The following is a 279,123-nucleotide window of genomic DNA, read 5'->3' as shown; positions in this document are numbered from 1 at the left end:
CATTTTAATATTGACAGCGAATGTGCACATCAGGTACATGAAAATGAAAATCATTAGAATTGCATTTGAATTTGAATATTGTCTGAAAGAATGCATGCAAAAGTGGAACATGCAAATGCAATCTCAAATTGCATTAACATTTGAATAAAGTCCACTATATGCTTCCATACGGCGCGACTGTAATCCCGGTCGGACTGTCTCAGTGCCCAGTGCTGCCCACCCAACCACGTCGCGTCGCGTCGGGTCTACTGTAAAGCGGGTTAACATGTCCTTTTCAAAGGTATTAAAATAGACGCAAGGAAACATAACGTCAACCATGTGTTTCCTTGTTGGAAATTATGGATCGTGAATCGTGATTGCTTCTGCACTCTGCAGGAATCGGATTTTGATTGACAGGCAGCTGCATCTCTTCCCCCAACGGCGTTCCGGCACAGAAAGTCTTGCCGGAACGCAGCACCGGACCGTTCCGGCCCACTTTCACCTATGCTGTTAAAGGCACTAAGAGAAGTCGAAAAACATTATCCTCACCTGACTTCCCGGCTCATCCAGGTAGGAGTAAGCACGATGAAGGAGGTAGAGGACAGCGTCATCCACACCAACTCTTTCCTGGTACCCGAACTGCAGGGGATCGCGTGCATGTTCAGTCTGTGGTCTCAGATGTCTCAGAAACAGCCGCTCCAGTGTCTTCATAGTATGTGAAGTGAGGGCAACAGGTCTGTAGTCGTTGAGCTCGGCCGGGCGCCCAGTTTTGGGTACTGGCACGAGACATGATGTTTTCCACAGAACCGGCACCGTCCCTGACTGTAAACTCAGGTTGAAGTGCTTCTGGAGGGGCTCAGCCAGTTGGTCTGCACAGACCTTCAGCAGCCGCGAGCACACCCCATCAGGACCCGCCGCCTTTCCAGGGTGCAGCCTCCTCAGCTCCGCCCTTACCTCCTCCACTGTGAGGGACAGGGGGGGGCTTGGTGGGAGAGGGGGGGAGGGGAGGGGGAGGGGAGGGGAGGGGGAAGGGGAGGGGAGGGGGGAGGGGAAGGGGGCCCAGCCGTGCTGCCGAGGCTGTAGCTGTGGGATGTGGGGGAAGCTACCATGCAAGCTACCATGCAAGGAATGGGTGAGAAGCAAAAGACTTGATGAGAGATTTGAAAAGGAGAAAGATAATACGACAGTGTTAGAAACACAAACCTAAGCCCCGCGGTGGTGTAGCGGTCTACGCACTAGGCACTAGTGCATGCTGCCCACCGGGGCCGGGGTTCGTATCCCGGCTCGCCAGATCCAGATATGGCCGAGGCACACGGGAAGCGGCATATTGGCCGGCCGCTTCCGAGGGGGGTATAGGAGTATTTCTGGACTAGGATCCGTCGCGCAACACCGCCCCCTGGGCGCCGGAATAACGGTACTGGGCTCGAGGAGCCAGTCAGCCTAGTCTGCCTGGCGGCCTCCTCTGGGACTGCCGGCCACGGGGTCGTGCGGCGGATCCTATGCAATAGGCAGGGGATAATTGGATGCTAAGTTGGGTTAAATTGGCTACCAAATTGGGTGAAAAAGGGATAAAATCTGAAAAACAAATAAAAAAAATAAAAAAAAACACAAACCTATGTAGAACCTATAGAGTATCACATGATTTAAAGGGTCTCCCTCTGATTTAACTGTGCACATTTGAGGCTCAGGCCCGTTATCAGAGTGTCTGGTATTCATGGGCCTGTGTGTTTCATTATGCGCTGATAGAGGGAGGCTGGTGGAACATAGTTAGTAGCTTACTGGACTTTAAGAGAGGCAATGAATGACAGCAACCACCACCTCCTCAACATGGCGATAAAGCATTTGAATTGCAGCATCAATTGATTTTCTGTAGCTGTCGTCCACACCAGTTGAACACAAACACTGTGAGTAGTGTCAAACTGTTCAAATAAATTGCAGGTGTATGGTAAAGCAGGTGGGGGATGAATGCTGCAATTAAATTGCTGTTGCTTGAGGAGAAATGTGTCAGTTATCCTCTCCTTGCCACCTATGATGAATGAATAAAATTCAATAGGGTAAAAACTGCAGTGTTAAAAATGTGAAATTTTGCTTTGTGCAAAAACAGGCTGACAGAAGAGAAGAGATAGAAAATGTTTAAAATTTGTTTTGCAAGAGTGCTATGCTCATGATGTCATCAAAACATGCATTTGTACTATGTTTCTGGTTCTAGCACTGGCCTTTAATCATCACTTTTAATCTTCACGTTTTTCGGGTGAGACGATCAGAGAAACACATGGCCTCAGCCATTCAATTACAGGGCCACTCCACCAGTCTATATCAATGGTAAACGGACTGACCCTTTTCCACTATCGGGGCTGGCCTGCTTCTTTGGCGCTTTTCCATTTGTCGGGTCAGGTCGGTTCGGCTCGCTTTTTTAGCTCCCCTTCGATACCAGGGTCTAAATTTAGACCCGGAACCTTTTTGCCAGGCTGCGTGTGACGTGTGACGCTGCACACCGTTGATTGGTCAATGGAAATCGTCATCCCATGTTCATAGATTTCTTCGCTAACCGCCATCTTGAAATACCACATTCGCTCTTGGAAAATGTCACTACAGTTTCTGTAATAGCTTATTAATAAAGATTCGAAAAATGATGCTGACCATCGTATTATCTTAGTTTAATGTCATTTCAATGCATCATATAACTTTTATTTACAACAAGCATAACACAAAAATCGCTATTATGCACCGTCTTTGCCCGTGAATGACACCGGCTGTGGAGGTGGAGAGACAATTTCTACCAGGGAATTCGCTCTGCGCTGTGTCATAGACCGTGATAACAGTGTCGTATCAACACCATTCAAATGGTTTTGGATTCCCTGTCCTCTCTCCTATCCGGACACGTTTGAATTGTTATCCTAACCCACGGTAAACCGAAGTTATTAACCTGCAAAGGGTGCCTCCGTTTACCGTCTTTGCCCGTGAATGACACCGGCTGTGGAGGTGGAGAGACAATTTCTACCAGGGAATTCGCTCCGCGCTGTGTCATAGACCGTGATAACAGTGTCGTATCGACACCATTCAAATGGTTTTGGATTCCCTGTCCTCTCTCCTATCCGGACACGTTTGAATTGTTATCCTAACCCACGGTAAACCGAAGTTATTAACCCGCAAAGGGTGCCTCCGTTTACCGTCTTTGCCCGTGAATGACACCGGCTGTGGAGGTGGAGAGACAATTTCTACCAGGGAATTCGCTCCGCGCTGTGTCATAGACCGTGATAACAGTGTCGTATCGACACCATTCAAATGGTTTCGGATTCCCTGTCCTCTCCCCTATCCGGACACGTTTAAATTGTTATCCTAACCCACGGTAAACCGAAGTTATTAACCCGCAAAGGGTGCCTCCGTTTACCGTCTTTGCCCGTGAATAACACCGGAGGTGTTACAAACACAATACTCCTTTGCTAACTTCACCATCGGTGTCAACCGTGATAACAGTGTCGTATCGACACCATTCAAATGGTTTCAGATTCCCTGTCCTCTCCCCTATCCGGACACGTTTAAATTGTTATCCTAACCCACGGTAAACCGAAGTTATTAACCCGCAAAGGGCACCGTGTTTGTCCGTGAATAACACGGCACACAATGATACTACAGTTCATAAAGCAGACAAGTGAAGGCAGTGGTTTTAAGGGTTCAAAAAACATGACTTTATTATGTGTACATAGCTTCCTCTCTCTCTTTCTCTTTCTCTCCCCAAAAATCACGGTTAGTAATATACCACATGCCGAGGAAAAAGTATACGATAGCTTCAAGTTCCTCCATGTCGCTATTGTTGTGGCTGTGTTGTGTCTCGTGAAAATATACGTCACCACCATGGCGCGCTTTTATGACGCGTAACTCCGCCTACTATCTCCTACTCCTCCTACTAGTTCCTGGTCTGTTGTGTATAGTGGAAAACCAGAACTGTTCAAAAGCGGGCCGAAGCGACCCGACCCGAAGGTGCCGTCCCGAACCGGGCCGCTGATGGAAAAGCGCCATAAATACTTGAAGGGATTCACTGTATCGCGTCCTGTCTTCCTTCAGGCTACTGGGTTAGTGATACATGGCTTGTAAACAAAAGTCTGTTTTAGGACTTGTTCAAAAGCAAGGACTGTGTGATCATCTAATTATGTGTATTTATGTGTCTTTAGCATGTTGATGTTCTGTCAGGATGTTGTGATGTGCTAAACATGCAGTTAGATGTTCATAGCGATGTTCCTTCTTAGCATGCTAGCTAGCTACCAACAGTATGGTAGCAAACACGTCTGTTTTGATTCAGTGAGTTTCTCTGGTATTTGGTTTGAGGTTTCAATGTATGGCACATCATTTGAAAGCTTACAATCTGCACTTTCATAATCTGCAAAAAACTGAAAAATGACCTTGCCCTACTTGGGGACTTTTTCACTAGACCCTGTCATTAGGACTACTAGTATACGCTATTAGTGCTCATATATACTTCATTCTATAGTTGTATTTAAATGTGGTCCTCTGTGGCTCAGTCGGTAGCTCACTGTAATGTAAATCGCTTTGGATAAAAGCGTCAGCTCAATGGCATATACATGCTGATGATTAAGTGTGACAACGAGAATGTTGATGTACCATTATCAGATGTGGGGAGAAGCAAGTGCACACAAATCAAATGTGTTTTTTAATATAATGTCCAGTGATACTCAGTTTAAGAACACAAAATATATATGAGTTTGATATTTGTGTTTGTAACAGTTGACAACCACTTTTAACTATTTGTTAAAACATGTAACAAATTAATACATCTAGCGGGCTTGTTTGATTTGTATGCTATTTAATTTAATTTATCAGATCAAAGATCACAGACACAAAGTCTAATACTAGCCGACTATAGTGCAGAAGAAAAGGTATGGAATGTTTCATGTGAATAGCTGCAATGAAAATATTTTTAATGAAGGTCATTTTTCTGTTTTTCCAGTTTATGAAAAGGCAGATTGTAAGCTTTAAAATGATGTATCTGAAACAAGTTGAAGAAGATATACGTATTTGAATGTTGATAACCCCCAAATCAACAAAAAGAGAAATTCAGCCTCAAGGTTTTCACAGACACTTTTCACAGGCAGGTAATGGGTGGGAACAGTAGCTGGTTAACTTTCCCCCCAAACACTCCCCCAGGACAACCACTCCCCCATTACGCTACCTGTCATTATCTACCTGTCATTTGTCAGTGGGGTTATCAGCTAACCCTCAGGCAACACACTTTCATGATTCATGATTTTTTTTGCCATGTGTGCCAAAAGTTTATTTACATCCCATTATGTTATGTTATGTTAATTTCATTTATAATGCGCCCCCCATCCAACTTTTACATCGGCCCGGGGCGCAGCCCGGGTAAAGGAACAGATAAAGGCAAAGACAAGGAACACAGAAAGCAATCAGACACAGACGACTTAAACATAAAACTCAGGCATACAATTCACAACAAATAGGGAGTAGATTTAGGGAATGTCATTTTGGAAGAGGTGGGTTTTTAACTTGGCTCTAAAGGAGTCCAGAGTGGGGACAAACTTGATGGCAGAAGGGAGCGCGTTCCACAGGGTCGGTGCTATCACCGCAAAGGCACGGTCACCCTTCCTCTTGAGGTTGGTACGTGGGACCCTCAGGCTGAGTTGGGCGTCGGACCTGAGCCTGGGTCTGGGCCTTGAGGAGGTAGACTGGTCCAGGAGGTCCTTGATGTATGGTGGGGCGAGACTGTTGAGAGCTTTAAAAACAAAGGTGCAGATTTTGAACTTCACTCTCTTCTTCACTGGGAGCCAGTGAAGGGAGATGAGGACAGGGGAGATGTGGTCCCTCATTTTGGTGCCTGACACCAGCCTGGCAGCGGCATTTTGGACTAGCTGCAGGCGGTAGATGGTCTTATCAGGAAGTCCCGCATATAGTGAGTTGCAGTAGTCGAGCCTAGATGATATTAGCATGAGGACGACCCTCCTCAGGTCGCTGGGGGTGAGGAAGGACTTGATCTTGGCTATGATGCGTAGTTGGTATAGGCATGCCTTCACGACGGAGCTCACTTGTCGGTCAAGGTTAAGCTCGGAGTCAAAGATGACACCGAGGTTCTTAACATGTGGTCTGACAAGGGTGGACAGGCTTCCCATGTTGGTGCTGAGCTGAGTGATGGCGATGGTGTTGCCGATGAGGAGGATTTCCCCCTTGCTCTCATTCAGCTGTAGGAAGCTCTGGGCCATCCACTCCTTCACATCGCGGAGGCAGTCCATCAGGCGCTTCAGATCGGCGGGGTCGTCAGTGTTGATTGACAGGTAGAGCTGGGTGTCGTCCGCATAGCAGTGGAATGAGATATTGTAGCGTTGAGGGATTAGACATAGGGGGAGCATGTAGAGGGAGAACAAGATGGGACCGAGGATGGAGCCCTGAGGGACCCCACAGGTGAGGTTGGCTTGTCTGGAGGAGCAGTCTGCTATGTGGACGGCGTAGGTTCTATTGTTGAGGTAGGACTTGAACCACGACAAAGCGGTGTCGGTGATGCCAACCTCCTGCTGGAGGCGATCGAGGAGGATGGCGTGGTCTATGGTGTCAAAAGCTGCGCTGAGGTCCAGGAGGACCAGGGCAGCACATTTCCTGGAGTCTGCGATGAGGAGGAGGTCGTTCCAAACCTTTAAAAGGGCCGACTCAGTGCTATGGCCAGGTCTGAAGCCAGACTGAAACTTCTCCAGGATGTTGTTCTGTTGGAGGTAGGGCCACAGCTGGCTGAGGACAGCCTTTTCCAGGAGCTTGGACACGACTGGGAGCTTGGAAATAGGTCTGTAATTACTGGGGTTGGAGGGGTCCAGGTTAGGTTTCTTGAGGAGAGGCTGGACCACAGCTTGTTTGAGGCTGGGCGGAACAATGCCAGTGGCCAGCGAGCTATTGATTATAGAGAGGATGTGTGGCCCTATCGTGTCGAACACCTCTTTGAGAAGGGGGGTAGGGATGGGGTCCAGAGACGATGAGGCCGGCTTCAGTGCAGCGGCCATCTTGGAGAGGGCTGGTAGAGTGAAAGGACAGAAGCTGGAGAAAGTGGATGAACATCCCAGTGTGACGGCTAAGTCCTTGGTGGAGTGCGGGATGTTTTTTCTGATGTTGGTGACTTTGTCAGAAAAAAAGGATAAAAATTCCTCGCACTTAGCCGGGGATGGATCCTGGATGACGGTAGGGGGGGGGGTGAACAACGGTGTTGATTGTCCTGAATAACACTCTGGGGTTGTGTGAGTTGTTGGAGATGAGAGTGGCAAAGTACTTGGCCCTTTCAGTCTTTACCACCTTCTGATAGGTCCTCTGCTTTTCCCTCAAAATCTCGAGTGAGATGGTCAGCCTGTCCTTTTTCCACCTGCGTTCCGCCTGTCTCCACGCTCTTATTATACAAGTACAAGAGAGTAAAATTGTTATGGCTTCAATTTCAGTCGACAATGTAGCAGCAAGAGAAAAGAAACTGGCAAAAGGTAACAATAATAATGTTGTGTCTGTGTTGCATTTATTTAGTCCATAATGCATCTAGTGGGGGTGTAGCTCCTTTAAAATGCTTAAAATGATTGCCCACTGTTACCAATACACCATGTTTACGAAATACTACTATGTTCATAAAATAGAATTGCTAATACAATGACAAATACCTAAAGTGCTGGTGACTCACATCAAGGTCTCATCTAATAATAATAATAATAATAATAATAATAATAATAACTTAAATTTATATAGCGCCTTTCAAAAACCCAAGGACGCTTTACAAGGGAATGAACGGACAGACAAAACAGAAAACAAAGCAAAAACTGAAACAATGACTAGGGGCCAAAGGCCTTGGAGAACAGATGTGTTTTGAGGGCTAATTTGAAGGAGTCCAGGGTGGGGGCGTTGCGGATCACTATAGGGAGGGAGTTCCAGAGAGTAGGTGTGGCCACACTGAAGGCTCTGTCCCCAAAGGTCTGTAGGTTGGTGCAGGGGGTGGATAGCAGGCCCATGTCTGCGGATTTGTAGGTGAGGAGGAGGATTTTGAATGATGCGGGACTTGACCGGGAGCCGGTGGAGGTGAGGATTGGTGTGGGTGAGGATCCTGGCAGCTGAATTCTGCACGTACTGGAGCCTGTCCAGGGCTTTGTTGGGAACCCCGAACAGGACTCCATTACAATAGTCCAGACGGGAGGTGACGAAGGCGTGGATGAGGGTTTCGGCAACGGAGTCAGTGAGGGAAGGTCGTAATCTGGCCGTGATGTTTCTGAGGTGGAAAAAGACGGATTTAGTGATGGATTTTAAGTGGGAGTGGAAGGAGAGGGTGGAGTCCAGGATGACGCCCAGGTTTCGGACTTCGGGGGATGGGGAGATGGAGCATCCGTCGACCTCGAGGATGAAGTCCCCAACCTTCCGGAGCAGCGCCTTGGGTGCCACAACCATGAGCTCTGTTTTCTTGGTGTTAAGTTTGAGAAGGTTAGATGTCATCCAGGTTTTTATTTCGAGCAGGCAGTTGATGAGGGACTGGGGGGGGAGCGGCGAGAATGGGGTGGAGCTGAGGTAGATTTGGGTGTCGTCGACGTAGCAGTGGTAGTTAAGGCCGTGACGACAATGTAAATGGTGAAGAGGAGGGGTCCGAGTACAGAGCCTTGGGGGACGCCTTGGTTGACTGGGGCTGGGGGGGAGCTTGAGCCGTGGGTGGAGACAAACTGTTCCCTGTTCGAGAGGTATGATGTGAACCAGGAGAGGGCTGTACCAGTGACACCCAGGTGGGTGGAGAGGCGGTTGAGGAGGATGGTGTGGGAGACAGTGTCGAAGGCAGCAGAGAGGTCCTGGAGGATGAGGATACTGAAACGGCCCAAGTCAGCAGCAATGAGGAGATCATTGGTGATTTTAATGAGGGCGGTTTCTGTGCTGTGGTGGGATCTGAAGCCGGATTGTAGGGGCTCATAGAGCTCATGGTTGGACATATACTGATGGATTTGACCAGCGGCTGCTCTTTCCAGGGTTTTACTCAGGAAGGGAAGGTTGGAGATCAGCCGGTGGTTGTGGAGGTCATCAGGGTCCAGACCAGGTTTCTTGAGGATGGGGGTGACTGAGGCAGTTTTGAAGCTGGTGGGGACTATGCCAGATAGCAGGGAGGTATTAATAATATCCACAATGTAGGGGCAGAGGGCGGGTAAGCAGTCCTTGACCAGGGCTGTGGGCATGGGGTCCAGTGAGCAGGTTGAGGTCTTGGCCAGGGTGACCAGCCTGGCGACCTGGGCAGCGTCCACTGGAGAGAAGGAGGAAAAGCAGCATTGGGGGGGGGGCACGGCGCTGGGGCGGGGTCGTCGTGTGGCTTGGGTGCAGGAGGAGCGGGAGGGGCTGGTTCTCTCAGAACCTCTCACCTTGTCATTCTGTAAGACAAATTTCAGGTCAGAGGTGTGGACACTTCTATAGTGTAGGCTTGCATGCTTTCATAGACTCTCATGAACATAGTGTAGGCTACTGTACTTGTTGAAGTCATCCTGTATACACATACTGCACAGAAATAAGTAGGCTAGTGAAATCATTTTAATCCACAGTATTATTCTACAGCAAATCTACGAATCAGCGACATTATCATACAGCATCCATACATCAAGCTGCTAAATATGAGTGATGTGCAGTTCGAATGAATCACTATTATTGATTCCACACAACATTACCGTTCGTTACATAAGCATTTAACTTTTCTAAAAAAGGTCCTATGTTCCCTGCCCCGAAAAAGGGTCCTATGTTGCCTGCTCCCGAAAAAGGGTCCGATCGGGCAGGGCTCGCTCCCCGGCAGCGTGTGGAGGTGCCCATGGTTGCTCTGTATGGATGATCGGTGATATTATTCTCTCGTCCGACTTTGTGAAGCTAAGCAGAGTTGGGCCGGGTTAGTACCTGGATGGGAGACCACCTGGGAATCCCCGGTGCCGTAAGCTTTTACCGAGAGACGCGCAACGGCCAGGGGAGAGGTGCGCCAACAAGACTTTGGCTTGATTGCGAGGTTTCACAATTCCCAACATGCGGACCTTTTCACCAAGCCGTGACACATGTATTTCCCCCCATTGTATATAGTTACATAACACAGAGACATTATCACAGTAAGTGTTATTCAAATACATGTGGTAATTAATGACCTTATTAGATGAGTTTATGTTTCAACTGGAAACGGTAGTAATCACAGAATTTCGTGTTTTGACTCTGCTGGGAGTTCGTTAAAAATGCCTTTAAAAAAGCCTTTCCACCTGTATGTATACATAGCCTGCCATATATCATACCTCCACTATGATTGGAAATTAAGTAGTGAAGTGCTCTTATGACACGTAACTCCTCCTACTGTCCAGGGTCGCTCCAGGTATGTATATAGGTAAAAAGTTTCAGAATAAAAGTCCGGGAAAAGTTAGTAAGTCTATGACTTGTAAAAAATATGAAAAGCACTTAGTTTAGTTTAGTTAGTTAAAATAGATTGATTAATATGTTACATGATTGATTCACAGTTAAAATAGATTGATTAATGTGTTACATGATTGATTCACAGTTAAAATAGATTGATTAATATGTTACATGATTGATTGACAGAAGTACATTTCTGTTGTATTAGCTAAGAAGAAGAAGAACTGCAGGTTCCAGAATGTCTTGTAGAAAGACGTCATATAAGTTGACAGTTTGTTGTTTTTGAGAAATGTGAATTGTACATTGAATTGAAAGTGAATATCTAATAGCTCGTTTTATTGAAAAAGAAAGTGATCACAAGTGTATGTCAGCAGATTTGTATATAAAGAATCTTTCACTTGATATCACCAGTCCTAGCCATCATTTCAGAAGGTAGAAATACTACACTGTGACTCGTAATGTTGTATGTATGTAATGTTAATAAATAATAGGCACAAACTGATGTTGCAAAACCCAGCTGCATTTACTTCCCTGTGTTTAAATGAGTCCTCTTGCTCTTCTATATTTGACCTATAAAGCAATAAAAGTAATATTGAGCAGAATTAAGTTCAGCCTACTGGTCCGGCCCTCCACAATAGTCCCGGTTTCTCATGTGGCTCATTGTGAAAATTAATTGCCCACCCCTGGTATAGACCCTAGGCGGCCTAATGGATTTATTAGCCCCCCCACTCAGTATCACCACCAGCCGCCACTGATTACAACATTTAATTTCCAGGGCTATAATCATTTGTTATGTTTGATTTTACTTTTGGAATCACTTATTCTCAGCCTATTAGCCCAGGGTGAATAAACAGGGGTGGACGGATGCAAGCCCTTCATGATAGACAGCTCTGTGACACTCGTCCACTTTATCTTGCATCCTTCTAGCAGCCATAGTGAAGGGAGTTTGACGTAACCTAAAGCCATCTGGAGCAGTGGTGGTTGGCGAGGGGTGGGCTGACCATCTACATGAATCAAGTTGGCGAATGTTTCATGTATGACAGATTTGTTTTTCAATTTTAAACCCAATCGAACCACTTTAGTTTCACTTATTTCCCTGTTCATGGAATGTGTTCTCAGTCCTCATCATTGATTGCCAAGTTTCCTTCGAAATGTGGGAAGAAGTGTTTTGGCCTCAACCCTTACATGGTACACAAGCTTTTGTTTTTCTAGACTACCATTGTAAATGGACTGCATGGACTGCGCCTTATTCTAAATCGCTTTACAATGGGCTCTCATTCACCCATTCACACACACATTCACACACCAATGGCACCACGCTTATTGGGAGCAATTTGCCCCAATGTGGCCCAAGGACACCTCGACACGTGGAGCCAGATCATTAGACGCCGGCTCTACCTCCTGAGCCACAGCCGCCCCATTGTGATAAATACCTATTCTCTTGTCAGTTGAACCCTTCTGAGGACATCCAGGAAACTTCAGACACATTCCAGCTTGGAGTAAGGACAGGTTTTTAAGATCATGAGAATTATTATTTTTATTTTTTTCTAATGGGAAAATGGAACAAGACACATTTCAAATGTAAAGGTATTCAGATGAGAAATATGCAAAATGAATTATACATCAACCTACGTGTATACTGCAATCATACATACAGATACTTACTTACTTATACATGTACACACAAACAGTCACACGCAGATGAACCTTAACATCTTAACAACTCCCAGTTCTACATTTGTCTCCAGATAATTTGAGTCAACCAAGGGATACAAACAATAATAACCAAAACAAACAAAGAATATACATAACACTCACTCACACACACACACACACACACACACACACACACACACACACACACACACACACACACACACACATTTTAATCATTTATTTCTGTCCACATAGAAACAAGTATACAGGGACACAAATACTGAAGGCACAGATGGGATGCATTCACAAACAGACATGGACAATGTCTTTCACATACAACAGGACAAGACTCACGGGTACAAGTAACACCGTCTCCGCCATATATGGCCGCTGCCAATAATCGCAGAGACAGAGCAATACTTGCTGAGCCTTTTTGCTTCTCCCTTGGACATTCCCAGTAGACGTAGTCCTCTGACAACCAATCTGTGCACATGTCCAAGACTGCCAAATATAAAGACTAATAGCGTACACCTATAGCCTAGCTCTGAGATGGTGTCTACAAGCTGCTGGTATTTCATGACCTTAGTCATGAAGGCTTCCTCTAGGCTTATATCAAAGGTGCATGCTACCTCTAATACAGACACCTCTCTGGACTCTTCATTAACAACAACAACATCTGGTGTGTTAGCAGACAACTGTGAAAAGTGACATTGGTCATTACAGAAATTGAACATGGATGCATTGACACAAGCATGTGTATACATTTTCACTGTAACTGGGAAGTGGAGTGATATGTCCTTTACTATAAGGCTCACAATTCTGTCATGACGTGCTATATACATTCCTTTGTAAACATAACAGCCATTCAAGATATGTGATAGTGTTTCTGTAACCTGTTCTGTGGTGTGGTGCAAGCAATGAGGAACCTGGGTGGAGGGAAACCAAATAGAGAGGTTGAGTCTGGTAGGAAGGACTTGTAATCTGGCCTTGGTTGTGAATATGACAATGTCCTCATCGAGTGCAGTGTTTTTTAGAAAAGAATGGGAAACAGAGTGATCAGCTGTGGGAAGACATGCCAGTTTTCCCTGGAGTTTCAGACCAGTCCAGTGTTGTTGTTGTTGTTGATGTTGATGAAGGTCCATGAGAGTCCGTCTGGCCCCTCTAGATGTTAGCTGGTGGCTCTGTCCAGCAAAGGAGGCTGTTGCCCTGACCTGTGTGAGAGGGTTAGATATACAGTTCTCTGAGACCCGAACAGTCTCAGAGTCAGACCGCACCCACTCCAGGGACACCCCGGCTCGGACACAGAGGTCATTCAGGTCTGGCCAATCAGACCAAACTCCAAAACCAGCGGAATGAGTGTCCAATTTTCCGCTGGGTTTCCTCTTGAACCCAATGTCTAAAGGACAGCCTCTCATGTTAAATAGAATAGAAGTTGTTCAAATAGACTGTAATGTGGCTAATCTGGCAGCCTATCCCTACAAGGGTTGAGGTACATTTTTCTTTAACAAATAATACATGAAATCACTTACAATTTTAACTAAATGAAATGCATACTTTCCACATTCAAAACAGTATGTGTGGCACATAAAGTTTATCTGTTATTGCCTACTAGTTTACAACTGATAACAAAGACAAGTGTGTGTGTGCATGCATGCGTTCCTGCGTATATGTGTGTGTGTGTGTGTGTGTGTGTGTGTGTGTGTGTGTGTGTGTGTGTGTGTGTGTGTGTGTGTGTGTGTGTGTGTGTGTGTCAGTTGAGTTGAGTTGGGTTTTGTTGTATTTTTTTATATTATTGATAATAATAAATGTAATAGCTTTTGTTTGAGAAAAGAGATATATAGTTACAGAGATAGTATCACAGTAAGTGTTATTCAAATACCTGCAGTAATTAATGATCTTATTAAATGAAATAAGATCAATTCACATAATTCTCTTGGAATAATTGCATCTCATGTACTGTAAATGTGTTCTTAAAGAAATTCAATCCAAAACAATCTAAATACAACTGAACGATTTAGGAGACACCTGAATCAATCAATCAATCAAACAATGAAATTCTAATAATTTAAATAATTTTCCTACAACGGTCGATTGCAATGTGCGCAATTGTAAAAAATAACGATAAATACGATTGCAATTAGAATTGAGTTAAAACAGTTCACACAATATACATTTCAAATGAATCACAATAGTTAATGTAATAATAAAAAATAGTCCTACCCTTTGTTATCTATTAATTGTGCTCAAAGAATTACACCCCCAAGAGAATCATTCTTTCAAAAACATAATTTGAAGCTAGACATAATTTACAAAATCAACAAAAACATTCACAGTACAGTAATAAGTCATTATTTCTTTGATTGTGAAGCGGTTTAACACTTTTACTCTAGTAAAGGTATTTAGGAGTCATATCATAGCAGCTTATTTATGTTTTTAAATGACATTGATAGTTGCTTTAATGTTCCCCTGGGTGGAACACAAGTGAACAATAGTCATCATTATTGCACTTGGAACTTCACCTTGTAATCTTAAACCAGTATGTCCCTAACTGCTTGTTTGTGCCACCGTGTGGTATGTTCCATATTAAAATAATCCTTCCCACCAGCTATGCAGAACACATACACACTCACACGTCACAGACACACACACACACACACACACACACACACACACACACACACACACACACAGACACACACACACACACACACACACACACACACACACACATACACACACCATACACATTATACACACACACTGTGCCATCACGAACAGTACAGTATGTCCGCCCCAAAAGTCTAGCAGATCTAAATATTCACCTTTCAATCTGTCCTTGATCGATAGGGATAATTAATGTCCCCCTCCTGCAGGCTGAGGAGCATGCTCGTGCCAACAGGCCATGGAACAATGAGGAGATCTGTCACTCTGTCCTAGTTTCACCGTCACATCATGTCATCAGGCACACTGCACACTGCTGGGCCTGGAGGAAAAAATCAAAACCTATTCCATTTATGTTTTAGATTCTACATTGTTGTTGACACATTGGACATTTATGCAGGCATAGGAGGAAAGATTGGTCTCCAGATTGTCTCAGTCACAGAACAGGAAAAAGAGCGACACCTTGCATGTTTTGACCATCCGAGTGTGGCGGCTTAGATCAAAGATACCATTTCCTGCCAGAGGAAATGGTGTGGAGTGAATTTTTTAGGAACTGTTTCCTCCTCTGAATTCTTTCCATTACGCCTGTGAACATTCATACAGTACGAAAGAAAAAGAAACACGGAGGAAGTCTTCCACTGCTGGCATCAGCAGAAACAATCTTGATGACACAAGTCATTAGGAAAGATGGTAGAGTTTTTAAAAAAATCTTTGCAAAAAAAAGAGAGAGGTGTCATAAATCATAGTGGAAATGAGCTCTATTAATCAGGTGAGGTGACTTCGTCCTCCTAATGGATGCTGTCCATCACTGAGGCAAAATTTGTACCCATGATGTCCCATAAGCAAATATCCCTCCAATTTGTGTTGATTTCCACAGAGAAAGCTGTTGTAATAATGAGGGTACACATTCCAAGTGGCAAAGACCCCTAACCTGTGGAAGTGCAGAGTTCATACTCATCATGCACTCTTGTCCCAGTAGAGGAATTCTTGGAATAACCCTTTTAGGTTCCATGTAGAACCCTCTGTGGAAAAGGGTTCAACATGGAACCTACATCAGGGACAAATGAAGGTGTATCTCTCTAGAAGTAAGCTTTCCCATTGGGATGGGCTGTGCTCATTATTTCTCAGGTTATTATTACCTTCATTCACAGAATGAAAACCAAAGGGTGTGTGTGCGTAGTGTAATGCTAATGCTGCTATAGTAGGAGCACATTGGTGACACTGCTGCTGTCAGGCTTGGGTTTCTTCCATGTCAAGATAGATGTGGATGTGTCCCGATCCGCAGGGAACCTGATTACACATGGACTGCAATGGCAGACCATGGAGGAGGATGTTGCAGTTGCCATCTTATTTATGTATAGAGCTGTGCAAAGCAGGACTAATAGATAGGATGCAGAGAGGATCAACTTGCAGTAACAACATAAAGAAATACAGAAGCTGGGTGATTCATTACACAAGCAGAATATCTTAAAGCACACAACATCTATCATGACAGGCTGAAATGAAGACATTATAATATCTCTAATTTCCCTAAATCCACATAACAATGAACCATCTCCTCAATGGGATGTAATTGAATTGTGAGAGTTGAACTGATGGACATTATTGACTGTCTCTGTTATGTTAACTGTCTTTATGACAGTTATAGAACTGACAATCAAAAAGAGCGCAGAAATAATCATGACTGGGCAGATGGTGTCGCCACTCTGCAAGTATCTGCCCTTTGACCTCCAGAACGTTCTTCTCTTCCTGGCCAATCAGATACTGCAGATCCCTGTTGGGAGCACTGGGCCCCCTCCCGCTCTGGCATCTGGTACGCCATTAGAAAAAATGAAGGTAATAATAAGCTGAGCAATAATGAGCTCACGGCTCCTCCCAACCGGAAAGCAAGAGGTCAAGCTACCTATAGAGAGGCACACCTTACACAGCAAGCACACAGATCAAAGATTCATCATCACAACACTGCTGTTGAACACAAGCTGAACTCTCTCTTCATCCCACAGTTCTTGCAACAAGCATGATTGGTTGAGCCATGATAAAGCTTCCCAAAATAACATTGAATTTAAATATTTTTTTGATGGTGCACAGTAAGGACTACAACATCATACATGCACACGTGCACCGGTAAATTAGACCTCCCAAAAGACAGGCATCTATTGCGTGATGACATCAGAGGCAATCATAAATCAAAGAGGGAAGATAATTGTCCTGGGGTTAATAAATGGGACACTGAGAGGGATGTTCTCCCTAATGAGATAGGACTTGGTCCTGAAGTCTTAATGTCTTTTGTTTCAGCTGAAACTATCGTGTTGGCACTTTTGTCACTTCAACTCAATACAAGGTCATTGATGCTTGAATGAGATGATAAAGTAGAGGATGAGTTAAAAATGTCTCTTCCTTACCCTTAAAACAGGTCATGCCCATATTTAATGAACCAGGAACACTGACACCATACATTTGCTCTGGGAAGACCAATGGCAGAACTTTTTATCCAATAAATCATATTGTGGGTTCCTGTGGTATGTCTAATCAATCGACGGATTCTTTGTGTTTTTCTTTGTGTCTTTCCATTGGACCGATTCATCTTCAGACTGCACCGCCCCCCCCCCCCCCCCCCCCCCCCTATCCAGAATTCCTCTCCGTGGTCCTCTGTGGCTCAGTTGGTAGAGCATTGTGCTAACAACGCTTAGGTTGTGGGTTTGACTCCTGCTGGGACCATATACTGAAAAATGTATGCACTCACTGCAATGTAAGTTGCTTTGAATAAAAGCATCAGCTAAATGGTGTATAAAACATATTGCAAAGATGCAAATAGTCTGCCATGTTGCCTTTTTCTTCCAGCACAATAAAAAACTTTGATCAAACAACACCAGACTTGATGGTCATGGTATGTAGAATACAAGCAAAGTGCCTGGTATGAATTGAAATTGCGGATCATATAATCTGTATGGTAATTGGCAGAGACAGAGAAAGAACTATGGTTGTGGTGAGTTAGGACAGAGAGGGAAAAAATTACTCTGTAATTGAAAACTTTCTAACCTCATCCTCTTCTAAACAACCGCAGCTACAACAAAACAAAACTTCTTACAAGCCACATGGACAGAGGGACTGTCATCCAACCAGCTGAGAGAGGGCTGCACCCACAACACAGCCTCAAGCTGGTCACAGCTATGCATAGAGGCCTGAGGGATTGGGGATATTTAGAGGTCCTGGCAACCTTGTCCTGGTAGTGCAGTTGTAGTCAAGCAGATCAATAGGGGTGTATTTGTGAACACTTCAGAGGGGAGTCACATTGTTGTGGTTGTGCATTTTACATGAAACATTACTTTTTAAAATGTATTTTTACCAAATGTATTTGTTTGTTATTTTCTAAAATCTCACTTGTAGTCAAGCAATCTGTTGTGGCTGGAAGACAGTGTTATGATACAAGGCATGGTATTATTTTAGGTTGTTAGAGAATTATGAAGCATACACAACACAAACATGATTGACTACAATGTCCTTGAATTCGTGTTAGCATCTTCAGTACAGAACATATATACAAGGGATACATTTACCATTGTAGTAAAAGTTAAGGAATAAGCCTAATTGCGATTACCATACAGAAGTACAATCAAACCTCTGCAATAGTGTTCTAAACCGTAATAAATTATTTCTAATGTCAACTTAATGAGGTGAAACCTAACACATATCCAGCCCAGTCTTTGGAGAGTTCAGCATTACAGTGGAGTGGAGGAGTGTGTGTAAGTGTGTGTCGATATAGCCTGGCCTTATGAAAGTGATGAATGGGAGGGTGGTTGGCTTTAATGGGTATCGGTCCAGCTGTACCAACTCCTCTCCCCCTCCACCCTCTGGCAAACACAATTAGTTGCCATTGATCAAGTGAACCCCAGAACAATGGGCAATACCCCACCGCAACCACTTCAGTGGTTCTGTGGCTGTTCTTTCTGTCACTGGACTGGTTGGACATGCTGGACTAGTGAGACACAGACAAGGCTGGGCAAATATGATATGTCAAGGGAGCAAGGTTAAATGACTAGACGGCGTGGTTGGTGACAGATGTCGATGTTTGTTTTGTTGTATTAAACATGGTGGCTGCAGTTCAAATGTCCTCTATGACATAAAAGACAAGAGGGCAACCAAATATATATATATATATATATATAAAAAAAAACTAAATAGATAAAACTGTTATTCAATGATCTGCTATGTTCAAACATGTTGAACACACTCTCATCATGTCATGAGACCCTGCTGAGTCAGAGGCCAAGAGGTCCACGGACCTGTCGGAGTGTTTCATGGTGTAAACCACCATGGAGAGGGAGAGAGAGGGGCAGAGGGAAAGAAAGCTCCATCCTCAGAGAAGAAATTAGCTCTATCCTCAGATCCTCAGAGCTCTGTTTGCCATACCAAGCCTGCGGCGAAGTGGATGCCACTTTGTCTTTGTCGTCATGCCGTTGACTGTTGTGGTCTCTTTTTTTTAACATGTTCAATTCCTCACAGATGTGGGATTCACTTTAAAGCCGTATTCCCTATCATGGTCATTAAATCCACTTAATGGCGCCAAGATGTCACCAAAGAGGCAGCATTCATATAAAGAACTAATTGCTCCAAAAGAACATTTCCAAAGTCGCTCAGAAACAAGAAATATGTTTTTTGTTTTTTCTGTTTTTTACATTTAATAGCCAAACCACAAGGCAGAGATTAGTGAAAAAATAAAATATGAAAGAAGTCTAAGTAACTTGCCTCTTCAAAAGCAACCCAGTGGTCTCACAAACTTTTGTATCATTCAAGTCATTTAACAACCAGCTTGCTGGAATTCAAACTGAAGAAATGGAAAGGAAATTGTCTTCTCAGTTAAACCAAACTGCTCATGTGGGAGATAAAACCTATTTAGTTCATTGCCATTGCCATATCCAAGAATAGTGGCGGCAATCTCCAAACATACAAACATGATTTTTGTTTCACTCATCACGCAATCACAGAAACACAACTAATTGGGTTAATTTGTCAGAGGTTTTAACAAGCTTGCCTTCCTCTAGTGCAAAGGGAGCAATTGTGAGAGACAGCACTAGTTAATAAGGAAGGCTCTTTGTTTTGCTTTTCCTTCTGAGAAAACCATGTAGCGCCTTCCGAAAACTGACACTGTATTTTTCTGTTGTGACCAGTCTCATGAGTATGTTAATCAAATACATTCTCAAAGCCACCCAATAATAGTCTATGGTGACAAATTTTTCTGCTTCGGCAATTGACACCAAAAAGCCCATGCCAAGGTTAATGCACTTGTCGTGACATATTGTGTAAAGGCCAATGACAACCCCTCATGGATTTCCTCCCAGGGGCAATTATTAAGAATGATGACACTTCCCTTACAAAGGCTGTATCAGGACGCTAGACTTTGTCATGATGAGTGAATACTATTTCGGTGCAGTATAATAGCCCCTCTGTGAAAGTTGAAGGAGAATAGAATCACAAGGCATATTTGCTTTGGAGGACAATGCTCATCTCATAGAACCTGCCTCGCAGACATCTCATAGGCCATTTATAGTGGCCCTTTGTATTATTGCAGTATAGCCTCAATTGTTTTCTCTTTTCCATGCAAATGGTCAATTTCATTGGGTTCCGCAACTTGAAAAATGTGTACAATGCCAGACCATTTTTATCCACATTTTGATTTTGATGATTGATACTATAGATGTTACACAATGTATACTCTTATTGACATATACTCTCCTAGTATAGATTCCAAGTGTTCTTGTATCCCTCACTTCCATAATAGGAAATGTGACCTAGTTTTTCTTTACTTTTGTTTGCTCTTTACTCACTTTTTGTTTACTCTTTACTTACACATGTTAGCCTACTGTATGGATATCACAGACAGTAAGGACATGCTCAAACCATGAACATAAGTGACTATAGACTAGTTTTAATAATACATTTCTTAAACTTTATTTGGACATTTTTAGCATACAGGCAGCACAACTGACTAAACATTGCAGGATTACCAGAGGAATCTGAATAATATCTTGATATAATATGATAAAGGATAGACGTTTGTCTACACACACCATGTCGCTCTCTATTCCACAACACTAATTCTCCTATCTGTTCCTCATGCCTCCCCCTCAGACCTTTGGCAGAACAATGCCATTAGTAGTAGTGGTAGTAGTTAGGTCTCTCCCTCTGACACGTTCTACATGAAAATGGCCACAAGGGAGTGAGTCAGCTTTTGTCTGGGGGTAATGAGTAATACTCAACTCTATTCACTCAACGCAATCAGTGCATAGCACCTTTCCATTGTAGTTCTTTCCACTCTGTTCTGTTCACCACGAGAACACGCTTATAGTTATTATTTATGAACAATGGAAACATAAATCAAATGTGCTTTTTGGCCCAACAATGTGTAGGCTTTAGCTTATTTCAATGCAATGCATGCATATCAAATACAGATCTTTTTGTTTGTTTGCTTTCCCTCTCTTATTTTCATGCATGCAGTACACCATTTCACCATTCCGCATACAGATCACCATTTTGTAAGCTCCACATTCTTGGTGTTCTTTAAAACATAATGTGAACACTTTACAGATCATAACAAAAGATGGTTCATATATCCATCACATCACTACGGTCAATTGTCATTTTACAAGTGGATCAAATACTTCGTTTATGGCAGATGTGTAAATCGAGGGATGAAGTTCAAATGTATAGCAAATCGTAGATTCGTATTGCCATACAACAACAGTTCCTCCACGGAGAGTAGACCACTGAATTTAACTCTGGTGCTGACATTTCAGAATCATCTGTATCTTATCATTGAAAAGTCCCCTAAACAGAAAAAGCTGGAGAGCCAGGCTATCCTTCAAAGAGCCTCCAGAGCGGCTGTTGTCTTCAAGGAGGAGGGATCACTTTCCCCAGGACTGGTTCTCATCATCTTGACAATAAAACCAGAGGAGTTAAAACAAAGTCACGTGGAAAAAGGGGGCTAGAGATTTCCGTTTCTGGCTCTGGACTGAACGGTCCTTTCCCCATCCCCAGCGAGAGAAGAACAGTGTGTTGATTTTAGAAGAGCTTAGAAGTTCTCCTCCCTTTGGAATGCTATGGAGACTAAGCTGCTCAAATTCTTTTCAGGCACCCTGGGGCAGGAGGACAGAAGACCAAAGGGCTAGTCCTGCTTTAAATGGCTCAAATTGAATGAGAAATTGTGCCTAAACATCATGGGGGTTGGCGTCATAGTACCTGCCTTTCATTACTTGGCTTATCATGAGCTTGGTAGATACTGATACATAACTTCAAGCTTCCACACATAATATACAACCATATTCAAGTGGATCAAAAAGGTATTTTCACAGTCCTCAATTTCACTACTTCCACTCAAGATTTAAGACTACTCCTTTCCCCACTCAACTTGAATTATAACTTACATAGAAATTAAGGAGCATATTGACCATTGCATTTTTTTTTTACTCCCTAGTGACCCAGGCACTTAGTTCTAGTATGACAAGACATAGAAGATTTAGCTTTGAGAAGGTAGGCTATCCTCTTTTACTGTTCATGCCCATTGGTTGGCCAGGGTATTCCACCTTAAGTCCCAGACGGTGTGTGTAATAAAAGGGGAGATTGGTTGAGTTTCAGTGTCTAAAGAAGTACAGGAAAGACAGGCAGTGCATGCTTTAATCTGGACAATGCTATTGGACAATAACAACAACACTACTATATGTATATATTTACAAGCAATTCATATATACAGGTTTTTTTTCAGAACTACGTATCAATGCATTAGAAAAAAGTTTTTTTTATGAAAGAAGGGCATTCAAGTTTATGTTCTATCTTCATCACACATCGGCAGTCGTGGAGACCTGCGACAGCCTGGGGTCAGAATCAAGCTCATAGCGGTAATGGTACCCTTCCCACACCTCCCTGCAGGCGTCCCGCAGATCATAGATCCGCTTCTTGATGCCCTTGCGGTTGAGGTATAGTACAAAGAGGAAGACTAAGCCCACAAGGCCCAGAACAATACCCAGAAAGACGTAGGAGGTCTGCAGGGCAAGGTCCGCCCCCTCACCCCCTTGGTGGCACCCCAGAGTCAGCTGGCCCAAGGCCAACAGGGACGTGTTCCTCATGTCAGCTGGGAATGCGCACACCAGTCCCTCTACCTCTGCAATGTTTTCCTGTGAACTGTTAAGCCAGGCAGAAAACGGCTCAATGCCACAGGTGCAGGTGAAGGGGTTTTCCCCCAGCAGAAACCTGGCTCTGGACAGCTCGTCCAGCTCCCGGAGGCCCTCCTCTCGGACCGTCTTCAGGGAGTTGAGGGTCAGATCGAGCTCCTCCAGCTGCTCCAGGCCAAAGAAGGTGCCGTTGTAGATGGCCACCAGGGAGTTGTTGGCCAGGTGAAGCCGTCTGAGGCCTCCCAGGTGGGAGAAGATGTGTGTGGGCAAGTAGACCAGCCCATTGCTTGACAGATCCAACCCCTGCAGGGCGGCAAGTGTTCTCCAACGAAGAGAGGTTGCCAGGTCCATCACAGAGGAGTGGTTGTACAGGGACCGGCTGAGGTTGAGCTCGCGCAGAGTGTGACTCGGTACTGTGAAGGCCTCTGGGTGGATCAGAGCCAGCTGGTTGCTGCTCAGGTCCAGGGAGCGAAGGTTACGCAGACCAGAGAAGGTGTCAGACTCCACTGTGGATATCCTGGAGGGAATGAGGGACAAAAAGTTTTGCATTCATAGTCTTATGTTTGGTTCCACCATTCAAATACAGAGGTGGCTATATTCAAAAGTGTGTGAGAAGACAGGATGTTATAACATATAACAAAGGACGTTACCAATTGGTAATGCATAACCTATATATAATAATGATATGTATATATTACATTAACAGACAGTTCTAGTTGATAGTATAGTCAATTGACTATACTATCAACTAGAACTATCTGTTAAAGTAATACAACATATTACGAAATGTCCATTTGTTTTATGTTAAACTCATTTGTCAGTTTCTCTCTTACCTGTTGTTGCTCAATGACAGAGTGGTTACATTTTCAAGTCCTTTGAAAGACTCAGGACCAATTCGAGTAATTTGGTTTCCCGTTATAAACAAATTCCTCGTGTACCCAGGGATTCCAGACGGAATACTACGCAAGTCTTTGGAGACACACTTGACAGTGTGCGCGGCTTCGGAACATTCACAACGAGGAGGGCACGATGCGCGCGCAGAGATTGCACAGAAAAGCGCACAGAAAACCAATCGTAGTGCCAAATGCGGCATTTTTAAAACAAATGCTATGTGACAACAGGAAATATCAGTAGGCTAATATACATTGAAAACACTCGAAAGAATATCAACACATCTCCTATGTCTTGCGAATCCTGGCATTTAGGAATTTCCTTGTAAATGTATCTTTAAACGGAAAAAGAACAAACTCCCCTTTCTTGGCTTTCCCGATAAATAACTCCGGGTGACTTTTTAATGCGTCGACAAAAACAGCTTGCATCTGTGGTGGTCGTCCCTTATTAATTCACCGATTGTAGACTACACTTTTCAGACATAAAGGCTGCCGATGAAAATGAAACGCGGAATGTCTTGCGCTGGTCAGCCTGTCCTAAACCATCATCTTGCCCGACTCTGCATGTCCTGGCTGAATTTTCAACTTCTTTGCATCTCTGTAGCCCACGTGTGACTGGGAGGCAGGGTCTGATTTCCATGAGAAAAAGGGGTCTTGCAGTCCTGAGTGTTTGATCCCTGCCGTTGTAAGCGGGGCGTTCCTCTCAAACAATGAAATTAAAGCACAGTACAATCTGTGGGGAGGGGAGTTTCACGCACCCTCTCTTCTACCCTCCCACACCAGGGGTAAGGAATGTAACCTATCGGATCATAGGCTATAGACGCTATTAAAAATGTATCTTATTATCAATGTCTATACAGTCAGGGTTCGGTTGTATGGAATACTTAGAAAATGTATTCAGATAATGAATACATCGCTCAAAATGTAAAATGCAAATCATATCGCTTGTGAAAAGCGGTGAAGTTAGCCTATGCATAATGTTAGATTTAGCATTTTAAAATGAACTGATTTCATGGCTGTAGTTAAAATGGGACAGGACTGGGGTTAACATTTAGGACAAGCGTATAGCACATAGCACTGCCTAGACCTAGTCTTCTTTTATTTTTTAGTAGCTGGTAAATAAAGTTGCGACAGACATAGTTTTGCCTACTCTCTCTCCACAGACAGCTCTCCGCAGCAGCTGTGAGAAGAAGCTTGGGCAGATCTCATTTCACTTTAAAATAGTGCTGGTAGCACCACAAGTTGAAAGGTGAGATGCTAAATGGGATCCTTAGGAAGATACCCTAAATCCAACTCGTTAACCATAACCGTTAGGCTACTTAATCCGAATAGTAACCTCACCCCTTACCTTAACCGTCAAACTGAAATTCAATGGCGTGACGTCAGAGCTGGGACGTCCCAAGGAAGCTTTTTGAAAGCCGATGTTCCTCTAACTTCAGGTATCGACAACGGAGCAGTCAGGTGAATGCAGAGCGTACAATTAAAAGTAGTATTTGTTGTTCAATTAGTTGAGCAGCTACTGTGCAGTGCAGAGTAGCAGCAACATTGTAAGATTGATTTAGTTGCGAAAGAAAGTATTCTAAAAGTATGGAATGTAGGCTAAACATGATTAGGGTTAGATTAGGCTATAATTATATTTAGAAATATAGGCCTACATTTTGTATTAAATGTACGTTTTTGTAGGCTATAGTTTTTACAACAAGAACACACAAAACGTTTGATCAGGATTGTTTATTATTTATATATATATATTAATATATTAATATATTAATATATTATTCATGTATCCTCCTCGCGGATCAAACGCTGCGCGTCGGTAAAATAAAAGAGGATACGATGGTGTCAGGTATAGATAGGCTACACCCCCTCTACATATTAGCAACAATGTAGCTGGAGGGGGGGGGGGCATAGTTGAACTCGGGGCCTCTAATGAATCCCTCCTCCCCCCATGCTCAAGAGGGCCCTCAGGGTTTTGTTGGATGATGACAATGGCAATTGAATTAGGGGTTGGCCTTTTGACAGCATAGTGTCAAATCTGGTAGGCTCTCCACACTTGATCTGTGATTAAATGTATCTTCTAACAGTTTAAACTTTACTTAAATGCTTGTAAGTCATGAGAATCGCGATTGACTTCAGCAACTAATAACACATTTGTGATAAGCAAATTCCCAAAATGTTTTATACATGTATATTAAATGATATTAATTAACTTCAAAGCATGGCTCTCAAGACACAAAGCATACATTATTGGTCCAGAAATGATTAACATTTTCTACAATAATAAACATCTTTATTGGTATAATAGTTACATGTAATTTAAATACATTCATATTTCACGCAGTCACTTGCAGATTCCTTAAAACTCCTTAGCCTAAAGTAAATGTTCTGCAGCATAACAGATAATTCATAATTATTAAATGTATTAAATAAACAAAAGGGTGTTGGTGTAACATACCACATCGGCCTTCATAATAGCATCCCAACTGTCTTTTGTCATCTGACTGAATTGTTGGAACCACAGGTCTCCACAATCCTGACTCTAGCTCTTGGATACAACAAGGGGGGAACCTCTAAAATCCATTCAATCACATTCAAAAGAGTATCACCAATTATTGAACAGTGCACTCTACACATTTGTGGCTGGACCCCATCACACTAACTTGTTTCCTTCCCTTTGCCTTGTTTGAGGAGCAACGTTTCAGAACAGAACCCAGGCCACAAATGGTTCTACTCACCAACAAACCCCACCCACTTATCATTCAAAATGACAATCTATCATAGACCAAGCATTGTCCATGGAAGCTAATATTGAAAACCAGCAGCCATGTACCTACTAGGAACAGAGACAAAGTCCTGTCTGTTTACTCACAATGAGCCACTTCCTTGCAACTCAGGCGATGCTCATCTTTCACTGCCAATTTCAGTTATCCTTGAAGTCAGTAAGGGAAAATAAAATTCTGCTGCTAAATTCTAATCTACTGTACCCATTGCACATACACTATTCAAAACAGGCAGCTGGGTCAATGCATCAGTTCAAGCAGGCCCATTACAGTCTAGTGTATTATACACTCTACATATCATACATACCAGCATACAACTGTCATCCTTAGAAAAACATCTGTGGTAATAAATGTATAAATGTTAGGCAGTTGTCTGCTTTGATATGCAGATGCCATCAACTCCAATGAGCCACAGGATTGCAGAATAGTTAGCAACTACCATATGTCCACAGAAAAGACGTACTCATATCCAACCATACTCTCAGATACAAATGCATGCTTGAATGCTGGCATGCAGGCAACACATGCACACTCCCACCATCATCTCATGCACACACTCACACACATATACTCACTTTCATTGACATACACACTCATCCACGCTTTCAGGCACAAATCAGCTTTATTGTAGCTCTGCTTTAAAAATGTAATTACGGAATAAGTGGATACATTTAATTTTAAATATAAATTATTTTAAGCATAAAATAGCAATGATTGGATAAAACAACCAATGACAGTATAACTATTAAATATTTACAATAGTATGGAAATAAAAAGAACAATTTAAACAAAGCCACAGTACCTCAAGGCATTAGCCAATCAAAGGAGTGTAATACCCTGGAAATTGGCAAGTTGGCATTGCATCTAAAACCAATTTGTTACAGTTAAAGAAGTATTGTCAATGCCATGGCTGAGAATGTCAGAGTATTTAAAGACACCCTGTCCTACAAATCTGTAAGGATAATCTACATACCCCATGGGTTATTGCAGTACAAAGTGGCATAGCCATTAACACTAACCCTACACACCCTTTGACAGAATATCAAAGCATCAAGTCCAAGAAAGAGCCAGCCCATGTGAAAAGAGCTTCATGAAAATGCAGTGACATTTCACAATGTCCCTCTAATCTGATCTGCAGTGCTTGAAGACAGCAAGAACGACACTTCTTCTGAGGCGCAGGAGGAGACTCGGGGATATTTAGCTGGAGTTGGTGTGTAAACCGGAGGACCCAGGCTACCTGCTGCTTCTGGCAGCGTCGTGTCAAAAGACAAGGCTCAGCACTTTTCTGGTTGATTCCAAACAACGAGGGGATTTGATTCTACCACTGAAGCCATGGCAACGGATTTTGTGTGCCAACTATCAATCTAGGATTACCGGTGTTTGAAACTACGTACACAGTAAATATAGATGGTTATGTGAACAAAACAAAAAGGTTGATATGTATGTCAAGAGCTATTCTATCACATCATTCCTTCCTAATCCTACAGAACCTAAGACAAATATATTTCTTTCATTTTGTCAGTCTGACTGAGGCAAAACAGTAATGAAGAAAAAGTAACGGTCTCTCTTGGTAAACAAAATGATGGCAGGATTTCATCATTAGAATAACAGTCGAGGCTCAATTAATTCCCTGCTACCTGCTTTCCAAAATGGAAATCAATGACATGTTTCATTAAACGCAGGATTGTGGTCTTCTGGGGCACAGTTTGAGTGGATCAAAAGCTTTGGTCCCTCTCCGGGTCTCCCGTTTTACATTTGGCACGCTCATAGAACACAAATGAATTCTGGAGCATTCCACAGGCATTCCATTGGGATCTGCAGGTGTAGTCCAGAGAGTCCACAAATAATTACCATGCCGATGGTAATTCTTCTGAAAGAGGGGTGTAATAATCTGCACAGTGAAGGAGAGATAATTCAAAATCTATATTCTATAGCCCGGAGTGAGACTACCGTAGTCACAAGTGAACAGGTCTACAAATACAAATGCCTACAGAATCCTACCAAAAATACAAATATTTCATAAAATACAGAAGGAACTAAATGAACTCTTAAGCCCAATGCACACAGCGTGCGATTTCTGTTGCACGTCAACATTCCATTTTGAAGTTTGAATGGAAGTCTATGAGAAAATCGCATCCCAATGCACACGGCCCCGATTTTAAACGCACAGCGAAAATTCGATTCCATTCATGACAACAATGGAAGTTGTCGTGCAACAGAAATCGCACGCTGTGTGCATTGGGCTTTAGATACAGTATCATCATGCTTTTTGTGGTGCTTAGAGGGTTACCCTGAATACTCTATTGTAGTAAGTACAATTAATTGAAACACAAACCACTCTGGTGAATCAAATGTTAAGTTGCAGTATAGGAACTGTATCAAACCAAGCATAAAATGCAATACATTCTTTGAAAGGCAAGTGAAATACCATGTTTTCCCCCCAAAAAACATAAAAATGGAACACAGGAAGCACTGAATCAAGGGACCGTAATCCCATTTCATTAGAAAGAGGTTTCTGGATGGGGAAAGAAAGGCATGTATGGTTGTTGTCCCAATGGATTCAGGACAACAACCGTCCCACCCCCCTTACCACTATTGCTCCATTACAGAAATTGCGATTTCCCCATCCGCATCATTTCTGGTGGTGGTGGCGAGGACTTAATTAAAGTACATCCATGGGGTAGGATGGCTGCAAGGTATAAAAAAACTAAAAAGTAACGTCAGCACCACTAACTTCAAACCCTAAACAATAAACAAAAAGAAAGCTTGGCTTCCATGTATTCCAGCTTCACCAGTAGGGTGACACCTGTGATGGGTTGTCTGCTCCTAGAAACAAACAGGCCTTGTTGTTGAGTTGTAGATTTTGGCCTTCTCCTAATTTTCCTCTCATGGTTAGTTTGTGGGGTAAGTTGACAGGGTTTCCCCCTCTGCCCCAATAAGTAGAGTGACCCCCCCCCCCCCCCCCCTCTCGCTCAGAAGGTCAACCCCACATCCGACTTGCAGGGGTTCCATGGCCCCCCTAGGTGCCCGTCCACCTCGCTGGTCACCGGAGGTTAAGGGTCAGGGCCACTATAAGGACGACCCCTGTCAGCAGCAGAAATGGCAGCCAGGTCTTCAGGAATCCTGCACAGCTGGAGATCAGAGAAAGGGAGAGAGAGACAGAGGGAGGGAGTGCAAGAGAGAGATGTGTGAGAAACAGAGAAGCATTGACTTTCAGGGAAAACCAAAAATAACTCAAGTGATGATAGTTGATAGGTGATAATCAACATTTTCCCTCATGCCCCTCATTTAGGGCTTTCACACCGCCACGGCTCCATGCCGGTTCTGGTTCTGGTTCCTGTTCCGGAACCTCACAACCATGGTGCTTTCTGGTGAACCAGCCTGTGTTCATAGCAGTTTAAGAGGAACCATCAACGTCATCAACGCTGGGTGACGAAGGGGCAGGATAAATGTCACAACAAGATAGCAGCTACTTCACTGGAAATGAGGATAATATCTTCCACTACAGTATCTGAAATAAACACTGTTTTGTATGAAAAAAAACAAGACACTTTCTAAACACATTCTCTTACGAGCCAGCTAATCTGATACTAGAATAGAAATGTCCATGAAGTTCACGTGTGCATGTGTTTGTTTACGTTTTGTCCCCTTTTTACTCTCTTGCTCATCTTCACAACCGAAGGAAGACAAAATGTCTGTTCTAGTAACGAGTAGCTGGCTAGTAAGAGAACGAGTTTAGAAAGTGTCTTTTGTTTTTTTCATATGAAATAGTGTTTATTTCAGGTACTATCATACTGGCGACGTCATGGTTCTAGTTTTTGGTTCCCGCTTGAGAACCATTTCTGGTTCCTGCTGCAGGCTCAGAACCAATTTATTTTCGGTCTGAACGTGCCGGCTGGTTCAAGGTTAGATTCGGGAACCGGAACCGGCATGGAGCCTTGGTGGTGTGAAAGCCCTAATTGTCTTCACAGCACACTCCTGAGACCGCACACATGCCATCAATTACTCTGCACTCAGGTGTAGCCATGGCAACTAAAGTCCATCTCACACCAGCGGCAGCGTTATGCCTGTCCAACCCGCTCCAGGCCTTCCGCCCACAAACAAACTCTCACAGGAGGAGGGCGTGGGGGAAGAGCTGTCACATTCCTTCAATTACAATATACTGTACTGCTTCAGCAAATGTTTATCACTTAGCCTACATGTCCTTTTCAATCTCATCAATTTCTATAGAAACATTTCAGTTAGGTTGTTCTTCACTGAGGGTGCGTTCGTAAATACGCTCTGGAAATCTCCAGCTCCACTTCCGATGGCTACATGGAACATAAAGGTACAGTAACCACTGTTCTATAGGCTGAGTGCTGTATCTCACCTGACATGCTTGCCATGGATGAGTGAGAGCAAACACAGGTTAACCATGTTCCAAGAGGTGCTGTTTTCATAACGCATCAGGTTCAGCGCCATGGCAACATGGGAGTGACAGTTGTCGCAGCAGAGGTTGTGCTTAGGAAATATTTAAAGAAAAGGTATAATCAACATTGGTGCATTCTTTCAATTGAAATAATACATTTAAAAAAAAGAAAAATAAGAAATATTTACCATCCTGTTTTTGTACTCCTCTGAGGCATCATGGACAGCTGTGTCCCAAGCATTAGAGCCACTTGCATACACCTTGCTCACATCAAGCATCCAGTACCTACAAGTGAACAGATCATCTTTCAGCAACAAAGTTGCGTCTCTCTGCAATGCACTGCACCAATATTCACTCTCAGACTCTGATTCAAATAATAACACAGTAATTTCATTTAAGATGCATCAGGGAAAGATCCTTTTTTTTTATGTCATTTTTTTATTAGTATCAAAATACCCCAAAGCATTTCATGTACTTACTTTGTTGGTCTCCCGAAGGCCATATTATCTTCCTGCACAGAACAGCGAGAGAAAAAAAATCAAGCTCATGTTAAACATAAACTCATAAACTCAACAACAGCTCTCAACAACAATAGATGATATGGTCAGATATGGTGCTGGGCATTGAGGTGCTAAGGGGGCAGAAAGACACTCCAGGACAGGAGCAAGTGGCACTGGCCAGTGTCACAGGAGGTCAAGCTAACCCTCTTCTCATGTTTCCTGTGTTCCCCTGGGAGAGATTCACTTACTGTTGTTACATCTCTTCCAGACTAGGTCTGGGAAACAACAGCCAGGCCCATTGGAAACAAGCCCATAGAATACCCAGTGAGGCAATTAAAACTGGTAAACAGATGAAAGTATACAGCTGGGATTCTCTAAACCACAAAGCAAGTCTAAACATAAACATAAACATAAAGTGGTGGCAGGACTTCTATTACTTGTTCACTTTTCACCTAATCCTATGGGTATAGTCTGTTTAAACTCAGTAATTGTGAAGAATTGGCTTTCTTTTTTTCTTGGGATGACACAATGTGCTTGTAGGGAGGCTTCAGGGAGTTGGCTGATAATATTGAACTCTCAGACAAGTTTTCCCAAGAAGGGCAATGTAAAGCATTGACAATGCAGGGCAATTTAGCTTCTCTTTTTCTAAACCTGTTTCCAACAAGAGGCAGCACACATGTTGTTTAGTTAAATCACATCACTACAAAGAGCAGCACCTACAACTTCGATCAAATTAAATCTATAGACAGCATAGTCCAAAGGTCAACATCCAATGTGCTTTAAAGCTCACCCTGCACATTTAGACAAGGAAAGAAGTGATTAGCTAATTACGAAGACATGAATATGATAATGCCTGTGTGGATATTTGAATTCCAGCCATCTGATTGGATTGGTCTCCTTCAGTCTAGTTATAGAGGTACTCACTGAGACAAAGTAAGGTCCTGCAAAGTCCCGGATCACACCATTTGAGGTGCAGATTCCCATATGTCCAATGAATGGGAGCAGCCATCTGAAAATACATTATAAGTCATGTCAATGTTACATTATTAAAAGCATTGCAAAGTCTGTATACGCAAGGAGAAGGACCATTTGATAATAAATCATAATGAAGTTGTGTATGGGCTAAAAATGCCAATTTCAGCACTTTTCAGCAATCTTTCTTAGAGTGTTCTGTATAGCCTTACAACTCAACAACGGGGATTCATTGGGATTCAGTGATCCAAGAACTCAAAAAATAAAAAATACAATAACAAAAATAATGCCACTCAAATAAATGAAATGGCTGTTTAATATAAACAGCCAAAACGGACAACTGAGCCTATTAGGCTATATAGCAATGTGTCAATCTGTAAAACAACGACAACCTGTCAGTGTGCATTCATGACGTCGCTTTGGACAAAGCTAACCGTAGTTCCCTTTTGGCGACACTGTCGCACTCTGCCCAGGCAAGACTGACACTGGTACATTGTTGTTGTCACACAGCAACTCGTGTCATTTTGAATACGTGCGGAAGAATCTTCTCGCCACCAAGCTCGTTACATACAGTAGACAATGTTGACCATTCTGTGTACATGCCTTAAAATCACTCTCATTTAACATGAACAACTAGCCCACAAGAAAACAATCCAAACCATGGCTTTCATTACAGCATGAACTGTTTAACTCAGTATAGCATCAGTGTTACTACATGTATTTACACTTTGGCTTTTGATCACTAAGTAGTACTACTGTCCAACAAGAGATGATTGTCCAGGGTCCCTACGTTAGCTCAAATCATGGTATTCGCGGAGAAGCCAGTTGCTTAACAGACTAAAATGTCAAATCTATCAAGACGACTATGTCCTGGACAAGCAGGTTTTTCCAAACCATTTCTGACAGCTGATAGCCAACCAGGTAGCTAGAAGCTAACAAGCTAGTTCCCATTCTGACTGACCGAGCTGTCACAAACATACACAACACTGACCACGGCTACTCACGAGAGCACGGGGATAGGTGTCCATACAATACAGTAAGGATAGCGGCTCATGTCCCGGTCTATTCTCTCAAATGCTATGTGGTAATTCTTCATGGTGTCTATTTCGACAACATCCGCCATCACCAATTGTAAAAAATAAAAAAAATAAAAAGAACTTCATACGTCCCACTTCCTGGCAGCAACCCTCTCCTTTGATATCAAGCGCGAGCTTCCGGGGTCTCCGCAAGAACCAAAGTTCCTTTCATTAAAATGACTTTGGTGTCAAAACACGCTCTAATTTGGAGCTTCAGGCTAATTGCCCAAATCCATTAAATTGAAAAGAGCCATCAGACAATTTAATATTCTAAATGAATATAGGATGAGATGAGGCTCTGCTGTTTAAATTGATTGATTGCTAAAACAGAAATGACCTATTTAAACTAATATTAACTTGTTTTAAGAGAGGACAAAACTGGGCCGCATCATCATCTAATCTTCAAAAGGCAACAGGGCCATATCTGCATTTAAGTCAATCTTCATTCCTACAATCGGTGCCTTTTGGACCATCACTTATTTCATATAACTTATACAATATTTTGAAGATATTACATGTTAATAATTTCCTTCCTAATCTAGCATAACATTTTATACTCAATGCAATCGGTAAAGCACTACAAAACATTGAACATTTGGTGAAATAAGGCATGGATGCTTACTTGGCTGTCAATGTTTTCCAGACTAAAAGAGGGTGTACATTCCTGAAAGTCATTATTATTCAGGGTAGTTTCAGCAGTGTAACAGGATGGACATGTTCTTTAAGGACACAAACACGAGTTGGATGAGTCTGACATTAAATAATAATTTAATATGATAAACAACCTGTTGTTAGAAAGAGAACTCAGTCAATATAGTGATATTATATTACAATTAATGATCATTAAAAATGTTAAGATTTGTGAGTTTTATGAATATGATATCCCATGGAAGTTGAATGAACTTAATTGGGGACATCGCAAAACAACTTAGTGACACAGAAGACAAATAGATTATTATTCATGAAATTAAGTCACTTAGTTTAGTTAGTTTAGGTTATATCATTGAGTTTTATGGTTTCTTAATATACATTTCTTAATAAACCCATAGATACCCAGACACAGTTTTCCTTGCATGGGAATTAAGCAGTGACTTTGCCATTAAATAAAACATCACCCCGCGAAGACACAGTGTGTGATGAAATCCTTCTTTCACTGACTCTGATGATTCTGACTCTTCGACGTGTGGTTGCTCCCTTTGACAGGCATCAAGCTATCCAAATGTGCCTTGCAAAAAATAAATAAACATACTTTTACGAAGCGAGCAAAGGGAGTTAGTGAGCTAACTTTAGCTCAAACTCAGGATAGGTCAAAGTTACCTTGCTAACTCCCTTTACTTGGTATTAGGCCTACATTACTTTGCAAGAAAAGGACGTTGAAGACGTTTTGGGGGGAAATGTTTAGTGGAACTGTAGGCTAAGCTAATTTGACTGGACGATACCATACAACTCCAAATGAATACCTATGCATTTTGTCAAATTATTGATTCAAGATGGTTTGTCAAGAGGTAAAAGGTGGTACATAGGCCTATTGATGTGTGCATCCGGGTTGGACTCATTGAACAGAAAGAATAGATCCTATGATTTACCATCTGTACCCAGATAGCAGGCAATTCAGGGCAGATGCGCAAGATCTGCACAGGGCTTGAGTTGTGTCTCTAGTCCTATGGACCGAGTCTGGCATTACAGTAATGGCACTTTTCCACTACCGGGCCGTACCGTGCCGGGCCGCGTGATCCCGGTTTGTTTTGCTTTCTCCACTGCCAACTGAGCCGTACCGGGCCATAAGGTCTGTGAAGGTCTGTTCCTGGTCTGTTGTGTATAATGGAGAACGTATCCTACCCGTACCATACCGACATTTTCAAATGCATGCCGTGCTGAGCCGTACCGGTCTGGTCAATGGAAAAGTGCCATAAGTGGCCCAACAGTGAAGGCCTAAAAGGTCCGCAGTCAGTTTGAGTTTTTTAAATTTTAAATTTTTGACATTTAGCAAAGTTGTGTGTTTACTTGTTGTAGGCCGATTCTGACATGTGGTATGTGGGCCAACAGCATTATTATGGCCAGAAGTGGTTTGAAGTAGGGGCAAGTCACGAAGCACACGTGACTTGAGTCCTTTCTTCACTCAAAGAATCGGATCAGGCTATTAATATGGTATGTCACAACACAGTCAATCATGAAATGTGATCAATATTTAACATTAGCTATCTAGCATTATCTATAAGTAGCACACAAGTTCCCGCCCTGAGTGAGTGCATACATTGGTTCGCTAACTGTAGCATGGCACTACTGTATCAGGTATTGTCTAGTCTGTATATAAGTTCCCTTTCACTGGTGAAAGCTATAGGTCTACTCATGAAATCATGATTGACCAGAGTCAATATAGCAGGGAAAGAAAATAAGTTCAATGCCGCTTACACAGACAAAAGTTGTTGCTTGCTGAGTTTTCAGACTAAAACCAATTTTCTCAGTATAATCAAATTAAGTAGTGCCATTGATGGGCATAACCACAGTTTTGGAGAAAATCCATGAGACAAACTAAAATTAAAATGAAAGCTAAATTAGACTCAAACATATTTCCCCCCCAGGGATTAATTATATATCGGGACCATATCTATGGTGGGCTGATAAGAAATATATTTATAAAAATATATATTATTTTTGAATAAACTTCCACTGTAAGCAAACAGAGAGCAGAGAGGAAATAATTAATTCTTCCACAGGTTATAAATAATGTGATTTTCAGATGTATTAATGGGGCTTCAATCCATCAACATTTGCCCTATATTGCAATAATAGTCTTGGCTTTCGGTTCGAGCCAGCACAAAGTGGACTTGAGGCCGGTGTGGGGGTTGCAGTTATTGAGGGAGTTATCTATGGCAATGTTGGATTGGAAACAAAACTGAACCCAAGGGATCTGGGGTCTTTGTATTCCATACTGGTTCCCATTAGACGTGACAGTTGATATATTGTACGAAGGGCAAAAACAAACTACTCAGCAAAAGCAGGCAGACAAGATAAACGAAGGCACAGTAGACTCATCATAGGGGAACCAAGGGAATTCTCCTGCAAAATGCCACCTCAATATCCTGCCAAAGCATCCAACCCAATTAGGCCACTAGATGTGTATCTTAGAGGATGGAACTTCATGACATGTTATTCTTTCCAGCCAAAGGGTTGAAATATAAAATGTCAAATGCATGCCCCCCTCCGCTCTAAACTCCCCTACCTGTGATTACCAGGTTTGTGAAAATAAAAGGTTGTGAGGTTCTACAGCTTCAGCGACCACTCTTAAATAACCTTGGACTTCGGTCTCAGAGGGGAAGCAATACCTTTAGAGTGCAGAGAAGAGGTTAATAAAGCAAGAAGAATTAGGGAGTGTTTTTAGATTAGGGAAGAGGCAATGTTTCAAGAACAACATTGGGATACATCATTATCCACAGACACTGATCTACAATCATTACAAGGCTATCACATTTTCTTAACCTACCTCATATCTCTCAGTACATTTCTAACTACAGTCATGGACAAAAATATTGGCACCCCTGCACTTCTCCCAGAAATGTGAATTACAAATGCTTTGGTATTCACATGTTTATTTCTTTTGTTTGCTTTGGAACAACACAAACATGCAGAGAAAAAAGGCCAAATCTGATATGATTCCACACAGAACTCCAAAAATGGACTGGACAAAATTATTAACTTTATTATAAACTCCTCAAAAAAAGTTTGGAAACGTTATTTCAGTCGATTCTTCCTCCCCTTTAATAATACCAATTGGTATTGTATTTTATATCGTTGGAAAGCCTGATTGGTCACCTTTACAATGAGGTACAACTTGTAAGGATCATACATTCATGGAATGAGTAACACAGCTAAACGTGTGGGTAGCGGCCCAAAAAAATTGCCAAAATCCCCTGCAATATTCTTCTGTTGGTATTCACTCTCGTTTTGAGCTTCAAGTGCTGGCAGGTGTATGTCAGTCACAGGTGTATGTCAGTCACAGGTGTATGTCAGTCACAGGTGTGTGACTGGCACCTGAATGGCACCTAATTGACAGGAATGATATTCTGGGGCCAGTGGCGATCCCATATCTCCAGAATCTGGGACCTAACTCCATCCTCCATGATGACAACGCTCGCCCCCACAGAGCCAGGATCATCACAGAGCACCTCCAGTATTTGGGAGTGGAGAGGGTGGAATGGCCTGCCGTGAGTCCAGACCTCAACCCAATTGAACACTTGTGGGATCAGCTTGGGCGTGCTGTACGTGCCAGAGTGACCAACGCAACCATGTTGGCTGACTTGCGGCAAATCCTAGTTGAGGAATGGGATGCTGTCCCACAGCAGTGTGTGACCAGGCTGGTGACCAGCATGAGGAGGAGGTGCCAAGCTGTTATGACTGCGTATGGATCTTCCACACACTACTGAGGTCCCTGACAATGTAAAATTAATAAAGTGTAAAAATGGCCAATATGTGTTGTTTTTTCCTTATTACTGTGGGAGAGTGCAATCATCCAATCCACCAAGCAACTCAAAACGAGAGTGAATACCAACAGAAAAATATAGGCTAATATTTTTGGGGCGCTACCCACACGTTTAGCTGTGTTGCTCATTCCACGAATGCATGATCCTTACAAGTTGTGTTGTACCTCGTTGTAAAGGTGACTAATCAGGCTTTCCAACGATATAAAATACAATACCAATTGGTATTATTAAAGGGGAGGAATAATCAACAAAAAAAGCGTTTCCGAACTTTTTTTGAGGGGTTTATTTGGTAGCGCACCCTTTGGAAAAAATAACTGAAATCAATCGCTTCCTGTAACTATGAATGAGTTCCTTACACCTCTCTACTGGAATTTTGGACCACTCTTCTTTTGCCAACTGCTCCATGTCTCTCTCATTTGAAGGGTGCCTTCTCCCAATTGCTGTTTTGAGATCGCGCCACAGGTGTCCTATGGGATTTAGAACTCATTGCTGGCCACTTCAGAACTCTCCAGCGCTTTGTCTTAAACCATTTCTGGGTGCTTTTTGAAGTGGGTCATTATCCTGCTGGAAGACCCATGACCTCTGACAGAGCCCCAGTTTTCTGACACTGGGCCCTACATTGCACCCCAAAATTCTTTGGTAGTCTTCAGATTTCATGATGCCATGCACACAGTCAAGGCATCCAGTTAAGAAGCAGCAAAGAAACCCCAAAACATCTGGGAACCACCACCATGTTCGACTGTAGGGGCCGTGTTCTTTTCTTTGAAGGCCTCATTTCGTTTTCTGTAAATGAGATTTGATGTGCTTTACCAAAAAGCTCTATTTTGGTCTCATCTGTCCACAGGATGTTCTCACAGAATGATTTTGGCTTCCCCAGGTAGGTTTTGGCAAAATCCAGTCTGGCTTTTTTATGTCTCTGTGTCAGCAGTGGGGTCCTACTGGGTCTACCATAGCGTCCCATTTAATTCAGATGGCGACGGTTAGTGCGAACTGACACTGTTGTACCCTGTGTCAGCAGGTCAGCTTGAATTTGTTTGGAAGTTGATCTAGGTTTTTTATCCACCATTTGATTGCAATCTCATACATTTTTCTCTTCCCTCCACATCCAGGGAGGTTAGCGACAGTGCCACGAGCTGTAAACTTGATGACATTGCACACAGTGGACACAGGAACATTAAGATCTCTGAAGATGGAAGATGAAATCCTCAGACAATTCTTTGCTCTTCTTTCTTTTCTCCATGCTCAGTGTGGTACACACAGACACACAACACAAAGGTTGAGTGATTTCTCTATTTCCAGCCCCTGTGACTTACCACAGGTGAGTTTATATACAAATTAAAGGAGCATTACATGCTTAAAATACAATTATTTCTTACAATTTTGAAAAGGTGCCAATCATTTTGTCCAGTCCATTTCTGGAGTTCTGTGTGGAATGATTTGGCTTTTTTTCTCTGCTTTTTTGTTTTGTTCCAAAGTCATTAAATCACACACCACCAATAAAAACACTCATCAGTTTATTGGATGTCTATATGGTCTCAACAGAGATATTGATTAACTGTCCACCAATAGGGTACACTTGGGGTTTTTAACCTTTTAAAGACAGCAGTGAAGTTATTGCACATCACAGTGAATCAATCAGTCCAAAGCCATCCATAAGCTTGTACTGGATAATTTATATGCTTCACACCTTGTAGAATAATTAGAAATTAGACAGTAAAGTATACAATCACAATCAGTCTAAGGCTTCGTTCACACGGCAGGTCTTGATGCTCAATTCCGATTTTTCACACAGATATGATTTTTTTTGTTTGGCAGTTCACATTACTTTTAAAATGTGACCTATATTTGACCTACCGGTACATTGACTCCCGTGTGAACATTCCACGGCCCTGAACAGACCAGCATGCGCAGGACAATAACAATGACGTCAGGATGTCACGCGCAGCCCACTGTTTACGGAACTAACCATGGTTAACATGATAACGTTACAACCGGTTTCATTTGAAAGTTTTTGTGCAGCAGAAGCCGGCAAAGATATGAGCAAGTGGTCAAAAGAAGAAGGATGAGGAAAAAGAGAGCCAAATGCTTAGTTATAGCTAGAGCACTCGCTACTATACTTGCGTCTAGAGTGCAGGGTTGCCAGATGGGGCGGGTTACCGCCGAAGGGCTACTGGATTTAGCGGTTATAGACTGGTTAGGCTGTAAATTGTCAATCCCATCTGGCAACCCTGCTAGAGTGACGTAAAAGTCGCATTAAACGTGACTTGACAGTTCAGACGGCGGGCGAGTTGCTAAATATCAGATATGTATCCGATATAATACCACCTCTGAACGCGGCCCAGGTCGGATTTCATGTGACGCTGTTCACACGGTCATGCATAAATCAGACCTGAGTCGCATGTTGGCAAAAAAATCGGATTTGGGTCACATTTGAAGCCTAAGTAGGCCCATTGGTTCTATTACATGTGACACGGTCTGGTGAAAAGGGCCACATGTCAGCAATTCTCGAGTCACGCAAATGAGCAAAAAGCTAATTTGGGAAACGTGTGTACGTGCCTTAAACGCTGAAGAGTGGCATTTAAAGAGTGGCATATCTCTCAAAGTTTCTAGCATCTTCTGTGCGGATGAAAAATGACAGAGCCCAAACATGATAGGCCTATGCTAAATTAGCAATTTCACAAAAACAATAGTTTTTGTCCCCAGCCGATAAAATTGGAGAGGGGACTATGATTCAGTCTCTGTCCGTTCGTATGTCACAAGCTTTTTCTCCGACATCACTGGGACAATTTTCATGAAACATGGGTGAATGGTGGGTCTTGCCATAGAGATGAGATAGGACATTTACGAAATTACACTGATTGGCCCAATTTTGACGAAACTATGGTGAAATATGCGACTTGCCATATAATAAGTTGGAAAGTGGAGCGCAACGAGTGGAGCGTAATGCAGTAATGAATTTGGGAATAATATTTTGAGAAATCATCACAAAGCTGAGCTCTAAGAAGCCTGATAAACTACACGGTGACTTTTCATTCTGGCTACGAAAGCTTAATGCAATAACCTAAGCCTAACACATTTGGGAATCATATCTTGTGAGGGAAGTCTGTTATGCAGAATAAATATCAACACTTGGTTGATTGGCCTACATAAATATCAATATGGAAACCAGAGTTGTGTAACCTAGGTGTATAGCCAGTAGCATGTGTTGCCAACTCAACTGTTTTGGAGGAGGTAAGGTCTCTGGCCTCGGATGGAGGCTGGAGGAGAGGCTGGAGGAGAAAAGATGTGACGTATCAAGGAAAGATTAATTGAGAACCGCAGACGGAGTGGATGGACATTGAAAACAATATAGGTCAGGTTTAGTTAGCAGGCAGCCCATACAGAAACCAATATCTGCGGAAACAGTGCCCCGTAGTGGATATTTCGTATGGTTTCATGTTTAAAACTTACAGACACAAAAATGATGCGCTATAATAGCTGAGTGTGGGCGATTTATTTGTCTGGTATGTTGCAGACCAATTACAAAGCAGTAGTGGACGTGGCTTTTTGTAGTTGTATCCTCATAAGATGAAGAGCAAATGAACAAACATTTACATTTACATTTTTGGCATGTAGCAGACGCCTGGCCCTTTATCCAAAACGACTTGCAACAAATACAGTGAATCATCTATCCATCCATCAGGCATAGCAAGCAAAAGTAATCGAACATAAGGGTTAGCCTAAACTCAAGTCATACCTTTGACCTGCCAAAATCCAAATTCTCTACCCAGATTAAAGAGATGGGGAAAAGCTCTGCACTTTTAGGAAACCAATAGGCACCGACAGCAAATGATGGAACACTCTGCACCGTTTGAGGGATCCGAGTAACAAAGCAGACCTTTGTTAATCTTTCTGAAACTGTTCATTCTTAATCTGGTAGCCTACATTGTGCTTTTGGCAATCAGCCTGGGTTACTTCGATTGGTTACCAACAGTAGGATGTGTCTGTCTGCAGCAATTTGGTAAAACCACATTTGAGGCATAAGGGTAGGATACTTTATTTAATAAGTGTGTAGATAAAAATGCCTTTTGAAAACGAAGGAAAGGTAATGGGATGCTGGACTGTGACACTAAAGTATGCTTTTAAACAAGTCTAAACAAGAAAAAGAAACAGGATGTGTGGGCGGCAATCAATTATATCAGCGCTTACTTCTTTCAACAGGTTGAATATACAGATGGAGACGAGGATGTTGTGCAATATGTCCAAACTAGACACATCCATGCGAAGGAATGTTGGTGATGACGTCCATGCCTATTTAACATATTTAGTTTGTATTTGCTGCGTGTTTTGAGCTACAAACATATTTTTCAGTGGGGCTCTCTTAGCAAACATACAACGATGTATTCCATAACATTTTACATTTTTCCAGTGTTTAGTCATATTCTTTTTTATTTTCCGGCTAGGGTGCGGTTTTTCAGTGACCAAACCTGACTCATGCCTCAAATAGTCCTCGAAAAAACCCTACATAAATAATATTAATAACGCCATCAGCCTTACCTGAACTATACTTAACGTTAACGTATGTCACTTTTACTGCAACCTTATCTGCAAGGTGACTCGCTTGAAAGGCATTCGGTAAAAGATTATTGCTCAATCAAGGGCGTCCAAAGTTTTTTCGCCAATGTAAACTTTTTTTCCCCCCTCATCTACTGGAAACGACCGCCTACTTCCTCTCCATTGGGCACCTCTAGTTAATATCGAAGACATCTGTTGCATTTCAGAACCGTAGTGGCTATCAGAGCTGTCGCCGGGTGAGGAGGGGCGTGACCGATGTCTGCCCGAGGGGAATAAAACCAAGGTGAAATATCCGGGGGTCCCACCGCCCCGAGACCACTGGATGTATCAGTCCTGCGGAGGATCCAAATGCGTTTGGTATACACTTTCTCGAGTCTTCTCTGTTCTGTAAATGTGTTAGGGAATATAATCTCCAAAGTGTTTAAAGCAGAATGCATGCCATGCCTTTTCAGTCGTATAGGCTATAGGAAAAGTACGATACGATGTAACTTTATGGGCTGTTACAGTAGGCCTATGGATTTGAATGTCTGTACTGTAGTCGTTACACCGGCATGGTATTTGGTAAGAGCGACTGGGTTTTCTGATTTCTGTGGGGAGAAGGCACGGGAATATCAATTGCTTACTCAATGATCATTTGATTCAAAAGCTTAGGCATTTGTAGACTCTCTGTAGAAATTGACTGAAAACCAATGGGATCAAAAATGTAGAAAGTATTTGAATAAAGAAGGTTTAAACTAGTTTATGTTTTATGGATCCTGTTTTACAATTGAAATTAGGCTTACTGTGTACATGTGCAACTTTTTCATGGATGGGGTCAACGCAGTGCTATTATATTGGACTAACTACGCTAAAACCATGTCTGATGCCAGTAAGATAGTGCTTTGTGGTTGAAAGCAATAGAACGAGAACATAAAAATCTGATCAAATGTAGGTCTACCATCAGCTTTCACCCAAATCAATGTCGATTTTGAATAGAAGCTGCATCAGCAGTGTGGTTTATTGGGCAACGTCACTCCAATCAAAGGTTGTGTGCAGTACATTTGACGTCTGTGTCACTGTACTTTGAGACTCTTGTCATCTCTCTTGTCATCTTCGTTAAAGAGAAGATGGAAGTAAATTGAATGAAAAAGAAAATAGGTAAAGAGTTGGGTTCCATCCACCTTTAGTAACTTTCCCGGCTTATCACTTGTTTAGATTACAAGGTGGAATAATGTATCAGACTTTCCACATTTGAAGCAGTGTCAGATCCATTGACTGCCAGTATTGTAATCTACAATGTAATAGATTGGCAGATCTGACGTTCTGTAGGAAGGGGAACCGAACCGACTGTTCCGGGGTCCGTGATGGAACCGACTTTACATTTACATTTTTTGCATTTAGCAAACGCCTTATTCCAAAGCGACTTACAATCAACAATACATTTGACTAAGCAAGTGAATAATCAATTCACCAGTTGTAGCAGGAAGAGGCCAGGGGCTCAGGCCAGGGGCCATTGGCAGTTGTCGGCCTGCCTGTTGTGTATTCTCCCTAGGACCTTGGAGTACTCTGTAGGAGGTGACCTGATTTAACAGAGAAACTGCTCAACACAATAACAGTTTCATACAATTGTAGAATTGTTGACTAGCCTTAACGCTTCAACTGAATCAGTCATGTAGGATATTATATAACCCATGAGAGATTTGGGTTTAATGGTTCTTTGTTTTGTTTTCCCTGTTGAATATCATTGAATGACAATTTTCAGTCATGGCATTGGCAACGATCATCATGGAGAGAATTGGGCGCCTGTTCATCAACTTGCAGCAGGTCAGGCAGGTGCCCCAGATGCTCACGGAGGCAGCGCCTTCCCTGCCCGGCACCCTGAGGGACAGTGAGGTCCCCTGCCACTTCAGAGAGCGATACATCTACGCTGGCTACCGACCTCTCCACCAAGGTTGGCGCTACTACTTCCTGTCCCTCTTCCAACGCCACAATGAGACCATTAATGTGTGGACTCACCTGCTGGGGGTGCTGCTGGTCCTGAGGCAGTTCGCCCAGCTGGCTGAGACAGTGGACTTTGCCAGTGATACCCATGCATGGCCTCTCCTCATCCTTATCCTGTCCTCACTGACCTACATGACCTGCAGTACTTTTGCTCACCTACTGGGGGGCAAGTCTGAGCTCTGCAACTATATGTTTTTCTTCATGGACTATGTGGGAGTGGCACAGTACCAGTATGGAAGTGCTGTGGTTCACTTTTACTATGCTATTGAAGAGAACTGGCATGGATGTGTAAAGGTCATCTTCATGCCTGCTGCCATCATCCTCTGCTGTCTCTCCTGCCTCGGCTGCTGCTACGGGAAGTACTGCAATCACAAACTTCCATCCTGGGTGCGCAAGGTGGGCCAGGTGGTGCCCTCCACTGTTGCCTATGCATGGGATACCAGCCCTGTGTTCCAACGCCTCTTCTCCTGGCCCATGGCCAGTGGCGTACGTGACCCAGCCTTGATCTTCCATTTTGGCCAAGTTGCCTTCTTTATCTCCAGTGCCTTCTTCTTCACCAATCCACTGCCTGAGCGGTTGTTCCCTGGACACTGTAACTTTGTGGGGCAGGGGCATCAGTTGTTCCATGTGCTGCTGGTCCTCTGCACCCTCAGCCAGATTGAGGCCTCTCACCTCGACTACCTTGGCCGCCGTTCGCTCTACATACGTCTACACAGACACGGCGATGCTGCTCTCTTTGCAGGATTGTATGTAGCCACTTTGGTTGCCTGTGTCTTCATAGCAACCTTTATGATAGGGAAAGTGAGACGGCTGCTTGACTGCAGAGACAAATCCAAATAATACTGCAATACTACTAACTAGTACTAAAGTGTTGAATGTGTCTTTGGTCTACACACACTTCACACCTCGCCTGCTGGAGTATCTGCCACACCGGCTATTTTGTATGTATTAAATCTCAGATTTGGTGACCTTAATTAATTATAATATATATATATATATATATATATATATATATATATATATATATAATATAATCACATGTCTCAATGCTGAGTTTTCACCACGGAACAAGGTTATGACAATTGCACATTTCTTTTACATTTTACAACAATGTATTTGTATCTGCTGGATGAGTATCTTATCTTAAAGGGCTAGTTTACCCAAATTGCTAATTCACTATGAATGTGTGATGAAAGAGTATACCAATTCATTATTTTAAAGTAGTCTCTAGTCAACATTTATTTTTATTTTTCACAGAGAAAGGGCAGCAGATTGTGGACATGTTTTTGAATATCAACAACACTGCTAGAACTATTCTGTCTAGCCATCACATTGCATAGCCAACCTGATCAACTTTCCATTTGATAGCACTTTGATTGCAAGACAGATCATGTATCTTCTGCACACAAGATATTTCTGAAAGTCATAATCTTACTAATTTTAGTAATAACTGGATACTTCTCATTGGAGGGGTGGATAATATGGCTTGACTTCACCAAGTGCCAAGAATGTTTATATTAATCATACATAGAATATTTTAATAGTAAGCACATTGTGTATTCACTGTATCATGTCAAATGCTGGAAGGTGTTCTTTTGTGCCTTTTGAGTGAGTGTTTACTGATCATCATTGGAAGATGACGATGTTTGAAGCCAACACTGTAGAAAGCCTTTTTTAAAAAGGAACGAGGATAATGTTGATTAACTTTTTAATGTGCCTATGTTGTTTGTATTATCTTTTATTATGTTTGGGTGTGAAACTTTAGGCACTTCTACCCTCACTGTGTCAATCAAGTTGTTTAGTTTTTGCTCCTGCTACTGTATGTTCACTGCTTTGGGTCACATTATCATAGAATGCATTTGTTTAGTTGATATATGTACAGCGAAACATAAGGATCGGATGTGTGGGTCCAGTGATTTATTTTTGTTCTGGATCCTTGAAGTCCTGGTGCTGAATTGGGAAAGTCAGTATTATATTGAAATTATTCATTACTATGATGATTGTGCACTAAATGCCTAGTTTATTTCAGATGTATGCACTTGATACAGATCTATGTATGTTTTTATTCAATTGCTGCCTTTTCCTTTTGAGGGACCATATGGGAAGGATAGGAACATAGCTAATATATCCTAAGGCATAGACGGATCATGAAAAAATGGGCCCCTGGGCCTGGACGTGTAGAAAGCCCCCCCCCCCTCCCCAGCGCAAACACATTTTTTTTTAGAGCGCAAGTAAACACAATGCCAACAGCATATAAGACATACCGGTAGCCTACGTTTACCTGCATCTCAACAGGTTTTACAGCGGAGGAACACTCAAAGCCAACAGCACAATAACTAGAAAAAATTCACCTGTATTTCAACGACACAGGATTTACAACACAGGCATGCCACACTCCCTTTTTTTGAAGATCTAAGATGCCCAAGTAGTTTCCATTGTGTGGGGAATCTAGCAATTCATCACGCCCCCTAAATGCGAGACCCCTCTCCCCTAAGAACTTGATGACGGAGACAACTCTCCTAAGCACCTCTCTCCAATATTGCCTCTCTCCATCGATTTGCTTCATAAGGTCGGCGTCCACGGTGGCACATGTGATTCTCTGATGCAGGGCAAGCATGCAGGCTCGATGTTCTTCACTTCTCTCGTGCTCGCCGATTCGCTCTGGGTGTTTCCAGTCACAATAGCCAGTAACGAATGCAGCATGTGACTTAGTGGACAACAGCTTGCATGCAAAACAATAAATATTTCCTGTGAATGGGGAATACGTAATCCACTCTCTATCAACCACTTGGCTATTGGGCAAAATGCATTTCAGCTGTTCATTTGTTAATACTCTGGATTTGCCACCAATCCCACTATCCCTTACAGACGCTAGATAATGTGCACGCCGATTCTGGAACACTTTAACTCCTCTGTCAATTAGAACCGCTTTGGCCCGCTTACTTTGAGTAATCTCCCACAAAGCTGGGTCAGTTACGGTTTCAAACCAAGCCTCGCTCTCCTCTCTTTGAGTAGTCTGTAACTGATCCTCCATGTTAGCAGGCGGCGGAGGCGACACGCGTCGCCGTTTGGCCTCTTGAGCACCGGCCTGCTCCTCTTCCTCACTCGCCAGCACCAACAGTTGCCCTGGTGTTGCAGCATTCGCACTAGCACTAGCAGTGCTGCTGACTGGCTCTGGCTGTTGCTCATCTCCCACGATGGGCTCGTCAGCCTCCCCCGCAACCCTAATGTTGTTCTCTTCATTTGTTTTAATATTCTTGAAAAAATTTGAAATTCGAGGAACATGATGTAAAATATCAGATTGTTTTGCTTCTTTTTCTTTTTTTATCTTTCGTTTAGCTGCTCCACTTAATGTGTGAAGGTGCTCCATTTTACCTGTGCGTTGTCAGTCTCAAGTTCGTTGTTATTGACATTGACCTCGCGACCTGCACCAGTGTGACCTCGTGACCTGTCCCCGGTACACAAACTTTAATGGCGCCCTCTAGTGTCTAGTTTCTATAGCCTACTCATTAATCTAATGGGAATGTAGCCTGTATTCGCATTATAATCTGAGTAGGCTATAGAAACTATGTAGCCCACACAAGCTTCTCTTTTTTTTGCAAGACGTGGGCCCCTATAAAATTGTTCAAAATAGTATATTCAAAAGTATATTAAAAATAGTTTTTTTACGTTCATATAAGGAATCTCATTTGTCCCAGTTACAGTAGGACATTTTCTACCGGCATCCCTGCGACAAGAAATGCAAAGGGCCCCCTGATCTCTGGGGCCCCTGGGCCTGGGCCCGGTAGGCCCGTTCAGTAATATGTCTTTGTCCTAAGGGAGAGAATGGTTTTCCTCTTACCCAGGCTTTCTAAAGCCAGCTCTGGGGTTTTCCCCCTTTCCCCCTTTCTCTCTTTCGCCTGTTTTTGCACTGTGGTCTGGTGTATGCCAGAGTGGAGACTTGCTCTGATTGGCTCTTGCTTGAATGTTTCCATGGTTCCTGTAATTAAACATCAGTTCTGCCAGTGGGATTTAATAAAGGTGTAAGGAAATGGGGGTGCCAACTCATTTGTATATCGAAACAAACACATTGAGGTTTCCCTCTGCCTCCTAACTCTCTCTGGCTGTGGTACCTCCTCTGCCATACAACATGGGAGTGGTCGTTTCTCCCATCTCGTTTTTTTCCCCACCTGCAAAATTAACCCTCACACCACTTATTGTGACACATGTCAGGATTCATGGGCATTCAATTTGTAATACTCTGTTAAATATATGCCATTTGTAAAATGATAATAAAAAAACTCCTTGTTGCCCACATACTTTTCCATTCATTATGACTACTATAATATACAACTTCCCTCCATCAATGACATATTGAGTATGTGATGTTATATTGTGGCTAGCACAGTTTATTGTGTAATCCTTGTCTCAGAAATGCAACTCAAACCACACTTGTCAAATAGAAGGGAAATCTAGAGGACCACTGCCCCCATGTGGAGAGGCAATTAACCTGCTCTAAAGTACAAATCACATGAGCCATAGCTCCCAAATGCATGTTCTTCTTACTTCATCTATACTGTAATATCAATAGTGAAAATACCACAGTTCATCCGTTATCAGACTTAGCTGAGGTGCTGGAGCTGAAGAGTATCAAATAGAGTGAAAAAAGCAGCATGTTATTTTATTGCAAGCTCTCGGTCATAGACCTTCTTCAGGCATAAAGCAGTGACAAGTGAATGCATTAATATAAAGGGTTCAAACAACATCACTTGATTAGTCAATGCACAACACCTGTGTCAAATATTTCACCTAGAGGCTAGACATCAATGGAATTGTAGTCCTAGATTTAATGGACTACAAAAGCCACATACGCAAGTGTTCACTGAGACAAGAAACACCAAAATACATCAAATATGAACAATATATACACATAATAGAACAAAAAAACAATAGGTAAATGCATAGAACATATAGGGTCTATAGCAATGTATTAATAGCATAACACTCATGTAGAAATCCTCATTCAAACCTTGTGTTGAATTCCTAGGACTTCCTAGGGTGTGGATCCAAAAAAGCTCTCTCTGGCATAACCTCCTGTCAACATCACCCCCTCGCTGACATAATTATTTTTCTTGTACAGTGTGAGGCTCCCATTATTTAACTCAATCCACATCAAGAATAGACACTCCTTGGACTCGAGAGAATTTTAAATCAGGGTAAAATTAAATTAAATTGATTCATTAAATCAAATTCCAACAGTTCCTCAAGGCAAAACACATCATCCAAATATCTGTACCATCCATATTGACAAGCCAGCCTGGCCAGAGTTTTGGAGTCTGATTCCGGTCTTGGCCCTCTTCCTGGCTTGTGCACAGCATTTAGTCCCGGCCGCCAGCTCGGCTCCTCTATCCCGGGAAAACCCTGATTCAGCAGAGTGGGCCTGCTCTTGGACTCTCTCCACATTCCCCTCTGCCCAGCTCACAATAGTAGGGAACAGCCTGATTCCCTCATGATAAATATCTACATCATGCCAAGCTAAACCACTTTCATTAACACACTGTTCAGAATCACAGCTATATCCTCCCAGCCTCTGGCTGCAGAAATAGCAGCAATTGTAATCTTTATTCATCTGTTTATCCTCCTAATGGAGTTTTCAGTATGATGTAATGCATAGTTTGTTGTTTGTTTTAGTCACCACACCGTGACCGTGTACTTGTATCGTGATGTTGAGTTTTTCTCCATCTTCTCATCTCTATTAAATAGTATTTCAAACCTGCTAACTGCGACACTTTAAATGAATGTGCAACAATACTATGTGCAATATGACAACCCTAGGGTACATAAGGTTCAGATATAGGAAAAGTTAGGATATTTATAGCATAGCATAGAGTACAGCACAGTGTTTTATTTGTATAGTATAGTAGTATAGTAGATAGTGTACATAGCCTTTATTTATGTAAACCAGCTCTTTTCCCTTTTTTATTTTACCCTTGGCCCTCTTGTTTTTAGTTTTTTTTCCAAGCACCAGGGCCCCCCCCCTCCTAAATTTCGTTGTATGGTACCTGTACTGTATTAATGACAATAAAGACCATTCATTCATTCATTCATTCATTCATTCATAAGGCCAGAAGATGTCATATGTTTCAAAAGGAATAGAGGATGCACTTGAAATTGGGGTTGAATGCAGGATGGTAGTCAGATGAAAGGGAGGTAAATGTATCCTACTCGGATGTTGAACACAAATGTGATCGATGTTGAGAGGCCTAATGGATAAATATTTATTTGTTGAAAGTCTGAATCAGTTAACCAGTTAAAGTCTATGTCTTTAGAATAGTCTAAGTATTTTACTTTAGACTATTAGGCTACATTTGTGTTGATGATCAGGCCTCACAAACGATGTTTCCAGGGATCACGTTTCATATGTGTCATCATGATTGCCAGACATAAATGAATCCCAGAAAGCAAAGAAGTTTTATAACACATGATTACAATTCGTACTGGCCCTTTAAACCCCGCAACGAATAGCGGCTTTGCAGTCGCGGGAGGGAGAGGTGACTGTAGGCTACGGCGAGAGAACTGTTTAGCGTGAGACACAAAGGGATATTGAGAATCGCGATCATGGCCATCAAATTATATTACACCACCGTTACAGCTTCCAGGGAGGTGAGATAAAACGGATATAATGTTAATACTTTGCTTGCAGGTGGATATTTCTATTGTGACCTATTATGGACGAGCCTGAAAGACACACCCTAACGCCCTGCTGTCATTAACATCCCAGGATCTGAACATAATGCGATTTTTTTCACTTTAACTTTGTATCTGTGGACTAATTTATATCTCACCGAACTGATAATGTTACGGGTTTGAAGAGATGTTTATTTGGAGATGAACAAAACGCATAGTAAATGTAAACTCAACCCGAAAAGAAGACGGAAGTCACATTGTTCAACATTTTCTGTTTTATTTCCTCTATCTCTATGGGCGGCGAATCTCACCAGCCTAAAATACTATGGGGGCATTTTAACCCAGCATAATGTTTCGCGTATTTTAACCTGACATAATCGATGATGGCCTAGACGTGTAGGCTACCTGTCGTTTACCTGTACGGTGGCTGCGATGACTATACACATTCTCTGATCTCTAGATGAAACGGATGAATATTCAACCAACATTCCACTGTGTGTAGTTCGAATCGATTCCAAAATGTATCCAACATGTTACATTCGTATTCAAAAAGTTTCCATTCGCTCGCGCGTGGATACAATGTATCAACAAACTGTGCAAAGCATCCATGGTAAAACATCTGGTATCAATTACAAGGGAATTTGCTTTCGCGGTGTGCTATTATTGCATTGAGTTATGTAGCCTATAAGGTGGCATGGGGTCTTCTGTCAAAAACATATTTCAATCAAAGACCCCCAAACTAATCGTGTCTCTATTTGACGCCAATTTTAATGCTACACGTCATTAAGTCCTTATTATAATGCAAAACACCACATGACCCTATTCCCTTGTGAGTGTGAATGGACGATTTAATCGACTTTATTATAGTGTGTGCATTGTCTATTGAATGCCAGGCTGCAGTTGGTTCACCTAGGCGTGGTTACATAGCAAACATCCCCTCCCAACTTCCTCAATCCGGGCCAGAAAGATAGCGTTTGTCTATTAATCATCAACCACACGTTTGATCAACTCACAGCTTTTAAAGGCAAAGCATCACCATATGCCCCCAATTTTATCACAAGTTCACTGAAGTTCACTTTCTAAACTGTTATCTTTACAGTAACAGTGCAGATCCCAGACTATTTGCTGATACAATTGGTGAAGTTATAACTTGGATCCCTGAACTGATTCTTTTGGCTTCAGGTGAAGTCCCAGCAGGCGGAGGTGATGCGAATCCTTGAGAGCAAAAGCATTCAATACGAGCTGATTGACATCTCTGTGGGAGTAGAGGTCAGAGACCAAATGAGAGGCAAAGCAGGAAACCCCACGGCTGTCCCGCCCCAAATCTTCAACGAGGACCAGTACTGTGGGGTAAGGATGAGTGACTTGTATGGTCATTTCTTTTTCATTCATTAGGTTTTATGTTACAGTGTTTTTCCTGACTGAAAGGAGAACAGCATGTATAATGATGTTAACTTTGTTTTTTTTCTCCAGAACTACGAAATGTTTTCAGAGGCAGTGGAGGCAGACACAATGGACCAATTTCTGAAGATGGCATGAGGACCATCCCCTCCCCATCTCACCCCTCAATGGAGGCTTGACAACCTCTCTGCGTTGCCCACCCCCCTTTGTCTGAATGCCATGATGAATGCCAAATACATGCAACCAACCAATCATATGGGAACACACACACACACACACACACACACACACACACACACACCCTACCACACCATTGGACTCTTACCTAACCACTGTTAATATGATTGTTTATGTTTTATAATGCTTATGCTCTTTTTTCCTCTCCACTTCTTCATAGTCCTTTCTTGTCTGTCACTAATGTCACTAATTCGTCTTAGTCTGCTTGGGATCAATGGAACACCTAGATTTGTGGTAATTAGGTCAACTAATCTGGTCTGTGACCACATGATCACTGAAGATGAAACTAATCCATAGGCAAACATTCACTAGGAATCTTCATGATCTCTTTCATACCAAACACAAACAGAATGCTTGGTCCTCCTCACTAGTCTTAATACTGTGTTTTCAATTTCTGGCCTTCAGCTTCCCATGCTGTTGATGAACTTATACCATGGAGAGTGTGGGGTCATTAATTACAGAACCCCAAAGAAAAGAACTGTAGCACAGAGTAAACACATTCCATTCTACTCCGGTCCTAACATTTAATACATCGCAGGCCATTGGTGTCAAAGGTCCATGTTAGAAAAGAGAATCCACTATGGAAAGTTACAGTATAGTTAAAAAGCAGACAGCATTCCATGATGTTAATCTTGGTGCCAATACATAACTGAGAAAGTGTTTTACAGATGCGTATAGCATTCACCTTTGTCCTGAATATGAAATCATGCTTACTCTCCTCTACTCATGTCTATTAAATGCTGTATTGTCTTGACCATGTACATTTTCTGGGTATTTCCAAGTTGTCAATCTCAATCTTGAATTGACTTAAAGAAGTTAAAGAGAAGAAAGTTACATTACAGCAACACATCATTACTGCAAAACAGCAGAGCTGGTGTAGTATAAATCCCATACTGTACCTTTCAATCCCCATAACTGTTCAGGTCCTGCTTCATTCCTGTAATATCTGCACTAACTGTACATCTACAAGGATGCAGTAAATATGACTATGCACTGAAACTGCCTCATTTTCTCACTATTGTAACACTTTGCTGCCCTGAGTGGTCAAAAGCCTGTGAACAGACTACATCTCAGCCTTAGCTGAAGCTCACCACATGGGAAAGTCAAAGGCATCACTTTTAGTGCTTTTAAGTGTACTTTTGCACTCTTCCAATTGGTTTTGATCCTTGGGATGTTGAAGAAAATGTATGTGCTGTTTCATGTGTGGAGTCCCACATCTTACCCCAGTATTTTGCCTACCCTTTTTTCAAGGATTTGAGAAATTTGGCCCCCAGTGTCTTTCCATTGCCGTACCTGAGCATACCTATTATATCTCCAGCATGTATATCTGGGTATGTAGGTGTGGGACCTCTGCTCATCACTAATTATGGCAGCCTTCACAGACAATGTTTGTGCACTGTTTTGTCATTCGATATTAGTAGATGTGTTTGCCTGTCTTTGATGTGTAGATATTCGCTATCAACAATATTACATTCCATGTCTTTCTTCAAGCTCCAGCTTTGCTTTTGGACCAATACCTCTTTGGCCCAAAAAAGAAAATGAGAATAGGGAATGAGATGTTGTCTTCCAAGAAGATTGTGAAAAAAAGTGATTCATGGGTCAAATAAAATGGAATTCTGTCTATTTGTGTGTGTTTTGTTTGTGTTTATTACTAGTGAAAGTGTGAAACCTAGAGTTTTCTTTTGACCTTGACATTTAAAGAAATACAAGTTAGGATTAATTGGCTCTTGCACTGCTCAAGTAAATTATGAATGTATTCTTAACTATAATAATATGAGACAATACAAGCAAGTGTTATGGTTGCTCTTAACAAACAGGAGCAAAAGAGTAGGCTAATCAAATAATTTAAAAAAATGTAATTGAAAAAGGTTGAGTCATTCATAATATATTTATAAGATATGTATTGATGTTAATGTTTTTGCAACTCATATGTGATAACTTGATTAAGACATAGCCTCCACTGCAGTGTTCTGTCTGCATCTCATTAAGGAATGTTACAGGCTGCTGTGTGATCTGCTACTTGCCCCAAAGAGAACCCGTTTCTAATTAACAAGTACTCCAACTTTTTATCCAGCCATCCTCCACTCTGAGTAAAATGGTCACTGAATAGTTGGACAAAGATACTGAGACAGGCCATGCTGTGTTCATAGTTATTTGGTAATATGCATACTAACGTCTGATTCGACTTAATTCTCAATAAGATTGGGTTGATTGTTAAACATCTTGAAATTCAAATCTGTGATGACTGTACAACAATAAGTAGGCCTTGTGGTTATAAAAGACATCACACATCATTATAAGTACTGTTATAATGTAGTTATTTAGGCCACAGGGGTTAGAGCATGGACACCACTGAAGTGCTCACATGACATTATGTGATGCTTCATGTTGTAATACAATCATGATTCAACTGAGTCATTAGGACAATAGTTAATTAATTGGTTGTTCTACATTATCACAGTCTCGCCTGTCATTTTAAAGGGACTAATATTGACACATGATCGGGCACAGGTACTTAATTATTTATTCCCCCTTAGCTTTCCCTGTTCACCTCTGTGTTGATGGGAACTGCAAACCCTATCTGCACACTGCATGCACCTGATGGTGGAATGTCAAAAGTATCAACCCGACATATTTGAACTGCATGAGACAGCGACAGACAAGAATAATTACAAGAAAGAATTTGCCTCATTGCCTCAAGGTGTAATTCTATTTACACAGAGGTACTTCCAAAAAATGTATTGCTTCCAAATATGTTGCAATTTCCTGTCATGCTGCTCATCCCACATACCTGTCACATTTATGGAAGCTTCTGTCTGCCACTCCACCACTTGAACTACCGAGGAGAGAATATTGCATAATGGGCTACTTTAATAACTCTTGCAATCCTATTAGAACCATTTGGGGCAAGACATTTACCCTTTAGGTTTGACATATATATTTTACATACATTCATATTGCATAAATACACTTGACTTGCTTTGGGCCATATTGGCTACAGAAACCTCCCATCCATTTGAGGGCGATACTGTGCTGCTCCAGAAGAAGCTCCGTGCAGTTCCTCTTAGCTGCAGCAGAGGGCAGCAGTGCGCAACGCCGATGTTTAATTTGCCGACCCACACCAAGAAGAAGAGGAAGAAGACAAACAAGGAAGCAATAATTTGACAGCTGCGATTGTGTGACATCAAGGTAACGACAATGAATTACATTTCTTACATGCTTTCTTGACAAATCCTCGATAAATACCGGTGATATTGATTTTTAACACATTGTGCATAATAACCTTTCGTTTGCTATAAACACCCTGGGTCCCATTATATGTAGCTAAGAAGAATGACAGTTCAATATGAATGAGAAATGCAGAATGAAAGTAAACAGGAAAGCCATTAGTTCATAAATGAACATTGTGAAGTTTCTTTTAGAGTACAAGTATGCTAGCCTGCATGTCTAGCTCGTTTGGCTCGTGCATGGTGGGTGTTTTTGTGAATGGACAAGACGTCACACACGATCCACTAGTTTCCATGCTAAATCTTTCCTTGGTAGTTTTGAGGCTAGTTAAGTGTTGCTGACAAACAATTGAGAATGAATGTATAGGAATTAACAATGTATATAACATAGGATATTGCACCAACAAATGTTATTGAAAGGTGGAAACATGAATAAACTAAGGTACTTACTAAGAAGGCTTAATTGTAACAATAAGGATGGGATATCAGTACATTTAAAAGCATTTGTCAGTCACACACATCTCCAACAAAAGGAATGGGAAGGCACACAGGCCGCTCTATGTGGCGTCCAGAGCAACAGGCTGGTGTGTGAGGAGAAGGATGGCAAACAGGGGTAGTGGAAGCAGGTGTGTGGGGAGTAGAGGCGGGTAGGGGGCGTGTCGTGAGGGGTACAGTCATTTGGGAACCTATTCAAGGAGTGTCTCTTTAACAAACATGATAGAAGGCTCTTGGTGTTTTACTTTGTAGTTTCACACATATTATGACATGTTCTCTAGTCTAGCAACAGCTGGAGTTTAATGTTCTCTATCTATCCCTGGTCTTAAACACCAGCTAAAGAATGACTATGATATGTTCACCTCAAGGAGACAGTATTCAAAATCAGAAATCAACATCTTGTTTTTAGATGTTACTGCCAATGTTCCTAACTGTTACAAAAGTACTTAATCTTGTAAATAAATCAAAATCAAATGTGAGTCTCTCTTTGAATTCAGCTTCTTTAATGCTGGATAAAGACAAAGCTCATACATTTCACCCCACCCCTCCCCTCCCCTCTCCTCAGAGTGAAGCCACATGAGGAAATGAGTGTCCCAGATTACATGCAGTGTGCGGAGGACCACCAGACAGTCCTGGTGGTGGTCCAGCCCGTGGGAATAGTACCCGAGGACCAGTTTTTCAGGATCTACAAGCGCATCGCCAGCGTCAGCCAGGTCACCATCCGTGACTCCCAGCGTCTCCTCTACATCCGCTACCGCCATCACTACCTGCCTGAGAACAACGAGTGGGGGGACTTCCAGACCCACCGCAAAGTGGTGGGCCTCGTCGCCGTGACAACCTGCACCTCTGCTAAGGAGTGGCCCCAGACCTCGGACCGCTTCCATGCGCAGAAGGAGGTGTTTGGCTCCACGCTGTACGACTCCCGTCTGCTGGTGTTTGGCCTCCAGGGTGAGATCGCTGAGCAGCAGCGCACAGATGTGGCCTTCTACTCCGACTATGACGACTGTCCGGATGTGGAGAGGAGGGTTGAGGACTTTGTGGAGTCTATATTCATTGTGCTGGAGTCCAAGAGGCTGGACAGGGCCACCGACAAGTCTGGGGACAAGATCCCCCTGCTCTGTGTTCCCTTTGAGAAGAAAGACTTTGTGGGCCTTGACACTGATAGTAGGTGAGTTATTTTCTTTAGCGCAAGGTAAGTTTGTTAAAAGTGTGTTGCTTGTGTTGCCCCCTTATTGACATTTCAGTGATTAACGATTTTGGAAGTTTCCAAATGAGGGATTGATTTTCAGATAATAAGAAATAAGTTAGCCCTATATTCACAATTATGCAATTGATTGTGTCTGAATAGGAGGATAATTGTCAAGCCAAATACAGCAGTGTGATGGTTGATATGGTGATGAAAAAAGTCTGACTGAATGTTTCTCTGTTCTGTTCGTCAAGATGCTCATTACATGTTGCCAAGGACAACCTTGCCTGTTTTCCTCTCAAAAGTCTTTTTTTTGTTGCTTCTTTTCTTTGTTTATCTTGGTTTACTTGTCTTTCTCCTTTTTTCTTTCATACTGTCCTGTGAGTTTATTGTTGGGTGTGAAAAGGTGAGCTGTTAGACACATTTTAGTTGAGCCATCCCTGTTCCATCAGCTTTAGCCTGCCCTAAAATGACATGCCTCAGTGCTCTTGTGCATGGGTTCATAGCTGAAAGCCAAACTTATCACTCCTCCTTTGAATTAAATAAATCACGAAACACAGTCCTAATTTGTGTATATATCAGTCTTCTCAGTCAAATGTCTGTAAATAAGGAATTAATGAAACATGTCCTGTATCTATTATTAGACTATAAGTAGCGTGAGTATAGCTCTCCCTTAGCTGATTTGTTGCCTATTTACTAACATAAGACATTTTGGTCTGCCCCTGTACCTTTGTAGTAGGCCTAACTCTGTTGTGACTTTAGTCACAACATTGTATGAACATCCTGTCACAGTTCACTAGTAACTGCTTTGTAATTGCATAGGAATTGAGTTGAGCTGTTACTTTTATAAGATGAAGTATATCATATAAAATCACAGCATATTCTTCCCTCATTTAGGGCTGTTATAATTTTTAAGGAGGAGCAGATAATTTGGATTTGCAGAGCAAATGACACCATGCAAGCAGTGAGACTTATGAAGATTTGTTCAGGCTTCCAGGAACTTGATGATTGGGAAGGTTAAGTGTCTCCCCCTATGGAACTATTCTGCTGCTGCATTAAACCTCACTACATGGACTACATGGATCTCATATTGGGATTCATGGAGGGATGTAGCTAGCTATCACCTTAGCTTGGCTGATCATTGCACTCACATACAAAAGCATGAATTTGATAAGATATCCAAGTTCTACTACGCAATGAAAGATATAGCCTACCCTTTAGTTTTTTTAGTTTTTTCTGAGTGGCAGTCCCACTCATATTTTTCATTGTATTGGACATACAGTGAAGACAGCCAGGAAAGTAAGGAAAAAAAATCCACTGTTCCATTCCATTTGTCTCCTCTGTTTTGACACATCATGCTCTCTCTTAGGCAGTCAGGGTTGACCCTTGACCTTCCCACACTCTCAGGTCCCAGTTAAGAGTCTCAGAGGTCTTGCAATACTGGCCCCTCTTACAAACAGTGTTGTTGACCCTCCTCGTCAATCCTTATGTGTTCATGTGCAAGACTTCAGTATAGGAGTAGGCCTACTGGTTTTTACTTTTGCTTTGTTGTTCCGTTCCCCCCTTTGCTTGTGCTGTCCCACCCCTCGTATGCACCCTTGTAACTCATAAGATTAATTCAACAGTGAGTCTTATCTGCTGGCACCCTATGAAACGTTGGTAAGATTCGAAATGCCAATCATTTTAATTTGGAAACCGAAAGAATAAAAAAAGTGTAAAAAAAAGCTGTATTGTTTTTAGGGATATCTTTATCAACTGTTATACTTGGCTATTCAAAGCCATCAATGCACTGTGCAGCACAGTACTCTGCAGTGTGCCACTCATGTCTGTTGACAGTGCTCTACCATGTGTATGACGGGGTGTTTTCTTCCTCCATCTCTTCTTCCTCAGGCACTACAAGAAGCGCTGCCAGGGCCGTATGAGGAAGCATGTGGGGGACCTGTGTCTGCAGGCGGGCATGTTGCAGGACGCCCTGGTCCACTATCACATGGCCGTGGAGCTGCTGCGCTCTGTCAACGACTTCCTGTGGCTGGGGGGTAAGCCTGTGGAAAGGAGGAGGACAATCCTCAATCGCCCACCCACTCAAAGCCGACAATACTCTGCCTGCAACATGCACTGTAGATGTTCATAGTTCTGCTTGTGATTTTATGATGAAAAAAAAAATACAAATAAACATACCTACATAAATGCAGGTCGAAAATATCGCTTCAGGCTACCAACTGTTGGTTATAAAAAAAAACTTGATTTGGCATCCAACATTTACCATAGTGTAAAACGGTCCATTATGTCTTGTTTGCAGCTGCCTTAGAGGGCTTGTGTTCAGCCTCGGTTATCTTCCACTACCCTGGGGGCACAGCAGGGAAGGCTGCAGCAGGCCGCAAACCCAGCATCTCTCAGGCAGCGGATGCAGGGAAAAGGCACAGGCCAGGTAAGCTCACCAACCGTCAGTCTCATAGACCCCGTGATGGGACTGCAAAGGTATTCAGTTCGGTCAGTACCAAACCGTGGAAGGTTTCCATATGTTTCTGTCATGGTTGAGTGACGTTTGCAGCGAGGGAATGTCACTGCTTAATGTGTGGCCAAAGCAACCCAAGCTTTGCTCAGCCCAGCTTCTTGTTTTGTGTTGTGTGTGCACCGAAACAGAGAAATCCTCCCGATAACCCCTCAACCCTAACCTATTTGTAAGCTCTTAACATCATGCATCTCTATCTTAACTCAGCTGTTTACATGTTATTAACATGTTATTTTCTTTAGGCCAAACCCCTAAATAACACATAATAGAATGGCATATAACATACTTCATGGCAAGAGAAAAAAGATGTCATGGGAACTGTTAAGAGCTGAAAAACAGAGCTCCAATTTTGCTCTAAACTGGACAACGTCCTATTTTAGGATGTCATGTTATTTTCCTCCTTAAAGGGAGCGGGAGCTTTCTGTGTTGGCTTGATTCAATTATGGGAAGAGGGCTACTAAGGATTGTCAATAGGCCTAACATATGGGTTGTCATCCTGCTTGCCTGCTGGGCCTAATAAAGGCTGTGGATAAAGGATGATTTAGTTCTACCGAACACAGAAACAGTTCAGTTCTAAAGCATGGAAACATGGAACCTTGTTGATTTGCCCTCAAATTACCATTTGGCTCATTGTTAAATGATCATCACGTTGATTTACATATTTCACATTTATTGGTGTGATTGCAATTGATGGCCATAGACCCCATGTATGCTATGCACTATATCACAATCCAGGAGCCTGCATTGTGATTGCCATTCTACATTCATTTTTTACAAATGATTGCATCCAAAAATATACAGTACTAGAATCCTGCAGTGATTAGGACTACTCACAGTACCCCAGTGTATGACAGGGCTCTGAAAGTCTGTTTTAAATTAAAATGGTATTGGCTAAACTGTAGAAAGTGTAATGTGTGTGTGATTATCAAGCGGTGGCAGCACTGAAGCAGCTTGTTTCGCCACTAACATTGCTTTGATTAACTGCACTTGTGTCATAGAGTGAATCTGCATTCTCTCTCTCTGTCTGTAGGGGCACAGGAGGTTCTCATTGACCCAGGTATGGTATGACACTAACCCGCGTAGCTATAGAAATCTGCCTGTGTTGCCTGTGGCCTTCTGTGTTCTGTGTGTGTTTGGTGTCATGCTCCTTGTGACAACCCCCCCCCTGCACTACATCTGATTCCAGTGTTTGATTTGACAACCGCTCAAATCAAAACGGATGTCTTTTTTCTACCGTAGCAGGTATTGTTTTCCTGTGATCTTGCAAGCAAGTTTTAGTGTACCGGCTTGCTCACACAGTTCTCTTTTTCAAGCATGTCAATAGTAACGCTTTGACTTATGATCAACCATCTCATTTGACGAACTCTGTATTCATGCCTATAACCTATTTGATTGATTATACATGTGATTGAGTTGAAGTTACTCTACACATGATGCACCAGAAGGTGGCAATGTTGCCATTGATATACAACACTCTTGAGGCAGTAAAGCTGTTCCAGTCCAGTTTAACTGTAGTTGAAATGTAGTTGTAGTTGAAATGCCTCAAGTTGAAATGTTTACCTACCTCTCAATATGTTGCATAAAGGAAAGAAGTGAGGAATTTCACATTATTCTATTTTATGGAATGTTTTTCTTTTTTTTTACGCAAAAGTATTCATGTGGCATGCTTGGTTGTGGAAGTGTAACATGTTACCCATTTGGCTGCAATGGAAATGTGCAATGCAGTATCTCATTACTCTCATGCTGTGTCATAGTGACAGCACTACGTTGTTGCTATGGGCCCAGGGCTGTTGCTAGGCAATGTACTCTCAATCGAAATTTGTATTCTAATCAGATTGGTCGAGAGATGCTACTGGTACTCGCAATCGTTTGTGAAACATTTCAATTGAAATCCAAACTGAGTGCACAAGATCAGCCTTAACACACATTTTAATCACATAACTGAAATAACATTAAACAGTAAGGAAAACGTATCACTAAGGACACCACATCGTCTTGTTTATACATTTTCGAGATTTCTATATTCCCTCTTTCTCAAACAGTGTACAGTGGCCAATCAATTTAAAAGCCCTCTATTTGAGACAACCTCATGTAAGAGGAGGATGATGTACATATTGTGTGCTAGTGTATTTGCATTTCAAAGATGAATGCATGGCAGTCATTTGTCATGTTGGTGTTTATTGTATGTTAAAACTAGAGAATGGAGTCTAATGGAGACTATTGACAAATGCCTATGTACCTGTAATCATAGTGGCATTTTAGCATACTTAGGGCTCTAAATGTCTTCTGCTAACAGTGGTCGCTCAGCACTTAAACCATGTGCCAAGAATTTGGTAATTTGGTGTCACCACAAAGTGCGTCTGCATTGACAAACACAAATTTAGCACCAATATAGGCGGGTCAGTGAATGGGAAAATAGACACGTAGACAAATGTTATTTGATCATGACAGTCAGCACACATCCTCTATAAATATGTTGTAGTAGGCAGTGCAGTGTAGTGTAGTGCAAATTGGTATATAGTGTATATTTTCACATAACAAAGTTCGGTAAGATATTTTCCTAAAACATTGAATAACCAATGTTGTATATACAGTAGATCACCTCTGCTTTCTGTGCCAAATACTAATTAAGTCATGGAACCATGCATGTCTTTGATACAGGCCTGCTGGTAGCGGCAAGGCAAGTTCATTTGTATAGCACATTTCATACAACAGGGGCAATTCAAAGTGCTTTACATATAGCATTAAAAGAAATACAGAAAAGGAAGGATAGTAAGAAAAAATAAAAATAGAAATAAAAATGGCAAGAATAGATACATTTAACATAATAATAGTAAGACCAAAATCCATTCCCATAAAACACAATTTAGGTTCCACTGCCTTAATAAAATAAGGTCTTAATCCCCTCGGTGCAACAAGGTTCCAATCCCCTAAAACACAATTTAGGTTCCCTTTAAATTAATCACATGACACACAGGTCACATGACACATCACAGGTCACATGACACACACAGGTCAGACAAGTCACATGACACACAGGTCACATGACACACACAGGTCAGACAAGTCGCATGACACACAGGTCACATGACACATCACAGGTCAGATGACACACAGGTCACATGACACATCACAGGTCAGATGACACACATGGGTCAGACACATGGGGTGAATCCCAATTCACCACTCTGGCTCCGTTTTCACCCCTAATCTCCGTTTTGCGCGTTCACGTGTAGCCGTACTGGCGTCCCAATTCATTACTCATTTAGGGTTAGGGTTAGGATTAGGTTTAGGGTTGGCTCCGTTCTGAGAAAATCTTGATCCTCGTTCGATTCGGAGCCATGAGACTCCCATCCGGCATGCATTGCGAAACATCTACAGAAATGTTCTTTTCGCTCTCGTAATACGGAAGCGAGCCTGAAATGTCATTTACTTTTTCTGGAATTACTTGTAATTAAAGACTTGAAAAATTATGATAACCATCGTATTATCTTAGTTCAATGTCATTACAATGCATTATAGACCTTTTATTTATAACAAGCATAACCAAAATATCGCTTTTATGTCGGTGCTGTGTCTAACGTTACAGTAACGCAACGCTGCGTGACAGTCGAGCATTTCAGAGATGTACAATCATAAATCAATTATTACCTGTGGCGTTTGACAGCGGATGATGGTACACATATGTAAAGTTATCTATCAAACGTTCGTCTGACTTGTACATGATGCGCATTTTGATCTATTTCCACCCGCAATCTAATCCGAGCAGTTGTTATTAGGTAATATTATTAATGGGTTGTATCATTCATTTAAATGCATTATAGACCTTTTCTTTATAACAAGCACAACAACAACAAAACGTTATTATGCCGATGTGCTGTGTGTCTAACGTTACAAGCTGATTTGTGCGTGACAGCCGCGCATTGACATATTTCCATGTCTGATGTCTAATGTCTGATGTACTAATGTCATTTCAATGCATTATAGACCTTTTCTTTATAACAAGCATAACAAAAGAAATCGCTGTTATGCCGAGGTGCTTAACATAGAAAGTTCCACAGTCCAGCGCGCTTGGGACAGCGGGCAGGACACCGGAGCGCGTTTGTCACAGGCTGACGCTGCCCCGGCGTCAGCCTTCCCAATAGAAATAAATCGGTGCGCGATTCACATTTCAGAGATGTACAATCATGTTTATTTAGAAATAAATTATTACCTGTGGTGTTTGACAGCATGATAGGCGTGAATTCCCCCCCTTGGTGGTATATGACGCTATAGTTGTTATTATACCAAAACAACCATCAATCTAATCCGAGCAGTTGTTATTATGTACTATTATATATGTAGTTAACTAATGCAGTGGACAGCGGCTGTTTCTCCAGCGTTCCTGTCACATCGGATTTCGTAACGTCATAAAATTAAATCTGTAAGTCATGCATCTTTCCATGTTTCCCTTTGATGGCATATGACGCCGTAAATGTAACTAAAGTTCAGCCTCGAAGTTGTTGCACTGTTGTCCTAAATCAGTGCAGACTGGCAGGGTAGGAGCACAGGTTTCATACAGGTTAGAGCTTATTCTGTCATGGTCTGATAATGAAGCATTGTTCTTTTTTATTTGATGACTTGTTTGATCGATTGATAGCGTTCAAGTTCATTCAAGTTGTGAATGAATCGCGAGCGTCAATGCTTTTCTACGATACTACGTGTAATGTCACTTGGACATAGAATAATAAGACACTTGAGTCTGGGTTCAACAAAGGTATAACCAGTTTACTTCGGTTCTCTCGACACCTGTCAGTCACCTAGTGGTATCAGTGGCGGGCGGTGCATTTCACACCTAGGCCTTCAGTGATGTCCTACCTGAATTATTCCACCTCTTAATACCATCATTATGACGCCATGGCTCTAGAAACTATACATTTAGACAGAAACGCAGTATAACCGGGCGTTGCCATTGTTATTATAGCGGCACCTTGTCTGGGTGTATTCAATTCATTGCATGAAAACGAAAGCGTCAGTTATTTCCCGAACTTTGCGGTCTGTCGATCTCGATAGGAGAACCGTTTCGAGGTTCCATTTAAGGATGGTTATCTTCCTCGTGTTCATACGGTCACGGGGGTGTGTCGTTTTCCATGGTAGCAGCCCGGGAAGTGGTTAGAAGATCGCATTGAAGCCCCACTTACTCACACAACTGAGCCAGGCAACACAACACACATATCTATGGACCCCAGGGTCGCTCCGTATGTCTACATCTCTTGCAGAAAACATTAAATGCTTTGTACTCACCAAAACAACTGAATATTTGAACACAAAATCCATCCTCCTTTCTTTCCTCAAGAAGACTTCAATGTCTCTGTTGTACAGTTGATCAGTTCCACCAATAAGTCATTTTCTACATGGATAGCGTCGCTAACGTCGGGGTCGGCCGTTCTCTTCTGATTATGTCTACTTTTCTTAGAAGGTTCTTCTTTGTTGTTATAATATCTGCCACCAAATCTACCTCTTCTCCTCCTTCAGCCATTGTGGCTGCTTGTAGGCTCCGCCTCCCAATAGTTTGTATCCAATCAAAAGACGTGCAGTTGCTGATCAGGTGCTCCGCCATCCAGCAGGCCCCTTCGTCGGATTTGCTTGGATTTGCTCGCCAACTCGAGATCTGACTACGGCACGCCACAGTTCTTTTCTCGTTCACTTTAAATTACAATCTGTACTCGCGCCACTGTTGAATCTGCAGGCGGGCAGATTTCTTGGTACCCTGGCAACACATTATGGCTGAAATATGATTGGATAAAAGCTAAAGGCCAGCCCTCCAAATGTCTGGAAGCAGCGCAACCAAGAGGAAAGCTATGAAATGAAGAGAATAGACTACGGGAATAATTTAATACATATTTGTAGAAAAAATATATCAAAATTAAATGTATATTCTGGTTATGTTTAGGCCAGCAGAGAAGGCCTTGCTGGCCCTGACGGCACACCACTGAGTGGTATATCATGAACTCTCTCTAAGGCGCATGTCTGTCCTGACTATGAATTAACCCATTAATTACACTACGGATGACGTATTAGGGTTGTCCCATGAAGGGTTGTCCCATTTCCCCCGGGGAACCACTACGGCTCTGGCTCCAAAACGAGTGACTCCAAAACGAGTGACTCCAAAACGAGCCGAAGTGGTAAAAAAGAGAATCGGGATTGGGCCATGGCATATAGCTTAGATTTAGGGTTTGGGCCTGTTTGATTTCTTCAGGGCGTTTGTTCCAGGAGCATGCGGCAGCGTGACTGAAAGCTGCTGCGCCGTGTTTTGTTTTCACTCTTGGAATGATTAGTTGATTAGTCTCAGCTGACCTTAGGGGCCTTGCGGGAATATAGGGTGGGAGGAGATCTCATATGTATTTTGGTCCAAGACCATTTTGTGATTTGTATGCAATTAGGAGTACTTTGAATTCAATTCTCTGAGAGACTGGTAGCCAGTGTATGGATCTCAGGATTGGTGTAATGTGTTCAAAGTTCTTTGTTTTTGTTAGGACCCTAGCAGCAGCGTTTTGGATGAGCTGCAGCTTACGAACAGCCTCTTTAGATAGGCCTGTTAGTAGACCATTACAGTAATCAAGTCTACTCGAAACAAATGGATGGATGAGTTTTTCAAGATCTTGTTTGGACATGAAACCTCTCATTCTTGTTATGTTTTTCAGGTGATAGTAGGCTGATTTAGTTATTGAGTTCATGTGGCTGTTGAAGTTTAGATCTGAGTCTAGAATTACAACAAGATTTCTGACCTGTATTTTAGTTTGAAAAGAGAGAGAGAATCAAGTTTTTCACTGACTTTCGATCTTTTCTCAGGTGCACAAAATACAATTATCTCTGTTTTGTCTTTGGTCAATTGGAGGACGTTTTGTGTCATCCAGGTGTTTATTTGTTCAATGCAATTACAGAGATTGTCAATGGGACTATAGTCGTTTTGTGAGAGGGCTATGTCGATTTGAGTATCATCCGCATAGTTGTGGTAGGCAATTTTGTTCTTCTTTATGATGTGTCCCAATGGAAGCATGTAGAGATTGATTAGGTAATGGTAGCAAGGCCAGTAGCAAGGCCCAACTAGAATTATTGTACACTGTAGATTATATGAAAATATGCATACCTACTTCATAGAAAATACATAATTATTCATAGATAGCCTTTATGCACAAACAAAAAATAGTCATCATCATCCTGAAAGTTGGCATTCAATTTAAAATCCATGGTCATATTGCGAGGGTAAAATAATATAAACTGGCATAGGCCTCTGTAAGTGGTAGGTGATTATGGGCATGGCCGGGGTTGTGAAAGATAAAGGAGAATTGCTTATTTATTTAGCTGATGCAAATGATAACAACACATGAGAAAAGTCGGAACAGGTTCACATCACTATAGGCTTGTAGAGTGCTTATGATATCATAGACATCACTGTAGGCTTGTAGAGTGCTTATGATATCATAGACACTTCAGCATGTGGTATAACTGAGAGTATGGTCATTTTATTTGTCAAAAGATTATCCGTTCTGAAATTCCGATTGGACATCATCATCATTCAATTAGAGACCTGGGGCCTCATTTATAAAGCTTAAACATTTGGGGATTTATGAAAAAGGAACTTGGCGTGAAACTGTGTGCACCTCTACTCACACTTGGACCCATGCGTGCGCACGCATAGAAACTGAAGAAATTAGCAACTGTGACTCCGCTGGCAGAAGGATGAAACTTTAGAAACACTTTGAAATGGACCATTTCCACCAACATAAATCGAAATATTACCTCTCACATATTGTATATGAAGGAGTGCACACAAAGAATATACGTACGTGCACACTGCACATATCCTATTCGCCCTTGTCCTGTACGCATCACAATGTACATATATCTTTACTGTGCGTATCATATTGATATTCATGCAAATATATTTACTTTTTACATTCATATTCATTGCACATAGCGCAAGGCTGGACATGAACAAGTTGACCACCGTCCGCATTGACTTCAGTAATGTACGTCTTCATAAGGGTAACGTTCCCGATAAGTACAATGATTGCAATATCCATACATTGAAGAACCTGAACAAGCTCACTGTAGACAATTAACTATCATCCCCAAGCACACCCCATGTATACGGACTACAAAAACTTTAAACGCACAGCCACTTTATTACTGAACTATCTATTATTACTAGTTGCATCATTAGTGTATCCTGTCTTAGCTGTAATATTGTCACCTTTATCTTGTATTATGCCTATTACCTTATGTCTTATGCTGCAATGTTAGGAACCGAAGCCTAAGAATTTTACTTTCTTACACTCGTGATGAACTGGGTTTCTTTGTCTTAGTACTTGTCAATGTCAATAAGGTTGAATCTAAACTAATCTAACAAACAAAACATGATTTAGGATAATAAATACAAAGGGAGATATTTGTTTTTGCAAAACAACCCCTCAAATATGTTGTACAGTTTAATCGTGAATCATATTTAATTTGATCTGTAATTATTAAACAATACTCATATGTTATGAAATTCTGGCGTATGCATTGGTCCGAGTGTGCGTAGAGGTGCGCACAGTTTCACGCCAAGTTCGTTTTTTATGAATCCCAAAAATGCAGGAAAATGTGCGTACGCACGTTTTTGGGCGTGCGCAAGCTTTATAAATGAGGCCCCTGCCCTCCACTTCTATGCTAACTGAAACTTTGCTGAACGAAATTACTAATTTGTCAACCAAAACAGTTGTCAACTTTGTGTTGCGCAGCACTCTTTAGCAGAAGCAAATTGGAGTTCTGTAATTATTATCGCGAACTTGACCATGTGCATGGTGTCCTGATTAGTGAAACAAATGTTGTAACTTTGTCATCTCTCAATATTCTCACTCTTTTCCCCCCTCTCCTTTTCGGCTGGCAGCAGAGCAGATTGGTGGATGGGTCTGACATTGACACTCCTGGTGTCATTAATGACAAACTTCATTAATATTTTTTACTTTCATGCGTGCAGGTGCCCTCACGGCCAATGGGATCAGTGCCGACACAAGCAGTGAGATTGGACGCGCCAAGAACTGCCTCAGCCCTGAGGATATCATAGAGAAATACAAGGAAGCCATCTCCTACTATGGCAAGGTATTGAACAAGAGCATTCTGTACCATGGATGAAGGACTGTAACTATGAATGTAGTGGACGGTTAACGCAAGTAGAAACAAGTTACATACCTTCTTTTTTTTGGGGGGGGGGATAGCGTTTACTCACCTTTTCCAAGAATATGCAGATTTGTTCACCGCGTCCAGCGTTTTCTCCAGGTCCAGCATTTACTCACTTTAAGATTATGCTTTTTGGTTCACAGAACAAACCCACCTGGGATTTGGAATGCAGAGTAACACATCTTGATCCTCATACCAAGCATTTGAATACAGTTGTAGTTATGCTTTTATTTCCTCTGTAAAACATATTAGAAACATATTTCCAGTATTTAGGTGGATGACCTAGAATTTTATTTAAAGCCAAAGCAACTATCCTTAATCTATCATCAGAAGTCCAATGGTCCAACACCACTCTGTTTGTAGACCAACATTGATATTGTAGACACTGGATTCAACGCGTCAGTGTTCAGTCAGCAATCATGAATATGTCCAATAGGGGGCAGTAGTTCATTTTGTATTTTAGATGGTTTAGAGTTGCAAAGAGGCTATGTGGCTGTGCTTGGGTCAGGTGTAAACAAACTCGTATGTGCTGACTGCAGCTGAATATCTGAGTGCATGCAGTCTGAGTGAAGGGTCAAATATGGAGAACTGGAGTGATGTCACTTGGGTGTTTTGAGAGGCTGCTAACTCCATTTGTTGCAGTGTCAACCCCACTAAAACATCTGAGCACCACTGTCATCAAGGCTGGAACTATTCACTCAGTTGCATTGCTAATTAGTTGACTATCATCCAACACAACCAAACACATGTATTCTCTAACAAAATCAAACAAGGCACCCAAAAAGTCTTCAGGAAACAAAACAAGTGTACTGTCCTACCATTCATGAGCGCCGTAGTGCTTTATCTCTATTATTATAATTGCCTTTTGCATTGACCTCCCTTGGCTCCTTTACCTGTAGCTAGTTCATTCAAAATTAAATTAGATCTCGACAAAGGTCCATTCAGATATTAATTGAATTTTAATAAGGTGACAATGGGGGTAAGGAGGGGGGTGGTATAAAACATGCACCATATGTCTCAGAGTCACAGCCCTTCACTACCTCTTAGGTCCCTCCGTTCTCCTTCAATAGGACTGCTTCTCAGGGAGAACCCGGGATTCCCTGGAAAACCGTGTTGCAATTAGGTGTCCGAAGATCCAAATCATCACGTGCATTGTGCAGTACAACATTGTGCAGAAAAGAGAAGACGTGACTGATGAGTGTGGTCATATTATGTTAATGAAAAACCATACCCGGTTATGAAACCCGGGTCGATAAGTTGCGGGCGTCCTCAGTGATTATTCGTTTTTCATTATGCTGAACTGGGCCGTGTGTCCTCTTTTCTCCTCCAGTACAAGAACGCTGGCGTGATCGAGCTGGAGGCATGTGTGAAAGCCGTCAGGGTGCTGGCCATTCAGAAGAGGGCTATGGAGGCTTCAGAGTTCCTACAAAATGCTGTCTACATCAACCTGGGCCAGGTAAGCCCCTACTACATGGTCTACCAACACCCAGGTCCTGGACACACACACACACACACACACACACACACACACACACACACACACCTGTCAATGGAGCGCGACTCTCCATAAGATGAAAATCTAACCGGAGACTCGGTTATGCCACCCACTCCCTGCCCACTGTGCTGTGACAGATCATTTTCATAACCTTTCAAGGTTTTTTTAAATGTTTTAAATCAAATTAAACCCTTATGCATAGAGAGACACTTTCTCTCCCTCCGCTCCCCATGACATCTGAGATTATGGGTCATGCAGAGGTAATTTGGGAAATTGCTCATTACACCACTGATCTGACTGTGTTTTGAGGACTGTGTGTGTAAATGTTAGTATTTAGAGCATAATGTTGTTGCCGTTCATGTGTAATGTACCAGACCACCACCTAGATAGGTATTAAAACCCAGACCCTAATTTTATGTTTCCTCCCATCCTGTCACCTCAGCTTTCAGAGGAAGAGAAGATCCAACGCTACAGCATACTGTCAGAGCTCTACGATCTGATTGGCTTCCACCGCAAGTCTGCCTTCTTCAAGCGCGTGGCAGCCATGCAGTGTGTGGCTCCAACCATCCCAGAGCCTGGCTGGAGGGCCTGCTACAAACTGCTGCTGGAGACCCTGCCTGGCTATAGCCTGTCCCTGGACCCCAAGGACTTCAGCAAAGGTAGTAGTGACTGGTTGAGGTACTGCACCATGGAACTGTGTGTGTGTGTGTGTGTGTGTGTGTGTGTGTGTGTGTGTGTGTGTGTGTGTGTGTGTGTGTATGTACGTATGCACACAAACAAAGCTCACCTTGATATTTACCTGTTTTAGTTTTGCAATCCTAAAAGGGAATGAATAACATTGTCTTGGCTTGTCTGGAGCTCTATTTAAAGTATCTTCTTTCCAAGAGCACTTCTCCAGGGTAAGTATTCAGGGCACGACGTTGTTCAAAAAGAGACCCAATTGATGTGAGCCCTGACCCAGGCTGTTATAAACTCCTAGGTTCTCCATCGCAGGGTCCTCGTGATAAGCTTCTCTGCACCGCAGGCTCTCAAAGCTCACCTAACACACCCACTCCACTGCGAGGGTTTCACAATAAACTAAACCTTTCACAGGGAAAACAAAGAAACAGGTCATCTATATTTTCTCTTGTGATCCTTGTTCAAAGGATATGCTCGTTCAAAGGATACCCTTGAGAGGAGATTTCACAGGGACACTGTTGACCTCTGTAGCCCACTATTCCTCCATGGAACTGCGTGTGGAGAGAGGTAAAAACAATCTTTAGAGGTAAAACGATTGTGTTGTAGTTCGAAGGTTTAAAGCACCTTCTGGGATGCTATTCCCCCCCTCCCCCCAATACCTACTCGAAACAACCAGTGCTACTTATTAACACGAGTGCCTGTTTGAGTATTGATTTCCTATTTTGCAAAAAGAAGCAATATATAAGCAGTATTGCTTTCACTCTGGCTAGCTTTCAACACAGTAACATTCTCACACAGACCAATCTGTTCTGATCCACTCTCACCCCATGTCAATGGATTCCTCCTCATTTCAGGCCATACAGGATTCTCTTAACTTACATGTTTTCAAATAAACCGTTAAGTCTAATTACTAGAATTAAGTAATCATTTAGTCACGATACATAGTAGAGATATGCCGTATAGGCTGTCAATGTCCTTATTGATGCAATGGATTTGTTGTTGACGGACATGTGGATGTCTGCTGTCGGCCTTCTTTCCGGGAGGAGGGTCTCTGGACCTTCCCGTCCTCAGAGGTCTGATGAAAAAGCTCTGTGAGATGATTGCGAGCGCTCCAGCGAGAGGTGTGAGGTGGGGGTTTATCGAGCTGTAAGGAGGGGAGTTGCCCCTGGTGCTAAAGTGGGGAGGAAAACAGAGCTCAATAGTACATTCCAATAGGGGCAGCAATGGCTTGAGAAATTGAAGAGCAAATGGGTTTTTAATTGGCTAGGGAGCCTCTTCACTACTCCTCAATTACCATGGTGAGAGAAAGTGAGTTCCTCTCTCTCTCTCTCTCTCTCTCTCTCTCTCTCTCTCTCTTTGATGCTTTGTCTCTCACTATCTCTCTGTCTCCTTCTATTTCTTAGTCATTTAGAAGGAAACACTGTTTCATCACTACAAGCTCAGGAATTCAGTTGCCCTGCAATGTAATGGCCACATTTATCACATGTAAACAACAGAGGGGAGGACAGTAGTATCAGGCGTCTCCTAGAAAGGAACTGCTAATTCCCCTGTGTCTCTGGTGTCGGCCAGAAAGTACACTGACTTACGATTCAGTCAACACGTGACAGGGCTGTTATTATCGTGGTGGTGTGCTAATTGGATTGGCAGACACCTTCAGTCCCACCTGGAAAGAATACAGCAGATTCACTGGAGAATGCAGAGGAAAAAAAGCAAGCGACAGCCACTGAAAAAGCCCACAGTGTCCTCAGGATTACTGCCCTCCAGATAAGCACTGGTTTCACGTGAAATCACTGGCAGACAGGTGGAACACTGCTATTTTTAGACTGCTTAGCGGTGGAAAAAAATAGCTTATGAAGGATTTGCATTAATAGTTTTTCCGATGACAGTTGGTTGAAATGGATAATATATCACAGAACGCACAGAAAGGCTGATAACTGACAAGCATCTCACGGTCACGATTTGAGCTCACAGAATCAAGTGCATCTCAGCAAACAGTTAAAATGTTTTATTATTTACTGAATGCCATGCCTTTATTTCTCCTCATGTTGTTTCTCTCTCACGGTGAACCAACACTGCCATGTTTGGTATGTGGGGGGAGGCTGGCAATGTTCCAATTTAACAAGACACATTCATGTGTTTCATAACATCCATGTCAGGCTAGGATGCTATTAAGATGTCTTGTGGATCTGTATTTCTGCACAGAGAAAATAATGTGGATGCCATACTGCAGCTTAAGTGTTGATCTGTTATGAGAATGCTTGGATATTAAAAGACGGAGCTTCTAAAAGAGTGAGGGAGAGATTTTCATTCCATTTCAACGATTCTGAACGAACATAACTTTTTACACACTCTTTCTCTCTCTCCCTCCCTTCCTCTCTCTCTGTCTCTCTCTCTCTCTCTCTCTCTCTCTCTCTCTCTCTCTCTCTCTCTCTCTCTCTCTCTCTCTCTCTCTCTCTCTCACAGGTAGCCACTGTGGTTGGGCAGCTGTGCAGATGCGGCTGCTCCATGAGCTGGTGTATGCATCGCGCCGTATGGGCAACCCTGGCCTGTCCGTGCGCCACCTGTCTTTCCTGCTGCAGACGATGCTGGACTTCCTGTCTGACCAAGGTCAGCCCATGCACCCACTGACAGACACTAGCTCATACTGGTTTGGGGAAGATGGGGAGTGTCTTAAAAAGATCTAGATGTTGAATATATTCAAGATCATTTTCTGTATTAGTTGGTATCGACTGTATTTTCCCATGCTTTTATGCTCCAGATTTTAAAATCCGCCCCACAGCCGTCCATGTCCTTGGGACATACAGCATTGTGCCCAGCGGTTTAATGGTGTGTAATGCCCAACCAAGCCAGTCTCAGCTGGTGGGAGTGTGACAGTGTGCTTTGACCAGAAATCCCTTGGACTCAGGAGATACGTGTTCACCTGAGCAGTCGACGCTCCACTGACCACACAATAGTGGCCAATGTAATCCTCTGCTGGAGAGAGAAAGAGAGGAGGGCGGGGGGAGAGAGCCAACAATATTATGAAATATTCAACACTGTCAGCAAGGGACTGGTGCTACACTCAGGGCATGCTCCCATCATCCCAGCGTCCTGAGAGCCTGCCTTGCTGCAGCTCATCCTCCGTCACACTGAAGCAGGAGCAGCTTGTCTATACTCCAGAGACACAAATTGTGAAATGGTATGACTAAGGACATGCTCTCTTACCCCTCTGGGAGAACCTGGACGAGCGTTTTGTGTACGAGCATAAAGTACACTTGATTATTCCGTTTCATCGACGTTGTGCACTGTTATCTACAACATGTTTCTCCCAGCTCAACCGCGTGCTTGGCAAATCGTTTAACAGCACGGAATCCTCTCTAGTTTTAGGGTTTGGTCTGAATGGTGGTTTTCGCAGACTCTCTGTAACGGTCCGTGCACAAATCCCTCCCCTCTGAACTACGGTTGCATGCCCCTCTCCCCCCTCCCTTCTGTCTGCAGTGTGATGTCACAAACAGAGGGAGGTTATTGCAGGCCGCTTTATCCCAGCATGCAGTGGCCCGTCCGGCTAGCCCCCTTGCTGCGTACCCCTGCATGCTTAGAGAGGTGATGTAAGCAGGCACCCAGCCCTGTTCCAGCCTGCTACTGCCTTGAGTAGTTAATTCCCAGCCCTGGCGTGGCGCTGGGCATCAGAGGAGCTGTTTGGGGGACGGTGCTGGGATGTTAGTGGACCCACGCTGGGGTCCTTCCCATGTTCCCCCAGTAGGGTGGAGAGACCAGAAGAGAGAGCTGTGCACCAGTACAGGTGCAGAGAGGCCTGGCCAATGGCCCTGAGAAGCTCACACTCTCCTCAGTAGGAAACCAGGACAACCGACGGTTAGAGTTCTTCAACTGCTTTGAGCCAGGTTCTATGTTGGTGGTACTTGTACTCTCTGCAACGGCAATAACGTTGATTCCAATCTAATCTAAAATCTCAGCCTTATATATATCCATGGTGCTGAAGGATTTATGATATTTGGCTATGTATGTGTGCAGTATTGGACTTTCAATATTTGGTGTGGTTGCTGTTAGGGGAATTAGACCAGCGAGAGAGTCTACGAGTTTAAGTCTTAAAATGCAACCATGTAAAAGGAGCTTCCCATTTAAGCATGCTGTTCATCATTAGTCCCCACATTTTAATGTCACACCAGCTTCCCGCTGGAGCCGAGGCTTTGAATTTGTGGACCGGCTCTTTCAAAGACTGTCTGAGGGTTAGTACCTTTTCAAGTCTCAGTCTGCGACATTAAAAAACATAGCTCAAATGTTTTATTTAAGCCTGCCTTTGGAGCAGTGCAGGAATTGAAGATAGAGCTTAACTGCTTTTGCGTGTGGGTCATGAGAAGGTGTTCATGCGAAGCTTATTACCGCTGTGTCATCCTGCCCGTCCTCATGTCTGTGTCACCTGCCCGTCCTCCCGTCTTAGGAGCCTCAGGACTGCCTGAGGAAAGGAAGAGATTTAAAAAATGTTTACACTAGAAAACAGGGACTATACAGTACAAGGTGGGAGCTTTAATGGGGATGGATGGATAAAGACAGAGATTAAAGACTGAGAAAGAGAGAGAGAGATTGAGAGGGCAGGTACAGTATACAGGACTAAATCAGAGAAAGGAAGCTACGGTCAATATGTTGTAATGGTTGAGCTTTGTGTTTATGCTTTAGACCAGAGGATTACAAGCTCTAATCTATATTGAGTGTGGAACGGTTGTAAAAATTGTGCTTTTATCAGTGCTACTCCTAGCAAAGCTTGTGAAAATGAATAGTGGTCGGTGAAGCATTTTCTCATCAAAGCAGAAATAATAGAAAAAAAAGTCCTATTGTGTACATGTCTATTTTTGGTTCACTATAACCATGTTAATATTGAATCCTCCTCCTGAATTATTAATGGTTAGAATTATCACTCTATAAATCAATGTAATCTTTGATAGTCTCTTTCTCAATTATTTATTACAGTAGGTATTCCCAAATGTCGGCATGCACTCCTACAAGATACATTTTGAACAGTTTATGTCTTCCTGAAATGTCCCCAACAAGTAGCTCCGGTTGTTTGATTTCTGGCAATCCCATCGCGATTAGCAAGAACATAACCTGACGTTGGATGACTCATCCCCTTTTAATATCTATTAGGGGTGTAAAGGTTCACAAAATCTGTTTGATATGTTTGGGAACATATCTCAGTTTGGGACATATCTCTGGGTTTGGGGTCTCGGTATTCTCAACCACAGAGAATGGAAGCATATCCGTGTATAAAACGTATTTGAAATTGATGACAACATTGGGTGCACATAGGCTCAAGTTGTTTAGCATAGGATTAGCATACAATGTTTTTTCAGCCTTGAGGCATATAACGGCCCTATAGCGTTTAAAAAAAAAAGACTGAACAAGGTCCCCGTACTGACCAGTTCAGTCCCAAAACTGTACCGTTACACCCCTACTATGTATGAAAGTAGTTAGTGTTACTACGTAACATTGCACAATGCTCTGTTTTCTGAACCAAACATTTTCAGGTCAATTAGGCACCTGGCCTAACCTACTGTAACTTTTTTTGTTTTGTTTTTCCGAAAAAAAATTACGGGGACATTCCCCTTGGAGTAACTGAGGGCTAAGTGCCTTACTCAAGGGCACGCTAGTGGTGGTGTTTCAGGCGGGATTTGAACTCACAACCTTCCGATTACGTTATGGTAGATGCTAAGTGGGATCCTTGGGACGACCCTACCCTAAACCCTAACCCTAACTTCAACCCTTATCTCAACTTGAATGGGGTGACGTCAGACATTGGTCGTCCCAAGCACTGACATTGCTCTGCTATTATTAGCACCATCATTCGGATTGTGATAGTGTTCTCTCTTATTTTCAAGTGTCTGAAGCTTCCAACATCTTGGTTGAAATTTGTTGAATGACTCAATTCCACAGATATTTTTTTAAAGAGAGGTTGCAAGGGCACTGGATGGGACTGACTCCTGCCGGGGGATTTTGCTTGTATACTTCAGGTTTGTGGCTAGCTCAGTATCAACTTGTTGAAGGAGTTGCTGAAAGCACGAGGCATCCCCAGACTCCCTCCTTGTTTAGTTCGAGTTTCAGAGTCTCAAAAATGGCCACTCATTCCATTTCAGTCCACAGCAGTAAACATACATTTTCGGTGACATTCTCCAGCCATCATTCAGCTTTCTAGCACAGTAGTCTGTCTAGTGTCTCGTACAATTATGGCTTCGCTCACAATATGTCATTTCAGTTGCAGTTGACTTCAGGTTGAAACACCCCCCCAATATAAATTATTCATAATTCATTTGACATTCATTTCTGTTTGTATTCTGTCAGCAGTTTTCACATCAAACAAAGATGGGCAGTTAATCTTCAATGACACTGGTTTTATTGAGTCAGTAACACTGTCGAAAGGTATTTGAAGTGCCAGGCTCATTCTTCCCTTGAGTCTTATGTAAAGAGGCAATACAAACGATGTTCAAACATTAAGAAATCCTCAGGGGGTCTCTACCACACAGCACTAGGCTGCTGCTCTGGAAATATTTACATTTTTTGTCAAATGAGTGGGGACCTTGAAAATACTGGAGAATGATTATTGATATCACCGTGGGACCCGTTCCACAGAGACATGTTCAAAGTTGTGGTTACATAGTACCGTAAGTGCATTTATTTTGAGACATTGAATCTGTTCTTGCTTCATTACTATGCCCTAGTAATTTCTATGTACCGGTACATAGTTTTTACAATACAGTTTGTTCTCATTGTTGTTAAGATGTCTGCCGCCACCCACTTCTCACTTTTTGAGTTGATTTAGTTTATTCATGTGGCTGCATGGTTCGATTCACTCATTTATTTAAGCAGGGTGTTCAGAGGTAATGGCAAGAGAAAAGAGAATGTTCACATTTACTTGCCTGGGAGGTTCTAGTGTTGCCTCTGTAACTTCAGATGTATTACTGACTGAGCCCAGCATTGGAAATGCCAGGATTAATTTACTCAGGTCTACCTGTGCACTGCGGTGGCTCATTACTCAGTTTGACAAAGAAGTGGAGGCAGCATTTATTTATAGACTTGCCATTTGTCAGTGCCATTTTTGGCCACAGTCCAGGGGTAAGTATCTATGTTCTGCAGGTTAGATGTGAAAATATTAGGCTAGTTTGTGGCCAGTTTGTGTACTTTTCAAAACTCTAAATGTGTTCACTCTTACAGTCACACAAGACAAAATCGAAAGACAGTATTGACAGCTCATCATCCCAAAAATGAGAATTGATACTGTCTTTGTCCTTCCCAGGTTCTCCTTCAACTCTCTCGATGTGCTACTGTTGGGAGTGTGATTTGCTAAATGAAATGTATTGACACCATGCTGTTTTAGGAATCATTTTGAATCGGTCATGGCAGGGAGGCCATCCACCATTGCTGCATAAAAATAGTACTGTCAAAAGCAATCCTTCAAGCTCTTTCATTACTTTAATAATAGTGTGTATGCTGCATGCAGCATTTTCTTTGTTTGTTTAACAATTATTGCTTAGTCACCTACAACACCCCACTCACAGTCAAAATATGGCTGTACTCATTTTAAATCATTTAGAAAAACAGGTTGACAGTAGGAATGCACCGAATTAAAAATTCTTGGCCGAAGCCGAATTTAAGGAAACATTTGTCCGAACCGAATACGTAGCCTACCGGCAGTTTTTCATTTATTTTTGTACCATTGCATAAATTAAATACATTTTCCTTTTTATTCATGCTTTTCAAAGAAAGAAATTGTGAAAACTTTTATTGATCACTTTTATTGAACATTCCAGCAGACATTAGGCTATACCAACAAAGCACAATAACTGAAAATAAATAAATAAATAACAACAGCATTGCACTGTTTGATCGCGTCATCAAAAAACATCTATTCGGCGGTAAAGCTTCGGTCTTTTCACACATTCGGCTGAATACCGCTATTCGTCCGAATACATTCGGTGGCCGAATCTTCGGTGCATCCCTAGTTGATAGATGTAAAACATTGTTGATGGCAACTGGTGTCTCATCTCATAGTCTCGTTCTATTTCCTGACACTGGACTTGCTCGGTCAGATTAGATTTTATCCTCTCCTCGGAGATCCCTGTGAAATGTTTTGAATCTGAGGTTGTGTTTTATTTATTTATTTATTTGGTAGGAATTGTCTGCCTGATGGTCTTGACTGTGTTCCATCTGTCTATGCAGCTCAATCTCATGTGTAATGATTTGCTGTTGTCTGGGCAGTGGTGCAGCATATAACCAAGGAGTATCCCATCCAGGAGACTGGTTGGAGTGTGTATCTCTCAGTCCACCACCTCCCATCACCCTTCCCTCCCTCCCTCCCTCCCTGGTGGTTTGAAGCTGAGGAGTAATTCAAACAGGCGTGTTTGTATGCGAAAAAAAAGCAGCCTGACGCTGAGAGTGATGATACAGCACGACCGTAAACATTTTTATTGATTGCGCAATAAAACTGTCAGTGTCTTACCTGAAGGCTGGGGTTAAGCTCGGCCTGAGCTGGTCATAAGAGACACACCAGATGATCCACAAGTGGGAGATAATGAGCAATAAGTCTGGACACCACTTGGGTGCTTTACATTCTTAACACTCTACTACTGATCCTATGTGTCCACAGAGAAGAAAGAGGTGACCCAGAGTCTGGAGAACTACACCTCCAAATGCCCAGGTGGAATGGAGATCATCACACTGCCTGATGGAATGAAGCTCCCACCTGTGCCGTTCACAAAGTTACCCATCATCCGGTAGGTCTGTGATTAGCCAGCAGTGTCTTGCTGTCTGGTTTATGTACAGTTGGCTTCTGATTGGTCTCATAAAGGTAGACATGAGCTCATCGTAGGTGACTTTGATGGCTGCTACAGTGCGTGGAGTGAGTGATTAATCAATTGACATATTTCCTCTCCACAATGTCGGGTAACTTTGATGGTGCAATACTGATTGAAATGTAATCTTCTCACTCTGTCCCAGGTAATCATATCGAGTTATAGTTGTTTGAGATCTAAGTGGACATTTTATATGACAGTATGATATAGCCCCTGCTTGTAAATGTATTTGTGTGAAATATTACTCATTTGCTTTTCAGTGAAGTCTATCATGAAACGATCACCATTAAATGGCTTGGCTTGCCTGGGGCTTTGTTGCTTTGGCTCCAAAACACGAAACACGGAAGGTTGTCAGTGAAGGAATCCATAAATTACTTCTAGTTTCAGTGTCAAAAACGCACTAGGCATATCCTCAAAGTTAATCTGTAAATTAGGTTCACATAACCCCCCACGTAGATTGTCCCCCTGTTTTCTACTTTCTCCTCTGTATCATGGCGGGACAGGTCATTAAGCTGGTTGGGGGTGGGAGGGGTGAGTATACCATCTGTATGTACTGTATACTCCATGAGGGGGAGTGTGTGTCAGGATAGCACTTGCTTATCAGTGGCCAGAGTGTGTGGGTACTGTAGCAGGGGGAGATATATTATGGCTACCCTGAGGTGATAAGTACTCAACTTGCTCCACTCACACCTCACATACCACTGTGTCAGCAGATAGATACGCTGGAATCTCAGGAATCTACTACTCAGGGATTTATGTTCTGCCATCTGATTGGCACAGTCCACATCAGAATCCATCTCATTCTCTCAGGACCTTAATGGATATGGACAGATAAAAATGAACTATTTTCTCTCCCTCCCCCCACCCCCCTTTTTTTTCACACCGAAATAGATCAGTGAAGCTGCTCAATCTGCCTGGCTGCCTCCGCCCCCACAAAGTGAAAGGCCTGCTGGGACAAAACATGTCCACAGCGAGTCCCTTCATCTACTCTCCCATCATCATGCACAACCGTGGAGAGGAGCGCTGCAAGAAGATAGGTACCGGTATAACACTTATATATATAAGTATATAACACACACACACACACACACACACACACACACACACACACACACACACACACACACACACACACACACACACACACACACACACATTACTCCATTCACAATGAATACCTGAAGATTTTGATGATGCCATGCAAAAGGGAAACAGTTTTAGACCTGCTTTATCTTAATTGTAAAGTGTGTTAATGTACTTTAACATCAATGAGAAAATTCACCTCTTAGCATGCTTGACTAACTGCATAATATAACCCAGGCCTGCTTGTAGTGCTCTCTGTAGAGCTGGCTCTTTGTTTCTAAAATACACTTGTTTCCTTGTTAAGGAATCTTAAAACCTCTCCCATGTTGGCAGACTCGTGATTATGACAGATGGCTTTTCAGCATGAGTTTGCCCTGGCTTTTCATAGAATTGAGTGAGTGCGAATTCTCTGCTTCCAGCTTATCTCAGCTGCATTGCCAAATCAGATGGATTCAACACAACGGGAGTTAGAAGTTTCTTTTCAAATTGACTGCAACTTTTCTATTCAACCATTCACTTCTTCTTCATCGTTGTGGACCTTTGAGAATAGCAGAGCTCTGCCCACAGTGTGTTGCTGTGGTGGTATGTGCTTAGTATCATGAGTATGAGTTCAAATATCCTTCAAATAAATTGCCATCCTGCATTCCTTATCTACAGAATTTAATTTGTCGTGGATATTGTGTCATGAATAATTACAAACATCTGTGTGTTAAAACGTCAGAGTGAATTGTAGGACAACATCTCTTACACCGGATTTATTTGAGCGAATTCTTCGCTCACTGCAAACAAGATTGACAGTCATGTCTTCACTGGATAAGGAACAAACAAACAAGTCAGGAGGAATAGCAAAACATTAATTTGAATAACTCCTTAATGGGGAAAGTGCTTTCAGTGTGATCAATTATTCATTACTTTTATTTCACCGGGGCCACCTGCCCACACTCTGTCATCCTGCCCTTGTAAACAAGCAATATCATCTTAGCTGCCCCAATTCTGCATTAATGTCCTCTCCTGATACATTCCCAAACTGCCATAGAAAGGGAGATTCGTCACCCAGGGCGAAAGGAGGGAAACACACCAAGGCTATACAGTAGTGAGTCACTCCTAACCCTGGCAGGAAATCTTTGGGGTATAAAAAAACTACAACTCGTTTGAGTGCTGTCAAGGGGTACATCCATTGCAGTGTTTTATGGGATTTATGGGATTCCAGACGTACAATTTAATAAGCTCCAAATGTGTCTGAATGTATGAGCAGCTATGAGATGCTGAGTAAAGATGGCTTTGTGATTGTATGACAGTAGTAATGTGATGCTGGGTGCCTGTATGAGTGGGTGGGCATGTGTTTGCATTTGTTCTTCAACTGCTAATTTTTCGGAGTCAGGGACGCTTGGAAGATATTAAAGGAGAGTCCTTTGAATTACTTAAGAGTTATGCCAGAGTTCATACCAACGTTTTTCCATTTGAATCTATAGATCTATCATTTCTGATTTCTGATCCACAACAACACTGCTTCAGTGATTTCTAGATTGTCACTCTAAAGCTGCTGTATTTGATTCTATCGAGAGACAGGCATACAGTCCAGGTTACTACAATCCTTTGGGATTGAGTCATCTTTTTACTGTGACGTCCAGGGCTCGTGTGTGTGTGTGTGTGTGTGTGTGTGTGTGTGTGTGATCACAAGCCTCCCTACCTCAGTCTGCTCCTCAGGAGGTCTGACTGCCAGCTAATTCAGTTACAGCTTTCTCTAACCTCCTCAAGTCATCCTCCAGCACGCAGGCAGCATGCCGCAGGGCCGCCGTGTCACTGTGAACATGCATTCATAACACGCTAGGCCATGCACAGGCATGTCCTTTCACGCTATGCTACACATTAGCCGTGCCACCACAGCTGTTAATGCAGGGACAATACTCAAATCGATATCACCCAGTTGTTGATTAGGGCCACATACGCAATGTATCTCTTTCTCAATGTATCTCATTCTCATTCCCTCCCTATGAAATATCGATTCCATTGTTTGTCTTTGTGCAGAGGCATCGCTACAGTACCACTGTTTTGTTAGCTGAAGTGCACTTAGTTTTCTCTTGTTTTAGCTGAATAGTTTTTTCGGATTTCAGTTGAATAGATATTGGAAGATTAGGATTAGTCTCATTATCAATTACAATATTGGTATAAACAGTCGGTCTGTGTGTGTGTGTGTGTGTGTTTTCGTTTGAACATTATTGGATGATGGATGATTATTGTTTGTTAAAAGAAGCCTTCAGTCCTTGACAATTACTCTTCCCAGTCTTATGACTCTTTCTCTCTCTCCCTAAGCATTGTAAATCTTTGTTATGGCCATATAAATATATTTTATAATTGCCAGAGGCAGAATCACCTGAAGCCATAATCCCTTCAAATGGTGGTATTTCTGTAACCACAGCTTTTATACACCCCCAAAATGTCCTTGAATATGACTGCCATCAAGGGAAAGGGATTCAAAGTTTGTCATTGCACAGAGTACAACGAAATGCATTTATACTGTAGTGGGACCATCTAGGCAATGGGTCACAGCCATTGAAGGTGACCCCGGATCAATTAGGGGGTTCAGTGCCTTGCTCAGGGACTCTTGGATACGTGGCCAGCCGGGGATACGAAGCGCTGCCAACTCTGCGATCATTAGACGCTGGCTTTACTGGTTGAGCCACAAGTTATTTTTGGAATAATGGATGTGCTTTGCCAACAGTGAAATGTTCAGTATGTCCCTGAAACTTTGGTTATTGCTGTGATACGCCAATACTGGCACACCCTGTCTCTGCTAGCGACACAACTGTAGGCCCTTAAAAGTTGACTGCAGTCCCCTCGCTTTTCTCTCTCATTCTGCTAATGGTGAGTCAAACCTATTAGCATTCTGAGGTATGCTGTGCAGCTCTAGAGCCGCGGACCCTGAGAAGATGTGTGTCCGTGTGCGCTTGCGCGTGTAGCTTATGTGTTTTGCTACGCTTCTCTTTGTGTCATATTCTATAAAACAGATTGATGTTGAGCTATAAAACAGGAGATTCTCTAATGTGAGATTGTGTTTCCTATAATTGCTTTGAGACTTTATTTTAAGAACTGCCAATTCTGCCTGAATCTTTCTTTTTATGTTGGCGATATCTCTTTCAGCAGTATATGTGCGAGAGACAGAGATACCTTTTCAGTTATATATTCCATTTCCTCTCACAGCGACTGGGGACGTACAGTAAATGGGGTTGAGGGGGGGTTCCATTTTTGTGCAGGCTCAAAGCTCCAGTACCTATTTGTATTGGTTTCTATCTAAACATCACACTGTGTGCATTGTTTCTATTGGATTTAGTAGTTATCTTAATGTGTTTTCTGTTGGAGTCAGGCTGAGCATTTCATTTGAATACGGGGAATATATTTGCATACATTATTGTGAAGGTAAACTGGCTTGGGGACCCCATGTTGTTCGGTAGTTCGGTTCAATTCAGTTGCTTCCCTTTGATTGGAAATGATAGAATAGTACTGCTGTTCTCATACAAATGGCATTAGACAGTCATGCAGTAGCAAAATAATTTTTCTTTAATGTTCTTGACTGTGTGCCTTTAATGTCACACATTGTTTAGGGTGTGTAGATCTTTTTACATTGCTCTCATGTACACACAGTATGTTAACTGTCTTCTATTTGACACAGCCCACTATCTAAATGCATGCAGCAGTTTCTTATTAGCAAAATGCTTGGGAAAAAATAGCAGGTCTGATTTGTGAACCGATGGTTAACTGGCATGTCTGCACTCTAAGTGCCCCCTGGGCAAAGGGCCCAGAGACAGGCTGTTAGAGAGCGGTCGCTCCCACTGTGACCACAGACGCATTTCAATTTGGGCAGGAGGGAAGTGACCGAACCCCTAAAGCCCATCAGGGGCTGTAACTGCTGTAACTGCTGCGTTTCAGACACAAAGATAGATAGACAAATCTATTTCTAGAATACATAGAACAACATGTTTGAATTCACCTTAATGACCAATATGGCCTTTTGTTTGCTATATATCAGCTGTTGATTAAATGTTTATTGGTGAATTAACATAGGGCTTCTTATGGAGTGCAACGTTCCTTTAGAGAGATTGAAAATATTTTTGTTCATGGTTTTACTTTCTGTGTGTGTTTCTTAAAGTGTTAAATGCTGGATTGGGCTGAGCAATAGGATAGTGCTACTAGTGAAACAGTATGCTGGTCCTAATTCCCTGTTAAATAGCAGTAGGCCTAGTATAAACATGTACCTATCTCTGTTGTCACCCAAAGAATAGGCCTAAGGGCCGATCTTGAAAATGGTACAGGTTCAAAGACCAGTAGCATTTGAGGCCTCAACTTTCAAACTATGTTCATTACTGTGTATTGGCATGGGAGGAGGACTGTAAAGGAGTTGCAGAAAGATAACTGAATGGGTAATATATCTCCTGTCTCATTAAGCGCCCAATGGCGCTCAAACATTTTCCAGTTCGACACTTATTCTTTATTCCCCCCCCCCTTCCTCCCACGCCTCTCAAGCCTAGCCCAGCTTGTACTCACAGCAGAAATTGTAGCGTAGAGTGAGTGAACTCCATGAAAATGTCTTAAAACAAGCACTTCTCAATCGATTATAACAGGTTCATGTTCCTGTGAGACTTTGCAGATCTCCCGTTCTTGATGAGAGTTTACTTCAGTTGGTTGATTCTTTTTGCGTCACCGGAGGCTGTGGTTCCTTTCTCTCTGATGTCGTATTGAGCCCCGGTAGATGCACAATGAAAATTGAGAGAAATTCTATAAACCTGCCTATCGTTAGCCAGCAGATGGGCATATTTTATGGAACTCCGTCGTCATCCTCACATGAGAGCGCTAAAGCGCTTTCTCTGCCTTTGCAGATTTGAGGCAGACACACCAGCAGGGCTCATTTAACTGTGCTGGACTGACGAAGCCACTACAATTCAAAGAGGAATGAAAAATGACTCTTCAAATACACCACCAGGCCTTCTGACATTTTACTGCTAATGGGAAAAACCTTTTGTATTGCAGACTTCTAGCATGAGACAGTGTTTGATTCAGTTTACCAGGAAGCCAATGGAAAATAAACATGAGCAATGATGAATTACCTCATAGTTTATGGTGATTCCTCTCACTGTGTGTCCTGTAATTGGTTGATGCTGAGATTAACAAGTGGTAGGATGGATTGATCGCACATACACTTCCGTAGACAATTGTGCCAAAATTAATTGACTATGATAAATCGTCAGTCTGGGCGAGCGTGTGTGTTTTGTGTTGGGTGCGTGCATAAGTGTGTGTGCATGTGTGTAGGCTTACGTTGGAGTACTGACCATGTGTCAGGATGCGATGATGACGTGTTAATGTTTGCCCTGTAATGCACTAAGCCACCTGTCTCAGCAGGACCAGAGAATAACTGCGGTCCTAATGGCTATTGGCAGGTGGATTCTGGGAGGGTTTAAAATGGTCATTGTAGCCAGCAGTATGGATTCATCCTCCTCATTTCTCTGCTCTTCTGTCCTAAACAGAACTGGGTAATAATAACAGATCGACTGGCCAGTGTGTTCTTCCCTTGCAGTCTGAGTCTGTCGATATTCACAACCACGACAGAGAGAGAGAGAAGATCGTTTGTTCTTATAATTCTGTGGCCACAACAAATTCAAACAGCTTGTGTGGAAGCTTTGACTGTGGGAATGATAAACAATGGTTTGTGTGAATGGACTTTTTTTTCTTCTTCATTTTTTGATAAGAAGGAGGCTTATTCCCTGTTGAATCCTGTGTTCATTAAATTGTCTCTGAAATGTGTCCCTAGCTTAAGTGATGCATACAAGCCCTCTCCAGCTAAAAACCAGGCTTTGTTTGAATGATTCTGTTTGAATGCATTAGGGTTTCTGCTCTAGGGTTGCGCTATTTCACATGCATGTTTTATGCTCCATTGCCAAGGAATCATGTGCATGCATTATTCAATACAAGAGATTACCTTGCCTGATAGTTTTACAGCAGCCTTGTGTCAGCATTCAATGGAAACCAGTAAACATCGGCAGTGACTTTTCTGCTCCACCAGAATGCATGAGATAAGAAGAGCAATTGAGAACCATTTAGAAAATAAAACGGCTCTATAACCTGTAAACATGCTATGGTTATTTGACCATGGATAGTCTGACGAACTGGATGTTCCAGATTATTATTCACCCCAAGGTTCCAAGCGCTGAACCTTCCAGTGCTCTGTACCCGGGCTAGATGGCCACCTGAGGAGGCAGTACAGAGGCCAACACAAATTAGCTAGATGGTTGCGGTTCCGCTTTTCCACAGAGATATTTCACATTTAATTGGCTGCCTATGAGAAGACACCTCTGAGGCTGACATGAGGATATGAGGGACCTCTTTCCAAGGCATTTATATTATAAAGATACCCTTCCTTAGACTGGGTTTTAATTTCCCATGGTGCATGGCTGGAGTTTACTCTTCATAAATCCTTTCGCCCACTAGGTTCTGGACTAGGATTTGTCAGGTCCTTCTCTTGTGAGACCACTTACTGCATGTGGAGCTCACAAATATACAGGCCCAGTGGAGGTGTGGCGCTCACAACATGGACATGGAAGACTATGGTTCTTAAAACAGATGTCTTTCCTCTGCTTCATTAGTCTCTATTCAACCCGTTTGTTATGATAGCCTCTTGTCAATTATGTTGTACTTTTACTTTGTTTCCCATAATGATGGTGAAATTGGTTTTGCGTTAATGGGTGTAGAGTGAGGCTGTAGAGCAGAGGTCACTTATAGGCGGACCGCGGTTCGGACCCGGACCCAGACGCCGTCCAATCCGGACCCAGACCTCTAACCCAGTGTTTTTCAACCGTTTTTGTGCCACGGCACATTTCTTACCTTGAAAAAATCCCAAGGCACACCGCCATCCCAAATGTTACAAAATGATACATAGTAGCCTATCATATACGTAACATTATATGAACATGTCGTTATACTCACTCAGTGCGAAGCCTGGCCCTGTATGTTGGCCATGTATGCGAGCCTTGCGCACAATTTGTCACTTGCAAGCAACTTTGCGTCATCACACTTCTCATCAGTTAAAACGGTTTTCAGCTCCTCCTGTAACTCAAACACGCGGGCCGGCACTTTTCCGCGGGACAATCATCGGCGTATGGAGCAATAACGTCTTATGCTGGGCTCCCATCTCTTCACATAATGCTGCATATAAGCGGCTTTTCAGAGGTTTTGTTTTTACAAAGTTTACCATACGAACAACAGCTATCTCCGCTGGTAAAGTCTCGGCAACATAGCTGCTGCTCCATCAGTGCAGACACTTACGCAGCTGTCCCACTGAAGTCCTCCCCTGTTGTTTGTTTTATGCAATGTCTTGCAAAAAAGAAATTTTCTGTGATTGTGTCTCCATCCACAAAGCGTGCATTGGCCAAGAGTTGAGCCAAGACTCAAGTTGCAAAGCAAACTGCCCACTGCCACGTATCTTCTCCAAAACAACATTTTCGATGTCTGCAGACATGTCATCAATGCGTCTGGCAATCGTCTTAATGAATGAATAAACAATGTAGGTTATTTTTATCATCTTGGGGTATGGGCATACAATCGTTAGGTTTTTCAGTCACGTATTCACACACCCTCCTGTCAATCACCTGGAAGAGGCCGCTTTGCGGGCGGCGATACGCTTTTCTCTGACTGTTACCATTCTTAAGCCGATCTTTTTGGGCTCGTCAACTTCTAACATTACACTCTGTAATATCATATTTCTTGGCTCCTCGACAGTTGTTTGATGCCTCTGCTTCATTGACCACCATGGTCTTAAAATTGGCATCGTAACTCCTCCTCTGTTGTTTGTTAACTTGACCAACCACTTGAGCCACTTTTTTCGAGCTGGTCCGAGTGTATCTCTGCGGTGTCTCTCCGCGGGTGTGTTTGTGAGTGTGTCTCCATCTCTCCAGGCACCCATCACTGGGGTGTGTGTGAGAGGGAGAAACACGGTGGCTCGCGTGGGGAACAGTCTTTTGGCGCCATACGTTGTTGTGAATTAATATTGACGTGTAAAAGTCTAGGGCACGAATATAAGACGATGCAACTTTTTCAGACTTTTTTCCAGGGAAAAAACCCCGTCTTATATTCGGGTCAATACGGTAAGTGGAATTTGATAATTTCCCACGGCACATCTGATGATCTCTCACGGCACACTAGTGTGCCGCGGCACAGTGGTTGAAAAACACTGCTCTAACCGATACATTATTGAGAATTATTACATTTTGACGGAGCGTTCCTATCTTAATCTGAGCAGATTTTCTAGCCTTTAGTTTAGCGGCGCTACTCAGCCAATGGAATCTGTGCATTCTGATTAACGTTGTTGGCTCGAGTCAGTGAGATGAGAGATACATACACAGGGGATGACGAGACGAGAGACTACTCTGAGAAATAAGAAAAGTCATGGCGTGCTCCAAAAAATTTAAAGTAGACAGCGAAAACAGAGCTTTTAATGAAGAATGGACAGACTCTTACATTAATACTCAAAACCTGTAGCCTATGTCTCATATGTTCGGAGACCGTGGCGATTATTAAAAGCAGCAATGTGAAGCGCCACTACGAGACTAAACACACATCTTTTGAGCAAACATATCCACTCAAATCTGAACGGATACAGAAAATACACGATTTAAGAGCCCAATATGATCTATCCAGCAGAATCCTAACACATTCATTCACTGCCCAACAACGTGCTGATGAATGTTCCCTTAAATTGCTTGGATTTTGGGTCAACATAAAAAAGCATTTACTGACGGAGGGTTTCGTGAAAAAATCTAATGCACATTTTTCAAAAGCTCTCTGTTAGCCTATGCATTTTTACATCTAAATGCAGCCCTAATACATACTGTATTATATATATATATATATATATATATATATATATATATATATATATATATATATTCATATTAGTTTTGTTGGTCAGAAAAATGGTGTCCAAAATGGCGGAAGGGGGAATTAAAGGGGCAATCTGGGATTGTTGGTGTGACAACAGGAGGGTAATGGCTGCCGCTGGCCAGTGCCAGAACAAACTGGAATATGTTGGCTAACATAATTTCTCATCAATTAAGGTCTTTAGTCACAACTCTTTTGCTATATATTCATTACAATATTACAGATACAGTATTACAGAATAAATCTAATTTATGTGAACTGATAGTGAACCCTGAGCAGCTCCAGCATCAATTCAAATTAATTGCTTTTCAGTTGCCTCAAGTAAACTCCATTGCCTAATGATGTACATTAACATAGAGCAAATGTACATATTTATGGAGAGCTTGCACTACTAATCTAATAAATGTATGTTCTGTTTGCTTTAGTAATGTCATGGATAGTTAACTGGATGTGCTTGAGGCATTACATTGCCTTATTCACATGATCTAATACTCAGACTCAGACACTCCCCAAGTCTTTTCCTACAAACATCTTTACACACATGCTTCACACACCATATAACAGTACATCTGTGCTCATTTTCCCCTGACATCGATGGTTCTGGTGTGGCATTGTTTTATCTCCTCAGATTTCCAGTGGGTTCAAGGAGACGTCTGTGAGGTGCAGCTCATGGTCTACAACCCCATGCCTTTTGAACTACGCGTAGAGAACATGGTGAGTGAAACACTGCCATCTCCACTGATAAATGTATGAGAGTTGAGATGGCAAAGAACACAGGTTCCACAAGACAACAACTTTTGTCAAAGTACTTGAGAAGATGTTCGCGTCTCGGGTGTACCGTAATAAAACTCACCCCCTCCCACCACTTACCCCCCCAAAAAGGCATTAGGGCAAGAGACCTCACAGTGATAATACCTTGTAGTTATCTTTGATTACTGTAATGAAGCTTTATTCTGACATTTTAATGCAATAATGATCGTATGGGATGGGAGAGAACCAGCTCCATCCCTCTCCACTGACACTAAGCGCACAGAAGTGGAGAAAACCCCTGCGGTGTCATTAGGTTTTATGGTTTCACACCCCATCCTGTCAGTCCAGAGAGCTTCTCTATTAAGGTAAGTGAGAGGCCATTCGCTCTCCTTCTCTCAGTGTAAAGTCAACTCGCAAAAAGCCCCATTAGCCATCAGGTAGTCCAATTTAATCACCTTGTTTAATAGCTGCTTAGTGACAGCAGCCTGTCTTGCACATTTCGATCAGTTGTTGTAGGACCCCCCCAACTATACCATACTATAACTATACTACCCTCTTCTTCTTCCTTATGGCATTCTATCGCTCCCTTTCTCTTTATCTCCTTCTCAATTGTTTTCTTTCTCTCTCTCTGTCCCTCTCTCTCTCACTCTCACTCTCACTCTCACACTCACACTCACACTCACACTCACACTCACACTCACACTCACACTCACACTCACACTCACACTCACACTCACACTCACACTCACACTCACACTCTCACACACACACACACACACACACACACACACACACACACACACACACACACACACACACACACACACACACACACACACACACTTTCCTCCTCTGTCTTGATATCTCTGTCTGGTTCAAACTCCCCTCTCTCAGGTTCACACATGCGTATGATTGTCGAATCGAATTGCTTGGCTACCGTGGGTGGAATGTTTGTTTACGTATGCACTGATGTGGGACAGCATTGAAATGCAGAACAATCGTCAGCCTCTGTCAATAAGAGGCAACAAATAGAAGCTTGCACTCCGCTGCACTACAGTACCGTCTCCCGGCACTGCTCACAATGTGCCGCCTGCTGAAATTGATGGGGCCTTTAATTGGAGGCTTGAGACCAAATGGCCATGAAGGATTGTGGCTGGCTGTGAACAATGGCAGAGGCCTAGACATGGCTTTCAGAGGTGAGCCTTAATGCGCTCTGACAGTTCCGGGCAGGTGATTTAGCTGCCCTGCATGGTGTTGTAACAACGTGCGGTGGTGTTCACAGGTACCTCTGACAACACCCAATTATGAACATCTGGGAGGTGTCGGAGCACAGAGATTCATTGTTTGTCATTTTGTGTGTGTGTTTGTCCATCTGCGTGCGTGCGTGCGTGCGTGCATGTCTGTGGATAGTGGAAGGTCAAGTGGCGATGAAGGATAATTCCCCTTCTTTGTTGAAGGGTTAGTCCCATAACCAGCAAAAAGTGTGTGCACGCACACACACACACACACACACACACACACACACACACACCCATAACCAGCAAAAAGTGTGTACACACACACATACACACACACACACACACACACACACACACAGGCCCTATTAAAGAGGGATATCATTCGCCCCTCCTCACGTCTCATGTAGGTACATTGATCAGGACCCAGATGGAGGCAGAGCCCTCCACCTGCTCCATGGCAGCTGGCAGCCTCAGGTGGTACAGCAGTGATTGGGAGCCACAGAGTGGCACCAGGGTGACCCTGCAACATCCACTCCATGTTTTATGATGTTCTTAGCTCCAACAGACAGGCTGCTGAGCTCTTGTCCCTACCACATACAGAGAGACACCATTGTGAGGGCCAGGGAGAGATATATATCCACCAGCACATAATACCCATTCTGCTGCATGTGATGCATCCCAACTCCTCAAGCTAGTCAAGGGCACTGTCCTCCTGTCTACCTGCCACCAAGGTGACCCTGCAGTTAGACAGCCCTCCTTCTCAGTCGCCACACGACTTCAGCAGTAATACCCAGCTCTGCTTTGTGCTTTATTGATTTTCTTTTCAAGTGGTGCACTTACTCCCCTCTTTCATTTTCACAGGGGTTGCCTGAGGCCCCCCCCCCCCCCCCCCACCTCCTTCTCACAAACAAAGAAGTCTCACATTGGCTTAGGCTTATGTGTGTTGTATTTTTCATGAAGGATCATTTAGTTGCTTGTGAAGTGTAAACACATTTATTAGAACTTTTTGCAGAAAACCTTATCGTTCTCCTGTTATCTTTGTGAGTGATAAATTCATTCAATTATTAAGGAGTAATTTGTTTAATGGTAGTTTTCAGGGTTGGAAGTTTCAAGCAATTAAGATGGATGGAGATCATTTACTGCACAAAATGAGAAACTAGAATTAATCATCCATATTTGGAAGACTGCTCAGACTTGCAAGTATGTTTTTTTAATGTCTGGCACTAACTCTCAAAATGGTCTTTTCTGTCTGGCACTAGCTCTCAACATGTTTAGTCAGGACACTGTAGGTAGAAGGTGAAACCACTGCATTTTGCAACATGTCATATTTGTATTTTTCATCATAGTTTTAGATTTTAAGTCTAGCATTGCAAAAGTTTTTGTTGCAGGTTCCTCCATGACTTCAATGGAGCTATCAGTGTTTATTTCTTGTGAACTGAAATAAGTCCATCCAGACTTAAATACATTAATGAAATCAAGTCTTAAATATTTTCAAGGCAAGGGACTTTCCATAAAGCCAAGTCTTAAATATTTTCAAGGCAAGGGACTTTCCATAAAGCCAAGTCTTAAATATTTTCATAAAGTCATGTTGATGTCTTGAATAATTTCATGAAGTCAAGTCTTAAATATTTTCAAGGCAAGAAGTCTTAAATATTTTCAAGGCAAGGGACTCAGATTAAGACTGTGTTATTAATGTTTTATCTATTTATTTCTTACATTTGTTTCTCTTATTTTATTGTATTTTATTTTTACCTTCTTTTTACTGTTTTATATATGTTTTTATCCTGTTGAAAAGCACTTTGAGCTGCATTTATTGTATGAAAGGTGCTATATAAATAAAGCTTTACTTACTTACTTACTTACATCCAGGTGTGATTTAGGGCATCATTGGACTCTGAGACCCTCGGGAACTGAGAGTTCAGGTTAACTGAAGCCGGAGTTCTTTAGAGTACTTTATTTTCTGAGCTCTCTTTCTGGTTAATAACTCGCTCTTTGTGTTTACCGTGTTCAAGATCATGTGTTTTCTATGTATGCATATTATCAATATCAAATTGGTGCATCAGTATCCTGTCACTGAATCATACACAGGTATAAATCACACCAGTGTGATTCAAAGGGAAATGGAAGGGTAGAAGTAATTGTGCTTGCAATGATTGAGAATCATGAGGTCACTATACCCACAGTTCAAACAATGCAATTGGCTAACCTATGCAAACAGGCTAATCGGTAGCATAAGGAAGCAGGCTAATTAACCTTTTCCAGGCTTGATGCAAATGAGTTATTTCCGATAGGTTAACTTTGATATTTGTTATCCAATAGGGGTGTCGTCTCTCTCAGTATAGCGAGAGGCATTGCTTTAAATCACAATCACGGCACCACAGAGGCTCTCTGCTTGTCCTAACACCCCCTCCCCTCCTGTGAGGTAGCGTCTGCTGTTTGATAGAGGATTGATGGTGTTGCATGCATTACATCATCCTCTTTAATGACCGGAGACTATTCATGTAACCACCAGTAGTTTACAGTAAATACATAGCTGAAGGCGCTTGGTTTCAGATGGGACATGATCACACTTTCAAAGTCATCCTCTGATTTGAGATCGTTGGACCAAAATGCCACCAAGTCAGCATATTCCAGTCACACAGTTGTTGGATTCCTTTCCCCCACCTCTTCCTTCTCCTGCCGTTAGATTGTTGTTGGACTCATTTTCAATCGCCTTTCTTGTGGACATATTTGCAGTGCCACAGTTTTCTTTTTCGCTCATGGTGTGAACAAGAGCAATTTTCTCCATAGGAAATAGGCATTGCATGCTGGGAGGTATCTCATCTCCAGGACATCGCGAGTAGATTAGGATGATTGATTATATGGAACAGTGAAAAAACTCCCTCCCACAACACAGTGACTGAGGATCCAGTTAACCGAAGACATCCCGTGTAGGAGAGATACGTGTGCCATTATGGGTTTATCAAAGTGTCACAGCAGAATTGTGAAATCTGATTAATTACAGGGCCTTAATTTTCTTTAAAAGCCAAATTGACTTTATTCAAATCAATTTTGACATTTTGTCATTTGACATTTGTTTTGACCTTTTCATATTTAACAATATTAGCATATTTTTCCAAAGTCCGTTAAACATCCCAATATTTTCATCAGTACCTCATGATCAAAGACTCCATTAAATGTTTTACTATTAGAGCACATTTAACAGTACGACCCATTTTATCTTTTAATCACATACTATCAAGCTATGTTGTTGCAGCATAATTCATTTGTAACAATTCATTAATAATTACAATTTAATTGGTTGTTTTTGAAATCTCTCAACTGCAATTCTGCCCACATTCATGCACTCACATTCATGCTTAGCACATTTTTGAGTGGAATAATAATTAAATCAAAGTGTCACATCAGAATTGTGAAATACGATTAATTAGAGGGCCTTCATTTTGTTTAAAAGCCAAATTAACTTCAATCAAATACATTTTGACATTTTGTGACTTTTTCATATGCCACAATATTAGCATATTTTTCCAAAACGTTTTCCTTTTTCCTTTTTCCTTTTTTTTTTACCCACATTGATGCACTCACATTCATGCCTCACACATTTTGAGTGGAATAATAATGACCAATGACTTCACAGATATTAGTCCTGCTCTGAATAATCTCCAAATGTACCCTGATAAAACCCATGAAACCCATGTTGAATCCTTGGAATAGTCTGGTAATGTTATTTCTCCCTCTCCTGACCAGGGCTTACTGACCTCTGGGGTTGAGTTTGAGTCCCTGCCTGCTGCTCTCTCCCTGCCTGCTGAGTCTGGCCTGTACCCTGTTACCCTGGTAGGGGTCCCACGCACTGCAGGCAACATCACTGTCAATGGTGAGTTCATTAGCACCCTAATGTTTCCCATATATATATATACTGTATATACAGTTAGGTCCATATATATTTGGACACAGACAGAATTTGTGTTATTTTAACTGTTTACCAAAACATCTTCAAGTTACAGTTATATAATGAATATGGACTTAAAGTGCAGACTCTCAGCTTTAGGGTAAGGGTATTCACATCCAAATTGAAGGAAGAGTTTAGAATTACAGCTCTTTAATATGTAGCTCCCTATTTTTCAAGGGACCAAAAGTAATTGGACAATTGACTCAAAAGCTGTTTCTTGGGCCAGTGTGAGCTATTCCTTCATTATTTCTTTATCACTTAAGCAGGTAAAAGGTCTGAGTTGATTCGAGGTGTGGCATTTGCATTTGAAAGCTGTTGCTATATACGCACAACATGCAGTCAATGGAGCTCTCAATGCAAACAAAAAAACGTCCATAGAAGACAAGAGTGGTGGATGATCACAGGATCCTTTACATGGTAAAGAAAAACCCCTTCACAACATCCAGCCAAGTGAAGAACAGTCTCCAGGAGGTAGGCATATCTGGGTTTCCGTTAACCGGTAATTACCGGTCTTTGTCCGGTAAAATATGTTGAAGTCAGACATATTTAAACCTCTTCGGTCATAATGTCCGGTGAAAATAATTCCCTTTAAGCATGAAACACGCACTGGCGCTCAATACAAAGACGTAATTTCACCGAAAACTAGAGGGTGGCAACATAAAAAAATAAAAAAGTGTGCCCTGTTTACCCGTACCTCCGCCGTTCTGTTCGTGGTGATTTGAGAGGCAATAGATACATTTTGCCCCGCGCATATTGCCCTGTAATTAGACCACACGACCACAGCTCCGTTGTGTCTCTTATTGTCCAAATGTTCCCTGAATTTTAGCTGCATGTTTTTCCAGCATGTAAGTTGTCAATAAAAATTCGACTCACCTTCTTTCCCCCTGCCAATACTGTGTCGTTTGTGACATTTACCAACGTTTATGCTATCAATAGTTCGAAGCTAGCGTTAGATGCGAGGCTGCTCGGGAACATTATTTGTTTCACAAAATAGCCTGATTTAGTTGACCATGAACATCAGAGACTAGACTACATTACGAATGTTCATTTAAAATACTCTATAGTGAGCACTGGTATAAGAACATGAACCAGAGAACAGCAGTAAATGCAAGAACCCACAGTCGTCGCTGATGATGTTGCATTTTCGATTAGGATACGCTTACGGGATTAAAGCGACGGGCGAAGAGAGAGGGAAGGGATTTCCAGAAATCCAAATGTCCCGCTAAATTCGGACCAATCACAAAACTGTTTTGCAAGCGCGTCACCGACGAGGTTAATTGCAACATTGTAACATATTGTAACTTACTACATCTAAATCGGAACGAAATGTAGGTCTGAAAGCGGAAATAAACATCTTAGCCTACAGTCGTAATTCAAAGTAGCAAAGGTGACTAGGCCCAGTGTGGCGCGCGTGCAGCCCTGGACAGTAGCGCATGCGAATCATGAAAGCCTATATTATTATATAGTTCGCCTCTAATCGTATCGGATGAGAAATAGACATTAAATGGCATATATAGGCTACACAACAGCTAATCACCGCGACAAACACCTATATTATATTTGAATATGATGACCGGAATTTCTCCCGTTTGTCCGACACATTGAAATCTTTCCGGACACGTTGACCGGCACCAATTTTTTCTAACGGAATCCCTGAGGCATATCATTATCCAAGTGTACCATAAAGGGAAGACTTCACACGAACAAATGCTGAGGGTTCACCACAAGGTGCAAGCCATTCATAAGCCTCAAGAATAGAAAGGCCAGACTAGACTTTGCAAAAAAACATCTAAAAAAGCCAGCCCTGTTCTGGAACAGCATTATTTGGACAGATGAAACTAAGATCAACCTGTACCAGAATGATGGGAAGAAAAAAGAATGGAGAAGGCTTGGAACGGCTCATGATCCGACGCATACCACATCATCTGTAAAAAAACATGCATGGCTTCCAATGGCACTGGGTCACTAGTGTTTATTGATGTTGTGACAGAAGACAGAAGTAGACAGATGAATTCTGAAGTGTTTAGGGATATTCTGTCTGCTCAGATTCAGACAAATTCAGCAAAGTTGATTGGATATATTATATATGTATATACTGTCATGCACAAAAATATTGGCACCCCTGCACTTCTGTCAGATAATGCACCACTTCTTCCAGAACATTGTTGCAATTACAAATGCTTTGGTATTCACATGTTTATTTCTTTTGTTTGCATTGGAACAACACAAAAAAGCTGAGGAAAAAAGCCAAATCTGATATCATTCCACACCAGTACACGTCACCTCCATGCCAACAAATTATTTGGAAGGCATGCCAGAAAAAAGTATTTCCTGTTATTTCACCACAGACGTAAGCACTTGGATTATGCTAAACGCTAGTGGAATTTTGACTGGAACCCGGTTTTAAATTTAGCTTCTTGGCAACAATCACTCAAGGTGAGTGGACTGATTTCCAATAATGATGAGACAGCCTACAGGGATGAAGTCCATAAACTGATAAGGTGGTGCACAGACAATAACCTTACACTAAACATTAAAAAGACAAAATAAATCATCATTGACACAGGGTGGATCTCTCTCCCCTCACCATTAAAGGAAAGGAAGTGGAGAGGGTCCCCTACTTTAAGTTCTTGGGGACCCACATCACTGCGGATCTCAAATGGACAGCCAACTCCACTGCACTGTTAAAAAAGGCTCTATTTCTTAAGGACACTCAAGAAAACCTAGTCTGCTGAGCTGCTCAAGGCCTTTTATCACTGCTCTATCGAGAGCATTTTTACCTACACCATCACAGCATGGTATGCAAACTGCACAGCAGCTGAAAGGAAATCCCTCCAGAGAGTCATAAACACTTCCCAGAAAATTATTGGACTTCCCCTGCCCACACTGGATGACATCTTCAGGACGCGCTGCCTCCGCAGAGTAAGCAGCATCCTGAAGGATGACACCCACCCCTCTCATCACCTCTTCTCTCTATTACCATCTGATAGGCCATACAGGGCCTTCAAAGCCCGCACCTCCAGGATGCAAAACAGCTTCTTTCCTAGAGCAATCACCGAACTAAATAAACACCCCCCCTTATTGCCACCACATCCGCTTCATCATAATACCCAGGACCTTAAGTGCAATATGACTTTGGCTACCAATGTGCATTATTTTCCACTGATGTGCAATATTCTTCTGTGTTGCTCTGATGTTCTTAAATGCTGCTTTTTATACTTCCTTATACTTTAACTTACTTAACTTATTCTTATTGTGAAATATACAGGTGCATCTCAAAAAAGATTGATATTGTGGAAAAATTCATTATTTTCCGTATTTTAATTCAAAAAGTGAAACTTTTATATATTCTAGATTCATTACACATAAAGTGAAATATTTCAAAACTTTTGTTTTAATGTTGATTATGGCTTACATCTCATATATATTTTTTTTTACCTTCTGAAAAGTTCATTTATGCACTCAATACTTGGTCTGGGCTCCTTTTGCACAAATTACTACATCAATGCGGCATGACATCGAGGCAATCAGCCTGTGGCACTGCTGAGGTGTTAGGGAAGCCCAGGTTGCTTTGATAGTGGCCTTTAGCTCGTCTGCATATCCATGGAAAGTTGACTGGAAGGGAAAAGTGTGGTAGGAAAAGGTGCACAAGCAACCGGGATGACCGCAGCCTTGCGAGGATTGTCAAGCAAGGCTGATTCAAGAACTTGGGGGAGCTTCACAAGGAGTGGACTGAGGCTGGAGACAGTGCATCAAGAGCCACCATGCACAGAAGTATCCAGGAACTGGGCTACAAGTGTTGCATTCCTAGTGTCAAGCCAGTCCTGAACCAGAAACAACGTCAGAAGCGTCTTACCTGGGCTAAGGAGAAAACCTTTTTTAAAAATCATTTTTAAATGATTTCATTTGGAAATCAAGGTCCCAGGGTCTGTAGGAAGACTGGAGAGGCACAGAATCCAAGTTGCTTGAAGTCCAGTGTGAAGTTTCCACAGTCAGTGATGATTTGGGGTGCCATGTCATCTGCTGGTGTTGGTCCACTGTGTTTTATCCAGCCCAGAGTCAACACAGCCAACCACAGATTTTAGAGCACTTCATGCTTCCGTCTGCTGACAAGTTTTATGCAGATGCTGATTTCATTTTCCAGCAGGACTTGGCACCTGCCCACAGTGCCAAAACGACCAGTAACTGGTTTAATTACCATGGTAGTACTGTGCTTGATTGGCCAGCCAACTTGCCTGACCTGAAGCCCATAGAGAATCTCAAGGGGAAGATGAGAGACACCAGACCCGACAATGCAGACGAGCTGAAGGCCACTATCAAAGCAACCTGGGCTTCCATAACAGCAGTGCCACAGGCTGATTGCCTCCATGTCATGCTGCATTGATGCAGTAATTCGTGCAAAAGGAGCCAAGACCAAGTATTGAGTGCATAAATTACCATACTTTTCAGAAGGTCGACATTTCTGTATTATACATCCTTTTTTTGATTGGTCTTATGTAATATTCTAATATTTTGAGATACTGGATTTTTGCTGTAAGCCGTAATCATCAACATTAAAACAAAAAAGGCTTGAAATATTTCACTTCATGTGTAATTAATCTAGAACATAATATATATTTTTAGATGTACCTGTATGGGTATATGTGGTACATGAATAATGTGGTGTGTAGTGTGTGTATGCAGGTATTGTTTTTAGGTGATGTATTACACATTTCGTTGTACTGTTTGTGCAATGACAGTAAAGCTTTCTGATTCTGAAGGTGGGTTTGGCGAAAACAGAAGGATGGCTAGACTGAAAAGAACCTGATCCCCACTGTTAAGTATGGTGGAGGTTCCGTGATGTTGTGGGACTGTCTTTCCTCCAAAGGCCCTTGGAACCTTGTTAGGATACCTGGCATCATGAACTCCATGAAATACCAGGACATTTTCTGAATCTGGCTGCCTCTGCCTGGAAACTAAAACTGGGTCGTCATTGGATCTTCCAGCTGGACAATGATCCAAAACATACGTCCAAATCAACACAAAAATGGTTAATTGAACACAAAATCAAGCTTGTGCCATGGCCTTCTCAGACCCCTGACCTAAACCCTATTGAAAACCTGTGGGCTGAGCTGAAATGCAGCGTGCACAAGAGAGGACCTAGGACCCTGGATGATCTGGAGAGATTCTGTAAAGAGGAATGGTCTCAGATTCCTTACTTTGTATTCTCCAAACTTATTAGATGTTACAGGAGAAGACTCAGTGCTGTTTTATTGGCGGGAGGGAGGTTGTACAAAGTACAAATCATTTTGCAGGAAAAGTGCTATACAAATAAAAGTTATTGTTATTATTATTATTATTATTAAATGCAGTGTGCCAACAATTGTAGCACATGTGGTTTTGTTAGAAATATACAGTATATAGCAGTGGCGGGCGGTGCATTTCACACCTAGGCCTTCAGTGATGTCCGACACATTCCTACCTGAATTATTCTACCTCTTAATACCATCGTTATGACGCCATGGCTCTAGAAACTAGACAGAAACACAGTATAACCGGGCGTTGCATCACCTTAACATAGTCAGACAAGTACAACAGAGTTATATTAATATTTCCGAAGCATTTTTAATCAATAAATCCGCATTTACAATGAAGAGTGTTAAACTAACATCTTTAAGATCGCTACATTACCCACGTCTGTCGTCTCGTCCACCATAATAGCGACAAAGGGTGCCTTTTTAATCTCCATTTTGATCTCTTCTTCCATCACTTCAGCAATAGCAAAAATCAGGTCGTTTTGTATTTTGCCTGACGTCCCAGTAAACACTTTGTTTGTGGACAGGTGGTAATGTAAATCTGGGTTGTTTTCAGCCAGAAAAGAAAGAAGCTCAACGTAGTTTCCTCTGTTTGTGGACTTGGCGCTTTCATTGTGTCCCCTAAATGAAAGTTATTGTTTACCCAAAAACAGGACACAATCGATCAGTATTATCGATCAGTCAACGAAAGCTTTCGTTGTGAGGCTCCGTTTCCCTGCGCACTTTCAAAAGTTTCACATCTACCGGCATAGTTCCGCATCTCAATAGTGAATATCAATAGTGCGTATCAATAGTGCGTAGCAATAGTGCGTATCCAATCAAAAGACGTGCTGGGTGCTGACATCATTGAGCCTTACAGCAGGCGCCGTTGTTGCTTTTGCTCGCATCTACGTAGGTTTACTAGGAACGCCACATGTTTTCTCGTTCCAACGTTAAGTTACAGGTCGAATCCGCAGCACCGTTTAATGTGAAGGCGGGCAGATTTTTGAGCCCCCTAGCAACACATTTTGATTGGATAAAAGCTCTAACATAAAGGCCAGCCCTCCAAATCTCAATCGGAGACTGGAAGCAGCGCAACCAAGAGGAAAGCTATGAAATGAAGAGAATAGACTATGGGGAATCATTAATACATATTTGTGGAAAATATATATTAAAATAAAATGTATATTCTGATGATGTTTAGGCCAGCAGAGAAGGCCTTGCTGGCCCTGACGGCACACCACTGGTATATAGAGATTTTTTCTTTTCTCAGAATGAATTTACTTCAATTAAAGGTAATTTTCTTCAGTGTGACATTAAGCTAATTCACCAAAAGGTGAAATTTGTATAACCCTTTTTGCTAATTTTTACCAATAATTGTGGAGTGCACTGTATAATACTGAATATAATATAATATATATATAATATAATATATATATATAATATATATATATAATATATATATATTATCCAGAACTTCAAATATTATCCAGAACTTCAAATTCCAGAACTTCACATTCAAATTCCAGGATGCCAACCATCCAGGAACACAAGAATATAAGAAACAAATGATTGTCTGTGTCTTCTGCTCCTCTCTCACCTTTTCTAGTTACACTCACACACTATAAGGCCTCAGGGGCCAGGACTGTATAGACTCAGAATAGCTATATTTGTTCTCATGCTATTAGCTACCTAGGTAGTTGATGCTTTGACTCATAGGGAGAATAATATATTCTTCAAGACACTCAAGGACGTCTCATTTCCAACATGTAAATTATGTATTTCTTTGATAAGAAATCTTGTTAATCTTTATAATAGCATGACCTGACATCCTCATATTTGACCTCTGTCTTAGAAAGGGGCTTCATGCCTGTCAGTTAATTCCAGTGCTGTCAACATCAGTGCGTTGGGGTATTAGGATATCGTTAATTTCTTAATTTGTTAATCTTACATGACAGTAATTGCTTGTAATATCATCACCGTGGTTTAGACAAATGGCATGATTATAGTCATTCCAGGGGCAGGGGTGGGTTAATGGGGGGATGGCAGGGGATTGTAGTGTGACAGATTCTCCTCAGTCCCTTGAGCAGCCTCAGCAGTGCTCTATGTTCTGACCGCTCATATTAGATAAATGAGTACCCTTTCCTCTGTGACTTAAGAGTGGATTGGATAATTGGATGAAATCCGTTAAAACGCATTCCTCTCAATTCAACCCATTGTAGAATGGAGTACGGTTATTGGGAGTGCTTGATGGGCAAACAAGGGTTGTGACACATTTCAATGCAATTATTCTCTCTTATGATGATTATTATTATCTCATTATTATTCTTCCTCTCCTCCTTTGTTCCTTCCAGGGTACCACACCTCCGTGTTCGGGGTCACCAGTGACTGTTTACTGGAGGGCCTGCCCAGCGTCAAGACCAGTGGCTGCATGGTGGAGGTGGTTCCCTCCTTACCTCGTCTCCAGATTAGCACCTCTCTACCAAGGTGAGTCCCTCCAAACCCATATAATACTCCTGCCCAAACTGTGCATGTTTGAATAGAACATTTTTTACTAGAAACACTAAGAATAGACATTTATTGTCGGTTGTGAAAGGGAAATGTAATTTTTCTGTCTTATTCCCACCAAGAATAAGACAGACAACAGTAGGCTGGAGGATGGGAGCAGTGTTAGGTCAGCCACACAATTACCTTTGTCACCAAAACCTCCACTCTCCGAATCATCTTCCTCTGTTCCGACTCAGTAAATCCACCAAAGCTAATATTTTAAACGGCCTCATAAGGAATGTCTCATTAATTCCATATCTCATCCAGTACTGTGTACATGCTACAGTGACCTCTGTTAAGACCTTTCGGTCAACCAATTGCAAATCGCAGCTCGGTATCAATCACTTCAACAGTTGCAATTTCGCCTCCCCCAAAATTGGCTGAAAATGCACAGCTCATTGTGAAGGTCTCCACTTTCTCAAATAGTGGATTGTGTGTTTGTGTTTGTTATGGTGGATGGGACAGGCAGGCATAGGTATGTATACTCCAGAGCATAGTAATTTCAGAATAAATACAAAGTGGGGTTTATTGGCCAAAAAAAGAGCTCCCACCGGAGATGAGAAAGAGACATGATGAAAGAGAGTCTGAATTTTAAACAGTAAGCTTGTCGCATGCTAATGACTTATGGGTACTTTGTTGTCATTCTGATGTCTGCTCTTGCGTTTTATGATTCAATGTCAATGAGTGTTAGACCAGGAGAAACATTTTAATTGTGTTACACCTGGAGAGAAACTTGTTTGACATGTTATTTCAATAAATTATCATGATAATGTCCATTCCTACAGGACATTAAAGAGAAAATAAATTTCACTGCTAACATTGAAATGCCAAAGATATTTAGGGTTCATTGGAAACCCGTTGAACTGTTGCAAACACAAGTGGTGTTGGACACGTTTCTTGCTGCTCTAGATATAACCAATCTTTAAACCGTTTTAGATAATTGATTGATCATGCAAATTAGAAGGAACATCAGAAGGGACATGGTAAGAGACACATTATCCATGAGTAGAGGTGTGGACAACCTCTTGGATTAAAAGTCCAGTGCCAACCTTCCCTTCACACTGTATGGCTGGAAGGAAGAGGGTTTGCCACACAAGCCATGCTCCTAAACCCAGTGTTTTAGCATCTTTTAAGACCAGTGCAGACAGAAAGAGGCAGGAGAGTGAAAGGAACGAAATAAAATCTTGCCTGCCCTCTTGACTGATGGGACCCCAGGGGCTCCAAAGGTACACATGGCAAGCACGTTTATTTGTATAGCACATTTCATACAACAGGGGAAATTCAAAGTGCTTTACATATAGCATAAAAAAATACATCAAGAATAGTAAATAAAAAATACAATTATATGAATATATATATATACAGTATATCTCAAAAGTGAGTACACCCTTTAGATTTTTGCAAATATTCTGTCATATCCTTTCAGGGGATAACACTATCTTAATGAAACTTTGATATAACTTAAAGTAGTCAGTGTGCTGCTTGAATAACAGTATAGATTTATTGTCCATTGAAAATTACTCAGTACACAGCTGTTAATGTCTAAACAGCTGGCAACAAAAGTGAGTACACCCCATAGTGAACATGTCTAAATTGTGCCCAAAGTGTCAATATTTTGTGTGACCACCATTGTTATCTAGCACTGCTTTAACCCTCCTGGGCATGGAATTCACCAGAGCTGCACAGGTTGCTTCTGGAATCTTCTTCCACTCCTCCATGACGACATCACGGAGCCCACGGATGTTGGACACCTTGCACTCCTCCACCTTCCTCTTGAGGATGCCCCACATGTGCTCAATTGGGTTTAGGTCTGGAGACATACTTGGCCAGTCCATCACCTTAACCTTCAGCTTCTTCAGCAAGGCCGTTGTCATCTTGGAGGTGTGTTTAGGGTCATTATCATGTTGGAAAACTGCCCTAAAAAACGGCCCAGTTTCCGAAGAGAGGGGATCATGCTCTGCTGCAGGATGTCACAGTATATATTGGAATTCATGTGTCCCTCAATGAAATGCAGCTCCCCAGTGCCGGCAGCACTCATGCAGCCCCAGACCATGATGCTGCCACCACCATGCTTGACTGTAGGCAAAACACATTTGTCTTGGTACTCCTCACCAGGGTGCCGCCACACACGCCGGACACCATCTGACCCAAACAGGTTTATTTTGGTCTCATCAGACCACAGGACATGGTTCCAGTAACTCATGTTCTTGGATTCATTGTCTTCAGCAAACTGTTTGAGGGCTTTCTTATGCATCGGTTTCAGAAGAGGCTTCTGTCTGGGGCGATGGCCATACAAACCGATTTGATGCAGTGTGCGGCGTATGGTCTGGGCACTGACAGGCTGACATCCCACTTCTGCAACCTCTGCAGCAATGCTGGAAGCACTCGCACGTCTATTTTTGGAAACCAACCTCTGGATATGACGCTGAGCACGTGGACTCAACTTCTTTGGTCGACCCTGGTGAGGCCTGTTCCGAGTGGATCCTTGCCATGAGGTGCCATGTTGTCCAGCATTCAGAGAGAATTGTGCCCAAAACACCAAATTTAACAGCCCTGCTTATCATTTACATCTGAATCCTTGTAACACTAACGAGTCACATGACACCAGGGCGGGAAAACAACATCATTGGGCACAATTAGGACATGTTCACTATGGGGTGTACTCACTTTTGTTGCCAGCTGTTTAGACATTAACAGCTGTGTACTGAGTAATTTTCAAAGGACAATAAATCTATACTGTTATTCAAGCAGCACACTGACTACTTTAAGTTATATCAAAGTTTCAGTAGGATAATGTTATCCCCTGAAAGGATATAACAGAATATTTGCAAAAATCTAAAGGGTGTACTCACTTTTGAGAGAGAGAGATATATATATATATATATATATATATATATATATATATATATATATATATATATATATATATAAACATGTAATAAGATCATGTCTACAGTCACTGACTGTGATGACAGTGATAACTCTCATGTCTACCTTTTTCATTCACTCTAGAGCACTCTCCATTGTCCTCTTATAAGTCTGACTCTTCAGGTTTACAAATGTGTATAAAACGGCTTATTTTCTGTACATTACTAACCCAATGTTTAACACATTCACTTTCTTATTTATATTCCTGGATGCTCTTATTGTTAAAGGCCCATGCTTTCTGGCAGATGTTTCAGCTACCGTACTGTTAAATAGTTCAAAAGTGAATAAAAACTATAATAGCAACCCAACTTGGCTCTAAGGCTATTATATTAGGTGTGTACAGTGGGACACATCAACACTGTTTTGTTTTGTGTTGGACCGGGTTACAATCTCATAGCATTAAACCATAACAGTCTCTTTGTTATATTTGTTGTTTACTGAGAGAGTTGTTTTCATTAAGGACACATACAACTGGGCAATTGTTACATTCTTAACAGTGAGATGCATTGCATTACATTATTATTTTGACTTCTTTATAGCTTAATTCCCTAAACAGGGTTTTCAGTTCATTTAGTTCATTTGAAGAGTTCAATGAGAAGAGCTGCTTGGCGGCTCCTGAAAAGTTTGTTTTTAATGGTACTTTATTTATCAAACAGATATTTTATTTTTCCTGAAAGTCCTCTTGTGCCTGATGCTCAATGGTGGACAATAAACAGACATCATTTTGAGACTGGCTTTGGTATTGATTTCTGTGCCAGCAGAGTTGGAGAGGCAGTGCTTCAGTGCATCCACAATTCAATATTCTAGAGTTTGTTGATATTCAATTTGAAGTCATTATTGGGAACAGAACGGATCCTTTTGTTCAATCGCCACTCTAATGCGTTTATCTTTTTGATTTGGCCATTACCAAGTATGATACCTCATTGTGCCTTGTTCAGAGTAGGATCTCTCTGTGCTCTCCCAAATCTCACTACCGGTAGTCATCTCAATTGTCCCCATTATTCTGTCTCTCATAACCCCCTCCTTTTCTATCCCCCTCTTTCTATCTGTGACCTGCTAGTTTATTCCTCTTTACATTGACACTCCCACGTAGCAAGGCGTGATGTTGAAGACTCTCTACCCTCCAACAGTAGGATTTAGGCAGATGTTGCTAATATGCTATTTGTTAGATTTGTACCGTTCATGATAGCCTGCTAGGCTTGGAAGATTTATGTAGGATTGATAATTTCAGGATTGTTTTTCCTAGCTTGTCGGAAATGTTTACACTCATTACAAATGATGTTAAGTGGATCCAGAGTTGCTACATGAAGATTGCATCCTGCTTATGTTGTTATCTATTTTTTATGTGTCACAAAGGATCCTGTTTTCTGCACAGCGCAATGTTGCTCTGTTTATTTACTGAACTTCCAGACCATTGAGTTGACAGACAGATTGAAAAGAACAGCTGAAGGTTCCTCCTCTAACCTCTGATTACCCTCCCCAATTGCCTTGAATATGTGTGTGCGTGCCTGTCTCTCTGTGTATGCGTGTTCTTGCCTTCCTTGCGTGTGTATTTGTGTGTCTGTAGAGTTGCGTGCCGTGCACAACATTAAGTCAGTCAGAGTCACTGACCCCCTGTTGAGCAGTGTCTAACATTTCTCCCAGATAACATAGTCATAGTGCACATTCAACCTGCAGGGTTAAAGAGCACCTTCAACCTGCAGGGTTGTCACTGCGATAGGAAAACATTTTCCTCATGGCCACTGACTTTCGCCAACATCTTGGTTTGAAAAAGGGTGTTCGGTCAGACTGATGTAAGACCTCATTGGAGTTTGGCCCCATCTTCCTCTGGCACAGCAATAATGTTGACTTCTCTTACATAGAGAAAATAAAACAACTCAGTTATTGCGCTGCTGCATACATGGATGATGTGAAATGTTGAGCCTCATGAGAACCTAAACATACACCAAGTAGCATTTAAATACTTTGAGGCATTCTGTGTATTGTGAAAATGATAATGATTGATAATGTTATTTGGTCTTTCTCTATGTCCTTCTTCTAGCATTATGACTGCCAGTGGCCCCTGGTCCTAGCATAGATTACTTTTTCTTGCTATGACTGATGGATAGATGATTCACTTACTTAGACAAAGTATGTGTTGTAAGTCGCTTTGGATAAAGGCGTCTGCTAAACGCCAAAAATGTGAATGTAAATGTCTCTGGATATATTTTATCCCAATAAGACTACCTGTATAAATAAGGGATAAAATGATGTCTCCCCTTGTACTGTACCTGCAGATCTGCACACACACTCCAGCCCATGTCCAAGGAGGAGCTGTCTAGCAGTGTGTCTGTCCAACTATTCAATGGAGAGACCCAGCAGCTGACCATCACCCTTGAGAATATTGGCACTGAAGAACTGGAGACACTGGAGGTCACCTCCAAGACTGTCAACACCAAAGGTATTTTTCGTATTTCAGTGTGTATTATTGTATCGAAGAACATTTAATACTAGAGTTTCATGAATTGATTGATTTGTTGTGGTGGCTTTCTGGTTTTACTGTTTTTCTCAAAGTGCACCGTGTGCTGATGGATAGTCAGAGCTGTTTTTACCCGGTGTTTGCTATGATGCCCTTCCCCTCCTCCTACTTCTGTCTTTGTTTGTCCTGGTGTGATTCCTCGTCCTCCTGGCTGCCATGGAGGTCACTGGTCATTGTCTTTGGTTCCTCACCTTTGATGCACTCGTGCCTTTTCACTTTGTGTTAGATCACTTTGTTCAACACCTGCTTTTCTCCTCTGATCTCCACAGCCTCTCCCCTCTCCCCCTCCCTCTCTTTCAGTTTCTCTCTCTCTCTCTCTCTCTCTCTCTCTCTCTCTCTCTCTCTTTCTTATTCTCTCTCATTGTCTCTCCCACTCCCCTTCTTCCTATATCTCCAGCTGACAGCTGCAATATGTTTGAAACAATATGTTATGCATCGGCAGTTGTGTTAATAAGTTTGCCTAAATCTCACATGGTTATAATCCCTCTCTGGCCACGTACATAATTGTTGTTGTTCACCATAGAAATTGTAGACGGTTGGACTGAGGCTTCACTTCCAGTTATCCAGTTGACCTCACTGGACTTGCAAACACACCACTCCTCCCCTTTTTAAAGTTGCCTGTCCTGAACAGAAAAGTGGCAGTTGACGTTTGAATATGTTCAGTAGCTTTCCACCAGTACAGTGTTGTATTGTTTAACCAGTCTGCACACATCATGGAGTGGAAAGATCTTGTCCTCTTATCAGCTGTAATGATGACATCATGGTACCACTCCAGTGATTGCAGAATTGCAACAGAATTGCAACACGCATGATCTGTCTCGTACATCAAACATTCATGGGGTTAGATCCGAGGTAGCCTGGATAATATATTCCGTAATATCATATCACCTTGGTTACAATGTGTGTAGACGGCTGTTAACTGAAACAATGATAATAGTAAGTCTGGTGAGGCTCAGAGCATTGTGTAGAATTGATACCATCTGTCGTAAGACAAGGGTATTCACCAAGACACAGTCTTCTATCAACAGGAAGGGATGTTGGTTAAGCTTAATTTCATGGAGGTACTCAATATCGCTTTAATATAGAGTGGAAGAGAATGTAAGTGAACCCTTTGGAATTACATGCATTTATACATACGTTTGTCTTAATATATGGTCTGATCTTCATCCAAGTTACAATAATGAACAAACACAATCTGTTTTAACTAATAACACACACATTATTGTATTGTTCTTGTCCATATTGAATACATCATTCAAACATCATTCACAGTGTAGGTTGGAAAAGGTATGTGAACCCCTAGGCTAATGACTTCTACAAAAGCTAATTGGAGGCAGGAGTTAGCAAACCTGGAGTCCAATCAATGAAAAGAGATTGGAGGTGTGGGTTAAGCGGGGTACACACATAAGGATTTTCTGCGATTTCAGCGATTTTCGGATGGCTGAAAACAACAGAAAACGCCCGATTATCAGATGGCTCTTAACATTTTCCTATAACAAAATCCTGTGGTGTGAGGTGTGTTAAGAGTCACTTCTCTTCAATTGTGCAATCAACTCTCCCGACAACCTGCTCGGAAAATGGGCGTGGCCGGCAATCGTAAATGTGAAATGTGTTCAATACTTCCGACCAGAAACCATAGGGTTGTCAGATTGTTTGGTGGAATTAGCGGTTTTAGACTGTGGTTAGGGTGGAAAATGTAATTCCCATCTGGCAACCCTGCTCGCCAATCAAGAAGCGAGCTGACTTCTTCTTTTCGTTATTCGGCACTTTATTTGCCCTGTCGCACATGGTTGTCTCGTACAGGTCAGTCAGGGTACTACGTTAGATAATAATAATAATAATAACTTTATTTGTATAGCGCTTTTCCTGCAAACGTTGCGGCTCAAAGTGCTTTAATCATTATATAATCTTAATTAGGCAATATTAAAAGGATGGGTTCACGCGAGATTTCTGGCTTGGGGAACGAGACTCTAGAGAGTCCGGAATCTGTCGTTCCCCAAGCCCATTTTCCGAGCAGGTTGTCGGGAGAGTTGATTGCACAATTGAAGAGAATTGACTCTTAACACACCTCACACCACAGGATTTTGTTATAGGAAAATGTTAAGATCCATCTGATAATCGGGCGTTTTCTGTCGTTTTCAGACATCCGAAAATCCTTATGTGTGTACCCCGCATTAGAGATACTTTGAGTTTCTGTCAGGAAGAATGGTCCAAAATTCCTGCTGAACGTGGTGCAGGTCTGATCTGCAGCTACCAGAAGTGCTTGCTTGAGTTTATTGCTGCCAGGTTCTACCAGTTAATAAATCCAAGGGTTCGCTTACTTTTTCCACTAGCACTGTGAATGTTCAATGGGTGTGTTTAATAAAGACATGAAAGATTATAATTATTTGTGTGTTATTAGCTTAAGCACATTGTGTTTGTCTATACTTGTGACTTAGATGAAGATCAGATCCCATTTTATGACCAATTCATGCAGAAAACCAGGTAATTCCAAACGGTTCACATACTTTTTCTTGCCACTGTAATTATAAATTGTTAAAAGGCAGGGAAGGAAGGAGACTGTTTTGCTGCGTCATCATGTCTTGGGGATAAAAGCATGAAATTGGAAATCCAATTACTCTACAAAAAGTAAAAACTGTTGATCCATTTCTGTATGTTGTCTAACTAGTAGGCTACATTTTCGACAGCTTTGTGAAAATACTTTTAAGAATCCTAAAGTGGTGATTGATTTTGTTTATAATTTGCTCTGGTTGCAAAAATGTGGGTATGATGTAATTAGAGAATTACATGAATTGGATAGTGGAGGAGCCTCTCATTTACTCCCCCATCACTTAGTGATCAAGAAGCCCTTGCTTCATTCCCCAAGGGAGCACCTTGGCAGAGATCTTCACAGATTTCCTCTGCGGTTCTTGCCAAATAGTCTGATTTAGAAGAGACCTCGGTTGTCCTTGTGGATTACCTATGCCTAGGAGAGGTATGGAGGATCAATTAAACTGTTTGGTACCAGTTGCAAATCTCAGCTCAGCTTTGAGGAGTTGTGCTGTTGTTTTGGAGCCCTGAGGCATATCTGAATGGTTAAAGTTGCTAACTGAGAGGAAATATGGAGAGGGGGAAGCACATGGAGAGGGGGAAGCACATGGAGAGGGGGAAGCACATGGAGAGGGGGAAGCACATGGAGAGGGGGAAGCACATGGAGAGGGGGAAGCACATGGAGAGGGGGAAGCACATGCATTTGAATATTGATTGAGACAGGAAATGAGACAGAAATGAGTCTTCACATATGCACACATGGCCTACATACATACATACATACATACATACAGTATATCTCAAAAGTGAGTACACCCTTTAGATTTTTGCAAATATTCTGTTATATCCTTTCAGGGGATAACATTATCCTACTGAAACTTTGATATAACTTAAAGTAGTCAGTGTGCTGCTTGAATAACAGTATAGATTTATTGTCCTTTGAAAATTACTCAGTACACAGCTGTTAATGTCTAAACAGCTGGCAACAAAAGTGAGTACACCCCATAGTGAACATGTCCTAATTGTGCCCAATGATGTTGTTTTCCCGCCCTGGTGTCATGTGACTCGTTAGTGTTACAAGGATTCAGGTGTAAATGATAAGCAGGGCTGTTAAATTTGGTGTTTTGGGCACAATTCTCTCTGAATGCTGGACAACATGGCACCTCATGGCAAGGAACTCTCTGAGCGGCTGAAAAAAAGGATTATTGTGCTTCACAAAGATGGCCTTGGCTATAAGAAGATTGCCAACACCCTGAAAATGAGTTGCAGCACAGTGGCTAAGATCATACAGCGGTTTTCCAGGACAGGTTCCACTCGGAACAGGCCTCGCCAGGGTCGACCAAAGAAGTTGAGTCCACGTGCTCAGCGTCATATCCAGAGGTTGGTTTCCAAAAATAGACGTGCGAGTGCTTCCAGCATTGCTGCAGAGGTTGCAGAAGTGGGATGTCAGCCAGTCAGTGCCCAGACCATACGCCGCACACTGCATCAAATCGGTTTGTATGGCCGTCGCCCCAGACAGAAGCCTCTTCTGAAACCGATGCATAAGAAAGCCCGCAAACAGTTTGCTGAAGACAATGAATCCAAGAACATGAGTTACTGGAACCATGTCCTGTGGTCTGATGAGACCAAAATAAACCTGTTTGGTTCCGATGGTGTCCGGCGTGTGTGGCGGCACCCTGGTGAGGAGTACCAAGACAAATGTGTTTTGCCTACAGTCAAGCATGGTGGTGGCAGCATCATGGTCTGGGGCTGCATGAGTGCTGCCGGCACTGGGGAGCTGCATTTCATTGAGGGACACATGAATTCCAATATATACTGTGACATCCTGCAGCAGAGCATGATCCCCTCTCTTCGGAAACTGGGCCGTAGGGCAGTTTTCAAACATGATAATGACACAATTAGGACATGTTCACTATGGGGTGTACTCACTTTTGTTGCCAGCTGTTTAGACATTAACAGCTGTGTACTGAGTAATTTTCAATGGACAATAAATCTATACTGTTATTCAAGCAGCACACTGACTACTTTAAGTTATATCAACGTTTCATTAAGATAGTGTTATCCCCTGAAAGGATATGACAGAATATTTGCAAAAATCTAAAGGGTGTACTCACTTTTGAGATATACTGTACATGCATTTGTATGCTGAATTAGGCCCAAGCAGAAAATCGCACATGCATTACAGTTATGATTTAAAGCGTATCAATCGGTGTGCTACAACAATAATAGTTTGTGATTTCAGAATGAAAATCATTGATTTTGTAGGGTCCCTGATTTTAATAGGAATCCATTACACACTGTGTGGATCAGGTTGTCACTACAAACTGAGTGATTGAAGAGGATAACATCGTCTCAGGAATGCTACCCCGAGGCCTGAGGAGATCTACAAAGTTGACAAAATCTACAAAGTTGAACGACAATGTTCCTCAGCAAGCACTGCTCTTGTCTGTATGTCCCTCCATGGTCACACAGTCAGAATCTCAGTGATGAAACATCTTGAACGGTTCTATTTTCACAAATTCCACCTAATCGTGGTTGCAAAAATAACATAATTCTCTGGTTCATTTGAAATCAGGAGTAGCCATAGATCAAGGAGCCTCTTGAGATAAATTAATTTTGTTTTGCTATATTTATTTACTGATTCTCAACTGCAGAATGCTAACACTTTAAATCAGAAATGAAAGGGGAGGGGGCTCATAATGGAACTGATCTGATGTTTCCAGAGGGGCCCCAGGATCCTGTTTATGTATCCTGAGGCTAGAGTTTCATTCTGATGGGTCCTGCAAAACTGATGGTTACTTTACATGGCTGACTCTGTCAAAACACACACACACACACGCACGCACGCACGCACGCGCGCACACACACACACACACACACACACACACACACACACACACACACACACACACACACACACACACACACACACACACACACACACACACACACACACACACACACACACACACACACACACACACACACACACACACACACACACACACACACACACACACACACACAGAGCCATAACTCAAATGAGTGTCCCTCTCGCAGGCTCATCATCATCATCAGTGACACTGAGAGTATTTCTAGATGTTCCTGTGGTCTACCATGACGTCTAGATCATTATATAGAGAAAAGCACCAAAACTAATTAAGTCTACCGCAGCTGAGGTAGATATAGGAGACCTTTGGAGGCCATTTAATGACAGATCAGTTTCCCTCCAGCTCATGTGTCGACAGCATAACCTTTATCTTCTTAATTTGTGTTATATTCCTGGAGGCTCCTTGGGGGTAATCAATGCCCTTTCTCGTATAGTTTTCACTCTTCAGTCTGTTGCAGTGGTTTCATTGAATCAGGTGTGATTACTAGTTCGACCAGTCTTTTGGTATTCCAAAGTAAAGTGAGTTTGATGGAATTTGACATTTCAAGTTTTGAGTTTCAAGTTTATTTGTTACGTCACATTACACAAGTTTAACACTAGAACAGCCATGAGGGGTCATTTGAGTAAAGAATGGAATATAAAATGTTATATCTATATCAAATTTCAGGACCCTCCTTTCATGACCTTTCCTAGATATGTGCATTCTACCACCCAGTATCCTATAAAATCACATCAGGATAAGCTAATATAAAGCTATTTTGCCGTGTTTCTGTGTAGGAAGCAGGCTAATTTACAAGCGGCCAACTAGTGGTCGTTGTGTGTAAATAGCAGCGTAAGCATTGTAAAGAGGGCTCTTTTAAGTAGGTAAAAAAGGCACCGCTCTTCTAGTGTTAACAGAGTAAAATTCTTAGGCTTCGGATCCTGATATTGCATTGCAGCACAAGACATAGGCATAATAATTTAAGATAAAGTGTCAGTAGTACAGGACATAAGACGCCCAAAAAATAAAAATAATAGTACAAGATAAGGTAGCATTAGTGCAGGTGAAGTCATCAGAGATATGGACACCAAGGAACTTAAAACTGCTCTATGGCTGACCCGTTGATGGAGATGAGTCCTTTGGTATTGCAAAGCCTATTTCACTTACTGAGTTCAAATATGAAGACATACTGTAAGTGCTGAAGATTTACTTGGATTCTGAGGGCATCTGTGGCCTCTCTTCTGTCTCCTTCCCCAGTGCAGCTCTATATACTCTCTCTAACAGCAGGAGCTCAGCTTGCTTCCTGAAGCTCAAAAGAGGCACTCTTGCAGACATAATCAATATAAGTTAGAGATATGGGGTGTAGGATAGGAGATAGGATAACAGAAAACAGAAACATACAATTAGACCTCCCCTAAACTGTCCAGCCTTAGAAACATCAGTGATGCATTTGCTTTGTGTGATCCATTAGGACATTATTACACAGCCTAGCTGAGAGGATGGAGGCATTTTAGATTATCTGTGGGACTTTAGTCTATTAAAAACAACATCATTCCTATTATTGTTCAGGGCTAAACCCCAATGCTCAATGGTAGCTCATGTTTTGGTACTAAAAATGTCTAACGCAAGGTGGGTGTTTGGGTTAGTCCCTGCATTCTATTGCGTCTCCCTTCTTGCCCTCAGTCCAAGCCATTGTTCTGTTGTTCCCTTCTTGTGTAAGGGCGGGAGACGCTGTCGTCTGGTGTATACATTGTTGATTTCATGTGATCTGACGTGTAGGATGAGCTTGCATGAGCAGACAGACAGGGAGGGACAGGCAGAGCTGGATGTGTGTGGTGTGTGGGGGAGGAGGAGGAGGACACTTCTCTGGCAGCCTCAGTCAGGAGGACTGCCCTTTTCCTCCCTATAGTACATGAACTGTACACCCAGTGTCCTGTCAGGGTGGCGTGTCAGGTCTGTGTGACAGGTGCACACAGGTTACGGTACGTCCTCTGCCATAACATCCAAGTCACTGAGGCGTGTTCGTTGCTGCGTTCTTGTAGAGACATGGTTTCATCAGGTTAGGACTAGGAACAGTTCATCCATGGCCCTCTGTCTTACATTTTTGAAGCTGCAGTTCGAGTCTAAAAATCAAACTCTCTTTATTCGATTTTCATTATCAACACATTGTTCATTATCATCAGATTGCGTGTTATGGAGTTCAGGAACAACTTTAGCCTCTATTAGCCGGGAAAAGATGCGTGTCTTCATTCTGCTTCATTTAGATCCAGCCCCTGCTCATCGACGGAGAGAGCGTGGAGAGAGTCTCAACCCTCCGATTCCTGGGGATGCACATGCGGGATGACCTGACCTGGAAGGACAACACAAAAGCCACCATCAAGAGGGCACAACAGCGGCTATACACCCTGAGAGTCCTCAGGAAGGAACACAGCAAGCAGGAGATACTGGTGACCTTCTACCGCGGCGCAGTGGAGAGCATCCTCACCTACGGCATCTGCAACTGGTTCTCCAGCTGCACAACAGCGGAGAGAAATGCGCTACAGAGAGTCGTGAGAACAGCACAGAAGATCACCGGCGCCCCCCTCCCCTCTCTGGAAGAGCTGTACAACACACGCTGTCTCAGGAAGGCCTCCAAGATCTCCAGGGACCCGACCCACCCTGGGTACGAACACTTTACCAGGCTGCCCTCGAAAAGGCGGTTCAGGACCCTGGCCGCAAGGACAAACAGACTGAAGAACAGCTTCTACCACAGGGCCATCCAGGCCCTGAACACAGCAAAGACCTTAGTTCTGGGCCCTGGACAGTCTGGACGGATTGATGGCAGCTGCTGGACTGAAGAAAAAAAAATAAAAAAAAATAAAAAAAATAAAACAGGTGTAGTGCTGAGGCACAAACATGTACATTTCAAGCCTGCAAACTGTGACACTTTAAATAAATGTGAAATAATACTATTGTGCAATATGACAACCCTAGTCGTCTATCTGTACAGTATATTACAGTGGATAGTGTACATAGCCTTTATTTATGTAAACCAGCTCCTTCCCTTCTTGTGAAGTTTTTTTTTCTTTTCTTTTTTTTTTCCCTTTCCTAACACCAGGGGAGCCACCCCTCCTAAATTTCGTTGTTTGGTACCTGTACTGTAGCAATGACAATAAAGTCCATTCATTCATTCATTCATTCATTTACGGCGAAAAGCTCTCAACCAGTTTCTCCATGACTTCATGGTATCTATGAAAAGGCTTTGAGATGGAAAGGCTGCCCATGACAGCTCAGGCAGAAACACCTGGCAGCTCAGGCTCAGTCACCGCCACAGCGTGGCACTACATCATATGATCAGGCCTGCTGTAGGACACAGTCATTTGGTGGTGTGGTTGTGGTTGTGGTTGTAGGTGTGGTTGTGGGTGTGGGTGTGGGTGTGTGTGTTTCAAATTTCACCCCCTGGCCCCTACCACTTAGCCCTACCCCTCCCTTTTGCGTGTTCACATGTAGGGGTATGGTGTCCCGATTGTTGTTGGGACGGATGGGTAGGGTGAAGTGGTAAGGCTACCTTGCCCTCCAAACTGAGTTTTTTCAGAGGCACACTCCAAGTGGAGTGTTATGCGAAATCTCCCAGAATGCCTTGCGAATAACAAAAATGGGCATAAAAGCGTAACATACAACGTAATACAGCTATTCTTCAGGCCTATTCTAGATTTTTTGACAGAAAAACAAGCATGTTTTGTGCAGGCTTCAGCAGGGCATGTAACGGCCTGGACACTCACAGTAAAGTCTCTTGTTGTTTGTCTCTGTCATTATCGTTAGAAAGCGTCACCGGTATTGCTATATAAAGCTATATTGCTATATTGCCATATAAAGCTATGCTCCTGTTGTTCCAACAGCTCTTTATAGAGCATTTTCTGTTGTTCTTTCAGATCACGCACCTGTGTTAATAGTCACATTGCCCGTCTCCATTCCTTCAAGTTTGGTATAGTTCACCGGTTGTTAGGTCCTGAGATAAGTAAAAAGTTGAAAGTTGAATAAAAAAACAATAGGACAAAATAGTAATCCAATGTCACTCGTAGATTGGCGAGAATTACAGTGTACAGAACGTAGCTAGAACATTTAGTTCGAAAAGTTTGAGCGGAGGTTACGTGAATGGAAGAGGAAGCGAAGGGAAGGAGGGACTTTTTTTGACAGGTTATTTATTTGACAAATTACATTGTTTACAAAAAGTTCTGTCATCACTTTCATAGCAACTTCAACCACACAGACAGTGTTGCTGGACAAACACTCCTAAGGCGTTTATTATATATACGTTTACGGTTTAACCCTCATCATGGACATCTTCTTTGAAACATCCTGACACACTGAGAAAAACTAAAAACAAAAACAAAAACTGTTTTGTCAGCAAAGAACTTTGTGTGTGTACGTGAGCACGTGCACCAGAGCCCCTGTCCCTGTCCCCTGTTCGGGGTCTTTTTCTAGTAAAGCCTCTCTGTCTTCAGATAGTTGAAGGATGCTGAGGTGTTGTATTTCTTAAAGGAAAAACCACATGACATTCCGCGCAAAGCAGATAGTGAGCTCTCCTAAGTCAACAGAGATGTGGAAAGACAATGCATCATGTCCAAGAGAGGTCACAGTGTTTATTTAAAAAGGTTTTCACCTCCAGTCATGATGTTATTCTCCTCTGACCTGCTAGGTGACCCTTGTCATGTACTGGTGGTAGTTGTCCTGGCAACTCTGTCCTCTGAGCCTCGACACAGCGTTGTGTTTGCCCTGGCTCCCGGTGTCCCTTCACCTCAGTATTCACAGTAGGAGAAATTAATGAATAAAAGATTCTGTCACTATAGGGAGACATCTGTGGAAAAGCAAACAACTTTATTATTTCTGCCGGTGTAGGACCACGACCAACCAATATGTGTGAGAGAGGCACTCTATGGCGGTTGATAAGGGAGCATATGGAGGAGTTGCAGGTCCACCTTCATTCAACAGAGGGCAGTAGAGTAAGCAGGGAGGACCCAAGGAAGGTATTTTGGTGGTATTATGTTATAATATAGCCTAATGCAGTCCATATTAATTATGAGAATGACCTGAGGAACTGTCTGTCCCCAGCTCCATTAGCTAAGGTCATACTTTTCACATGTAACCCTCAATGGATAATACAAGTTTACAATAAATATTACCTGAGCAGGAAATGTTTAGCCATGTTCCCATACGGTGAATGTGAAAAAAGAGTGCCTTTTAACGCTGTCTGTTGCATCCTTGAAGAATCAATACATCCTTTGGACTGCCCAAAGACTATAGGACATCAAGTCCACAGAGGGCTTTTCATCATGCAAAAATTAGTTCAATGTTTTTGCGTGATAAAAGCACGTTTTTGTTCCCGTTCTCCGTGCGAGACATCTGGAGTGTGTCTGAGATGCGCTTTGATGTGTAAGACTGTAATGACAGTGATGGAAAGAGGGTTGTCCATAGTCAGGCAGATCAGTGATCGATTCATCAGGGATGAAAATGTCCTTCCTTTTATTTTCCCCATCAAAAGCCGTCTCCGTCTCCGTGGGTTCACTGAGTCCTCCTCACTCACATGGACTTCAGCAATTAATTACAATTCAGTGCAGTCAAGAAGTGATATGTTTACCTGATGTGGTGCTGCATAATACTAGCAAAGATTTAGGCCTATTTGGGTCTGAGTGTCCCTTGTCTGATGGCATAGCTCAAAAATTGGGAGAGGCCTAGATGAAGTGTTTCCGCTCGCTGTTTACTTTGGATTGAAGCCCCGACTCAGACACAGTCGTGGATCACCTCAGTTCTACACATCCACCGGTTTCTACTCCCTAATTACTTTTAGACTGCAGGTCTAAGATGGATTGTGAGTTGGAATGTGTGAGAGTTATTACTTCTGTGTCTGTGGTGCTTTACAGTTTCTGCCAAGCCACATTTAGAGACCCTCAGCTTTATCAAAGTTTGTCAGATGCTTTAAGACCTCATAGGTATCCTGCACAAATTTAGACTTTTCAGTATAATATTAATTTAAATGTTGAATGTTCTGTGTAACACGATTGTGTCATAATAGAGATACTTTCTGCGTCTGAGATGTCTCAGCGAGAGACAGAAAAGGAGAGAGTGCGTCAGAGATGAGGAAAATGTTATACTGTGGTAAGTGTCTGGGCAGCTCTTGAAATGGAGCTTGTTTTATATCGACTCTAAAGTTGTGGTCATTCCAGGTTGAAAACGGCACTGTTTAACACTTCAGACACACAGAGGAAGGTCTCCCGACAGTGAATTTCATGATTGTGGCTGTCATTACTTTGTGACTCATGGCTTTGTGTAGTAATGATCATGCCAGCCCGGGGCTATCATCGTCAACACTGGCTAGGCCACCTGTTGAAAAAGCCAGACGGGTGTCGCATGTGGAAATGAAAAGCTCTATTTTGTTCACCGTGACGTTCTCTCTATCCATCTCTTTCTTGCTCTCTTGCACACCCTCTCAGCCTCGCTGCCTCTCTCTGTCTGTCTCTCTCTCTCTCCCTTCCCATTAATTCAACCAAAGGATTTCTCATTGTACAGTATGAATATTTCAAGCAGTGTGTTATTAACATACTCTATATTTAATGCCCATACCGTTCTTTGCAGATGACAAGTTTTTCATGCCTAAGAGTGAGTAACCTAGATGAAATGCACCTTGTGCTTGGTTGAGTGCACTTTCCTCCATCAATGTTGTACCCACAGAGTAGTTTCAACCATCAAACATGCTTGTCCTTTCAAAATGCTGTTGTAGTTAAAATGTTGGAATGTTTGGTCCATGGTCAATATATTTGCCTCAGTAGAGTGCCTCATTCTGTTCCCTGTCAGCATGTCTCCATAACTGCTTTCCAGACCAACACAATGTTCTACATCACATTCTGACATGAGCTTTCGATATGAACTTCAGACCACTTTTGTTTAATGGATACATTGGAGTGTATAGTTAGCATGTTATGTACAATTGCCATAAACCATCAATAATGGTTACGCTTTTATAAGAACCCTTTTCCCGAGGAATCAGAGATATTTAAGCAGTAAAAAGTCTCACACACCCTTCCCCTCCCCCCCACCCCTGCCCAATACAGCAAAACTAGAGTTTGCTCCACTGTATTTTTAGCAATGGAGGTTATGCATTATTTTAGGCTAGCTGTCCTCAAGAGTATTTCTGGGAGGTTACATGCCTCATTGTTCTTTGAAGCCTTTGAATGTCTCATGCAAGGTGGCAGCGGGTCTCCACTAGCTGGCATGGCCCCGCCTGTTTTCTGTTTACTTTGAACTGGGTCCAGCTGCACACAGGCGTATGGTGGTCGGTCCGCCTGCTGTACCAGGCTGTTAGAGGCGCTTCACCTACTCTCTCTATATCTCTAGGCTCAGCATGTCTCAGTGCCTAGTTTTCACATGTAAAGAACACCCACTACAACACGGCTAAGCTAGCATTCATAGACAACTCTAGGAAACATTGTGAATCACGAGAGTTGCTAGCTCCCATTTTTTCAGATTTCAAAGAGCATTGGATGTTGTTCGCCAGTAATACACAAAATAAGAAATCACCACAACATTATAGCACGTTGCTTTGCAGTCCCAGTGGTCAAGGTAAAAGTAATCGAATGTCTGGGGCAGGGTTGCTTCTTCAATAATGCACATGCAAGGCCTCTGTGTAAGGATCGGATGAAACACTTAATAATGATGTGCTGTGGCAGGGTCAGGGTGCAGATCCGCTGCCCACACTCCATTCATGCATTTTTCATTCTCTACTAAGAGGCGAAATAGGGTCCCTCCACTCTTTAACACTTGGACTAAAACGTCAAGTCCAGGTAATAGACAGAGTGCAGTATAAGGAGCCTGTTTAATACAGTAGTTTGGTGGCTTTTGTTTGTTGCATTTGCGGAGAGGGAGAGGGAGGGAGAGGGAGGGAGAGAGGGAGGGAGAGGGAGGGAGGGAGGGAGGGAGAGGGAGGGGGGAAGAGGGAGGGAGGGAGGGAGGGAGGGAGAGAGGGAGGGAGAGAGAGAGGGAGAGAGGGAGAGAGGGAGGGAGAGAGGGAGAGAGAGAGAGAGAGAGGAGAGAGAGAGAGAGAGAGAGAGAGAGGGAGAGGGAGGGAGAGGGAGAGGGAGGGAGGGGGGAAGAGGGAGGGAGGGAGAGAGATGGAGAGGGAGGGAGGGAGGGAGGGAGGGAGGGAGGGAGAGGGAGAGGGAGGGAGGGGGGAAGAGGGAGGGAGGGAGAGAGGGAGAGAGGGAGAGTGAGAGGGAGAGAGGGAGAGAGGGAGAGAGGGAGGGAGAGAGGGAGAGAGAGGGGGAGAGAGAGAGAGAAGAGAGAGAGAGAGAGAGAGGGAGAGAGAGAGAGAGGGGGAGAGAGAGAGAGAGAGAGAGAGAGAGAGAGGGAGAGAGAGAGAGAGAGAGAGAGAGAGAGAGAGAGGGGGAGAGAGAGAGAGAGAGAGAGAGAGAGAGAGAGAGAGAGAGAGAGAGAGAGAGAGAGAGAGAGAGAGAGAGAGAGATACTTTGTTATTATTACCAGCCTGTTGCTTGAAACCAGCAGCTGCACACCTGTTAAAGCAAAGCACATGATGGGTTATTCAGTTCAGTTTGATGTATCATTCATTTGGTGTTCTTGGCTGAAGTGGATGCAGCTGAGTCATCCGTCTCAGGTGGTTGGGGTTTTATCATAAATCAGCCCATTTAGTCTTAGGCACTATCACAAAGTGCTTATGGTTATCTGACCCGTCAACTGGCAAACGCCAGCAATTTACAGAGACCCGGGGGGCTAATTGTAACAAGCAGTAAACAGCAGATTAACACAGGTTTATACAGGGATGTGGAACCTGCTTCACTTGAAATTGCATGCCCTCCCGTGTCCATGTCAGCATGCAACAAACACACCACCTTCTTGAGGCACACATGGAAGTCAATGAAGTCAAAATGAATCTGTGTCACCTAAATGCTTACATACGCAAAGCAAATTGCATTTCAGTTTGTACAAGCACCGGAATGACATCCTATTTCCCGGTTTTGAAAATGACTCGTGTCTTGTCTCTTTCATTTCATGTCATGGCGTGGCGAAGTTTCAACTGGCTTGAAAGTTTCCAGTCAGCATCTCAAACTGGCTTTTCTTATTATGTTTCTGTGTACAATCTCTCAAGAAAACACAATGTTTTTCCACAGGAAACAGTATGAACTTCAGTCTTTTCTTTTATCAAACATACTTATACTGTTATGCCCTTCGCTTCATAGAGAATTTCATACTTGAGTACTGGGCTGTTGTTTCCTTGGATCAGTATCCATTTTTCAGAGAGGATGTCCTCTGTGTGTTTGTATTGTACTTGATTATCTAGCCTTGTCTCTCAGCCTGTGGTTTCCAGAGAGGTCTGCTAGTAAAGGTTTCTCTGTGCTGTAGACGTTATTGGCTTAGTCTGTTCTTTCTTGTGTTCCTACAGAGAAGCTGTTTGGGGAGTTCTTGAGCTGGGATCTGGAGGAAGCTCTGTCTCACCTTCCTCTGAAGCCAGGCCAGTCCATCACTCTCACTGTCAACATCAAAGTCAACCTGGACTTCTCTGGACAAGAGAACCTGCTCCAGGACCTCAACGATGGTGAGTGTGCTCGGTCATAATAACATACACCCTACTCCGCCACATCGCCAGAACAAGACAGACACACACACACACACACACACACACACACACACACACACACACACACACACACACACACACGCACAGACACACCCATAGTGTTATTCTTAGTATCAGCACATAAATAGGTGATGTAACAAAAAAAAACGAGATTTCTCCATTATACACCATTGGTACAACACTGCCTTTGTCTTTTGGGTGGTATGCTTCTTGCTGAGTTTCTCTGGACACTGTTCCACTCTCAGCCTGCGACACTGGAGCCGAGGTTAAACATGTGCTGGATGCAGAATTTAGTGTCCATTTACTGCTACAGACAGTGCTCTCTTTTCCAGAGAGGGTTGAGAGCCTTGTTTGCCTCATTTCAGATTCAAGAGAGGTTCCATGCTTCCAGTAGACGTAAGGTCTCTCCACCTCCATTTCTCTCTTAGCTCTTTCGGGCTCATGCCCTTTCTCTGTCTCTGTCTCTGTCTTCGTCATCTCATTCCGTCCCTCCCTTTCTCCCTCTATCCCTCCCTCCTCTCGGAGACTGCTGTTTTTCCCCAAATACAGGCTGCTGCTGGCGGCTTGGTAAATATTAATGAGGGCTCCATAGGAGACTGCTGGGGCACCTGAGAGCCTGGTGCTGTGGCGTGCTGCTCTCCCGCATGAATGAGAAACAAGAGCAATAAGACAACAGTGGATTTAACTTTGCCCCCCCCCCCCCCCCCCCCCGCCATACACTCTTACTGAGGTCAATTAACAGATACTGTTGCAATGTTTTAATTAGCCAAGCAATAATGGTGGCCCTGAATTGAGGAGATAAGGGGCTGTTTTCCTTAAACAACAGCCCTGGATGCCTTTCTATTGTGGTGACATTCTGGACCGCAGTGTTTGCTCGACATGTTGGATGTTATCAGACTCTAATCCATTATTATTTCGCATTAATACAGTTACTGGTGAACTTATTCGCATTATTGTTTAGCTACTTTTAGGCGCGACAGTGCTTGGGGCTAAGGGATGATTAAATATAGCACTTTTAGTAATTAAAGTTGGAAATGTTGATGCCTCGACAGGAGTTGCATGTTAATAAGCTGGTGTGAATTGAATTTATTGAGATGTATCGAGGGACCACTTTACCCCTCTATTATCTACCGCGTATGCTACAGTAATAGTAATGGGTGGAAGGTCTTATAGATTTGCAATCAGTTGCAGAATAGGAGGGCTATATCAAGCTATGATACTGTAGAGGATATGAAAGGCCATGTTCATTATTGCTGCACAAGAAGAATGCATGTTTCTGAGTTATGGAAACCCGCTACCTGCAATTCAGGCCATACTGTGATTCTGTTGGGGAATAGATATGGCGTCAGCAAAGAAAAATGCAAATGTCACCCCGCACACTCCAATATACCAGAAAACCATGTTATGACAAGCTGGCCATATCCTGTCTGACCAGATATAATCTCCTCTTCTTTCGTTTTCTCTGCATACTTTTTGATCAATTTGCCTCCCTTGCCTCCCTGCCGCCCTGGCGCGATAACATCAGGGAATGGGTTTCCATGCTGTGTATTCATTCACTGGCGCTGAGCGAGTGGTTGGCCTTATGCATGGAGCGTGTGGGACTGGAATGGAATCTTCACCTCCGAGCTGTCCATTGGGCCCGGTGATAAGCATCTACAGAAGCTCTTCCTCTCTCTCTGCTCTCTCTCTTTCTCTCCCTCTCCCCTCTCACCTTCTACCACCATTGCATGTGGATAAATCGCAGCAGCTCGCAGCAGCCTGCATCGTGCGTCACAGCCTCTCTGATCTGTATGCTGCCGGCACGTTGTATTAACAGCAGCACTCTCCAACTGTAGATTAAATATACCGATATGTGCGGCTGTCTCCGTCAAGATCAGCCGTTGATGAACCAGGTTGATATGCTCTCTCTGCCGTGATAGGAGGCTTCAGTGTGTTCTGTCCTTGCCTGCTATGTTTAGAGAAGACTGATAATGGTCATAAAAGGCGCTTGAAGTAGTTGATTTGAAATGTTTTAGCCTAGTTTAAAACTGATTGCAGATAAACAGCTCACGGCGATTGGTGATTTATTCCGACCTCCACTGTGCAGACCCCTAATATAAGCGCACAACTTATTAATGTTGAATTAGATTGCCATGTCGACATAACCTTGGAATCATCCTTAATGTGGGCTACTGCCTGCACTTCACAAGATGTCCTTTTCCCTTTTAAGTAGAAAAAGTCGGCGCAATGAGGAGTGAGCGCAATGAGACAGACTCATTGAGAACAGTTCATTGATTTATCCTGAGACCGGTTTATCCCTCTTCTTGAGTCCGACTCAGGACCAGACCCGGCCCGGTATAACTCAAGGTCTGATGGGAATGATGTCATCACACAGGTCTAATGGGCTCTGACTTGCAGCAGCCGTTATTGGTTTAGATGGTGTGAGCATCATACTAAATGACAGTGCTGCCTGCTTTAATGCTGCTGTTCACTCTCTGTGTCTGAAAGGAGTCTCCAGTCAGCCAGCCAGCCGACCTCGCCATCTCTGTAAAAGCTCACCGTCAACAAGAGGGCTGGGGAGAGGCAGACAGCATAAACACATTAGCCCATGAATGCTAAAATGTCACCCAAGAACAACATAATTAAAGGGAATTAAAACAGAGTGAGATGCATTTTTAAGAACCTATGCAATTAGAGGGGGACAGCAGGGTATTGTCAGTGTTTTTAACCTCATTGAGATTCACCCTCAGCTAACAACAGCCAGCCAATGAGCTCTCACACTGGTGATGTCATTAGGTAGTTGGACATGCTCTTGGCCAGAAGTGTATTTAGCAAAATTCTCTATGATTATAAATATTTTTTAACATAACACTCTATATTATTCAGAAGACTGATGGTACATTTATTTCAGGAACATAATTGTAGAAGACGTCTTTGTAGCTCTGCACTTCTTTTGCTCCACCGATATTGGTTTTGTCATTGTCTGAAACTTTCCACAGTATCTATTCTGTTTTAGAGATGCAGAGTTCAATACAAATTGTTAATTTTTCAGTTCCCTTTTGTACTTACATGTAATGAAATGATATCAGCCGGCTTATTAGTAACAAAGAAGTCAGAAAGCACCTCAATCAGTCTGAGTCAGTTTTACACAGTCCAGTTTTTACATTGACTAAATGCTTGCTTATTTCAGGGAAATTCTATTGGCTCAATCTAGAGAGTGTTATGACCAATTTAGTGCCATTGAAACCATAGCCTTGCTTTTTGATAATACTGTACCACCTAATCCATAGAAAATATCAGAAATGTACCCTTTGTAAAAACTGTAAATGCTTTTCAAATCATTGTGCACCTGATTCCAGATGCTAATGTGAGTGTACTGTACCCGAACAAAAGAAACATAATAAGAAAAATCTCATAGCACCACCAATTTACAGTTGAAAACAAGTGGATATTAAAGCAAAGCTTCTATCTTCTCTGTGTAGATTATTTGCTTCTGTCTGTAATTCAGAATTTATTCTGACAGAAATGGCTTTGAGTAATGATAGTAATAATTTGTTCAGATTTTGACTCACACATTACCTCACACACTCATTCCCCCTTTTATCATCTCTCTCCCTCTCTCCTCATTTCTCTCCTCTCATCATCTCTTTCCATTTCTCCTCATCTTCTGATGTTCTCTACTGCTCTCCCTGTCTGAAAGAACCCGCTGACGTCCTTGTTTGATGTTGTAATAATAATGACAGCGAAAAGTGCAGCTCGATAGAACCACTATAATTTCCACGTTTTATTTGTACTCCTTGATCTGTCAGACTCCACCTGGGCTGGGCTAACTTTGAGTCGTGGCTCCAGAAATAATCGAAGCATCAGGAGAGGTGTTTTTATCAGAGTGTTGGGGATCCCCCCCGGCTTTTGTCTTTTGACTTTTTCTGTCTTTTCCCAGTCTTTTTCCCCTATCTATAACGCATTCATAAAACAATGCATGTCAAGTAGTCATAGTCCATCTGTTAGCTTAAGTCCATCCCAGTGTTTTGCCTCCACATTACAAGGCTTTGTTGACTTGTATTCCCCAGCCCTGTGATCTCTTGCCTCTACAGGATATTGAAGACGTTTTTATCTTTACAAGGTAATCAGTCGTAAGTCCTTTTTTACTAAGAATACACTCACCTTCCAGGAAAGGGAAAGCATCATGAGGACCAGAGGTGACAACGCAGAAATAGACATTACCTTATCGCTACTGTAAAACACAAACTGTTGGATGATTTCAAGTTTGTCTGTCTTATCAGATCAATGCTCTCAATTCACTGTCACTATCATGAGAGGTGATTTATATTTGGAGTTTTATATTCTCCCTGACGGAGAGGGGGGGCGGGGGGGCGGGAGGAGAGAGAGACACACACAGAGTGATGGGAAGGAGGGTGGGGGGTGATCTTGAGCGATGCTGTCGTCAATCGTTCCACCAGTTACTCTCACTCTCTCCCTCTCTCTCTCTCTGCTACAGGACATGAAGATGTATGTGTGCTTCGAAATAGGAAGCATGCCTTAATGGTGGCTTTAGTCAATGAAGATGGTCTTTATCTGTGTTCTTGGTTCTTTCCTCTCCTTATGTCACCCCACCCCCCTGTCTTGATGCATCAAATACACCATATATGTCTGCGGAAAAAATCTTGTTCATAGGGAGTCAAACTTTCCATACAGTACCTCAATATGCTATAATATTAGTTATTATTAACCCAGTGACCCTCAGACCTGGTTCATCTTGAGCCCACGGCCTCCTAGAGAACTGAAGAAATAGCTCTTTGACTGTGAGTGAACCGGAATATGGGTAGGAATTAGGGCGGTTTTCAATTTTTGATACCGTTAAACCATCCCCAAACGTAACCCCGGTTTACGTTTAAAGATTTTAGGTTACCGGTATTTATTTGACAAATAATTATTTTTTTACAAAAAGTTCAATTTAATAATAATTTTCAATAGCGTCTTCAACCACACAGACAGTGGTGCTGGACAAACACTTTTAAGTTGTTTATTATATGTATGACGGTATTGACAGCATTGGTATTGACATCATTGCAAATACCCAACCCTACGTGACACGTCTTTTTTGACAGGTTATTTATTTGACAAATTACATTGTGTACAAAAGGTTCTGTCATCACTTTCATAGCAGCTTCCACCACATAGACAGTGGTGCTGGACAAACACTCTTAAGGCATTTGTTATATATAGGACGAGATTTATGATGGTATTGACAAATACCGTTGCTATTTTCAAAAACCGTGGTATACAGTATAACCGTATAACTGCCCAACCCTAGTACCAATATAGTAGGTTGTGAGCCCGAGGGATGAATACTAGGACTATATATCATCTGTGGATTGAGCAGTTAGCTAGACAGGAGAATAGTCTCTGTTGGAGTATAGAAACGGGAAATATGAAAACCCAGCTGGTGGGGGCTTGTGAATTTTATTTCAGCCAAATCATTCCCTTCTCTATCTCTCCTTGCTGTGTGCGTTGTGGCCCAGAATATGTCCTACGGAGGGCTATTCTCCAAGGAGACACAGATATGTTTCCACTGACGTCAGAGACCGAGTGCTCACGTAATGTTCGAGGACTCTTGCTAGCGTGAGCTGAAATTAGTAACCCCTTCGGTAGTGCTTGATGTCTGTGTGATGCTCTTCAAAAGCTCTAGGCAAGGTCATTCTTCAGCTGATATCTCTAATACGCATTTGCTCTGAATAAGAAGGATTATATGATATTATGATAGGCTAAGGCTACTGTTGCTCATTCTGTTCACAAGATTTACTGTAGATCACAATGTGTAAGCACTGAACTGGTTAATGGTAAATGGACTGCACTACAGCGCCTTATTCCAAAGCGATTTAGAATGGCCTCTTATTCACCCACACATTGGCGCGAAGCTACCATGCAAGGCACCGGCCCGCTCATTGAGAGCAATTTGGCGTTCAGTGTCTTGCCAAAGGACACCTCAACACGTGAACAGGAGGAGCCGGGGATCGAACCGCCGACCTTGCGATCATTAGACACCGGCTCTACCTCCAGCTGCTACCACAGCTGCTAACCTGTACAATGTGTGTATGTGTGTGTGCACTAACTGTTTAAAACTGTGACATAATTTCAGATGGGATCAGTGTGACGGGCCTTCCCATCTCCAGCCCGCTGCGACAGGTCCTCAAACCTCGCCCTGAAACCAAGCCACTCGGCAGCGAGTCCAGCAAAGCCGAGTACAACCACGTAAAGGTAGGACAAGCTATTCACCTCCATTTCCACCCACAAAGTACACTTCTATCTTTATTCATTTCCGTTGACAGTTCACTCATTTGCATTCCCTGGCGGGTAGCATTTTAGAGGATGTTTTATCTCCATGTTGCTGTCTCTCAGCTCACTTTTTGATGCTGCAGATAGATAATGAGCCTCTTTGGGTAATTATGGTGCGTTTGTGTGAGCGTGTTTGAAAGGCAGGAGCCGAGGTAAGGCTGCTGCTTTCAGACAGGCTAACTGTAGCTTTTCACACAAAGCCGAGAAGGTGCGCTGAGTTAATGTGGCCTGTCTCTCTAAGGGTGCAGGTGGTCTTTGATCTGTGGGGGACATGAGCAGAACTGATGAACAGTACTCTGTGTGACAGCAGCACAGGGAGTCAGGGAAAAGTTGGGCTAGAGTGAAACTCTGTCTGTGTGTGCGTGTGCCTGTGCGTGTGTGTCAGAATGTGCATGTGTGCGTGCGTGTTTGTGTGTTCTTTTGCCTCTTCACCCTGTTGCCAAGACCAATCACATGGGGTTTGTCATCACCAGGGGAGAGCGGTGCTGGATAGGGTGGGTATCGGAGCTGTTGGGTGCGCAGGTTCATTGAGTTCTGTCTGTGATGACTACAGGGGTGAACGTACCCGTCCGTTGTAACTCATCTGAGCGCGCTCAGTTACCTCAGATGGCAGCGGCAGCAGCAGCAGCAGCAGCAGCAGACTGATAATGTTGCTGTTACAGCCCACACAATGAAATATCAGAACGCAATCAACTGCATTTTGAACATGCTAAATATAGGCTATTGCCAGACATTTAGACAGGATAGCACTAACACAGTATTACACATGCATACTATCTTAAATACACTTAGATACACTATACGCTGTCTTAAGCCCATTTCACACATAATTCCCTGTAAATTCCATGGAATGCCATCCCGTGTCAACCCGTCATTTTCACCGTTCACACATGACAGAAATGACGGTAGATTGCCGTGTTGCTCCCTTTCACATGTCGGCATTGCCGGATTGCGCGATCTACTTGAATCATGCATTCAACTGGATGCAGAACTGGAACGAGACAGGTGCGTGAGACTGCCATATATCATACCTCCATTTTATATTGAAAAATATGATGATAAATACATATAAAACGGAGGTATGATATATGGCATATATATATATATATACAGTCTCACGCGCCTGTCTCGTCCCAGCAAGTCAACTCGTATTATATTTACCATCACCAAGTTCGTTTGCTAACTAAAGCACTTGATTACCGTTGATGTACTAGTCCAAAAGCACAGTATGGGAGAACTTGGTGATGGTAAGCATAATACGAGTTAACTCAATTAGTTATTGCTATGCGCTCTGCACTGCGGGCTCTCCCTGCTGACTGCGTGATGCAGGACAGCTGAGAGGAGACGGTGTGTGTGCACTTCTCTGTAATGCGTCTATATCACAAAATGTACATTTGATAAGTAAGTAAGCTAGCTAAGTAACTAATCTAGCTAACTATGATTGGAAACAACCTACTATCCATTTTGGAATTATGTTGGCTGCCCCAGGCTTATTGAATCACGCATTCAACTGGATACAGAACTGGAACATAGTAGACGTGATTCGAACAAGACAGGTGCGTGAGACTGCCATATACCGTATCTGCCATATATCATACCTCCACTATGATTGGAAGTGAAATAGTGTCCAGTTGTGGAATTATATTTAGTAGTAGCGATATTCGGAGTCTGGGGCAGTTCTTATGCGCTCTGCCCTGCTGACTGCGAGATGCAGGACAGCTGTGAAAGGAGACGGACCAGGGAATGTTCAGGCACCAATCACCAAGTTTTCTCGCCAACTAAAGCACTTGATTACCGTTGATATAAACATACTATACTAGTCCAAAAGCACAGTATGGGAGAACTTGTGATGATGAGCATAATACCAGTTAACTCAATTAGACATATTGCTATACGCTCTGCGCTGCAGGCTCTCTCCCTGCTGACTGGTGTGGGTGTACTGCACTGCACTGAAGTACTATCCAGTTAGAATTATAGAAGATCTAGTTGTGTTTTCCTGCTGGTCTCGCTGCCTGGGTTTGAACAGACTTTGGGATCAACTTCAACGTCTCTAGAACATTAGAACTTTGCATCCTTTGAAAAATATGGCGGGATGTAAGGATCTTGTAACTTTGCAAACAATAGCAGCATTGAAATAGTTAAGTTTATGTTCAACTGGCAAATGCAGTGAGCACAGATTTTCGTGTTTTCGCTGGGAGTTTGTTAAAAATGCCTTTCCACCAAAGAACCGTGGAGCCACGGCGTGTGAGCAGGCTAGCCGGGAGGGTTGGTCACAGGCCGGGGGAAGACGGGGGTTTCATCGTGGTGGATGGTCGCAAACTTCGGAAGCCTGTTATATTTTCTGCATTGGATAAGGTTTGCTGCCATACAATGGTCATCAATGTAGAATTATATACATCACTACTTTGGCTGATGTGATTACTAGTCGACTCCGAAACATCAGCGGAGCGAACCAAATTCACATATAAGCCGACACAGGAAATTGCATGGAATCTACTGGGAAGGCTTGTATGTGTGAAAGGGGTTCTAGATTTAAACCCCAGGCTTAATCCCACTTTCAATGGAGACTCTCCAGTGAAAATACAGTAGTTTTTAGTCCTTAGTTATCTGATCCACCACATGGTCATCAGGTTTACAGTCTAATGCCCAGTGTATCTGAAAATAGGAGTGACCAGGCTGTGAAAGCTGAGTGATGCTGTGGACAGCACTGACCGGCACCTCTAACGATCCCTGAGTCAGGCCTGTTGGGCTGGCTTTGCATATGCAGGGTTCAAAGCCCCTTGACCAACCGCTTACATCAGCATTCCCCTTCTACCTCTCTCATACCTCCTGCCTCTGGCCATATTACATAAGCCATAACACATGGTGAATCTAAAGAGGAGGAAGTTTTACTCTTAATTCCCCGTATTACTACTCCCTCTACAGTACGTATTAAGCCGGCAATTTTATTAGTGGCCGAGCTCGTTGAAAAGGGAAGTTTGAATGACAGTTCGTAGAAGATGCTAGTGTTGACAATTTGTCTGAGGTAATCCTGGTACAGGGCAATTACGCATTGGATTGCTGTGTGGGACTCGTGCTGCTTGTACTAACGTTGTACGAACATTATCTTTTAGTTTTTATCGTTGTGTATCGGCATGGGTATGCTATGGTATGGTACAGTCATGACTAAATCGAAACATTGTGTACATGTATGTGAAAGGATATTGATTCACTATCTTGTGCCAACCATGGAAAAACGATGGAAAATAACCGTGAGACAACGTTAAAACCAAACACTGCAGACTCGAATGTGGTTACAGCATGTTGGTTTATGGTTGTCATTTGATGGTCTGTTGCATGTCATAAATGGAATCCATGTGGGCACTCAGCAAAAAAAAAAAGAAGATGATCCAAACTGGGGAAGTTGCGTTGAAGGCATTAACAAAAATAATGCGTTGTGGATTTTTTTGGTTGTTGCAGGAATTAACGTGTGACAGCCCTATCTGCTACATAACAACTTACTTTTGGATCATTCCCTGTCAAATCAACTGACAAAAAATTATTTAGACACTATTTTTGAAAAGGTTTCTATAGTTAGAAACTGATAAGATATGTATTCCTGCATCATTATTTTGTTTTATTTATATATAGCAGCCATATTGGATTTTGGTTGCTGTATTGAATTTGCTGCAAAACCCAGCGTGGTCCAAAAGGTTAGTAGGGGCTAGACGAGCATTATCCACTAAGAACACTTTGACAGGTTTTTGTCCTGTCTGGACCCTGTCTTATTTCTCATGGATGAAACCATTTTTCTATAAAATAATGATGCAGGAATACTTATCCTGTCCTCCAGAAACCGTTTCATAGCAATCTGAAATGGCGGGGTGTCATGCCTTGTTGATTTGACATGGAATGACCCTTTTGTATTCTCTGTTGTGCTTTTGTAAAGACCACCTTTATCCAGCTCCCAGAATGTTGTACCCTGCTGATTTCACTGATTACATTTGCAATAGGATGCAGTGATATTTGGCTCAGAGACACCTGGTGAACTTTTCTTTTCCTCTCATTACTACCTTACATTTCTCCTCTTTCTGGCTCTGCATATCTTATACTGGTTACTGATGAATGCACCACCTGCTTGCTGGAAATGCCAGTGCAATATGTTTCTTGTGTGTGTGCGTGTGCCTGCGTATGTTTTCTTCCACAGGGGGAGCTGTTGTTGGCAAGTCTGTGTGTGCGTGTGCTTGGAGATTCTGAGGGAATAAGCAATAAATCAACAGTGGATGCGTAATCCGCTGAACATGTTTATTTGACCTTTCATTGCTCACTGTTACTCTTCATCTTTTCATTTCCCTACTAAATCAGAAGTGTTGATGTTTTCGGGGGATATCTAACCACTGTCAGAGGGATGGACTGTCTCCGGTTAAGGAGGTCTTGCTTTTAAACAGGCTCTATTCACAAATTATTTGCACATTTTCAATGAGTCATTTGAAATCACTGCACTATCTGCATTTGCTGCCTGTCTGGCTGTCTTATTATTTCTCTCTCTTGCTCCCTTGTCTCTTAACTTCTTACTCTTCTTATTGAAGGGAGAGTACCCTTTCCTGACCTCTGTGTGTGTGTGTGTGTGTGTGTGTGTGTCTGTGTGTGTGTGTGTGTGTGTGTGTGTGTGTGTGTGTGTGTGTGTGTGTGTGTGTGTGTGTGTGTGTGTGTGTGATAATCTCTGCGTATGTTTAGCGTCAGTGTAGAAGTGGATCTCTGGTGTAGCCAGCCAAGCCTGTGTGTTTATATGATTCAAATAGCAGTGGACAGAACAGTGTGAATTGGACCCCCAGCTCCATCTTCTGGGGATTTAGGTGAGAGGGAGTTGAGTGACTGGCCAGGAGTAGGAGAGAAAAAGTAATAATGCCACCATTGTGATTGGCAATGACTCACTATAACGCTGCAGTTGCGGCATACTCATTCATTTACCCTCCCTATGAACCTATCTTCCCTCGGCAGATGGCATCAGGAGCGTTTCAAGGGAAGTTGTGATATTAAAGGAGCGAGGCCCCTCAGACGCCACCCACGCTATCTTCAAAACCACAAATGTCTGGGGTGCGTGTGAAGCTAGAAAACGTGGCTATTTTTAACTGCCTTTTTTTATACGGGATTTAATATGGAGAGGATACAATTTTGAATCCACAAACATCCTTCGTGTGTTACAAGGAAGGGTAGACAGTCTAAGATGGGTTTAACAGTGAAGACTGAATACAGGAGCCTGGGATTAGTTCTATTGGTGTGCCTAGTGTCTGTTTAGGTCAGGATTGACCTTGGATCTTTCTTTAACCCTACATCCATAGCAGGAGGATGTTTTAGTCTTAATGGTGTTTATCCTCAAACTGGAGAGAGCCATTCAGCAGATGAGTGCAAGGGTGCCGCATTGGACCAAATGCAAGGCCTACACAAATTGCCTACATTTTATTTGCTTGATATTAAGTTATCATAACGACCTACAGTAGATATTAATGATGTACAGTAGTCTGCATCCATTCCACTACCCATATATACATTGTGATAGCAGAAATTAATCCCTACCTCCACCTTAAAGTCCTATGTAAGCATGTTCTTAATGAGAAAGGGAGAGGGAGAGAGAGAGAGAAAGGGAGGGAGAGAAGGAGAGACTCTCCAGGGCTAATGAAATCCAGTTGAGATGCAGGCGTCGGCTGGCTGGCTGGCTGCTATTTTTAGACTCTCTCCTGCTGATATGAGACCAGCTCTGCTCACACATTCAGATCCCACTCCTGATGGGGGTATTTATAGCTGCTGCTGCTGCCTTCTCAAGTGTGAAACTCTCGTGAAGAAAGGATGAATTTGTTCTTGGTTGTTTGCCACAAACTCTGTCTTGTGAAATGTAAGATGTCTGTCTTTTGAGAGACTGTGCCATCCGAGGCTAGTTTGAGCATGATTTGTTTGGGTATTGATCTTGGTGCATTTGAACTGCTTAGAATGGTACATATGCTCAACATGAGATATGACAGCATGAGATGTTTTCTGCCAGGCATAGCTCATGTTTAATTATATAAAGCCCATAAACGCTGCAAGCTACAGTATGGTGCAAAGAGGGTAAATGAAAATCAATGCCTTCTAAAAGAACATATTCTCACCATTGCTCCTCATTATTGTCAAGCTAGCTATTTACTGTACCTATTCATGTATATATCATATTCTCATCCAGTATGCACAACTACAGATATCACAAGCAAAAGACTTGAATATGAAATGATCGATCTCACTCTGTCTCTCGCTCTCTCTCTCACTCACTCACTCACTCACTCACTCACTCACTCACTCACTCACTCACACACACACACACACACACACACACACACACACACACACACACACACACACACACACACACACACACACACACACACACACACACACACACACACACACACACACACACACACACACACACACACACACACACACACACACACACACACACACACACACACACACACACACACACACACACACACACACACACTGTGTGGAGGCCTGCTGACTCACCAGCAGCAGCCCTTTGAAGTTGGGCCTCAGTGACAGGGGGCTGGTGTACTGCTGCCTGTGACTAATAAATCCTTCAGAGTAGGTCTCTGTGTTCACCCCTCCCGCCCAACATGCCCACCAACTCTACCCACAATGAAACCAAACAGAACACAAATCCAAAGTATATGCTACCTATAGGATTCTGTGTGACTGTGGCAGGTGGACCACGTATTAAAAAAGAAAAAGTCAGGACTGGTGAGTGGGGTGAGTGGGGGTTGGGGTTATATATAAGTTATATTGAGACATATTACACTAACTTAGTATCTAACGGACAATCAATAATAATTTTATGATCATTTTATTTATATTATTATAATAATATTTTTTTGCAAAAAGTAAATCTGTGTAACAGTTTCAGTAACAATGTAAGACATCACATTGAAAAATGTATGGCACAAGGAAATGAATAGAGGGTGGTATATCGAGAGAGGTGGGATGGGCTTGGAGCAGTTGAGGGGTGGAATAATACAAATATATATCTTAAGAACTATACCAATTAAAATACCAACAAAAATATATTGGCATATACAATAGGAATACAATAACACATTTCTTCTCCTCCCCGTTCAAATGTGTTTCAGTGAAGAAGTTGAAGACCACTTTCCTTCACGTCCTTACTTCCCATGTTAAAAAGAAGCAGTGCTTCCTACAAGTAGGTTTTTGCAGTCATATTCTGCTTCCATACCCATTCTCAGCCATGCTGTCCTTCCCTTTATACCTAATAACTATTTTCAGCCTGGTTGTCACATTGGGTGTATTGTAACATTTTGGCAATTAAGCCCTTTTTTCTGCTTACCCAGTCAGATGAACGCATGGGTCCCATTTGTCTCTATGTGCAGCCGATGCTAAACGTGTTAACGCAAGTCTCCAGGAACAGCTAGACAGCTCCTCTCAAAAGCAGGGGAATATACTGTACCTTCTAACCATCAGTTGTGTGTATATAAATCCTGGTTCTCTGACCAGGTCTGTGATGTCTTGCAGTTTTCCACAGTTTTTGTTGTTGTTTAAAGACCCTGGATATTTTGGCATATAAGGATAGAGATATTTTGTGCATTTTGTCCTCCCAAGAAACACAGCTCTACATATTGTAGATGCACTCGCTCAGACACACACACACACACACACGCGCGCGCACGCGCACACACACACACACACACACACGCACGCGCACACACACACACACACACACACACACACACACACACACACACACACACACACACACACACACACACACACACACACACACACACAGGGGTTGAATGGGCCACTGCCCCCTTTCATCAGGAAATAAAGCATTGATTTTAATGAGCATTCACACAATGTTCTAAATCTCCTTTATACCAATTTTCTAGAACCACTGGTGTTATTTCCAATCATCCAATTACCGCACTCTCTCCATTCTTCCAATCGTTATTCATGTGATAGATTTGATAACCTTTATGAGCAGTCTGAGGCATGCAATACTTCATTATTGTGTCATTCTATTTAAAAGACAGGCCTATTGAAAAACCATTGCTCATAATTACGTACTATCATAGCTCTCTATCAGCTAATGGGAATGTCCCCTGTCCTCCCCATTTGCAGTGAGAAGTTGAGAACTCAGTCCAGTGTAGTGGTGTTATGTGGATCTTTTCATCCTTTTGTTTGTGTCTTTGGTACAGTACATCCCTTCCAGCCCTTCCTGTGGATGATTTTTGACAGCAAACTCCCGGAACACTTGGCAATGACACTGATTAATGGGACAAATAAACAACAAACTGTGTGTGTGTGTGTGTGTGTGTGTGTGTGTGTGTGTGTGTGTTGTGTGTGTGTATGCACTGTGTGTGCATATGCAGGTGTACATGCCTGTCCAAGCACGTTTGTTTATGTTTGTTGGCATCAGCTCAGGGAAAGTTTGTTAGCTATGAATTTACGAGCCAACTCTAACAAAGAGACCAAGGAGAGCGATGGGAAGACGGGAGATAATTATGCTGATGATGATTGAGCAATCCGGTGGCATCATCACTGACACACACACACTTCTTCCCGATCCCTCCACTGGGATCTGCGGCAGTGTGCCAACAACTTTATTCCTCTAATGTGTTCACCTTAACCGTGCAGTTAATTCACTTTCCTCTAATGGCTGCCAGCTGTATCCAGTCCCCACTGATTACAGATCCACCCAGAGAGAGAGTGGGGGGGGGGAAACTGTTAGTAGTTTCGCCATTGTATAATTCAGTTTGATTCTGCTCGCTGTGTCGTTTCTATCCACTCCCAACTCAGTTTTTAATACGCCAGATGTATACGTGACAGCCCACTCCCCCTAGGCCAGACAGCAGTAACACTGCAGCAGTTTGAAGTTGCCCAAAATGAGCCCCGCGCCCCAGAGAGAGAGGGATGAGAGAAAGTGCTGATCATGGCGTCTGGCGAGAGCTGTGTGGATGAGAAGGCCCTCGAGACGTAGTCGACTCTCTCCTGCTTCTGCTTTTCTCTCCAGAGACAGAGCAGATATATCTGGGCAGTTATTTTTTTCCTTTTTCCTTCCTTCTTACTTACACAGGTTCTGTATGCTTGATAAGGCGTGAATGGAATTAAGAATCTAGTTCTATTTTGCTCTCAGTGCACGAGTCATTGCAGTGATTGAAAAGTCTACAACCTCATATTATTACATTTGTCGGTCGAAATCACTTCTGAAACTTCTGAAGCCTAATATATATATATATTTTTAATGCTTTTTGCCTTCTGAATAATATCTCGGCCCATAAGAATTGACTCCAGGGTATACATTACTCATACAAATTAAACTTGTAAGATCTCATTGTTGCGGGGGTGTCAATATTAAAGCAAATTGTTAATGGGAGCACTTTCTCTCCTTTGAAAGCCAACTAACCAGCCAGCCAGCCAGCCAGCCAAAGAAAGATGGAGAGGAGGAGATTTGGCAGGAGGTTTTTTGTGTGTTCTTTTGAGCACTTCTGGACACTCTGATACACACACACACACACACACACACACATCAAATTCTAATGCATTAAAGCCCGCAGCCTAGCCTGCCAGCAGCCTAGTCTCCAGCCCTCCCCCAGTGTACAGTGAGGGCAGTCTGGCCTCTGTGTGACTGGCCCCTACGGGAGTGGAGGGTTCCTCACCCGGCCCTTCCCGATGATTCACTGTGCCCCCGAGCTCCGGCTCCTGGAACTGCTTATACAGGAGACGGAGGAGGAGAATAACGGCAATACATCATCTCCCTGACGACCTGTCGCTGCGCCGTCAGCACAAGTGCTGTGCTGTGTGTTGTGCCTCTGCCACCGCCACCGCAGGCCCCCCTATCTGTCCCTGCTGATGGCCAGAGCCTCTCGCCGCCATTAAAGACAGGCAGGCTCAGGGAAAGCCTAAGTGAAAGCTTTGTATTCTCTGATATGATGATCACGTATTCAAAATGCCATAGGGGGGAAGAGTTTGCATTGCGGTCCTTTATTTGACTGCCAACGCATCGTGATTCAATGTACAGTCATTTACATTAAAGAGCTGTCTATTTATCAAATAAGAACCGGAATATGAAATGGGTAGTTTGAATACTAGTGTGTGTATTTTGCGTTGCATTATTTTAACGTGATATGGTTTATGTCAGATGGATAAGACGGAGAATTAAAATAACTTTGTCTCCATAATCACTAACACCTTTTGTCTAACATTTGTAAACGTTTGTCAATTATTTTTAATGCTAGAAATGGAATATAGACAATAGATTATACATTATTTTTTTTATCTAAGGGAAATACTTCTTATTACTTGTAGATAATTTCAAGGGTTTCAGGTGATCCTCTGAAAGAACACAGGATGCATCCAAGTTCCGGGCTGCAGCCCACACACTAGCAGTGTGTGAATTTGACTGTGGTGCTCCATCTTGAGTTATACATGTGATTCATGAACTATTTCGTTGTAAAACCAAAGCAAACTAGGCACACATATCACCGTTGCAAAATCTGGACAAAACTCTCCTTAGGAGAGTTCTGGGGTTTTATGAGATCTGCATTGCCATGGAAACAGTCTTTTTTCTGCATTATATTTACTGGGTTTAGAGAGAGGTCCATCTGAGCTCGTACTATGTGTTGATTGTACTGTGTTTGGAATTTAGATGTTTAGGTCTCACACTATATTTTTCAGCAACACACATTTAAAGACTTCATCTTGCTCAACAGTGTGAGGCCAAATATTTTAGGGCTGTGTGTATTTACAGTATGCATAACATATGTGTATACATGTGTGTATGTGGGTATATCTGTGTGTGTGTGTGGGTGTGTTTGTGTGTATTTACAGTATGCATAACATGTGTGTATGTGGGTATACAGTGGGGGAAATAAGTATTGAACACATCAATATTTTGTTCAGTAAATGTATTTCTAATAAGCCTATTCAAGTGAAATTTGCTCCACACTTTGGTATTAACTCAAACAATCCAGAGAAAAAATCTAAACACTAAAGTCCATATGTAAATAAAGTTATGTATAATAAATTGGAATGAAACAGGAAAAGTATTGAACACACTAAGAAAAAGCAGTACACCACAGCAAGGAAAGGCAAGGAACCAGCTGAAAACCATAACTAATTTGGAACTCTACCTCCAATCTGTGCTAATTAATGTAATCTGGGTTAGAATATATTGATGGGCTATAAAAGTCTTTTTTTGTTACCAAGGTGCCACACAACAAACATCTAATGATGGGTAAAAGCAAAGAGCTCTCTCAAGACCTTTGCAACCAGATTGTTGCAAAACATGAAAATGGACTTGTTGGAATGGCCCAGTCAGTCACAGACTTAAACCCAATTGAACATTTGTGGAAGCATCTGAAGATCCAGATTCACAAGAGGGCCCCCCCGCAATCTTCAAGATTGAAAGACAATCTGTGTAGAGGAATGGGCCAAAAGCACACTTTAGTTACTTCATACAGAAAGCACCTTGAAGCTGTCATTACAACAAAGGCTTCTCCACTAAGTATTGAATTAATTTCAGTTAGTGTGTTCAATACTTTTTTCCTATTTCATTCCACTTTATGATACATCACTTTATTTACATATGGACTTTAATGTTTAGACTTTTAGTCTGGATTGTTTGAGTTAATACCAAAGTCGTGTGCACATTTCACTTGAATAGGCTCATTGGAAATACATTTACTGGACATAATGTGTTCAATACTTATTTCCCCCACTGTATTTATTTATGTGTGTGTGTGTGTGTGCTTGTGTGTGTGTATTTTGTATTTGTATGTATTTGGACCCAGGATGGAGCAGTGGGGCTGATTCCTCTAACCAGGTCTAAGTCAGGATAATGAGTCAGTGCTGAGCAGGTGCCAAACGGGCCACGCTGGGACAACACCAGGACGATTAGATTTACTGCATTAGGCCCCGCCACGCTCTGTGTGGCTCAGCAGGTCGCCCTCTAAGTTGATTTCACATCTGCCAGGTGTGTGTGTGTGTGTGTGTGTGTGTGTGTGTGTGTGTGTGTGTGTGTGTGTGTGTGTGTGTGTGTGTGTGCTTGTGTGTGTGTGTGTGTGTATGCTTGTGCTTGTAAGATAGACAGCGTGACAGCAAGAACACAGAGAGTGGAGGAAATGGGAATCATGCTTATCGGAGAGATAGAGCTATCTTCAGCTTCTAACAGTAGAGCAGCGACAGTAGCTGCTTTGGTTGTGTCATTTCAATACTTCCACCATCCAACGGAACGGCACAGGTGGTTGTGTGTGCGTGTGTATGCGTGTGTGTGTGTGCCTGTGTGTGCGTGTTTGTTTGCCTCAAAAGCACAGGATATGTCATGGTCTGGTGGTGTGTGTAGGCTATATTTGCTTGCTTTGTGTGAGCTCACAGTGGGTGAAATTGGAAGAGAATGTTGCATTTCATTATGCTTTCTGGACTGCAATTCATGTGTGTGATCCAGTGAGCCAGGCCAAGCGTGGCTCCATATGTTTCTATACTTAGGGACTGATCCAAGCATTCATCCAAACCCACTGCAGCCAGAAATACTGTAGGTTCCCCATCACATGGACGTTAACCCTAGCAGCCAGGCTTTAATACTGTATCTGTCAGGTTTGCCGCTGGTACAGTATGCTGGTGTTTCTTTTGTGTGTGTGTGGGAGGGGTGTGTGTGTGTGTGTGTGTGTGTGTGTGTGTGTGTGTGTGTGTGTGGCTGGGCCATGCATTGCCATACAATTTGTCATTTGTCAGCGCTTACTATGAGTTTTTCCCCTGTCCTTGAAGCTGACTGACTACCTATCTCGACTCATAGTTGACTGACTGGTTTTATAAGAGAAGAGCTGTGCCCAGAGTACTGGTCATGCTGCCCCCCCCCACCCCTCGCTCTCCTCCATCTCCCGGTGGTAAATGGTGCAACACATGCCCAGGGCTGTGGGGTTATGTAAAAGAGCCTCTCATGTCGTGTTAAAGGCACACATGGCTCCTCTCTTCTGGTCACACATGAGAGAGGCAAGGGATCCTTACAACCTCCTTCAACCAGGAGGACAGATGCCACTCTCTCGCTTGACAAGAGTTTATCTGGTGCCATGCCCCCCCCCCCCCCACCCCCTCCCCTGCTCTTACTCCTGCTCCTCACTGTGCATAACCAGATTCTTTGTAAGTGAATTAATCATCAGAAAAGAAATCTCTATCAAAAAAAGGCACACATAAGTGCACACACACACACACACGCACACACACACACACACACACACACACACATGCACGTGCAAAGGAAAAAAACATCAAGACACACTCTCCTTTGTTTAAAATTCAGGGCTCATTCGGAAGACGTTGGGCGACACAGTCTCGTGTGAGTGTGCGGCATACACAGAGGATAGAGTATCAGTATGTAAATGACCGTGTATTACAAGAGCAGGGTGCAGGAGGGCCATGTCGGGGGAGGCCTCTGATGACCTCACTACAGCAGCCCAGAGTAAAAATGGCGGCACGCGTCACACACACAGATCTCTAAAACTAGGATCTACGAAACAGCCGGAAACCATGACCAGTTAGACCTCACATGATTCTTTGGAGGTGTACGCGTGTGCGTGTGTCAGTCTTCAGAAGAGATCCGAATCTAAAAGGGAAATGTAAGACATCCTGTTTGAAGGGGGTAGGGCATCTGGATGGGCGGCCGGTAGGCCAGATGGCTCAGATTTGTAACGATGAAGGGGCCAAGTGAACAGACACGACTTCTGAGGAGGCGGGGGGTGGGTGGGGGATGGGTGGTTGTGGTTGTGGTGGTGGCGGTGGGGGTGGGGGGGGGGCATTAAGGTGGCTGAGTGACACATGACAAAGTATAATGGTTAGTGGTTGTTTAGAAGCGTCCACGCTCTAAACACTATTTCTACATTGGCGTATGCAAAACAGTCTATTTCTACACGTGTTGCTCGCATTGTTTCGATACCTGTTTAATGTCGAACCTCCAGATGTGTTGATGGCCTCCTGCTTGGTGTGCTCTGGCTCCTCTGCAACCCGTGTAGATTTTCCTCCATTAGATATTCCTCATGATCAAAAGCTCTCTCTCCCTCAGAGTTGTCTTTTGTGCTGTGTAGTCTCGATTCATGTTTAAACACTTGACTGGAGGTTGAGCATGAGACGAGAGGTGGCGGAGGATGAAGGGAGCTCCAGACTGTCGTTCAGGAGAGGGAGAGGAAATCGGCTCTGGTTGGAATGCCACCCTGCAGCATCCGAGAGAGGTGGTTGATTTGTTTTATACTGGGTTGCACTAACCCCGTAGTCCATGGCTGATCCATTATCGGGGTGGGGGGGGGGGGGGGGACAACATGCACATGTGTTCAGTCCAGTGGAGGCTGGTGGAGGTAGAAATCGGAGGACGGGCTCATTGTAATGCATGGAACGGAATGAGGAATGGTGTCAAACACGTGTGTTTGATGCACACCTGGCTCTTCTCTTCTGGTCACACATGAGAGAGGCAAGGAGGGGGGTGAGGTGGTTGGAGGGGGGTGAGGTGGCTGGAGGGGGTCCTCACAGCCTCCTTCAACCAGGGGGACAGATTTCTACCTCCACCAGCCTCCCCTGACTCAGTCGCTCTCAGCAGCAGCACAACCACAGAGCACGGTGCAGTCATGTAGCTAGCCTAACACCTGCTGAAAAGAATGTCTCAGCACCATCAGTAACACAAGGACTCTGGGAAAGGAGTTTTTACTTAACCATATGATCTGACCAGGAAAAGCTCCAGGCTCTAGTTATAGGCTAAGTACTTCATGAACTCCTAGCCCTAGTTTTACAGTGCATCTAGGAAGGTCTGGCTGGCATTACACAGCTTGGACATGTGTCAGGATGCTGCTTCTCTGACAGATCACCTCACGGATCCAGCCCCCCCCAACCGGTGGAGCACTAAAGTATAATTGCCTGCTTGAACGGGGAGGGAGCTTAGTTTTCTACCCTGTAATGCATTCTGTCTTGCCATAATTGAAAACGTCTGTTTTCTTTTATAGAGCATATCAGCTTGTAGATCCCTATTTTGTTAGCAGTAAAAGTTAATCATTGTTAAGATGTGTTTGTTTGCACCGGTAGCTGCAGAGTAGACTCAGCATGTCTCTGAGCACTTGGTGAAATTTAGAAGCTGCTCTGAAGCTTTGTGTGCAGATTGTTCTCTCTTCATTTGCCACGGAGTAGTAAAGAGTGAAGAAAGATGGAAGAAACCCAGGCCCCTTTCAAGTTAACTGCATCTGGTGTATTCTTGGTCTACTTGGGCCTACAGTATTAGGCCTGCATAACACATGGCTCCATTGGATGTGTGATACTGCTTGGCAAGGTATGAGCCCCATACTAAATCGAAAAGAATAATAATTTAATAATTTTGCCATTTAGCAGACGCTTTTATCCAAAGCGACTTACAATTACGAATTACAGGGACATTCCCCCTGGAGTAACTGAGGGCTAAGTGCCTTACCCAAGGGCACACTAGTAGTGGTGTGGCTTCAGGCGGGATTTGAACTCACAACCTTCCGATCACAAGTCCAACTCACTATCCACTCGACCACCACTACCCCCAAAAGAAGAGAACGCACACCGCAGAAAATCTAGGTGAGGTGTGGCAACGGAGCAAATTCCAATTGAAAGAAATAGAAGCCGCACACTCAGCTTCCTGATGCAAAAAGTGTGGTTTATTACGACAACTTTTTGCATCTGTAACCTGAGTGTGCGGCTTCTATTTCTTTCAATGAGCCCCATACTAACCAGGACAAGGATGACAATTTAAAGGCATTTTTCTGTATGGACTTTGATACAGCACTTTTTTTATCCACCCCCAAGCCGGAGGAGTAGAGGTTTGCGCCTCTCTCCCTACCCAGTCTGAGATCCCATAACTGCAGCCTGATTACCTCCATGATTGTGGCTGCAGCTGGAGGGCACCTGACAGTTGGCTGTGAGGCAGGACAGGAGCCTGTATCAATATTTCTATTACTTCTACAGTACCTCCTATGATAACTACTGTAAGCCTGACACCCTCTAACCCCCCCCCCAACCCCAAACCAAACCCCTGTGCCTCCAACCTGTTATAGCCTCCTGGCATATCGTCAGACAGGTTGCTAGGTCGTCCATTCAGGAGCAGACCCTTCAGTGAGCAGATTCGGTGTATTCTTGGTCTACTTGGGCCTACAGTATTAGGCCTGCATAACACATGGCTCCATTGGATGTGTGATACTGCTTGGCAAGGTATGAGCCCCATACTAAATCGAAAAGAATAATAATTTAATAATTTTGCCATTTAGCAGACGCTTTTATCCAAAGCGACTTACAATTACGAATTACAGGGACATTCCCCCTGGAGTAACTGAGGGCTAAGTGCCTTACCCAAGGGCGCACTAGTAGTGGTGTGGCTTCAGGCGGGATTTGAACTCACAACCTTCCGATCACAAGTCCAACTCACTATCCACTCGACCACCACTACCCCCAAAAGAAGAGAACGCACACCGCAGAAAATCTAGGTGAGGTGTGGCAACGGAGCAAATTCCAATTGAAAGAAATAGAAGCCGCACACTCAGCTTCCTGATGCAAAAAGTGTGGTTTATTACGACAACTTTTTGCATCTGTAACCTGAGTGTGCGGCTTCTATTTCTTTCAATGAGCCCCATACTAACCAGGACAAGGATGACAATTTAAAGGCATTTTTCTGTATGGACTTTGATACAGCACTTTTTTTATCCACCCCCAAGCCGGAGGAGTAGAGGTTTGCGCCTCTCTCCCTACCCAGTCTGAGATCCCATAACTGCAGCCTGATTACCTCCATGATTGTGGCTGCAGCTGGAGGGCACCTGACAGTTGGCTGTGAGGCAGGACAGGAGCCTGTATCAATATTTCTATTACTTCTACAGTACCTCCTATGATAACTACTGTAAGCCTGACACCCTCTAACCCCCCCCCCAACCCCAAACCAAACCCCTGTGCCTCCAACCTGTTATAGCCTCCTGGCATATCGTCAGACAGGTTGCTAGGTCGTCCATTCAGGAGCAGACCCTTCAGTGAGCAGATTCGGAGCATGACATTAAAACGCTGTGAGCAGAAATGTCAGGACCACAAGGAAATGGAGCTGCTTGGCCCTATTGCATGTATATCTTTCGGTAGCGGGCAGATATGGAGGGGTGCAGTTGCTATGCTATGCAAACTTGCTATGAGCCTATGTTCTCCCAGACCTCACTTCCTTTGTGACACTGGCTTTAAACTATTTCAGTCGAAGGGCATTAGGTAGAGCTATTGAACGCCACATAATATTGCAAAATCATTTCTGTGCTCAGAGTGTGCTCAGAGTTTGTGGGAAAATGTTTCTCTCTTTCCCGTGTCTCCTCGTGAATCATCGAATGCCTCTTCCGAGTACAGTAGATGTGTGACCATGTCAAGCTGTCGCAGGTCCACAAATAGCTAGGGTGTAGAGAAATGTGAACACACAGATTGGATGGGGCCACACATGGTTAAAGTGGCCAAAGTGACCACAGATGCTCATATTCTAGCTTGTACAGTGTCTCTATGTACACAGTACACTGTGTACAGCATGAAGCATGAAGCAGTAATGAGCACTGAATGACACAAAAATATGAGACATACATTTAAGTCCGTTAGCCACTATTATTCTATACCTACCTTGAGGGTGTTTTCTTTGTCTGTGTCCTCTCCCAGTCAGCCAGTGAGGCTACAGGAGCCCTGCGGTGGCCCATTGATTGGCTGGGTGATTGACAGCCACCCATAGGTATGTGAGCTGCTCTGATTGCCACTTTTGGGGGACACTGCATTAGAATTGTGTTGACTCATCTCTCTCCCAGCCAGGTCTGAACCACCAGGGAATAAATGGCTTCTCTGGCCAGCAGTTCACTTTTCTGGTATATCGGCAGACAAAATCACAAACCCGGCCCCCACCCCCGCTACCCCCCTCGGGTCAAGGCTCATTTTAAGGACAATTAAGCACACAAGCTTCCATTTCTGCGCCATCTAAATTACAGTGTGTACACCTCCTTCTCTAACCCGGTGCCCAACCACCTGTTTCACTCATCTGGAACCGCTCTTTTGGCGGATTCAATGAATAAATACAGAGGACGAGAGTTTTCCTGTTTCCAGAGGCTACATTTTCTTTTTGTGGACATGTCAGATGAATAAATGTTGGCAAAGCCCTCTTTGCAATTTGCTTCATGGTCATTCCTATTTGGCCCTCTCCAGGGAGGTAATGACATTCCACACCAGTGCCTTTTACCACATTCTGATGAGATTGTTAAAATCATGCAATGAAGGGGAATTATTCTGTCCAGGCACGCTAAAGACTCACACCTTAACAGCTCACACAGTCACTTGATGATTTTTTGGGTGTGGGTGTGGGTGTGTGTGTGTGTGTGTGTGTGTGTGTGTGTGTGTGTGTGTGTGTGTGTGTGTGTGTGTGTGTGTGTGTGTGTGTGTGTGGGTGTGTGTGTGTGTGTGTGTGTGTGTGCGCGTGTGCGTGTGCATGTACGTGTGTATATGTGTGTTTTGAGAGAGAGAGGGAAAGAGACTGAGAGAGACTGACACCGGTCTGCTGGTTAGAGAAAGGACTGTAAAAGAATGGACACATTGAAGTCTGACTTCAACCGATTAATTTCAATGGAAGTAGCTTGTGTTGCTAATCCGCTAATGGAATGCATACCTCCTCCTCGCTATTTTGCTCTGTCCTCTTACAGAACATGCTCAGATTTCACTCTCATCTAGAACAACGCAAGAAGGCTACATGTAATGGCCTATACTGCACAGAGAATCGAATATAATGTACTGTTGTAGTAGCAGCTCTATCAGTTTTCCTCACTGCTCACGCATTCTGTGCACGTGTTCTGGCTGGCTGCCCTGGCTGGTGTAGGCGCTACCATATGACCGCTTTATAGAAAGTGAGTGAAATGCTTCTATCTTCCAATCTGGTCTATAAATTTTTTAAATGAAAGCCAGGGTATGAATTTGTATATTTGAAATAGATTTGGCCAGGAACAATACTTGCCATTCGAATTAGGCCAACATTGGGGAATTGGGTCATTTTGAGCAGAATTCCAAGTGAGAACTACAATGGTACCACAAGTGGCCACTAGGTTTTGCTGCATGCCCGCCAGATGGACGATTCATCTCCTGGGTTAAGGTGGATGTGTTTATTTAAAATTAAATAGTGGAACATGGAGAGCGAAGAAGGGAAGACACTATCTCTTTGTTGCGAAGCCACCGCCACCATGCCTGGTTTCCTATAGCTGTCATATGTTCCCTCCATGTGTTTTTAAAGCACATTTCATACAACAGGGGCAATTCAAAGTGCTTTACATATAGCATAAAAAAATACAGAAAAAGAAGGATAGTAAAATAAAATAAAAAATAAAAATAAAAATGGCAAGAATAGATACATATAGGCGATATAGAAATATTTAACAACACAATAAGACAATGAATAAAAAGATATAGATACAAGTGTTATTACTGCAACTGTATTCACTGCTCTTCCCCATATGGCGTGTGAGATTGCAGATACTGTGTCTGTGTTTAGCCACTATCTTGCGCGATACAGTGTGTGAGATTGCAGTGTAAAATGACATGTTTGATACTGCATCTGTGTTCAACCGCTATCCCGGCCCATACGGTGTGTGAGATCGCAGTGTAAATTGGGGGAGAAGAGAGGAGGAACATAGTGGGATTTCTACCCACACTTATCTGATGAGTAACACTCAGTGGGCTTCCAGCTATTTACTGTTATGGAAACCACCCAGAACAAACTGTTAAAGGGCTACCTACAGTACTATTGGTCCTGTTGACTGTTGGTAGTGTATCTAGCGTGATTTGTTGGCCTAGAAAATGCCACGCAAAAACAGGTAAAGGCCTGTTTTTCTGCCGGCTCAAGCCTACGCTTACAGTACAGATGTCCCCTTCCCCCTTATATGTGTCACGTTCTAATGCTTTGGTCCGCATATCGGGATCTGATGTAATGATCAGACTTTTCTTTCGAAAAATGTGAATACATTTCCGCGTTGATGAAAATCAATGACACACACACACACACACACACACACACACACACACACACACACACTGCAATCACAGTCACAGTTGAGTTCCTCTCTGACTGTGTCAGCTTACCTGGCTGGATTTATAGTTAAGAGATCCAGTTTTACAATGCACAGGGGAAGAGAATGATGTCCAGGACAGCTGTTTAATTACTTACAACACATGGAAGCAGAGGTCGGAAGGGGTTGATGCCAAGTGCTGACACTGTCTTCATCAGAGCTATGAGAAGGCTGTCACTGAGAAGGTTTAGGGCAGGGGTGCCCAACCTTTTTTGAACCAAGATCTACTTATCACACACAGACAGTTGTCAGTCTGCAGTGCCATAGCCAACTACTGATCCAACTGCACCCAACAAACAGAAAAGTAAACCAGATACAAAACAGGTAGTTCCCTAAGAAAATATGAGATCTCAGACTGGCTTACCTGTACGTCACTCAAGTGGCAAATGCCATAGTGAGGATGGATGATAGGCTAACTTTTCCTTTTTTTCAATACCATGCGATCTACTCACAGTACCGTTGCGGTCGATCGCGGTCGACGTATTGGGCACCCCAGGTTTATGTGTTATTTAACAATGATACTTCTATTGCTCTTATATACAGTACAGTATACTGTTTAGTGTAGATGATATTTCCTATACAGTTTGATGTTAAATATCGACTTTGATGTTATAAAAATGTACCCCAAACCCCTTGTCCTAATTAGTGGGCTTGCTTCAGCACCTAACCAACCAACCAACCCCCAACCTCTTTAAATTGTGTCCACTATCATACTCTCACTTTCTTTCAAGTACCCAACAAATATATTTATCGTCCAAACCATTTTTAAACTTTTTCTACTACCAATATAAGTATTTTTTTCTTTTATGCAGCCAAACATTTATTATTATTTGCACTGTATGGTGCAGAAAGGATCTGCTGTCATTCTGTAGCCCACTCAAGATCTGTGTACTTAATCATTATTCTGCCTTGGTACTATGATGTACATTCTGTGACCTGTAACCGCATTATCTATGTGATACCAAGAGCAGCCATCCTTCACCCTGTCTTCCTCTCTCTTTGGACTTGGTCTTTATATTCCTGTCAGGAGTCACACTTGAGGAGGCATGACCTCGTCGTGCCATAATGCTGTGCCTCGTCCTTCACTAGGATGATTATTCTCTGCTGAAGGGCATTCACCAAACCCCCGGTCCTTTCTCCTGTTCTTCTTTGTTCAATCTTTATGTGCATGACTTCAGTCTTTATGTGCATGACTTCAGTCTTTATGTGCATGACTTCAGTCTTTATGTGCATGACTGGGAATACAGTAAGTGCCTGCTCAGAATAGAGGGGCAACTATTGAATGACAAGTGCAGTGTGAATGGACGGCTTTTAGTTAAACTTCTGAGGCTTTGTCACGGTAACAGAACAAATAAAGCTTGAATGTCAAAACCTTTGATAATTATATCATATTTGTACTTTTTACAAAAGCCTTTATTGGTCATTGATGGCCTATTTTCTTGTCTTGTAACAAGGCTTTTACTGACAGGGGAACCCATATTTGTTTATAGCTTGACAGAAAATGGGCTCTAACAGTGCATGTTATGTATGCCCCTTTTCCAGGCAGAATTTGGATATAAAATTACTCTGATATTCTCAGGCAGGATGCACGGTGCCTTATTATCGCTGGGTACCAATATTGGCCGGAGAATGGCTATGGGTTGAGGGGGGTTGGTGGGGGGGGGTCATTGTCATTCTAACAGTGTTGTGGAATGCGTGTGAAATAGCCCTTCTGTGGCTGTGAGCAGCCGTGGCCCCTGAGGCTCTGTGTTTCCTCTGCCCTATTCCTTTCACACTTGCTTCATTACAGCCAGGGCTATTTTTAGCTCAGTGTGATTGAAATAGAGTCCTCTGGGAGCCCGAGGGAAGAGCGGATTGAACAGAGAGGGGACTCTGGGGTCGGCCCAGTCTAACTCTGCCAGGGAGGGAGGGAGGGAGGGAGGGAGGGAGGGAGGGGGGAGTGCATCAGCGTTGCCACTGTGTCCGAGACAAGCTTCCTCCCTCAGGAGGACCTTGTTTGGACCATTAATACAACAAAGGGCCTGCGGGCCTGCTCCAGAATCAAATACAAGGGACCGGGGTGTAAGACCCAGGGTTTTCTTTGACAGGAAATAGATTTTGCATTAGGTTTTGTTACCTGCGTCATACGGTTCCTCTTATTTCTAGGGTATTTTACACAGGGAGACTGCCCTGCCATGAATGGGTTTATAATATAGTAATAGGTGATGAACATACTGTAGGATGCACTCCATAAGAGAAGGCTTCACGCAACAGAGTTTGTTATGCTTTCAATTGATATTATACTCTTAGTCAGGTGCAGGTGAAGAGGCATGAAAGAGCAAATGCACATTAGCATTAGGAATGTTTATTATTATATATTTTTGCAGCCTTTAAACATGAATTCAGTAAATAGGACGGACAGAAAAGTGTCAGAACTATATAACAAACAGGTGGTGCTGCTGATGTGCATCCATCACTGACTCTATCAGAGGGAGAGAGAAGGAGTTCTCACACACAGGCATGCAAGAAAAAATAAATAAAAAACACAGCTCTGTCACGGCAAGTCCGAGCTAGCCTGAACCGAATTGATATTCAGAAAATCATGCCTGACCCAGTCCGAGCCCATAGGGTCCCATTGGGTTCGGGCTGACATTTGAAACTATATTTTCAGTCGACTTTATCAACTTCACAGTTTTATTCAATAGGCTATTACTACATTTCATTAAGAGTTTTGATTATGGCTCAAGTCAAACGGCAAACAAACACATGAAAGTGAAAATAGCAGTGATCACCTTTAGTCCAAAGGCCACCTTTAGTCCAGTCATTATCCGGCATCTGTATGATACAATACTTGGTAGTAATGGAGGATACACACACAGTGGGAATGAATGGGATATTGCAGCCCGGGGCCCTCATTACTAACCAAAGTACAGAGTGAAGTCTGTAGACGTCCATTTGTTGACATTAGTGTAACAGTGTCATCATTGAATTAGGTACCATGCAAACAATAATGCTGGTTGTGTTTAGACTTAAACGTCATCTACAATCAACATCCCAATTTGTATTTTAAATGCCCACTCAAGTCTAAATTATTATTTTCCTGTAAATGTTTTTTGTTATAATGTTTATGGTCTTTCTGTCTCTGTTGCTAATATCCATTACTGTTGAAATCCCTCTCTGGAAGAGCTGTACAACACACGCTGCCTCAGGAAGGCCTCCAAGATCTCCAGAGACCCATCCCACCCTGGGAACGAACACTTTGTTCGGCTGCCCTCGCCCTCGGGCAGGCGGTTCAGGACCATGTTCGCAAGGACAAATAGACTGAAGCTCAGCTTCTACCCCAGGGCCATTCAGGCCCTGAACACAGCAAAGACCTAGGTTCTAGGCCCTGGACAATCTAGACAATTTGATGGCAGCCACTAGATTGTAATCAAGTGCAATACTGAAACACAACTGTGAACATTTCAAACCTGCAAACTGCGACACTTTAAATGAATGTGCAATAACACTATGTGCAATATGACAACCCTCGGGTACATAAGGTTCAGAGATAGGAAATGTTAGAATAGGTATAGCATAGCATAGAGTACAGCACAGTGTTTTATTTGTATAGTATAGTATAGTGGATAGTGTACATAGCCTTTATTTATGTAAACCAGCTCTTTTCCCTGCTTGTTTTTAGTTTTTTTCCTAGCCCCAGGGGAGCCCCCCCTCCCAAATTTCGTTGTATGGTACCTGTACTATATCAATGACAATAAAGACCATTCATTCATTCAAATGGGTAAGCCATTCATAACTGGAAAGTCAGTTTCGATTCAGCCTGTCACATTTGGTCTGAAGCTAAACTTTATTACTATTCACAACATGAATATCAAAATGTCCCTTTACGCTAATCACATACTGTTAACGGTGCAGAACCCTGAGACATCTTTAAAACATGTGCTTGATATAATTAACCATTTAACCCTAACCCTAACGAATGTTATCTGGATATAAAATAAATTGGAACAAATCTGAAGCGATGACATTAAATATAAATTGCCATAGAGAAAATATTGAAAAACTTCCTTTCAAATGGTCCCCAGAAGTGATGAAATACCTATGCAAATCAGAGACTCTATAAAAACAAATATATTCATTCCAAAATTACATGAACTATTATCACTGCATTAAGATGGATTCAATTTAACTTATTGCAAAGGGTGTGAAGACTTATATGGAGGACCAAGTCTGTCAAAATTAACAATCAATATATAGACACATAAATGAATGTATGAACAAATAAATGAATGAATACACACAGTATAACGAAATACATTTCTATATTTATTTATTCTTTTCCACATTCATTCTTTCTTTTCCACATTCATTCTTTCTTTTCCACATTGTTTTCCACATTCATTCTTTCTTTTCCACATTGTTTTCCACATTCATTCTTTCTTTTCCACATTGTTTTCCACATTGTTTTCCACATTCATTCTTTCTTTTCCACATTCATTCTTTCATTCTTTCCCCGATTATCAGATCTGTATGCAAATATGGGGGCGTGTTTCGCATTTTCATTGGTTGATGCCCCACGCATTTTCATTGGTTGATGCCCCACGCATTTTCATTGGTTGATACCGCGCGTGACGTGGTAAAAGCGACAAAGTCAAGATCGTCCTTGGGCCAAACCATTTTTCATTACCATCTGGGTGGGCAAATTCTAGATGTGATTTTTTTTATTCCTTTACATCCCTAGATAATGTTTTGATATGATATACCTTTTGGTTTGGCAGCTTATTAGTGGTTATCACCTCTTAAAGGTATGGACTGCTTTTCTTCAAAAAAAGAGTTTTGCCAGAAAAAGTCCCCTGCCATATCTTGCTCCCCTTCGTATGATTCGCTCGTAGGTCGGGCTGTGGTTGTGATAGAGACGTGAGACCGGAGGGTTTTTTACGCACCTGAGTCTCCTGAACAGTAGATATCGACCCCTAGTCGATCAGACCTTCTTAGGCTGAGCTATGGTCACGTTTCCGCACCTACCCCTCTGTAATATTGTTTCTTTTTTCTTGTATTGTTTCTTTTTTGTAATGTATTTGCCTTACCTTGATTCCTAGATAAATGGTTCAAAAGGAAAACATTAAGTTAACAAATGTAAAACTGCACTGTTTGAATTGTAAATTATTTGTAGAAGACTAAACAGGTGTAGCATTTTTGCCCACCTAGTGCCTTAACTAGTGCGGGTCTCTGAAATAGAGGAATACATCTAGTTTGACATTAAATTACCAACCTTATTCTAAACTAAAATATTGTCAGGGTGCAGTAATTAGGGCAGATCTCATTACAACTTAGAGGCGCTACAAACAAGGATTCTTCTGTAAATGTAACGTAAATTAAGTTACATTAATATTACTACAATATAAAACCCTGTCTCAAGCCTGGGTACACAGCAGGCTACAGCGTGCTACAGATTAAAAACAAAAAAACTGCCTAAAACATAATCAGTTGAAACATTTAACTTTAACAAAAAAAAAAAAAAAAAAAAATGAACACAGTTCAACAGTCAAAGGCCTTTTTGAATAAGGGAGCCAATGTAGTGAGCGTAGAATGGGGGCTATGTGGGGGTTATGTGCTCGTATTTGCGGACTCTCATCAGGATCCTGGCAGCGCTGTTCTGGATGCATTGCAGCTTCTGTATGCTTTTGCCAGGAATCCTGATGAAGAGCGCATTGCAGTAGTCCAGTCTTGAGGAGATAAAGGCATGGACAAGTTTCTCTGCATCTGAGGGTTAGAGTGGGACGGAGTTTGGAAATATTTCTGAGATGATAGGAGGTTTTGCACAGGTGTTTTATATGGTCACTGAAGGTCAGGTGAGGGTCAAATCTAGGGAAAGCAACTTCCTTCTCTAGCACCTTGGACAGGAAGGCAAGGTTGGAGACTAGGTCAAACCCATGGATGGGTACATTTATTGTTTTCAGAATTTTTATGTTTAAATATACAAATTATACATTATCTACTTAAAATAGGCATTTTCCCAGACTTTTCCAGAATAGAAATCTAATCAGTAAAAACGAGTCCAAAACTAATCTAAGCAAGCCTTTAGAATATCGATAATAACACATACAATACATACAAATCATACTATACTCCTCTTACTGTAGGCTATTGCCAATGTTTTGAACGATATGTACTGTCTCTGCTTAGAAAACACATTGATCCACTGCTAGATGTTTTTCAATTTGCCTATAAACAGAACCGTAGCACAGAAGATGCTATTCTCTATATCACACATTCTGTATCCAAGCACCTTGAGAACAAAAAGGCCTATGCCCGAATTATGTTTGTTGATTTTAGTTCCGCCTTTAATACGGTACAACCCCACGTGCTCTTAGGAAAGCTCAAATACATGGGTGTCAATAGTACTTTAATCAAATGGATCCATTCCTTCATGTTAGAAAGAGAACAGCAAGTGAAAGTCAATGGAACACTGTCAGTGACTAAACACTGCAGTACAGGTGTCCCCCAAGGTTGCATTCTGTCCCCATATCTTTTCTCAGTATACACCAACGACTGTAAAAGTAACCACCCAAGCAACCATATTATAAAATATGCTGACGACACTGCAATTCTAAGTCTCCTTGCTAAAGATACAGACCCCTCGGTGCTCCATGATGAGATTAACATATTCATTAAATGGTGCGACAGCAACCATCTCATCTTAAATCTCACCAAATCTCAGGAGGTTGTGTTAGACCCAAGGCAGGTAACTGACCATGAGCCTGTGGTCGTCAAAGACCAAATAATCATCCAGGTGCCCTCTTATAAGTACTTAGGTATTCAATTAGACAACCATCTCTGCTGGAATACACACATAGACAGCTTATGTAACAAACTACAGCAGAGGCTTTATCACCTGAGGCGACTCAGACTTTATGGGGTGAGAAAGCAGATCATGAGATTTTTTTTTTTATATCAGTCCATTGTTGAAAGTGTAATCAGATATGGAATAATTGTGTGGTTTGGCAACTTAACTGTACAACAAAAAAACAGACTAGTCAGCATTCACAAAACAGCCATGAAAATTGTAGGTGAAAGAGACTATGTGATCCTAAATAAACTATATGAAAAAGCTGTCCTGGACAAGGCTAATAAGATCATCGCAGACCCCCAACATCCGCTCTCCACAGAATACGAAGTTCTCCCCCTAGGTAGAAGGTTTCGCGTGCCAAGATGTAATAATAAGCTCTTAAAACTATCATGTGTCCCATTCTCCATTAAACTAATCAATTCGCTCAAGCAGAAACGATGATTAGGACATGACCACCAGCACCTGCACTTTATCTTAGACACCACTTGAAGGGCCATGTGCAATATTCGAAAACACCACTTGAAGGGTTATGTGCAATATATATATATATATATATATATATATATATATATATATATATATATATATATATATATATATATATATACCAAATGATGCCATGTCCAGGTGGAAACTGCTGCCAATGTCACTCAATGTTTGCTGCTGTCCTGTTGTTTACTTTGCCTGCTGTATGTTGTATGTATCGTCTCTGTAGCACTTGAAGCGGGGACATTAAAGTATAATCAATCAATCAATCAATATGTTGCTCCCCTTCGCGTGAGTCGTGCGTAGCTCGGGCTGTGGTTGTGATAGAGACATGAGCCAGATGTACTGTATGCGCCTGGGTCTCCTGAGAGACCCTGAGTCGTTCAGAGCTTCCTACGCTGAGCTATGGTAACTCTCCCGCACCTACCGCATATTACCTCCGGAAAACCGCAAAAACTAGGCATTCACCGGTAGGGGGTAGGTGCGGGAAAGTTACCATAGCTCATCGTAGGAATCTCTGATCGACTCGGGGTTGGTCTCTACGTGTCTAGGAGACTCAGGCGCATAAAAAATATGAAAGGGCTCATGTCTCTATCACAACCACAGCACAGCTACGCGCGAATCATGCGAAAGGGAGCAAGATATGGCCACTAATAAGCTGCCAAACCAAAAGGTCTATCATATCAAAACATAATCTAGGGATGTATAGGAATAAAAAAATCACATCTAGAATTTGCCCACCCAGATGGTAATGAAATGTTCAGGTACTCTTGGCTGAGGGCTTTACCACGTCACGCGCAGTATCAACCAATGAAAATGCGTAGAGTGCGCCCAAGATACGCCCCTATATTTGCATACACATCTGACAATGACAAAGACAAACTATTCTATGTGAATAGATAGGTGAATACAACATTGTCTTTCGCTTTATCAGATGTGTATGCAAATATAGGGGTGTATCTTGCATGTTGTCCACGCCCCTGCGCATTTTCATTGGTTGATACTGCGCGTGACGTGATGAAGCGCTCAGCCAAGAGCAGACACTACTTAATTTCCAATCATAGCATGTTTAAAAAAAAAAAAAGGGTTAGGGCATATGAATCATAGTGGAGGTATGATATATCGCATATATATGGCATATACTGTATATATATATATATATTCTTTGGTGGAAAGGCATTTTTTAAAGCCATTTTTAGTCACCACAAGTCTGTTCAAACCCAGGCAGCAAGACCAGCAGGAAAACACAACTAGATCTTCTATTATTCTAACTGGATAGTACTTCGTTTCCAGTCATAGTCAGCTAGATTACTTACTTAGCTAGCTTACTTTTACTTATCAAATGTACATTTTGTGATATAAACGCAGTGGAGACACTCTCAGCTGTCTTGCATCGCGCATAGCCCAGAGCGTATGTCTAATTGAGTCAACTGGTATTGTGGTTATCACCAAGTTCTCCCATACAGTGCTGATGGACTAGTATAGACCATTGCCGACATGTGTGAAAGGGGACAACACAGGAATAGCTTGGGATGTCGACATAGTTTGGGATTCCATGGAAATTCTAGGGAGAAAGAGGCTGTGTGAGAACGGGACTATAGACTCTCTACCCGTCTGTGGTAATAACAGCGTCGCTGCTTTCATACGTGGTATCAACCAATGAAAATGCGTAGGGGCGTGGACAACATGCAAGATACGCCCCCAGATATTTGCATACAGATCTGATAAAGTGAAAAAGAAAGAATAAATGTGGAAAAGAAAGAATGAATGTGGAAAAGAAAGAATGAAAGAATGAATGTGGAAAAGAAAGAATGCATGTGGAAAAGAATGTGGAAAACAAAGAATGAAAGTGGAAAACAAAGAATGTAAAAGAATAAATAAATATAGAAATGTATTTCGTTATACTGTGTGTATTCATTCATTTATTTGTTCATACATTAATTTATGTATCTATATATTTATTGTTAATTTTGACAGACTTGGTCCTCCATAGACTTATGCACATGAGTTATTTCTGTGTTTTTTATTTAATACATTTTAAATTTAGTCTATAACACAACAAAATGTGTAAAAAGTGAAGGGGTGTGTTGACTTTCTATAGCCACTGTATCTAGCCTTGTTTGTCCTAAAATGCCTCAAATGTTTGCTGTTTTTCTTCTGTACCTGAGCAAAAAATAAAAAAACCTGTTTCGATTCACTATGATGAGGTGAAAGCTACGGTGAGGCTTGCACAAAATAACAATTTGCACTTTCGGGGCAGGTGATAATCACACCATCAATGCTATTATCTTAAAAACAGACATTTATGAAAAGTCAGGGAAGGTATATTGGTTTCACAATGGCAGAGTAATTGTATTATAAAGTGTCCCATTGCGTGCCCCAAGTATCCTCTCCCCAGGAGTTTTGTAGTCATTAGGATGAAATTGGTTCTGAATGACTCTGCCAGACATCCAGACCAGAATCATTCCACTTAGTCCCCCCCGCCCCCCCCCTCCCCCCCCTCCCACCCCCAAAAAAGCAAAAAAATCGAAAATGATAAAGAATTGGCAAATTTGTTCTGGACGAAGCTGCAAGTGCCTCCATCAGCAGTATGTGTGGGGATGATGTACACTGTGGACACTGTGGAGGTACAAAAGCAGCACCTCAGTCGCTCCCTCACCCCCTTTAGTCTATTGCCTGAGTCAGCGAGTACTCCTTCCCATTAACTGTCACTTTTAATTTCCTCTCCCCGTCCCTCGCCTGCTTGGCCACTCTCCCCCAAACCACCCCCTTACTGTGGAGCTGTGCAGCGTTTCCACCTCCCCTCCCCCTTCTGCCAGGGGGGGGACGCAGTGGTGTTTACCTTTAACCTCAATCACACAGGTTCACTGTTCCATGCACCGACTCCTCTAGAAACTGGCGACTGATCAGAAAGTTTGAGAATGTTGGCTTATACAACAATGGAATCTGTATCTCAGAATAAGCTTATCTTAATTGAGATTCTCTCTCTCTATCTCTCTCCTCAGACGTTGGAAGCAGTGATGAACCTCAAGTACTCTGGAGGTGCGGGCAAGGTGGAAGGCTACTATCGGGACCTTTCTCTTGGTGTGCACGTGGATGTGGAACCCTCCGTGTTCTTCACCCGTGTCAGCACCCTCCCTGCAACCAGGTACAGTGAGAGAGGCTCAACATTAACATTACTACACACACACACACACACGCACACTCCCCTCTCAACACCTGTATCCTAATACCTGCAACAGTTGAACCATTATTACCATTCTTATTTGTCTCCTCTCGATGTATATCTACTGTAGATAGTGATGATAGTATTGTGATAGATACTGTGTCAACCTACATAGTGTCTCCTCTAGACTTAAGTTCAATCTTTCCTGCTACTGTATCTATCAATCCTATATTTAGGTCATTCTATCAGACTCTCAGTATCTGCCTCAGTCTTATTAGTGATATCTTCATATTCCACTCCATTTCATTTCATGTTAGGTGTAATGATGCCAGTGGGAAGTGTTTGTTGTCTTTTCATCTTGATTTGATAAACATATCCACGCTAACCCCAGCAGACCAGGCTTTCGCTTTCTCTCTCTCTCTCTCTCTCTCTCTCTCTCTCTCTCTCTCTCTCTCTCTCTCTTTCTCTCTCTGTCTCTCTCTCTCTCTCTCTGTCTCTATCTTTCTTTCTCTGTGACATTATTGCCGCCCTAACGATGGGAATCTGAGAGATGGCATTCCTACTGAATGAATATTATACTCTCTCTACCCGTCTTGTCAGCTTCACTGACTCTGTGGAAAAACCCAGTGCGAGGGAGACAGATCGTACCCCAGTAATCGCCACTTGAAGTGAATCATTAGCTGTAATAATATCTGCAGTTTAACTCATCCATCTTCTCCCTCTGGTGATAGATCTGCCTTCCTGCTGTACTGTCACTATCTTGTCACCCCACCCTTTCCACCTCTCCCCCCCTCCCCCACCGAGTGTCATTCCTCCCTCATCACACATAGGCTCCAGATTTGTAGATTGCTTTAGACAATGTGTGTTTCGTAGGCACTGCAGGTCCCGAGGAAGATGTTGATATTTTCACAGCACCTCCCGTTAACAAACTCTTCCCCAAGCACTTCCCAGGGTTTTTGTGAGAGAAAAGTTAATTGTTAATTAATTGAGTGGGACTCTCAGGGGAGAGAAAATATGGAAGCCCGCAACTGTGGTATTCTCCCATGGCGACAATACAGAAAACTTTTTGTGTGTCTATTAAATCACCATGGGAGCGTTTACCAGCGTTGCATACTGTGGGGAAATAAGCATTCAACATATCAACAAGTTTTAAATTCAACACAGTAAGAAAAAGCAATAAACCAGCTTATGCCACTAATGAGTTCTCTAGGTACAGCACAGGTACCATCAGCTGGGTTAGTGCATGTTGGTGGGTAAGTACAGTGGGGGAAATAAGTATTGAACACATCAACATTTATGTCCAGTAAATGTATTTCCAATTAGCCTATTCAAGTGAAATTTGCACCAGACTTTTCCAGACAAAGAATCTAAATACTAAAGTCCATATGTAAATAACGTTATGCGTAATAAAGGAGTGGAATGAAACAGGAAAAAAGTATACACACACTAACTGAAATTAATTCAATACTTATTGGAGAAGCCTTTGTTTGTCATGACAGCTTCAAGGCGCTATCTGAAGTAGATAATCGCCCGCAGTACTCAGGTGTGATTTTGACCCATTCCTCTACACAGATTGTCTTTAAATCTTGAGGGTCCCTCTTGTGAATCTGGATATTCAGATGCTTCCACAAATGTTCAATTGGGTTTAAGTCAGGTGATTGACTGGGCCATTCCAACAAGTTGATTTTCTTTCTCTGAAACCAGTTGCGAGTTTCCTTTGCTGTATGCTTTGGATCGTTGTCCTGCTGGAAGGTCCACCCATGTCTCATCCTCAGCATCCTGGTGGATGGCAGCAGGTTCATCTCAAGAATCTCTCTGTACATGGCTCCTTTCATTGTTCCTTCAATGATATGAAGTCTGCCAGTACCACGGAAGGAGAAACAGCCCCACACCATGATACTTCCACCTCCAAACTTCACTGTTTGTATAGTGATATTCGGGTGATGTGCAGTGCCATTTCTCCTCCAAACATGGTGTGTTGTGTGACAGCCAAAAAGTTCAATTTTGTTCTCATCTGAGTACATGCTCCCAGTAGTTCGACATGTCATTTTTTCAGGAGTGGAGTCTTGCGGGCTGAGCGTGCACAGAGGCCATGGCGGTGGAGTGCATTGCCTACTGTCCTTTCTGTCACAGTTGTACCTGCTGCCTCCAAGTCTTTCTGGAGCTCTTTCCTAGTGGTCCTTGGCTCTTTGGCTACTCTTCTAAGTATCCTTCTGACTCCCTGATCAGAAATCTTGCGAGGAGCTCCTGTGCATGGCCGGTTGATGGTGGAGTGATGTTGCTTCCACTTACGGATAATTCCCCCAATGGTGCTTACTGGAAGATTCAGAAGTTGTGAAATACAAATACATCTGTAGCCAATTCCATTTTCATGTTTTGCAACAATCTGGTTGCAAACGTTTTGAGACAGCTCTTTGCTTTTACCCATCATTTGATGTTTGTTGTGTGTCACCTTGGTAACAAAAAAAACCTTTTATAGCCCATCAATATATTCTAACCCAGCTGACATTAATTAGCACAGATTGGAGGTTTGAGTTAATACCAAATTCTGGTGCACATTTCACTTGAATAGGCTCATTGGAAATACATTTACTGGACAAAATGTTGATGTGTTCAATACTTGTTTCCCCACTGTACTTCCTCTCTTTGAAAAAGGAATTCCCACCTCTGAATCCAAGTAAACAAATAATTTGTCACCAAGCTTTCCTGTAAGAAACATCTCATGATGGCTAGAGGCAAAGAGCTCTCCCAACACCTCCACAACAGGATTGTTGAGCAGCATAGTAATGGCACTGGTTACCAAAGGATTTCTCAGCTCCTAAATGTCCCTGTAAACACCATTGGGACCATTATCCGGGTACAATTGTCACAAAGAAAACAAAAGGCAATGATCACCCCGGAAGACTCCATTACTGAAGAAAATGCATATTGAAGCTCGTTTGCTACAGTACATTTGGAGAAGCCTGTAGATGACTAGAAGAATGTAGTCTGGTCAGACGAGACCAAAATCGGACCTTTCTGCAACAATACGATGCTCCATGTTTGGAGGAATGACTGCATATGATCTTAAAAATACCATACCTACAGTGAAGTTCAGAGATGGAAGCATCATGGTATGGGGCTGTTTCTTGTCACATGGTACTGGCGCAATCCAAATTATCGAAGGGAAGATGAATGGAGCCATGTACCGGGAAATTATTGAGCAGAATCTGTTCCACCAGGATGATGAGGAAGAGACGCGGGTGTATCTTCCAGCAGTGTTCAATACTTCTTTCCTGTGTCACTCCCCTTTATTGCATGTAATGTTTTTTATGGATCGCAGTGTTATAATTTCTTTAGCTGAGTTAATACCAATATCTGGTCTAAACAGCTGCAATGGAAATATGTTAAGAATTTGTTGAATACTTATTTCCCCCACTGTATGTTTTTTTGTCTTGCACCAGATGAATGTGCATACTTACTACTATTTTTTTTCTACTCTCAGAGGAGACCCATAATTCAGTGCAGGGGGAGAGATGAGTATCTGCCTGGTGACCGATGGGGTCAGGGCTTCTTCACTGACCTCAGTTGACATGTTGAGTCTCAGTAGGAATTCATCCAGGGTGTCTTGTGTCTCAAAATCTTAGAAGGGGCCTATTTAAACCTGTATGCATCTACAGCAGTGTATGTTTTTTGTTAATGCATTTATCATCCAGAATGAGACAGATATGAACTGTTTTTGTCTGTGATACCATTCCTTCTTCTAGAATAGTGATATTGAATGCTCCTCACCTTTCAGCAGTCTTGAATGAGAGTTTAAAGAGTCCTTTGAAAAGGCAGTGGTGAATGAAAACCTGCCTTTCCACCAACAGAAGATGAGCTTTCTATTGCCTGTGGCTGTCTTAAAAGGACCTGAGAAAGAGAGAGACGGAAAAAGAGGTGGTTCTCCCTCTCCCTCTCCAGCCCTTTCCCTATCTCTCTCTCTAGCCCAGTGAGCGATTAAGCGGCCCAGTGCAGCCCACTTCATTCCAGCCATTTTTCTCCTTTGGGTGGGGGAGTGGGGGGAAGGCAAGCGTACAGCCCTGTTCTATTTAAGGCAGGTCATTCAGCACAAAACGGTCTTTCACAGAAAACCCCCTTTAAACGAGTGTAGAATGGTCCGAGCGTAGGGCACAGGGGCCTCTGTAATGCTATAATATCTCTCCAGTGGATAGCACTCAGAAGCTTAGATCCTCTCTACGTCTTTCTTCGCTCTCTCTTTCCATCTTTTTTCATTCTCTCCCCCCCCATCTCTCATCCCTTGCTCTCTTGCTCCTCCATTGTTTGCTTAGTGCACTTGGAATTCCATTGAAGCATCACATCATGGCTCTCTGGGGGAGTTATCTTTTTCAAATGAGTTCTGACCTATCACAGATCCTCAAAGTAAAGACCTGGGCCTGTATGCATAAAACATGTGAGGGCAGGAAATTGGACCCAACTTGTTTTAATGGGCAATAAGAAGTACCTTTAAGGGTAATAGGTTTATTCACTCTTTTTTCTTCTTCTATTTTCTATATTCTATCCATCATAAGACCCCCTTAACCTCAGATGTGAGGGCAGTCTCAGTTCTGTCAAGGCCTTCTGCCTAACCATCCGTCACTCTCATATGACCCTCTCTGGGGGTTTCGTCCCTTCTATAAGGTGCTAGATCTCTTAGGAAGGTGAAGGGGGGCCAGAGGATGTGTGAAATATCCAGTGATCCATATCTGGTGGGAACCTTTTAAAACACCATAGATTTTTCTATCTATCTTCTATCTTTATCTTATATTCTTATAGGACTGCGGTAGGAATTATTTAGATTTTTTTTGTTTCTGCTTTTTTTTTTTTTTGTGTGGACGTTGAATTGTAAATATTGGTTTGTGTCCTTTTCTAACAATGATATGAAAATGAATACTGACAAAAGCATGCAACTGCTGGAGCAGTTAATATGAATTGTGATGTTCTGTCTTAATTCTTTTTTACATGTCGGTAGCTCAATCTTTTTCAATATGCTGATGTTAAAGGAGTGTTTACTCTTCCCTATTGCCTCACAGACGTCTAAAAATAGCAACACATTGGCAGAACTCTAAATCCAACTGAAGCCTCATTAAGGCCATTTCATGTCATGCGAGCAGGGGTGATATGTCGCGTATTATGCCAAAAGAGCGCAGAGTCAGCACTTATTGATTGGAAATCCACAGGATTGACACCAATGTACTGTGTACAATTGATCTACTTTGCCTCTCACCTTCTGTCCTGATAGCAGCCATTTCTACCACCCACACCTCAACGAGGCTATGACTCCTCATAGTGCCACCTCTCCTGCGTGTGTCTCTCTGGCACCAGTCAACCTACCTGAGTGTGTTGTTGCTGTGGTTGGATCATACAATTTTGATTTAAAGTGTAGTAGTAGTAGTAGTAGTAGTAGTAGTAGTAGTAGTAGTAGTAGTAGTAGTAGTAGTAGTAGTAGTAGTAGTAGTAGTAGTAGTAGTAGTAGTAGTAGTAGTAGTAGTAGTAGTAGTAGTAGTAGTAGTAGTAGTAGTAGTAGTAGTAGTAGTAGTAGTAGTAGTAGTAGTAGTAGTAGTAGTAGTAGTAGTAGTAGTAGTAGTAGTAGTAGTAGTAGTAGTAGTAGTAGTAGTAGTAGTAGTAGTAGTAGTAGTAGTAGTAGTAGTAGTAGTAGTAGTAGTAGTAGTAGTAGTAGTAGTAGTAGTAGTAGTAGTAGTAGTAGTAGTAGTAGTAGTAGTAGTAGTAGTAGTAGTAGTAGTAGTAGTAGTAGTAGTAGTAGTAGTAGTAGTAGTAGTAGTAGTAGTAGTAGTAGTAGTAGTAGTAGTAGTAGTAGTAGTAGTAGTAGTAGTAGTAGTAGTAGTAGTAGTAGTAGTAGTAGTAGTAGTAGTAGTAGTAGTAGTAGTAGTAGTAGTAGTAGTAGTAGTAGTAGTAGTAGTAGTAGTAGTAGTAGTAGTAGTAGTAGTAGTAGTAGTAGTAGTAGTAGTAGTAGTAGTAGTAGTAGTAGTAGTAGTAGTAGTAGTAGTAGTAGTAGTAGTAGTAGTAGTAGTAGTAGTAGTAGTAGTAGTAGTAGTAGTAGTAGTAGTAGTAGTAGTAGTAGTAGTAGTAGTAGTAGTAGTAGTAGTAGTAGTAGTAGTAGTAGTAGTAGTAGTAGTAGTAGTAGTAGTAGTAGTAGTAGTAGTAGTAGTAGTAGTAGTAGTAGTAGTAGTAGTAGTAGTAGTAGTAGTAGTAGTAGTAGTAGTAGTAGTAGTAGTAGTAGTAGTAGTAGTAGTAGTAGTAGTAGTAGTAGTAGTAGTAGTAGTAGTCTAAACAAAGTAGACTGCAGAAGTGATTTCCTCAACAGGTCGGGATCTGCAGAGACTACTCTTGACGATTTGCATGTGCATCTTTTTAAAACATCATTTGCTGTCTATTTGGTTGGGTGAATTATTGCTCTCCAACAGTGGGTGGGTGGGGGGGGGGTCCTCCAATCAATAACGACGAATGGCTGATCTCACAGCTCATTCGTCAGTGTGACAGAGCTCTCCCCAGAAATAGAAGGCGGCATTCATTATCTTGCTGCTGTGTTTTCCTGCGCCCTGCCAGTTTCACCCCCATAATCGTGATTGGTAAAGGTCTTTCTCCTTTTAAGTGCATTCTTGGCTTTTATTATCTCCCTGTTATGATTAATTCATATGTATTAGGGATGGGGGATAATCCCTAACACACACATGCACTACTGTAGCTACCGTACCCACGCGCACACACACACACACACACACACACACACACACACACACACACACACGCATTGATTCTTGAAAAATGTGACCTATAAATGCCTCATGAGCTTAGTTCCACCATTAGAACTCTAAATATAAGCTTGTTTTACTCCATTGTTTGTAAACAGATGCTGTATTAATGTTGCTCCAAAACATGGTCAAAACGTTCATTTTGATCATGGTCATTCCTTGCATCTCCCAGCTAGCAATTTTTGGTTCTAAAAATGTTCAAAGAATGTTACCTAGAACGTTCTCGTAATGTTTTCAGCGGGAAGTTTTCTTTAAGTTCCCAGAATGTTCTAGGATAACGTTCTCTAAAAACATTTTTAAAATGTTGTGTGATAACCTTCTTAAAATGTTAAGTGACAACATTGCTAGAACATTATGCCCTAATGTTCTTGAAAACGTTTTCAGCGGGAAGTTTTCTTCAAGTTCCCAGAATGTTCTAGGATAACGTTCTCTAAAAACATTTTGAAAATGTTGTGATAACCTTCTTAAAATGTTAAGTGACAACATTGCTAGAACATTATGCCCTCATGTTCTTGAAAACGTTTTCAGTGGGAAGTTCCCAGAATGTTCTAGGATAACGTTCTCTAAAAACATTTTTAAAATGTTGTGATAACCTTCTTAAAATGTTAACTGACAACATTGCTAGAACATTATGCCCTAATGTTTTTGAAAATGTTTTCAGTGGGAAGTTCCCAGAATGTTCTAGGATAACGTTCTCTAAAAACATTTTTAAAATGTTGTGATAACCTTCTTAAAATGTTAAGTGACAACATTGCTAGAACATTATGCCCTCATGTTCTTGAAAACGTTTTCAGTGGGAAGTTCCCAGAATGTTCTAGGATAACGTTCTCTAAAAACATTTTTAAAATGTTGTGATAACCTTCTTAAAATGTTAACTGACAACATTGCTAGAACATTATGCCCTAATGTTCTTGAAAATGTTTTCAGTGGGAAGTTCCCAGAATGTTCTAGGATAACGTTCTCTAAAAACATTTTTAAAATGTTGTGATAACCTTCTTAAAATGTTAAGTGACAACATTGCTAGAACATTATGCCCTAATGTTCTTGAAAACGTTTTCAGTGGGAAGTTCCCAGAATGTTCTAGGATAACGTTCTCTAAAAACATTTTTAAAATGTTGTGATAACCTTCTTAAAATGTTAAGTGACAACATTGCTAGAACATTATGCCCTAATGTTCTTGAAAACGTTTTCAGTGGGGAGTTCCCAGAATGTTCTAGGATAACGTTCTCTAAAAACATTTTTAAAATGTTGTAATGTTAAGTGACAACATTGCTAGAACATTATGCCCTAATGTTCTTGAAAACGTTTTCAGTGGGAAGTTCCCAGAATGTTCTAGGATAACGTTCTCTAAAAACATTTTTTAAATGTTGTGTGATAACCTTCTTAAAATGTTAAGTGACAACATTGCTAGAACATTATGCCCTAATGTTCTTGAAAACGTTTTCAGTGGGAAGTTCCCAGAATGTTTTAGGATAATGTTCGGTAATAACCTTCTTAAAATGTGAGTTGACAATATTGCTAGAACATTACACCTTATGTTCTCAAAACATTTTCAGCTTAAGTTTTTTGTTTGTTCCCAGAATGTTTTAGGATAACGTGTGTTACGTTTTGGAATAATGTTCTAAATGTAGAGTGGTGTTGGACCCATGTGCGGTGCGGTGCGACTCAGAGGAATTGAGGTCGAGACATGAATAAAATAAAGTTCTCTTTACTGAGATGAAAACACTGAATATCCATAGGACCGTGATACAGAACCACAGAAAAATAAAGGAGAGCAAGCAAGGCTCTGCGTAGCGAGTCGATAACTAATAACAAAAACAAAACACTTGCGAGTAGCGAAAACAAAAGATGAGCAAACAAGGCTCCGTTTACTAAAAGCAAACTTCACTTAAACACAAACAAATCAAAACACACATATAGTCAATAATACCTGGAAGTAGCGACAGGTAAGGTAAAGTCCTCCAGGACCGAAAAGACAGGGACAAGTATCATGCACAATATTCTTAAGGGAAAGACGAGGGTTCACAAGACGCTAACAATTACGAACAACTGACAAGGGAACAGGGAAATGGGACACACCTAAATACACATACAAACACTCACAGGTGACAATAATCACGTAATTAGTCCAGGGCTGGAGTGATGCTGCTCTTCAACCAGCAGAGGCATCGGGGAGGTGTCCTCGCTGACCCCCCTCGTAACAAACGTGCTCTAAAAACCATTCTAAAAACGTTTGCTTATAACCTTCTTAAAATGTTTACTGAAAACCCTGTTAAAACATTATGCCCAAACATTCTTAAAATGTTTTAGCTAAACGTATTAACACATGTAAAAGTTTGATAACATCAATATTCAAGTCTTTCAACATAATGTATCATTATTTATTAACATTAACAACAGAGGTGAGACAGGGAGAGGCAGCCACAGCTTCATTTGAGAACATATTATTATTATTTTTTAAAAGCAAAACATCATATACTGTACATACTGAAAACATGGAAGTCAGAATCTATCATCACTGCAACAGTACATATCTCTGACAGTACATATCCTCATGACAGACAGGCATTCCCAAAGTGTTGATTGCTTGATTTAGTCCTCGAACAGTGTGGGGCTTCTGCTCCCCTCAAGTCCTGCTGCTGCACCTGGACACATTCTTAAACATCATCCCTGGACACATCCTTACTCTGAACTCTGTCCTCAGTCACAGATGGTCCACCTGTATCACTGTCCTCAGTCATGGATGGTCCACCTGTATTATCCACCTGCATTATAACAAAAATAGTATTTAAAATCAGAATAGTTTCTGATTCATCAGAAGTCTTTTTGGTAGCCCTTTAAATTACAGGCCGTTAATTATGCAGTAATTACTGTAAATAACCAAGTAATATCCATGTAAAATAGACATGTAGAATGCTAGTAATTGTGCTAGCTAGATTGCTATAGCTTGCTAGCTAGCTCCCAAACCTGGCCCAAACTTTTGGGCTGGTAGATTTGCTTCACTCACCAGCCAAAAAACCAACAACAATGACGTTAATCTATTGAGTGGCTGGTCAAATCTGAACGTTCACCAATTTGTCGATTTGGACGGTGGATAAAAGTTAATTTTGCGCCCAGCTTCCTAGCAATTTCTGACAACACACACGCTCGACGTTATTCGCATTAACGGTTAGTTTGTGGTCAAGAAAGTAAACGTATCCATACAAAGTAACGTTAATCAATTAAAAACAGTTATTGTAACCTTACCGTTTAATCCACAGTGTCCCGTTCCCTTGTGCTGTCTTCAACTAAAACCGTCTACCTGTGCCCGACCACTGAACATCTCAGTCAGGCGTGAAATCTAATCAGAGTCGTTTGATTGGTCTGCCACGTCCTCAGCCTCCTCGGTTATTGGTGCAAGTCTGAAACTTGAATTTTTAATAACATCCCAAAAACATTTTAAGAATGTTTGGGCATAATGTTTTAACAGGGTTTTCAGTAAACATTTTAAGAAGGTTATAAGCAAACGTTTTTAGAATGTTTTTTAGAGCACGTTATCCTAAAACATTATGGGAACAAACAAAAAACTTAGGCTGAAAATGTTTTGAGAACATAAGGTGTAATGTTCTAGCAATATTGTCAACTCACATTTTAAGAAGGTTATTACCAAACATTTGTAGAATGTTTTTTGAGAACATTATCCTAAAACATTCTGGGAACTTAAAGAAAACTTCCCGCTGAAAACATTTTCAAGAACATTAGGGCATAATGTTCTAGCAATGTTGTCACTTAACATTTTAAGAAGGTTATCACACAACATTTTAAAAATGTTTTTAGAGAACATTATCCTAGAACATTCTGGGAACTTAAAGAAAACTTCCCGCTGAAAACATTACGAGAACATTCTAGGTAACATTCTTTGAACATTTTTAGAACAAAAAATTGCTAGCTGGGAATGTTCTTCCTTTGTTATCGTGTAACATTGTGGGAACATTTTATAAAAGAACATTCTATAATCTGTTACCTAAACAATGTCCCCAAAACATCCTTGGAATGTTGCAGGTAAAACGTTCTTCCTTTGTTTACATATCACATTACAGGAACATTCTAGAAAAAACGTTTTGTGATCTGAGGCATCAATAACATCCTGAAAACATTATCCGAATGTTGCTTTGAAAATGTCCATTCTTTGTTATCATGTAACATTGTGGGAACATTTTATAAAAGAACATTCTATAATCTGTTACCTAAACAATGTCCCCAAAACATCCTCAGAATGTTGCACCTAAAACGTTCTTACTTTGTTAACATTTAACGTTATAGGAACATTATTTGAAATGGTAAACATCCTTAAAATGCTCTTTGAACATTAGATGAAAACGTTTTCTTTAAAACATTAGCAGAACTTGTAGGGAATGTTAGCCAATGTTGTGGGAACATTCCCTGCTAGCTGGGATTGTTTGTAAACAGATGCTGTATTAATGTTGCTCCAAAACATGGTCAAAACATTCATTTTGATCATGGTCATTCCTTGCATCTGCTGTTTGAATCCAAGATTTCCCCTTTAAGATGTACACAACATGGTTATTTTGATATTCTACTGATGAATAATTTAGGGATATATACAGTATATACCCTACAAGCTAATTATTAGCAGTCACTTATTAACATAGCCAGTTTTGTGTTAACTTTGCAACACCACGGGCAACTTTGAGGTCTGACTCACTCTGTACCATGAAATAAATGTAGGATTCAAAGACTAAAATGGAGACATATAGTATCAAACCTTATTGGCAGCGTTTAATTATTTATTCAGCTTAGATCTTAGATCTTTTTCCCTATTCAGTGGCTCAGCTGAATGTCTATAGAAATGGTACGGTAGGCTAGCCTATGTAAATACTCCTGCCACCCTAACCCATTCTCACAGTAATCGCATTGCATTAGTCTCCTTAACATAGCCTTTGGGCAGAAATATATATACCTATACTATACCTATATTCTGCCAATTGTCTCATCGATATCATTTGTGCAATTAAAAGCGCTCCGTTCAGTAGGCTATGGGCATTTCACAAACAATGAGTTGTATTAATTAGTGGTCTTGCTTCAGCAAGTCCAACTATTGTTCTTTGACATACTTATTAGTAGTGGTAATACAATTTGGTCAATGAACAGTATCTGCTGTCCACTTCATACTGGTCTTGGCTGCTGATCATATTGCATACTAATTATATTTTCCAGTTTACTAATCAGATTGGCAACGGACATTAACATGCATAGACCCCTATCTGTGACGTTGGGGCTATTTAGTGTCTGAGGAGTAGGCCTGCGTTTCCAAATCCCAGCTACTGTGGCTGTGTGCCTTGATTGATCACCGCAGCTAAACTGCCCGGCATATAAATCATCAGCCCCGCTCATCGCGTTAATCATGTCCTCCAACAAAGACAGAGCCAATTAAAGAAACATGGGTACCCCTGGAAAAAATATGCTTCTTTAATTGCCTCTACAGTTTATTAGGGACTTGGGTAAACTCAACTTAAGCCTCCATTAACCCTGAGATTTAGGAGGCAGTAGATGGGAGGACAAGGAAGGTTTGTGGTCTGGAAAGGAGGTTAGCAGATAAGAGTCCCTTCACTTTGCCTACATGGGTGATAGTTTGTCTTTTAGATCGATGTTGTTCTCAGTATCTCTCTTCGAAGTGAATTTCCCACATTTTCGCTAATGAGGAGCCAGCAGTTTTAGCCAGAGTATTACAGTTAGGGCATGGTAAGACCAGGTTGCAGTGAGTCTTATTCATTGCACCACAGCCAGAATTCTGAAAGAGCAAGGGCTTAAACTTGAAAGAACCACAAAGCTCTGTAGATTTTAAGATGCATTGTGGTTTGTGCTACCAAGAAGACACAAATATTATGACTATTCATTCTAAATGCCTTGATTTCAGCTGATTTGTATCCAAACCATCTTACATTGACGATATTCAAGAGTTGTATCTGTTATCATCTTAGATAGGTACTCCTTTTTATTTACTTCAAGTGGCAACTCTATGATTTCCGAGTTTCTATTTCTAAATAAGCTTGCCTGCCTTTGAGAAGACGGACTGACTTATATAGAGAAGAGGAGACTGGGGGGGGGGGGGGGGTGTGTGTGGAGAATTTACCTTGTGAAACAGGGCATCTTTTCTCTCCTCCTTTTCCTTGATCTAAGTCACAAATGGGCACTCAGAATCTGCATGTGAAAAGCAGCCCACTGTGCCTGATGAAAGGACCGCCACCTTTGATGTTGTGACAAGAACTGATGAGTGCTCCTCACTGTTTATCTTCTTCATCTCGTATGCCTTTTGTGTGTGTGTGTGTGTGTGTGTGTGTGTGTGTGTGTGTGTGTGTGTGTGTGCGCGTGTGTGTGTGTGTGTGTGTGTGTGTGTGTGTGTGTGTGTGTGTGTGTGTGTGTGTTTATAGCTAATATATTATGAAAAATGTATTTGTGATGCTGCAGAACAGTTTTAAGAACTACATTTTTAGAGACCCATTGACAGTAGCTTTAATGTTTGTCAATGTATTAGTCCATGTACTGTACGTTTGTGAATTAACAGGAGTTTTGGACCTGACCGGTTCTGGTTCTCTCTCCACAGTACCCGCCAGTGCCACCTTCTGCTGGACGTATTCAACTCCACGGAACATGAGCTCACTGTCAGCGCCGAGAACAACCAGGACCTAGTCCTGCATGCCAGCGAGTGTCAGAGGTGAGGCTCAACACCCTCAACTCACACCTTGACCATGGTCTCCATCTCCAATACAATACAGTACACAGGATGTGATGACTGTGTGTCAGGTTTCTCTTAAAATAAACCCCCAAATCACACAGATGAATACTCTGTTGGCTTTGAGGTGTATTTCCTACATTTCTAAGTTATATTCAAGCCCATATCCAAACAAGTCAATGAAGTATGGTTTTATATTGCAGATCATGTGTGCACCACAGTATGGCACTATGCCCAATGCAATAGTAACTTTAACAGTTCTGCTTGAATTGTGCCTTGCATGTTGCTAATGAGGTTGCCATATCCCTGATATGGATTTGTCTGGAGGTGTCAAATGTGTCTCGCCCCCTCTATCAACATTCATGTCATTTATATTTAAAATAATAATAAATAATAATAGTTTTTTTTCTTTATTATTACAACCTCATCAAGTTATAGGCAATACAACAGTTTGATTAATACATTTAGATTTTCAGCTATCCCTCTACCCCCATCCCTATCCCCCCACCCCTCTCTCCACCCCCTCCCCTCCACCACCAACCAACAGAATAATACAGACAGGTGTAGCTAGTACAGCATCAGCTGTAGACAGGTGTAGCTAGTACAGCATCCCTCCATTTAGCCAGAAGATCTTTTAAGTCAGAAATCAAATGCGTCCAGATTAAAATTATGTTTGGTTGTTACACTTTGGTACATAAAAAAATATTATTGACAAAGTTGTGTTTCCTTGCACCAGTGATCCGATCCTCATGGTATCAAGTCAAGAGTCCCCTCTACACTGGTGCTTGTGTGAAAAAGGAGAGGATGAGCCAGATTCCCCCTCTAGTTTATTTCTCGGGGAAATAGTTGCAGCAACATCACATATCAACACATTCATTGAGATTTGAGATTTGTATACAGTCAGCCATTTCTTGACACAGGATTATTCCTTCTTATTCCCTCTCCTTACCTCCCTCCTGCCCACTGTGTGTGTGTGTGTGTGTGTGTGTGTGTGTGTGTGTGTGTGTGTGTGCGTGTGTGTGTGCGTGTGTGCGTGTGTGTGTGTGCGTGCGTGCGTGCGTCTTGTCTCTCCCTGCCTCTTCCGTTATTCTCTGAACAGTAGCAAATTATGATTCCTGTCACTGCTATCTCTCTGGAGCCTCCTTTGCCATGAGTGGGGGTGCACTGTGGTGACTCATATGCCTCACTTCACAGGGGAGAAACGCAATGATATGGGAGGAACAGGGGGTGGTGTGGGGTGCTCTTTTCAGGCACAGCCAAACAAGCAAGAGGATTCACAGAACAACCAAAATAATCTTACTGTAAGACTATTGAAAATTGAAGCGTGTGTCAGCTCAAACACATTTTTTGCAATGTCCCCTTAAACCTTTATACTGTATATTTGTTATTTTCTTGTGTAGCCTTGTTTGCCTCCTTATACTAGTGTACACCACTGGTTCATATAGTGGTGACTGCAACTCCAGAGACGGAGGTTTATACATGACATCTTTTCAGGCAGTCTGAGTCTTCTGTATTTGTAGGCCCTGTCCTCTGTGGTAATAACATGTTTGGAATGCACCACATTGGCAAAGACGTCCGTTAAGGTTGTGCTGGAAGTTTTTTCTCGACTTGAAAAGAGTTTTTAATTAAAAATGTGCACACGAGCCAGCGCACAGTCAGGTCAGTGTTTCATTTTTAATCGCTGTTATTACAGCCGCATTGGAAACAAAGCTCACTGAACCCCGCCTGAGCTTCCATACAGGTAAACACTCTTTGCAAATGTGGGCCCGGTTTATATACTCCCTATGAATGAATATTATTATTTTTTTACACATTTTCTTATAGGGATATCATACCTTTAGTGTTTTTATAATTTTGTAGTGTTTACTTAATATTTGAAAAAATAAATACATTCGCTGTGGTTATGATACCATCCCATTCGCTTGTACTGTAGTCACTATGGGAATCTAGATTTGCATACAACAACACACACTGCATTGAAATGAAGGGAAAGTGTTTTTTTATGCCATCAATAAGTTTGAAGCATGCCTTAGTATGAAACTCAATTTCACAAAACATAGACCTTAGCTTTTGCAACAAAACTGGAGACTGAAGACCCATCTCTTCAGGTTACACCTTAACTGCTCCTCTTGAGACATCTACTACTCCCCAGCACTGTGCCTCCTGAGACACCTGCTTCCCCCATACTGTGTCTCCTAAGAGTTCTACTCCCCCCCCCCCCGTACTATCTCCTGTGTTTAAAATGATATATATATATATATGTCTTTCTTCTTCTATCACGACGACTACCAATGGCCCCCGGCCTGAGCTAGATTACTCTTCCTGCTACGACTGGTGAATTGATGATTCACTTGCTTAGTCAAATGTATCGATTGTAAGTCGCTTTGGAATAAGGCGTCTGCTAAATGGCATAAATGTAAATGTAAAACTCATTGTTGAGATCCTGCCTTTCCTTTTGAGTATTGATATGACCTAATATGACATGAATCTGTAGATTTGACCACATAATTGATGATCACCAGATTACCTTACCACCAGAGTTCTCAGGGTATTGATTATTATGATTAGGCTCTTCTCAGAGTCCATGCTGATGCTGAACAGGGAGAATTTTGCACTGATCCTCATCTGAGTCTTGGTGTGTTGCTTATCATTCAGTTGACACACACAGATCATTGGGACAGGGGGAAGGGTGTGCATGCGGAGAGGAGAGAGGCCATGCGGTGAGACCCCGTCTGCTGAAACATATTGTGCCTGTCTCTCCGTGTCTGTCTCCTCCAATTCAGATGGCACTGTCACTTCCTATTCTTCTTGTAGTTTATGATAAATGAGGTGTCAGGTGTTTAGATGTATTTTTTGAGGCTTCACCAAGGACGTCTGAAGCAAGGGCTCAATCCTAAGTGCATATGAATGGCCCCGTCAATCATCTTGACTCGCTCCCCATGACAGTAAAACATCCTGAAAATACAAAAAAATGTAATTGATTCCATGGAGCTTAGGTACAGAGCTAGATAATACATACTGTATACAGAGAGAGCACAGCTCCACGTTACTTCCTCATGCACAGTAAAATACATATTACAGTCTCTTGTAATTAGGTGTGTAACTGCTCATGTGGCCACATATCTTAATGGGTGTCATCTACAATCAAGTACACCCTGATTGGTCTTTTGTGTGTGTGTGTGTGTGTGTGTGTGTGTGTGTGTGTGTGTGTGTGTGTGTGTGTGTGTGTGTGTGTGTGTGTGTGTGTGTGTGTGTGAGAAAGTGAGTCAATGAGTGTGATAGGAAAATTAGAGAAGAGGCCTGACTGCTTTCATCTTCTTATATCTTTTCAAAGAGATGTCTTGTACAAGGTCTTTACCCCCTGGTTCTAGTTCATTACTGGTGAAAGAAAAAAGTGTAGCAGATCTGAATTAGAATGGCCCCTCTGATGTCAGGAAGCCCTGGAAAGGACCTTTGTCAGACTCTTCAATGATACTAGCTTTTTTTCGTCTTTTTTTTTAGGTTCACACTGTGGAGAACAGAGAGTGAGAATGCATGTGTTTTTACATTTAAAGTGGTAAATTTAGATTCATCTTTATTCGTCATTACAGAGTACAAGTACTAGACAACGAAATGCATTTTAGCACAAAGTACAAATAGTGATATTTGATACATGATATAAAAAGTTGTCTAGACCAATTAAAAATTCTGTGGGCAGCTATCATACTTTTGTCTTATTGTTGACGGCATGTCAAGAAGATCAGAAGGGGTCCTCCACACATAATTTGTATAGAAATAATTGAATTGGAAATCTTGCTTTTTTGTAAATATCAACATTATAACAGTCTCTTAAAACAATTATAATATTTCAATTACCCTTTAATCAGGATTCTTGTCTATATGGTTATGTTTGGAAGAATATTTTGGTTATAGAATATTTAGTTATTTTATTAGTGATAAACTGTCTAGAACAGTAAAGTAAACTGCCCACATTCAGTTCTCCAATATGCTTCTGTGCAACACTACTATTATTAGTGAGCACTACTATTATTAGTGAGCATAGCCACTAAATTGGTAATTTTGTTCAGCAAAGTTTCAGTTAGTCCCAATACCATGGATTGAATAAGTAGGATTTCACAAAATGTATTTTCTATGAAGTAGATATGCATATTTTCTCATAATCTACAGTATACCGTTTTTAAGTTTTTCCTATTTGATTGGATACCCCATCAAAGACATGCACAGGCGGCGATCAATGTATGCAACATTAGTCATTCAATGTTTTAGAGAACATACTGTAGCTTCCAGAATGTAAGGGGATTCTCCCCGACCAACACGTGTCTAGTTTTGCCTATTCCCTCTCTGTTGAGCCCTCTGATTTCCCTGCACCTCAGAATGGGACTTGACTCAAAGCCTATGGCAGGAGTGGATGAAACAGCCACTGGATTTAATTGACTACGAGTTGGCAAATAATTCAAACTGTGGTGTTCCACGTTCCATCCAGTCAAGTCCCGTTCTGGGAAAACAGAAGGCTCATCAGAGAGTCAACTGGCTGGTGGGTGAGATTAGATTGTCCTAACCTCCCAAGACTTGACAGTCCTTATGCAAACTTGTGGACTGAACAAAAGCCAAAGTTTATCTATTTATTTTATTTTAGTTTCATTTTTTGCTGACAAATGTTTTTGCCTAAGATGATCTTGATCATGGTAAGGAAAGCCAACGGCCACTGTGCTCCTGACTCCTCAGAGCCTGCAGTTGCTTTTGAGCTGTAGCTGACAGTCAGACAGACATGAGATGGGAGATTCCTTGAGGCATCCTTCTCTTTGTGTCAGCTGGATAAATAACACTGCACGGTGAATGTCCTTGTGCATCTCTTTGTGTGGGGATCTTTTTCAACTCTGCCTCTCGATATCCTTACAGGTTTCTTTGCACCATTCATCTAACAATGTTATTCCATGAATAGCCCGGAGGCTCGAGATTATATTTTTTTCTCTTGAGGTTTCCTTTGAGCTGTTTGCTGTGGTGGTCCGTTGCTGCTCCTGTTTTATAGAGTATAGTGCATACTTTCAAAAGCACAGACAATTCAACAGGTATTGGCCAATGACAAAGGAATGTGAGGTGTAAGTTTATTGACTGCCGAGAATATTGAACATATTATGTTCTCTATCAGTTGACTTGGTTCGACCCCTCTGTAGGGGACACACATTACTTTTGAACCATTAGTAGACGCTTTTATCCAAAGCGACTTACAATTAGAGATTACAGGGACAGACTCCCTGGAGTAACTTAGGGCTAAGTGCCTTACTCATGGTCACACTAGTGCATTATTGTGTAACTATTCGCTGAAAAGCCCAATTCAACCACCTGTACAGGCTGAGGATGCTTGTGAGCAGGTAGCCCCGCCTACTGCCCGGCCTATAAAGGTCGCTGCAAGTGGTCCCATTTTATCCCTTCCACTCTTCACTCACAGACTAGATAGATAGATAGATAGATATATAGGTAGATACTTTATTGATCCCAGAGTGGAAGTTCAGGGGGGTATTCCATCAACATTGCTAAAGGAAAATCCAGGCTTATTTTTGGTAAATCTTGCGAGACTTATCAAAAAGAATTCTGGAATTTCCTTTAGCAACGTTGATGGAATACCCCCCAGGAGTAACCGCAACTGAGACTACAACAACAACAAAATAAAGTGACAATTGAATGAATGCCTGACGTTTACTGTAGTGCGTTCCTGTGGCTATCTAGCTACTGAACTTTCCATTAAGAATCATATGATTCTCCCAGGGAGCTAGGTTGTCTCTCCCTGAACCCTGCGGTTTCAGCTCGACATCGTTGAAGAACTTGTTGAATTTGAAGAGGAGGAGGGCTAGGACTGAATCCTGGGGGACACCGTGGGTGACTGGCAGTGGAGGATGTACAGTTATTTATTGAGATGTATTGATGTCTGTCTGAGAGATAGGACTTGAACCAGGAGAGGGCGGTGCCGGTTATGCCAATGTGTTGGAGACGGGTGAGGAGGATGGAATGGTGAGGTGGCCAGAGTCAGCAGAGAGGAGTATGTAATTGGTGATTTTTAGTAGTGCTGTTTCGGTGCTGTGTTTGGAACGGAAGCCAGATTGGAATGGTTCATACAGGTTATTGGAGTCAAGGTGGGATTTGAGTTGGGCATCAACTTTCTTGAGGATTTTGGACAGGAAGGTGAGATTGGAAATGGGCCGGTAGTTGTTGGGGGTGTCAGGGTCGGGACCGGGTTTTTTAAGTATGGGGGTAATAGCAGCGAGATTGAGGGCAGGGGGGACAAGGCCGGTGGACAGGGAGGAGTTAATTATGTTTGTGATGAGTGGGGTGAGTGTGGGGAGACAGGCCTTGACTAGGGAGGAGGGAATGGGGTCCAAGGCGCAGGTTGAGTTCATGCTGGTGACTGTGGAGGATAGGACGGAATCAGTGATTGGACTGAAAGATGTAAGAGGATGACTTGGGGGTCGTGGGGGGTTGGAATGGGGGTCAGGGAGGGTGGTGGGAGAGTCAGCAGTCAACTGGTTGTGTATTGTGTCGATTTGGTTTGACAATGGTAGCAATGCATACATTGGATGGTACAGTATTGTAATGTCTGTACAGTAGCATTTCTATTTTTAGACCTGCAAGATTGCTATTCTGATATATTCTGTCTCATCATGTTCATCCGATGAACTCCCGGCAGGATAGCCCATTGTACCCTCCCTCTCTGCATCATCACCACAGCTGTGAGTCTCAGGGGGAAGGAGGGAGGGCGGTGGGGTGTCTCTGCATTACTGTATCACCCCCTGGGGATAGAGCAGGTCCCCATGGCACCCTACTGCGGAGCTGCTTGCCCTGAAAGTTATAGCTGAGAGATATTGTGTGTGTGTTTGTATGTGTGTGTATGTGTGTGTGTGTGTGTGTGTGCACGCTCGCACACAGGGCAAATCTGCCTCATTACCCCAAGCCTCTCTCAAACAAAGCTGGTTTCCATGGAGACCACATTTCCACTTCTCGCTACACCTTTTTAAGAAGGTAGAGCACATTCATGCAGTGTTCGGTCAGTAATCCTTTCCTTACCCATACGATAACATTATGACTGTTTCCCTTTCTCTGGATTCTGCTGTCCTTCTTTGCATATCAATGCAGTGCACTTTCTCGTCCTCCATTTGCTGTCACTGCGCTAAAGTGTGAAATGAACAACATCAGGGCTAATGAAAACATGTGAGCCACCTGCGTTTCTGCATCAGCTGAGGAGAGCAGGTCTGGTGCTCTGACAGAGATGAGACCCGACTCTCCGTGCACAATTCCTCTTCCTGGGATTCGGCTACACACATCTGTGATTTTATTTGTTTTAATTTGTAAACAGGGGACTATGGATTGGTCTCTGTCCATCGTCAACGCTTGTATGTCATACGCTTTATGTCAGTGCGTATGTCATACGCTTTATGTCAGTTTGTATGTCATACGCTTTATGTCAGTTTGTATGTCGCACATTTACATTTCAGACATTTAGCAGATGCCTTTATCCAAAGCGACTTACAACAAGTACATTTGTCTCAGTAATTGAATCATCTATACATCAGTCATTATAAGAAAAACAAATCTATGCTAGGACCAGGGGCCATTGTCAGTCACAAAGCCAGAAGGAAGAATTACTTTTTTCCCCCTTGATGTCTGTTTGTATGTCACACACTTTATCTCAGACACCACTGGGACAATGTTGACAACACTTGGGTGAATGATGCGTCTTGTCATGCAGATGCGGCATTTACAAAATTACACTGATTGGCCCAATTTTGATGAATCGTGGGTGTTGTGAAGGCCCACAGTTTAGTGCCAGTTTTAGTTTCCCCAAACCAGCCCTATTTTGCCCCAGTTATTTCTTTGTTATTTTCTATACTATTTCTGTACGTTTTATGAAGTGTATGTATTATTCTTGTAATGTTTATGCATATGTTTGATGACGTAGTATATCCGGGGTGTGTCCGTGACCCGGATGCTACGTTCGGTGGTGTATATATAAGAAACGGAAGTAGTCCGCGAGTCAGTGTGTGATGCGAAGCAGAACGAGAGAGAAGCAGAACGAGAGAGAGTAACGAGAAGCCGATCTAAGATGGCGGATTCAGCAGCCCGCACACCGTGCAGCAGCTGAAGACGCCAGGAAAGCGATTATTGAGTGTACCACTGTAGCCCGTTTAGTTGTGTTCCCGTTGGACCGCCTTGCCAGCAGCCGGCTGTTCAACGTTGGACCAAGCGAGACGCCAGCTGGACATAATCGTCGCCTCCACGAGCGGACTGCGACCAAACACTGACTCCAGCGGAGCTTCGACGCGGACCACCGGACCTGGGCCCTTCACCTCGTTGTGGACCACGAAGACGGCCCTTTCCCTCCGCGTTGCTACGTCACCCCCCCCTTTCGTCGGCGAACTTCATCGACGCACATGCCATCCAACCAGGCCTCAACGCGCACCACAGCCCTGGACTATAAGCCTGTTCAGGCCAGAGACTATGAGTGAGTGATTGAGTGTGTGTGTGGCCGGCGGGAGGGAATGTATATATATGGGGATGTATACAACCGTCATGTAAATAAATGTGTTGTTCATATGTGATACTGTTACCGTGTGTTAGTTGTTTGTAGGCTAATGCTAATGCTAATTACAAGGCTAATGCTAATGCTAATTCCATGCTAATGCTAATTCCATGCTAATGCTAATTCCGTGCTAATGCTAACGATAGTAACTGCTAGTCTAACGGTTTGCTGGCGCCCCCTGCCTGTATCCTCCTACACTGCCTATTTAGCTTTAGAGTTAGTTAGATAGCCAGCCCCTTCCTAAATTATACAGTCCTTTCAGCTACTCCCTGGCTACAATTGGTCCTTCGAGCCGGATAGGTAGTGTAGTGATAGCATGGCTGAGCGCAGCCAACCAGACCAGACAGTTACCCCCCCTTCTCCGCCCCCTGAGCCAGAGCCACGACCACAGAGAGTCCCGCGGTTGCCTCCGAGGTTACAGGAGTATGAGCTTGAGCTCGAAAGCTCACTGAGTGGTAGCGAGGAGCGCACTCCACGGGATACAGTGGTCGGAGAGGCCGAGGTGTCCGCCGGCGCGCGGGTGGCTAGCACTGAGACAGCCCTCAAAGAGCACCAGCCTGAGGATGAGATGGCAGAACCGCAGGGTTTTGCCGTGGAAACGGAAGAACAGGAAGGAGAGGCCCGGTCCGACAGCGCCTGCGGGCGGAAGAGGGAGGGCCTCAGCCTTAACGATCTGCCTCCCAGTACGGCGCGCTCGAGACCTAGCTCCTGCCGCTCAGTGGCTTCCTACCGGTCCAGGGCTTCCGTGGGCAGTTCTGCCTCTGGGGCGGATAGCCTGCACTCCAGAGGGAGTAGTGCCGCGCTGTCCGAATGTATGCGCCAACAGGCCGAGATGGCGTTAGAGCGGGAGCGCCAACAGGCCGAGACGGCGTTAGAGCGGGAACGACTCCAGTTCGAGCGTGAACGCCTCCAGCGCCAGGAGGCGCTAGAACGCGAACGCCTCCAGATGAACGGAGCGGAACGCGCGGCGGAGAGACAGCGCCAGGAGGCGCTAGAACGTGAACGCTTCCAGATGGAGCGCGACCGCCTCCAGACGGAGAGGCAGATGAACGGAGCGGAACGTGCGGCGGAGAGACAGCGCCAGGAGGCGTTAGAGAGGGAACGCATCCAGTACGAGCGCGAGCGCCTCCAGATGGAGGGGGCGGAACGCGCGGCGGAGAGGCAGATGGCGAGAGAGCAACTGCACGCAGAGAAGATGGAGGAAATGATGCAGACCATGTGCGACGTGTGCATCAGCAGAACTCCGTCGGCCCGTAGCTCCAGAGCATCATCCGCACGGCCCTCTCGAGTGCCATCTCCTGAACCCCCCGCCGATGGCTCCATGACCCCCGCCATGACTGTCCAACTACAGGCCCAGCTGACCACCTGGAAAGAAGAGGACCAGGGACCCGACCGCTACGCGGCCCAGAGGGAGCCAGCGTCGCTGCCCGGGAGGGGAGCCATTCCCCAAGAGCGTAGCACACCCCTAGGTCCTCCGGTGCACCAAAATGCATGCAGGCCGGACACCCAGACCGTCACTCCAGCCCCGATCATCCACTACAGGATGTTTCCCCAGGTGGAGGGACCCAAGTTCCCCTTCTTCAAGGACGAGGACAGGAGCCAGTATGTGGAGCTACGCATCTGCCTGGACACGCTCTTGGACGACTCCTGCTCAGAGTCCTACAAATATGCGATTCTCCTTCAGCATGTGAGGAACCCCAGAGCCCACAACATGGTACTGGCCCATGCCTCCGCACCGACACCTTACACCAGAGCGCTCGCTGACTTGGATGCCCGCTACGGTCGTCCCTGGAACCACGCCCTTGCTGAACTGCAAGCCCTCGAACAGCAGGCCCCCATCAAGGATGACCGGGCGCTGGATGACTTCGCGCTCCGCGTGCACACCTTGGTTGGAATGCTGAAGACGCAGGGCCCAGCTGGCGCCAGCGAGATCAACAGCACCTCCAACGTAGAGCGGCTGCTCCGCAAGATCCCACGCTTCCGGCAGGAGAGGTTCCGGCGACAGCAGCGCGTTCGTAACCCCGGGAAGTTGGGTCTGAGCATGGCTGCCTTCGCGGAGTTCTTACTGGAGGAAGTGCATGACACCAACGTAGACGCCATGGGTTACGCTGAGCCGAAGAAGGAGAGGGAGAAGGGAGACCGCTGGGACCGGCCGAGCTCGAACAGAGGACGCCCAGTGGGAGTGCTGCACACGGAGGAGGAGCCTCGGAGAGAGAGGAAAGCCCGACCTGAGGGAAAGGATTACTCTCAACCCCCTCAAAAGGGACGGAGAGGTCCACCGCCATGTCCGTACTGCCCCAGCGAGCACTGGTTCAATGAGTGCAGTGACTTCAACAACCTGAGTACCGAGGCCAAGCAGAGGTGGCTCGAGGAGCACAAGAGGTGCTGGAACTGTGGGCGCGACCATCTGGCGAAGAACTGCACCTTGAGGAGGAAGTGCAACCGCTGTGAGGAGGTCCACCTCCACATCCTACACGAGGTCTCCCTCGCCAGGTCCACGGAGGGCAACAGAAGCCCTAGGTCCGGTCGCGCACCGGAAGAGGAAACCCCTGTCTACTACCTAGACTCGCCACAGAGCAGCGGCTCCAAGGTTCTACTGAAGGTGGTGAAGGTCCGACTTCACCACAACAACGCTGTGTACGACACGTACGCCGTTCTAGACGACGGGTCGGAACGGACCATCCTTCTCCAGGGGGCAGTGCGCCAGTTGGGGCTCCAAGGGACTGCGGAGAAGCTGACTCTGCGCACGATACGTCGCGACCTTAAAGAGGTCACCGGGGCGAGAATCAACTTCTCTATCTCCCCGGCGGGGCGGCCGTCGGATAGACATCGGCTTCAGAATGTCTTCACCGCCGACCAGCTAGCGCTCTCCCGCTACGACTACCCCCTGGAGAGGTTACGCGCAAGATATCCCCACCTACGGCGAGTAGACCTACATCCGATAGAAGGAGCGGAGCCAACCCTTCTCATCGGCTCGGACAACGCTGAACTGATCGTGTCGCTCCGTCCTCCGCTGAGAGGACCACGAGGCTGCCCGATGGCTGTTAAGACTGCGCTTGGGTGGGCCCTCCAAGGCGCTACCAAGGGGAGAGATAGAGACGGGAGAGCTACGTCATCCCTCCATGTCCGAACCGAAGAAGCAAACCAACCAACCGGACCGCCTGGAGTGGAATCTATTGCTGCCAGTGCACCTGGAACAGTTAGTACCACAAATGGTTCACCACAGGATGACCAACCAAAGAAGAAGTCTCTGTGGACAGAGCATAAGTCTCTGGATGGGAAGCCTTACTACTACAACTCCCAGACTAAGGAGTCCCGGTGGTGGCGCTACCGTGCCATGGCGGCAACAGCTGTTGCCGAGGAACACCTGCAGGTGGCCATGCACCCTCACGTGGCCGAGGTCAGCATTGACGCACCCGTCAACTCCGTCGAGTACACGTCAGCCATGAAAGTCTCAGCCAGTATTGTAGACGCCTCCAAGGAGGAAAGGCCGGAGTTGGCGAAGAAAACGTACAAGTGGAACCCAAAAGAGGAGGCCAAGCAGGCCTTCAAAGAGCTTCTGAAGGAGAATGGTGGTTCATCCAACGCGTCATGGGAGCAAACCATGAGAATGATCATCAACGACCCACGCTACAGCGCCCTGCCCAAGCTGAGTGAGAAGAAGCAAGCGTTTAAGGCCTACCAGGCTAAGAAGGAGAAGGAACAAGCCAAGCAGCTCAGGAAGAGGAACTGGGAGGCGCTGAAGAGCATTCTGGACAACATGGCCAACGTCACCTACAGCACCACCTGGTCCGAGGCCCAGCAGTACCTGCTGGACAACCCCACCTTCGTTGAGTACGAGGAGCTGGAGAACATGGACAAGGAAGACGCTCTGATCTGCTTCGAGGAGCACATCCGCGCCCTGGAGAAGGAGGAGAAGCAGAAGACTCTGCTGAGGGAGAGAGACAACTTGTCCGAAGGTGCCGTGGTACTGGTGATCGACCAGTCCCTTCCACGCGCCGCCTGGCAGACAGGCAGAGTGACCAAGGTCCTGCCGGGTCCGGATGGAAGGGTGCGGACGGCCATCGTGGACGTTGGTGGTCGCACTTACACCCGACCTGTGGCACGCCTGATTGCGCTCCCTCAGATTACCAAGGACACTATCACCTCCTACCTCACGCTGCTAGAGCAGCCTAGCCAGTGTGCCTTCTTAGTTAACTGAAACCGAGGGTTTCATGGGGCGGCTGTTGTGAAGGCCCACAGTTTAGTGCCAGTTTTAGTTTCCCCAAACCAGCCCTATTTTGCCCCAGTTATTTCTTTGTTATTTTCTATACTATTTCTGTACGTTTTATGAAGTGTATGTATTATTCTTGTAATGTTTATGCATATGTTTGATGACGTAGTATATCCGGGGTGTGTCCGTGACCCGGATGCTACGTTCGGTGGTGTATATATAAGAAACGGAAGTAGTCCGCGAGTCAGTGTGTGATGCGAAGCAGAACGAGAGAGAAGCAGAACGAGAGAGAGTAACGAGAAGCCGATCTAAGATGGCGGATTCAGCAGCCCGCACACCGTGCAGCAGCTGAAGACGCCAGGAAAGCGATTATTGAGTGTACCACTGTAGCCCGTTTAGTTGTGTTCCCGTTGGACCGCCTTGCCAGCAGCCGGCTGTTCAACGTTGGACCAAGCGAGACGCCAGCTGGACATAATCGTCGCCTCCACGAGCGGACTGCGACCAAACACTGACTCCAGCGGAGCTTCGACGCGGACCACCGGACCTGGGCCCTTCACCTCGTTGTGGACCACGAAGACGGCCCTTTCCCTCCGCGTTGCTACGTCACCCCCCCCTTTCGTCGGCGAACTTCATCAACGCACATGCCATCCAACCAGGCCTCAACGCGCACCACAGCCCTGGACTATAAGCCTGTTCAGGCCAGAGACTATGAGTGAGTGATTGAGTGTGTGTGTGGCCGGCGGGAGGGAATGTATATATATGGGGATGTATACAACCGTCATGTAAATAAATGTGTTGTTCATATGTGATACTGTTACCGTGTGTTAGTTGTTTGTAGGCTAATGCTAATGCTAATTACAAGGCTAATGCTAATGCTAATTCCATGCTAATGCTAATTCCATGCTAATGCTAATTCCGTGCTAATGCTAACGATAGTAACTGCTAGTCTAACGGTTTGCTGGCGCCCCCTGCCTGTATCCTCCTACACTGCCTATTTAGCTTTAGAGTTAGTTAGATAGCCAGCCCCTTCCTAAATTATACAGTCCTTTCAGCTACTCCCTGGCTACAGTGGGTGAATAATGCGTCTTGCCATAGAGATCTGTTGTTAAGAGTTTCGATGTGACGCCGATTCATCTTGTGATGGTGCGGGTAAATTGATAGGTTGTTATCATTAAAAATGTCATAATAGGTTGCAAAGAGGGGAGTACAAACCTTTCAGAACAGACCTTTCAGTGAGCTGACTGTTTTCAAATAATACTATCAAATCCTCGAAAATGAATCAAATTCATTCAAGGCACTACAAGCACCGGTAACTTTTTAGCCTACCTCAGATCTGTGGACTGCCTTCAAATAAACGCAAATCGCAAATCACCAATTTACACAAGCAGGGGCGCTACATCATTAGCGGGGGACAACATGTTTACTGTACACTTTGGGTTTGACAATGACAGCCCCTCTCTTGGGGATAAGTGTGTTTACAGTAGGTGCAAGAACACCAAGATGTCTGCTCACTCACGTGTTTGCAGAGTGTGTTTCAATCACACATTTATAGAACTGTTGAAAAATCTACCACAGTCAACCAGTTCGAAATAACATCAGAGTGGGAGGAGTCTCTTAAGCCTCTCTCATCACTCAATCATGTGACTTGAGATACACACGCAACATACTGCATTCGCCTGCCTCTTATTCTAACCCCATTTACCCCCATATACTAGTTCACCCGGATGAGATGCATCATCTCATGGTTTATCTTCCAGCTCAATAGATAGCTTATGATTCAAACACATTTGCATATGCTTTTATACTGTACTGTTTGTTTTTGAGTAGAGATAAAACAAAAGCGACGTCATCTGTGTCCAATCAAAATCTGCAATGTCTTCTGCAGCATCTTAATCAATGTGTGACCAGACACAGGTGTTTGCTGTGGATATCCACACTGTAATTGCCTGTATAGATTTGTTTTTATAGCAGCTCATCAGCTAGTCTCATGTTGATGGAGCTGAGCTGCTGCTGCTGATGCTGCTGCTGCTGCTGGTAACCGAGGGTTACAGGGAGTCAGCAGTCTAAAAATAGCCTGTTGCTCTCGCCTGCCTCTGCACAAGCCGCCACGCATCTCCGCCCATGAGCTTCGGCACGTGAGCTATAAATAGCCCCACTTCGTGCACAAGCAGCCCCCCCCCCCACACACACACATACAAACCACTATGTTCGTCTTTTTCTCTCTCAGCTTAAATAACACAATCGCTGGCTGTTCAAGTAGGAGGAAAAATGTTTTGATAAAAGCACCATTTGCCTGATTTCTCTCCCTCTTCATTTTCTTTCTCCGTCTTTTCTCTTCTTGGTCGCTTTAGATTTAGAATTCTGCAGTGGTGTTTTAAAAATCGAGTCTAAGCATAGAGGTGGTTTGTAAATATAAACATGTGTGTGTCTAAAAGAGACACATGTTTTGCTGATGATATGATTATGATATGCATCTCTCTGAAAATTCCCAAAATATTTTTATGCCACACATAAAATGCCTTTGGTGTTGCTTTCCATGGGAATAGAGGTATTTCTATGTCCACTGCAATCAGATGATTCACATCCTTTCAATGGATGGTGGAAATGGACTCTAATGTGGTTTCATGTGCTTTTGGTCTGAGGCAACATAGCATTTAATTAGGTAGAGGTCATTTCACAGCGACAGCCTCGTCTGAGGGTGATATTATTACACCCATAAAATACGGAGTGCTGTTCGAGATGACTGCAGGCAACCAGTAATTAGCTCAAAAGCTGTATAGATTGCAGCTTTTCCTCAATTTCCAAGACCAATGTCTAATGTTAGTGCTCGTGTTTGGTTTTGTCTCCCATAGTGGCAATCTGGGATTGGTACATCCATTTTGGGACATTTAAATGAATTATATAATGATATAGCCGCTGATTAGGGATGCACCGAAAGTTCGGTCACCAAATGTATTCGGACGAAAATAGCAAAAAAAAACATTTGGTGTGAAAAGACCGAATGTTTACCGAATATGAAATGTTTTTTGGTTGACGCGATCAAACAGTGCAAGCAACCCATTCTGTTCTGTGAATGAGACAAGCATTGAGTGATGACTGCCTACTGCCAATCCGCTTGTTAAGTCGTGACGTGTTTCCGGGTCCAACGTTGGCTGAGGCGCTGTCTTCGAAATGCTGAAATAATAATAATAATAAATTATATTTATATAGCGCTTTTCCGAGGCTCAAATACCCTGACAATATGGAGAAAACGGGAAAGTATTGTGTTCCTTGTTGTATGAATAGATCCGAGTCTAAAAAACGATTAAACTGTCATTCTACCGCTGTAGTTCACAGGTATTCTGGTGCGGGGAATTTCTGGTTTCGACTCGGAAATGGCTAAACGTCACTTTTGACGTCAGACTTAACAAGCGGATTACAGCAAACATGTCTCTGAACGACAACGAGAGGGACATTCCGACATTGACTTCCGTTTTCGTTTTCGCGACTTCAAAATAAAAGCGCAAGCTCAGTGTTGTTGAAAATCAATGACACACTTGCTAGTCAACTAACACAGCTTGTTTTGTGAGCCTGCTAACAATGTAATGTAGCAATGGGGACTACTCACTGAATCCAATGCATTGCAGTATTTTGGCTTGACTAGCGAGTGTGTGATGTGATTTTCGGTAATGTTGAAATGTATTTCCGTTTTCAAAATAAAAGTCAGATCATTTTGATTGGTGACTGGTTCCCCCTTTCACCAGCCGCTGTCACAATTTTTACATCTTTCATGAAATTAGGAAATATTATGTAACATAAAGTATATACAATTTCATAATTGTGATAATTATCATGTTACATGAATAAGCATACAAGCATGAATAAAAAGCTAAATTTATTTAATTTATGCAATGGTACAAAAATTAGCTAAATAAATTAAAAACTGCCAGTATGCACCCGGTATTAGGTATTCGGCTAAGTGTTTCCTTAAGTTCGGTTTCGGCTTCGCAATAATTTTCATTTCGTGGCATCCCTACCACTGATTATTGAAGATTATAACTTATAAATGTTTTATGAACTTAGTTCAACTGTTCAGAACAGATCAGGAGACAAAATATAGGCTTATTTTATTCCATTGTTTTTAAACAATGTAACTCTAAACAAACACTGTACAGCTTTAAAACATGGTTAAAACTATCATTTTGATCTCATGGATGATCAGTCATTGCAACCATATCCCTGTCTATTCATTTGAGAGAGCTTAGATTTCTCCAGCCCCATCCCATAGCTACTTACCCAAAAACGTTGTTGTTGTTGTTGTTGTTGTTGTTTTGAATCCCAGATTGCCCCTTAAATAAACACATGTAGTTCAGATCAGAAGAAACAATTATATCTGTGGTTGGATTTATTTAAGCATTCTGTCAAATTTCCTTTGACACTGTTCTCTGTACTGGTCACAACAAAGTGTCTGCCTTATTTTTTCCACAGATGCTTGACAACAATGTATCAATCCATCTGTTCGCATGGGCATGAACGTGTGCTTGTATGTTTCTGTTTTTCTATACCCTCAATGATTCTGTTATTTGAATCAAGTCTGAGGGAATTCGCTGTACTCCCATCATGCATGGAGAGTAGGGTGAAGAGGGTGCGTCCTATCTCCCATCTCCTCTCCTCCGTCAGTCAGAGCACCAGAGAGGCCAGCCTGGCTGTTATCTCCTGGGGGGGTGGAGGGAGGTGAAATGGGCTGGGGATTAGGCCTGCAGACCCTCCACAGCAGCCTTGCTCCGTTATTAAAAGTTGGGTAGTAGACTAGATTAGCCTCCTGATAGGGCTTAATCCCTGGAAGACGCTACAATCAATTCAATGTGAGAAGAAGGCAGTGGTTGTGGAGCAGGGACACTGTTAACCATCTCCTATCCTGCTCTGCAACAGCTTTTCCCACTCTATTGTGTTACAAATGAGAAGGTATATTGTAGCTACAGCACAGGAGTCTTTATTGGTTTGGCAACGGCTCTATATTGTGCTACAGTAGTTATTTTACAGTAGGGATTTTGTTTTATTACTTTTTATCTAGAATCTATTGTGTTTACATAGTAATTTCCACTCGTCTTATCAAACTAGCATGGTTAATTAACACATTTCAAGCCACCTTATTGCCTTCACTGATGACATTACTGTGGCCATCGCAAACAAAGGTACTGTACTGGCTGTGTGGACTGGGACTGTTTTTGTAGTAGGCCATTACTAGTGAAAGATCTCTAAAACCACAGTGTTTTAATATTTAGGGACTATTGACGTCCTTAAAACAAAAACATGTCTGGCACAATGTGTCCTTTTGAAGATGGGACTTCAGTCAGTGACAAAGCCATTGCCACTAATCTTCAAAGGTGAACGTGTGTGTGGTGCAGGAAAAGCAGAAGCTTTCCATTTGTCTTTGTTCAGAGGTCTTAATTGTTGTCTTAATTTGTCCTCTCCTTTGTTGTGTAGGCCTGTGAAATGATAATTGCATTGTCTCTTAGGTTGTGTTTTTTTGTCATAAACCAATAAAAAAAGAGACTCCTTAAAGACTGACATTGGTCTCTGCCATTAGCTGGACATGCCGTATTACGGAATGTTTCTCAAGAATTTTTTTTTATATATATTTTTTTATATTTCTAATCAGCCCACCACTGACATGGTCCTGAAATGTCATTATTTTGCAGAGCCTCATAGATATCCTGATAGCAAACTTACATTCACTTCCTGGAATAGTCTTATTATAATGCATTTTTTACACAAAACACATCACTATGAGAGTCTTCCAGGAACTACATCTGAGCCCACGACTAGGTCCATGAGGTTTATGAAACCTCAAAAATATTGTCTTTTTGACATTGTCTTGGTTCAATAAACCATTTGTGTATTTGTACAGTAATTTACCATTTGGATGAAGATGAATGAATGAATGAATGAATGAATGGTCTTTATTGTCATTGCTACAGTACAGGTACCAAACAACGAAATTTAGGAGGGGTGGCTCCCCTGGTGTTAGGAAAGAAAAAAAAACACTTTTAAAAAAATCACAAGAAGGGAAGGAGCTGGTTTACATAAATAAAGGCTATGTACACTATCCACTGTACTATACTGTACAGATAGACGACTAGGGTTGTGATATTGCATAATAGTGTTATTGCACATTTATTTAAAGTGTCGCAGTTTGCAGGCTTGAAAAGTACATATTTGTGCCTCAGCACTACACCTGATTTTTTCAGTCCAGCAGCTGCCATCAATCCGTCCAGACTGTCCAGGGCCCAGAACCTAGGTCTTTGCTGTGTTCAGGGCCTGGACGGCCCTGTGGTAGAAGCTGTTCTTCAGTCTGTTTGTCCTTGCGGCCAAGGTCCTGAACCGCCTTTTCGAGGGCAGCCGGGTAAAGTGTTCGTACCCGGGGTGGGTTGGGTCCCTGGAGATCTTGGAGGCCTTCCTGAGACAGCGTGTGTTGTACAGCTCTTCTAGAGAGGGGAGGGGGGCGCCGGTGATCTTCTGTGCTGTTCTCACGACTCTCTGTAGCGCATTTCTCTCCGCGGTAGTGCAGCTGGAGAACCAGTTGCAGATGCCGTAGGTGAGGATGCTCTTCACTGCGCCGCGGTAGAAGGTCACCAGTATCTCCTGCTTGCTGTGTTCCTTCCTGAGGACTCTCAGGATGTATAGCCGCTGTTGTGCCTTCTTGATGGTGTCTTTTGTGTTGTCCTTCCAGGTCAAGATGTGTATTGATAGGGCACACACTGGGTCCGTGACTGTTGAAGGAGCCTCCAACGCCTCTCTACTGGATTCATATATCGTCACCTTCTTAAAATCCCTTTTGAGGAAAATTATGTTGTTGCCTTAATATCAAATTCTAGATTTGGTTCAGTTTATTCTGTTTTTAGCAACATTTTAAAATATGACTTAAGCCATTATTTGAAGGTAACGATATCGATCGAGTGTGCCACAAGTGGCAGCCTTTCTATAATACATTCATAAAGAAATCACTGCAGTTAGTATTTATGATTACTCTCATAGCAGTGAGTTTGGGTAAAGGAAGTGGAGGGTGTGACACACAAACAGCTTTTTATAGAAACCTCATCACCAGATTGCCTCTTATAGCCTGGTCATTTGCACTTAGTTGCCCCCATTGAAAGTCAATCGTACAATATCTTCTTACTTCAGAGCGATGGAACACTCCCGGTTTCCAGATCACCACTAAGGGAGATTTGAGTGTAAAGTGGACTGCTCCATTCCATTTGCCTGTGTGAGAAAGGATTCTGATGGTGTCTGACTCTCCGTTTTACACCTGGAGAGAAGTCTATTACTCTTGACAAAGCTAGTAAAAAAGAACTGGGCTATTTCTTTGCCCTCTTGAAGTGCAGGATTCCCAAGATGGTTAAAATAGGTCTGTGTTTACACTCCTGCAGAGAAGATGAGAAGGCCGATGCGCCACAATAGTTACAGCGTCAATTGCTCTGAAGGTGTCAGGTTGTAATAAAAATGTGGCCCTCTGGCGGACGGCTCTTAACCTTGTGGTTTGAGTGCTCTCCCCACAACTCTCTTATCACTCTCGCTCGGTTGTGGGAGTCAATTCTTCTTCAATGAAGCCATGTTATTTAATGTCACACCCATCACAGTTAACGACACACTGAGGTTTTAAAAGTCACTCCATCCATCCAGGATGTTAGATTAGAGTTTAAGACTAGGGTTTGAGACTAGGGGCCCCAACTAGGGGCTGAAAATAGACAAAAATGGGTCACAATGCAAAGATGAAGTCTGATTCTGCCCTATAAACAGGTGGAATTCAGATATCAAACACTAACTACAGAGTGAATGGAATAAATGGATAAGATGGTCATTTTTCTATGGAGGATTTCACTTCCTTTTGCCATGGTGCGACTGATCTGTTTGAGTAGGTCACACAAGCTCCACATAGCTGCAGGCCCATACTCTGAAAGGGCTTGATGGGTAAAATAGTTTTTCAGCGGTACCACCTTAGTCACTTCTCTGTCCACAGCAGGTCCAAACCTGCGACAGGGCTGGCTGGCTGGCTGGCTTCCGCTCCCACCTCTCAGTACGGACGTTCTTGTTGCATGCTGGGTGTGCCATCTTGCCATTGGTGTCCTCTTCTAATTGGCATTGGCAGACCAGCAGGAGTTTACTAAAACAGCGGAGATGTGTGAATCTGATTCCATCTCACACTATGCAGGGACTGCAGGCCTCACCTCTCCTCTCCTTTTTCACTCTCCTCCCTCTGTCTGTCTTCTTTCACTCGCTCCATTCTCAAACTGTGTTGTGAATGTACTGCTGCATCCAATTGATTCTTTTATCTTGGACTATGCAAGGCATGAATGTTGCCTGAGGTAATTAGTCCAGGATTTTGTTTGATTTTGATTAGTGAGTGAGTGAGGCACAGCATTCAAGCCCAGCCTTTGAATCCCGGATGTGACACTGTTGTTGTAACCTCAGGCAATTAACTCTCACTGGCTCCTGTTAATAAATAAAGGAGGGGAAAGTAGCAAAAACACACACCACAAGATGGGAGGCCTAAGGGTGTTTGCTTTAAATAGATACATAATTTATCAGTGGCCACAGGATGCTTGCCAAACCAAGTATTGATGGCATTAGTCAAAAGCAAGCAATATTTCACTGAAGAACTTTCCACAAACACAGTCTAAAATTATCCATCCCATTGATCTATTGTAGCACCTGATAGAAAGATGTTAATGCATGTGTCCATTCTAGACTAGTGTTGCTCGCCATCTGTGATGTCTTTTAACAATTCAGGCTAGAGGCTATACAATTCAGGCTGAAACTAAGCAGCCCTTAGTTTGTCCTATGGGCATCTAACTGTGGGAGGAGTATGGACACACATACTGTACTGGTGTTAAATCACACCACTTTGTTTGGTTTCATACAGTATTTTGAAAGGTGAACAAAATGAATGTTCAGTAAAGAGAGGTTGTGGGTGGGCATTCATCCTATCACCTTCTGGCTTTCTTATCTTTTTTTAGTACTCTCAGCATCTCTCAGAAAAGTTGTTTTCTATCACCTTTATCTGAAGATAATCAGGTTTTGAAAGGAGGCTGTTTACACTCTTTATCTGTTATTAAAATGTCAACCAAATATAATCGACTCTAAGAATCCCTGATCAAATAATTTGATCTGATCAAAATCTGCCCGTGTTGTTAATGTTTAGACCTCATTCACGTGTACTTTCCATGAAATATTCCTGTTTGTAGCGGGTAACTGCTTCGACAAAGCAAGACACCAGTCCCACAGTCCCCTGCGTTGAATACTTCTATTCTCTCAGCAGTGCTGCAGTCCACTGTAGTTCCAGAAGTACCTCTCGTGTGTGTGTTCTGTCTGACCTCCTGTCCCTTCTCCCCTATAGGATGGCGATCCAGGTGGACAAGTTTGACTTTGAGAGCCTTCCCCAGCCGGACCAGGAGGCCGTGCGCTTCACCAACGCCAAGCAGCTGGAGGAGGAGCGCCTCCATGCCCAAGGATGCCAGATTAACAGCAAGCTGGGCATCCGCTGGAGCATCATATCCTTTCACTGGCTCAATCTTGATGGAAAAAAACAGGCAGAACATACCAGTCGTATAGAATAGTTAACCAGCTATTGTTCCCAGCCATTACCCAGCCATTACCCACCCATTACCTGCCCATTACCTGCTTGCCAGCGAAAAGCGAAAAGCGAAAATTTTCTCTCGAGATGTTGATTTGACGTGTACCAACATTCAAATATGCATATCTTCCTCAAGTCGTTTTTATGATTTCAATGTATGACACATCATTTGAAAGTTTACAATCTGTTCTTTCATAATCTGTCAAAAACAGAAAAATGACTTTCCCCTACTTGTGGCCTTTTTCACCCGACCCTGTCACATATGTTCAGTGTGCACTTTTCAAAACAGTGGGGGTCTGGAGTTCTGTGTAGTCCATCAGGTATACTGTAGGCACCATAGCGTGGGCTGAATGTTGTTGTTGTTGTTGTGTTGGTGGTATTCAGATCACTAGGAGACAGCACCTGGATCCTGCATCTGGAGGCCCTCAGGTTAGGTTAGATGCTCGTTTCACTGCAGTGACGGATGGGAAAGCATATGGTGAAGTACTTGCAGCAAACTGTGTATACTATATATATGCATATATGAATATACTCATTTTTGTCTGGGTTCACCTGTTGATAGCACAAAGCACAGTATGATATGTCCTATTACAGGGGACTATGTGTACTGTACTTCATACAGGATGACCTCTGACCTCATCGATGTCATCGCGTCTGCCTCTGTGCTCTGACAATCCACTGGCTGTGTCACCTCCGACGGAGAGATCCTTTCTCCTCTCACCTTTCCAGACTTTGTTTTTGTCTTCTGTCCTGCAATTTGTATATCCCTCTGACTGACTTGCCGTTAGAGATAAGACATGTCAGTATGTCTGAATCCTAACCTCTGTGTCCACAACCCGGTTAAATAGATGTGAGTTCATGGAGTCGTAGAATGTGAGTTGTAGAACGTGTCATAGTATGGCCTTTCTAATCCCGCCAGCCCAATGTCAAATGTTCCACTCGGATGCTTGGTACATGTCATGGCAGCGCTGTCTGGGGAAATCGCTGAAGTCAGCTGGGTGGAAACTTCAATACCAAGTATAGATGTAAGACTCAATGATATGCAGGGAAGGTCTCCATCTCAAGCTCTTTGGTAATGAAGTGGCAATTACCAATGCACAGACTTTGTATTGTTTAGAATTATAATAATAATAATAATAATAATAATAATAATAATAATATAATAATAATAATAACTTTATTTATATAGCACTTTCCGTCAAAGTGCTTTACAAGTACAATAAGTAAAAAACAACACATTTTAGACTATATAAAAACAGCTATTTCAATTTTAAAAACACAATTTCGCACCACAAATATAATAGGTAAAAACAAAAATGTTAAACAAATTTAAAAACAACTATTTCAATTTAAAAACACACATAAATTACAACAGCACAAAGAACAGCCTATGACATGTAGACTAGGGCTGCACGATTTGGGGAAAAAATCGAATTGCGATTATTTGGACAGATATCGCGATTGCGATTAATTTGCGATTATTATTTTTTTAAATAGCAAAAAAAAAAAAAAAAAAAAAAAAAGGGGAGTTTTTGTTAAGTGTGTCCATATCTCCGGCTAGGAAGGTCGTATCAACGTGCAGTTTGTTTGTACGTCTTCAGGGGACTTAGAGGCTCCCTCCTCTAGCACCCCCACAGCCCGAGCTACGAGTGAAAGAACTAAACTTACATTGGGTTGCTTTAAAGTTGGGTTGCTTTAAAATCAAGCTTCAGATTAAAACATGTGATGGAGCATTACTAACCTGACTCAGGTGGTTTGTTTCACACAACCATCTAGGAAAGCTTAATTGGAAGCTGTTTGGAAAAGGGCAGGTACTTTCAAAAAATACTTGGCAGGTGATTGGATGAATCTGTCTATCACCTATTTTCAGAGAGCATTACCACATGATACCATCAAACTATTAACTGCTCTAATTCTAATGCAAGGATGAGAACTTAAAAGATATGAATTGTATATATGATAACCTCATCTCATCTAGACAGGTGGCTACTTTCTAAGATGATCCAGCTATTAAAATGATCATTTGGGGATACACTGTGACTATAACTGAAAGGACCACATCTAGATGACTCGGTCAACAGTCGAACTGATGAATGATAGAATGGTGGTCTCTGACTATGGAGCACAGACACACGTCACCTTGACTTAGGAATCTGTGACATACTTCAGCCCAAGGCTAGGCTAGGCTAACCTCTGCGTCTTTAAAGCCGGCTGGTATGAACGAATGGTATGAGGTTATGCATACAGGACACATTCATGTTTGACAACAGAACAGTTAACTTCCATGTATCCATAAGCCTGCTATACTATATAAACACCAACCCGCAGGTTGCTGAGACTGTCAACTCTGTGTCTGTACTTTAACGCCGGGTTAGCATGAGTAGCTAAGCTAAGCTACCGTCTCGAAGACTACAAGTTAGCTAAGCTAAGTTTAAGGCTGGACTAACAGCACCGACATGCACTTGGCTGGTACAGTTAGTATAGTGAAATTGTACACTTACCTGTCGCAATTATAACATACTAACGTTTATCATACGTCCAGTAAGCCATGTGGTGTCTAATTGTCTCCGTTACGTTAGCCCAAAGTCTCATAATAATTGGACTGACTGTCGTGACACAACCTATGCCTGCGTTCCTAAATTCGCTCTGAGAGCGCCGGGTTCAAAGTCATAAAGAGACCAAGTAATTTGATTGGACAAGAGGCATTCCATGAGTGCTGATCAAATTTCCAAAAGAGGTTTTAATCTCAATGTGACTTCCTGGTAAAATAAAGGTAAAAAAAAAAAAAAAAAAAAAAAAAAAAAAAAAAAAAAAATCGCAGGCAAATCGCAGGCTTTGCGATTAGCTAATCGCATCATTTCAAATCGCGATTTCGATTTAAAATCGATTAATCGTGCAGCCCTAATGTAGACAACACAAAACAGGTGGGTCTTTAGCTTATTTTTAAACACTTCCACTGATTCTGCCTGTCTGATATCAAGTGGAAGACGGTTCCAGAGAGTTGGTGCCCGGAAAGAGAACGCACGCTCACCGATTGTCTTTCTTCTAACCCTAGGAATAGTGAGCAGGGCAGAGCCTTGTGAGCGCAGAGCCCTTGAGGGCACATATGGGACGAGAAGGTCCTTTAAATAAGAAGGAGCGGTGCCATTTATAGCTTTGTAAGTTAGCAGGAGCAACTTGAAATCCGCTCTAACATGGACAGGGAGCCAATGAAGGGAGGCCAGCACTGGTGAAATATGGTCGTATTTCTTGGACCCAGTCAAAATGCGAGCTGCAGCATTTTGGACCATTTGTATGCCATGGAAGCTCTTTCTTGGCAATCCCGACAAAAGGACATTACAATAATCTAATCTGGATGTCACAAAAGAATGGATCAGAACCTCAGCATCTTCAAAAGAAAGGATTGATCTAATCTTGGCAATTCTTCTTGAATTGCCTGTCAAGTTGTTGGGGGAAGGTGTGCAATTAATTATTAATCTGGTCCCTGAGCTATTGAACTTTCCATCATATTTTCCATTTAATTTTTGCATTAACATTCCCATGATTATGTGCATTTGTTTTAGCATGTTGGTAGGAATGAAGGTTACAATTGTGCTCCTGCAGTAACTCTTGAGAGAGCTGCAGGTGACACAATACAGAATCGGGTTGTTTGATTATTTTATTGAATTTGGTTTAGTTATATATAAAGGTATGTGCTCTAATACAGAGAGTTCAGATAGTTAGGCTGCCTCTCTTGTACTGGAGGTGATAATGCTATCTCATACAGGATGTTAACATAACTCACCATTACAAAAGGTTAGTAAGGTTAGCTTTTATTTTAGTTAGTTTACACGCACCACAACACCCCTGAGGATTCTTAATAGGACTGGTTGTTAAAATCCCTAAATATTCAGCACAACAATTGAGTGGAGTTGGAGATGTCCTCTTGGGTGGAGTGGAATTTGGCAATGATCACGTGGTGCCACCAGTACGACACATCTTCAGTTGTGGTCCCCAACCTCATTGGGTGTTTCGGCCAGTTATCACAAGACACCTTCTGCCGAGGTTGGCCCACCACAGGCTGATCAGGCCTGGGTGTGTGTCGCACAGTGGCACCACGTGGTCATTTGGGTTTTAATTACATTTTCAGATGAATTACACCAAACACCATATTAGGGCTGGCCAGGAAGCTAGGATTGTGGCCACAGTTATGCAAACTAAATATCTTGGTCAATAGGTGCAATTTGTTCATAACTGGTATTATTAATGTCCAAGAAGTGATTAATAGGGTAGTGTAATGTTTCTACTCTGATGATGACAATCACCTCAAAATAGTTCCAGCCAAACAGACCTACTTCACAGCCAGCCGGCGAGGCAGAGGCCTGTTATAGCATCCCTTCAAGAAGAGGTTTTTCATGTCAAGTCTCATTCTCAGACACCTCCTCTCCCCCCTTCCCCATCGCCTCCAACTCCCAGCCCCTCTACCCCTCCACATGGCAAGGGCACAGACTCCTTACATGATCCAGGCCTGGAGAGGGATGTGGATGGATGTCAGAGGCGAGGGGGGAGTGTCCCCCAGCCATGTAATAATAATAGCTGAGATTTATATAGCGCCTTTCAAGAGACCCATGGAAGCTTTACATGTTGACAGAACGACAGTCAGTCAAACGCAGAACACAGAAACTAACGCCAACTAACTGTCCAGGGTAGGGGCATTGCAGATCACTGTACAGTGTGTGCCCCATCTTCAGAGCTCCATAATACGATGCCCTGTAGGAGCCTGTGTGAGGCGGGGACAGCTACGAATCACCACTCTCTTCTCCTCACTCCGAAGACTCATTGTGTCATACTGTATAGCAATAGCAACGTTTGGCATTAGTTGGTGGTGACACTTTCTCTGTATATGTACTGCAGTCCCTGGAACTGAGGAAAGGGAAATATTCAGCTGTAGGTGATATTTTTACAACACCTATTTTCACCCATTATTCAAACTGTCAGCTGGTGTAAATGATCTGGTTGTCCTTATCATAACATATTATCAGGGTAATTACTTTATGGCAGCAAGGTGTATTTGAGCACTGGGACATGAGCATCCATAGTCAACTCTCCAATTGGCTTAATGATCACTATGGAAAGGTTCAGCAGTTAGCCCCTCAATGTACTCTTTTGTACTCCCATCAGATTTGTACAGGCAAAAGAATGTGTCTGTGTTTGCGAGAAAATGTGGTTCCTGGCCAAGGAATCAGAGTGGCGTCACAGACAGGGATGTAGGAAGTCTATATCACAAGGGGGTGCTGCCTAGTTCCATTTTCATTGCACTTTAGCTCCTGGGTACTAGGCTGTATGCCTACCATTAGCTACTTCATGTGATGAGCCGAGCTAAAGTGGCACACTGCAGGCAACGAGACAAGACTCTGTACCACAGCACCTGTCCTCTTATTACCAGCCTTTTGAGTAAAAAACATCACCTGTAGGGTTTTTATGTCACCTGTAGTGGGTTTTTAGTCTGCACATGTTTTATTCAGCAGCATGTGTTTAAGACGGATGCCTGCGGGCGAGAACCTGCAGACCGGCGATATATAGTACTGTACAGTGTACATGTAGTCACGGTACTGTTGGAGTATCTCTGGTGCACATGCACCCAACACTCATATCCGTTTATATATTTCAATGGTGGTGTGGAGCTCTCCAGTACATAGTCAATTTGGGCTTTTCATTTGTGGATGAGAGGAGACAATTCCATTGTTGGCATTGTTCATTGGCCAAAATACTAATTAGTAATAATACTAAACATTTCTAGTTAGTCTTTATAGGTGCAATCCTAACTTGGGATCTGCACCTGTATCTCCAACACTGCATTGATGTCAATGGGAAAATGTGTGCAATAACTGGACTTATACACACAGATCTTGAGTTAGTCTATGCAATGAGAGTTAGACAATGATAGTCTATGCCAGCCAATGACACACACGTTCCCTCACTGTAAGATAGTTATTCGTTAATAGTATCCATGCTGCACTGCTAATGACCTTGTTGGTGTTTTAAATGGTATGTTTTCTGTGATTTGTAAGAAGATGTTACTGTAGTAACTTTAGAGCTTGTGAAACCTATTACATCATAATAATGATAATTGCCTGGAGTCAGAAAATGCATTTACTTTATTACTTTTTGGATAGTTACAATAAGACAATTTCACTTTTCAGAGATCTAATTACATCATCTCTAATGTGGTTTATAAATGGATATGATTTACCATTACCGTTGTTAATACATTGGAATAAATTACCTTTGACTTTACCTTGCTACAATACAACCAGATATGTTAGAATACTGAGATACCCATAATCTGCTTCTTCAATAGCAGCTCAATCAAAGAGGATAAAACCAAGAGGTGGGGATTTTTAAAAATGTTGCTTTAATGCTGCTATAGGCTAATGATTGTGTTATACAAGGAGACAAGGTTCTCAATAGAGGCCAAGGAAAGTGAATGAAAAATGAACAGCAAATGCTCCTCCAAGGGACTTCAGCAAAGAAACAGCTTGACAACAACCATATTTTGTCAATGATCATGCAATACATTTGTTTTCTAACTAATGTGACATAATTCTTTCTGTGAATGTAGCATCTAGACTAGGAAACTACGCAGTAGTTTCCCATGTTATCTCAATGAGACACAATGGGGCGTGGCCATTCTGGTCTGTTTCGAGAGTTGGGACTAGGTTTATACAGTAGGACTAGGTTTATACAGTAGGACTAGGTTTATAGGACTAGCTTTATACAGTAGGACTAGGTTTATACAGTAGGACTAGGTTTATACAGTAGGACTAGGTTTATACAGTATGACTAGGTTTATACAGTAGGACTAGGTTTATACAGTAGGACTAGGTTTATAGGACTAGGTTTATACAGTAGGACTAGGTTTATAGGACTAGGTTTATACAGTAGGACTAGGTTTATATGACTAGGTTTATACAGTAGGGCTAGGTTTATAGGACTAGGTTTATACAGAATGACTAGGTTTATACAGTATGACTAGGTTTATACAGTAGGACTAGGTTTATACAGTAGGACTAGGTTTATAGGACTAGGTTTATACAGTAGGACTAGGTTTATAGGACTAGGTTTATACAGTAGGACTAGGTTTATACAGTAGGACTAGGTTTATACAGCAGTAGGACTAGGTTTATACAGTAGGACTAGGTTTATACAGTAGGACTAGGTTTATATGACTAGGTTTATACAGTAGGACTAGGTTTATACAGTAGGACTAGGTTTATATGACTAGGTTTATACAGTAGGACTAGGTTTATATGATGAGCAGCACTGTGTGTGCCTCTACTGTACAGTACGTCCAAGAGATATCTCAGATCTCTCTATACTGAACATGAACATACCATTATGGCAACCAGCAAGTCTCTGCCCTCAGCTCTCCCAACAGGGTCACTAGGCAACCATGGACCAGCGGGCTCTGATCTGCTTCTGCAGTCCAAGCTCCAAGCTTAACTGAAGAATCATGTACAACACCCCCCCTCTCTCTATTTGGCTTAGTACTGTAGGTTGTTTTTGTCTATGAACATTTCTCACATTTCAGTCCTGTGATAAACGCAAGCTCTTTGTGAATAAAACATTGCCAGCTTCTTCTGAAGTGTTATATTGCTTAATCGTAGTTTTTCACAATGACCTATGACTGAATTCATAAGGGTGTTATGAATATGTTGCTTATGCTACAGTACATAGCCCACTGTAAATAAACTGTTGCAAGTGTGTATCTGTTCATGTTTGGGGCACCTGAGCCCCCCCAGCGGGTTTTCTCCTTAACCAGTTGCCACCCGTCTCTGCGACGCCAGGGAGAGGCCAGTGTGGAGGGAGTCTTGAACCAGCTGGTCCTGGAGCATCTGCAGCTGGCTCCACTGCAGTGGGGTGAGTGACTGACTGACTGTCCACATGGCCGAGCTGCTTGCCCTGAAAACTGCTCTTATGTGTGTATGTGCGTGGATGCATGTATGTGCAGTATATGAGGCCATATGAGGTATATGAGGCCCACTGTATTGTATACAAATGATGCCATCTGTGATGTGTGTACTCAGTCCCCAAAGTACTTGGGTTCTCCATCCACAGACTTTATCTTCATCGGAACGTGTCCAAATTGGACGCATCATGGTTAGACATTCGCGATCAACCTTTTTTTTCGATTTTGTGTCAATCATGTTTATTCCTCGGGTGCCAAACCACAACCACTACACCTGACAATTAACACACAGACCCTCAGCGCTGGTCTCAAGTCATGTTTTTTATTTGCATTCGTAATAGGCAGTGGTCTATTTTGGGAAAGTGTTGAAGGCAGCCTGGGAAATGTGTGAGGCACTTGGAGGCACAGGGGAATTTGGAGAGGCCTTTCCTGGGCCTCACCATCTGTGATCATCTTCTGAAGTCATTTTGATTTATTGAGGATGTTTATTTTTTCGAGGACCCAGCCTTTTCTTCGGTTCAGTGTTTTGATTAGTCCATGGTTTAGTCCAGGTCTCTCCAGCATTTGTTAGAAAGAGATGTGTTAGTGTGACAAAGCCAATCGGTTTAGATTAGATCAGTTATAATGTTGCCCTGGAAACCCTTTTTCTATCCAGTTATTCTGTTGATATGCACACACCTTGTGGATGTCCTCCATATCCTCCTCCATGTACTGAACAGCAGCTTAAAGAACAGAGAGCTCCTCACCTGTCAGAGGTGTCAAGAAACTAGCTTCAGAGTGATCAAAGGACCCATGTCTTTTTGAAGAAGAAAGTTGATGTGGTTATTTACATGAGCACAGCACAGTGTTGCAGCCTGGCTGGTCTTAATGATTCCGTCTGCAGGATGTATTGGCGTGTGCATGCCTCTATGATTGTGCTGCAGACAATTTCTCCCAGCTTGTCCTGTTAGGAAGCCTCTCTCCAAATTGACAAGACTATCATAGGCCCAATTATGGGCCTTCTCCAAGCATTCTCCCTGCGGGTAAAAATAACAAAAAAATCATTGCAGGATTCTTGTAATACCTGGGCAGAACTGTTAGAAGGACACGTTGATTAAGGATGAGATTCTGCCTTGTTAATGAAGTATTCCTTTATATTGGTGGCCCACTGCAATCAGAAGGGATGCTGTACAATTTCATACTGCAATGTACATTGACATAATACTTGCAATAAAAATAGTATTTATTCTGCTTTTTTAATGTGCTTAGTGTGAATTAGATCCTGTCCTCTAATGAGTTGCCTTCAGAACAGAAAAGAAGGCTCTCTTGCTAAATTCTAATCCCAGACGTACCCAGTGTTGTTTTCAATTGATATAATACAATACGATGATATTAGGCTGACTGTACATCTTGAAAGGCTTTCCATTAGGTCATCTCCGTTGTCATGACAGTGAATGGTGGGGTGGAAAAGTTCAAGCCATTTTTTATGTTGCACTTTCTTAAGACCTCACCAGGGTCTGCGGCTTCTGAAAAGCTCAGAGGGTAATGCCTGTTATCGGAAAATGCAGTCAACAAGAACAGAGCTGTACAAGGTTAAACCGTTCCTGGTTGTTGCCATAGTCCCTGCTCTGGCTCCTTCCCTAATGTTGCGCTCAGAACAGAGATGATCCCATGGTAGCTTGTCTCAGCCTTGTGCTTCCCTTCTCTTCCCTCTCCTCCTAGCCTCTTCATTTTCTCCTCTCTGCAGCTCACAGAGCCCAGTCAACCACCTTGTCTGAGGGAGGGGATTAGTTCTCAGTAATCTTACGCTGAGAGGAAACATTTGACTGACAATAGTGTAGATGGCATACATCTATATGCATATATACACATGTATTTTTCAGACTTGATGCTGCTTGTCATTGTAAGACAACTTCATGTTAAGGCCCGTGTTCATTGGTTCACTGTATTTTTGCAGGTGGATGTATGGTTATGCTGAGCGTGCTGGGTAGCTGGATAAAGAGGGTCTCTGCTGTCATGATTCAAAGTGCTGTTGTCTCCCTCTCCACTGTCCTCCAGCTTGAGAAACTTCTTTGCCCGACCATAGCAACCCATGAATATTTTATCATCCACTTTCCGATAAAAGAGCAACACAGAAAGTTCCAGAAATCAGTTTATGCCTTTGTGTTTGTTTTCCAAGTTTATTATTATTGAATGCGGAGCAAGGGAGCTATTGGGCCATTAGTAAATGTTTCCCCCTTTGGGCAGAAGCTCCCCAGCCATCACACTGAGCTGTTATAATTGATCACTGTTTCGTCTTTGTCAGCCCGGGGAGAGGTGGATATTTACTACTTGATTAGAGACAAGTAATGCAAGGTGAATTTCCAGAATTTCCACTTGAGATGTAGATGTAGTCTGTACAGGAAGATGTTACTTTTATGTTGACATTTTAGTCATAATTATTTCTGCTCTAGACTTAAATGCTCCAATGTAACATTCAAGGTTTCTAAAAGCTTCCTAATGATTGAAATGACTATATTTAATTGGTACTATCAGGGAAGAGCTATCTAAAACGGAGTGTCCTACCCGATACTTGGTTTGGATATAAACATGTTAAGTCCAGGGGTGTTCGAGTGGAGTGGACTCACTGATTTTCACCTTTTTGTCTCTGGTGGCTGCCTCTTCGAATCGTGCGTCCATGCAGAAACACAACAGCTGATGTCCGTCCGACACTGCAAGTCCATTTCGGGGTTTTATATTAGGCCTAACCTTAAGATGTTGAACTTCGAACTGAATTTCATCTCAGTGGCAGAATTTTTACAGGCTTACGCCCCTACTCCTTTAACAACTTGTAAACAAACAAATGATATTTTAATTAATTATTTGGTTCAAAGTGACCATTTTTCTTTTTTATAGAATTTATTTTTTATTTACTTGTTGATCTTGTTTTTTTGCTGTTATCGCTACAAGTTTGTGCACCATATTGTATGTACTTTGTGGTGTCACACTGGCCACCGCTCCCAACTCTACACAGTCTGCTATTGTACATCTCTATGGGGAGAAAGCAACATCAATATTATTGGTTGGCTAAGCGGGTGTAATGGGTGACTCTAGAATGGATATTTGTTGATTAGACCCAGGAGCATTTTTCAAATGTCGCTATTTCATAGCCTGTCTACATGCAGGATAGGGGAATAATATATGCCAACAAGTATGGCTGCTCTCTGACCTTCCACTTTCTTCTTTGGAGTAACACAGTTAGGAACTTTTGAAAATCATTTTGAAAAATCTTAATGTTCAAAATGCAGGCAGATCAACACACCTCTTCGTTGTCCCCCATGAGCAAATCGGAGAGGAGACCATGGATTGGATATCACACTCCTTCTGTCAGTTCGTATGTCACACGCTTTATCTCTGACACCACTGGGACGATTTTGACGAAACCTGGGTGAATGAAGCGTCTCGCTATAGACATCTGTTCAGCACGTGATGGTGCAGCTACAGTGATAGTTTGTTATCATTAATAAACACTTCATAATAGGATGCAAAGAGAAGAGTTTACAACCCTTTTCAGACTGCACCGTAATACTGTCAAATATTTGAAAGTGAATCAAAATAACCACTACACACATTTCCAGCCTACCTCAAAGAAGCAAGACCGATAATTAGTCAAACAAGCACAACACATTCCAGGAACTTTTCAGTCATATGCGTTTGAATAATGGTCACCATTTCACACACGGAGGGGCTCTACATTTGTGGTGGACAACATGTTTACTGTAGACATGTTTGTTCTGGGGGATTATAGTTATACTGTACACTCAGTCAGATCACTCAGGACCTTAGACATAGATAAGGAATGCTCAAAAATAGAGAAACTTGTGTCAACATTGCAGGGGTTTTTACCAGGCTGCAGTCGGACAGCGGGTACTATATTGAGGACAGTGTAAGAGACTGGTAGCACAAAAACACACACCCCTGTCTAAATGTCAACTGAGGCAAGGCGCTTTAGTGTGGGAGGCTTTTCTCCTCTATTGTTTTACAGAAGGTTACTGGCTGGTCAGGCTAATTATCTGTGAGAAATGATTGTGATGTTTTAGAAAACCTTGGGGGTACTACTCATCCTCAGAACGGATGAGTCAGAGGGAGAGAGGGATTGGGATAGATAACATAAATGGGAGTGATAGGACATCCTGGGGAATTGAAGTGAAGAGAGTTGTAACTACAGTATATACTGTATATTGAGTAATGGACTAAACATACTAATCTTTTTTTTCTGAGTGCTTAGCTCTCTCTCCATAATACTATAGGTTATCTCATACAAAGGTCTATGGCTGTTATTCACCTGGTTTACCGCTAGTTATCAGTGCTAATGTTGGTTGGAGATGATACATTTACCCTATGACTGTAGAATCTTCCTGTCCTCTGCGCAGGCTGCGATGCTCGTCGTTGATTATTTTGCAACCATGCATTATGTAAATGGCTTCATTGATTATGGCTCCTCTGCCGACGAATTAATTAAAGTGGCACACCTTGTGTTGGGAGTCTCCATGCTTAATAGAGTGTTGCTAAATAAACAGTCATCTGCCGAGTCTGTGGGTCTCCAGGGGGTTGACACTGGGGTGGGGGTGGGGGTGGGGGTGGGGGGGGACTACTGGAGTAGGGAACTGCACTTTACTGCTATTGTTATAGTTCAGCATACAGTCTGGCTTCGTTAGTGCATGTAGTCACATTGTATGAGCTGTCGACTTTGGCAGATTCCTGTGTAGACTAATGGATGTACTAACTGATACTTAATTTTAAACATCTCTGAAAATTCCAGTACTGGATTCATTATGAAATGTAATAGTATAGCACACTATAGTCTCTCATCAATCTCCCTCTCCCCTGTTGAGCACTGGGCTCCTGTAACTCCTGAGAGAGAGAGAGAGAGAGAGAGAGAGAGAGAGAGAGAGAGAGAGAGAGAGAGAGAGAGAGAGAGAGAGAGAGAGAGAGAGAGAGAGAGAGAGAGAGAGAGAGAGAGAGAGAGAGAGAGAGAGAGAGAGAGAGAGAGAGAGAGAGAGAGAGAGAGAGAGAGAGAGAGAGAGAGAGAGAGAGAGAGAGAGAGAGAGAGAGAGAGCGAGAGAGAGAGGGACAGAGAAAGAAAGGGGTGGACAGAGTGAGGGGGAGAGAGGGCGAGGGTCTGAGAGAGAGGTTGAGAGTGAGAGTGAGTGAGTGAGAGAGAGAGAGAGACTTTGCCCTCCCCTCCTACCACCCGCCCATTTACACCAACAGCCTGCCACCTGGAAAGACAAATGTTTGGCCTGGGAGAGAGAGATGGAAAGAGAGGGTTGGGGCCACGCTCATGCTGTAAAAGGCAAGAGATAATTTAATAAGATGGTTCTTTTGATGGTTCTCACCCCATCCCCCACCCCACCGACCCACCCTCCCTGCACAGACAGATGGCTATTTGGAGTGGTCACAGGCGGGCGGCTTCTCAGCACACACCGGGGGACAGCTCACAATGTAATGTGTCTTTAAAGCTTTTGGTCATGGGCCCAGTTGCCACTAGCGCTATGGCGGTTAATTTATAATCATTTGAGGGGTTAATTTGTAATAAACCGATAATTACCATGTAATAAATATGTAACAAAGGTCATATTCTAGCCACTACACCATCACATTCTGTACACTGAACATTTATCAGCTGTACCGGAACATGCATTCCTGTTAACCAATAGTTGTTTTGGTTGTGTTACAGTCTCTGGGCATACGTTAACCCCCATTCCCCTCTGCTGCCATCATAAGACTGATAGGACCTGTGGGAGAGGGAATGGTAAGCCTGCTGATAGCCTAGCTTATGATGGCATCAGCCCAGCCAGCCACCGTGATCCTCCCCGGAGGCCTCCCTCTCCCTCCCAGCGTGGCTCCATCATCACCCAGCCTCACTGTTCCTCCACTGCTGCTGACTCTGGGCCTCTGCACTGGCCAAGCAGGCTGCCTGCCTGCCTGATCACCATAAAAATAAAAAATAAAGTGTTGTCATTTAGAGATTGTCGTCCATTTCTGTGCCGGCAATACCCTGGATTTATTTTAAGTAGGGTCAAGGTGGTCATTTGATGCTCATTGTCTAAAAATGCTCACTCTTGTCATACTGTACAGGTCTTGTATGATGTCTCTTCTAGTGCCCTCACCTTCATTATCAAGCCTCCCCTGATACTTATGAGCTCAGTAGTTTATTCCAGTTTTAAAATGACGCTGTCTGAAGGTTTATCCCTGAGGGCGTACGGTACAATAGCCCCGGTGAACAGGGTTAGGGGCTGGTTGAAGCTCTGTTGATAAACAGGCCCAGAGGTAAATAGGGCCTAAAGAGTTGTAAGAAGGGCCACCACCCCCCTCGGCCAGCGCTGCGAGGAGTAAATCAGGGGCGGTGCTCGGCGGGTGTCAGGTGCCGCCCGTCAGTCTGAGTGATGGGCACTGGGGAGGAGCCCTTGGAAGGCGTGCAGACTGATTTATCTGCTTGTTTTCCAGCCCTGTCATCTAGGCACTGTCCATCACCCCTCCTTAAGGTCTCTGGGCCCGGGCGTTGTGCTGTGACAGAGAGAGAGGAGACAGGAGGGTCTGGGCGGGGCGGGGGGGGATGTTCAACACACACACACACCTATTTCTGGAGCCTCTCCCTGCTCGACAGTATGATTTAGAGATGCAACACTGACTCAATTCGGGCAGGGGAGGTGGGTGAGGGAGGCAGGGAGGGAGGTTGGGCGCACAGATGTGTGCTAAGCACATGGTGATGTGGTGGTCTGCGTCTCGGAGAGTCCCAGACATCACTCTGCCATGTCAGTTCAGCCCAGGGCGTAGAGCGGACTCACCCTCGTGTGCACAGTACACAAATGTAGATATCAATCGGAGAATATAGTTTCTTTTTTTTACCACAGTACAAGGTTGTCAAAGTGAGTAATCCTCCTCACTGACAAGAATGTACCACATAGGATTATCAAAAGCATATGAAAGGCTATTTAGGAGAGCTTTGTTGAACCGGCTTTTTGTCGGTTCTGAATGTTATCCTTGGGAACACAAACATGAAATGTTTATTTGTTTTGCTTGGGCTGGGGATCAGAACCTAATCCCATCTCTCTGTTCTAATGTGCTGATCAGAGCCAAGTCCTGTGCTGCTGGTTCCCCCAGCACAGTCGCAACCCACGTCGCTCTGTGAGTATGGATATAGTGTTAGCACATTTAAAAGCCCGCGAGCGCCTGTTTATAGGGCATTTATCATGGCCGGAGAACAATCCGGCCTGTCACCACGTCAGTTTGGATGAGCTCTTGAAATAAATCTTAACTCATCCGGCCGGGCAGTGATAGCACACGCACATTATCGCCCGTTTTATTCAGAGTGGTGGGGTGGAGGTAAGAGAGGGAGAAAGGGAAACCTAGTTAGATGCTTTGAAAGAAAGGAGTTTATGGGGATTGGGAAAGAAACAGTTGCAAAAAACAACAACTTTGTTTTTGCAGTGCTCAATATCTGCCATTCTGACTATAAGTAAATTCATCTATGAAACCTTATAGCATGTCTTTACAAGGTTCAAACCAGATATATGGTAGGTCTAGAAATATGACATGACAGTTAACAGTGGGTGTTTTTTTTTCCTTTTGGGACTAATAGTAGTAAATTACTATGAGTATGAGTGTCTTTTAACCGGTTCATCAAGGCTGTTGTACGCGTGTTAATGTGTACCATAGTAGATTAAATGGAATACTGTACCTATCACATGGCATTGGGAATGAAGTATTTTGAATTGAGTTAATATCCCTACTCCTACATCTATTTAGATTCTGTTCATTGTTACTATGCTTGTTTCACACTACCAACATGTAGTTCACAGCCTAAACATCCATTTATTTACCTTGTTACCTTGCTCTACCACCGAGTATCCTTGTACTTACCCTATTGTAAACCTATTTCCCAAATCCCCTTACCCCCTTCTCCACATCCTGTCAAATAAAAACACCCCTTTCATTGATTTCTTTAAAGGAAACAAAGAGTTTCCCCAAAGGCTGCTTTTTCATCCCTGAAAGACAAATCACCTGACATTCCTAAACGAAACAAAGCCAAGCTTTTGGTTTGGTGTGAGTGTGTCTTGAATGCTCCGCCACACTGTCGCAAGTGCTACTGAGAGGCAATAATGTGACACAGCCATTTCAGCCGCCAGACTTCAGAAATGATTTCTGCCTTGTTTATACTCCTCTCCCAGCACCATCAATCACATGCTCTATGGGAAATGCAAACAGATTGGTGTTTTAAGGAATGTTGAAGGCCGACATTCAGGACATGCCTTGTAGTGATTTGCTCTACCAACATACAAACATATACAGTGTACATCAGAGCAAACTGTATCATGTAATTGCTTTCTGAACGCTGTTTGCTCTGTGTTGAAGCAGAGGAGTGGAAAACGCTATTAGCTAACCCTGCATACAGAATGCAAACAGAAAGCATTTACCCCCTCATTTACCCCCTCATTTACCCCCTCATTTACCCTCCCTCCCTCCCTCTCTCTTTCTTTATTGCACACACTCACACACACACACACACGCACACACACATTCACACACACACACACACACGCACGCACGCACGCACGCACGCACGCACGCACACACACACACACACACACACACACACACACACACACACACACACACACACACACACACTCTCAATACCTCTGTCACCTACCTAGCCTCTCTGTGTCATCAGAGATGTATTAGAAAGCTCACTCTTTGCTAATTATACTAGATCCTCTATGTCATTTTCATGTTACCCTGAAGCTTCAGGTTAAACCCTCTTTTATTGGATGGCTTGTATCTTGTCTGAGTGTAATTGTTTTGACCATGCTTGACCAACTTTATCAACTTCATGATGTCGACTCTGGAGGATTGACCAAAAGCACAAATCCTGGTTCACAACATTTTTATATTTCAGGGATTCTTATTTGGTATTTCTTTTATTCACATTCAGAATCCTACTTAAGTGCCATCATAATTTCCTCTGCTCCAATATTTTTTTTGGAAGGAACAGGATGCTCAATTTGGTGTTTTTTTGGCGGTTTTTGTTAGTCCATTCCCCATCAGAGCAATCTTGTAGCCATCACGAGACTATCATCTAAAGCAGTGTTTTAATTACATTCTGTAACGCCTTACTTAGAGTAAGCTGCTGTGTACTTATCAAAGACAATCACCAACTGATTACATGGGTACAGTTTTCTTCTCTCTTATTCTCCCAATATACAAAGCTGTGATTAGTGAACAGACAGATAATCACATTCATTTGTTTCTGTCACTCACAAACACAAATCATCTACATATTGTCTTACATGTGAGCAAACAGTGACTGGTTATATGGTATCTCTTGGATTTACCAACTATTACGAATGTTGTTTAACATTACGAATGTTGTTTAAAAACCCATTTAATACCCTGCCCTGAGACTCGCTTTCTCTTTGATAATGTTTTTCAGATCAAATTAACTACAGCATATTATACATTAGATTTAATGCAGAATGATCTTCCTTATAATTACATCTTGAGTGCCAAAAACACTGTTTCGTGAGCCTAGCTGTTCAGTCACCCTCAGCAGCTTGTAGTAAGACTGTCCTCTATCCACATGAGCAGACTCTGGCGTCACATGTGCCAACGATGTGCCTCCCAGTTTACTTTGAGAAAGAGCACACTTGACCTCTGACCCCGCCGGCCGTGTGATAAATCGGCAGTGACACACGTCACCAGAGAAGACTGGGAATTCTTGGCGATGCTCTCGGTGGGAGCCAGGCGCATTTCGTATTTGTTCCAGATTTGAGTCATCGTGTCCAGGCGACTGAGGACTCTCTGGTAGTTTGACGATGGCAGGACCTGACACGGGCTCCCAGGAGGGGAAGGCTCTCCTCAACACGGAGCTGCCCCTATTGATGCCCTCACATAGGCACTGGTAACCCTGAATCATAATCAAATCTCCTTTCACATGACAGGAGGAATGGGTTGTATGACCCTAAGGCTGTATTTAGATAGATTTTCTATTGTTAGTATATTTCTGAATATACATTTTTACAGTAGATCCAATCAACTGCTAGATATTGTGCATTAGATTTTTGGAGTAATATTCCAAAATGTGTATGACTTATACTACGTTGGGAGTTTTGTTGCTACGCTGATAATAATTGGAAAAGAACCTGTTCTGTATTTATTGAACTTCATCATCTTCCGTACTTTCTCCTGCTATATTTGCCAGCAGTAATCCATCTCAGTTTAAATGTGTTCCCCGGGACAGCTGTGGAGGCATAGCTTCACAGAAACAGCAGCGAGGTGACAGCCCTTAGCCGCTCCTGCAGGTAACTGACACCTCTTAGTGCCTAATACACAGGGCCTGCTGACACCGCTGACAGGCACCTGGCTCATGGCTCTGACCCTTACCTTGCCGTGCTGCAGCCCCAGACACACTCTTTACAGCTGGGCCACTGAGGACCAGGAGTCCCCCCCGGAGAACCACAGAGCATGGACCGTCACTCTGTCACTCTCATCTGCCCAGGGCTGCGCAGAGGGAGGGGGGGGGGGGGGGGCAGCGAACAGACACTCAGAGCTCACAGCACACCTCCGGGAGCCTGTGGGGTCTATGTTGGGATGTGGTGTGTCGAGGAGGTGACAGCCCTGCATGGGAGAAAGATGCCTGACACTGGGAAAGGGGGAAGAGAGCAATTGCAGATTTTGGACTTAAGGAGCGTATATTTAGATAAATCACAACCACTGTGCCCTTTCTCTCTCTCTCTCTCTCTCTCTCTCTCTCTCTCTCTCTCTCTCTCTCTCTCTCTCTCTCTCTCTCTCTCTCTCTCTCTCTCTCCCTCTCCCTCTCTCTCTCTCTCTCTCTCTCTCTCTCTCTCTCTCTCTCTCTCTCTCTCTCTCTCTCTCTCTCTCTCTCTCTCCCTCTCTTTCTCCCAGTCCCAGTCCCAGAGCAGGCAGTAATGAGTGGGAACAGAGGACGTGTGTTCGTCAGGGTCATGTTACCATATGAAAAGAGCTGAGAGGGAAAACAGCTAGCTCATCAGGGGCTGCAGAGTGGCGAGGCCAGGCAGCAGCTCCATAAATCAATCCACAGAATTGTCTTGGATGTTGCCCTCTTTCAATGTGGCGCCTGCTATCTTCAGCAATAAATGTACTCTTGCTTAGTTTAAGTATCCTTCATATCTCTCTGCTAGCCGATTCACCTGGACTATAGGTGACTATAGGTGTTATAATCGCTCCATTGAATTCAGACTCCCAGTACTGGTGTGGATTCACCTTAATTGTTTCTAAACCTTGATTGTTTCCCAAGCATGCTATAAAATTGACTTGTTGTCTCTGTTTTTTTAGTAGCAGCTCCCATTGCCGTAACAGATGCTGAACACTTGTTGATGGAGTGGGTGGGTGGGTGGGTGGGTGCTTGGGTGTGTGTGTGTGTGTGTGTGTGTGTGTGTGTGTGTGTGTGTGTGGGTGTGGGTGTGTGTGGGTGTGTGTGGGTGTGTGTTTGTGTTTGTGTTTGTGTTTGTATCGACAGTGAAATCCACCCCTTGAACAGGGCCACGCGGGAAAGCAGCACCTGTCCCCTGTGTGAATTGATCGGGCTGCCTGACCAAAAGCGATGGCCATTGATCCCTCTTCTAACAGCTGAGATATGTCCCTGAATATGACAGTCATTGATTGGGGGGAATAATTAAAACAACCTGTCTGCAAGAGGAAGGAGTATTATCCTGCTTATCCCCGCTCCCTGCCTGTGTAGAGGCAGCAGTCACAGGGGTTGGAGTAATTGGTTTGTAGGCCTAGGTGGATCGATGCTGAGGCTTCATATCTGGTGCTCACCGCAGCTGAAGCCATACGGGGGAACGTTTATTCCCTGTCCACACCATTATGGTGTCGGGGCCGAAATGAACGGTGCTGCATATCGACGGCCAATGTTCAAATAGTCTTAGCACTGTTGCTCACGTGCAGAGCCGTGGAGACAGAGAGGGAAAAAGAGAGAGGGCTGAAGTGAGGGTGGTACAGGCATAAAAATATAGGGTATTGTATTTGTTGGTGTCAGTATGATGTGTATTTTTATTAGTGTATTTTCTAATTTTGACATGCCTTGTGGTACATTTGAAAGACCAGGGCACGGCTCATATAATGTTCCATCCACAGACGCTTATAATAATGATTACCCCAGTCGTCGGGGGCAACAGAGGAGCTTTGTTTGCCCCCTCCATAGTCAGAGACAGACTGGCTGTCTTTTTGATAGAATTGGCGTACCATTTAGTTTTAGCTGACAGCTTTATTTAACAACCCTTTATTAACAATATTAACAACCCTCAACTGGCATTGGTATGTTCAGTCAAATTGTGCTTAGCTGTTATGGCGCGGCCTTTCAATTTGTATCTTCTCTTCTGTATGTTTTACATTTACATTTTTGCCATTTAGCAGACGCCTTATTCCAAAGCGACTTACAATCAATACATTTGACTAAGCAAGTGAATCATCAATCCACCAGTCGTATCAGGAAGAGTAATCTAGCTCAGGCCAGGGGCCATTGGCAGTCTCAGTGATAGAAGGAAAACTTTAAAAATATATATATTTATATAGAGACACTGGAGAACAGAGAGACAGTACAAGGGGGGCAGTAGAAGTCATAGGGGACACAGTAAAGGGGAAAAGCGGGTGTCTCAGGAGACGCAGTGCTGGGGGGTAGTGGATGTCTCGGTGGATGTATGTCGGTGTACTAGTCAAATTGCCATGGTCTGTTCTACTCATTCTATTTCTATGGTCTTCTCCAGCTGGGCTGTACACACACACACACACACACACACACACACACACACACACACACACACACACGCCATGACAGGTCCTTTGTGGTGTTATCACTTTGGGCAAAGTGTGTGTTATCCCTTCGCCCAACACGGCCGCCCTCTCGTTCCCACCCCCTGGCTGGGTCTGCCATTGTTCTCCTGGCCTGGTATATGAAGACAATTGTAGCAGCGCCTGGATTGTAATTAGCCACAGCTATCCTACCCGTTCGTCTATTTTTAAAGCTGGCCTCTGCTGCCAGCACAAAGCCAACGACGCTGTTCTCACTGGTGCAGCGGGCAGAGGAGGCAGCAGCAGTCAGACACTCATGGAAGGAGACTGCTGATTTTAATGTTATGCACATCAGACAAGAGCAGCGTTCTGTTTGTTCTAATGCCAATGCCACTTTTATTGTTTAGTATGGAAGAGATGCCTTCCAGGAACTTCTGCAATGTTTCTTTTCTGATCTCTGTCAAGAGAGGCCGCTGCCAACAACTTCCCTGCACAGAAATACCTTGCGCTCGCAGCCTCCATGCAGAGACAGCAGACTCGACCCAATGACTAAGAGCTAAACGCACAGCGAAATGAGTGAGTGAGGAGAAGTGCTCTCTGCCAGCGGCATCCATCTTAAAATGAATGCGGTGCCATATCTCCTCCAATGTTTTGGCAGGTCTACTTCATTTAATCTTCAAATGTACTTCCTCATCCTCTGCTACTCGGGACGTGTGGACTCCACAAAGTCTCCACATTTTTTGTTTCTTATAATTGGACACTTCACTATGGTACTTTACTAGATTGTTATGGTCTAGTATGTACTGTAGGATGACACTTTACTCTTTCACAATGGCAAAAGGTTTTGGGTTAAAAAAGAATGTGTCTTAAGCTTTGAGTAGAGAGATTCTGACCAGGGACCCCCAAAGAATTAACCAATTGCAATTTAGATTTGAACATTTTCCCTACACAAGATAAAAACAATTGTCGGAAATTGGATGCCTTATCTGTCATGCATCAATATTATTTTTTTTAACCCATTGTTATTCATCACAACACACACAGAGGTCAAAACATTGCCCAATGTTCTCACATCCCTAAAATACCTCACACCTAGTAATTTCCATAGATTTTCCAGACCCACGCCACATTTTGTCGTCTGAGTCAGCAGAGCGAGATTATAGGGTCTTAAAAAGTCCTTCCTACTGTTCATTCTCCCCCATTGTGGCAGCTGCAATATTGATACATGCCTGAATCACCTCTGTTGTTGTTATTATTATATTATTACTGATGCATTGCTTTGACCTGCGTTCTTCGAACCCCTTCAGTATTCAGACCCCTTCACTTTTTCCCCAAATTCTTTGTGTTGTAGACTCAATTTAAAATTGATTAAATTAAACATAAATTGCCATAAATCTACACACAATACCCCCCTCGAATGCAAAAACATTTTGTTTTTAAGTTGAAATACAGAAATACCTCATGTACATAAGTCCCAATTCAACTTATTGTGTGATTTATTTATGATATTTTTGCATTTGAGCTCATTTTAAGAGTGTCATAGCAAAGGGTCTGAATACTTATGTACTGCGATATTTCTTTATTTCAAATTTAATTTACAGACAACTAGTTTTTGCTTTGTCATTCTGGGGTATTGTATGGGGGATTGATGGCAAACTATTTTAATTTATTCCATTTTCAATTGGGTCTATAACACAACAATATAATAACAATCAGCTACAGTATTGAACCTCTGTCACACACGCCACACAACACACAATGACAATGCCCTCTCACAGCTAACCTCAGTAAAGTTGGTTTTAGATTGGATATTTGGTTTTCTCTCTTCAATAGCTCTTAATTAAACCCAGCATGACATGTTTATGCAAATTATATATCCTGAGTCTGGGGAGGATGAGGAACAATCCACATATTTTAGTTTTGAATTTGTTTTTACATGGTTTCAGTCTTCGCTGTTCAATAGCTCTTAAACCCAGCATGACATGTCTGAGTCAGGGGAGGATGGAGAAAAAGCCACACCTTTTTATTATTATTTATAATACGTTTTTTAATATGGTTTCAGACTTTACTCTTCAATAGCACTTAAACCCAGCGTGGCTTCTCTATGAAAGTTATATTTTCTTTAGCAGAATCAACTTTATTGTTACATCCTGTTATACAAGTAAGAGTCAAATTCTTAGAGACAAGAGAAAACTGGCAATAGTTCTATAAAAAAAGTATAATAAGGCAATAGAGTAATGTAATAATAGAAATAGCATGATAGCATATAGCACTGAGGTAGTAGTAGATGACAGCAGGTAGCAGTAGACTAAAGTGCCTGTGTGCAAAGGGTGACTGTCTTACATAAAGGAAGTTTACATTTTCTATATAGAAACAATTATTGACAGCTCTATTGTTGGTGTACATCATGACATTTCAACAAGTCCTAAAATATATATAGGTATATTTGGAGTGGATGACAGATGATACAACGGTATACACAGGTGGGTTTGTGTGTGTGTGTGTGTGTGTGTGTGTGTGTGTGTGTGTGTGTGTGTGTAGCGGGTAAACAGTCACCAGCCTTAGTAGCTCACAAGCTTGGTTGCTTGATGGAAGTAGCTGTTTTTTTAGCCTCCGGCTTTTGGCCCAGAGGCTGCGATACCGTTTATTGGACGGCAGCAGCTCGAACAGACTGTGGTTGGGGTGGCTGGGGTCGTATATATACACTCACTAAACACTTTATTAGGAACATTACATTGGCATATAGTAACACTATACTAATGTTTACTAATTCAAATTCTTCGTGGCATTGATTCCACAAGATGTTGGAAACATTCCTTTGAGATTCTGGTCCATGATGACAAGATTGCACCACGCAATTCCTGCAGATTTTTCAGGTGCACTTTCAAGCTGGGAATCTCTACCACATCCCAAAGCTGTTCTATTGGATTCAGATCCGGTTACTGGGAAGGCCACTGAAGAACACTGAACTCATTGTCATGTTCATGAAACCAGTTTGAGAGGACTTTTCCTTTGTGACATGGTGCATTATCATGCTGGAAGTAGCCATTAGAAGATGGGTACATTGTGGCCATGAAAAGATGCACATGGTCAGCAACAATACTCAAATAGGCTGTGGCATTCAAGCGATGATTGATATTAATCTGTCCCAAAGTATGCCAAGAAAACATTCCCCACACGATTACACTTGGACTGTTGACACAAGGCAGGTTGGGTCCATCGATGTCCACAGGTGTTCCTAATAAAGTGTTCAGGGAGTGTGTATATATATATATATATATGGATGTGTGTGTATATATAGCCTATATGTGTGTGTATATATATATATATATATATATATATATATATATATATATATATATCTTGTCAGATCACTAATAGCCTTTGAACTATGGATCCCAAGGACCTTTTACTATTGGAAATCACTGACTGTTTTTAAGTTCAAATTGATTTTACATTGAACTCAAACAGATTTATATTCATATCCTGCCCATGTGCAGGTAACACATTAGAGTAGCCTTCAATACATGAGTCTCCCTGACCTTTCTCCCGTACCTGGTGGCATTCTCTGAGGTGCTCTACTGTATCAACTGTGATCATAGCTTATAAATGCAGCCACTGGGTCCAGCAGGTGAGACAATATATGTGGGGGGTTAGCGCTTTCTTTCCACCGTAGCGCCACCACCAGCCCCAGTTTCATCAATTTAGTGCCCCCCACCCCCACCCCAAGGGGCCGGTGCCACAATAAATAACAGCGTTCATGCTCTCAAAGGTTAACCGGTGAGTCAGACACGCTGATGACAGGCTGACCAATGAGCTGCAGCCTGAGCTGCTACACGGTCCTGAGCAGCACATCAGACGACTCTACACACACTGGCATTCTCTCGCCTCACTGCAACTTATTGGATTTGTGGCACTTTTATAAACTGTAATCCTTTTCAGGAGGACAGGCATTGATTTTTCTGAATATTAATGATGGATTCACTCTCGCGTAATCACGCTTGACTGTATTTGCTATTTCACGCCACCTGTGAGGACCCTGTCTTTGGGCAGTTTGTGTACATCTGTTTCATATTGTGAATGGATAGTGCCTTCTCTCTGTTCTATGAATTGAATGTGTGTGTGTGTGTGTGTGTGTGCGTGCGTGCGTGCGTGCGTGCGTGCGTGCGTGGTCCCTAAAGACCACCATGTGGCCAGGTGATGATGCTTCTGCTAGTCGATTAGCCAGTGGTCAAAATAATGAAATGTGTGGGTGTTTGCATGTGTGCGTGTGTGTGCATACGTGTTTTTACTGTCCTTTCAATTAACAATTTCAATTCAATGTTCTTTTCTACTCTCTCCAAACTTACATTGAAATTGAGATACAGAACCAACCAGCTAATAATCAAGACATTTAGTTAGTCCCATGTTAGAATAAGCACAGAGGATCCTGTAGGTGCAATGTGTAACACTGAAGCTAATAGACATTGACACACAGTACTTCAATACACAGCCACTCTGGACCCCGGGCAGTATTATACACTTAGATGAAATTGTGTATGTGATACCAGAGTTTGCCACGGGGAATATTTGCGTTCATTAAATGGTATCAGAGTATGTATATGTTACGGTACATGTGGGAATACGGTACAACTAGGGTTAGGGTTAGGTGCTATGTCGACTTGGTACATGCTGGCATGTCTAGCCCTACCCCTAACCCTAACCCTACCCCTAGCACCTAACCCTAACCCTAGTTTTCCCACATGTACCGTATTCCCACATGTACCATAACATATATATCTCATAAAGTGAAGAGGTATGCATGCACAGATTATTACTGCTCACCCTAAACGAAATGTCTCACCCAGTTTCAAAACACTCACTTTTCATATTGTGTTATGACAGGTTTAAATGACTTGAGGAGAATCTATGAAACAGCAATCCTCTTTAGATTTGGATACACAAACACACACACACACACACACACACACACACACACACACACACCGCCCACGGACTTGAAGACTGATTCCCCAGAAGCACAGGATCTAGGAGTGTAATTCCACTGCAGACAAATGGCATGAGGCGCTCCTCTGAATTATAAATGAAAGCAGAAGGGCCTTAGTTCTGCCTCCTCACCCAAGCGTGATTCTAGCAGCGGTGCTCAGTGCCTGGCATGAGTGCCACACACAACAGGTGGAGCTACACACACACGCACGCACACACACACACACACACACACACATTCAATCTGTCTGTATTGAATCAGTGGTCCTTCTACAGCTCATAGTTTGAGGCTGAGGTGTCTCAGGGGGGCCGTGGTGAGAAGTGCCCCTCCATGACTAACCACGTTACCAGCGTGGCCCCTGCGTGTGTCACCACCAGCTGGCCATGTGGCCCCACACGTGGTCAGTAGAATGCGTGGTGGCAGGCAGTGTGCAGGAAGAAGTCCTCCTGGCCCTCCCTGTGTGTTTGGCTGGTCAGTGACAACATGCTGGAGGCCTTTTGAGTGGTGCCAACTGGGTCCACCAACACGCCAGCTACCATTTGGGACTGGACTCCTTCTATGTGAGTCATGCCACTTACGAATCACAGGGACGGGTCGGCCATTTGCTTAGTGGTGTTGGAGGATGTGTTGTGCTCTTCTGTAATATGACAAACTGAATGCTGAGCTATGTAAAGTGGAGCATCTATTTGTAAATCAAGGATTGAAATAATGTTTTGTGAAATTATTGAAAGCATTTGATAATGAGTTATTCTTGTGTTGGCAAGGGGGTATAGGGGAGTATGACCATGATCTGCTATATGTCTAAAACCTAGCACTGAGTTGTCAGAGTAGCTTACTTTCAAAAGAGCAAACCAGAGAGGGAGAGAGAGATATGAGCATGTGTGAATGCTATGGTGTCTGTATGAGTGTGTGTGTGTGTGTGTGTGTGTGTGTGTGTGTGTGTGTGTGTGTGTGTGTGTGTGTGCGTGCGTGTGTGTGTGTGTGTGTGTGTGTGTGTGTGTGTGTGTGTGTGAGTGAATGAATGAATGAATGAATGAATGAATGGACTTTATTGTCATTGCTACAGTACAGGTACCAAACAACGAAATTTAGGAGGGGTGGCTCCCCTGGTGTTAGGAAAGGGGAAAAAAAAAATCCTCAAAAGTGTGTGTGTGTGTGTGTGTGTGTGTGTGTGTGCGCGCGCCCGCGTGTGCGTGTGTGAGTGCACCCCTGGTGGTACACCCCTCTTGACGGGACACCCCTCTTGGCGGGGAGATCAGTGAAAGAGAGTCTAAAGTCATGGTGACCTGTGTCACTGTTCATTGGCTGCCCTCTACCCATCTGCCAGTCCAAGTTAGGAGGGCCTGCTCTGGATTCAGTTGAAAGTGAGGTGAACCCAGATGAGTCCAACCTTATGGCACACCTGAGCTTTACCTGCCTGTGTGTGTGTGTGTGTGTGTGTGTGTGTGTGTGTGTGTGTGTGTGTGTGTGTGTGTGTGTGTGTGTGTGTGTGTGTGTGTGTGTGTGTGCGTGTGTGAGTGTGCGTGTGCATGTGTGCTCGTGCAAACACATCGTTCTCTCATACATTTGAATTGATACACTCATTCAAAAACCTTTAATAATTAAATTGCCAATTTAAATTATCAATACATGGAAAACACTCATATAATCCATACAATACCCTGCTGTAACTCCAGTGTATGATTGATGGGAGCATATTTAGTCATATTTTCCGTCTCTTGGCATCTTTTGACTTCTACCGCCTCAGCAGCCTGTCACACTTACAGCGTCATTAAATCAGCTTTACACAGTGACTCAGTGGGGCCATGATGGTATTATACTCATATTAAATGCATCAGGGACCTTTTAATGGCATGTTATATTTAGGTGGAACGATATTTGACCAATTTGCATAACAGGAACAGCTGTGGAATCCCCAATCTCCTCTGGGGTTGCCTACAGCATATGTCTCATAATAAACTGGAATTATGAAATGATATCGCCACCTCTATGATTCACACATACTGCATGAGTCTGAGGGTGCATATCAAATCAGTGGAAACTGGATGATTCTCGCTGTCAGAGAAAAACCAAAATCCATCTCATTTAGGCATCAACTCCCAAAGATCAGGGAGGTTGCATTACCTTAATCTGTGTGGATGCATGTATATGAGTGTTCAACTTGGATGAGTCAGACCCATCCTAGCATGTTACATTGACTGTCCAATAGATTAAGTATTTACTAAGAGATCGGGTCTAATGCTGTACTAACACACTTGACATTATTGGATGGTTAGGTACATTACATTTACATTTTTGGCATTTAACAGACTCCTTTAACCAAAGCGACTTACAACAAATACATTAGTCTAAGTTAGAGAATCATCTATCCATCAGTCATTATACGAAAAAATAATCTGTGCTCTGACAAGGCAGTCACAATGCTGCAGAGGAAGATAGTGGCAGCTTGTCCCACCAGCGGGGCGCCAGGACAGTAAAATACCGTGACCGAGTAGCGCGACTACTGCATCCACGTAGAGGCGGCGGTGCCAGGCGGCCAGCAGAGGTGGAAGAACGGAGTGATCGGGCAGGGGTTTGGGGCTGAGCATCACTTGCAAGTAGGGAGGGGCTGTGCCCTTTTCCGCCTGGCAGGCGAGCAACAGGGTCTTTTAGGTCCACATTAGTCTGCTCCAGCATTTAACAGTATGTATTCATTTGTCCTCAAAGAGTGAAATTGCTCCCGCGGGGTGTGTGTTTTTGTTCATTAGCCTTGTAAATGTCTGTGTGTGCTCTCCTTTCTTTTGAGCCTGCCCAAGCACAGATGAGATGCCATTAACTGGGCTCACAAGTGGCCCTGGTCCCATAGTCCAGGCCTCCAGGCTCTCCACTGCAGCACAGCTGCTCAACACGGACATGCACACACACAGAGTATACACACACACACACACACACACACACACACACACAGAGTATACACACACACACACACACAGAGTATACACAGTCTCAGGTCCAGTCTTCCATGGTTAGGATTTAACCCATCCTCAAACATTGGTGTAGGAATTTAACATACTGTATCTTCATGGTTGACTTGTATGGTTGTCTCTCTAGTGAATGGGAGGGATGAAAACACATGCTGCATTATGAGGATTAGCATAGTCTATGCTAATAATGTGAATGTTTCCTCGCTAATGAGCCCCTCTGAAATATTGTTTTCAATTGGAGACAAGAACCACACAGGTGTGCTCAAAGTGATGAAGCCCTTCTTGAGAAAAATAAATGGTAAAAAAAATCCTATTAGTCACTGTAGTACACTTCCCAGTACTAATAGAACAAAGTAGCTTGGTTAATCATACTCAGCATTTACGGTACCTGTATGATGGTAAAGTGGTTTGATATCCAAATTGCTGATATCTGATATACTGATATATGTCAGTTTAATGTTATGCCAATAGCTAATGTTATGCTAATAGATTTATTTTATTGCTCTGCATTTTGAGCATCAGAAGATTATTGCCCCGTTCCTATGAAATTGCCAGTGAGAAACACATAAGAGAATGAATAATGCAACACTCTGAGACAGTAATGAGCTATGATTCGATTATTGGGAGTCTGTGTGCAGAGTCGTCTGAGGGGAGAGAGAGAGAAAGAGATGCAATAGAGAGGGCTTCTGGAGTAGTAGTGTGCTTGAAGTCACGACACTGCTCTACTCTCAGAGAGTGGGAGGAGAGAGAGAGAGAGAGAGAGAGAGAGAGAGAGAGAGAGAGAGAGAGAGAGAGAGAGAGAGAGAGGTGGGGGGGGATATAAATAAACAAAGAACGAGTGCTCCTGCAGGTGTGGAAGTCAGCGTTGTAATCCCTGCCGCGGACACAACTTAATTAGTCAGACACAGGAGCAAGAGGACTCAGGCCCGGCCGCCGGCCATTGTCCCCTAAACAGAGCCGTTCTGCCTTCTTCTCTGCCATCTCACAGCACCTGGGAGCTTCCCCCAGAGGCTCACTAAGCTTCCAGATGCTGGCTAACCTGTAGTCTGGCAAAAAGACCCTTACCACCATCTGCTATTGGATGGCTGAATACCCTGGGCCAGTCTCCTAGGATGGAGGGATGGTGCATGGAGGGATGGGGGGGCGGTGGCGGCTACCCAGCTAGCAGACACTCTGTGATGTCACGTCACATTCAGAGGCAGTAATGAACCCTGCAGTAGCTCCCAGGCAGGGCTGAGTGACTCAGAGCACACAGACATAAAGACTGTTTTCTGCCTCTCTTCACGTAAAAACAAGCAGGCAGTTTGCCAACATAGGGAGGCTCCCTGTGCCGCCGCTAATTAGCCCCATTGCCACTCACACTGTACCTCGAGCAGGGAGGCAAACGGGGCATGGAGTGGCAATGAGTGGGCGCTGTACTCCGAGGGACTGGTGGCACACCTCCGGTCTCGGTCCCTGTCCCCTTGGCGTCCGCCCCTGCTGGGTGGCCACACTGAGAGGGGGGGGGGTCTCTGCCAAGACAGCTGGGCTCACCTATGACATCACCCAATTTAGAATGACATCATCATCATCATCATCATCAGGAAAGGGGCAGAGGAGAGGCAGAAGGATGCCTGTGTGTTGGATTGGGAAGAGTTTCATAGGTTTTCAGTCCATCGTTCTAGAGTGTAAACGGTTCCAGTAGGGAGGGAGAGGAATCATCTTGTGTTACATAGAGACAATTACTGTCACATTACTGGGTTGACATATCTGTGTGTGTGTCTATGTGGAGGCTGGTGACTTCCAGAATTGAGGAGGCCAATTTTGTTTCCGCTTGCTCGCTTCACTCGCGATGGAATGTTCCCTGTTCTTCTTATCTGTCTTTGTTAAAAATTATTAATTTGTGTTTGGCGGTACTGAAGGGATTGGGACACTCTCAGGATGGTGGATGAAGCAGCTTTTATTGCCTGCACAATGGGTCATCAAATAAACAAAACAATTGGCATGAATCTCTGGTCCGCCTGCAGCAGCTATTGTCCCTTCTGCTCAGACTCACAACATTCACCACAACATACTACATACAATCAATGACATGTCAAAAGCACTCAAACACTATGTCAATCAGACACACAACATACAATTCAGAACAATACTTCATCCATTTCTAATATTTATCCTGCAGAACAGCACTCATACGCGTGTGGCGGAAAAAGGTACTACACGGAGGCCAGGCCTCCTGTTCCCACCCATTTTCAGTGATTTGGCCAATCACATATTGCCATGAAAAAAATTGCATTACATTGACTTCTATGAGAAACCACTTTCCGACAGGAGGCCTGGCCTCCGTGTAGTACCTTTTTCCGCCACACGCGTGTATGAGTGCTGTTCTGCAGGATAAATATTAGAAATGGATGAAGTATTGTTCTGAATTGTATGTTGTGTGTCTGATAAAAAATATAATTATTGCTTTTTTAAATCTCTCTCTCTTCTCTCAAATTATTGGGGAGGCCAGGCCTCCTCCACCTCTATGGATATATATATATATATATATATATATATATATATATATATATATATATATATATATATATAATTAAAGGGCCCTGTGGCCATTTCACCTAACACACATTCTGCTAATAGCCCTGCTTGAGTCTCATCTCAATCGTCCAAATGTTGAGTGACATTCATGACTATTGATACTCCCATGTTTAGCTGCCAACTTGCTGAAATAGGAAAAGAAAAAGCAGTGCACCTTCACATTGAACCCATGAACATGACACATTAGCAGACAATGCAGTGGTTATCTGACTCCGTAGCCTTGCGGTTAGCGTTTCCACCCTGAGATCACATGGTTGGGGTTCAATCCAATCCTGGCTTGGAGTCATATGGAACACTCTGAAACTTGGACCTGATACCTCTTTGCTTGAGACTTAGCATGAGGAGATGAATTGGGGGTGAGGCTCTGTGACAGACTCCTATTCAGGGGTTCAAACTACCGGAAAGAGAGGCTCCTGTCCAATGGGCCATTCTGGTTCACACAAATATAATTAACACTGACTTTTTGCAGTAGTATATACAGTATGATTGCTTTAGAGGGTAGCAAGGTCATTGAATAAGCGAACAGATGAACAGACGTGTCCCTTGTGACAGGGACATTAACAAGCTGCTTTTCCTGCAAAGCCATCCTCATTATTTTTGATAGGGGTCACCCTTTTAAAGATGGTGAGGGAGAAAAACAAAAATCCTGTTGCATTTTCTGTCCAACAAAACAGATTGAGAATACACTACATATGCTTGTGTGTTGCATTTCTATAAGAGCTCATTCGTGTACACAACTTTTTTGTTCTTGTTTGTTGCCATTGGATTGGTGGCTGTGGCTGTCTTTACTCCAAGCTAATAAGCTAATGAAATGTTTCAGATCTCACTGTGATCCTCATAAATCACTTGTATCCATTCACCAACATTGGGGTGTTACCCTGTGTGAAAAAACTGGCAGTCCATCCGTCACATTGAAGAGTATTCCATGTGATAAACATTTCTTTATTTTGACTGGTTTTATTTGAATTACGGAAATGATCTGGATTGTTCAACCTTGAAGGAGCTCTCTTTTTTTCCTGTTATTTTGTGTGTCAGTATCGGCTTGTTTAATCATTTACAGCTCAGCATCATTACACTAGTCACACGGATTTATCAGTTTGTTCATCAGCCCTTTCATCTCTGCTTTTATGACACCATTGCCATGCGGAGACCGAGCAGATCTATAAATATCCGAGTAAGAGTGCGTGTGTGTGTGTGTGTGTGTGTGTGCGTGTGTCTGCATGCATGCATGCATGCATGCACGTACGTACAGTATGTGTGTGTGTGTGTGTGTGTGTAGGCGCCTGCCTCCCTGTGTTTGTACTGTCAGTGACAGGGATCAGTAATGCTGGGTGACACCGCCGGCCAGCACTGTTGCACAGAGAGGGGACACAGAGACCTCAGAGGAGGCAAGCCGGGGGGGCAGGAGTAAGAACGTAGCCCAGCTTCCCAACATTGTCCTCTTCACTGGCTCCCTCTGAACATTCCATACGGACATCTCCATTCAGTGATACACATCAATGAAAGATGGTATGGTTCTATGAATCCAGTAGGGATAAGTGGTTTCGACTGTGGCGGCTGGTGAGGTTTCGCCTTTGGTCAGCACGTGCCTGAGCTGAAGGTTGAAAATAAATGCTAAAATGTGTTGAAACATTTGAGATGTATATCGCTGATAGGAAGTGACAGTCTGACATTAAGCAGCTTTGCCTTTAGTGCTGTAACTTCTGTGAGTGCTCTACACTCAGACACTAACCCCAATGATTTTGAATATGCAGGGTCAAGACGCACCAACGTATATCAATAGCATGACACAATTAACAACGTAGCCTAAATTACGCTTTTGTACATTTGAGCATATAGTGCATTCGCTGCGTTAGTGTGTGTTAATTGTGCAATGCTTATCTGAGACAGGAAAGCTGTCCTACATCCCGGCAATACGAAATCAGCGCACAACATACAGTGCAGAGCAATTAGTAACCAAACAGTGCTCAGTCTCGACAAAATGCCATTGAATAGAGTAATGGAACCGTGAGGAGCAGTGCCGTGGGTGCTGATTAATCATCATCTCCTTTGATGATTAAGAGGGAAGGGAATGAAAAGTGGCCCCCCATTCTTCTCCTTATGGGGGGGCCAATTTAAATTATTTTGATGCGTTTACTGTAAACTAATAGAGTCACAGAGGAGTACCATGTATGTATGTATAGGCCACAAAGACATGATATGGCTGTAGACTTTCTTGTGGAAATGTTTTAAAGTTTCTTTCCATTTAATAATCAGACTGAAATGTAGCATATTCCTCATACTTTTCACGTTGATATCCGTCTAAGCTGGATATTCGTACACACAACACATTTTCGGAAAATTAAATCCGTTAAACAATTAATCGAGTTTGTATGGCATAATGATGATAACGGGCAAATAACTGGAGGCTTTGGAAACTATTTTTAGGAACCCTTTTTATTTCGATGGAGCAGAACGTGCCCACATTGGCAGAGCTGCCTGCTCTTTTTTCCTCACTTCATTAACCTGTTCATTCATTCAGCGGTCTAGTCCTAATCTCATCTCCCTCTCTCTCATTCATCACTGCAGCCTCTCTGCACCTCTGCCGCACTCTCTCTCTCATTCTCTCTCTCCCCCTTTCTCTCTCTCTGTCTGGCACGTTCACTCACTCGCATGGCGGAGCCGCATCCCCAGAGATCAGAGCCCTCTAATGATGAAGAAAGGACTGGCTCACTTGTCTGCAATGCCTCCCATCAATCCTCACTCTGTTTAATTTGGTCTGGGTTGGTTGACTTGGTGGCTACATTAACATAGCTGTTTGTTTTGGCAGAAGGGGATATGGGACAGACACAGAAGACGTAGATTTCACTGAATGCTGCGATGTTGAAGAAACGGTGCATAGTGTTAGTTCAGGTATGGCACTCTAAATCAAACAGCCCAGCTGTCGTCCGGTGACAGGCCCAGCTGGTTCATACAAACTGTTGTTTGTTATATCAAGTGGGTACTTCAAAACTTCAAGTTGGACAATGGCTTAATTAGCAGCCAAGTTTATGCTACTCCATAGCATTCAACACTTGTGACATGGTTGCACAGGCTATGAAAGTATGTTTTGTGTGGTCGTCTAATCCACCACCCACAGCCTCCACCTGCTTGGTTGCTCTGTGTGTAACCTACCTACCGGTACCTTGATGTAATCACATGAAATGTCAGTGTCAGGTCATTATCAATGTTAACAGGTCTCCAAAGTTGTCCACAACAAGAAACCCATATACTGTATGTCCCACTAGTACTAGTACTGTTAGAGGATATCAACGTTATTGATTTAGAAGCCAATGTTTTCCACAATCTTCCCATTCTGACAACCATTGCAGTGCTGTTGAGGTGAAGTTGCAAGTTGCAATGCATTACATTTTGATTTACAGAAAGAAATATGTTATGAAATCAGTTGAGCTGTGTCTTAGTTTTCTTCTTCTGGACTTGGGGCGGGCATATTCTTCCTATTGATTTTGGCAGACGAACACACTTCAGTCTGCTGACGAAGGTCTTGAGTGCATATTGCTTTTGTCCCTAACTGTATTTGAATTGACGATAACAAATTGAGCATTCCATAAAATCTGATGTGGCGGTCACAGCAGAATACTGCATTAGGAATGCAAAGAAAAAAGACTCAAGATTGGGTTGTTTATTTGTGTGTATTTTTTATTTTTTTTAACAATGATACTATGAACTCTGAAATCTGTGGGAGTTAAAGGACATGGGAACAATTAGAGAGTGTCAACAGCCAGTGTCAAAAGGAGAGAACCTTACTAACCAGTTGCAATCAAAATTATTCAACCCCCATTGCACATTAGGTTTATTGGCAAAACATAACATTTCTCAGCTATTTGCAATAAATAAATTAGACAAGAACAGTTTAAATAGTTCAATGAAACTAATATTACCTTGGTTTTTATCCAAATTCAACACAGAATGCTACTTTTAATCACTACTGCAGTCTCAAAATTATTCAACCTCAAGCACACCTGATGCAACTAATAAAAATTACCCAACCCCCTGTTTCAAGCAAACCTGGTGCAACTAATCAAGGGATTCATTAGTTCAGAGGTGCTTGAGATAGAACACATAAATACTGGCTAGGGGTTTGTTGAGAGTGACGTTTGATTGCATGTTAGAAATATGTCTAAGTCAAAAGAATGTCCAAAAAGTTCAGAGAAGAGATCATTGCCTTGCACGAACAAGGAAAAGGATACAAAAAGATAGCAAAAGCACTGAATGTTCCTCGAGATACAGTTGGAAGCATAGTTCGCAAGTTCAAAGTTAAAGGAACAGTGGCTACACTATCTGGACGTGGCAGAAAGAGGAAGCTATCAGCAGCTGCCACCAGATTTCTGAGGAGGCAAGTGGTCAAATCCCTCGAGTAACTACAAATCACCTGCAGCAAGACCTGGTAGCAGCAGGCACTGAGGTTTCAGTTTGCACAGTAAGGCGCATACTACACACTGAAGGGCTCCATGCCCGGACTCCAAGACTCCAAGACGTACACCACTACTGAGTCATCTCCAATATGCTCAAAGCCATATAAATAAGTCACAGAAGTTTTGGAATTCTGTTCTGTGGAGCGATGAAACAAAACTAGAACTTTTCGGGCCTATGGATCAGCGGTGTGTCTGGAGGAAGAAGAATGAAGCATATGCGGAAAAGAACACCCTGCCTACAGTGAAGCATGCCGGTGGTTCAGTGATGCTCTGGGGCGGCTTTGCTGCCTCTGGCACTGGAAACCTGCAGTGTGTGGAGGGCACGATGGATTCAGTCAAGTATCAGGAAATCTTAGGAAAAAACGTTATGCTGTCTGTGAGGAAGCTGAAGCTTGTGCTTCATTGGACCTTCCAACGGGGCAATGATCCCAAACATACCTCAAAGTCCACCAAGGCTTGGGTTTCAGAAGAAGAAATGGATGATTCTAGAGTGGCCGTCACAGTCGCCTGACTTGAACCCCATAGAAAATCTCTGGTGGGATTTGAAGAAGACTGTTGCAAAACGCAATCCCAAGAATATTGGCCATTGCCCATGAGGAATGGGCTAAGATTCCTCAGGAACGCTGTCAGAAGCTGGTGTCTGGCTATGCATCATGTTTGCAGCAGGTCATAACAGCAAAAGGGTGCTCTACTAAGTACTGAAGATGCTTGTCATGAATAATTTTGAGACTGCAGTAGTCATTAAAAGTTGAATTTTGTGTTGAATTTGGATAAAAACCCTTGTAATATTAGTTTCATTGAACTACTTAAACAGTTCTTGTGTAATTTGTTTATTGCAAACAGCTGAGAAATGTTATATTTTGCCAATAAACCTAATGTGCAATGGGGGTTGAATAATTTTGATTGCAACTGTAGAAGGGGTAATTAACTGTTGAGGTTTTGAATTCTGCACTATATTGTATCTTACTATATCTTAACTGTTTCACAATGTACATACACTTACAGAGAAAACTCTTTCTGTGCAGTATGAAGTATAAAGTCTTCATACCTGACACATTTAACAGCATCTTTTAGGACACATTGACAAACCTGATCTGGACTGCTGTCGACTGCCTCTGAAGTTAGTCTCACTGTCAGAGAGAGTTGTATCCTCTGTGCTCCTGTGCTTCCTTGTCTGTCTTGCGTGGCAGCATAGATTGGTGTCAGCTTCATGGGCAGGAGCGTTGATGCAGAGTGCCACTCTGACTTCCCTCAGACAGTGGAGGAGTCACAGGAGCGGGGCAGAACGATAATAGGCCAGATTAGAGGCGAGGCACGACCGAGGGTGGAAGTGGGCCGACGCCCCTGGCACTGTCCCCGCTGTCAAGCCATTTGATTGGCAGGCAGTAGCGGGGACCACCTGACGGGTAGTCGTCAAAGAGGACATGATCAGGAGGGACATAACAGGCTCTAATTGATGTCATTCTTTCCTGTGTCGCTCTCTCTCCCTTCATCCTGTGGTCTTTCCCGATCCCACTACCCATGCTTGATTTCCCTCCAGCTACTCCCTCTCCACTTCATTTGACCCACCTTATCATCAAGTCTGGCCATTGAAACAGTCTTCACACTGGGCACTGGTTTTGTGGAAGTGTTTGTGTCATGACAGCTAATGGTGTTAAGAACGCCTTTACGATCAGAGGCTCTTTTGTGTAATGGCGCAGCCCCTCTCCTCTTTGCCCTGTGATTGATCTTGCCCGGGCTGGCCCTCTTCCCTGTCCTATGGGTACCTGGTTGGCTTCATTGTAAACGTCTCTGCCACAGACCAAGTCACAGCACTCTAATTGGCAGAGATAGGCATAAGCCTTTCCCTCTAGGCCCCAGTGCAGGCCATGATAACTACCGTACAGCTGGCCTGAGATCAGAGGAGCACTGAGAGCTTTCCCTCAAACAGGTGAGTGAGCCTTTGCTTTATGCTCACTGAGGAGTAAATGATCTGCGGTGGGTACCTGGTTACCCTGGTTACGTAGCCTGTCCATGCTCCCATACATCCACTAGTTTGGGACGGGTGCAGACATCTGCACATGAAGATAATCTCTCCTTTGTTATTGTTTTGGTTAATTAAAACCCCCTCGCTGAATGAGTGCAATTTGCTGTAATGAGAGACAGGGGGGTGGGGGGGGGGGGGGGGGGGTTCTGGGCTGCGATCTCCCATGTAGCTGCCAATGCTGATCCAAGGGCGAGTCACCTGCCTCTGTTGCTCTTTGTCTGAATGCCTAATTAATTGGCATCTAAGTTGCAACTTAACAAGCAGACAAACAACCAGGCAGAGAAATAAGCAGATGACCTGAGACATGAAAACATGTGTGCAGTGTTGGTGTTCACTAGCTGGGCTCGAGCCAGCACTCACACCAGCAAACGTCTGGTTTACTTCAGGGGAAGTAAAGAAGGAAAATGTGCGAATGAAAGCAAAATACCCAAGAGGTCCGGTGGACCAATGTGTCAAACTTGGCCTTCATTAAGCCAATAGACTGAGCATCGAAAACGGACAGCGCATAGCCATTGGCTTTATCGTTTCCCACAGCACTTCACCCCAGTGCTTGCATACCACACGTTTTTGATTTGAGTTAAGCCTCACAGCTGTGTGATTCGCTGAAATCAAATAATAACAAATACTTTACTCAGTAAATTCACTCCCACTAAGGCCAGGCTTGAGCTATTGTTATTCCAAGGTTATATGTGCTGTGCACAATAGCCTGAGGATGAGGTTAACTTCAGGCAGGTCCAACTCAAAACACATGTGTTTTCAGCTCTGATAGATAACTGTGTAGGGTTGTGTTTTGTCTGCTCATCAGACCAGCTGTCCTCAGACAAGACTCTGTCTGGATTACATAATGAGTTGTGTTACTGTGCCTCTGCCCTAAAGGCTTCCTATAATACATCACGCTCTGTTTTATTACAATAGAACACCATAAATAATTCAACGGCTTTTGGTAACTTGGGTGTCCTTATCTGCTGTTTTTAGAAGTCTGAGCTATTTCAGGGCCTGTGCTCACGTGCTGTGTATTAAAACTTGAATAATTCAAAGGGTTTGGAGCAACATACTTGAGAGAAAATTACAGGAAGAAATAACTTCCATTTTGTGCATCACTTGCCTTACATTGATGGCAAGAGCCACAGTCTGAAGTCACACTGCTTTAATTATACATCTGGCTGTCTCCCCCTTTCTCTGTCTCTCTCTTTCTCTCTCTCAAACGTTATTTATATCTGAGAACTTTTGTTTTTCTGCACATTTGTAATATCAGTTGGGTTTGGTTAACATCCACATGAGACACCTTTTGTCAACCTAATTATCAATAATGTTGAGAAGCTCCTTAGAAATATCATCAGTTCAATCAATTTATCTAAAGGTCATGTCTATTTGGTTGTCATGTTTATTTAGCCTGAATTGAGTGTGTTGTGCCCACTTCATTATACTGTAAACTGGGAACAGTTATGCACGCACTATTTGCAAATACAAAAGCAATCAGTTTATCTTTGCTCATTGAAGGTCCTGCATCTGAACAAACAGTACAGGAAATCAATGAAGGTAGCTTATTAGCATATTAAGTTGCAGTATGATGAGCTGCAACGTTTGCAGGAAAAGTGCTTTACAAATAAAGGTTATTATTATTATTATTATTATTATTATTATGTGTTCTGTTGATGAGACTGTGACTACATTTACATCAGGGTTGGGGCAAATTATTTGGGTTTTATTTGGCCTTTGGGTTTTTTGGAATTTAAAAACACTTGAATTGATAGAATTGAAACGTTATTCGCCCCAACCCTGCTTTACATACACAATGTTTGGCCATTCAGAATGAATTCAAGTCACAAGTTTTCTTCAGGTATGCTATTTTGGTATAGTAGGGTTTAAGCTATTTTAATACATTTTACTCACATTTCCACATTTTCTTAATGTTATTATACAATTGCATTATGTTCACTTATTAGTATTGGTTTCATACAGTATGAGTCAGTGTACCTCCTCACTGTGCCTTTTGCTTAAAGATGTGTTTGACTTCTGAGAGCTGCCCACTGTGAAGCAATACTGCCTACTGAAAGCTTGGTTGGAAATGTACTGTTTAAAATGAACCCAGTGCTTTAATGACCATAGGGTTTCTCAATGAGTGGTAAAATGCCTCCCTTTAGTCTAGTGTCAAGCCAGCCCATGATTTGCAACTTGTTTGTGCTAAAAGCAGTTTGACCTCTAACTGTAACTGTTGAGTCTTTAGTCAATAGCTCATTACCTCTCCATACATATCCATAGGGTGCATAGCATCGGTCTTGCTCGGGTGAAATTATTATTTCTTAACTGCAAATGTGCAATTTCATGTATCTAAAGTGCTTTTTTTCTCAATATGACTGTGTTGTGTAAGTGGTGTCTAATGTTTAAAGGTACAATTTGTAATTCAAACAACAAAGCCGGCACCCCACCACGTTTTTGGTAAACAGCTGAGGGATGGGGCTGGATAAATGTAACCACTCTCAATTTCGTAGACATGGTGCAAAGACTTTTATTTTTATTTTATTTTTTATATATTTTTACAAATAATGGAGTAAAACAAGTTTATATTTTGGGTTCTGATTGGATAAAACAGTTTCTCATCAGGCATTTATAATTTGTATTCTTTAATTGTGAGGGACCACAGGTATCTACTGTAGATGATTGACAGTGTAAAGAGCAGACCACTGCGAAAAGCATATTTCCCTCCTTTTTGTCCTGAGATGATTTTCCCAAGATGAGATTATTTCCTACAGTATTTGATCAACTCTGATTGACTAATGATAGCTCATTATAAAACAAATCTTCATTTGATGACATGCCAACCATGTCTTGTCATTTTAATACACATTGTACAGAAGACGTACTGTGACTACTTTCTCACCATGCCATGTTATTCCAGATAATAGCCATCAAATCAGTGCTTATTAAACAATCAATTAAATTATCTCAATAAATAACAGGATTGTGTTACCAATGAGCATCCACAGTTGACAAATCCTCTATAGCAGTGTAAGGCCTGTAAAGTCGATCTCTGAAAACTCATCATAAAAGATGATGACTGCATGTCAACTGTAACATGGCCCAGGTCACATTTAGAAGATGGAATAATTATGGCTGTTGTCTCGGTAGGACGGCCAGTACATGTAGGAGGCTGATTTGAGAGAGTGTTTTGACCTGCTGGGTTAATGAGGGGACACTGATTGGACAAGTTGGGTTAATGACAGCCTGAGATGGAGCGGAGACAGACAGAGACTGTGTGGTGAGGGGTGAGGGGGGGGGGGGGGGGGGGGGGGTGTACAGAGAGAGAGTAGGGTGAGTTTGAAAGGGTAGGGGGGAGAGAGATTAGTGAAAGGGAGAAAGAGAGAGCAAGGGTGTGCGAGTTTGAACTCCTGCTCCAGTGTGGTGATTGATAGCAGAGAGGTAAGAGATGGTTTGGAGGTCACCATGATTTAATTTTGGAAATTACAGCATTGTTTTGTTTGACCTTCACAGAGCTGTTCTACAGACTTCATATAATGTGTCAGTGTTTTGTTTGTCACAAACTCAATGTTATTGAGTTTAAAGTAATGACACATCACTTGAAAAAAAACTTGTCGCTGTCCCTAATAGGAGGCCCCTTTTCCATCCCGTAGGAATGATGATGATGATGATGATGATGATGATGATGATGATGATGATGATGATGATAACCACAGTTATTATTTGGCTTTGTTATTATTATTAAGTAATGATGACAATGAAGACCAATATACAGAGGGAAACACTGTTATTTGACCTTTTAGAACTAGTACAAATAGACAAATAGGCCCAATCCCAATTCACCCCTTGGCCCTACCATTTAGCCCTCCATTTTGCGCTTTCACGTGTAGGGGTAGGGTGTCCCAATCCTTGTTGCCATGGAGGGGTAGGGAGAAGTGGTAGGGCTACATGGCCCTCCAAAATTAAAGGTTAAAATCACGAGTGTTCAATGTCCATGCGTTTCTATTATATTACTGATGAAGCATCAGGGTCTTGAAGGGTTATCCCTTTTAACACTTGAAGCACAAAGGTGTCAAATGACACCCCGACTCAATGGGGCAGTACTGACGCACAAAGATCGCTGGATGGCGATGTCATAGAAGAAGAGAAAAATTACATCACTACCTCTAAAAAATGCATAATGTTCCTATGCGCAGAGAAGCGGGGAAATTATTAGCGCAATCTGATATGAATAAGCGTGAGTCAGCTGAAAACGAACTACGGAATAAATAAAATGATATATATAATAACGAATGCATGCCATATCTTGGATGAAGATGTAACATAAGTGGAGAGGAGATTGATCGAGACTGCGGGGGTTTTCATTACTAACTTGATTATCATTATTAAAAAATAATAGTAATATAGCAATATTGTGTGATCATAATTATGAGTTTCACAGGGATAAACAAAGCCCCTTTCACACATAGTTCCCTGTAATTTCCATGGAATCCCAAGCTGTGTCGAACGGGTATTTTTGCTGTTCACACATGAGCGAAATGCCGGTAGATTGCTCCCTTTCACACATGTCGGCAATTCCCTGGTTGCGCGATCTACTTGACTGCATTCAACTGGATGTGAGACTGCCATAATATACCATATATCTGCCATATATCATACCTCTGTTTTATATTTTTAAAATATGATGATTAATTCATATGGGGCGGAGGTATGATATGTGGCAGATATGTGGTGTGTGGCGGTCTCGCACGCCTGTTCCAGCGAGTCAACTCGTATTAGGCCTTCGCCTACTTAAGTTCGCTCGCCAACTAAAGCACTTGATTACTCAGAAATGCGTTTTAGAGTCCCGCCGGTGACTCCGAGGTTCGCTCTCTCGCTCACTCTCTCCGTCCTGTCGGATATAATAATGCATTACATTGGCTGACAGATGTAATACTTGTGGATTTAATGGGTTATTGAATAGGCGGGCAGAATAGCCACCCCACAGATATGTCTGTAATCTGAAAAATGTTGACAAGTTGAAAAAGAAAATATACATATATATATATATATATATATATATATATATATATATATATTGCAATGCTGTCCCTCCCCCTCCCATTGTGTCCGTGAACCTCACAGGGGTTGTGATTATACGGAATGGCAAAATATTTTCATTTAGCACTGTGACTGTGCCTATTTGTGGATTATTATTTACAAATAGTGGTCTCCTGAGAGGAGCGAGTCCTGATTTGTTTTGATGCTATAAATAGCCTACACTTGACAAACTGGTGCTGTGATATTATTAGAAATCTATATTATTAGGTTTCCCCCGCTCCACCACATCCGAACGGAAAGGCATCAGTACAACCTTACATTTTGGACTGCTGGGAGGATGGCTTGCTGGATAAATTGGCACCCTTTGTTTGTTGAGGAAACGATTATAACCTACTAGTTCTTCTTACTTACACGTTTATTTGTCAAATACACGTATTTCTAGTCATGATTATAATTTCTGTGTTTCTGTGATATCCTATGTCAGCATGGGTTTGAATCCGGCTGACATGCCCTCTCTCCCTTCTTCTTCTTACTTTCCTCTCTGTCTTCACTATCTGTCCAATAAAATGAAAATTATGAGTGGCACTGCCCCACTCAGAAAAAACCCCAAAACAATATATACTGTATTATAAATATCCGTTCGTTATATAATATTCATTGATGATTCAGGCATAATCAAATGTAGGCTACTGGAATTACTATAGCATGCAACACACAACTTGATAGGTACATACTGTACAGTTTATCATTCATAACTGTACATACATGTATGTAACTTGGGTAAACCCGCTGTGAAAAAAACCCTCAGCTCCAACAAATCCGAAGGGATTGGGAGACATACTGTACAGTTTATCATTTTCATAACTGTCTGTACATATACTGTACGTACATATCTTATGTATCACTATTGCTATATATAGCCTATATATAAACACATTATGTTACAAATATCAATCATATTCAATGTATCTAATTCAGCACTGAAGCATGAAGATTCAGCACATTGTGTGTCCCCTTGCAACCTCTGCTGAAATGGAAGAGAATTGCAGCCTTGGAGAAAAAGATGGAAGCCAAATACCAGGGCAAATACACAGAAACACACAGAAATACTGTCGCTTTATACTAGCTAGATTTTGAAAATGTAAGGATAGTGGGTGGTAGAACGCACATATCTAGGAAAAGTCATGAAAGTTGGGTCCTGAAATTTGATCGAGTGCAAAGGTAGAATTTTATTTTTTACGCACAGGGGTCAAATGACGCCTCATGGCTGAGCTAGTGTTAATTGGGGAACATTTCTACCACTACCGCGTGTAACTCTGTTCCGAGGGGAAAGCCGAAAAGCGAGTGGCACTCCAAAACGAGGTATGGGATTGGGCAATAGGCAAATAACCTTTGTTCTGTAAGAAAAGGAATACACTCAACATACATAACAAACCTACTTCAGCTAATCTCTCACAAGGTATACACAGCAGTGTTTTCTCCAGCTGCAACAATAAGATACCCATCAGCTTTGTTTGTGTGCTACTCACGTCTGAAATTAACTGTATTCATCTTCAATGTGGTGGGAAGGGCTCTAATTAAAGTGTGTTAAAATGTTGTAATCATTACAAGTTCTGCAATAAGTCACGCTTTATAGCCGAATGAAGATAGCGTTTGATGATTTCTTAGTTTACCTTCGGGCCAGACAGGGAAGAAGGCAGACGCGCACACACAGGCAGACACACACACACACAGGCAGACACACACACACAGGCAGACATACACAGGCAGACATACATACACACACACACACACACACACTCACACACACACATGCAGACACACACACACACAGACACACACCACACACACACACACACACACACTCACACACACACACACACACACACACATGCAGACACACACACACAGACACACACCACACAGGCAGACACACACACACACACGTGCATGTGTATGAATAATAAATCATACCTCTGTAATACAAACCTTGGGTGTTGTATCCGGCCTTGTCACTTAACTTCATTAATTCCTTCATTTACAAACTGTACCATCCCCCAAGGAAGGTGTTGTCCTTTTTGGAGTAATGACGCCTTGTTTACACAGTAAAATAAGAAATCTCAGAGGAGCTGAGGAGATACTGGAGTGTGTTTGTTTATGTGACCCTGAGGGAAATTCAAGGCAAGGTTTTTAATGAGGACTTAGATTCACACATTTAATATCATGGCAAACAGCCCCTGGATACACCATAGTCCGATTAAGGTGCCTCAAATTCTGGTATCTTACCAGTATCTTTATTTTTTTCAAAAGTGCGCGTTTACTTATTATTTAAAAATTCCTGAAGAGGTGAAATAACCTTAAGGAGAATGTTTTGAAGGTTTCACCCCTAAAAATTATAGTCTAAATCTAACACCTCATTACATTTGGCTTTCAACTCCACAAAGATTTTTTGCCGGAACAGTCATGCCTTTCATATCACTTTAATTCCACTGAAGGCCAAACTCTGTTCATGTAGTTTAATTTGAAGTCTTTAAAGCCAACTCTTGTTTGTTCTGACTAATTGGAACTTAAAGGCTTCGGGCGAAAGTTATTGATCACACCTTTGAGTCTCGAGTGAATTTGAACTCAACTACTGAGGGCTAACACGGCTTGATGACACTAGAGAAAGCTTCGGACTCCAGAAAACATACTGTAAATGTGTTACTTTCTTTACTAGCACATTGGACTCCATTCTGATTTTAGACTAAAGGCAAATGCTCTGTTGCCAATACACCCCAAAATATCTCTGACATGAAAAGGGGCATAGCAAGACTAAGGATGCAGCACAAGAAAGATTAAAGAATATAACCTAGATTATCTGTTAAATGTTGCCATAGACCTGAAAAATAGAGGCAGAAAAAGCTATGATCACTAATGTGTCTCTCGGGTGTGTGTGTGTGTGTGTCAGCAAGGTTTCATTGCACCCATATCTTTACATAACGAATGACATTCATTTTAGCTCTTCCCTTCCAGTTCCTGGGAAATCCTCTGGCAGTTGTGTTTCTGTGGTTACGTCACCAAGAACAGTGGTCACCGGTTTGCACCTCCCACACTAAGGCAAGCACGAACCAGAGGGAGGGGGTGGGATATGAAACAAAGGTACATCCCTTCCACTGCCGTATGAAGGCAGTTACAGGAATACAATTCTCAACTGTGTTGCGGTCTCCTGCGGCTGGTTTTGCTAGTTTTATGTAACCTCAGGAAGTCATAAGGGCTACGATCTTCAGAGGCTGTGATCCCACCTGAGACTGGCACGCTTTGTTCTGGGCAGAGGGGGGGGATGTGTCCCATTTCAAGTGTCTGAGATTAGATCGCACTCAAGGTACGTGAAAAGGAGCTTCCCATAGGGGAGTCAAGGAGGATGGATGTGAAGGTGCCTCAGTATGGCCCTCAAAACCAAGGTGCCCTCACTTTCAAACAAAGACTGAACACCAACTGAAGCTAAACCCTTTCAATGTGACTTTACCACACCAAATGTGCTTTACCACATCCCTAAAACAATGTTTGGTCACTTTACATTAAGTTGGACGTACAGTATACCAGTGTAATTTCTCTGTCATTGTTCTCTGTACATAATGGTAACATGTACATTACTGTTACATTCTCGTTATGGGGTTTGTTATTTCAGGTTTGTTATTTCAGCCCCGGCTGGCCACATGTCGAAATGTCCTTGGGCAAGACACTAAACCCCAAATTGCTTCCAATGAGCGGGCCGGCGCCTTGCATGGTAGCTTGCCGCCATTGGTGTGTGAATGTGTGTGTGAATGGGTGAATGAGAGGCCATTGTAAAGCGCATTGGAAAAAGGTGCTATATAAGTCCATGTACCATTTATGTGTGATAAGGACTACAGGTACACTATGTAACACTTAGTTAGTTAGAGTAATGCTCTAATTCCAGCCCTCATCTCAGCCTCATGATGCAAAAAGCAGTGGTTTGTTTTCTCAATTGGCTCCCATCGTCTCTGTGTTAAGGTTAAGACTCTGGCGTTGTCTTGCCTTAAGTTACTGTACTCCACATATTAGTTAAGTTGGTTAGTTAGTTAATATTGTAAAGTAGTTAATTTTCATAATTAGGATTAAAACATATTTTAAGACGATTGGGAGGGCAGCAGATCGACAAAGTGAGGCAGGAAAATAGAAGTACGTGGCACAGCGCATGGCAGCAGCCCTGTACAACACACACACACACACACACACACACACACACACACACGAGAGTCTCACTAATGAGTTTGATTTTTTGTAGAGATGAGTCAACGCCATTGATGAACAATCAATGGCGTTTTCCCTCAGATTCACTCCTCTTCAAACAAACACCTCCCTCCGTTTATTGGTACAGTAGTCGGTGTGGTAGTGAGACGGCTGGACCATTGTCCACACGCCTGTTTGGTTTTCCATTCTTCCAGATTATGTTAAAGAGAAAAAGAGCTGGAACCTTTACACAATGCCTCTCCAATGCAATTAAGTGCTATACTCTCCCACTCTGCAAATATTTGATAGCGGTAGAGGCTTTATATCTTCTCACTACTGTACACTGCCCATTGGGAATAATGCATTTTTCATGTAGGTCCATGAATACAATTCCTTATTGCGTTGTTGTTGTTGTTGTCGTCAAGTACTTTTTAACCAGTTCTGTTATTGTTTGTCTTTGACAGTGTGTTTATTTTGTGTGCTAATTTTAGTTGCCATCATTTGTGTAATTGCATGCCATTGTTTCATGAACACATGGCACAAGACTATCTCTTAACTGAAAACACTTGAAATGTATTGTTATATATACACTCACTGAACACTTTATTAGGAACATCTGTACACTTTCTCATTCAGTCAGGTGGTGTAATGATATGGGGAATGTTTTCTTGGCACACTTTGGGCCCGTTAATACCAATCAATTATCGCTTGGTTGCACAGCCTATTTGAGTTGTTGCTGACCAATTTTCATGGCCACAATGGTCTAATGGCTACTTCTACTATGATAATGCACCATGTCACAAAGCAAAAGTCGTCTCAAACTGGTTTCATGAACCTGATAATGAGTTCAGTGTCCTTCAGAGGCCTTCCCAGTCATCGGGTCTGAATCCAAACACCTTTGGACTGCGATTGAGAAGCCTTGGAGAGGGCAGGCTTTCCCAGGGATGAAGAGTAGCTCAGTCTTGTTAAGGTTGAGCTTAAGATGGTGGGCTGACATCCATGTAGAGATGTCAGCGAGACATGCAGAGACACGTGTTGCCACATGTAGGTTAGAGGGGGGGAAGGACAGGAAGAGCTGCGTGTCATCTGCGTAGCTGTGGTAGGAGAATCCATGAGAGGAGATTACTGAGCCAAGAGACTTGGTATAGAGGGAGAACAGTAGGGCCCCCAGGACAGATCCCTGGGGTACCCCAGTGGTGAGGGTTCGTAGAGAAGACAATGATTCTCTCCAAGTCACATGGTAGGAGTGACTCGCCAGGTAGGAAGCAAATCAGGAGTGTGCAGTGCCAGAGATGCCCAGTTCTGAGAGGATGGAGAGAAGGATCTGGTGGTTGACTGTCGAAAGCAGCAGACAGGTCCAGGGGAATGAGAACAGAGGAGAGGGAGGAAGCTTGAGCAGAGTGGAGGGCCTCCGTGACAGCAAGGAGAGCAGTCTCGGTGGAGTGCCCAGCCTTGAAGCCAGATTGGTGGGGGTCCAGATGTTCCGTCAGTCAGTGAGTTGTTTAGATGCACCGCGTTCAAGGGTTTTGGAGGGGAACGAGAGAAGGGATACCGGTCTGTAGTTGTGGACAGAGGACGGGTCAAGGGTAGGTTTCTTGAGGAGAGGCTTGACTCTGGCTATCTTGAAGGCAGCCGGGACAGATCCTGTGGACAAGGAGGAGTTGATTACAGTGGTGGGGTAAGGAAGGATGTTGGAGGAAATGGATTGGAGAAGAGGGGAGGGGATGGGATCGAGAGGGCAGGTGGTTGCCCGCTTGGATGTGATCAGTGTGAGAACCTCCTCAGGGGAGAGGGGGGAGAAAGATGATAGGCCAGAGACTGGGAGTAGAGCAGAAGGTCTGGAAGGGGTGTTAGCAGCGTTAGTGGGAGGAGGGGGAAAGGTGCTGCTAATGTCATCAACCTTCTTTTCGAAGTAGGTGACAAAGTCATCGGCAGACAGGGAGGAAGGAGGATGTTATCAGCATGTTGTGATCTGCTAAACATGCAGTTAGTTGTTCATAGCGATGTTCCTTGCTGGCTTGCTAGTGAGCTGTTTTGCATGTATTTTGATTCAGAGCCAGTTTCTCCGGTATTTGAGGGATACCAACATACAAATTAGCATATCTTCTTCAACTATGTTCATATTTTTAAAAATATTTGTCATATTTCATATATTTAAATGTATCATTTGAAAGCCTACAATCTGCACTTTCTTAATAAAAAAACAACAAAAAACTGTGCCCTACTTGAGGACTTTTTCATCAGACCCTGTCACATATACTACACACACACACACACACACACACACACACACACACACAATTGTGTTGTCACTCGAGTAAAGCCGGGTGGACATTATCTATGCCCAAATGCAGTTTCTGTCAAAGTATAACACATGCGCCTTGGTAACGGATGCCTCAGGAATATCTTGCTGTCAGTGCCTGCCTGCTGTACTGTACATGGGAAAGGTACTATCCAATTAATTCTAATGATACATCTTCCCGCCGTTGAAGCTGAGGACCCAAGAAAAAATAAACTCTGATTTAATCAGATGTGATCTGTGCAAAGATGTAATTAGTGAATAGACTCAGAACCATGCTCTTTTGAAGAGTTTGATGTTCAGCGATGTTGGAGGACTGACCTGACAAATTAGTGAATTGTGTTTGTCATGGAAGCCCTGGAGGCTTTCAGTAGAGAGGAATGTGAACGTCAACAGTGTTGGAGCTGAAATTGCTGGTCTCATTTTGACAGTTAGGTCATCATATCATGAAATCTTAAAATGTTCATCCTTTGGACATTTATCTGAATAATTGTTTGATTTAAAATGTTCCTAAGAAGGCCTTATTATTTCCAGCTAATCAGCTACAGTATGAACAGTAAGGCAGCTTTCTCATCTTTTTCAGGCTCACTGTATGGGACATGGTTTCTGTGGTAACAAGACATTTTAAAGGTTCCCCATGATTCTCCAAAACAAATATTGCTTAGCTCGATTTTCCCCCCAATGTGCACCTCGTTTAAGTTTCTCGTTCAGTTTAACTAAAATCATTTAGTTATGCCTGGAGGACAAATAGAAGTTAGAAGGAAAAGCGTATTTGTTCTTTAAAAAACCCCAGCACGTACTGTATCAGCCTAACAGCCATCATCAGGGAAATCTGATCTCATTCTCCTCCAAGTGTGAACATCATCTTGACCTCCCTCTTGCCACGTGGCTTAACACCGATGTGAACACCCTTTGACTCCGTATAAGGCTCACACAGCTACTGTATCTCACTGTTGGATTATCAGATTAAAATTAGTGGAGCAGCTGTTTTTCTTTTTGCCCTCTTTAACACCCTGGCTGTCGAAATCTGCCGGGGGAAGAGAATTCTAATTATTTTCTATCTATATGTGATTAGCAGGGATTTGCAGTAAATGGCTCATTGCTTTGTGCAGAGAAAGATCCTGCGAGCCCTGCTCTCCTCTCAGACAGACATGAACCATTTGGCTTCCGATTTACACAGCGAAACATGTAGTCCCCCAGGGTTTGGCTGTTGCGTCTCTAAGATTAAAGTTGAATTTATCTCACTCACTCGCCTTTGGAAATGGCTTAAATCTGTGCCTGCACTTTGACACTTTCTCAGTTCATTGTTTGCATGTGGAATTGTTGCCCCATAGGTTTATTGTCGGAATGGTACTGTAGGTAGGCCTAACTTTTGGGGCCCTGTTACTATAAACCCAGTCAGCAGTGGGATTTCCTGCCCTCCTCCACTCCTCTCCATGGGACTCTAATGGGGAATACTTCGTATCAGGCCTTAATTATTTATCCACTCTCCACTCATTAATCCCACACATGGCAGGCTTCCATTGTCATTGATGGACCAGGGGGCAAGTGGTAGCAAATTGTTTTGAGTGGGAAAGAGGTATTAATGACATAATTAGACTTGTTTGGTTACAGATTAATGTGTTTCTCTTGTTAAACAATGGAAGGATATCATTGGGGGTAGGACATGGGGATACATGACTGAGCATAGACTAAACATTGCAGTGGTTCAGACTCTTGTAGTGTATAATGATGTTCCATTTGGAGAGATGTAGAGAGAGTGGGAGAGAGTGTGTGTGTGTGTGTGTGTGTGTGTGTGTGTGTGTGTGTGTGTGTGTGTGTGTGTGTGTGTGTGTGTGTGTGTGGGTGTGTGTGTGTGTGTGTGTGTGTGTGTGTGTTTTTTTGGGGGGGAGGATCGAAAGTTTCTAGGCTTTCTAAGTGTATCAGACAAGGGTGAGTAGTCTCTAAATTTGTTAGGCAACCAAGCAGAATGAATAGAGTTATGTATATTAAGCCTAGGGAAAGATAGACAGTGTAACTACTGGTGTGGTTATGACATGGACAAATATCATTATTGAAGAACAGATCACAGTTGACGTCTTTAATAGTAGGGAAGGAGTTTGTCTTCTACATTCACACCTGAATTACTGAATAAATTGCACATTATTTGTCTGACACTGAGGCGATATGAGAGGAGTGTTGGGTCTCTTAACAGTAATTTTGTTCTCATATCGGCGCTGCTTGATTCATGTGCTCTGATTATTGTGCATTGTTGTGCATAATAGATAGCTATGAGCATGGGGAAACTGAACTTTAGGAGTGGTCGATTCCAGCAAATGTCATAATATGAGCTTCCCACGCAATATATCACTAATGAATTTTTGATAAGTAAACAAGTAAGAAGCCTAGAGCTCTTATCGTGGCAGGCCTCTATTGCATTCAGGCCGAATGACCATCGCTTTTACATCTAATTGTTCTCCTTTGAATCAACAAACTAGGCATTGATTTCACAAGGAGATTAAGAAGCGGCAGTGTCCTCTCGTAATAAAGCACAATGATTTTCTTTCTATTACACCACTCTACTTCCCTAGCTGCAGAGAAATAGACTCTCCACAATAATTTCGCATTTTCCATGTCTGGCAAACGCACAGTTTATTTACACCATGAGTGAAAAGATGCTCAGTCCGCTTAGAGGTGGTGGGTCTCTTAAGCGATAAGTGACTTTCCAGTCCCTCATCTCCAAGTAAATGCTGGAGAAGGCAAATGATAAAACACATTAGTTTGACAACTGCTGCAAGTAGGCCTAATGCATTAAATAACCAACGGTTATTATAACGAGTGCAGGTTTTCTTTTCTTTACAGTCCCTCATCTCCCCCATTCCTAAAGCCACTTCCCAATTCTTTTCATACTTTTCATACACACATAGGCTTTCAATCTTCCATTTAACCCTTTTGTCCCTCTCCTATCACCTATCCATCTCAATTACTTGTGACACTGGCTCCGTGTTTTTTTTTTTTTTTTTTTTTTCTGAGTGGGACAGTCCCACTCATATTTTTCATTTTTATTGGACAGATACAGTGAAGTAAGGAGAAGAAGGGAGAGAGGGTATGTCAGCAGGGCATGGACCGGATTCGAACCCATGCCGACATGGGCATATGAGTGCACTGTAGACCACGATGCTAGACCACTGGGCCACTCCAGGCCACCCACTGATTTCTGAAACTCATTTTCATTATCTTCAGCACCATACTAGAGTCTGCATATGTGAAAACTGTGATTTTCTATGTTCTGTAGTCAACAAGATATGAGGAGGAAAAGCTCCTCAGGAAATGACTATGTCCTATGATGTCATCTAGTATTGATTCATGAAGGTATTGGGTTTCAGTCAGGTGGAGTGTGTTGAAGACACCAGGTGACATCATAGGGTCATTTCCTGAGGCACTTTCTTCCTTATCTTGTTGACTACATTTGACTACTTTTTAAAATGATTTTGTATATAAACATATGACATATAGACATACTTTGTATTATATTATGTATTCATATTATATTAATAATTATATTATTCTATATTATATTATACATATTGTGGTGCTGTAGATAATAATAATTAGCTTCATCCCTCACAATATCACAGTGATGTGATTGCCTAGTTTAGTTTGAGTGGGGCATATTTCCACATGAGGGGGTTATCCTTATTCTCAATGTTTTACATTAAAACTACTTTGACTGATTTCTGCACTTTCCCCTCTTGCTGAACTTCTTTTGTTTGATATTTGGCAGCCTTGATGTGCTGAGCAGGTAGTGTAGCCCTCAAATGGTTTAATAATGTGAAAGATGTGAGATTGTTCTGTATAGAATAGTTGATGTGTGAAGTATGAAGACTGATCTCTGTCTGCCCTGTGGCAGACAAACCCCAGAACTAACAAGTGCCATAGCATGCTTACTTCAGGAGCAAGTGGTTTCGCTCTTAATTGATTATATGCACCATCAATTCATTTAATGGATACATAAACACTATAAAAGGAGGAAAAACTGATTGCATCCTCCAGGAAATTTCTGCATACTTCACCACTAATGATATACCATGATTTCCGAGGTTTCTTATATTCCCATAAAAGTGTGTACATACTTGGCGGATTTATAGGCACATTAAAGTTGTTGTGTGTCGCCCCTAATATGCTGTAGTGTGCTAGGCTGTGGGTGGGTGTATAATGTCTGAGAGGGTGAGGCTGAGTTGGTGAGACTGAGTTGGTGGGAGCTGAGATGGTGGGGACTGAGATGATTGGAATCAGCGTTGCTACATACTGCTTGAGGAGGACGTTTTGGGGAGTACATAAGACCTTAGACGTAAGTACATAAGACGTTTACATAGACGTTTGGGGAGTACATAAGACATTTTGGGGAGTACATAAGAATACTGTTAAACCACAACAGCATTCTGGAAGTGCCCAGTATTTTCCCTGCTCAGGTCTCAAGGTCAGGAAGAACTCCTATCTATAAATAGTGCTTTCCCCCTCTTGTCTCTTGTCTCGTGCCATAACATGTAAACTAAACTACGGTAGGAATACATCCAGCCATGCACTCTACTCCCCGTCCTCCCCCATGCTCTGTGTTATAGGGCCCGGTGCCATAGTGACTATAGAGAGATATCTTAAGACAGAGGGTCTACAAAGAAGTGCAATTTGTCTCATCCCTGTGAGGGGTCCTGGAATATAAACGCTATGGAAAACTGTCACATTTTCCTTGTTGTTGGCACTAATTAGAAACCCATATTTATCGCTGTGTGGAGAAACCTGGGATACGTTTTATTCATGGAGTGGAGGGAAACATTTCCTCCTACTTTCTTCTGGGAGGTGCGGGGGGGATTGGGTCACGCACCATAGATCCTGCACTAATTAAAGGGCTCTCATATTTTTTGCGTGTTGGAAAGCAGCTCTGTCTATAGCCAGGAGCCAAAATGCCAGTCATCCAGAGGGCTGAGAGTCTTGTGAGGAGACGAGGTGAATGATAACCTCGCTTTGGACTGTTATTATTATCTTTGACAAACATTTTGGTCGAGAAGTGTAAAGCTTATAACGGCATAAGTGTTTGGCTGACACATACACCATGTCAATGGCCCTCCTCCACAGTGCGGTGGAGTCTAGCCTTGTTAGAAGAAGTGTTTTGTGTGGCTGTGTTCCCCAGAGTCCGAGAGCACTCTCTGTCCCACTTGTTGTGATCTAAGTGGGCGAACATATCACAGAGTAAGGGGACTGAAGAATGAAACCTGCATGAAATCATCTTCAACCCTGAGCGCCCCACTGCACGCCATTGGTTTTTTAAAGCCTTATTCAAACTGGCCCAGAGTGAGGGATGATGATGTTTCTCAATGGTGACCTTGGACTCAGCAGCACAGAGTGAGAGGAGCTATGGCTACACTACACTCCTATGTTATTGAAATTGAAGAGGGTGAAAAAACACACACACACACACACACACACACACACACACACACACACAAAAACACTGTCAGTCTTATTTACAGAAACTCAAGTGATCCCCTACCAGCGGTGGGAGATGAAAGCACGGTCGGGGAATGAGCAATGCCACCGCTCCTTTGTGAGAGATGGATATGATGCACACAGAATTGGCTGCGAGGCTTTAAGGGCTTTTGACTGAGATGTGCTCAGTGGGAGATAAGTGGTGTGGAGTTGGGCCCCTGCCATCCTGCCTAATGAACTAGTGGAGACAGTGGAAGGGCCCCCAAACTCACACCCTTAGAAACAACAGTAGAACACTCCACACAACCTTTCTGACTGGGCCCGGGGGAAGGGTAGCCCACTGATAGCCACTTATTGTGTTGCTGTTTAAAAAAAAATCGAAACTATAATCTTGAAACATGTCCTGCTAACTGACATAATTACACAGTTGGTGTTATATTTGTAAAGTAGGCACAGATGGCTGGAGATTACTCAGACTGTTTATAAGTATGCTGTAATGTTAGGAATTTAAGCTGCTAATTTATTTATCATGCAGTTATACAGCAGTTTACAATCGATCATGCCACATATGCTATGCTGCTACACCAAAATGGAGTACTCCCAGCTCCAACGTTTGTCACAAGGTGTCAAATATTAGTCCATAACCTGTGAGTGTGCATGTGTGTCTGTTTAAATATTTTCCTCAACTGTAAAAAAGACTAAAACAAAACTACATTAGTCTGACTTCTCTCCTCTGGATATAACAGATTCGATCCTTAAAATGCCAATTGTCCATGGAAGCGAAAGACAACACTAATAGTGTGTGGTTGTTATAGGGATCATTATAAAAGGGGCAGATGGCTAGGGGGGGGGGATATCAGAGGCAGGCTGGTTATTTTTAGTAACACCACGGCACAACCTTTTACAAGCACATACAGTGCTCAGGCTCCATCAGTGCATCCATCAAGGGCCCTCCTGGCCTAAAGTGGTCGCTGGGCAGCGTGTGTTGTTAGACCCGATGAACCCCATCAACAACATGAGCACACCTCTCTCTTAAAGCTCATCTGGGGGTGCTCTCCAGGGGCCTCCGACGACCCCTGAAACTGTCATCTCTCCATTGAGATTCTGGGGACGGGCAGCAACTCTCATCAACATTGAATTACAGGTGCTATCTAAAAAAAAATGGAATATTGTGGAAACGTTCATTATTTTCCATCATTTAATTTAAAAAGCAGCCCTCATCTACCCCCAACACTGTATCTACCACTGTATCTACCCCCTGACACTGTATCTACCCCTAGAACTAGGCCTGTGTGGGTAATCATGGAACACTGCCACTTTGGCTCACTGCAGTCACAGCCACACTCACCAAAGAGCACCACAATGTCTGATTCCCCAACACTTACATTGCTGATTCCCCAACACTTACTTTTTACCTCCAAACTACCTAGTCATGGCCACAAATATATTTTCTTCCCTGAACTGCCAATGAATTAAAAGGCACTGAAATGTCACATTGCTGTGAGGATACATTGGCAGAGGCACAGTATGCATTGAGCCAGTCATGCGCACAGCTTCTGTTTGTGCTGATTCCTCTGTTTCGCCTCCTTGTATAATATTTATGACTGGATCAAGCTGAGCCGAATCAACCTAGATATGTGATGCACAACATAATCCAGTAGGATTGGCACCTCTCTAAACACAAGTTGAGTCATCCGTAGAAACCGTACCTGCTACCTCCACTACATAGCAAGGGTAGAGGTACACAGAGGAAGGCCAGGTGTGTTTGACTCGCTAGTTGTATCTCTCACTTGTACAGTAATACAGTGTATCCAGATGTGTGGGTGTTTCTCTCTCTCTCTCCCCCCGCCCCCACCCCCACTACAAGAGCTACTGTACTGCCCTGCACTGACAGGGGTGGGCATTTGCCGGGGCCAAGCCTGGTTGCTGTGGTGACGCCGCATTGCTTTCCCTCCTACTGCAGAGTATAGCTCCACCAGCAGCAGCTGTGCTGTGTGCACACATTAAAGCAGGCCCTGATGAGGATCTGCAGCAGCAACCGCAACAACCCAGGCTAAATGTGTTATGTAACATGCTATCATACACCTCACTTCAATGTGGGTGAAGAATTCAAAGCCTGATCGAGCCTTATTCCTCGGCGAGTCCCCGCAATGTGCTGTATTCACCGCCGTCACTCTTTGTTAAGATCCCAGCGACAATTCAAACCAATGTTTTCCGCAGAATTATGTTTTCTGTCGTGAAGAAAACATATACAAATGCATGAGGAATTCGAATGTCCCCCTGAATGAGTGCAACAAGTAATGTTCATTCCACACTCGCACCTGTTGATGGAATGTGAAAGCAACAGAGCACTTGTTGCAGCTGCAAATGGAGCTGTTGCTCTGGCGCTTTGTCGCAGTGATCTCTCTCCCTGCCAGCGCGTTATTCCCTGACTACCCAGTCTGGTGGCATGTACTTATCTGTAGGCAGACGCTTTTATTACTACAATTCCCCTCTCATGCTCCCCCGTACACACCTATCAACTCCCACCATTGTTTTGTGGGGGTTTCTCTCTCTCTGTCTCTCTCCCCCCCTCCCTCCCTCCCTGCCTCCCTCCAAACCCCAGCCCTTTTATGTACCCCCTGTTAATTCATTCCTCCAACCAGGTGAGAGAGGTGAGGGCTCACTTCACCTCCAGAGACATTGCATTCAATCACACAACTGGTTAACAGAGTGGCGTGCTGGGAGGCTTGGAGAACAGAGAGCAGGAGGGCTGTTTAACACCCACATTCAACCCAGCACCGGGGGGACATACAGTATGCAGCATATGCTATTAAGAAGCACCAATTTGTCATGTCCTCGTAAGTCCTCTCTTGGGAGATGCCGAAGATGCTAGCTAAAGGCCTTGCGAGGGAACCAATCAGAATCCTTGTCTTTTTCCGCCTTTGGTTTGTTTATTGGTTACGAGGGGCACAAATCAGTGTCCATTACTTATTTAGAGGTGATGTAATGTTTATCCTGGCTGTGCTGGGGAAAGAGCCCAGGTACATGTCAGTAGTATGTCAGAAAAACAGGAATGATGGGTAAACCAAAATGAAATGCGATTGCTTTAAAGTTTAAACCATGTTTTATAGCACGCATGATGGTATAGATAGCAATTAATGGAAAAGCTTAGGCAATCTCAGATAACACAGATTTCTCATGTAGCCCATGTCATTTGCATAATTACAAAGTATTCCAGTTATTTCTTACTGCAAGTTTGCTCCCTCGGAACCCCGTGTTCCCTTCCCACTGGTTTTACCTTCCCATGAGCATGCTGCGGCACCGATAATGAGCGCCTGCTTCAACGTTGCGTTTGTATAGGACCATAGAGGAAGAGAGGAGTGAACACTGTGGCATGTGTTCAGGCTGTGGGTGCGTGAGCGTGTGTGGGGGGGGACTCTTCAGCACCTCAGCTCAACTCACATTGGTTGTCCTTTTGTTCACTTTTAATATGGAGGAATTTATCATCCCTGTTTAGAGCTGATATACCTATAATTTGCACATCTCCTAGCAACAAGCCTTTGAAAAACTAAATATAACCACTTAGTAGGGTGTCGCATTAGGACGGCTCTGCTGGCTATGAAAGCGCTCTGTGTGTGTGTGTGTGTGTGTGTGTGTGTGTGTGTGTGTGTGTGTGTGTGTGTGTCTGTGTCTGTCTGTCTGTCTGTCTGTCTGTCTGTTTGTTTCTGAGCGCAATGTCCCGCACATCCTCTGAGAAATGCATATACAGTACTTAGGCCAAGATGACATGAGCTCTTCTCAATCTGACTCATGGAGCCCCAGTAACATAATTGTCTTAACATTGTCTTGTATGATAGAGTGAATTCCTATTGAGAAACACTCGGCTACTCAATGCTAATGGAACAATTGACTGTGACAGTACATTTCACTAATGATATTTTTACTATTTGGCTTGGTTTTCATTCCAGTCGTCTCCTTCCCACTCTTTCCACTGCCGTGCATATTCAGTCACTTTTTTTCTAAAGACACTTTTTGAAAACAACCATTTCTGACAGACAGCATGGTCCCCTTAAACAATTCTATATAGAACCACTGTAGGTGTATTTGGGGTTTTTCATTTAGTAGGATGTGAGTGAGGTATACAGTGAGAGACTGCAGGGTAAAGCCATAATGCAGATGTATAGCTGTAGCTGAATGTCACCCTGGTGTAGTCCCAGCGTCCCTGGGGTTCTGTCACCAACTGGGACTGTGACAGCAGGCCTCGGGGGAGGGGGGGGGGGGGGGGGGCGACGCCCACCCTGGCACTCTCCGGGGACCCAGCTCTGACTGCCCCCTCTGGGCATACTGTCTGTGTCTGCCAGTCACGCCTGCGCAGCCCCCCGCGCTCAACAGATACGCACACCAGCGGTGCTGAACGCAGCCCCGCTCTTTCATCAGCCTGTCACACAGACTCAACAGCCCTGACTGGCAGTGTTTATCACAGCCACAGGCTTGACACTAGAGAGAGTATGACAGCAAGCGTGTTTGTGTTTGTGTTTTTTGAGTGTGTGCGTGCGTTTTAATGGTTATGGTGTGTTTAGAAGAGTCATTACATGGGTCTTCTCCTTGAGCCCTGGGATCTCCAGTATTTAGTGAAGGGCTTATTCTCACTCCCGGGGAGCGAAAGGACAACTCAAAACAAACAATGGTGACTGCCTTCCGCTCCACCTGAGCCAAATGGGTGCCATATCAGGAATAACTCAATTTAATTTACCCACAATTCAACTTGGTTGGGAATGTCACAGGGAGAGAGAAGCGTTTTTGTCGGAGTATGAGGAGGAGGAGGAGGAGGAGGAGGAAGAGGGGGGGGCTGTTGTGTTCCTACAATCTCATCTGTCCCCTCTTGACAGAAATTAGTCATGCATGAGATTGATAGGATTCCACAGCTCCTGCATTCTCTGTTACTGTCAATAAAATGTATTTTAGGGGCGAACAAGTCTATTGATCCCTCACAAGAAACAATGTGATAAGCTATTCATGTGCAGGCTGCCTTTTGATTAATGCTAATTAAGTAGAGATTGAAAAGGCAAGCTTCAAGAATGGGTGGTTCTGACAAAGATATTTGCTTGTAATACAGTAATGCCTGTAAATGTATCCAATCTTGCTCTCTGAAATTGCTCCACAACACATTTTACAATCTCCACTTCAGTTATGAAGCTCAATGATATACTAGGCCTGTTTTTCCACAGATACATTTCTATATACTGTATCTAATGGACGTGTTATCAGTCGCACCCCTCTTTTTCTTGTCATGGTTATAAATGATCTGGTCTTGAGACAACCATGCAGAACACCAGTGCTGTTAGAGGACAGGGGGAACCACACGATACCAAGGAATGTCTTACCACGCTCCCTCTCTAGTCCTAACACACACCATTTACATATTTGGCATTTAGCAGATGCCTTTATCCAAAGCGACTTACAACAAATACATTGGTCTAAGTAAGTCATCATAAGAAAAAGTAATCTATGCCAAAACCAGGGGCCGTTACAATTCTAGATGAAGGAAGAATTCCTTTTTTTGTGTGGGGATGAGGAGGTCCGCTACTTATTCCCTCTGCTCCACCTTATGGTCCTGACACAACCCCTAACCACCGTCTTCTCTCTTTTCCACCCTGCAGATGTTGTGGTGAACGGGAAGCCATGTGACTGTGACATCATCGCCAATTGTAAAGTGGGCGACGCTGTACCATTGGAGGTTAAACTGACCAACCGGAGCAAAAATGCAGTTGGCCCATTTGCCCTGACTGTTGTCCCCTTCCAGGACTACCAGAACGGGGTTCAGAACTATGACCTACAGGATGCCGTCACTTTCATAGGCTCCAACACCTTCTACATCGACACAGTGAGTCGGGCTATCGCCGCCAGCACTACGTCTGTACACCGTCACTTCTCAGTGTGTGATATATGAAAAACACTTGCTCACATTATGTAACAACACTTTGGCTGCTGTTGTCATGGGTATGGGAGTTAAACAGCAAGCATTGGTTGATTCTTGGTTTTGCTGGCAATGTAAGACGAGAGAGGTGGCACTCTACGGTACTGTATTAGTTCTCTGCAGGCACTCTAAAAGATGAAGTCTAACTCCCTCTGTTGTCGTCTCCAGGTGAACCCCACAGAAAACTCTATTTGTGTCGGTGCCCTGCTCTTCCTCTACACTGGAGACTTCTACCTGAATATCAAGTTTCAGGACGACAGTCCTGGTCGGGAGCTGCCCTTAGCCTGGTTTGGCCTGCCGAGTGTCCACATCAAGGCCTTGGACATTGCCATGGAAGCGCTGGCCTAGAGCCTGCGATTCACTTTCGAAGATTCACAACACGGAGTATGAATGGAGCATTATGGAAATGGAGGGGACTATGACTCAATGGACTAAATATGCCTGCCGATATCATACAATCACCTGTAAATATGAGCTGTACCTTTGTTTAGGTATGTATGTACTCACATGTCAAAGCATGTAAAGGGATAGGTTTAAAGTCTTATCAGGAATTATTCAATGAATCGTTCAATATATTTCAGTACCATGACACCATCATGGTCATCATGTTTTATAACAAGACCTCTCTGTTGTTTTTCTTTCAACCTACTATGATGCACTGAACTGATTACAGTAGTCATCTCTCCTCAGTCTTTATAGGCTTCAAAGGGAACATGGTAAGCAGCTCTTAATCCTTTATACGGTATCAACGTGGGAAAGCCATCACGACAATCTGTCAAACCAGCATCACAGAGATCAAGCATAATACACATGGGAATACTGCATGACCCTAGTGTTGTATACTGTAGAAATAGAGTTATGTAATTAGGGAGAATCAGAGGTGTATTATTCCTTTACTTGTTTCTAACACTACAATTAGCAAATGGTAATTACGCATTAATAACCAATAAAGTAATTGTGTGCTTCTTTGGTATGACCACATTTTCCAAGTAAACGCAAGGTGAATACAAATGGAAACAGTAACTGTAATATAAGCCCTTCCCCTACACTGTGTGGGCCTCTGCCAATGTGTATCCTTCAAAACATGTACATAATAAATGTTAAACTGAGTACGGTGTTCTGTCATGAGTACCTATGCAATGCATTCTGGCTGGTAATGAGAAGGTAATATATACCGCAAATAACATTTTGACTTTAACTTGGTGCCTGCCTCTACTACTGAGTAGAGATCTGTAAGCGTGCTTCCCAATGTGCATCTGTGCACACTTTGCATATGTTGTTATAACTATGGATGCCCGCCCACCCACCCACAAACCCTTCCAGCTGTGTGAGATTAGCTCATAGTGGTTCACTCTGGAGTTGGTGGCATATTTAGGGTTGTCCTCAGTCGCATTTATTTTGTGTTGCATTGAGTTACCTCAAAAACATTTGGCCGAAAAAGAATTTTTTCGGAGCCTGTTAAGTTGGTTCGCAGCTGGAACCAGAAAATAGTGGTTCTCAGCGCAAACCAAAAACTAGAACCGTGACGTCGTCAGTGGGTGTGTCATATTCTAGGCTGCGAAGACTAGCAAGAAGGAAGGAGACAAAATGTAATTTAATCTAAATCTTGTAGTGACTACATTATGGGTTCATGTTCTCCTCTTACTGTTGGTTGTGTAGTGGGAGGGAACCAGTTCTGGCACTAGGGGCAGAGGGGAGGATTATTAACGTTGCACCTTCCTGTTTAGATACACGAGTTTTGGTAACCATTTTCTGGTCCTGTACTGAGAGTACAAGTTGTTGTTTTGATTAAACAGTTATCATTACGTTGCCTACGTCTTTCCTTTTTCCTCCGGCACTACACTGGTGACCCGACGTGGATTTTTGTTAACGTAATTGTGTACGAAAACCAGCGACGAACATTACAATCCTGCAAAATGTCCGGGCGAGGAAGACGTTCAAACCAGCGGCAGCCATCACCATCCCCTGTCAGGGTAACGCGTGGTGCGCACACTCCCACTCTCAAGCTACCAGAATTCTGGGACTCAACGCCTGCTGCATGGTTTGCTATTGTAGAGGCACATTTCAATAAAAGTGACATCGATGACGACGACGACCGGTACAACCATGCTGTGGCAATGTTGGGCAGCTCCACCGCGGCTCGAGTGGTAGGTTTTTTGTCTGCTCCCCCGACGACGAACAAATATGAGCGCCTCAAGGCCCTGCTTCTAGAGACATTTGAACTGTCCACTGCGGAGAGGGTGCGTCGCCTATTTGCCATGTCGGACTTGGGTGACGAGAGGCCTTCTGCGAGCATGGAGAGGATGCTAAACCTGCTCGGTACAGAAGACCCCATGATCCTCTTCACAGAGCTGTTCATGCGCACATTGCCAGCTCAAGTTAGGATGGCGCTGGCCAACACCGCCATCATGGAGCCCCGCGCCCTGGCCAGGGAGGCGGACCGGTTCGTCTTGGCCATGCCTCAACGGTCCCCCGACCTGCTCGCTCCCGCGGCCGCCCCGCCACCCGACCGTCGCAGGAGAGCGAAGGATGACGCCAGACCTTCTGGCCAGCAGGGGAACGCTGCGGGCCATTGTTTCTACCACGCCACTTTTGGCGCCAAGGCCAAACGGTGCCGCTCACCCTGCACCTTCGGACCGACGGGAAACGGCGGGGCCGGCGCTCAGTAGTGGCCCTGAGCGCTGGCGTCACCAACAGGCTGCTCTTCATACAAGACACCGCCTCTGGTCGCAGTTTCCTTTGTGACACAGGTGCCCAGTGGAGCATCATTCCGGCAGAGAGATCGGATATGGCGAAGGAGGAGCGTGGTCCGCAGTTGGCAGGCGCGGACGGCACACCTATCTGCTCTTACGGCACTAGGGCGGTGGACGTGTGCTTCGGAGGGCAATGTTTTTCGTGGGATTTTGTCATAGCGGCTGTCACATTTCCCCTCCTTGGTGCGGATTTTCTGTGCGCCCACAACCTGTTGGTGGACGTGGGGAACAGGCGCCTGGTCAACTCACAGACTTTCGCTTCATTCGCCTGTACGCAGGGGGAGGCGGTCTACAGCGGGTGGTCCAATACGCTCGCCGAAAGTGACCAGTACCTTCGGCTGCTCGCCGAATTCCCCGACCTTACCAAGCCCACCTTCTCCGCGCCCACGGTGAAACACGGAGTGGAGCACCACATCGAGACCGAGGGGCCTCCCCTCCACGCCAGGGCCAGGCGCCTCAACCCGGAGAAGCTGGCCATCGCCAGGGCGGAGTTTGCGCATATGGAGCAGGTGGGCATCGTTCGGCGCTCGAGCAGCCCCTGGGCGTCTCCCCTGCACATCGTCCCTAAGTCAGACGGCGGGTGGCGCCCATGTGGGGACTACCGCCGCCTCAACGACGCGTCCAAGCCTGACCGCTACCCGGTCCCACATGTCCAGGACTTTTCAGCGAACCTGGCAGGCAAACGCTTCTTCTCCAAAGTGGACCTGGTACGGGGGTACCATCAGGTGCCGGTGCACCCCGAGGACGTCCCTAAGACGGCCGTAATCACGCCATTTGGGCTCTTCGAGTTTCTGCGGATGCCGTTCGGCCTGAAGAACGCGGCGCAGACCTTCCAACGCCTCATGCACTCGGTGCTCCGGGACCTACCATTCCTCTTCGTCTACTTGGATGACATCCTCGTCGCAAGCACCACGGAGGAGGAGCACCTGTCCCACCTCCGGGCCCTTTTCACACGGCTCAGCCAACATGGGCTGATTGTCAATCCGGCGAAGTGTGAGTTCGGACGGAACGCCATCGACTTTCTCGGGCACCGGGTCTCCGCAGAGGGGGTGACCCCCCTCCCCTCGAAGGTAGAAGCTGTCGCTGCTTTCCCGCGCCCCAGCACAATCAGCGAGCTCAAGGGGTTCATCGGGATGGTAACCTTCTACTATCGCTTCCTCCACCACATCGCTCACATCCTGCGGCCTCTGTACGATGCCCAGAAGGGCAAGACTCTGAAGCAGCCGGTGGACTGGACGGCGGAGCGTGTCAAAGCCTTTCAGGACACCAAGGCGGCCCTGGCCCGCGCTGCCATGTTGGCCCACCCCTCGCCCTCGGCACCCACTGCTCTCACCACGGACGCCTCTGACTTTGCTGTGGGAGCGGTGTACGAACAGTGGGTTGGGGACGCCTGGCAGCCTCTTGCATTCTTCAGCCGCCAGCTGTCTCCCAGAGAGCAAAGGTACAGCACATTCGACAGGGAGCTCCTCGGGCTGTGGCTTGCTGTCAGACACTTCCGTTTTTTACTGGAGGGCCGCGAGTTTACGGCCTACGTGGACCACAAGCCACTCACGCACGCCATGTCCAAGGTGGCGGAGCCGTGGTCCGACCGCCAACAGCGCCAGCTCGCCTACATATCCGAGTTCACCACAGACATCCAGCACGTTGCTGGGAAGTCCAACCAGGTCGCGGATTGTCTCTCCAGGGCGGTGGTTGGTGCGGTCCAACTGGGTTTGGACTACGCGCGCATGGCTGCAGACCAGGCCGCCGACCCCGCCGTCCAGGCTCTCAAGTTGTCGGACACAGGACTGCGCCTAGAAGAGGTGGTTTTCGGTGACGCAGGGGCCACGCTCCTGTGCGACGTCTCCATGGGTCAGCCACGACCGGTGGTCCCCGCCAACTGGAGGCGCCCCGCCTTCGAGGCGATACACGGCTTGTCTCACCCTGGTAGGAAACCGTCCTCACGGCTGGTGTCAGAGAAATTCGTCTGGCATGGGCTCAAGAGGGATGTGAGGGCCTGGGTTGACACGTGCATCGCCTGCCAGCGCGCCAAGGTGCATCGACACGTCAAGGCCCCCCTGGAGCAGTTCTCTGTGCCTGAGCGGAGGTTCGATCATGTAAACGTGGACCTGGTAGGGCCGCTGCCCCCCTCGCACGGATACACCTATCTCTTTACCATGGTGGACAGGACGACTCGCTGGCCGGAGGCAGTTCCGCTCTCCTCAACGACAGCCCCCGACCTGGCCCGGGCGTTCATCGCGGTGTGGGTCTCCCGCTACGGCACCCCTGCTGATCTCTCCTCTGACCGTGGCTCACAGTTTACTTCAGAGCTGTGGGCAGCGGTGGCGGAGAATCTGGGGGTCAAGCTCCACCGCACAACCGCCTATCACCCGCAGGCGAACGGGCTCTGTGAGCGTTTCCATCGATCCATGAAGGCCGCCCTTCGAGCCAGCCTCACGGACAGCGACTGGCTTGACAAGCTGCCGTGGGTCATGCTGGGGCTCAGGACAGCGCCTAAGGAGGACCTCCAGTCGTCGTCCGCTGAGCTGGTGTTTGGACAGCCGCTGCGGGTCCCCGGTGACTTCATTCCCAAGTCAACGGAGCCCTGGTCCGCCGCCGCTCAGCGCGCCTCCCTGCTGGACAGCGCCAGGACCTTCGTCCCGGTCCCGACTACGCAGCATGGTGTCCCTACTTCGAGGGTGCCCCCGGAGCTGCACTCAGCGAGGTTCGTTTTCATTCGTCATGATGGCCACAGGACTCCACTACGTCCTCCTTATGACGGGCCTTTCCGTGTCATCGAGGCCGGAGCCAAGAACTTCATGGTTGACATGGGGGGTAGGCCTGAGTGTGTGTCCGTTGATCGCCTCAAACCGGCCCACTTGGACCTTGAACTGCCCCTGGACTTGGCCCTGCCACCGCGCAGAGGCCGGCCTCCAGTCCTACCTCCCCTGCCGCGCCCTGGCCATTCCCCCCTCCGACCCCGACAACCCCCCGCAGCTCGCGAGCCCCCGGTCGTCGCTGCCCCCCGTCCTTCCCTGCAGGAGGACGTGATGGGCGATGTCACACCTCCTCCCGCACCTCCTGACTTTACCTACGATCGTAGGGGCCGGGCCATACGCCCTCCTCGCCGTGAGGATTTCCAATATTGAGGTGAACACTGGGGGGGCTGGTGTAGTGACTACATTATGGGTTCATGTTCTCCTCTTACTGTTGGTTGTGTAGTGGGAGGGAACCAGTTCTGGCACTAGGGGCAGAGGGGAGGATTATTAACGTTGCACCTTCCTGTTTAGATACACGAGTTTTGGTAACCATTTTCTGGTCCTGTACTGAGAGTACAAGTTGTTGTTTTGATTAAACAGTTATCATTACGTTGCCTACGTCTTTCCTTTTTCCTCCGGCACTACAATCTAATCGTTAGTGATTTAAAAAAAAAAAACGTTTCATCATTCTCTCTATCTTCCTCACATGCTCAGGAAACACACAGTGAAGTAGCCGCCATCTTGTTGTGATATTTTTGTTTACCCGCCCCATCGTCACCCAACGTTGATTACGCTGATGGTTCCGGTTACACTGGTATGAACACGGGCTGGTTCGCCAGACAGCACCAAGGTTCGGAGGTTCCGGGAACGGGAAGGGGAACGGTTCCTTGGCTGTGTGAAAGCCCTAAGAGAGTAATTGACAGGGACTTCCCAGTTTACACAGCGAAAGAAAGCTGCCGAATGGCCAAGATATGCGTGATGCGTCAACACTCCAACATTACCCCAGGTACATTAAAAGTGCAAGAGGCCAAACGTAATGCAGATGAAATGAATGGAGAGTGGATTTGAAGCACACTGCAGAGACACACACACAAATTAAGTAAATCCTCTGCAAAACAAAATGTTATCATATTAAACCTGGAGCCCAAGGCAAAGCCTCTCTCTGCCACCATGAATAAAACGCCATTATGTCCAAGCAAGGGTTGTTGATTCCTGTAGAGCAGAAATTAACCAATTCCTGGTAAGCAGAGACAGGGCAACTAGGTGAGTGGAATAGGTACTGTGCCCTTTTCAAAGAACAGCCCACATAGCTTTTACATCTTACTGCATTAACGATGACAAACAGGTGTCACAGTTGTCTTTGCTAATGTGCACTAGTGTGAATGGTTCCACTCTGTTATGCCTTAACAGCAGTAAGACTAAACAACAACAATGCTTTTTTAACCATCTACCATTTGAAATGGTCAATACTGACACCAGATAATAGAACGGATGCTCAGTAGAGTGTCTATTCCAGAGTGGGGGCGATATAAGTCGTAGTAGAACTATTCTAGAGATGAAATGCATTCTGAGGCCGCACTCTCATTGCAGGCCTCTCTGCCTTATCACAGGAGACCACGGGGAGAGATTAGGCTGGCTGTGTACTGAAGAGGCTGAGAGGCTGTCAGACAACCCTTGAGCTGTCAGTGGGAGGGACTCGACCAGCGGGAATCTGTTGGAGTGATTGGAGGTTTTCCTGTAACAAGTGCCTTTGAATGAGGCTACTTATCAGTGTGAGAACACCTACCACAGGGCAATAACCTCACGCTCCTGTACGACCCACCCCACTGTCCCTACTCTAGCCTCCTCACTCTGATTGGGTGGAGAAAAGATCTCAGTCATCATCACAGAGAGATTGTAGGAAGCATCACTATGAGTAATGTTTTTGTTGTTGTTTTTGTACATCTGGAAGAGTGCTTACAGGCCAGATACTTTTATGTATTTTATTCACTATGCAATACTTACCATGCCTATCTACCATTTGTACACAGGCATATATAAAACCTGTTTTCTTTTTAATTATAGAAATGTGTTAACCATAATACTTTACCAGCGTATTCAGTCGAAAATAAAAGTCCAGGGTGCTTAGGTGGTGTAGCACACTAAGGCGCATACCATATTATCGCTAAGTCCTTAAAATAAATAAATAAAAGTCCATTATCATAAAAAGGATCCCCATTTAACTGGATGAATTTGATCATACCTTAAAAATCATGAGACAATAAAGAGTACAGCTCCACAATTCAATATAAAAGGCTTTTATATTTAATATGACTGTAATAGCTTAGTTGCACTCAAACACACAATTGGTCACTTTCACCACTACAAAGCAATTTTATCAGCTAAGCCAAGACACCATCAAACCAGCTCAGTGGACTTGCGGTTAGAGTGTCCGCCCGGAGAATGGGAGGTTGTGAGTTCGATCCCCGGCTGAGTCATACCAAAGACTATAAAATGTTCACGAGACAGGCTATAAGAGCTGAGGTATGTAGACTCCACCATAGCTGAGGAATTGTTTGCCACTGGCTATGTGACTAAGTGTTGAGCAGCCCACCCACCACCCCAGCTTCCTCCTGCAGGTTTGCTCTGTGGGGATTTGAAGTTTATGGGCTATGTATATTATTTATATTTAATATTTGTTTAACTTGAAGCAGGGAGCTATATCAGAGTGGAGCCATCCATTTACGCCAAACCTAATGTATTACCATTTTCATTAAACTTATTAAAACAATATGCCACCTACTACTATTATTACTATAGTACTATTGATTTACTATATCATTTTTTGGTGGCTCACATTTAAAAGAGAAGAACATCCTGAGGTTAAAGTGGATTTAGTAACCATAATTTATTGCGAAAAATGGAGTCCATACTTTGGAAATCCTGTTTCAAGCATTTTCTTAAATAAAGACTTTGATAAAAAAAAAATCTGTTAATACCTTAGAGCAGCGGTTCCCAACTTTTTTGGACTCAAGGCCCACTTAAACATCTCAAAGGTATTCGCGGCCCACACAGGCATTTTACACACACGTCAATTTTTTGGGGTGTCTCGTCATTATTCTCTTATTCTTATTGGATATTTCATATGCATCATCATACAATCATTATACATACAGTGCAGTAGGTCTAGTAGTATCACACTGATGATGCATTTTGGTTTTAAAGAAAAAGATACAGTACCATGATCTTTTTATTATTATTAAAACACAGACACACACACATATATATTACTTTAAATATGTTTTAAATATATATATATTTACTGTCAATGTAATTTCATTGTAACTACTACTACTAACTTTATTGTATTTATTTTATTAAATTAATTACTACAATGAATGTAGGAATTAATGTGCAATTACCATCAAACTTCCCTTCTGGGAAAAAATAATGATCCTGTAATAATGACAAGGTGACAAAGTTGAATAGTTCTTATTGATAATAATTTATTATTCAAAGCTTACCTTTCTTATCATCTATACTATGTCAATATTATTTACATCAATACTATTTCAAATACTAACACTATGACTCCTTCATAGTCTCATCGGCATCTTGGATGAAGGAGGGCCGTGCTCTGAGCTGCTGCTCTCCTCACAGGCCTTCCTCTTCCCCTGGCCCTGGGGCCTCCCAGACCCCCCTGTCTCCTCACCACCCTGGGCCTCCCTGTCCATGGTGGTCTTACACCACACAGACAGCATCCGCTTGCCCTCTGGACTGTAGTCAGACACTCTCCACCTGCCCTCTACCTCCCGTCCTGAAGGGGTCCGTACAGGGGAGACGACCCTCACAAACCGCTTCCCCCTGAACTCCTGAAGGGTGCACCTGGGGTCTGCCTCCAGGGCTGCCCAGTCCATCGTCTCAGGGTGGGCCGGAGCCATCAGCGGTGTGAAGGCAGGAAGTCGGGACCTCCCCTGTGCCTCTGCTGCAGCCGCTGCAGGTGGCGTGATCCACTGAGCGGGACGCGCTGCGTTCTCCGCATTGGGATGGTTGGGGGGTTTTAATGGTATGTCAAGCCGTTCCACTTGGAGACGGCCAATGAGCATTGTTAAGCATTGTTCCCGGTTAAACTGGGACTGGTCTCCATGGAGACGGGGGTGAAGAAGAGGAATACTCCAAGCTAGGGCCTTGAGGTTGCTGACAGTTAGAGGACACCTCGTCAGGTTGGACACCAGCATCTTCACAAGCCTCTGCTCTCCATGGACACCAACTGGATTGACAGGAAAGACAGGATCAGACAGAGCCTTCCTCCAATGGAGTGACTAGTTTGTTTATTTATTGTTTATTTATTGGAAGGATCCCCATTATCTATACCCATAGGCATAAGCTACTTTTAGTGGGGTCCACATTTAAAACATACATTACAAATAACATTTAACATGTAAAACATACTTTATATTAAAATATATCATACATTATACAATTTTACATTTGACATAGCCTAATATAAAACACTTAAATCTCTAGTTACATAAAAATGTTATAGTAGTAATAGTTAATCAAGCAAACTCAAAAATACCTGCATTATCCCAGTCAGAATCAGAGTTGAAAGTCAAAGTTAAGCAATATCTCTCTCGTCTGGGTAGATTTGCCATTGTTGTATGAGTGAATCTTTTAGCGCAATCTAAGTTAGATCTGAAATGATTTTTTTGTGCTACACTTTTCAATTTCAGAAGATGCATTACCTTGGGAACCACAACCAATACATTCTATTTGGTCAATTCTATATTAGGACATCACAGCTACTATTTTTGTTTACTTTCAATCTTGATGCTATCCCTGTTTCTCATTTCAGAACATGCATTTGCCTTGGAAACCACCAAACATTCAAAAATTCCAATATCACTATGTGATGACATCATGTATGGAGGTGCAGAGTGGTATATATACCTGTGGAGGTCTATCTCAATACAAATGTAGCACCAACTCACTGCAACGTTTTGTCACATGCTAGAACGTTTTTAATTCAAAAAGATAGTCAGTATCGACATAATCTGAAAAATGTTCACACGCACGTAACATCCATTTTATATCACAGCCAGTATATATGATATATGATATCAGGGACAGCAGATGAACACTAGCCTGCTAGGCTAATTATGGCTCATTTACAGCATGTCTGTATGTGCATTGTCCCTATTTTAAATCAATAAATCAATATATTCAAATCAGTATAAAACTTACTACATAAAAATTACTACAAGACAAACCAGTGAACGGCGCAATGTTCATTTCTCATACATGTCTCATACTGACGGTCCCATGGGAGGAGGCCATCGATGAGGCATTCGAACGGAAGAGGCTGCGGTATGCCAACTTAGCAGTCGAAGCAGAGGGGCGGGGCTGGAACGTGAAGGTGTGGCCAGTGGAGGTGGGCTGCAGAGGCTTTGTAGCCAGCTCCACCACAAGGCTCCTGAGGGCAGTAGGGATCAGAGGACAGGCCCAACGGAAGGCAATCAGAGAACTGTCCACTGCAGCAGAACGGAGCAGTCACTGGCTGTGGCTGAAACGTAGGGACCCAACATGGGCTCCCAAATGACCACGTGGTGCCACCGTGCGACACACACCCAGGCCTGATCAGCCTGTGGTGGGCCAACCTCGGCAGAGGGTGTCTTGTGATAACTGGCCGAAACACCCAATGAGGTCGGGGACCACAACTGAAGATATGTCGTACTGGTGGCACCACGTGATCATTGCCAAATTCCACTCCACCCAAGAGGACATCTCCAACTCCACTCAATTGTTGTGCTGAATATTTAGGGATTTTAACAACCAGTCCTATTAAGAATCCTTGAAACATTGAATAGGTATAGGATTGCATAACGCCAGGTAGGCCTACGTGCTGCTACTGTGCTAGTGACAATAGTCTATAGAGGCCTACCGTTTTGAGAGTTCTGAGACTCAGTCGCTCAGATGCTTTGAGCATACTTTGTAATCTAAGTGTAATGCAAAAAAGTATACATATATTTCTCTTTTTAAGAATACAAAATGAATACTGTGTTTGCAATCATTTAAAGGGTTAGTTCAGGTTTTTTGCAAGACCTCATCGTCCACTTACTTGGAGTGTGAATGAGAATACTTCCTGTTTTGCCCTCAGTTTGGTACTCATTTCTTATGACAGCGACACACCAGATTGTACAGATTGTGCAACTTGTTGCTCACTTCATTCCATTCAAAGACACAATGACAGCTAATTTTCTATTAAAACTATATCATATTTTCTACCATCGATAACCTAATCATGTTTAATATATTGTGTGGAGACGTTTTGAGAGTGCTTTCTGTGCTTTCGATACTGTACAGGTGTTCCCATTCATGAACACTGCTATGGCTAAATGACCCAGAAACAGTCAAAGAAAGCTCAAGAATATGATATGAAAAAAAAGTGGATGAGCCTGTAACACTCCAAGTACGTGAAAATGAGGTCTAACATTGAAAAACTTTAACTGTTCCTTTAATTACAGAAATGATATATTACCTAACCTTGTTGAGGATTGGGGGATTCTTCACAGAAAGTAGCTACAAAGGATTGGAAACTGAGTGACGCCTTGCAATACGTTAAACCAATCAAATGCATTGCTTGGATGGAGCTCCAACCCCACAATTTAGTTTTTCCTTCCATTTTTTTCTTTAATGTTGCAAACTAGCATACTCTACAGACATGTGGGGGGAGGGTGACTGACAGGAATCATATTAATAAGTGCCCCGGGAGTTTAACATCTGGATTCAAAACCCCTATACTAAAGAGGTTAACGACATCTTAGGTCTTAAAAATGTTCTTTTCATGCGGATGACAGAATGCTTTGTAGTAAAGACATGCATAATGTCTCGAGGGAGCTACAGAGGAATAGGACATGGAGAGGTGAAGCAAGACGCATGTTGTTCTTTAATGACGTTATCTCTGCTCCCGGTAATGAATTCTCCTCAACGTGGGTTAATTGTATGCTCAATGTATCTTTTAATCTTTCCTGGAACACCCATGTGCACACATCATCCGAAGCTTTTGAAATCCACAAAGGAACCGTGAACATCTGCACAAAAAAAGTTCCACTGCCCATGACAAGCTCTTTAGTTCAGACGTTACGATGAATAATGCATGATGATGTGCCAGGGAGGATAATTTAGCAGAGCACATTAACGAGCAAACAAATGAAAGCCTTTCCTTCCATCTGTTAGTTGTTTATGGTTATTAAGATAGATAAGCAGCCTTAGAGGTGTTGTTATCGTTGTGAGATGATGAGGAAGGAGCAATTACATTTTGAGTAGAGCTACACACAGATCCTACAACTTTCATTTGTAAAAAAAAAAAAAAAACATTTTCTAGCGTTTTGCTTGGATTAATAAAACAGCAGATCCCGTTTTTACTCCCTCATCTAAACGTATTTTATAGCAAAGGGAATGGAACAACACAACCGAGATATCTCCACTCTAAAGTGGTTTCTTTTTATGTGTTTGGGTATGATTGTGGACTCCAAGCCATTGTCAGTATAGTATTGGCAGGGAATATAGTGAAGCCTGGATGCAGCGTCTGTCTGGTGCAGCTGATAAGCCAAAAACACTCTGCTCGTTACAACTGGTGGGGTATAATATACCTCTCACTTGTGCAGCATTGGCTACTCTGACCTAATAACAATCATGCAAGTTTACTGAGGATTATCTGCCATTTCTATTCTGAAACAGAAGCATGTATTGAGGTCTCTCCACATTGCATGTCACAAAAAGCGGTTTTCATCACTCTTTAAGCATATACAGTATGTTGATTAGTCTATATTTAAAGTTGTAACAATCTTTCTGAGTTATTGACTTTTGAATATAAATCAATGGTCATTGTTAACTCTTTGATACTAGCAGTTGAGCGACTGTACAGTTACAGTGCTCAAAAAGAGCAAGCTGGAAAAATATAGCTCAGTGAGGCATCAAATGTAGAAAAACCCATCATCAGGACATTACCTCTTGAATAATGTGGACAAGCCAGTCGCGTGGCCTCATTACATGTTTCAATGACTTATATATGAATATATTGCAACTTAAGAATGTATAAGAGATGATAAGTCCGCCCTGATATGATACATTATTAAAGCCCATCTCCTCAGTCAAAGAAGGACACTGTCAACAAAGATGGTGAAGTCAGGGATTGAAAGATGGCCATTATTGGCACCTACAGAGGTCATTGACCTGACCTACCTCAAATAAACAGATGAGAACAACATAGGAACTTACAGGAACCCTCAGGAGAACCGGAATGCTGACTAAAAACTAAAGAAAGAAGAAACAAAACTTGCTAAGAAATCTTCAGTTGTTATGACTGGTTGGAAAAAGGTCATACGACGTCTAACACTAGAACAGCCGTGCCTTTTTTACCTACTATAAAAGCCGCCTCAGGGGGGAAATGACCATAGTCTTTACAATGGAAAGCTACTATTTACACACAACGACCACTAGTTGTCCGTCTTGTAAATTAGCCTTCCTCCTACTAGCTTATCCTGGGATTTAAAACATTTAAGGATACTGGGTGGTAGAACGCACATATCTAGGAAAAGTAATGAAAGCAAGGTCCTGAATTATATCGAGTGCAAGATATAATATACTGTATATAAAATATGTTTTACTCACAGGGTCAAATGACCCCACCCATGGCTGTTCTAGTGCTAAACTGTCTATACTATACTTAACTGAACATCAACCACCCCAATAACTGAAGTAAATGACAAAACCAAAGCTATGATCATGACAATGAAGTGTACACCTTTAAAGGGCTTGAGGATTTGACCTTCACTAAGATCTGTGGGAGCAAAGACCTTTCTTTTTTCTCTTCTCTTTTTTTTTTTTTTTTTTTTTTTACATTTTCCTCAAAATAGTCCAAGATTAGACAAAATTACATTTGTCCAATTAGTATAATTTCTTCTCTTTTAATCCTGTGGAGATTTGGATGCAATTTTGATGATAATCAACTCCTTGCATTTCCTGCAGGGCCATTTCACCCTGCTCATCTACCAGTCACAATAGGAGAAATTATGAGTTCATGTCTCAAAGAAAAAGTGAATTACTTTTCTTCTGTTCAAGGAAGCAGTCCATGCTCTGCTGCAGTCCATGCTCTGCTCCATGCTCTGCTGCATACAGTCCATGCTCTGCTGCATACAGTACCGTTTTGCTGGCTCATGCAAATAGCTCCCAAAGAGAATGAAAACCAGAGTTCAATTAAATTCATTTCCTCTATTTCAATATTGAGAAGTAAGTCACGTCCAGTCATACATTTCAATAACCTTGATACAGTATGTAAATCTTCTCAAGAGGCTGAGGGGAGGTATTTGGTGAATACGTACACAGACCAGTAACAGACCACTCAGAAACAGACCAATCTGACATCAGTGCCCCTGGCTAAGACTGCTGCTGGAGGTAAAGCCATATACTGTAATTGAGCTGCAGAAGGAATTATTTTCTCAGCCTAATGTATGGTGTGGTATCCTTTTGTGTGGTATCCTATCTAACTAATGTAAAGTTGATAATACCTTCTCTTCTCTGCAACTGAGCATTAAGATTCTGTAGATGATAAACACAAAACAACTGTTAAAAAAAAATCAACAGTGATTTACAAAATTATCAGAGGATAAAATCACACACACAGTATGACCAGACAGACTGTAAAATCAAAACTTGAAAAAGTACAGTTTGATGAAAAGGTCCTCATGTCGAGAATTGTGAAACCTCGCAATCAAGCCAAACAAGTCTACCTTAGTTGTGATTTTCTTTTTTTTGGTTTTTGGCATAGGACGAAAATGTAAGCGATGAAGAACCCACTCGATATTAGGGGTGCATAGGTTCTCAGTTTTATATTAAACCATATGGTTAACCATCCACGGTTCAATATACTAGTGAACCGTGGTGGTTATGCTGCATTTCATTGAAAGTCAGAGGTCGAGTTTGTCTGGAACGCAGTTGCTTCTGTAACTTGTTCAAATGTTTGTTTATGGCAAGCGGAGTTGAGAACATGGCAACAGTTTGAGGAAGCCCCGGATTGCTACAAATCTGCGTTGTGGAGTAATTTTGTTTTTTGCTTCATGAGTGTCTATTGCGCATATGGTCTACCTGTCAAGCCTAAAGTGCACTTTTACTTTTAATTCTTCATCTCCTATACCAGTAGTCAAGCCTAAGAGGCATTTCACACACATTTGAAAGTGTTTTTTGTTTATATATATTTATATTTTTTATGTTATACTTTATATTATAATATACCAGTCATATTCTGGAATGTGTCTGAATGTTTAAGTTCAACTGTTTATTAAATCGTTAAAAAAAAAACTCCTTATGCACAAAACACGTACCAGAACCGAACCGAAACCGTGACCCAAAAACGAGGTTCATACTGAACCGTGGGCCAACTGAACCGTTGCACCCCTACTCGATATCATAACCAACACTTTTACATTCACTAAATACCTACACTTCATTAGCAAAGTTGGGTGGGGGGTATTATTTGTATTAGTGTGTAGCCACACCAACACCCCCAGCTGTATTTAAGTAACCATGTGCGTGTGGACCTGTTTGTTGACAAGTTTACAAAAGGATACTGACACTCTCGCTAATGCTATCAACAGAATTCCAGAAGCCGGTAGAAATATTGACAAGGGGCAATTAATGAACTCCTTCATATTGGACTATACATAACTGGAACTCTGAATCTGAAGATGACAGAATTTCAGACATTGATCTCAACATCAGTTCTGACAAGGAGGCAGAAAAGCACTGCGGCACTGTGGCTGTCAACAGACACATGCTTGTTTTGAGAACTATACTAACATCTATGAACAATTCAGAAATGATGCAACGCACAAATAAGGTTTCTACGAAACGACGCTTTCGGCGAACAACAACAGACAGACCTTCTGATTTGTTCTGGGTAGGTTTTTAGTGAGTTACTGAGTTACTGAGTTAATATGTTGTTTACTAGGCTAGTGTAACCTAGCCTAACCTGTTAGGATAGCCAAACAGTTATTTGTTGTTTTGTGAGTAAGGTAGACAGCCTGTGTGTGTATGTGTATGTTGGAGGGGTGTTAGATAGCTCCTTTGTTAGCATCAGCTATCAAACCACTGAAACTGTGTGCTCACCACAACTATGCCTCCCCCTATACTTAGAATTCTACGAAACTAATAGATGGTGGGAGGAAGAAATAGGTTGCCAACGATAAAACATAAAGAATAAATACATTTGTTGCTGACCTACTAAACATGCAACATACTGTACAGTATGTTTCATGCAGCATTTTAGTGTGTGTGTGTGTGTGTGTGTGTGTGTGTGTGTGTGTGTGTGTGTGTGTGTGTGTGTGTGTGTGTGTGTAGTACTCTTGATGAGTGTATTGTCACCTTCACTTTAAAAGCTAGGCTGCAGGTTTTACCAACAAAGCTTAACCTCTCCATCTGGCTTCCTGACAGTCATAGCCCACACTGCATACATCACAGTCACGAGCAGATAACTGAAACCATGCCCCACATCTTGAATGGTTGTCATGCATATAAAGGGCTCTACATATGTAGGCATGATCAAATTGTGGATCTGATTTCAGAGGGTGTCATTTCCATATTCAGGCCTTCCGCAACGCTGTACAAGCACTCCACTGTAAAGCCTAGCATGTTCAGTCTGTGTAGTGACGATTCAGAAGTGTTCTCTAATATTTCATCAAACACCCCCGATGCTGTAATTGTCAATGAAAATCACAGAGAGGTGCTTATTCTAGAAGTTGGCTGCACCTTTGACCATAGCCTAGAGGAAGCCTTTTCAACCAAGATATTGAAATACCAACAGCTTGAGCAGGCCATATCACAACTGGGTTACAGATGTAAACTTTTAGTTTTCATATTTGGCAGCTTGGGCCATGTTCATAAGTTTGTTGTTAGAGGCCTTCAAATGGCTGGTCTATCTAAGAGAAGGGCCAAACAGTTAGCAAAGTATTGCTCAGTATCTGCTATTATTGGTAGCCGCTCAATATGGAGAAGGCGGTGCTTCTTGTACCCATGAGCTGTCTGTTTTACAGTATTGATACTGTATCTGTCAAATTCACTGTAATCATCAGTGTGAATAACATCCTATGTGTAGGCATAACTGGTTGTTGGCTCAGCACTACTGTAACTGACTGTTTTCATAATGTCAAAATGCACTGATAGTATTTATGTCCTTTAGATATTGTACATGTATATGGACATAAATAAAGCATTTAAAATGTGTTGGGGTAGGTGGGGTTTGGCTGCATTCATCATTCAGATTAGCACCTTTTAGCACCTATTAACACCCGTTTAAAAAAAAAAAACTCCAATCAATTGCCCAGTTAATGATAACTGCAGTGGGCAAAATAAGAACAATTATGTGCTATAGTAATGTGCCTGGCGTACTATGCACAACCTTCACCTGAAGCTGGGCCTCCACCTCCTTATTGCAGGCCACACTCGGCCAGCTCTCCTGTGAAGCAAGTGAACATCACCGAGCTTGTAGGACTGGAGGATGGCACAGTGTGTGTTGAAAGCTACGACTGGCATAAGCATCTCCGTGGCTACTTCCGAGTGCTCCCAGAAATTAAGAGTTTTCAGCACTTCAGGTACATAGTAGTATTTCGTAAAAAAATTGTTTTGTCAACAACGGACAATCATTTTAAATGTACTATCTTGCTTCTGTGTTTTGGCCACCGAACATTGTGATGCAGAAGCAGTCGAGTTTCAGCTGCTGCGCAACGCTGATGTCCATCCCCCCATAGATGGTCTTCCTGTGCAAGCCCCACCTGGACTGGACATGGCCAGGCAGAAATATATTTTTGAGAAGATCAGAGAATTCTGTTCGGATGAGGCACGAAACATCACATGCCCTGCACCAGAGTCCCATTGGATGCATACACACGGACACAACATTATTTTATTTTTTTTAATATTCTATTATGCTAGGATGCTGTTCATTGATTTCAGCTCAGCTTTCAACACCATCATCCCCTCCAAGCTGGTCACCAAACGCAGAAACCTTGGTTTCAGCATCTCCCTCTGCAAATGGATCCTAGACTTCCTAACCAACAGACCCCAGCTTGTCAAGTTGGACAACCACTCCTCCTCCACCCTGACCCAGAACACCGGTGTGCCTCAAGGCTGCATGCTGAGCCCCCTCCTCTACTCCCTCTTCACCTACAGCTGCGTGCCGATGCATGGCTCTAACACCATCATCGCAGATGACGCAACATCTGGTGGCGTGGTGTGCTGACAACAACCTGGCCCTCAACACCAGTAAGAACAAGGAGATCATTGTGGACTTCAGAAAAACTGGACACTTTTGGTTAGACGCTAAACTGCATTTTGTTTTATAGTACTTGTACTCTGTGATGACAATGAAGTTGAATCTAATCTAATATAATGATCGTATTGCTCAATTGTATCTTGCCTTATTGTTTCCTTAAAATATACTCCTCAAAAAAAGTTTGGAAACGTTATTTCGGTCGATTATTCCCCCCCTTTAATAATACCAATTGGTATTGTATTTTATATCGTTGGAAAGCCTGATTAGTCACCTTTACAACGAGGTACAACTTGTAAGGATCATGCATTCGTGGAATGAGCAACACAGCTAAATGTGTGGGTAGCGGCCCAAAAATATTTGCCAAAATCCCCTATATTCTTCTGCTGGTATTCACTCTCGTTTTGAGTCGCTTGGTGGATTGGATGATTGCACTCTCCCACAGTAATAAGGAAAAATAACACATATTGGCCATTTTTACACTTTATTCATTTTACACTGTCAGGGACCTCAGTAGCGTGTGGAAGATCCATACGCAGTCACAACAGCTTGCCACCTCCTCCTCATGCTGGTCATTCCTCAACCAGGATTTGCGGCAAGTCAGCCAACATGGTTGCGTTGGTCGCTCTGGCACGTACAGCACGCCCAAGCTGATCCCACAAGTGTTCAATTGGGTTGAGGTCTGGATTCACAGCAGGCCATTCCATCCTTTCCACTCCCAAATTCTGGAGGTACTCTGTGATGATCCTGGCTCTGTGGGGGCGAGCGTTGTTATCCTGGAGGGTGGAGTTAGGTCCCAGTTCTGGAGATATGGGATCGCCACTGGCCCCAGAATATCATTCCTGTCAATTAGGTGCCATTCAGGTGCCAGTCACACACCTGTGACTGACATACACCTGCCAGCACTTGAAGCTCAAAACGAGAGTGAATACCAACAGAAGAATATTGCAGGGGATTTTGGCAAATTGTTTTGGGCTGCTACCCACACGTTTAGCTGTGTTACTCATTCCACGAATGCAAGTTGTACCTCGTTGGAAAGGTGACTAATCAGGCTTTCCAACGATATAAAAGACAATTGGTATTATTAAAGGGGAGGAAGAATCGACTGAAATAACGTTTCCAAACTTTTTTTGAGGGGTTTATATAAATATTGCCATTTAGTTTTCTCTTGCTGCTGCAATGTCGACTGGAACTGATGCCATAAGAATCTTACTCTCTTGTACTTATAATGGGATGTAATAAACTTTTGGCACACATGGCAATAAAAAATCATGAATCATGAATTATTATTATTATTATTATTATTTAGCAACATGTCAGCCCTACAAGTTTGTTTCCTGAGGGTGAGCTGAAACCCCACTGACAGATGACAGATAGAAAATGACAGGTAGTGTAATGGGGGAGTGGTTGGGGTGGAGTTAACCAGCTATTGTTCCCACCCATTACCTACCTGTGAAATGTAGCTGTGAATACTTTGAGGCTGGATTTCTCGGGTCACTGATTTGGGGGGTATCAACATTAAAATATGCATAACTTCTTCAACTTGTTTCAGATTTCAATGTATGACACATAAAAAAACTGAAAAATGATGTTGCCAGACTTTTCATCAGACCCTGTCACATATTAATAGACTTTCATCATCAAAATACCTAATGCCAATTCAGCTATTTAGTTTTGCAAACCATTCAAACCAATGAAAGTGCTAGTGGGAACACTGACCAATACCACAATGCCCGGTGAATAAGAGGCAATAACCCGTCCCATAGGACCTTGCTCTGTCTACACAGGGAAAGCTGAGAGGAGAGGTGACAACCTCACTACACCCCTGACTGCACCACCTAATGTGTGCTGCAGCAGAGGCATTGGAAATCCTAAAGCCTAAACCCCTAAACCCCAAAACTCAGACCCTACTGACAGTCATTCATTGGTATATACATTATCACCTCGACCAACTTGCAGAGACTGAGACCGAGGCTTCTTGTGAAGTCTGCAGTGATTACGGAATCTGCTCAGAAAACTTAATCCGCCATATCAATCAGAACTGTAATGGGACTCCTGGTGAGAAAATAATTGTTTCTGTGCC

The 279,123-nt window shown here is 43.0% G+C and overlaps 5 protein-coding genes across 5 annotated transcripts; 3 read left to right on the top strand and 2 right to left on the bottom strand.

Annotated features, from left to right (window-relative positions):
• Positions 1 to 22,520: 22,520 nt before the first annotated feature.
• tpbg1b (trophoblast glycoprotein 1b) lies at positions 22,521 to 23,946 on the bottom strand (the record flags this gene model as incomplete). Its single annotated transcript, XM_080532439.1, has 2 exons — positions 22,521 to 23,370; positions 23,687 to 23,946. 2 exons carry the CDS (start codon positions 23,944 to 23,946, stop codon positions 22,521 to 22,523), a joined length of 1,110 nt encoding a protein of 369 aa, XP_080388565.1.
• A 5,577-nt stretch (positions 23,947 to 29,523) lies between these two features.
• tmem222b (transmembrane protein 222b) lies at positions 29,524 to 33,526 on the bottom strand (the record flags this gene model as incomplete). Its single annotated transcript, XM_080532442.1, has 6 exons — positions 29,524 to 29,654; positions 30,893 to 31,023; positions 31,120 to 31,216; positions 31,411 to 31,442; positions 32,356 to 32,440; positions 33,408 to 33,526. The coding sequence occupies 6 exons, from the start codon at positions 33,524 to 33,526 to the stop codon at positions 29,567 to 29,569; spliced, it is 552 nt and encodes a 183-aa protein (XP_080388568.1). The 3' UTR covers positions 29,524 to 29,566.
• Positions 33,527 to 44,272: 10,746 nt separating this feature from the next.
• Positions 44,273 to 45,334, top strand: paqr7a (progestin and adipoQ receptor family member VII, a; the record flags this gene model as incomplete). Its single annotated transcript, XM_080532444.1, has 1 exon — positions 44,273 to 45,334. The coding sequence occupies exon 1, from the start codon at positions 44,279 to 44,281 to the stop codon at positions 45,332 to 45,334; it is 1,056 nt and encodes a 351-aa protein (XP_080388570.1). The 5' UTR covers positions 44,273 to 44,278.
• Positions 45,335 to 51,011: 5,677 nt separating this feature from the next.
• sh3bgrl3 (SH3 domain binding glutamate-rich protein like 3) lies at positions 51,012 to 54,410 on the top strand. Its single transcript, XM_080532445.1, has 3 exons — positions 51,012 to 51,136; positions 52,343 to 52,510; positions 52,634 to 54,410. The coding sequence occupies exons 1-3, from the start codon at positions 51,092 to 51,094 to the stop codon at positions 52,697 to 52,699; spliced, it is 279 nt and encodes a 92-aa protein (XP_080388571.1). The 5' UTR covers positions 51,012 to 51,091; the 3' UTR covers positions 52,700 to 54,410.
• A 1,527-nt stretch (positions 54,411 to 55,937) lies between these two features.
• trappc9 (trafficking protein particle complex subunit 9) lies at positions 55,938 to 259,350 on the top strand. The gene is made up of 22 exons (XM_080532446.1): positions 55,938 to 55,987; positions 57,086 to 57,688; positions 59,597 to 59,742; positions 60,006 to 60,134; positions 69,220 to 69,341; positions 70,750 to 70,875; positions 71,357 to 71,573; positions 74,056 to 74,199; positions 80,225 to 80,351; positions 81,321 to 81,466; positions 91,066 to 91,151; positions 96,173 to 96,299; positions 104,002 to 104,134; positions 109,399 to 109,562; positions 124,470 to 124,622; positions 130,783 to 130,901; positions 161,444 to 161,586; positions 175,000 to 175,110; positions 197,290 to 197,443; positions 205,335 to 205,425; positions 257,930 to 258,153; positions 258,415 to 259,350. Exons 2-22 carry the CDS (start codon positions 57,105 to 57,107, stop codon positions 258,592 to 258,594), a joined length of 3,426 nt encoding a protein of 1,141 aa, XP_080388572.1. The 5' UTR covers positions 55,938 to 55,987; positions 57,086 to 57,104; the 3' UTR covers positions 258,595 to 259,350.
• The last annotated feature ends 19,773 nt before the right edge of the window (positions 259,351 to 279,123 follow it).

This window comes from Nansenia antarctica, assembly GCF_963989245.1.
Source record: "Nansenia antarctica genome assembly, chromosome: 5".
Lineage (NCBI taxonomy): Eukaryota > Metazoa > Chordata > Actinopteri > Argentiniformes > Microstomatidae > Nansenia > Nansenia antarctica.
Note: the sequence above shows the minus strand (reverse complement) of the source record. Positions and strands in the feature narration are given on the sequence as shown.

Excerpts from the sequence above, each read along its gene's own strand:
- sh3bgrl3 (XM_080532445.1), top strand. The coding sequence starts at position 51,092 with ATGGCCATCAAATTATATTACACCACCGTTACAGCTTCCAGGGAG. Across the intron at positions 51,137-52,342 it reads CCGTTACAGCTTCCAGGGAG|GTGAAGTCCCAGCAGGCGGA; the intron begins GTGAGATAAAAC and ends TTTTGGCTTCAG. Across the intron at positions 52,511-52,633 it reads ACGAGGACCAGTACTGTGGG|AACTACGAAATGTTTTCAGA; the intron begins GTAAGGATGAGT and ends TTTTTTCTCCAG.
- trappc9 (XM_080532446.1), top strand. The coding sequence starts at position 57,105 with ATGAGTGTCCCAGATTACATGCAGTGTGCGGAGGACCACCAGACAGTC. Across the intron at positions 59,743-60,005 it reads CGACTTCCTGTGGCTGGGGG|CTGCCTTAGAGGGCTTGTGT; the intron begins GTAAGCCTGTGG and ends TCTTGTTTGCAG. Across the intron at positions 80,352-81,320 it reads ACAAAGTTACCCATCATCCG|ATCAGTGAAGCTGCTCAATC; the intron begins GTAGGTCTGTGA and ends ACACCGAAATAG.